At 42.6% G+C, this 242,140-nt stretch overlaps 2 protein-coding genes across 20 annotated transcripts; one reads left to right on the forward strand and one right to left on the reverse strand.

Moving 5' to 3' along the window:
• Positions 1 to 20,245: 20,245 nt before the first annotated feature.
• Positions 20,246 to 205,270, reverse strand: NHSL1 (NHS like 1). 16 transcript variants are annotated; one of them, XM_054821329.1, is made up of 9 exons: positions 205,053 to 205,270; positions 203,974 to 204,416; positions 70,813 to 70,965; positions 54,775 to 54,902; positions 45,403 to 45,595; positions 40,367 to 40,498; positions 27,205 to 30,624; positions 26,521 to 26,650; positions 20,246 to 22,965 (listed from the first exon to the last, which is right to left on the reverse strand). In XM_054821329.1, exons 2-9 carry the CDS (start codon positions 204,329 to 204,331, stop codon positions 22,242 to 22,244), a joined length of 5,238 nt encoding a protein of 1,745 aa, XP_054677304.1. In that variant the 5' UTR covers positions 204,332 to 204,416; positions 205,053 to 205,270; the 3' UTR covers positions 20,246 to 22,241. The 16 variants fall into 16 exon arrangements, with proteins under 16 accessions (XP_054677304.1, XP_054677317.1, XP_054677318.1 ...); XM_054821342.1 differs by lacking the exon at positions 205,053 to 205,270 and adding an exon at positions 26,059 to 26,110 and having other exon boundaries at positions 203,974 to 204,561; XM_054821343.1 differs by lacking the exons at positions 203,974 to 204,416; positions 205,053 to 205,270 and adding exons at positions 26,059 to 26,110; positions 127,627 to 128,362.
• A 16,489-nt stretch (positions 205,271 to 221,759) lies between these two features.
• CCDC28A (coiled-coil domain containing 28A) lies at positions 221,760 to 228,796 on the forward strand. Of its 4 annotated transcripts, none has more exons than XM_054822354.1 (6): positions 221,760 to 221,879; positions 222,759 to 222,953; positions 225,183 to 225,346; positions 226,304 to 226,458; positions 227,069 to 227,091; positions 228,026 to 228,796. In XM_054822354.1, the coding sequence occupies exons 2-6, from the start codon at positions 222,796 to 222,798 to the stop codon at positions 228,078 to 228,080; spliced, it is 555 nt and encodes a 184-aa protein (XP_054678329.1). In that variant the 5' UTR covers positions 221,760 to 221,879; positions 222,759 to 222,795; the 3' UTR covers positions 228,081 to 228,796. The 4 variants fall into 4 exon arrangements, with proteins under 4 accessions (XP_054678329.1, XP_054678327.1, XP_054678326.1 ...); XM_054822353.1 differs by lacking the exon at positions 221,760 to 221,879 and adding an exon at positions 221,979 to 222,244; XM_054822352.1 differs by lacking the exon at positions 228,026 to 228,796 and having other exon boundaries at positions 226,641 to 227,091.
• The last annotated feature ends 13,344 nt before the right edge of the window (positions 228,797 to 242,140 follow it).

Genomic DNA, 242,140 nt, shown 5'->3' on the forward strand with positions numbered 1-242,140 from the left:
TATTACAGATGCTGACAACCTCAAAAATTATGACAGCTTCTTCCTTGTAGGAGTGAGCTATTCCATGACATTACATTTGCCTGTGGCTTGCCAAGATAACTACTACATATTATGGTGTGCTGTCTTGGTGTAACTCCGAAACCCAAAGGCTGTCCTGACGTGCACCTTGTGATTCCAGCAACTGTCATGAGGTGTAAATATCAGCCAGTCCAGCTTTGTGAACATACCGCATTCTTTTTTTAAAAAAGAAAACAATAATGGAGGAATAAATCATCACTGTATAGCAGAATGACAGGCCACTTTTGAGCTGCAGTTAGTTGAATTTCATGTTATGTCAACAGTGGCACAAATCACATCACCACAGTAACCAAGTAGTCCAGGTCAAAACTGACGATCCCACTCATACAGTTCCCTTAAACCAAGAAAAAGTCTGCCTGGTATAATTTGGAAATGGAATTATTTTCTTGAACTACACTTTAGAGAATGTTATTTTTTCTAATGTTCCCTTTTAGTCACCAAACTGTAAGAACAGCAGCAGCAGATGTTTTGGATAAATCCAAATGCAACAACCATTTCTTTTCAGACCATGCCTGGGATGAGTTCCCGGTATTCGCTGATGCATTTGAAAGTATCGTATTTGACCGTCTCCTTGCATTTTGTTTACCTCCTTAACATTTGGTACATGCAGTTCTTGCCAGCTACAAGGAAAGCTGGAAAAAACCCAAGAGCGCCAAACAACACATGCTACCTAATCAGCAAGGTACAAAGGTTCTCTGAGGTTCAAAAAATAAATCACTTGTGCCTCTTGTGTCTGTGTTTTACACTAACTTCAGCAGAATCATACAGGTATGCTTGAAAAATTCAGCCTTCATCATATCGAACCGAGTGTATTTTGCCTTGAAAGATCTGCAGGGTTCTAAATGAGTTACACTGCTCTTCAGCACAATGTCGTCTTCGCCCTTACCAGGGTAGTGCCTGAAACCCAGTCCCTGGGCTTCTCATTCTAAACCGCTCTCCAGTTACCTTAGTTACAATTAGGATAACTTCTTGAGTGATCTTTCTTGTGACCAAGACTGATACACTTCTAGAACTAGTCAAGAATTGCTATTTTCTCCAAGAATATAGAGAGCAATTGTCTCTGACATAGTATTTATTGGATAACTCTCAAATCCTGCCTTAGACAAATAGTTTCTGTTCATTTGCATTACTACAGAGAATTAAAAACAGATACTTGCTCAAATCCAAATGAACAGAAACGTCCCCATGACTTAAATTATTTTTTTTAATAGACTAATAGCTTTTTATTTCATCTGGAACTGGTATCCCTTACCTCATTCCAACACAGGGTTTTCTAGTCTTGCATGTTAATTGTCCCTAGTGGGTTTTAACCTAACCAGCACCTCACTTTTAAATCTCCACTCCAAAGAGAAGGTCCCGTGAAACAAAAAAAAGAGAATGCTTCTTATGCAAACATACTGAAATTAATCTCCATTGCCTAGAAGCTACCTCTGATCCCATCAGCCTGTGGTGACACGTGTGTCAGTAACCACAGATCCTCATTGGAGCAAGGAATGGATTAAATACCTTCTCTGGGTCCTTTCCTGTTCCTGTGCCCTAAAGCTGTATACAAGTAAATTCTGTTCATCACTTCTAAGTTTTGTATGAAACCAGATGTCTGCTTCTTCAACAATCTGATAATATGAAATTTCACGTGCATCCAGAGATCGCTGTAACCCTGGCATACATTATAACCACAAGGTCCTTACATGCACTTTTCTTTTTGTTTAAAACTGATGAAGATTAGGACTTATTAAATATTAATGTCTGCTAATACACATGTAAAATCTTACAAGTTGTGAACTCACCATGATGTGAAGGGTAGTAGTAGCGATGGTCTAGTAGTAAAAGAACTCAGGAATGTAAGTTTTAGCTATATCGGAAGTTGGGTCAGCAGTCTTATTCAGGCTAAGAGTGCAATGTTGGGTTTTTTTGTTTTGTTTTATTTTTCACAAACTGTTCAGGAGGAAGATTGCACAAAAAACTTCAAATAAGAATGAGCTGAATGCTTATGGCAAATAAATCATTCACTGAATCCTCTCTCAAAAACTGTCCATAAGTGAAACAGTTAGGAATTTTTAATCATGGAATTTATTAATTCCAGTCTAATTGTTAGTAAACAATCACGTTATGATGTCATGACTTTTGCCACACATTAAGTTGTTTTCCTCGATTGGATAACCAGGTCTTCTGCAGAACAGGAAAGGCACGCAAGTGTGGAACATAAGAGCACTACCCTCTGTCATCGACACAGCATAACGTTCTCAATGGTATAGCCAGCACATCTGTGCACAGCTAATAAATCAACGTTGCAGAAGATTAGATGCCAATGAAGACTGCAAAAACTCCTTGAAAAAAAAATTGCAGATCCTTCACCACAACCATCATGGTGTTTGGCTCCAGCAGAAGACTAAAGCAAACAGAGAACCCCAATATAGAGACAAATGAAGCAAAGTAAGTACACTTCCGACATCTTCATAGCATCTCTTTTCCAAAGCATTACCAGAAATCATCAACCAGAGAAGGAGCATAGTGCTACACAAGCAGCTAGCACGGTGTCCCTGACCCAAGACAGGTGAGACAGTCCTTAAGCATTGACATCAATAGGTCTGAGTGGTGCCACACTCCACCACGAGATCCTGCACATCTCCCACGCTTCTGTGCTCCCCTTCAGCAGCCCTGGTCCTGCCGCTCCCACCCATAAGAAGGACAGGCCAAGCACTCTCAGCCTGTTAAAGCATCAGATCTCTATTGGAAACAAAATAAAATAATCAAGTTTTAGACCCTCAGAGAACATTTTTATTACAGAAGTAACAAGTTAACACACTGGTAACATGTAGACCTGCGTGCCAGTGTTTATGGTAGACTCTCTATAAACCAGGCACAGAGTAAATTCTACTTACTTTTCCTAAAAACATGTCCTGATATGAACTAGAGCACAAGGAAAGAACTGGTGTTTGATATTGCATTTTATGCTTTGCAGGTCAGCCTGTAAGTCAGAAGGCTTATTTTCCGATATATTACTCTTTATCTAGCTTATGCATATCTTATTTTAAATATAATATCTAATAGACATATTAGAGATAACAGGCAAGGTATACTATAGGCACAAAGTACGCCTGGATACTGTATCCAAGAACTCCACATGAACAACTCTGTCTTTAGCTAACATCACCTCAAAAAATTGTGACCTCCTTTTAGACCTATGAAGTAATACAAACATTTTGGCAGCTATCTGGACTCCTTCCAAGATCCCTCTCACCACCACCTCCAACCAGCCAACCACACAGTTGTCAGAGACATTTATGATTTTGGTTTGTCTAGTTTTATTTACTGCCATATTTTCAGTTTTACCTGGGACTGTTAAGCAGTATTTACACCAAATGTATTAATTTCCAATAAATAGAATTGTCTAGCTTTGTTAGCAGATAAAGGCTAGAATGGCTTCTGTTTAGAATGATTATACCCATTTTGAAAAGCTGAAAACACTTTTTCATTATAATGACCATCTGCTTCCCTGGCACAAGTTGTGCTGTGCGCATCTCCTGGTTCCCAGAAGAGGGGAGCATGGAAAGGCCTTCTCTTCATGAGGTAGGCTTGCCATCATGTTTAACAGTGCAGACATCGAGACTAAATTCCCGCTTGCTTGAAGACTCAGCTTGTTTGGGGAAATTGGACGTCACCTGACAGCTCCCCTGCAGGAGAGGTTGGATTTCATTACTGTTGAGCCTTACGGAATTCACAGTGACTCCTGTTCGCCCGCTCTTCTGCCTCCAATGCTATACCAGTCCTTTAAATTAAAGTTTTGTGTCTTCATTTAGTAATTTTCATAAATTACTGTAATAGGACCAACAATATAAGCTACTCCAACTAGTATTTTTCCAGTTAACACGGTTCTGAACCATAAATTTTGACAAAATATGTATGTTGTCTATATTGTTACAACACCCCAACAAGCCCCTGAGCCTGCTTGAGGGCAGACCCTGTGCTGAAAAAGCAGTGCCCTATGTCCAAGGGTTAAATACACGTTAGCCAACGAGCAAGAGATTTATTTGATAGTTGCCGGATACTGGGGGAGAGCAAGAGGAAATGTGCTGGACGATGCTGTTCACACCAGCACAGCGAGAAGGGCGCGGATGAGGGATTAAGATGGCGGTGTAGGGCCGGTGGCTGCCGTCTTCATACCCCTACCCCACAATTAAGCCTCTTAATCTACTTTCTCAGTCCGCAATAGTCTCACTCCTGGTTTGTGACGGTTGCAGTGAAGGTCTCGCTCCTCTCGTGCATGCCCCAAGCAGCAAAACAGCTGCAGGCTACTAAATAACGATGGGCACCTTGGGCGAGTATGTGATCAACCGCCCTTAATGGTACAAGGGCTTCCACCCCCCCACACCCCCTCTTAAACGTGGCTTCTGACTGAGGCCCTCAGGAGATGTTTCCCTGTGTGCTTCAAGATCCTGGGAATGAGAACAGACTGCCAAAGCCACCCAGGAGTTCCAGGGGTGCCACGCAGGAGTGCTGGAGCAAGCAGCAGCTTCATCCAAAACCCAAGGGACAATTCAATCGCACTATAATGAACCATTAAGTAAGCACCTAGTCAATCAGCATAGTTGTAAATATTTAATACCAGATATTTTGCTCTGAGTGGACTAGCGCTAATTTGTCTCGGTTTACCTCACTAAGCACTCCCACGCAGAGGGGACAGACCCCCTCCAAGCCCTGTCAGTGTTTCTTCCCGTGTCCCCTACCCTCACGCCTTCCTCAGGGGAGTCTAAGACCAGCAACTGCCCTAACGAGGTAACAGCATGAGGAGGTACCAGGCATTACAGGCAGCAAGAGGCGAGTAATGGATATGTAGGAGGACCCCAAGTGCTTTCCCCAACACCGAGGGGAGAGCTTGGACACCCCAAGAAAAGGTGTCCCTAGAAAGGGTCACCAAGTACCTGCTGAATTTTGAAGTTCGCTGCACAATCACAAGGATCAACCAGCACTAATTTTCATTACCGTAATTGACTAAACACAAAACTGCAGCAGTCCAGAAGCAGATTCACAGGTCTGGCTTTGGAGAGAGCAGGGAGTCTGTCTTGCAGAGAGTCTAGTGATTAGCAAGGGTAACACCTACAGCTGTCCAATTTTAATCTACTGCCTCCATACATCTGACAGTCAGGGCACCCTTAATCCAGCTGTTGGTTGAATCAAGGGCACAGAAGCTAATAGGTAGTAGTAACAGTAGTCCTTTCAGCAGTCAGCTTAAAGAAAAGAAGAGAAGGCTTTTCTTTAAAGCCACAGCCTGTTCACCAGAGGAAGTGTTTAACACATAGCTCCCTCTAAATCTACTTTCCAATTTCTTCCTCTTGAAGGCCTTTAAGTATTGCATCATTTAGTTCCACTGCTGATACCACTCAGAAAGTTGTAACTTCAGATTAAATACAGGTTATACGGAAGAACAAACATTGGTAGGACAATTCCTATAAAGCAACCTGAACATTTGACCTGAACCTACTTGATTATAACCATTTTGAGAGGATTTCCATGGCTATTTTCCATACTTTTTCAGAAGGTCTTTCTTCAGCTTTGATGTGGCTCCCTGAACAACAAATTTTCACTGACACAGTATCATGAAGGCAAAGATCCTTCCAAGAGAAGGAATTACTTCTGTTCTGGGTCATAGTCAATAAAGCCACAACAAATCATAGAATGGTTTGAGTTGTAAGGGACCTGAAAGCCCATCTAGTTCCAACCCCCCTGCTGCCATGGGCAGGGACACCCTCCACTAGACCACATTGCCCAAAGCCCCATCCAACCTGGTCTTAAACACTTCCAGGGATGGGGCATCCACAGCTTCTCTGGGCAACCTGTTCCAGTACCTCACCACTCCAACAGTAAAGAATTTCTTCCTAACATCTAATCTAAATCGACCCTCCTTCAGCTTGAACCCATTACCCCCTGTCCTGTCACTACACTCCCTGATAAATAGCCCCTATATATTATTGTAATGTTGTATAATATTGTAATGTAACTAAACACTCTGCATTTACCAAAATACCTGTAACAAACAGTGCCTGACAAGCCACGGGAAAGCAAGGTTCAGCTCTGGTCCAGGATTACAGATGTCTTCTGATGCAACTGCCACCTTCATTGAGCTTTTCAAAGCTCATATCAAACCTAACTTCAACTCTTAATAAGATTTCACCTGTGGCCTAGTTTTTGCAGAGCAATCAAGGAGTTCCCAGGATTTAAAGCAACCCTTAAGCAATCATTATGCAGCCAAAATTTAATTTTCTTGGCTAGTCTGGCTAGTTTCAATTAGATGCTAGTGCTGCTCTTGACTTCCATGAGAATTACTTAGCTGCTGCCACCTGGCCTTTCCGATCCCACAGGCAGCTGTGGTCTTTTCTTGTGCCCACCTGTGAGTAAATCTAACTCTTTCCAGTCCTCAGAGAGGAGAAAAGAACTGAGATGAATAAATGCCTTCTAGGGATAGGAACAATCTTTCTGTTGTCAGGTCTATGAAGTGCTTGGCCCATGGGGAGCTGCCCCTCAGCCCTAAGAGGCTTGCTACAAAACAAACAATGTTCAGGACTGGTAGTGATCCTTCAGACATACTCCCTTTGGTCACAGTGCTAGGAGCCTACTATGTAGCTGATGAGGTAAGGGTGTGCTGGGTAGAAAGGTTTCCTCAGGAAACTAGCCTAATGTAATATGATTACGTTGCATGGGGTCTCGGAGTCTTTTCTTCTCATCCTATGGGCTTTTCCACCCTGTTATGGCCTCTCTGTAAAATTAAATAATTTTAAAAATATAATGTTTCTTTCAGTTTCATGGAAATTCAAGTTTCAAGGAAAATGACCACAATGGTGACCTCACTCAGGGAAATATTGTAGTATTCACCTCTTGTAAGACTGAGGAAATCCACATAGAAGAAAGACTCCATAAATATGGTGAGCATGTTCTTTCAGCGTGCACTGTGCAATGCAGCAGAGAATCCAGCAAGATGTGAAGGTACAGAAAAACAGGCGTTCGCACTTTGTTGCCCGCAGAACTATGGCAGAACAATGAAGTTACGTTAGATTTATTTGCGGCATTACTGCCCTCTGTACAGAATTAAAGGAGCAAATGCAGCATTTGAACAAGCCAGATAGATGCTTTCTTGAACTCCATGCCCTTAACTGATCTGCTGGAGTTTCTGTGTGCCATTGAGCTGTTTTTTACTTATCTGATCTTCTGAAGGGATGAAAATAGAGACGGTGCCCCAGTGAGCCTGGTGCGCATCCACCTTCGCAGTCTCCCGTTAACGCCATTCACACACCAGGGTGATGGAATTAATCTGTTGGACTTGGATATCTTCGCTGAAGAAAGAGCAGAAATGAGTGTGTCTGACAGGTATGGATTAACTCGTGCGGTGCTTCGAAATGGTTTCTGTCCTTATAATCCAATGAGAATCTCCAGAATAATAAAGTTAATAAACTTGTACCTACTTTCTTGCATTAGGGAACTGAGTTTTCATTTTTACCAACTAAACCATGTGCTGCCTAGAGACAAAACCTGGTCTGAATTAGACTGTAATACAGCAAAAGTCATTACTCTCTTACCATAGGCATTCGCTGGGGTGATTCTTATGCAAAACCCCCACGTTTTGGGTTTTTTTGGTTTGTTTTTTTTCCTTACAAAGGCCACAACTTCTATAGATTATATCACATCAGATCATGTATTACTTTCTATAATCACACTTTTTCCCCACTTGGTTGTGTGAGTCAGCACACGCAGGATGCAGAAACAACCACAAAACCACAGATGAAATGCAAAGAGTAAATTTATTTTCATTACCTCACCAACTGGGGGGGGTCCCTGAAGCAGCACCTGGGCAGAGGCACGCAACAGGGACGCAGGCGCCATGGAACTCAGTCCATGCTAGAGGATCGACGAACCTGCTGGTTTTGCCATACAATTAGTATGACATATGTATTTTTCTAAACCCCAACTACACCCACTTGAGTGTGTTTATTGTCTTCCTCACCAATCTTCTGTTATTTTCCCACATTCCATCCCCTCGCTCAAGGGACCACTTCTGCTGGGGCTGGCAACGCTGGAGGTGTCCATTTGGGCTTGCGGGGTATAGGGCAGGGCAATTTACAGAGGCACGTAATAAACACATATAGAAAAAGGAATAAACATATTCCTACAATAGTGCTTTGCATCAGATGTCCCACCCATCCTGTCAGGGAATTAAAGCACTCAGCTAGTCAGGCACAACCAGTAGATTGTTTCATTTGATGCATTAAGTCCCGGAGATGTTGAATGGCATCCTCTACACTGGCTGATACATCAGTTATATTGAAGCAACACATGCCTTGAAAATCGGAGCAGCGTTTATGGTGCCGAAGAAAGACGTAGCCCACCGCCAATCAATTTTGTAATGCTCCTTGGTGCACAGCCATTATCTACTCAGAAAAAATAACAATTAATATCAAAAGCACTTAGCATAGTATAATCCTGTAATACAGCCACCGAGTTTGACACACCAATGAAACTCATTGTCAGAAGATGTGCAGCTGGTCATCCTCCCTCAATACAAAAGGCAGATGAGTTAGTTACAGTACAGGCCGACAGAGTCCAAGTATTTACATATTGATTGCGCGGAAGTGTATCCAGGGCACGTGCTTGTAGTACAAGACTACAAAGCATGACAAGACAACCTGTGGTAAGGGAGGAAAACCAGAGTGTCATCTCCTTCCAGTAATATGCACACTGTTGCTCCAGCTCCTTCAGCTAGTGTCAGTCTGGGTTTGATAACCTGATGGGGGGTAATTGCCTACACAGATTGAAGAGCTATGGCTTGTGCTTTTCAGATTGAACTTCAAGTTGAGGTTGGGTTTGTGACACCAATAACGCAATTCCAAGGCTATCTCCTCTACACAAGGCACAGGTATTTGTCGAAGATAGCTGAAATACAAGAACTCGAGAAGCTGATATCAACAGAGGATGTAAAATAAGAGAAGTAGTTGAGGTACAGAACCATGCAGCATTCTCAGGGTTATTATATGAATCTTCACATCAAGGGTAATAGGTCACAGTCCCACCATGCAATCCATAGGTGTAATTCCATTTCCCCTGTAGTTAATATTCTGGGAGACATAACAGCTTGAAGAATTTCAATCCACACCATGTTTTGTACTGTAGGTATTGTAATACAATCGTAGGGTGTTTGATTATGAATATTCCAGCTGTTTAACAAAAACCCTGCTTTAGTAATATGTAAATTCCAATATTGTAAAGTTTTAGTACTGATTAGCTTTTTTAATTGTTCCTTCAACATGCCATTCATCCTTTCAATCAAGCCATTAGCTTGGGGATGGTAGGCAATGTGGAATATCCAATCTATCCCTAGCCCTTGAGCTCACTCTTGGACATTATGTCCACTAAAATGTGTCCCTTGGTCACTTTGTATTTGGTGAGGAGGTCTGTATTGATGAATGAGTTATTCTAATGCTTCAATTACGCTATGCTGATTAGCATATTTGGTGAGTTTAGCAAAAAACCAGTCCTGACACTGTATCCACAGCACTGAATCCATATCGCCACCCCCTCGACGAGGGCAGGGGGATCGTGTAACCGACCGGCCAGGTATTCAAGGCCCATTGACCCCGTTTTATCTTTCCCCAGGGCCTATACAATGCCCTTAAATGTAGCTGCATTCAAATAGCACAATTATGTACACGATTTATAAATATGTAATGGCAGAGGGATTTGATTATGAGCAATGTTCCATGTGCATGCGGTATGAGCTGATCGATGTCCACCAAGCTATATACATTTATAGCTTGAGCATGTACTTTGGTGGAGGTCATATCATCTGCTTATCTATTATTTTGTGACTCAAGTGAATTGTCCTTTTGATGAGTTGAGACGTATCTTACTTTTAAAGCAGACCTTTGTACATGTTGCCAAATTTGTTGCAATATATCTGCCCCCCCATATAGGGTAGTTTTGTACATGCCAATCCTCTTGGGTCCAGCGGGGTAACCACATTGTGAGGCTTTTGTGTACAAGCCAGCTGTCAGTGTATAAATAACGTGCCTTCCAGGATGGGAATCAATTCAGCCCACTGACTAGATGCCTGTACACCTGTTTGCCCTAATGTCATTCCTGGAAGCGGAGCACAGGCGACTGCTCTCCACCGTCTTTGTCCAGTCGCTGTGCAGGTTGCGCTTCCATCGGTAAACCAGGCATCTTTTTTGTGCTCTTCTGTGAACTCGTCATAAGGGGGAGCCTCCTCCATAGGAGATGTAGGGATATCTCCAAGGGGAAGAGTTTTCCCAAGTGGGGGCATATGATTAAATCATACAGTTCCTAAAAGAGTGGCGTGTGGAGTGGTTACGTGCGGTTTTTCCTGGTAGAAATCATTGCTGTAAATAATGTTTCCATTTCCAGTGTGTGGCAGCCTGAGCTACCCCTGCATGGGCCCTAACAATACCATCAGCAACCCACCCATGAATAGGTGTGGGAGTGTGTACAGTCACACTGTCTTGGCCTGTGATTATTTCAGTTTCTTGTAGTGCCCAGATCACAGCAAAAATTTGTTTTTCCATCGGGGTATAATGTACAGGAGACTCTTGTAATGCTTTGGACCAAAATCTTACAGGTTCTTTCTGATTTTCCGGCCCAGTCATCTGCCACACTCCCCACAAAACTGTATCATCTAGAATTGTTACTTCTAATTCAAAAGGATGTCCTTGCCTAGGAGTGTGTAATTGTGCATGCTCAATCAAAGCATTTTTGCAGGCATCAAAGGCTTCTTGTTGCTTGGTCCACTGCCAAACAACCTTCTTCCTAGTTAACGTCTGCAGAGGGCGCGTTAATACCGCCAGATGTGGGACAAAAGTTCTCCAATACCCTAAAAGTCCCAAGAAGGTCTGTAGCTGGTTTACTGTGGTTGGCACAGGAAATCACTGGACTGTTTGCTGTACTTTATTTCGTATTTCTCTAATCTGTCCATGCCAAACTATTGCCAAAAATTGTACAGTAGTACCTGTATTTTCGTTAGATTCATTGCCCAGCCTTGGTCCTGTAAATGTGCTTTCGGCAATTCGGCAGCTACTTCAATCTCTTGTTGTGACTCTGGCATAATCAACAGATCATCAATATAATGGTAAACAGTAACGGTACCTGGCTATAGCGCTACATCAGCTGCTATCATCTGGTGGCAAATGGAGGGACTGTGTTTATATCCCTCAGGCAATATTTGGAAAGTATATTGATTTTCTTGCCAGGTAAAGGCAAACAGGTTTTGGCTATCAAAAAGAAAGCATTAGCAAGATCTATCACCACCTTCCAAGACTGTAAAGTTTTGCTAATTTTTTCAATAAGAGTAACCATGTCTGGTGCCGTAACTACAAGTGGGGGGGGTGTGTGTGTGACTTTATTCAATTCTCTATAATCTACAGTCATTCTCCAAGTGCCATCTGGTTTTCAAACAGGCCAAATAAGATTATTAAAAGCAGTCATGGTTTCTTTAACAATTTCCACTTGTTGAAGTGCCTGAATGGTTTGAGTAATTGCCTCCCCTTCCCACGGAACACAATATTGGTTTACAGTTACCACCTTGGCAGGCACGGACAGCTCAGTAGGATCCCGCTTCAGGAATCCACGCAAGACAGACAGAGATCAAATAGCAAATCCCGCTTGCGCAGTCCCAAAGCAGAAGCGACCGTTTAAAGTTTCAACTGTTCATCCTGCCAACACATCAATACCCAAAATATATTCTTTAATTGCAGCAGTGAACACTGTCGTGGTAAATGGAGTGGCATTTCCTATTGTTAAAGCAACCTTAGCTTGGAGGGCAGGGGCTGGATTTCCCCCTAATCCACAGATCTGTGATGTGGCTTCTTTATTATTAATATTACTCTGTAATACAGTAACTTCAGCTCTGGTATCCACCAGCGCTAACACATGTAAAATCCCTCCAAACCACCACTTTATAGTTAAAGGAACATAGGGGTGTCAGTCCCCTTCATGGTAAGAGGCTACAGTGGCTGCAATTTTGGGGGACCTGCTGAACCTTCATTTCTGCTGGTTTGGCATTTGCCAGGTAGTGCCCTGCCTTGAGGTGGCAGGTGGGACTGAGGGGGGGCACGGAGTTGATGGTGGGGCCAGGAGCAGTTGGCTTTGTTGCATAGTCGCTCACATTTGCCATCAGTGGCACATTTCCGATGCTGTGATCCCGTTTATTTCTGATTGTGGGACACCGGCTTGTAAAAGATCATTCCGCATTTGTTTCCTTGTCACCCACGATGTAACTACTTTCAGTTTTGCCGGCTTTCCTTTATCCACCACCCACACAGATGGTCCCAAAGTTACAGCCCCAGTTTCCCTCAAGGTATTTGCCAGGGCACCTGCATTACCAGTAGCATTCGTGACTGCTGGTATAATTGAGGGGTTTACTGAGGCAGGTGCTCCTCTCAAAAGCTGCATTTTGATACTTCTCTTTACTGCTACCCTGTCTGAATTGGATCCCATAATCATGCGCCATCTCCATCTGCCGCACCAAATTAATATCCTCCTCCATTGTACACCAATTTCCAAGGGACAACACTAATTCAACACGTTCGGCGTATGCTGTTAAAACTGCTGCACGCAACCATTGATATAGCGTAGGTGCAATAATATCTTGCCCATCGGGATCTCTGATATTTTGCAACTGAGCGTATCCTTGTTGTATCTGATCATCACTGGCTATAGGGCTTAATGAATCTTTTTCAGCCATTAATAAATAGATAGATGCAGCTCCACTATCTCAAGCTCGCAAAATCCACGCCAGTATACCTTCCCCACTCTTTTGCTAACAGATCTCTAAAAGTCTCTTAACTCTTTCGGGGTGTAAGTACGTGTGACCTGCACTCCTCCATCCGCTTGTTCCTGCCACCCCTTCATTTGTATGGGGGGGTCATGCTTGTACCACCTCCCTGCCTTCTAAATCAAACTCAAAGTCAACCTCAGAGTCCAAGGATTCACTCCAGATATTTCCATCCCATTCCTTGTGATCTCACAAAGGTTTCGTGGTGAGAGCATGAACTTGGGAAACTGAAACCTTACTTTTTCCGTGTCTGTCCGTTTATTAGCAATACGGGCTGCCAACCACTGCAGCCCATGGCACCGCTCTGCTTGAGAAGTAATCACTTCTTGCACGATCACCTTTGCCTCTTATAAACTTCTGACTTCCTTTTCCCATGCTCTCATTTTACTCCATAATGCTACAACTTCGTGATCAAGAGCTCTAAGACCAGTAACTAATAATCATCCCAATCTCCCTGCTAACTTGCTGCTTTCTATGGCAACCCACCCGTAGCCACTTCAATTATCTGGGGGTAACCACCGCCCCATCAACTATTTCAGGCCATGCTTCTGGCGGAGCCCATGCAGCCAGGAAAGTGGCCATGGGGGTCTGGCACTCGGCACTGGGCCGTCCCAGAATACAGGGAGTCACTGTCATGGCCTCCCCAGTCCCCAACTTTTTTGCTGGCCAGCGCATGGCTGTTCCTGGATCCTGCCGACTGCACCAAAATGTGTGAGTCGGCACAGGCAGGACGCAGGAGCAACCACAAAACCACAGATGAAATGCGAAGATTAAATTTATTCTCCTTACCTCGCCAAGCGAGGGATCCCTGAAGCAGCAGCCGGGCAGAGGCACGCGAGCGGGGACACAGGCACCGCGGAGCTCGGTCCGTGCAGGAGGATCGCCGAACCTGCTGATTGCCCCTGTTTATCGGGGATTGGCGCAGGCGGCGTTTCCGCTGTGCTTTGATCTTTCCTGCAGCGGGGCAGGAATCTCAAGCATGTCTGATAGGGTGCCTCTAAGTCTATCACAGGCCTATGTTATCTAAACACAGATGTTCTACTTGTCAAACGCACAAGGCTAAACAACAATTAGTATGATATACGTGTTTTTCTACACCCCAGCTGCAAGTTACTTGTATGTGTTTATAATTGTCCTTGCCAAATCTTCCGTTATTATCCCACATCGGTTGTTCATATATCACAATAAAAACGTTGTGCCAACAGGAGCTCAGGAGGAGAGGAAAAAACTTGAGTACGTTGGAAACATGAAGGAAACAAACTGAATTCCAGATTCCAGGATCTTCTCAGTTTTAGGCTGCTGAGAAGTGCAATTGAAGACTACCAGGAAAAACTTAGATCTTTTCTGGGTTTTTCAGTGTTCCCAATTAGGCCCTCTTTGATGGAATTCTACTTTTTGAGGTAGCATCTCTCAGGACGTGAAGTTCTTGGGAAATGCAAATCAAGATGTGCAGCCATTTATCTTACCAGTTTGTTCATTGAAAAGATGTTTAATACAAGCTGTCTTTTGTCCCAGGGCCACCTCTCTTCACAGATATTTAGGAAACTCAAACATTTGCAGGTGAAGAGAGCACAGTAAAGTAGACTGTAGGCAACAGTCTTACAAGGTGTAGGCTAACAGGTTATAGGAGAGCCTCCCACACTGTGGGCACAAACCACAACTCGATTTTGGGCGCTGACGGCAGAGACATCTCCCACCATGCATTTAAGTGCACACTGCGAGCGCCTGTCCGTCATCCTGTTACTGCTAAAGTGGCACCACCGCTGCTCGTAGCTGTTTGCAGACCTTTCATGGGTGTGAGGACAAGGTGGGGTGGCTAAGGACACAGAGCTGAGCTTCTAGGCTGTGGGAGCTGGGTGTGAAATGGGGTGGTGAGAGAGGGCTTGGAGGTCAAGGTCAGCCTCTGGAGTTCTGCTGGGAGAGAATGAAAAGAAGCGTCTGGAATTGTGATTAAGGAAAGCAGACATGCTAAGAGAGGGGAAAGGTAGTGGAGTCCAAGGGTTGGCAGGATCATGTTAGAAGAGGTGAGAGAAATGTAGCTGCAGGAAACTCTCCTCTGAATCCACAGTCTAGCAAACGAAAAGCTTTCAGTGGTCTGTAGTAAATGAAAAGTGAGCAAGGCTGGAGGCCCCTGTGCTGTCACATATGCACGTGGACTGGCACAGATGCAGGAGGTGCTGCCACTGATGGCATTTTCCCAGACAGAGGAATTTTGCGAGTCCATGGTCTACAGACTAGGGCATAAAGGATGATGAAGCTTAAACTCCTTTCGTATTTATTATTCTTGTCAGGCCTTTCAGAAGATATACCAGTATCACAAAGAAGTCTCGATGCTAGCAAAATGTTTGAAGCAGGATGAGGAAATACCTGTCGGAAGAATACTGCTAAGGCAGTCATCAATTAACATGTGACATGAGGTGTAGCTTATCCAAAGAAGGAAAAGTCTGACAAACAAGAGTAACAACCAGAATGACTTTTGAGAAAGACAACTCCAGTTTATTGTCAAGATACTTTCTTCCCTCTTTTCTCAGCAAGTATTTTAGATAACTTCTAACACGGACTAACAGTTTCTCTTCTCGGAGGTCACTACAATTTGCCAGACAATGGTGATCATTTGAGACAGAGAACGCTTGTGGCACAGGAAGCAATTTTTGAGATTCTTTGTTCCTAAAATCCCACCTGGGTCTATAGATGTTGTCACATCATGCAAGAAATTCATCCCATGAACTAGATGACCAGTTTGTTGCGTAGTCAGTCCTGGGCTTCACAGCTGCACTTCAGAAAATGCTTTTCTTTTACACAACCTCGCTTGCCTAGGGTTGTGCTTAACAGTCCAGAAACAAAGTAGTGCTGGTGATTTTTTAAACTCAGAGAAATAACCTATCATCAACTGCTTTTCATTTCCCCACATGCCACAATCTTCACTTCTGACAAATTTTGCAAAAAGCTGCATCAGTAAATGGGGAAAACCGGTCTTACCAATGTTCCATTTTGGAATAAATAAAGGGTTACCCTCATGAATATTACATCAAGGTACACTTTTTTCCTGTATATCACATCACAGACACCTTTCTGTAGAATTCGTTTGGTCGAGCCTGGATAAGAGACTTTTACCCTAAAAGATGCAATGTTCTGTGTATGGGAATACGCCAGTCTCACCTGGGATCGCCAGCGGTTTGGTACTGTGTGCCATGCCCCAGGCTTGGAAGTGGATACAAGCTACCCCAGAGCCACGCTGTGACTCCTGTGCGACTGCGTGACCTCTGCTCGCAGCCACGTGCTCCCGGCGCACGCGGTTTTGTTGTCTTAAGGTCTCCTTTCTGAAATATACTTTTGCTTTGTATTAGGACTCTATAAAAAGGTAAATATATTAAAATCATTATCACTCCCTAGCTTGTGACTGCTATACTGACTATATAAATCTGGGCTTTTTTTTTTTTTTTTTTGGCTTTTCTTTTAATCCTTTTGACTCCGCTGCAGCTCCCAGTTGGCACAGGAATTTACAACATTTGCCATTTTTCAGGCAGCATGTTACAACATCCTGTTTAAGGAGAGAGGGATGGGACCATCTTTCAGACTCCACTGGGGCAGGTTCTCAGCTGGTGATGCTGCGCTGGGCACCGATTGCTCTTGTCGCTGTAATGCTCTTTCACCGGTTTTAAACTGGCCTAGAAATCAGTTTACTTTTTCCCAAATGAAATTGCTAGCTACATTTCTAACACTCTTTTCACACTGGGCTGCAGAAAAATGGACACAGAAATTCTTGTGTTCAGGAGCTAACAATGTATATTTATTCAAGTGACTTTTAAAGAAGACATTAGTTTAGTACCGAGATGTACGAGAAAAACATGGGAGCCAAGCAAGTCTTAAATACTGCCGTTGTGGAAGCATTCTTCTTCAGATGGCAGATAGGACATTTTGTTTCCTGTACTTCTCATTTGTTGCCAGATTTTATCTTAATCGTTTTTGTAATTTATGTATTTTTTTTCCCCACAAATTAGTTTTTAGCATCTAAACACAGAAGTTACTTTTTTACTATTTTTTTCAAGAGGTAGTGAATACGCAGAAACTTCTGCAACTTACTTGTCCTGACAGATTTTTACTTTTTTGTTCCTTCAGTAGCTAGAATTTCTGGTACACAAATAGAGCAGCATATTACAGACAGCAACTCATGTACCTTGGGATTGGCCTTTCTCTCCTCTGTATATACCCCCCACATGCATATACACACACACTGGGATTCACTATTAACAGACAATTTCCTACTAAAAATCAATGGCATTTTGCATTAGCATCGTTGGGAGAAGAACTGATAGGCCCTTAAACGGTTGGTTGTGCATTATGTGAAAGAAACTAAATGCAAAGAGCTAAATTTGCAACATAAAATGTATTTATTTTGCTGGGGAAGCGCTACCAAGGCTTTTACCCAGTCTTTCAGAACAATATATGACATGGCGCTTCTTTATCAAACATCTCTGTATTTTACTCTGTTGAGCGTTTATTAATTCACACCAGTATAACCACAGTCATGATCCAGTATGGAACCTGCAAGATTTTAATGCTGCACTCTGATTTATAAGTTGATGACACGTCTTTAGAACCAAGAAAATTATCAATTTTATGTCAGAAGACTTTCTAGTCTTAACCGTGAAAGAAGTAACTTCTGAAAGTTATTCACAAAATAAAGTATAGGGGGCGAGCTCAGAAAGCTAATATAATGTACTTTGTATGTCATATAGCTAACGTAATCTGTAGCTTTGTGTTCTTTTTTGTGAGTACTGGAGTTAAGTAAAATAGGTAAAACGGTTACTCATTGCCACTGTAATTTTTTTTTACACTGTTTCATTGTTGAAGTCCATTCTCTTAATCTTCTTTTATAGAAGCAAACAACGCATCATTTTGAACGACTTAAATGTACTATGGCACAGCTTTGTTGGAGCAGTGACTGCTGCTCTACATGGCTTTTCCAGAACTTTGTGGGATCCAAACAATACCTGACAAGATATATTTGCTCACAATGTTATGAAGACATTTATCCCTGTGCTGCATGCACAAGTGGCCTCGCTTCACTCCAGGAAACGACCAAAGGTTCGGCGAGTTACCAGAACGCAGGTGCCTGGAGAACTGTAGCCACTCCATGGGAATCACTGCACCTAGGGTCCTTGGTAGAAATTAGGCAGGATAAATCTAAGCTTTAAGCTCTCCAATCCCATATTCTTTCCAGATTTCAGGCACAGCTTTTCTGTACAGACCCCTTCCAAGAGTTGTCCTTGAGCCTGTAAGCCCCCTGCCCAGAGTTGCCCGAGGTCTCCTAGAGCATTCTTCACTTCAGCCTGTTACGGCTTCTCTAAGCTCACAGAGTTTTGCTCTTTTTCCTCTTCCAAAATGTTTTTCCACGTTTGACTGAATTTGGCCTTCTATACCCTTCAAATTGTGAAGAAACATATAGGCTAAAATTTTTCTTTCCCCTTGCTCTGACTATCCCATTATTCCTTTGCCTTTTTCTCTCTGCTGCACTTGCTGAAGCTTCTTTATCTTCAAGAGTCTGCATTAGCCTGCCTGCCTCACACCTTATTGTCATTCTGTGCATTCACTGTACTTCTCCTCTTCTCAGTATCTGCCTGCTTCACCTTTTCTGCCATTATTCCGTGCCTTCTTTCAGGCCGAGCCTTATGCATGAACCAGCGTCCACTCCTGGTTCCTCAAACCCGTCTTCATCAAGTCCACTTCTTTCCCAATTATTTTAACTGATTCCCAGTAACCTTCCAAACCTCCTCTCACCAAGCTATTGCTCTTTGCATAACCATCCTTTGTTTAAACTAATAAATTCTCCTCTCTCCAGTATACAAACAGCGAAGGCTTATAAATGCCACAGAGCCTTATGAATGCATTAACGTAATAACTGAAGGGCTCTAAGGGGGACTGGGGCTGCCTACATCCGGCACCAGCAAGAACCAACTTTGAACACAGATGAAGGAAGCATACAATGAGTTAATACAGAGCAAAATCTAGGAAAAGATTGGAGTTGAAAACCATTCCAAATAAAAGGAAAACCAGAAAGTAATCTCACATCTAGCTTCAATAATGACTCTCGTTTTAGAGGCAAACTGTCAACTGTGAACTCTGAATGAGCCCTTAATGCATCATACTGTTACAGCATCAGGATGACAACAGTCTCCTTTTTCTCTTTTGCACAGCTGAAGTTCGTGTATTTTTCCTCCTCTCCTACTGCTCTGGATGTCTTTAGCAGAGGTTTGCTAAACTTAATCTGTACTTGGTGTCCAATAAAGCCACAATTGCAAAACCTCCCTATTGAAGAAGCTTATAATGGCAGAAAGTAACTTTGAAGTTGGATGCGTGACAGAAAATTAAGCATGTTTTCCTTAGCATAATTACATACGCACCAAAGTTGCTGACAGTACAGAAAACCCAGCCTAAAGCTGTTGTGCTCTTAAGGTTTCATAGTGGAAACTTGGGCCAAGGACTGTATTGCTGACAAAACTGAGCTATTAACCAATTCCGCGTGCTGCTACAGAGGATGATGGCAGCGGGGAGAGGATATGGTGGTATCGCCATAGGAAACTTACATCAGGTGCCTCAATAAATATCATTATGAGCACTACTAAACATATTTCAGAACATTTAATGTATTTCACTACATCTTATACTGTGCAAAATGTAGTCATGTAGCAACACCAGTAGGGCTACATAAACAGTAGAGCTGCACGCTAGCCAAAATCTGAGCCTCAGCCCAAACTCACACCACACGTGGGTTCTGGATGAGCATCAAGGCTACCTGCGGCCAGAGAAGAAATTCAGCTCATGCTACCTTTAAGTTTAATCTCACCTACCTGCAGACAAGATGGTGTGCATGTAAGGCGGGACTTTCCAAAGAGTTCCCCACATAGCCTATAAAAACGACTGGCAGCACCAGCTGTCCGGCACGAAGGAAACCAGCTGGCTTGGCTCCCCCCTACAGGCACCTCATGCAAAATGCTGCAAAGGACTGCAGAAGTTGCAGACACCAGAACTATAATTTTCTCCAATGCTGCAATCTGTCACTTAGATGATTTCCCCATTTGTAAACAATAAAACGAAGCCCGAGTAGCTTCCTGTCAGGATGGTGGCATGAGGACGAGTTAGCATTTACGCCTAGCTTCGACAGGGACAGCACCTGCTGTGAAAAGGATGCAGCGCTCTGTGTTCCATGTGATCGGCTCTGGGAAAAACACCACAGCAACACTCGTGAGATGTTCAGCAGTTGCAGAATGTTTTGCACTGTTTCCTTGCAACACTATGCAGTTCGGATCAGTATTAATAATATCTGAAACAATCTACTTTATCCAATTACATTTTCATTTAATTAAAAAAATCCAATAGTTCTTTAAATATATTTAGCATGCAAAAATGGTAGAAAGTTTGCTGTGCACCACTTAATCCCACCTTCATTCCAGTGAGCGCAGCTGGATTCACCTTCTCCACTTCACTTCTCACTCACACTGCTTATAATCTGGTTCTCCAAGAATTTTAGTTTTCTGGGACAGGTTGCAAGTAAGAGAGAAGCAGTAGAAACACTCACAAATGATACTGCAAAAAGCTTAGGATTATTTCAGGTTTTTTAGTCTCAGCATTGAGATGCCAAAATGGGATGGATATGTAAGTATGCTTTAGTTGCCTCTACAGTGAATGAAAACTGGAGATTAGTAGCTGGATGCACGGTTTATGGCATTCAGTTGGCTGCCATACACTGCGGGACACATCTTTTGAAGGAGATTGTAATCAACTCAAAAGACAATATGGCAACTGGCAGCCTTTTTCTTTATTGAAGCAAAGTCACAGCATTTTCATCACTATTCCCCTCTTGTGAAGGGAAGAGTTAAACAAAGGCCCCTGAAATTTACATTACTAACAAGTAAAGGATTGAAGAAAGAGATTACAAGCATATTTCTCTAAAATAAATAATCTACAAAGAGTGCTTTTTCTTCTTGAAAGCAATCTAAAAATGTATAAATTCTACGGTAGGGAGATCAAAAGATATTTTAACAACTTTCAATATTTACAAACAATACAAAAACTGCGCACGCCATCAAATGATGCAAAATTCCTACTAAGAACCAAAAACTCCAGCCAATATTTCAGTTTTAATTAATGGTCTTCTTTACAATTGGAAAACTGTTAAATGTTTTTATTATCTGTAAAATATACAATAAAGACGAACCTCACTAAATTATGAAGGTTAAAAAAGAGAGAAATACTGCAGGCAAATCAAAAAGGAAAGTAACTGTAACTTATTCTTTGGTAACCAAAAGTTAGCAAGTATCTGTATTTCAAGTGATGAAAAGTAATAATCTTCCCATTTTGACAAATGGAAGAAAGACTTCTGGCAAAACACAACTCCCAAGTTTCAGTTTTGAAAGACAGGCTCCACCTACAGCTCTGTAGTGCAAGTTCTCAAAGGCAAATTTTGCTTTCCAATTCAGAAACGTAACCCTTCCTCGCTCTGGCAGTACACCGCTTAACTTCTCTCCCACTCTTCTGCTGTCTGCTCGAATCCTCCGCACACATCCAGTTGTTCCAGTTCTCTAAGGGAATACTCTAGTCAAGGAAGCAATTCACTTGGAAATGAGTATTTCACCAAGCGTACGCGTGTGGCTGCATAGCAGCTAGTAGTGTGTTAGAAAACTTGGCTCCCTTTTCCACGTTAACTACGTATTTCATTTTCCCTCAGGAAAAAAAAAAAGTACCCTGGACCAATTCATAACCTGGTGACGTAATTGCTTTAGCAGGACACGCTTCATCGAACACTGGGGCATACCCCAGTCATAACCTCAGCACCAACCCTACTACCTTCTCATAGGTGAATGTGTCTCATCCTGCCTCTCTCTGCTTAACGAATGCACTACGCTGACCACTACAATGCTTTTGAAGCAGATGTCCAGCTTGTACCACAGGAGCCTTCCCATTCCTCTTTTTCAGGCTTCTTCCTAAATTTTCCTTGCACAATTGCAGTCTCAAGAAAAAGAAAAACTTCACACCCCTACAGGCTCTGAGAAAAATTCCCCCCTCCCCTCCCCCAAGAGGACTTCTAAGGCTTTACACAAAAAATTCAACTGTTAACTTTCTTTAAGCCACAGACCACTCATTCAAAGCAAGTCCTCCCCACCCCAACCCAACCATGCAGAACTAGCATTGCTTTAGCATTTAAACACACACATGCAGTTCATGGAATAAATGCTCAGCAAAGTAAACTTGTCCTGGTCTGGGCTCTCCTCTGGAATCTAGTCCTCTGTCATTTTCTAGACTAATATCCAACGCCTTTTGTCACTGCCTTTTAACTTTCTTCAACTGAAGGGCTCAGATATTTCCTTGAAGTACCTGGTTGAGTCATTAAGTCTAGATGGGTTGGATCCAAGGTCTCCTTGCAGCCTGCCTCCTCAGCATATGGAAAGTCATTCATGTCCATTTCATCACTGTTAAACATATCGAGCTGCCTCTCTTGCTGCTCTTCCAAAGTCCTTCGGACCCTGACCTCTGACTGTTCCACCACTTCCCCATCTCCTTCACTAATGACGGTCATGGGGCTGCTCTGGATGCGGTTGCGGACGTTGTACTTGCTGCTGGCAGCAGAGGGGGGCGTTCGTGACCGGCCATACCTGGTGCCAGAGAAGGACATGCTCCTTGGCATCAGGCCCTCGCTCTTGGCCCACTCTTCCTGGGCCCGTTTGCTCTTGCTGGGCGAGCAGCTGGCAGGGCTGTCGGGAAGGTCAGGGGAGGCATCCGTCTTTGGCCGGTGGAACCGCGGGTCTGTGTTCTTCAACATCTCTGCTGCGGACATGCGGGAACTGGTGTCGCAGCGGCTCCCTTTCTTCAGCAGCAGGGCTTTGAAGTTGTCGTTGCTGGTGCTGCTCTTGCGAACGCTTCTCTGAATCGATCCAGCTTGTTTGAGGGTAGCTAAGGTTGGGGAAGCACCAGTGGGAGTTACGGGGGGTGATGGAGAATGGTTGCGGGTACGGTCGTCTTCAGAATCTTTACGGCCAAGGACTTTCCTTTTGGATCTGAGTTTGAAAAACAACAAAAAAAGAGGACCAAACACAAAATGAAACTTTTTACCTCCCCTAATTAAACTCAGCTTACAGGGATGACAATGAATAAAGCTAAAGCAGAGAGAGGGATAAGGGAGAAGTAATCTAAATCTAAAGCATGAGTAAGAACACCATCAAAACTGTATAGGCATTAATGCAGGTATTGGAGGTATAAGCTAAGTTTATTGTTCTTTTTCTGCAAATCTGGGAACAATGAAACTTCTAAAAGTGGCAATACTGATGTTCAAAACACTTTAGCAAATTTAGTGAATCGGGTTTTCTGAAGTAAGTATTCAACTGCTAAGACTAATGCATTAATAAAGATTAAACTCAATGCCATTTGTCTGTTAGGTTGAGGACTTGATTAAAAATATGTCATCTAGAGCATGTTTGTTTTCTTTTGTTTTATTATACTATTTCATTTGATGCTCTGTGGAGAATTAGAAGTGTAGTTTAGTGCACTTGCCTTTAGAAAAGGATATTGCAATGCACTGCTGCTGAAGTTAGGATGGAGTAAAGGGAGCCACATATGTAACGGCTCTGGATTAAATAATTAAAAAAAAAATGCCCTCCCCAACCCAAACATTAAATGAACAGTGATAACGTGAGTTTTCCAGCTTCTCTTAAGATGCACAGACAAAATTCACAATTCTGTTGGTGCTCTGTCATTGCAACTCTTTGACTAAATGAAGGAGAGACCAACTTCCCAATATGAAAGTTAACTTTCCAAATGAAAGGGAGGAGTGTTTTTTAATTTAAATATAAAGTGCAGGGATAACAAAAACAAAATTAAGAAACAATCATGGAACTGGGAATAAGTGGAAACTGGACTTCTATTCCCCATTTTCAGATTATTAGAAATCTTAAAGAAATAAATGTTTTACATGCCTGGTATCTGTAGCAAAGCTGCTTTGCTTCTTTGCAGGCTAAGCAAGAATTAATTCAAAAAGATTGTATAAAGGCTAATTTCACATATGCTATTTTGGCAAAAGTTTAAAACAAGTCAGTAGACTTGTTACAAATACAAGATTATCATGCTATAATTCCGTATTAGTTTTTATCAAGCATGTGTTCACTACAGATCGTTCCCCTGGTAAATCAGGTTTCTACTTAACGTACTTTAGCTGTACTTTCTCAAAGGCCTTGAGATTTTGCCAAGGCAAGCTCAAATGTCTTCATGCATTGCAGCCTACTGATAATAAAAAACCCTAGAAAACAAAGTAGCAGGATCCATCAGCTGAGTAGGTGGCAGCAACAGACACCGCCATAAATTCTGCCAAGGCTTTGGAATGATTCTGTCTCTCTTAAGCGGTGAAGTTTATGCACATATCAGTGATGATACCCCAAGCAGGCAGCTGGAACAGCTGTTATTTTCAGCTGCTGCCGCCTCCACCTGCCTTTCTGGATGAAGAATGTGATACTGACATCCATTCAGCCTGAGGATGAATGGACACCGGAAGATAGCATATGGATAAAATGATGACTTCAGTAGTGGCAAACGTATGAACCTTGTCTAGATTTAACTGTGTGTGAGTACCTTAGGCAGCAAGCGAATTTGGTGCTTGGATGCTCTGCGAGTCTGTACGCGAGCATGTGTGTGCAACGGTTACAGGGAAAAGATTTCCCTTTATTAAGGTTTTGGCCGCCTATGGGTATCTTTAAACACTGCAATGCTGGGGTTGTACTGCTGCCAAAACCCAAATGAAATTCCAAATAAACAGAAAGCAAAATTCAATTGCAAAGATCTGCAGGGAAAGACTTAGTTATCCTGGCTTGAAGGAATTCAGGAAGACTGTGAATGCAGTGCAGAGCAGTCAGTTTGCTGTCAGCGTCTAACCAGCTTTCCTCGGCATGTATGAATTATGACAGAAACTTAAAATTAAGAACCAAATTTGGTTTTGGTGGCTTTTCAGACAGAGATAGGGTATACATTCAAACAAAACTGTGACTTAAACTTAGATTGTTCTTCCTGTCCTTAGCGCACATACCACTAAATTTCTCGTCTTACCCCAAAGCACATATTCAAGAATGCCAATCACTGAAACAACACCTTTTAGAAATAGTGGGGGGAAAAACAAAACGGTTTTTATTAATTAACAACCAAGGAAGATAGTGGTTCGAGTCTAAAGCCAGCAAAAGCAAGGTCTTAAAAACAAATGTGTCAAGCAGTTTTAACTATGTCACATCCAGTTCCATTGTCCATTTCCCCATAAACTCATGAATTACATGTATGTGCATACACACAGAGATCCACTCTCTATCTGCATACATAACAGAGAAAGGCTACTGGCCAGAATATTTCATTCTAAAAACAGATTTGTCGCAGTCCTAGTGAGCGCCATGCAACATGAATGCAACAGACCATTTTTAGAACAGCTCCTACAGACCAAGTCCTAAGGGGTAACTGTAAGTTATAAAAAGTCAGTATCATATGCATGTAATTTTTGTAACATCTGAAACAGAATTGTTTCAAAAATGAAAAAAAAATAGCATTTGCATCCCAAGCGCTGCAGTCTCCCAGCTCCCAGCCATGTTCTCACACAGGCTTTCTCCGTCCCGCAGTACTCCTGATGCAGAACTCACGCAGAGATGCGCAGACTGACAAGTCGCCTAGATAAACCTATACAGATGCTGCCAAGCGCTTTCTGTGACAGGTTAAAAGAGACGGCCCCTCTACGTTTTGAAGTAAAAGGCAAAGCCACAAGATGGCACTACCACTACATCGATTCTAGTCTAAAAGCAAGCTCAGTAGTTCAGAGAGTGGTAACGGTCTTCTGTGTGTACTGTTTAAATGGTGCACACGTTTCATTTCGTGGTTTTAAGCTTTTTTTTCTTTTCTTTTTTTGACAACCTAATGTGAACAGCACAAAAATCTAATTGCCTATTCCAGATGATTTTTGTTTTTAAGGGAAATGAATAATGTCATTAATAATAGAGCCAGTATTGCACATTTCGTTCATGAACCAGTTTGACACAAAACACCCGACCTCAGGCTGGATTATGGCAAACTATAATCCAGCGTTTGCCATATGTTTTGCCATATGACTGACATGTTGTGTTACTTGCCAGTTTCAGCCACGCTTGCCATGAAGCATTAGCGTTGAGCCTCTGTCCCAAACTGCACCATATAAGCAGCGAAGAGAGTAAAAAGAGATGAAGAACGAGAATGAAAACAAAAAGATACACAGAAAAAGCAACAGTAGAGTTAATATGGCAGATTGAGAACAGTACAGTAAATACTAGACGTAACTTGATATTTTAAGGGGCAGGATATTTATAATATAATCTACATTGATTTAATCTGGTAGCTTTTAGTTCAGAACGGATTAAAACATATTTGTAAAACAATAAAACAAAAGGGTTTTTCCTTATCTTTTTCATATATAGCCTTAGTAGAAAGTTGATAAATGTGTGCTTTCTGTTACAGCAATAACTGTTGTAATTGGGTGTTTTAGTAAAACAAGGTTAAATTAATTTTTGAGAGAACTACCAGACCTGACAGTATGGGAAGGGCAATTTCTGCAGTACCTGTGAATGGCTGCAAAAAGATCCTCAGTAGTCCTTGGTCTTGCTGGTGTTGCCACTCCGTCCGTCTCTTCCCCATAACTATTGCTCGGCAGGAACAAACTATTTGCTGTATCCGATTCAAACACCTCCACTATGCAAAGAGAATGAACAATTACTGTCAGTCCGTTGCGGGAACCCAACAGGCATATAATCCTGAAACCAGCCCTCACTGCCTCTAAGGCAAAGCATCTGGGAGACTGAGTGAGTGCACCGTTGTCGTTATTGTGATTTCAGAACGATGCTTGCTTAGGAAACTGCAGTGCACGAAATGCCTGTGCTTGCTCGCACACACAGGCGGAGAACAACACTGAAGGAAAATTTGTGTGGCTTCCACTAAGATGCAAAATCAAAATGAACAAAGCTATCCATGTTTTCATAGCATGTTTTAGTCCTAGCACAGTTAAATAAAGTATCATTTTCTTTCCATGTCTGCAATGATGAGAAGTCAGAAAGGAATTATAAGAAATCTCATAAAGTATTAATCTGATCCCTCCAACTTTCTTTAGGCTTTTAGTTCTAACTATCACAAGAGGCTCTTTTCTCCTCAGAAGCCCACCTGAATGCTAGGATTGCTATTCTCACTCCCTAGCTTCTTTAAAATAGCTACCGCTGCATCTGAAGAAGAGTCAGAGAAAAGAGACTCACCGCTTTCGTTCTCCTGAGATAGGTGCCCGTCAGCGTTACTGCCGCTGTCTTGGCTGCTGCCCGAACTGCTTCCTTCATCAAAAGCGGACTGCTCCTCCTGCCTGGGTTCTTCTTGAACTGGTGATGCAGCAGGCTGTACCACAAAGGCATTAGCTCCCGCTGTCTCAGAGAAGGTGAATCCGGCAGCTCCTCCCTCAGGAACCAGGCTGCCAGAGTCCATCTCGCTAGAACTGAGTCCATCTGTAAGACAATTTCTCGCCTCCTCGCAGTGTGCAAGCACAGCGTCTCTCTTAGTTGGGCTTGATGTGCTTCTGACAGTATCGCTCACTTCAGCTATTTTCTCCACGGTAGGATCTAACTGTGGAGGTGGTACAACAAGGAACAGTTTGGGTTTCTTTGAAATAGGAGGCGGTTTCTTGCTTGGCAATACAACCTGAGCCTTGTCGGGAGATGCTGGTGACCCCTGAAGTGACATACCAGAATGGAGGTCTTCGCTCTGCACTGAAGACTCAAGTGTGTCTTCAGTAGCTGTCCCCAGCGCATCAGCTTCGAAAGACTTGTTTAGCCCTACTGCACTTGCAGGCTTTTGATCGCTGTCAAGCGCAGGTACATTATCGGAAAGAATGAGAGGAGAACCCCGAGCTAGTGTTTGAACTGAGTTATTAAATGAAGTGCCTTGAGTTTTCATTTCCTCTTCTCCTAAGCTGTTACTGAGTCTTAGTGAGAGAGATGGCTTTAGGGAAGACTGTGATGATGAATTTACAGTACCTTTTTCCTGAGAGGTGGTTTCAGAAGCAGATTCAGGTGACGGTTCACCTTCTGTCATTTTTTTCACAGACCTCAGCTGCACCATTTGCAACGCTTTGGTAGTTACTAAGGGCATCACAGGTCTTGATGCATCTTGCTTGTTGAATGGCTGTTTCACTGGACTGTAGCAAGAATCTTCCTGGTTACGTTTCTTAAAAGAATACTGAGGGCATATTGTTGCACCTTTTGTTAGTTTGGGATCAAGAGGTGGTGCTGGTGGCGGGACGGCTAAGGGGCAAGTAGGAGGAGGAGGAACAGGGGAAGAGAACGAACTGATGGAGGCTTCTTGGGGAAACCATGGGACAGTCTGGGCAAAGGAAGAATTTACATCAGCTTCTGGCGGAGGAGGGGGAAATATGGGAGAGGCTGGCAATGGTGACATATCCGTGACTTCTGCTGGAGGAGGAGGAGGGGGAGGAGAAAGGTCGGGGCAATGCGGAGGTGTTGGAAGAGGAGGTGGTGGAGGAGGTGCACCAAAATCCAGAGGAGAGCTCAGGGTGGGGTCCAATTTTTTCACACTCACACTCCCTTCAGTAGATGTATTTGAAGAAAGAGAAGTGGAAGATGAAGACATGGACACTGAAGACAGAAGAGAGGATTTCCTTTCAGGCACTTTAGGCTTCAGCTTGGATTTCCCATTTCCTGATGATGCAGATTTTAAAACTACAGGCACTGGAGTAAGCGCAGTGGGTGTATTGGACTGGCTGGAGTACCCACTCGATGGCGATGTGACTCGGTGGGATTTCTCCGGAGAAGTGCTCTTTGGTTTGGCCAGTCCACTGGGCACTTGTGGCACAGAAGCCCTTGAGCCGTCACTGAAGTGGCTGATGCTGTAATCGCTGAGAGCAGATGATGTACTGGCAGAATGGGTCACTGGGGATTTTACCTGGTCGTCTGCCACTGCGGCATAGTCGCTGTAGTAACCCCACTGGTCAGCGTACTCCGACTTGATGCTACTTGTTTCACTCTGAGAGGGAGTGACTGTGCAGATGGAGTACAGGTTTGGAGCAGTGGTGGACATCATGCTGCTGCTTGCACTGACCGAGCTTTGGCTGCGGGAGCGCAGCACCCAGGGATCCTCATAATCACTACAGGGGCTCTGGGAAGGGGAGCTGCCATTTTTGCACTTGAGATTCAACTGCAGAGAATGCTGGAGAGTGGCAATGAGGGTTTCATCAAGTACCTGTCCATTGGACTGGGCTTTTTTCTTGGGCATCCTTCTGAGGGAGTCTGTTCTGGATGGCGGCAAAGGCGGCTTCTTTGCCTTTTTCAGAGAGATGTTTCTTGCAAGGGATTTGTCACCTTGACCTGTCTGGTCATCCTGATGTTTCTTCTCCTTTCCTTCAAAGACATTTATCACACTGTCTCTGGGGTTCCCAATACCATTACTACTATTGCATGGCATGTCTGACTTCAGTCCGGAGTCCATATGCATGGCACTGTAATAACCATCGTGGTCCACAGAATACAGAGAAGTAGAATTGTCCCTGACCGAAGTCCTCTCCAGGCTGCTGCTGCTCTGGTTGCTACCAGGAGTGGCACAGCCTGGTGTGGTACAAACCACCTTGCGTGAGGGAGTCTCACTGTTTTCTGCAGACTTGTACAACCAATGCTCTGTGCTGTTCACTGCTGCTTGTGCTCGTTCCCCTGAATAGCTAGATTCACTCCTACCATCGCTGTCCTGGGAAGGGTTTGGTAAAGCAAGATTGTTCCTACAGCTGTAGCTCATGCTCTGAGACCCAGCCTCCGCGTTTCCAGGAGTGCTAAGAGAGACAGCAGAGTCACCGAGAGAAAGCATCATGACAGTATTAGATGGGATGGTATCTGAAGTCTGAGAGTGACGTGTGGAGCTGCTCTCGCTCCAGTTACCACTTGATGAATGGTGATCTTCTTTCCCACTTACTGCACTGCTGGTAACAGGATTGTCTCTTGGCTTCGGGTAGGCAGCGGAGCTGGTAATTTTACTGTCCGATGATCCAACACTCTGGGCAGTGTGAATAACGATAACTTCTGAAGAGGATGACAGTGTTGCGTTGGGTATGATGCTCGTTGAGTAGGTGGCATGAGGAGAGACCACACACGCTGGGCTTGCGGACTTTTCGCTATCATAGCTTCTCACCTCTTGAGACTTTGGCCTCGACAGGGTCCCTGTCATGGAATTATTCCTCAGATGCACAACACTATCACCCACTTCCATTTTACTTATCTGGTGGGGTAAAGTGCCAGCGATGTCTTCTGTCTGCCTAGAGATGCTCTGTGTCTGCTCTAGGGACTGCAGAGACACTCTCACACCAGCCCGAGGCAAGCTGTGAAAACCTATGTCACTATTTTGGCGAGAAGCAAATATAATTGCAGCAGAATCACTCATCACTGACATGTTTCCAGATGAGCTGGAGAACTGAGACATCTGGGCTGCGATGCCTTGTCCTTTCTGCGCTCGTATTCTTCTCATTGAAGGGGGCACAACTTTAACTTCCTCCGTCTGGCAGCTGGTGTCCTTGGTTTCAGAGCGCTGCATAGCAGAGCGATAGCTGTCTAGTCTCCCTAGCGTGGAACAGTGATCTGGGACATACATCGAATGCCCTCGGAAATCACTTTGGCCAGTGCCAACTGCTGGAGTCAAAATAAAATAATTATTCCTTGAAGCACAAATGCACATTTATTTTCTTACTCATTTAAAACCAAAAAACCCCAGCAAACTGCTTGATCCCCATGCTCTTGAAGGTTATGCCTTCTGAAAAAGAATCTGCAACAATGGAGTTTGCACAGGCATCATGTGTTTTCTGCATTTCTCTTCCCTTGTGCCTTATTACCAGGAACCTTCTGCTTACAGAATTGTCTGTGTTCCTGCCGCATATTCAACACATGAAATCCTCTGTTTATGACATGGTAATAATTTCCATAGTAATCAGTTATGTCAGAAACCAAGTAGCACTGTTTGACTTCTAGTAGGCAAAGCAGCAGGAACAGACAAAAGCCTGAGAAACGTGAAGTGTGTTTCCATGCTAATGCATCATGCAATAAAGAAAAGGGGAAGGAAATGTGGAGACTAATGTGAATAATCAGATCTGCTTTTTAAAAGCATTACACTTCAGAAAAAAAATTTCAGGAGACATGGATAGCTCTCCAAGTCTTGCAGTTCGTCTGAAAGGAAGCTAACACATTGAAACATGCATTGTTTTACCACAAATAATACATATGCTCTAACAGCATTTATACAAAGACATTATCCAACACTGCAAAGAAAACCATTAGATAACATTTCTCCATATGACTACTTTCTATTTATCATAAAGGAAAACTCCAAGAAGTGGGGAAAAGAAACAGCTAGTACTGATGGTCATCTCATCCTCAGAACCATCAGGAAATAGAAAATAACTGTACTTTTTGTTAATGAAGTAATAGTCATATACTGGCATTAAAAACAAACTTTGAGGACAATGGAAAAACAGTTTTAGTTCAAAATATAGTTATTACTTGGTCAGTAGAAAGGATTCTAGGGTTCTTTTAAATTTACATTTTTATTGATAGCTGCCTTCTAAAACCACAAACCAGAGCACTGCTTTAAAATTAGTCTGCATAAGGCTGTTGCTTTTCAGTTCACTTGCAGTACAATATAAATAGCAGACACGAGAGGCAGGCGTGCTGCTGGAGATGCCTGTAAAGATGCTGCATATGTCACTGCGGGGGAAAATTGGTTATTTCAAGTCTCCGCCTTAAAGCTAGTCTCAGGAGCAATGAAGTAGCATGCCTGATACGACCGTTCTCCTTTCATATTTACTATATGGAACTGGATCAGGAGGATAGGTATTCTTATCATGCAGCATTAAATGCCACTTAAAGGACATCTAATTATCCTTATTCTGGGCAGGCAAAAGAGGCATTTAGGATAAGGAAAAGAGGGCTCTGAAAAGGCTACAGTGAAAGCAGCACACACAAAAAGATTGTTTACTTCTTCTCCCCAGGCACATAAGCAGTCTTTCAGCAGCTTGAAGCCCATTTAATTTGCTTTGTGTAGATTCTCTTGCTCTCAAGAAAATGTAGCCTCTTTTTGCTTCTGGTAGAGGTTTGCAGCAAAGCTAGATACTCGGATGCTGGCAAACATCTTGGATAATCTAATATGAGATACTGTCAGAACAGATGGACTACTGCAGCCAACCAAGAGAGGTATTTACATATTCTGTATACAGTTATTAAGCACTGTACAGTAAGAAAAATAATTTAATTTTGCTTTCCATGTGTATTTTTTCTATAGAATCGATGGCCCCCTTTGGATAAGAGAGAGAAAAACATTGAAGTAGACATTCCGAATGTTTCTGGAACTGTGATATCACTGATGATAACTGTTAGCCAATTAAAAATAGCCAGTAATAAAAATCTGTGTACTAAATTATAGAAGCAACCAGAGAGATGGGGTGTTTTTCTTCTTTCTGCCACTGTGAAATGTACACACACACACGCGCACACACACATGAGACTGAGGATGGGCCTTGTGGAGAACGAAGCTGGCAGCACTACAGCAAGTATCTACTACTGTCACATACTGACCTGTGGCTGAGCGCACCTCATTTCAGTATGCAATACATCTGTATTCACAAAGGAAGCTAAATGCACTCCACAAGCAGCATAATGCACACGGACAGTTTATGCTTGTTTAAAATGTTACTGCTAAGGAAGGCAAAGCGGGACAACGCTGGACTTTGTAACCTCCCCTTTCCTCCTTCCAAACCCAGGAAGGTTAGAACGCATCATTGGGACATACGGTTTATTGCAAATGCACAGTGATGTCTGAAATACAAAATTAAACCTCAGTGCTATATCTATGCTACTAAGTAAAAAAGGCCAAGGGTGACTGTACCAAAATGCCTGGGGGGAGCAGCTCCTGCCCCGTCCCCTGGCACCCACGCCCAGAGCGAGCCTGGGAGACTGCTGTCTGGCCCAGCCCAGCGCAGTGCCGGAGGAGCACACTAACGAGAGGGCAGCATGAACAACTGCAGGACGCTGTTGAGCATCGCTGCTAACCCTGTGTTTGTTACTAGAATAGATATCATTTAGGGTCCAGTCTAATATGCTCACGGAAACGGCACAAATTGACTCAGCAGCAGTAGAGCTTTACAACCTCGATGCTGCAGGGAAGCCCGTCAGGGCAGGTCTTTGCACCAGCGCGAGGTCTCTTGTAGTCAGAATGGTTCAGAGCCCAAATAAATACAGGGTTCAGAGGGGGCAAGGCAGCCCGGTCTCCGAAGTATAAACTACACGACTACATCCTTCAATCGTTATAAGGGATACGATCAGGGAAGGGTCTGTTCACAGCTGTTACTATTACAAGAACACAACTTTGAGGTTTTAAATATTTTTTGTAGAAATGCAGCATATTCTGAAATTCCTTCAGCTTTGGTTTTGGCTTTACATGTATTCACAATCTCATGCAAAGCTGTGAGGTTTTACTTGCCCTTTATAATACAGCAATTGCTCTTCTTACAGTTCAGTTTCCTGAAGAGGGACAACAGAAATCTGCAGGGAAAGTGGTTCCAAAAAGCAACCAAAGGAACTTTTAAGACTCAGGTATTCTCTTAAAATGTTGAGGGGTTTAAGATTTTGGTGGAATTCAGAGAAGGGTAGCGAGGAGTATTTGGTTTGCAATTTACAAATGCACAGTAAAATCCTCACTCGCTTCCAGAGTAACACTGAAAAGCAAGGGTTTTCAAAAATCCTTAAAATCAAACCGCCTTTGTTGGTACTGCAGCTAGAAGATGAACAATCCAATTCTAAGGGACAGCTCAAATCTTTAATTGACTATTACACTGAAAATGCTATGTTTCTCAGCAAACCTCTATTAAACAAAAAGCAGTCAGAAATGGCAAGATTTCTGCAACACCAAAATTCTGGAACTGAATCAGAGGTTTTAAAGAATACCACCCGCAAGTCCATCTAGTTGCGGGGGTGATGTCTGAGCAGGCAGCAGCAATAAATCTTGCAGAAAGTAATTAATGATCATCTTGTCTGCATTTTATATTATCCTGTGTCCAGTAGCCCTGCAGCCAGTGCTACGTCCACCACAGGAGACCTGTCTCTACACTCCTTTCTTCTTTATTACCCTACTTCTTGCTATGCTGAAAATATCTCTTAGGGCAAAGGCTCTTCTCTAATGCACACGTTCAGTGTAGACTCCAGCAGCAAGTAAAGAACACCCACTATCTGGAACAAGCGAAACATGGAACATATTTAACAACTCTCACATGGAAGCGCAGAGAAGAGGTTCAAAGTGCTTGATCCAAGCTAGGTGCGATACAGGTTACACCAGTTCTCCCTGACTCTGGTAGTTACTGGTGTTGTCCATTAGAGATGACAGGGACTGAGACTGATTGCAAATTTGATGGAAAAAAGAAAGTGTCTGCCTGTAATCCCTAGGGCCAGGTATTAGCTACCAGAAGACTCTCTGTCTCCCTGTGACTCTGGGTGATCTGGTGGCGCCAGCAGCTTGCTGCAGAGAATCATCAGAAAGGACCTCTGCATTGAAATAAGCATAGAAAACAGGATTTGAGAGGATAAAAAGTATTATGTGTTGAGATCACAAAGAACATGCTTTTTTCAACTAGTATATAGAAGTAATCTCTCTCTTCCCAAAATACTTCTGACGACTCGTTCCTACTATAAGCACTTGTCTCTTGTGCTACAGGCACATTCCTAAGATTTGTTGCTTTCATCTTCTCCTCTTGCCCCACCTAGCAATGCTCCTCCAAACCTGCTGACCTGGCCAAGTCACTGTGCAGGCACCACAACTTCCAGCCTTACAGAAAACCCCAGAGACTCTTCATCTATTTTACCGCAGTACTTGCATACCAAATGATTTTTAATCAACACTCAACAAGAAACAGACAAGTACGCTGAGCTTAGGGTAATTTTAAGGAATTTTCACTGTGCTCCATGAAGCATCTGTAATGTCTCAGAGGGGAGAAAAATATTGCAGAGGATCCTGCAATACTTTTCAGTACTGCCAGCTAAAAAATATCCTGAATCCTTGCATATATCACTGCCAACATGAAAGGGCGAATTTTGATGAAAATATAGAGCATTTAAGTTTTCTTGGTTCTGTTCATTTCACTAACCAAACATCCAGCCTCTGGTAAAGATTATATTCCTGGTATTGCTGTCTTTTACCCCTCATTATCAAAACGTAGATGATACATACTTTGTTACACCCTGATCTCTAGATGAATAGTGCTGAATACAGGCAATGTTGAGAAAATACAGCTCTAAAACCACTATTAGTTAAAAGGCACAATAACTCTGAAAAAGATTGTTAAATTTGCAACCTGAAGCAGGATGCAGAATTACTTGGCTTGAACAGCTGGGTATTTGCATGTATTTCTATAGGACCACTGGATATCTGTGACTCTTCTTACCTGTGAGACCTATAACTTGAACGACTGCCAGCGCGGAAAGGACTAATTGGAAAAGAATATCAATTAAGAGGAGTCTTCAATAGAACAGCTGAGTTCCCAGAGATCAGAAGGACACAAATGCCCCCCTCATGTTGCTGAGATGGAATGGTTCCCTCTAAGGCATTTCAAAGGAGAAGCTTCAAGAGTCCCGAGTGACACCTGGGACACGGGCTGGTACCAACAGGGGGTCTGAGCTGTGCCACAAGACAGCAAGTGACTGTCCAGGGGTCAGTCATATCCATCCTGATGACTTACAGGAAGTCCCATAACTGACCACCCATTGTGAGTTACTGAAAATGGGAGGCAGGGACTAAGCTGAAGAAAAGCCTATGAGGTGATTCTGACCCTCTGAATCCTTTTATTAGGGGAGAAAAGTAGATGGGGGAAAAAATATCAGAGACCCAGAAGGTGATTAAATAATTCAAGGAACGTACATGCAAAGCATAAAATTACAAGACTTTTTTAAAGCCAAAAGAGGACACAAACTTTCTGTTGAAGAAAAGCAAAATGCCTGGCAGAAGAGGAAGAAATAAAAAGCTGGAAAACTTGAAGATGGTTTCCTCTCCCCTGTTTGGTGAGATGTGTTTACTTGGAAGATGAACTGCACTGCCTGTGGTGGAACCGATAACAAAGTCTGGGACCTGCTCCTCCTGCAAGACAGGGAGTTCTGGACACCAGAAACTGTCCTGTCAGTGCCTGGGACTGCACCAGGGCAGAGCTCTGGAGAAAAGGTCACAACCAGACAACGTGGTACCTTCACAAAAAGAAAATCAGTCTGAGCCAGACCCTAAAGCACTGACACAGAGAAGAGACCATGGCACGTGAAGGCATTTTGCTGCCTTTATTTCTGTCTAGAGAGTCGGAACATGTGAAGGAGGCTGAAGATAACCAAGAGCCAAGAAATAAGCAGGGCCTGGGACAGGTTCTCCCAGAGAGCTGCTCATCTCTACCAATCTTCTGTTTGAGAATCATCATCCTGCCCGAGGGGAGAATACCAGTTTGCATATAAGGTACCATCTGAAGAAGGCAGCTAGAGGCGATGGGTAATGGCAAGGCAGAGCAGAGAAACTGAGATAGCACAGAAACTTGAAGTAAAACATCATCGGAAAGTTTCTTGCCCCTTCTGCAGTTTTGATCCAACACTGACTCCATTAAATATATAGATAATATTTATGTTCTTTAAGACAGTGAAGGTAATTCAGAGGGTAGGCAAAAGTAATTTTTTGATTGCTATGTTTGGCAGAGAGAGGAATGCATCGCCTTCTCTTATTTTGGTGTCACTCTGCTAAATAGTACTGAGAGGGTCCTTGCTGTTGGAAGGTAACTGTTCCGAAAATAACTGGCATCTCTAAAATGGCAGGCATCTCATACTCTTGATCTGTCTCAGAATCCCATCTATCACATCGCATTCTATTTATGCAGCACTTTTTATGCAGAAGTTTCCAGGCTACACAGAGAGACCGGTTCATCACTGGAACACACCTGTGAAAACACGGCAGTATTACAACGCTCAAAAGCAGGAATGTTTAAAGACACTTTCAGCACATGCCTCATGGGTGCAGTTAATGATTCCTTTCAGTGCGTTTGGCTAAATTCTATGAGAGTACCACAGCCGCTGAGCTCAGGCCAGCCATCAGTGCAGGCTCTCTCTTCTGTCCAGTCTTTTTTTGTTCCGAAGGAGCCAAAGCAGCCAGGGGAGAACCCCAGCAGCTTGGCCTGGCAGAAGCTCTTCCAGGCTTTCTCACAAGAAATGAAAATAGTTCAAGCTTGGTTGAAGCTTTGAGGTTCTCTCAAGTTTCTGCTTCCTTCTGAAGGATAAACAAGAGGTAACAAGAATCTGCTGTATGTGTTGGTTATTTAGCCTGTGCACAGCAACTTTGGTGTACCAAGGGATTTTAATCTTTGTGTAAATATTATAGCCATTCACAGCAATGCTTTAGGGGAGAAACAAAGAGATTTATTCAGCTGAAACCACAGGGAGAATGTCAATAGGCACAATGCAATTGCTTGATTTGGAGTTTAGTCCGGATCCTCGTTCTGATCAAATGAACTGTGGAATGTTTTAAAACAACTCGTTGTTTGTTTTGGGACAGTGTAAGAGAAATAGGGAAGGGACGGCTACAGAAATATTTGGGGAGTGACAGGGGAGAAAAGGCAGAAAGAGCACTGAACAAGGATGAGGGAGACTTAATTTATTCCCAGCCTTGCCAGCAGCCTGGTGGGTGACTCCGGCTAAGCCACTTCGCTGCAGCGTGCCTGGTTTCCCCATCTATAAGATGAAGACACTGATAACTGTTCCCTTTTCAAGCACACTTTGTTTCCAGTGAAGGAAAGTAATATGCTAACAGGATGGACACTGCCATCACAGAGTCTTCCTGGCATACATTTTGCTGTCTGGATGACATACAACCACCACGGAAGCAACATGAAGCTCCTCAGACAACTTCCAGTGTAGGGCAGATGGCTAAAGCCCTACGTGCCTGCCGGTCGTGGGCCAGGCAACTGTCCAGAGAGAGCTCCAACGGTGAGATACTGCCAGCCCTGAAATTTCCACAACTTAAAATAGCAACCAAGGAAAACCTTCAAGCAGTGCCACATGAAAAGTGCTCAGCACAGAGATGAAAGACCAAAATCAAGACCATAAAACCTGTCACCCATAGCAAACAGATTGGCAAAAGTCACAAACTTCTTTTAAGATAGTCACTGAAGATTTCTTTTTAAGATAGATGCCAACTGCATTTGCAGTTTATTCCACCAGGTAAACTACCGTGAATGTTTTCAAGCACTAAACATCTGTCTGAAGCTGTCATAAATGTAACCTCAAAGTTTTGGAAACCCTGCCAGCAGGAAGCACTCTCCACACGTCCACCCAAGTACTGCTGTCACCCATTTCAAAATCCACGTGCTTGGAAAAGCATCGGGAACCCCAACAAGTGACAAACAGTTTGGAACAAGCGCTCTGTTTCGTTCTGCTTTTCTCTCTCTGCCCTCGAGGTAGGTCCTGCATGTGTCAAAGATAATCTCTGTCGAAAACTATGACCTTGGCATGTGTGCCATTTTCAGACACTCAAGACCACCGTAACAACCCTGAAAATGAACAGCTTAAGTGATGTCCCGTATCAGTTTTGCATTTAAGTGGCACGTGCATTTTCAAGGAACACAAGGCACTTCATCTCAGCTCTAGTCAAAGAGCAAAGCGAATGGAAGAAGGAAATGTAAAAAGTATCTGTCCTGAACAGACGAGAGAGATGAGGGTTGTCTCTGTTATTCCTCAAACCAGCTGTAACATGGTATCTGAGGGATTTACCCTCAGAGACACCTAAAACAGGAGAAGGGAATCTTTTATTAAGAATAATTAAATATTATGTTTTATGTAGCTTTGTTTCCAGCTTTGATCTTTGTAGAACAAATCTACTTTTTTTAACTCTCAAGCTTGCTTATAGCTTATTGAAAGGCTGATAAATTTATCATTCTCTCTCAGGAAATAATAAATTCAAATTCTGACCTCCAGGAGGACTCCAGGTCTGGAAAGTGTCTCCTGCCAGGTGGTAAGGCAGTGAACGGGGAGGAAGGGAACCCACACTATGCAGAGGAGCTCTCTACAGCAGGCAACAACCAGCATCCATCCCACAAGAAAAGATGGACAAAGACACCTGACAACTTTGGATAAATCTCAGAGCAGCAGTTAGAAATAAAATCATTATGTGCGATCCAAAGGTAACGAAGTTTAAAGCTCCCTAACTTTAGCTGTCCTAACAGGGTTAGGGCAAGTGAATTTTCTTTCTTGAGGCAGAGGACTCCCATGGCAGGGCACTATTTCGTTATAGATGCTCAAGGAGCACAGTTCCACTCACAAATTGCTCCTTATGTACTTGATCGTTTCTTGGCTTTTTCTACACCTGGCCCTCTAGCTCATCTCAAACCCATCCAGACAAGTTACATATTTTTGCTTCTGTTTCTGAAAAATCTAGACAAAGAACCAAGAATTGAAAACATAATTAAAAAAGAAAGAGATGCAAAATGCAAGGTAGCAATACTTACTGAAATCATCAATATATGAGACAATTCTACATGTAAAGCACCTAAAATTATGTCCTGCCAGACTATTTTAAAGGACATTTTTCCTCTACTGCATAAAAAAAAGGGAGAGGGTGCATAATTTTATCTGTGAAGTTATCATTTGGGAAAAACTGAAACATCTTTTTTAAAAATAAGTAAGAATGACCAGATTTAAATCAGAGTGTTCTGCAAAAAGTGTCTGAAAGGTCTGCCAAAATTCAGCCTGCTTCATCAGCTTTGAATATCATGCATGCTACTAACTGTGAAAGAGGACAGCCTGAGGTAGTATAAATGTGACCAAGTAGGCATTTTTCCTTTGTAATATATGCAATAGCTAATGAGCCCATGTAAATTACTTCCAGTCAAATAACACCGATACTTAAGGGGTCGCCAATTAGATCTAAACTGAACTGGAAAATATACAGGTTTTTCACTGTTGATGCAACTCTCTGCAGATTTGGGAAGGTGCCCATGAGTTGTTTTACTCCACCAAGTAATTATTTGCAAGCCAAAATGCCTGCCCACTTTAGTTTTACTTCAGTGAACGTGCTGGGGAAGTGGACCAAATCTCCAGAAAAGCATTAAAGACCAGAAGACTTACATCCCTGCAGATTTGCATCGTACCAGTACATCATTTTCCAAATACCCTGTTCCCTTCAACAGATGGAAGTCAACAGATAGAAGGCCCTAATTTCCAGATGCACAAGGTGGCAAGGAGGCACACATGTATTTGGAACTGTAACAGGCTATCAGACTGTATTGGTTTCATGAGCACTGGTAATGTTATTAGTCGAGTAATGATAGGCAGTGACAATGAACAATGGATGGAATACAGTTCTGATGAGCCATACCTAGCTCCTTTTGTATGTTGTCAGGGATTCCTGTAATAGTCTTTCTCCTTTTGACTTTCTTCGGCCGTCTTACCACCGTGTCTGTGTAAATTAGAGACCGCCGAATGCTGGCTTGGCGGTCGAAATTCTCCCCTAATGCATGGTAGAACAAGCAAAGCAACATTACTTCCAAGCACACTGACATCATGCACTTTCTTCCACTAGTTTTGTTGTAGAAATGGAAAAAAAGGCATTAATAAATGATGTTAGCTTGGTCTACAATGAAGGTTTACACTGAAGGAAGATACAGCACAGTGTCACAGTAAGGCTTTAGACACATGTATGCGTTACACATACTGCAGGTTTTAAGAGGAATTTTGACTTCCTGAGCCCAGTTCAGATCTGGTGAGAGCAGCTCTAACTCCACAAGTGAAGAGAATCCTTGCTTTAATTTGGCCCTTTGTGGTTTTTTTGTGTGGTTTTGTTGTTTTATTTTAAAGTAATGAGGGGCAGGAAAAGCAAATCTGCTCATGAAAACGAAGGATCACAGTGGTTTATGCAGGAACAGACATTGCTATTGGCAACAGCTATTACAACGTCTTTGCACAGCTCCATCATTAAATCACACGAGATGCTTCTTTTTCATTCTGAGTTGCTCTGAACCTGTCAAGTGTACCACATTTCTGGGGGTGATCTTTTAATATGAATACAAATAAGTACTATGGAGCACGCAGAGATCAAACTGATCTTGTGGTCTCATAAATTTTTCAGTCAGAGTGGAAGCTGCTTAAAATGGAAACTTCATAAATGATTACAAAAATATACAATGGCAAGAGCTGAAAAAAATGTATGAGTAAGTGCATGTTGCCAGACAAAGCCTTATGATGACCATGTGCTGTATCATAATGGGACCCAGAAGCACCACTATCATTAAGCAGCTTTTCTTTAGGAATTCACTTTTGTTTAGAGGTTTATAATTTGGCCATTTTACAAGTAGCAAGATAAAACTTGACCTATAAATTGTGAGCTGAGTTAATTCTCTGTCAGTTCTACAAATCTAACGACTACCCTCCGTATCTCACAGGTAAGTTCCCTTTTTAGAAGTTAAAGCATTTTAAAGCACTGCTAAATGACCTTTAGATGACCCACTTAAAACTTAAATGCAGAAAAAACTTGATATACATGTCTAAGTTTTTTGCCTTGTATGCTTTTTTTGAAAATTGATGACCAAATTATTTACCTCTAAAAAGTGATTAATGCACAGTAACTAATACGTCATAAATATTATCCCTGGCTGACTGCACATCAGTAGGATGTGTGTCGTGCAAACAGCATAGAAAACCTCATTACCTCTACACAGTTAAAGATACAGTCATATATTAAAGTATAGCATGTGGACTTGTGAAAATGCAAGGAAAAAACATAGCAGTTTCATTCACCATATTGTAAATATAAAGACTCTGACTCTGTTTGACTGGAGCCTTGTGCTCCCATGAGCCGCACTCATGCTAAGCCGAATCCTTCCAGCTACAAAAAGTGCCGGTTTCATCCAAGTTTTAGATTGATTGGAGTCAGGGCAGATTAAGGGAGGAGGAAGCCCATGGGATCTATAAAATTTAGAGCTATGGATCCCACCGGTTTAGTAGAAGCCCTGAAATATTGAGACAGACTATCCGCTGTCTGGGGCATTACCACTATTAGGACATTAGGACCCTTACAGGGTCAAGGTCAGGACCATTAAGTAATCCCGCCATGCAGGATAATAATAATTCTAGCCACAAATATGTAACAAATACAAAGACTTTGAAGGAGAAAGTTTTGCATCTCTGAACATATCTTTATCCAGTCAAAGGCCAACAATTATGCCTGAGATAGTGAGTTGTAAGGAAATGAAAATACAGCTTTGAATGCCCTGGAATAAAATGTAAATGGTAAGTAGAGGGTGCAAACAAGGAGAGAGTCTTTTACGTGAAGTCTTGGACAACACAAAGAGGATGACCATGGGGAAATGTTACTGTGTCAGCTGATCCACAGTAACTTGTTCCCCTGAGCTACCCAAGAGCTAACTCAACCGATCCATCTTCAATGGCTTTTGATACACAAGGCTTTTTCAAAGCCACTGTGCAAATTGGTAGAATTTCCAAGTAGCAGCTTGAAAAAATTCCAACAAGCAAATTAAGAATGTCTCAGTCTTTTCTCCCTTCTTCATTGCCGTTTTTTTAAAAAGAAAATATCAATATTAATGTTGAATATATTTTGCAGATTTAAGGATACTTTTTCTGTTACAGGTTTGTAACAAATCATCTAGGCTTTCCTTATACAGTTTACGCAGTTTTCCCTCATGCAGTTTACTCAGTTTCCTTGGATTCACCAAAAATATTTAACCATGTGCTTAAATCTCACTGAAGTCAGTTAAGCTGGACTCAAGCAAATGCTTAAATGTTTTGCAGGATCCAGCCTGGCACCGATCACCTCCACCATCACCAGACTCCTCCGTCTGTAAAGAAAGTTAGTTCCGGAAAACCCACAAGAGCAGACACCATTATACATCTTTTAACTCCCAGGATATGTAAAAGCAAAGACTGGCCACCACTAAAAATTCAGCCCAACCTCTTCCAGGCCAGAATAAGCTCAGCCCAGGCACTCCCAAAGACTGAAACTGCTTCCAAATCTGGATGTCTAGTCAGCAGCTTGTCAGCCTAATGCAATGCCCCTGCACCTTCAGGCTATCCAACAGATTTTTACTGCTACTGTATTAGTTGCAATCTGTTCACCGAAGAGCCACAAAAGCTGAACTCATGGAGCATTTATTGCACAGCCACGTGAGAGGCCATTGTAGCAGAATCATTACTAATGCACTGCTGAAAATGCTGTCAATTGCCAGCAGCCTCTTCAGAGGTTAATGTTTTATTTCATGCCAGGAGTAATAAAATGGAAGGTTTTTTGACCTCTCTTCTGGGAGAGTGAGAAAAAGAGCAAGCGAAGGAAAAAGCCAAATCAAAACAAAAATCGGCGATGGTTTGTTCCACGGCACATTGAACAAACAGCACAGAATTTTTGGTCCTTTTTTTCCCTGCCTTGTGCAGTAACATAAGGAACTTCACAAAATAAAATTACTCGGCGTGTGGGAGGACAGAGGCGGGGAGCAGATTGTGACTTTAAAGAGGAACAAGGACAGCAGCTTTTTTTGTGTGCGTTGTGTGTGGCTCGTAGTCTGTTACTGTCGCTTGCCTTGTTTTACAGTAGCAATATAATTATTCCAAGGGAAAGGAAATGGTGGATCCCAGAGACCAGTCCACATCCTGCAACTTCCTTTACCGCCCTCCCTTTCCATCCCTTCCAATTACCATGTTTATAAGGAAATAAATGCCCAACAGCACACTCCAGAGAGGTGAGGTGCGATATGCACATCCACTGTTTTAATCAGAGAAGTTGAAAACTGCTGAGTTTGCTGAGTGCAAACCAAACAATTCAGGGGACACAAGGTTTGCTACACCAGTAAAATTAAGCTGGTTGAAGTCACAAGTGCAATTTATCCAAACACGGTAACATTCCCAGTGACACTGAATTAAACCTATGAGGGTTATTTGATCTCTTTCACTTCTTTTTTCTTTCCATCTGTTTACCTCCCCCATATATTTTCAGTACGCAGGGTCATTAAATCAAACAGCAGATTACTCTTTCTGTAAGTATACCCTGTTCCTGCTGTCGCAGTATCTAAGCCCTGCTCGAGCTTATCGATTATGTCAGATTATCCGTTGTTCCCATAACTTGGCCTTCTGCACCTGTATCCGACATTCCCTAGATAATGCCAGCTGGCCTAGTAACATTTCAGCATTGCATTTATTTGCTTTCTATTAATTTTCCAGAGGTGGGGTGTTCGTAATTTTCTGTTGTCTTCATGCCATTTATTTCAAATATTTTCTGCTGTTTATTTAAGGAGACATTTCTTGTTGATTTCTCAGAGCTCTCTGATGTTTGTCACAGAAGTACTGCTCCTATACTATTTAAATACTTAAATACCATTAAATACTACTATTTAAAATACTAGCTTATACAAATCTAAGTGAAAAACTTCTTGGTAGTCATGCAGGGAAAGAGAACACCTAATTTACTTTCAAAACAAAACCAAACATTGCAAGCTATTGACTGTAAGAGTGAGCGTGGAGTCAGAGTGTGCCATATGGCATTTGAAATAAATTGGATATTGAGTATCATCCTGGTTTTGGCAGGCAAACGGTCAGTTATTTGAATTAACTAATAACAGACAATCTTGATACTGTGCAGAAAAAGAAGGATTATTAAATCGAAGTGATAATTCAATCTTTCATAGAAATTCTATTTACACACAACAATGAATCTATTCAGCATTAGGCTTGAACATAATTTAACTTCCACAGAGTGGGAGTTTTGCAACTGTAAAACCAAAGAGCATTTTCAAAATGAAGAGTTAATATACAGTTCATAATAAGAAAATGTGGTCGCATACGTGGAGTGTCTTATCAAGAGTCTTGCTCAAAGACGTAGCCCCATTAACTTTTGCTGTTCTTACCCTACTCTCCTTGACACCTAAACCTCTTGTTGCTAATAAAAATAAGACCCTAGAGGGTTTTTTCTTGACTTTTGCAACATTTAGTCTTTGGAATACAGAAGTGCCTGATAACCTTCCTTACATAAAATTCCTAGAAGAAAATCCTGAAATATCATTAGCATTGCAAACACGATTTTCCATTACATATCTTTAGTACAGTCCACAGCAAAACACTGCTATTTATCAATCCTCTTCTTGTATTTCATGAATATCTAATGCTTTGTCAAGCCCACGTTGTACAGACTATCTTCGTTAATGATCATTTTAAGGGATTTTGAGGTTTTCTCCTTAAGTTCAGAGACAGACTATTAACACAAAACACAGTTTTCACAGAAAGGTGCAGTAAGTAATTTAAAATTCATGCATCAAATATATGAGTGTCAAAATACTATCCAACTGCATAGATCCCCTGTTATCCCTTCCCTCCCTCATCAGTGAAATGCAATTACTGAAATTAAAAGCCTACCAGTCACATTAATAGGAACCACATCTGTTTGGACTGCCTGTGCTTGTTGTCGCATTTTCTCTTCTGGCGTTGGCAGTGGGAGCGACTTGGTCCAGTTGGTTTGGGTGTTGATATCTGATAACTCATTTGAAACTGGAGTTTTAGGCCTTTTGATGGTAATAAGCTTTTCTTCCTCTGGGGAAGAGACAGGACACTAGAAACAGAAATACATGCAACAATGTAAGTTTACTACAAAAAAAAAAAGGTAGGACCATGGTATCACTAAGGCATTGCAGCTGCAGTCAGCACGATTGCTTGTGGAGCAAAATACACCCTCACAAATATCACACTTTGACCTACACAAAGAGTGACTTAAGTAACACACAACCAACCAACCCACAACAAAACGCCTGGATTTATCGGACTGAGGGATATATACCAATGAGAAAGAGTAGTCCTGAGCAGAGCAAAGCAGAGTAACTAATTATCTTACACACTGACATCGTCCCTGGAGTGATTAACCCCTCACTGCACCGCAGTTTGCTTTCCCTGCCCCTCTCCCTTCCCGGTGCCCTGTGAGGCAGATGTGATTTGAGCGCTGCTTTGCTCCAGCTGTACCAGGTTGTAAGGGTGCGTAAGGTCTCAGCAAGAAGCCTGTTACGAAGAGACAGATTTTTGGGAGAGCTCAGTACAAGAACCAGCCGATGCACTCTACAAAATCATCAGCCACGGATCAGTGAGGTAGCAAGAATAACTTTGCTTTGGCTTTGGAGAAACTCATGCCACAGTCAAGGGGGTTCATTTTGCCCATTTTTCAGGGGTGAAGCAGTTAACAATATTGGTAGCCATAGAATGGTCATTTTAAACATCATTCCTTATCAAAGTAGAGATTTCACCTCCACGATGGGTGTTTCACTTAAAAAAACCCAACCAACCAATGAAACAAAAAACTTTCTGCACCAGAAAAAGAGGTTGCAGAGGTTGCAACGGCTTGTGCAAATCCTTCCACCAGACAAAGTTATAAGCCGAAAAAGCCATTTGATTTCAGGGACCAAATCTGTTTTCATTACAGAGTCCTTGTTTGCATGCCAGCAATGGCAGAGAAAGCCATAATGTAGCTTTTTACTGATAGGACAGTACTAGACCAGGGCAAACCCCGAGGACAGGCAGGTTCAGGGCATGCAGAAGACATCACTGGGGCTTCTAGCAGGTGGTCACAAGCTCCAAGCAAACTCGGGGAGAGGCAGCCTTCCCTCCTCCCTGCTCCTGCCAGCAAGGCACCCCCGGGAATCCCAGAAGCAGGAGGGAAAACAAATCTCTGCCTTCTCCTGCCCCCAGGCAAAACAACAAAGAGAAGAAAACCATGGAGAGGAGTTGTGTAGGGGCTGCAGCACTTGGCAGAGATCTCTCTGCAACCTCCTGACTCCTCCGCTTCAGCGGTGTTTGCCTTGGGACCTCCCTCTCTACCGCCAGACCAGAGTTACAGCCCTCTCCCCCTTTCTCTTTATTCCTCTCTCCCTCTGCAGAGCAGAGCACTACCCAAAATAGGGTTGTCAGTACTGGATCGCTGCCTCTCCCGGGAGTGACTCCCTCACTGCTGTGCACCGTCATGGAAAGAAACATCACAGCTATTTAAACAGATGGATTTTTTAAACTATTATTATTATTATTATTATGAGTTTTCAATCTAAGCGATCTGTTCTCTCTTGAAGCTGAGTGCTATACAAAAGACATGCCCAGACACTGTGCCACAACCACTGTTTATCATTTCTGATCTTAATTTTCTTCCTGTTACCATGAGGAGTTCCCAATGTTTATAAATAAATAACCATTTATACATTCTATTTTGCTTTGAGTCTACATGCTTTAGGACAGGGCCCAACGTTTTATTTAATGATTAAAAAAAAAAAAAAAAAGGCAACTTCCAGGCAAAAAGTTAAAGAACAGAAAAGCAAAATCTCTTCAGGTAATAATAAAAAAAACATTTCAGGCAATGAAATTATTACTAATGTCATCCAGCGGTTTGGAACCACGCTTTTGAAATGTGGGAGCTTTTATTCGAGGAAATAATCCATTTTTGTCAGTCTTGCATTTCTTTACTAGTGAGGCTGTGGGTGGGATGGAGGCTGCTCTGTAGGAAAGGGCTCAGCCCTCTGAAAACCCCAGCAATTCTTTCAATACAAGCTTCTTCGAGGACGTAATTTTTTCAGGCCTACATTGTTTTTAAAAGGCTCTAAACCCACTTCTATAAAAATATAATGTGAATGCTTATCTTTTTTGTGAGTGTGTGTACCTATACTTCATACACACATACAGTGTGGGCACATATATATGTATGTACTTATACAAGGACTTTCTCACCTCAAATCACTCAAATTCATAAAACCCTTCATTAACTTGAGCAGTTTGGGAGAGAAATGCCATTGCAGAAGGGAAAGCTGCCTCCAGGCCATGCTTCCCCCTCCAATTAAGTTTAAAAACAGCTGCGAGACAGAAAGGGTTTGTAAGGAACGTGGCAGGGGGGTGCTAGCCCAGTGTCATGGCGGGCACGTGTGCGTGCACTTACAGGGAGTAACCAGGGGTTGAGGCAAAGAAATATCACTTTCCCTGTTTTACAAAGAGCTTTCCTCCACCTGAATCAGGGCACCAAGGGAGACACCTCCTGCCTGGTTTTGCAGTTTGTGTGGGGTGAAGATGAGCTCCAGCGACCTTCGGACACTCTGCTTGGTTGCTACTGTCAGCATCAGTATGTGTCACACTCAGCCCATACCGCAGTGCCGGGTCTCAGCTGTCGTACAGCCGTCACCAGGGGCTACTCCAATATGTCAAATGGCAGCGAGATTGGTTACAAAGCCACCCTTCCTTTTCAGGGAAATTACCCAAACCAGGCAGAACCATTTTTCCGTCACAGTACATAAACAGAAAAATTGAAGAACTGAAGCACCTACTACGACGGAAGCCTAGTTGTCCAGAAAAACGTGGAGCAACAATCACAAATTTTGCAGAATTAAAAATTGAGAAAACTGGGGACAGATGGAGGAAGACGGACAGAAATGAATCAGCCCAGTGTCCGTATAACAAATGAAAAGCAATTGAAAATCCAATCATGCCGTTGAGGTTAAAGCACTGTGTCAGTGAGAAAGATTTTCCACCATAGGACAGTTGTGCGTACTTCTACAACATAATTCAGTAAAAGAGTCGCAGGCGGGTTTGAATGTAGGAAGAAATGTTCACGTTTCATCTGTAGGTACACTCTCCATGGTTCCTGGATAACCATGACAGTCTCTACTTATATTCTTTCTTCCAAAGTACTCACAATGATAGTGGTATATTTACTTGGTTTTCTGATGTGAAGAGACTTTTAAGGAGCATGACAAAGCTGTACAGTTTTATTGCATATTGAGGAAAACAGCAGCTCATCTTTCAGCTTTCTTCATATTGAAATTATTTACCTCTATAATAAGGAAGAAAATAGAGGATTTACATATTTTTAGCAAACATTCCCAAGTTTGTAGCACAGAAGCCTGCCGGAAGATGTAGTGAATTGCTGCTGCGTAACAGGAAAGTCTTCTCAAGTAAGGTCTGTTATATCAGAAACAGAACTGGACTAGGCAGTACTTTGAGATTATGTATCTGCTTAGCAAAGCTGATCATAAACACTATGTTCATAAGAGAACAGAAAGCACCTGTCCCATTTTTAAAGCATCTCTGATTCGTAACAACTTTATTGCTAGACTTAAATGGCCAAATTTCTGTGCAATGGGATGTTAGACTCATCTCCTCAGGCAAATTTGTTGGGATTCGTCCTTTTTAATGGATCAGGGAAGAGAAAAAGGTGTGATGGGATGTAAAAGCAACAGCCTTGGACCTTGCAGTGTTTCCATGAACGTGCGTTAGAGGGGAAAAAGCATGAACTTTCACATGGGAATTGAAATGAGGATCCAGGAGATAAATGGCCTATGCATACTCTATAGACAAGCTATATGGCTCAGTAAGCCAGAGCCTTGCCATTGCCTTGTTGATATATTGTCCCCCAGCCTACATATACAACAAAAGGGTCTCACTATCTCAGCGCATCCACACTATTGAGAGGTCCCAGATGACAAGTGAGTATATGCTGTGTATCTTGCAGCACGCTCTGCCTAAATACCCTGTTTTTCTTAATCTTTTTATATTCCAGGGGTTTATACTACACTGTTTGAAAAAAGAGGGGACCTCCAGGAAGAAAATTCAATCCATACAAATTTTACCTTTCAGCAAAGAACTTCAAACTTCTAGTCATGTCTTTTACCTCACTGTCTACTGCAATCACTTCTAAAATTATAATTTCTTAGAAAAAACAACACTGAGAAAAACAAAAAAACAGCATTGCGGACAGGAGCCATACCAATTCAGCTATTACTATTTGCCAACTTCCTATTTCTTCTCCAGCCTTTTACTAGGTGTGATGGCTTCAAATGCCCTTTTACCCAATGCAAAGGGATCAATACAAACAGTAACAGGGAAGAAAACCTCAATCCCCCAAAATTTAAATTTCTCTTTCTTGGTCACTTTAGAATGTGCCTGAAGTGAGAATGTCACTTTATGTGACTGCTTCAACCCATGGGGTTTCACACTGTGTTATGGAACACTGCCACATTATGAATTTACACTTAAGTTGAATTAGTCGTGTCTGGCTCTATTTGGCGTCCTTCAGACCAAGGTCCCCACTCCAATCCCCTCCAATTTTCATAGAATATTCCCTTCTAAACACAGATCTTCAGTTGCACTAGCCAACTCTGCTATTCTACTAAATCCTTCACTTTATAGCCTTCACTGTCTCAGTAAGGAAGGGATCTTATTTTTTTGTTGGCAGAAATTACTGACCATGAAGCAAGTTATCACCTTAACCAGCACTGCAGAAACATTCCTTTCTTCCTCCTCTCTTGTAATGGGACTAAAAACATAAGAAGAGCTGTACTGCATCAGTTCAGAGCTCTAAAAGCCTGCCTAGTGTCTGCCTTATAACAACGGCCAATCAATGATATACAGGTGAAATTATATCAGAGGGTGCATACAGTGGATAACTTCCCCTGAATATTCTCTCACCATTGGATGGACTCCTCCTCCCCTCAAGAATTTACCCAGTTGCTTTCTGAACCCATGTAAACTTTCAGCACCCACAATTCCCGCAGCAATTGCACAGTGTATGTGGTGAGTACCCTCTTTTGTCTGTTCAGAGTTTCTGTACTCACTTCCATGTGCTTTGCCATTTTATGCTTTGAACTGCTGCTTCAAGTCAGTAAATTGAGCAGTATTTAAAAAAAAACCAAAAAACAGTGAAGTCAGATAAAATGCATGTGCTGATTGCAAGAGCCCCCCGTGCGATTGCAGCAGAGTGGCCGGGAGGCCAGCTGAGGGCACCACCACCTAGAAGGATCTCCAGTTCTGCCTGAGCCCATGCCTCAGGGCTCTCTGGCGTTCCCACCTCCCAACTGGAGTGCCTAACTGCTTTAGCCCCTCTTAACACCAAGCAAAATTTTGGATTAGACCCCCTCAAGCCAATACAGTTAATACCTTTGTTTTCACTTAAGATATTAAACAGTCTCTTGCAGATATTGAAGAGACAATTAACAGTTTGGCTGAGTACAGTGGCAAAAATATACTTTTTTCCCCGTGAATAAGCAAAATAAATGTTTTTGCACGCAAAGCTTAACAGATTGTGTCAAGGCGAAGTTCATAAGCCAAATGACGGGACCTGGGGAAACATACCGTGAGTTTTTGGCACACAAACATTTTCACAGGTGGAATAAAGACATGATATACTGCATGCCTGGAGCAAGTACTCTCTGTAGCTCACATTCATCATTTAAGAAAAATACATTACTCCAAATTAGTAAAGGTTTTCCTTGGCTAACTAAAAACCAATGATGCAGCCAATTAATTAAAACACAATGTTCGTTGGAGGAGGAGTTTCAAAGGAGGCAAATGTTAATAGACAGAAAGGAATTAAAAATTTCAATGAACCAAGTAAATAGAGGCTACTGGACTGCAGACAAAAAGGAGTAATAAGGAAAAATAAAGGAAACAAACCTGGCATGGCATTGAGCAGTTGGGGTTTTTAATTTATTTTTTTTAAAACAGAAAACAGAAGCAGGCTAGGAGCAGAATAAGATTGCATATATGCTAAACACTACAAGTAACATCAAGCTGCAGATATGGCAGCTGGATGGTCCCACTCGTGGGCAAGGTACCTTGTTACTCCAGGGAACCAAGTTACAGCAGGCGCTAATGCAAGACTGAGAGATGCAGTCTAACAGACTAGACTGTTGAGTGAGACAAAAAGAAACAAAGAGAATGAGTGATAAAAAGGGAAAGAAAAAAGAATGAGAAAAAAACACACAGAAGACAAATACATTTAATATACACAATGTATATATTTCAGAATATAAGCGAAACCAGAATTTGAAAGCAACATCTCAATATATCTTTGACACCGGGAAAACAGAGCAATACTGAAGGACAGGAATAGCTCAGCTCCCAGGTTGCATCACCAACAGTGGTATGTGAGAAACTGGTCACAGTACTGAGATGTAAAATCCAGATAAACCAATTTAATCTCCAACAAACACAATTAGTATCAGTATTGCGGTGGAGCTTGGCCTGTGCTCCATTAATGTAACTTTTAAGAATCAACATTAAGAGTAAAAGGCTAGTTGCAAGAACTTCATTCTGTATCAGCTACCACCCATAGACTTCAGCTTTCTGTGTTTTCTAATTTTATTTGCTTGTCTTTGAGTTGGGCTAACTGCTTATCCCTAGCAGTTTTCCTTTGGAATAGCAAATGTTCTGCTTATCTTAGACATTTTCTAAGACTCCCGCTGAACCATGTGCTTTGTGGTATGAATATTACCCTCTGGTGACAGACACCCACCTCCACAAAACCTGAGATTGTTTGTGGAACGAGGTATCCTCTTGCATCACCTACCCATGGTTTCATATTATGTCTCCAGCAAAGACAGACAAGCAGAATATCCGGTTATATTTTTTTAAAAGAGCACATTAAAAAGAGTAGGGAAAGATGGTTTTCTTTGTGAAATCACCATGCAGCAAAACAGTTTTTCCACAAGTTGGCAATTATGTCAACTTAGAAGCAAATTTCCAAACAGTAAATAGCTATTCATCCATCCTTATTCTCCTGTTCTCAAATTTCAACTATTAAGTACTCCATGTACAGAATTTAAATGTTGGCTTTTTTGCTTTGAATAGACAACAAAGCTACAAAGCTTTCATCAGGTGGTAAGGAGTTCACATTTTGAATCACAGGATTTTGGTGACCCCAGTTCCACACTGTTACTGAAGAACTCTTCTGACAGCTGAAATATGACTTGCTCAAGGCATAAGACTTATTAGAATTACTTGGCACTTTACCAGTGGGATTACAATTCAAGTTCAGAGATCTGTTGTGGTAAGTGTTCATTTAAAAAGAGAGTAGAATTTTAGGCCATTACAAAAAAAAGCCAATTAAACAAAGATACTGGTCAAAGGACTCCACAAAACACTGAGTTGCACAATATGAAGGGAGAATCATGCTACAGTTTACAAGGAATTAATGTCTTTCTGAGCTGCAAATAAGAGCGGCAGGGTTAAGGTTAAGGTACTGAGATAATCAGCAACATCCCAGGCTGTCAATTTGGCAACTTTCTCCACAGCTCTGAATCATCCTTTCGGCTAAAAATATTTAAAGGAAACTAGTCCAGTTTGAAATGGAAGTGCTATCCTACCCTTGAAGCATAATTACTTGCATGATTTTTTTCAGAATGCACAGAAACTGTTAGTAAAGCATTATGTTAACACTCAAAAACACCCTTAACCAAGATAAGGATGACAGCTCTTAGTCTCTAAGAGGCCTCACCCATGCTTATATGCTCTCATTCAAATTGTTAAAGCAAAGTGTTTATATATTTTTTAAATGTTACATTAGTTTGACAAGTGCAGATGGACATATGCTGCACAGCATTGGCTAAGACCAGTTGATAACATATAGGTATGCATATATATGCAGTACATTAATAGCAATAAACAATGTGTTAATACTTTCCCCAGTGGAAATCATAATTCCACTGATTTCAGCAAGGTTTTGCAAATTATCATTATAATGCATTCCACAGTATGAATGTGCTTTACATTCTCTGCTCACTGCCAGTACATACCACACACAGCTAAACAAGATGCTCCAACATTCCCTGCCAATACACAGATACAATGCTATCACCACCTGGATGAGAGACTGTACACATTCCATGACACCTTTTATTAAGTGATTGAAAACCATGGAGGATAGAACTGAAAACACTGTACCCTTTAAAGTGATTTCTCAGAATTTGCACACTTTGTATAGACAGTTATTTGGTCCGTGCTACAGAGGCACATATGGTTTAGTAACGATTCAAAGAAATTAAACTGTATTACAATTAAGGATATCCTCCCACTCTCTGAGCAACAGCTTGTGGCAAAGTATTCTAGAATTATCTATCTTGAAAATCCCAGGAGCTCCAGCATTTCAGGTTTGGACAGCCAGGCTTCAGTGCATCTTGCTGTCCACCCCGGCAATAATGTCCTTTCGCGCAGCACCAAAGTTAGCTTCTCTTTCAGAGCCCACAGGCAGAACAGGGTAAGGTAATGACCGAGAGGCAAAATTTCTTTTCTTCTTCAGAATGCTAATGCAACCCTACTAGTTCTGTAATTGAAGCGAATATAAATTGATGTATATATAACAATGTGTCTTGACAACTCACTCACTTAGGATTTTAGCTCAACTGTCCCTTCTCTTTCTCTCTTTGTTTAATTCATTTCTAGATTCTAAGCTAAGCCTACCTGGAGTTGAGATGTGGGCATACAAAGATGAAAACCATGAAGCAAACTGAAAGCAAGCTGGGAAACCCAACTTAGAGGGCAATCGTTCATTCTTCTGGATGCCTTTACACAAACAGTTGTGATGCAGGAGGACAAAGCTGCGTAACTGCCCATATTAGCAATTCAAAGCGTGCATGTGTAGCTGCTTCAATGGGAGTTCACTGCTGGCTGGCTAATAGTTCTTCCTGCTACTTGAATGTAAACACTTGGCAGGTTCCAGACAGGCACCCTTGCTGGGGTCTTCCCTCCAGAACTTTACCAAACTCCTCCTGGCATTCACATCTTTATTGCACCAGTGGGAACTTTATATAAATGCATAAGTAGAACTGGGATTTTTAAGAGACTATGGAAGTCAGATGACCTAATCTCACTGTAATTCAAAGGAATATGCATCTTTACAATCTTCTAAAAATCCTACCTTATTTGAACAATGTTATAGCAGGCAATTAAACTGCACCAGGCATGTATTCTTTCCAGCACTTTGCCCCCCACCATTACCTTTTGTTCAATTTCTTCATAATCATCCTGGTAACTTCCACAGATTGCACTGGAGGATGAGGAGAAGGTGGGGCCCTGAGAGTAATACTGCGAGCTCCGGTACCCATCCCGCCGCAGCTTGTCACACTCTGCCAAAAGAGAGAGAAAGAGGAGATTAATTCATGACAACAGCCATTACTGTTTGCACTTAGTTTACAGCGCACTTACAAAAGTACACAGTATTTTCCCCAAACTGTTTACCATGCATTAGCATTGTCTGTTCCAGGTAACAGAAGCCAAAGGTGCATTTCTTGTATTTCTATCTATCTTTTCCCCTCCCTCACGTGTATTACATACATATGCCCACATATAGTGTATATACACATGGCTTTTACTCAACCTAGAGATGGCAAGAGCTTTGGAAAGAAGGGGGAAATGGATTTACTTATTTATTTAAGTAAGGCCTGGCTCAGTGTCTTGACAGATGGCAGCATCTTGCAGGATGGGAGACGGAAGCATGTGAGTAACACCGGGGGTCTCATTTGCCAGGCCGGTAGACAGCCATTATGCGCCTTACACTTGAAATGATTATGTTGCTCCACTACTCATGCACCATCTGCTAAATAACTTTGGCACTGACCACTTGTCTTGTCTTCCTGCCTGTGGAAGAGACCATTTATTGTGATTTTGGAGAGAGGAATGCAAATCACGGGGATCTCAAAATCTCATGTTGCTGCAGAGCACGTGTAGTTTAATACTGAAGACTTTTCAAAGTTCAGAGAGAATTCAGAGCAAACATGCACCCCCACTCAAAATGGCCAAAATGGTCAGCATCTCATCCCCCCACACCCAAGTCTTCCACAATCATCTTCCCACCTCCTAATTGATATTCAGTGTGATTGTGCTAAAGAATGACAGACGCCAGAGCATAAGGAAAAATTAAACGTTCAAGATGCGGCAACCAAACTCATCAGCCGAGTCAAACTGTTAGCTTTACATTTCCAGAGACAGATATCTGAATCTGTTGAAAGATGAGGAAAGCAAAAATAAAATTAAGTATTTAGTACATTTCTGTCTAAGGAACTGAAATTTCTGCACAATACACAGCCATTGTCACAACACAAAGTGCTTTTAGCATCACTTGCTGGAGAAAGACTTTCCGTGATTGTACCACCTGTCTCCCTATCTTGATCTCTTTAATACCCCTTAAAATGGAAAACATGCAATGTTTATACTGAGGGCAAGATTTTACAGAGGCTTTTGCCTGGCAAATGATGAAGTGGAGTAACAATTTGCAATTCCCACATACATCTCCTTTGTTGTACTCAGATGCTTCTGAGAGTGAGGTCTGGAGGACTCCATGCTGACAGGTTTACCAGCCTAGAGCAACCACAGCTCTAGGAGGATTTAATCTGCATGGGATCCCCTGCACATGCACGTCAAGAAGGCAAGCTTATAATTTGACAGCTAGCCATTTCCATCAAAGCCAGACGTATGTCCTGACCTATCACGTGTTTCTGTATGGGGTCAAAAAGGGCAATTTGACATTAACGTGTCACTTCTCTCTCAGTTCAAGGACCAGGGGTGGTGTGGTAGGTTTGGAGATCCAGATCAATTGCTACATCTCAGGAACAGAGGGTCGGTAACCCCGTTTACCTGTTTGGCCCACGTGAGCATGCTGACACTGCACGCATCTGGCAAACAGCTGCTGCACTTCAGGAGGCGGGGAGGGTGAAAAATGACTGCCAGCAACCACAGTAAAACAAATTCCTCCACCGCCCTTCCAAATCTGGCACTGCATCCAGGCAGATCCAGCACATAACGCTCACAAATGTGAGCACCCTGATGGGCTGTCGATCTGACCTACAAATCAACAGCGATGAGCAGGCTGAAGCCCAAGGACTTGCATCAACTTGTAGCATGGGTTAACACGCTAAGCTGTCAACTTGGGCACTGCAAGTTTTACCTTCAGATCAGTCGCTAATCACCACAAACAAACATAAAGACAACCTAAAAGGTGGGTAAGAATGCAGTTATTTTTCCTCCTGTTCTTGGGATAAGGCCCAGGGTCCTGGCTGGCCACTTCTGTGACTCTCCAACATCAGGCATCACAGCCTGCCCCAAGGGCGACGGCCCCTCATGGAGCATGATAGATGTAACCTCTGATATTAATTGCTTGACCTTATTTATTCTCCTTACCAAGGAGATTAAGATGATGAATAGTGCACTTCATGAAGTGCAGAAGAACTCCAAAAACTTAAGGAAGTCAACACTGAAAGTCTCAAGTCCACCACAAGTTCAGTGGACTGACAATAAAAATCTGGCAGTTTATTGAGCTTGAAACCTCCATTTTTCCACAAGACAGGATCTATGTAACACCAGAAGCTATTGCAGTGACATTGCTGAAGAAGTCAAGAGAATTGCTACAAACTGCCAAGTGAACCACACCAACAAAAAGATGATTTGTCCCCAAGAACAGCTTTTCTATTTAGTACTGTCACTGTACATTTCACAGCACAGCAGGAAACACACACTGTGGATGGCACCCGAGGCCAACAAACCTCAGCAGAGGTTTTAGGCAGATATCTTCTACTTCACATTGCAACAGCCCAGAAGTGCAACACAAGGTCAATCACTGCATCTGACTGAAGCTACTGTCGCTGCCAGATCAAGGGTGGCACCTTCTGTTTAAAAACTGTTCCAGCTGGAGGCATCCCCCCACATCTCATCACTATTATTAAAGGTGCACATGGTCTTCTGTAAGCAATCAGGTTTGTATTTTTCAGATAAAAGGTTTTTATTTATGTAAAAAATACTGATGAAGCAGCTAGAAATACTCACTCTAGAAAAGACTCCAGACATGTTCCCTTTTTCCCAGAGGAGCAATACCTTGTCCTGTTCGCATAACCCCAAACAGAGAAGAACACTATACACAGAGTTAAGTGAAAAAGTTCTTACAGTTATGCATGTCATTTCAGAGCTGTCTGCACTGAAGCTGACTAAGTAACAGAAGAATACAGCCAGTTCCAGTTACTAAAAATCTTCAGTTTTAAGAATGTGACAGTAAGTTAGTGCTAGCTGAGCCAGGGACATACATATTCTTGGTTGGACCCAGTGACAGGGCTGCCATTACCCACATTATCCAATATACAAAATCATGCACAATCTTTCCAGATTTCTGCCGAAGAACTGCCAGGGCAAACCCCAGGCGACTGCATCAGGCAGGACACAAACACCCGTTCCTGAGGACGTGCCTGCCACTTCACCTCTGCAGCACATGCACAGCAAGCTCAAAGTTGTAATCTTGCATGTATCTGATCTGAACCATGTAATAATATTTTTGTGCTCCAGATGAACTGGTTTTGTTTACACCAAGATGGGCCATTCGCCCAGGAGGACCAGGAAAGAGCCACTGCCTTGGCAAAGGTGATTGGTGGCTGCACTGGGTGGTGCCACGGCACGAAGGCTGGAACTACCTCCTCTTCATCCCCCGACTGCTTCTGGGGCTGAGTGCACAGGGGTGCTGCTCGTCATCTGCTGCTGCCCTGCAAGTGCTTTTCTGGCTAGGTAAAACCATAGATTAGTTCTTGGCCTTCTCCCTCTATACTAGCGATACATTAAATTTCAAAATCTCCTCTGTATTATAAATGTTGCTTAAAAATTACTGTAGTCAGATTATATTATAATATAATTTATCCCCACTTATGTGGTACAAGTTAAACCCTTCCTAGGGAAATTTTGCCTTAAGTTGAATTTTGCTATTCACAGGGTGGCTTTAGTTAAGTGTGAAGAAAATGTGTGGGAAATGTGGTCAAAACCCTTTTAAAGGCCCCCTCCTCACTTCCACAGTTATTAGAACAGGGTAAATGTGACGTTCAGGAGATGCACGACGGAAGAAAAGGCATTAAAGCTGTCAGTGCCCGACACCATTATGTTCAAGTCGCTGCCATATACCCAACCACTCGTACGTCTGCTCAGGATTGCACTTTGGCAGGGTTTGCTAAATCCCGCATCAGGCAGAAGCATGCTGGGGACGTACTTCTCACCGACAGCAGGTGAGCGCATCACCCTGCTCTGCTCTCTTCCCTCCTGCTGAATAAGCGGGGGAACGCGCGGGTACCAGCAGCACCACGCCGAGAGCGAGGGCTCAACCGAGCCGAGCGTGGTTCTGCACCAGAGTTTTGAGCCACAGGCACTGAATTTTCAGCACTGCTGTGAATAACTTGACCTCTCCCTGTAAAACCTTATGGCCCCTGTGACACGCAGTCAGACCAAGTGTATGAAAATACCTCCAAGGCCTCTCAGCCCACATCTCCTCTCCATTTTATACAAGGAACTCGCACGTAACTGCATTTGACCCTGAGCTGGTAACACGCAGTAACAAATCTCGCACGCAGAGGCAATTTACTGCTTTTCCAACAACTCGAAACCATATTCTTACATGATAATTTGAACCACAAATCACCGGAGTGAACAGAAGGCACAGCACTGATACCTCAGTAATTCATTTGACATGCTTTTATCATGGAAAACCAGGATTAACATTTACCTCGTCTGCTTAGTCAGACCTACACACCGCACTGCCCCGCGACAGAAGGAAGGCTGGGTTTGCTGGGAGGGGACTGGATGCTTTGGCTCCTTCCCTCTCATTTAATAGATTTTTAGTAACATTTTGTGCCTGCCGAGCTTCCTACCACTAAAACTAGTCGTAGTATCTTGAAAGTTTATATGAAGGAAAACGCATTGCCCTGCCAGCAGCAGACCTGGTCAGAGGGAGATGGATTCACATTTGTTTTCAGAAGTTTTCCACAATTTTTTTTTTTTTTTGGTAATTGTAAAAGGAACAGTGCAAGACTATCATTTTTCACAGGTTCCTTCATAAAACTGTTCTTTTGCCTGCCGGGTTTGGGGCACCCCGTATCGACCTGGCTGCAGGGAGAAAGGCTCCAGGTGCTGCAGCCCACCGCAGCCTGGGATGTGTCCCCAGGGTGCGGCCCCAGCCGCAGAGCTGCAGCTTTCTGCCACCACCCTGGACCAGCCTGCCCTCCACGCCTCAGGCCTGAACGTGCAGCCATCACTCACTAAATTAGCCCTAACGAGATTACTCATGTAAGTAAACACTGCTCATGTGACCATCACAGGATCAGGCCTTAAGCTCTGTAGCTGTCTACATCCACACGTACACATTCAGACACACTCAGAAGCATGTATTAAAGAGTTCAACACATATATATAAAGCCCTTTTCTGTGGTTCTAAATATTTATTAGTAACCAGTAAAGACACCGGTAAAATAATTGAACTACCACGATATTCACAAGTACACACTTAGAAACTTAGCATCAAGGTTATTCAGACATCTAAATAGCTCCGACTTGCTTGGCATAACTAGCCACCCCACCAGAAGGGTCGAGCAATGAAAGACAGAAAGATAATGTCCCAGAAACATCTGAATTTGCCTCGTATCCAAAAACACCACCTGGAACTTGAGACCAATTGCTAAAACCTGAAAAGGACCAGGGGCAGCCTCCCGGAGGAGCAGAGCTGCCCAAAGCTGCCGGAACAGAAACTCCCCGGTGGGGAGGGAGAAAGGGGAAAGACCAGCACACGCTTCGGCTGCCTGTGCACCATCCCCTGTCGTCTCCTTGTCAGCGAGAAGGGACAAGCGACGAGCTGACAGCTGCATCTGCATGCCTGAAAAATTATCTCCGCTAAAGTCAGGGTGACTTCTTGGCAGAGCCCTTCATGTTGTAACTTGTATTTTGTAGAGTGGGATTTTTTTTCTTTTTTTTTTTTTTTTTGTACTAGAGAGAGGCTATTAACTGCAAGAGTCAGCTAAACTGTCAACTACAGAAATAAATCTGCTGACTAGTATATTAAAACACATTTATCCATTCACTGCACATATCACTGGAAAGCCACTCTACTCCCTGAGGTCAGAAATCTCTTTTTTTTTAAATCTTCAGACATTGTAGCCAACCTCTTCTGTAAATACCCGCAAACCATGTTCCTCCCTAAGTCACAACGACAGACACTGTCTTATAAGTAGCTTTTAAAAACTTCACCTAAAACCAGACAGACTGTAGTCCAATATACATTTGTCTTGTAAAAGCAAACTCTTAACAATGACCCATTACTTTATAGGCCACACTGCACTTTAAAAATCAAAATATGTACTATATCACTGCTTTTTGTTTTAAAAGAACGTTCTGCTTCAAAGCTGATAAATAACTGCATATCATTTTTATTTACTTCATGCATGTTTTGAATTTGTTTTTCCAGACAACTAAGACCCCCTGGGCTTTTGACAGAAAGGCATGTATGTCAGAAGACCTGGATCCTGACCTGGCATTGCTGCATCCGAGCAAATCACTTTGGGTTAGATCCAGCCAAAAACTTCCATCTACAGACAGACACAATCTAAATTTCACATATGCGCCTCCTAAATTCAGAGCTCAAGCGGGTATCTATACTCTGGCTGCAGCACGCGAGTACACAGCGAGGCACCTCAGGATAAAGCCAACTAAGGAAGAACCTGAGGTGCCTTAACTGGTCCTTGCTGCACCAGTAATTACTAACGCTGGGTCCAATGCTACAAGCATCCCTCTCATGAGGGGCAGGAGAATGTAACAGGGATTTCAACATCTTTACTTCTGAGGATGATGTGCTTTTCATCCAACAGTGCTGAAGGATTTTTCACGTAGATGCAAATTTAAATTCTTTAAGGATGAGGTGAGCACAGGCTAAATCTCCCAACTTCCTTACAGCGTGCTCTGAACACTAGGCAAAAAGGTTGCCACCTGAAACATAACAGCAAGAGTTATGTTTTGTTTGGGACTGGTCATATTGGTGCATAGCGAGACATGCTCTGAGCACATCTACCGAACTGGGACCTCTTCAACGGGCACAGCTGCCTCTCTGCCTGCTTGCAGCGCCGCAGTAAGATGTGGGTGAGACCAAGGTAACTCTGGAGTACGCAGTTAACTGGGGAATTTCAGAGAGGTAACTTTTCAAGACAAAGAGCTTGTTGAGAATGATTATGCCTGGGACCATAATTAAAACAGACATCCTAGCTCAAAGGTCTCTTCGGTTAGTAAAGCTAACTAAAATTACTGCCTTTCGCTCTGTGCCTCTTCATGAGTCCCTCATCTGTAAACTGGGGATAAAAGTGCACAGCTCTCTTCATGTGGATGAAACAGGCTGTATTAAGGCAGAGCTGTACAAAGGCAATCTCATTTTCAACAAATATCTCATACTAAATATGACTTTAAAAAAGCAGCTCAATTTAAGTCCAATGTAGCATCTATTTTTGTCCCTGGATCTAAACATGAGGCAGACAGCTTGCCTCTACTGCTTTATATTCCTCCCCAAAATTCATTCAGCTTGGATCAAATCCCACTTCCCTTAAATGTATAAATCCACATATCATCTGCAGAACTTGACTATCACAGAGAGTGCTTCTATATCAAAGCTTTAAAATATGTTGTAAAGCCACAGCAATGATGCACTTGTGTAACAACCCAACTGTAACCAATGCTGACTGCAAAGCAAGTTCATGAACTTCAGCTGTGATATATCCAGTGCACTGTTTTGGTCAGACTCCCAGTTTAATGGGTCAGGAATTTCAACAGATGCAGTGCCGTGGCAGCCCAGCTGAAAAAACTTCTGCTCAACAGCTTGATCTAGATGCTTTGGCTAAAACCAGCCTTTGCCAATCCAGCTGCCTTCCCTGTTATTCCCCTCCCTTCCCCCCAAAAATGCAATTTTATATTGCTATTTCTAGATCTTTATTTTTATCAGTATGTACAGAAAAAGACAAGACAAGCCTGGAGACAGAGAACAACCGGTAGCCAAGACACTTCTTCCACAAAGAAGTGCCATATGAAGTGGCAAGTTTTTAACCCACCGGCAAAACTTAATTGTTTACTGCAAGGCCTTCTTGTCTGATGAGTAACAAGAAAGGTCTATCAGACTTTTTAAAGACTTTTATGTGTGCTCCCTTTCTTGAAGAAGCAGCCAAGCCCAGCCACACAGGTAGCTTTTAAGGACAAATACTGTGAGGAGTTTCCCAGAAACAAAGATGTCTTGGGGTCCACAGGATAAAGGTAACCCTACGAGAGGGCTGGTGGACTGTGCGATGGAGAAGTCTGTGGAATGGATACTTCACAGAAACCTTACTGAAAGTGACCAAATGCATTTATGTTAGGTCTATTCCCTCCAACACACAAGTGCTCGCTGTCTCGTTGGGAAGAGTGTCCTGATGTGGTAACTGGACGCACAGCCAGGCTGGGAAACCCACCAGACTGCAAACCCTTCCAGACCGGCTTCTCCAAGCTGCTTCAGGGCTCAGCCATACAGATGCTTGTAGTAGCGCAAGGATGGGGCATGGAAGTGGAACACTCAAGTAGAGCAAGTATGCAGTTAGACTTATTTTCAAGCGTCCAAATCAGATGCAAGTCTTTAAGAAGGATCCAAACTGAAAGGAACTCTGCAATGTGAAAATATCTTTAACAGAGTTAAGTCAATGCAAACATGTTGATCATTCCTTTCTTTCTTTTCTTGAAGCTTTTAAAAACAAGTACATTTAATCCCGCCCTTGATTCCCCAGGTGATCTGCATGATTTAGCCATACAGAAAACCTTTCTAATAGCACCAAAATGCAACAGCCATTACAAATTATATTTGTTAACAACCTGTCACTGGGGAGTGCTCAAAATAATTATCACTGTTTGTCTTGAGTTAATTTAAATTTCTGCAAGTGTGTTATATGCCTACATTTACTGGTGACAAGATGTCTTAAGTTTAACAGTTTATTTGCTTCCTTTTGCATGGTTGATGCTGGCATTAAAATAATTCTCTCCACTTTTTCTCTAGCATTTTTATGGATATTTGTTGTTTCTTAGACAAACGAACACAGCTAATACAAAAATATGACAGGAGTTTTAATTGTTTTTTCTCCTAGGACACTTAATGTTAAACTTAAAGGTATCCAAGATGCTGCAAACAAGCATGTATATTATAACTCCCCAATCTAAGAGAGGAGAAGAAAAGCGAAAAGGGAAACAACTGAAAGTCTGATATTCCTTGTGATGGAAGTTGCTTTACCTAGCACTGAAACAGCTACACCACAGAGAGTAACAGTTCAAATTTCTTCTCTCCACTGAAGGCACAGATCTGAAATGGGGTGAGGTTTGATAATCTTTCAGCTAAATCTTCCTACTGATTCTGACTTGCATGGTAAAGCATTAAGAAAACACATTAATCTGGTTTAAGAAAAAATAGTGTCATTAGTATTATTTTGAAACAAATTTTCATCTTCTTTTAACCCTTTCACTGGAATTACTTTCACTTATCATGCATATCATGCAGTCAATCTACATATAACCACCCTGTATGTTTTTACACTCAGCACTGCACTATAAAACTCAACCTAAAAACAGGGAACCTAAATGCTTCTGAGTAGCTCAATTTTTCAGTATAAGAGCAGCTTTCAAACATGTGCAGTGTAGACTTCTGGTCAAGTTCTACTTAGCTTCATTTGAATACTCGCTTATAAAAATTCCTTATTAGAAAGGGCAGTTGAGTATGGAACTTGGCCAAAATCATCAACAGATGTACTGTGAATTAATTCAGGAACAGTAAAAAAAAGCAGGATACATGGGCAGAACTTCTGGTTCTAACTTGACTATTGAAACTAAAATAATGAGAAATAAGTTGATGATTTTATTTTTATTTTACAGCTCCAAGGTCTTTCCGGAACATATGGTCTACCCCTAGCCTTTAATGGTCTTATACTTCATTAAGGTTTCCAATTGGTTGAGAGCTCACATCTTGCCATCTCTGAACCTGAACCAGGCCTATTGTTAATATGAAGTGGTTCCCCCCCTATTTTGCAGCTCTTTAATGAAACATAAGATTATTTTAAGTCCATAATCTTCTCAGCAGGATTATCGACTAGTAGGGCTGACCCTAATATTGCTCATCTGAACAGTGATCTGGCAGATGCACTGAGAAAACAAAGGCTAAACACATACCTGTCTGGAGGGTCTTGCAGCAAGACATAATAGAGGCTTTATGAGTAACTACTTAAATCCGGTTTTATTTGACAATGCTAACCAGATGTCTTCTGGAAAACAAATCAAGTGTTTCAATCACTGCTGCTTAAATACATTCCTTGAATTTGGCCAACAAAGCTAAACAGAAGCTATAGTCAGCCAAACCCAGCTCTTCTGAAGATGAGATAATAAATGAATCATCGCAGACATTGGAACAACGAGCCCTACATTATGTACATAGCTTGAATCAACACAATTACCCTGGGGGAAAAGAGGCACAAAGCACAGGCAGTTGTGCAGGAAGTCTCCACAGCTATAGTCTAAAAAGGAGTATCAAAGTCAGCACGTGGACTGCTCCCACTATTTACAGGTACCCCTTCCTCAGTATGTATCTGACACCTTGTTACCCGCTGGAAAGGACAGCCAGCCCGGGCAGTAACCAGCAGCGTGTGACATGACATCGCCCCTCACCTGCAACTTGAACTGCGCAGAGGGAGCAGAGCACCCACGAGACCCTTCAGGAGCTGGCCATCTCCTGAGAGCCTGATAGCGCTTCGGGCCAGCTGTGCCAGCACTTTAATGCAGTTATTTTGTCCCTTCCCTTTATGCCTGTTGTCTGCCAGCTCATGGACAAATGACAACACGCAACAGTGGGGCTCATCCTTCTCCTCTATTTTTTTTTTTTTTTAAATCAAAAGTGCTCTACACTGCTAATTGCTGGAACTGGAAGATAACCGGCCCTTGGAAATGAGGCTATATATGCCCTTCTCTGCCTCCCATCACTCCAACTTACATCCACATTTGAGGGAGAATATAGGATAGTTCAAAAAATGCAAAAGCAAAGGAGACTTCAGATACGATAGGAAAATTTTACCTGTTCCTTCACTTCATTGTAGCTTGCGAGATTATCTGAGGCCAGTGCATTCCAGACTACTTTAGGCTTTCCTGTTAGGACACTGGACCAACACCTGTGAACACACTGCTGACACTGCAAACCCGTCCAGAATGAACACAGGCACACTTAGGACACGCTCCAAGCAGTTAAGCAGAGCAACACTATAGCAGTGCTGTGTCTCCTCCCCATCTTCATGCTTCATGCCTTCTTCCTTGTCATTTTTACATTATAGTACAGTTAGCAATATGAGGATTAATCTCAATTTAATTTTCTTATCCAAATATTTGTGTCATTGCTATATACTACTGCTGTTCTATCTGTGCTCCTGGATGAAGACCACTATACTATAGGAACCTCTTCAGATGATGGTCCTTTAAACACAACCGTGTTGCAGAGCAACAAGCCAGATCTGTCAGTGCCCTGTGTCAGGGACAGGGGCTGCTTCACGGCGCTACCTTCTTGACTCTGGCTGAACACCTGCTCAACCTCTTGGCCTCACGGACCAAAAAAGCTGTAGGAAACACTGCAGTATGTGGCACTTGCCCCTTCAGCACAGATAATGATCTGCCTTAAAAACGTTAACTACTGCCACTCTGAACAACATTAAACTCATCGCTCTGCTGCTGTCCACAGCAGACCCAGCCACTCAGTAGACATGGCTTGACTTGTTTAGTCTCATGTGGCCGCTCCTTCAGCCTCGTAGCAGAGCACACAGTGCAAGGGGTTAGGATTGACTGGGGGATCCTGACCCCATGCAGAGCCTCAGCTCTTCCTCCCCACCTGTCTCCTCCATCTCCCATTTTCACAGCTCCCTGGGAAGAAACACTGACATAGAGCACAGAGTCACACAAGGCTTCTCAAGGGTCAATACTGGTTTGTTTCCATCTGAGCATGCGTATGCTGGAAAACAAGGTGACCATGAAAACATGAGGAAGGGGCCACTTAAAACCAGGCCAGTTAGAGCAGCTCAGCCCCAAGGGCAGGGAAGCAGGTGCCTTGGATGGCACATGTTTGACATCCAACGTGTCACCCCACCTGCTCCACCGGGAAGGTGCTGGCTGCTTCCCCAGAGAAAGGGAGAATGTGATCTATCCAGTGCAAACAAAACAATAATGGCCTCTACCGGCCCAACCAAACAACTACATCATTTTGTAAAACTTTAAATCCTATTGCAATGGTACCATGATTATGAAGTGCAACTGAATTTGCTCTTCTGCTCTAGCCACCAGATTAAGCCAAATGAATTTTCATTTAAAACTTAAACATGTTCAAGCCACTGATTTCAGTCAATGACAACTTTAGATTTTAATATAAGTTATATGAAGCCACTTCAGTTCTCGAGAACAGATACACTCTGCATCACAAACCTTCCAGTTGCCAAGTGCTTTATTTTCTAATTCAGATTATTGGGAAATACTGGTTTTTAAAACTTCAGGTGGCATCTGAGCACCTGCATGCCTAAAGAAGGATAAATAGCTTTACCTCCATTATGAACAAATTTGAATGCAAGATCTTACCATTTATACTTGAAAGTAGATTTGTAAAGGAAAAGCACAGCATTTTCCCTTGATTTCAAAAGGATAAAGGTCTAGTTCGTAAGTACAAAAATCTAAAAAATCTCCCCATGCAACATCTACTGTCACATGCTGCATCCACTTCTACAGTGTGATAAGCAGTGGACGTTTCAATATATAACATACAAAGTAAAATCAACTGCACAAAAAAATAAGGAAAAATCTCCTCCTCCAAACACAACGCTGCTTCTTGCAAAGGTATGCAGAGCATGCAGAGATCACCACGCAGAGTACTTGATTTATCTTGACAGGTTAGGTATCATACATTTTCATACCTCTATCCCTAACTCTTTATTCTTAAAACAATTTAAGCATAAGCAGCAACAATAGCTTTTCTGCTCCTTAAGCGGTGCTTGAAGGTTTATTCTAGACAACAGACAGCTTCCTATCTATTTCCTAGGTTTTTTAGCTAGACCCATGCTGTCAAAAATTTGCTGAGCTGTTAAAATTGTACCAGAATAAATAGGTTTGACCTTGCAGTATCTTAAAAGCTAGTCAGAGTTTTATCTAGTTAGTATTAGATGGATGAAAACACCTTGATAGAAAGGAATACCTTGCTTGAATTATTTTGAAAGATTTGATGCACTCTTTACAGTGGTTTAAATGACTGTTGTGCTATGTGTGAATTGTTGTTACCTCAGTTTTGTACTTACTTTTCTCATTCACTGGGGCAGCAATGAATGCAATAAATTAATAGTCTGCCATCAATTTGCTATGAACTAGCAGCTTCAGATCTCATAAGCTGAACAAGAACAGGACTGGAGGACTTTCAGACAGGTGTGTTTTAATGGTCTGAACTATAGCTACTAGTTTAGCCCTCAGGTCCACAGTATCAAGTTAGATGGGACCACCAGAGGTTATCTCTTCCTTCACTACCTCCTCTAAAGGTAGGATCAAATACACAAAAACGATTTGAGTGGTGCTTCTCTCACCTATTCTTAAAAACCTCCAATGATTTCACAGCCCCAAAAATTTATTTAAGTGCTTCAGTATCCTTACTGCGAGGAAGCTTCCCCTCTTATCAAACCTAAATACTTCTCCACTGCGTGCATGTCCACTACTTCATTTCTGGCTTACCACAAAAAAAGTTTTGCTTTTGTTCTATTCCTTTCCAGTTTGTGCAAATGCTTTCCAGAGAACATAGGGGTTCATCACCATGAAGTGTGGTGCACCTTGTCGCCCAGCAGCGTTCACCCCACCACCACCCTGGCAGCACAATAGGTCACATAAACCTGTTCTACTGCCCCATGCTTCACCTCAACCAATGCATTTGAAACAGCAAAAAGATGTCAAAATGCAAGCGTCATCATGAGGCCAAGAAATGTAGAATAAAGTTTCCAGAATAGCCCACTGGTGCTTCTCATGAGGCTACTTTTCCTCAAGGTCTTCCATGCTATAATCACATAGCACTAGGCAGTTTACTCCCTATCCATTAAGAAGTTTTGGAAAAATCTTTTCGAAAGCAGCAGGTGGAAAAGTAGTTCAGCAACTGTCACAATCACGTCACGATTTCTACAGCACTTCTACACTGAATGAAACTCAGCTCTTGCTACACAACTTTTAACCCAATCCGCCCAATGTGATTGGAAGCACCATCATCTTCCTGATTTCACAGTGATGGCTGAAGCAGCAGCAGGGTAAAACTGATAAAACTTTAGTCAGTGCCTCTCTTACTACTCAGAGCCCCTACAGGCAGAAATGGAATTACTAAAAATGATGTCAAATTCATGCCATAGCTACTCAGGACAGCTACAGGCCACAGCAAGGCGTTATTCTAAAACTGCTCTTAGGGAATAAACACAGCCTAGGGAAAGAGTTTGAGGTAAAATCAAGAAACAAACAGCAGAGTTCTGTTGACTATGTCAGCAGCCTGCGCTCTGGTGAAAGCATCACTGTTTCTTCTCTCTCTCTCAGTTACTACCCCAAAAGCATGAAACTGAAATTCACTTCATTACCAAGGAGTCCCACATCATGTGCACAAGCCAGTTTAACACAAATGGCTAACTGGTAAGTTGCAGTAGTACTTTTGGTTTATAAAGAGAAGCAGCTCTAGAGAAAAATCCCAGCAGACCGAAATAACTTCAGATGTGTAAGCTGGGGAAAGCAGCATATATTACTTAATTTCACACAGATATATCAGATATAAATTTATGGACATAGAAGATGAAACTGCAGTAGATACATTTCTGACAAAACACAAGAAAATCAGAGCAGCATTTTAGCCTGTGCAGTTTTCTTTGACAACAGTCCCAAACAGAGAACAGAAAAATACAAGAATGAGTAGTTACAGTTTATGAAAAGCTAACCACAAGCAGTATTCTTTTTAATCTAAAGCAGGCAAATATTTTTATTTTGTGAAGAACTGGTAAGTGTGCCTGCAAGGGAACAGTAAACATTTCAAGGCTAAAGGGCTGCACAAATGCATTAATCCAATAATAAGTACAGAGGACACCCAGGCTATCTGCTGAGCCATGTGTGAGCTAATAACACCGGCTGTCAAGACTCCCCTATTAAATGATAACAAAAGGCACCTAGTAAGAGAAGGTGAAAATCTATTAACTAGAGAAACAGGAAGAGAAATAAAATACGGCAGCCACACACTTCTCTATTCAGACATAGAAAATGAAGCCTTCTGCACGTTTAAAAAGCAGAAATGTCATGTTAAACAAACAAAAATTACAGTGTTCTTTTTAATCAGGTTAGGTCTGCAAGGTATCAAGTACCTGCAGTTCCTGCTGAAACAAAAAGGGACTTGAAGTGAGTCGTAACTCCCTTTGTTAAATAGCCAATGTAAAGAACAATCTAGGTTAACCATTTCCAGAACACGGACATTAAGCTGTAATTGTAAACTTTACTTCTGGCCCCGGGACAGATGTTCTGCAGCACTCTCCGGCGGCTGCCTGCCTCTGTCCTCATGGCTGCACTAACACAACCCAACGCCTCCCATGCCAGATGGTAGGGGTACACCCCCAATGAAGGTATTAAGGATAAAAATTGATCCTTAAAATAAAAAAAAACACCACTGCATCCTTCTGCAAGAAAGCGCTTTCACTACTGGGAGAGTCCTGTTCCCATTTTCCCTTCTCTGCCCTCAATGCCTTTTCCGACTTCTCACAAACAGCCACATCCCTGGAAACGACACTGTAAAACAACAAAAGAAATCACCAAATGAAACACCTCCTATGTGTTTCTTACACTAAAGTATAAATGGAGTAACTCAGGACTTACTGAAATTGAAGGTACCATTTTAGAAACACTTCAAAGGCTAAATGGAAATAGCCAAAAGACACCAGGCTTTCCCCTTTTCCATTCTACAGTGCTCTGCCAGGTAACACATTTCCTTGCTTCCTGATAGCAAAAGCATTTTCCCCCATCTCTACATTTGAATGGGTAAACCCCACTCAATGTTCCCGATGTGCTGCAGGCACAAGAACAAATAAGTTTCTTCCAAAGCCTGCAATTTGGATACATTTGCAAAGACTGTGGCAAGAACTACTGTTCCTTTAGGACACATCAGTGTCAGCAGCAGCATCTTACCTCTCAGTACTGACTTGAGGTTCAGCTTCGCTTGTCGGTGCAGGTCCTCCACACAAGGTGGTCTTGAGGAGGGCAGGAACACATTTTCCTGCTGGTGCCACGGAGCAGTGTAGTGCACGGTCCATCTACTCTCTTCATCTAAGTTGGAAACAGCTGCAGAGAGAGACAATAATAAGAAAATTAAATGCATAAACCCCCACACGTAAGTTTGTCACACGTCATCTTAAAACAAAAAAAGATCGTTTGCCACTGTATTCCCATCAAAACGCTCTCTAGAACCTCACTTCCACGACGCTCATCTCATTTCTGAGTTTAAATTTATTCTCCTGCGTTATGTAGGAAACATCTTTCTCTCCTCCCATGTTTATACCTGCTGTTGTATTTACTGTGAACTTGCAACTCTGTTTCCCCCCCTCTAGCTCCCAGTCTCCACAAACAAGGTAAGTTTCCCCATCCCCAGATCCCTCCAGGTGCAGCGCGTTGCAGGATGAGCTTCCTCTTGCTCAAGGGTGACCCTGGGAATATGACAGTTGCCATGAGAGATTACGACAGGTTCATTTGTATCGGGAAATAACCTTCTCTGACCTCATGCCTGCTCAAACCAGAACAAAAATACCAGCGAGGCCAACAAATTAGCTACTTTCCATTGCCATGAGCAGAAAGCAGATTTGGACAACAGCAACTCCCTAGGCAAATACTGTTCAGAGGACAACAGCACTGAAGAGGGATTGCTCTGGCTACCTCCTCTCAGCCACGTGAAAATAAAATACTGACATTGCTCAAGTTCAAAGTTCCCTACAGACAGTCTAGTAATGAATCAGCCAAAGCACATAATGCTAAGATCTGTTTATCATTTATGTTTCCCGAGAGACAGCCATTACCTTTTGTTTAAAGTTTATCATCAATAAAAACTTCTACAGTTGAACGGCCTTATCCCTCCACCCTGTAATAACAGGAAAAGGGCAGCTGGGGGTCAGATTTTATGATCCCCCAGGCACCCTTCGGCCTTCAGCCAGCATGCTGCACATCCTTGCTTTTAGCTCTCCAAAGCAGAAAAAGCCACTGGAGCCATGCTGCCTCCCACGCACCTGCCTCGCTACCAGCTCCGCATCTCCCCTTCGCTCCCCTTGCTGCCCGGGCACCGCTCCCGCAGCATTGCTTTGGCAAGTTTGTCCAATGCCTGTGTGGTAGCAGAGGAAGTGTGCAAACTGAGAAGCAAAACGAAGGCAAAGGCCTCCTGTCATCTGAAAAATGACTCTTTCCCTAACACCATTGTGCATCTGCCAGGATCATTTCAGATAGAAATAATCTGTACTTATTAAAGAAAATAAGCTACGCCTTTTGCTTCAAAACCTATCTATAGCCTAATGCTCAATGCCTGTTCTGTCCTGAAAGGACTTGGGGCAGGGGGAGGTTCTTAACTGCCTTTCCTCACTTTTTTTAAATTAGTATCAGACCTCGAAAAAGGTTTTTGAATACTTTCGATTGGTCTCTTCATTTCTGAGATGGCTTGGTCCTGCATCCCCTCCCCTCCCGCAGACATACTGGCTGCAACAAGGGAGATGATACACCGTCAGTCTGTGCCAGCTTTTCCCGTCCTTGCTAATTAGAGGTCAAATGTAAATCACAACAAAATGACAAGTCACCGCCTACCTGGTTACAGCATCAATCATCCCGATATTAGCAAAAAAGCGATAGGCATAGTCAATGACCTGCTTGAAAAGCACCCCTTGCCATTCCCTGGGTGAGCGGGTGGGTGGGAAGGGGAGTAAGGCTGGGGGAGGAAGAGGAGGAGGGAAACACCAGCCTCCAGCCCACTGGCTGCAGTCCAGCCACACCAAAATCAGAGTTTACTGTTCACCAGAGCAATGGTCATCAAAACTAGTTGACAGAAGTGCTGCATTTATTTGCAAACTAGTCTCTCTTGCACAATTTGTCCGTCTTCATGAATTAAATGGAGAAGCGTGACTTTAAAAGCCATACTGAAACTAGAGCATCTTTAAAAAACACAAGCTGTCTCAGAACGAGCCTTATAGCTACAAGCCCATGGGTACACATGCTCTCAGCAGCGGCACAGGCAGAGGTAGATGTCGGACAGACGCTGGGAGGATGCCCCAGCACACAGCGAGACACCTGTGCCGGGACTCAGCCTTGTCACAGACCTGCTTCACATGGAGAAGTCTGGCTCCTCCAAAACCACCACGACAAAGGACTTCAAAAGCAACACGGTATCCCAAAATATTACCAAATATTCAATGGAGACGAGAGTGAGATAAACTTAAAAAGAGGCGTCAGGAAAGCAGGAGCAAAACTGAGGGGAATTGCACCTTCCCGCAGGACTCGGCTGCCTCCCCAAAGGACAGCGAACATGCACAACTACTTACTCTTTCTCTTGAAAAGTTTCATGAGAGATTTAAGCTTTGTGTTGATGAAAACCACCATTTTCAAGGTGCTGAACTGCGATCCTGGAGTTTAAATCCCATAAAAAGGAGGAGCTGCAGGAAGGTGACTGTTTTCCAGAGCGAGCCTGTCCAAACTACGTACACCAAATTTCTCTTCTCCGGGCTTCTCCCCTCCACCTTTCTTCCCTGAAACCACAACTTGAAATCTGCCTAGATCTTCCTGATGCACGAAATAATTTACAGTTCTTTAGCCTCAACTTCTCCTCCTCACATGTAATCTTGTGGGCTCAAAACAGTCAGCTTCAACACGCAAAACAGGAGGAGGAGGGGGAAAAAAAAGTTAATTGTTATTCACGTTTGCACAGGACCGAAAATCAGCTTCCTTGCTGCCCGTGCATTTACTACTCAGTTCTTCTCATCCTTTCCTCCGCTCTCCAAGTTCGGCTACTCCAGAAAGACCGAGTTTGCAGGTGATTTCTCTCCTTCCCGTCGCGCCAGCCGGCTCTGCGGAGCGGAGCAGAGGGCGATGCCGGCACCTTCCCCCGCGCCCTTTGCACCTCCCCGGTGCCCGCCGGCGGGCGGGAGGTGGGCAGTGCCCCGCCGGCCCCCGCGCCCCGCCGCCCCCGTCCCCAGCCGCTGCCCGGCAGCCTCCTTCCAGTTGCAAATGAGAGTTGCATTTTCGTGCAAATCAGGATGCCCTGCTTTCCCACCGCTCCCAGCCTTCCCCCTTTCTCTCCCCCCCCCCCCCCTTTTTTTACCCTCTCGCTCCCACTTTAATAAAGACCCAAGAGCTGCGTTTTAGTTGGCTGCAACGTGCAGTCTCGCTCTGCGTTGCCTACCCTTCCAGAGCCACTGCTCCCCCCGTAGTCATTGCCATTGCCTGGGACATCAGCCCACTAATTTTACATATTGAATTTCATTCAGTAATACTCCTAATTTATTCTTATTAGCGTCATCTCAGACCAGATACATGGAAAAAAAAATCGAGTTATTTCTGGCTAATAGAGAACCTGTTATTCATCAAATGAAACTTGTGCACAGAGCTGAAATAGCCCAGCTTTTTGAGATGCTCATTATATCCTCATGCCTTAAAAAAAATACATCTGTACAGAGGTCCAGAGCCATCATTCCTAGGAATGAACTGCAATTTTGCAGAAGTTAAAGAGAAAACGCTAAGCACCAAATCAATGTGCTCAGCAGGGCATGCCCTTCGCACAATGTTCGGGCTCAAGAAGCAAGCCCTCCCTCACAAAGCAAGCTTAGGAAACCCCCTCTGGTTAACAATGAAAAGGATTTTTTCCTCAGGAAAAAGAAAAATGCCAGCAGCAGGGGGCTCAGACTGACCCCAAAGCTGCAGCAGGATCCGGCCTCTGGAGCACAGCATGTAAAAAGCAGATGCTCCACAGGAACTTCGCTCCAAGTTTCACCAAACGGCTGAGACTCAGCACTGCGCAGAACAGACCGTAAACAAAGTGCCTCCATCGTTGTCTGAACACGCAATTATCAGCATTTTATCAGTATTTTCCAAACCCAGAGATTTTGCAATTACAATACAGGTTTGACACCAAAACCGCCATCGGCAGCAGGTCTCTCCAGCAGCTGCTGATCCAAGAGCCATTTTGACTGGCTCACCTCTGCCAAAGGGCCAAACGGTGGGGAAGGCACCTCTGCTTTTGCATTTTGCATCACACACAAAAAATGACCCTGGCATCAAACCCTGGTAACAAGATAACTATTTAGTGTTGTTTTTTAAAAAAAATCACATACACAATAATACCCCCATTAGGAATTTGCCATGAGCCATACATCCTTAAAACAACTTTAAATGCACGCTTGCTGGACACAGTCTGGAGGCAAGTGCAGAATGACTCCACTTCTAACTCCAGCAGCGTTGCCACCCGAGAGCAAACCCAGAAGGTGGTAACTCCTTTTATAATGTGGTGGTCATCTTTTATAGGATGTAGGAGGTGCCTCTGTAAGCGGGAAGGGGAGCTACCATGCATTTGCACAGGGAAAGGTGAGTTTCAAGCCAGCGTGTGAGGGAGACTGGGCTACTGGAAGTGGGAAGGATTCTTACCGAGGCCTTTATGGCACCTCACAGAGGCCTGCAAGCCCTGGGAAGCAAGACTTTGTTCCCTTTTCGTAGTCAAGCCCCTGTGTATCAACGTGATCCTGGGTACTTTGGACGGCTCAGGGAACCAACCCTTCCCCATTTCGCCGTGGGCTGCAACGTGTGCCCAGTCCAGTGTTGCTCTTTGTTACTGGATCCTCAACTTACCCCGAAGCATTTCTCCCCTCCCGCCCAAGAAGCAGCACTTGATCACTGTGCTCAAGCGCTATCTCCAGTATGGAGGCAGCTATTCAAACCCAGTAACAAACAACGCAGAAGATGATGCCTGCCTTTCATCCTCATCCCCCTTGCTTCCACCTTCCCTCAGGTCATGCTGATAAAGAGGTCAAACATCAAAAATAGCTATCATGAGGGGATACCCCAAAGGAAAAACAAGTTGGCTACTTGTGTCTGCATCTCTCAGCCTCTTCTCTAGGTCAACAACGACCAAAAACTCTTGCCCCACTTGAGACAAACCCATTCACTTCCATGAAATTCAGCACGCTGTCTCAATCCAGCTTTTCAAAAATGCTTTTCCTGTCACAAGAAACTGCCACTGCAACTGGCCTCTAATAGCAGTTCTTTTAGAGCTGCAAGCATGAAATAAGTGTGCTTCTCTGCAGCCTGCGTCACTACATTGAGAAGAGAAGGAAAAGATGGGGCAGTTTGAGAAAATGTATATTGTAGTCACTACCAAACAGATAAAGGATTTTAGCCTCCAACGTTGCCAATCCAGCAGACAAAACCACAAAAACACCCACCAAAAAAAGACAAACGACAAAAAAAAAAAGAAAAAAATAGAAAAAATTTAAAAGTTTGTTAAAGCTGGGCAAACCCAGCATGACCAGTAAGTGTGCACACACTGTGACATCAGTGCTTTAAAAGCAAATGACTCAGAGACAGGTAGCAGACTGGGGAGACCTTGTTCTGCGGCACACCTCCTACTTCACCTTGGGCAAGTTAATATTAACCCACCGTCTCAGTTCCCACATCCTTATAAGCAGGGATCACATTCACTTGCCACTGCACAAGGATACTATCACAAGGAATATAGAAATACAGAGATGATCTTCAGCGAATGCTAATTCTCACTTTATACCGGATGGGACTGTTAACTTAGGTTACAAAGTTTGGCCCAGAAGAAATTCCTTCCTAACTAACAAGTCAGAGAAAGACTCAAAGAAAATCAGAGGCACAAGATGCAGTGCTAAACAACACGCTCAAAATCATGAATGTGTAATACACTCATTAGCAAAACTGTGTCTTTTTTTAGTTCACGTTATAATAATTTTTAGTCCCTGACTGGCTAAACTGATTTCTAGTAGAGGCCATGTACACCCAGACGAGAAGTGAACACGAGTGGCTGCTTGTGGATGGCGTGCCTGAAGCGCCGCAGCCATTCCTTCACTCCCCTCTTTAGAGGGGCTTTCCAGCTGACCTGCTCTGCGACAGCCATCTGGGACACCCACCCCTCCACATTCACAGCAATGTCAAACATCGGCGCCTGTGAAACAATCTGGAAATACTTGGCTTCCATGGAAATATTTCAAGCCAGCCCCTGGGGGAGGGGGGCTCTCCTGTCCAGCCCCCATTCACAACCCAATAACCTGAACCTTGCACTGGTGCACCCAATCCATTGAAGAAGGCAAATATAAAAAGGCAAATGTTGAAAAGGGACGTACTTCAGTTGTTTGTAACCACAGCCGGAGCAGCTGCCCACCGGCAGCCCCCGCAGCAGCTGTCCATCAGGGACACTAAGGAATCGGTGAGAATCAACTGTTCTCCTTCCTACTGCCGCTCATCAGCCTATGCACACGTGCAGTACGAAATTTAGGAAGTACTGAGTTAAAAAACCCACAAGGATAGTTAAAGCAACCCATTCCTGCTCCCTCCCACAAATGAAGACAAATTATACCACTTATTTTCATGAAGGAGAGGTAAACTCAACACACATATCAAGTTCATTAAAGGAACGATGCATCCAATTACTAACACGTCTCATCATCTCAAAACCTAAACTTTAAGTTGTATGCTGTAGCAACTTTATTCGGACACTGGAAAAATCCTCCATTAAAGAACTGTATAGTGTTGATGACGTTTTAAGAGGAAAGAAAAAGTAAAACCATACAACTGAGCTGGGAACTGTACCACGAGAGCTCTTCCAGTGGGAGTCTGTTCAATAAGCAAAAGGGAAAGTAGAAATGTTGGCAAGCAGATGTACTCAAAACAATTAAATCGATGCCTCAGCTTTTTACAGACACATCGGTCACTCGCTCGAAATAAGTTTCCACTGTGCCACCCTCCAGCATCATGGGGACGTGGGGGGAAGAAGCTGTTGGAGGGCAGTTGTTTACAGCACGTCTGCAAGGATGGGTCCACGTAGGACGGGATTGCTCCCTGCCACCTCACCCCCTCTGTGCAGCTGCGGTGTCTGGAGGGGAGCAGCCACAGGACTGACCCCCCGAGCACCCCTCCCCAGGCTGTGCGGAGGCACCCGTGCCTGCGGGGCGAGCCTGAACCCGGGGAGGGTTATAAACCCCTTCCTGCAGGCCACAAGGCTCCTGCCTGGCTCAGACCAACACCGCCCGGCCTTGAGAGCTCCCCTTTTACTTCTGTCACTAAGAAACATCAAGCACCTGAGATAAGAAATGCCAAATGTCTCAAGTGTTTTCAAAACTTGCGCCCAAGTTTTATGCCTGTTCTGGCCACCTTCGCCCATGCCATCAAGCACTTGCTGGTGCTTAAAGGGAGTTGAAGCCACCCCCGCAGACCACAGGAGTCAATAATTTATGGTCAGAAGGGGTTTCTTGCTCCCTCCTTCCAGAGCCCATCCCGACAGGCCCTCTCTGGGCATCTTTCAGGAGAACAAAAGTGCTCCCTCCACAAAGGCAGTCCCAGGCGGCACTGCATTCAGCTGCCCTCCTGTCTCCAGCTCAGCTCGCTCACAATGGCCTCTTTCAAGGCAACCTCAGCCTTGGTGAAGCGCGATACTTCCCTGGCTACTGAGAAATTACAATTCATTAAACCTGCGATCAGGAGGAAGAGGAGGAGGAGAATGCTCGGGGGAGAGGGAACAAAGGAGAAAAAGTATTTCATCCCAAAGCTACCACAACAAAAAGCCAAGAAGGACCCGTGCCCCAGCGAACGGGCAGGGGAGTCGGGCGCTGAGCCTGTCTCAGCGCAGGCAATTAGGCAGCAGGTATTGCTTTAAAGAGGGTACCCCGGCAGCGCCCTCCTTTATTCCTCCTCGCAAGGGATTATGGCTGCAGGCTCCGGGAAAGGGGCTGCTCGGGGAGGGGCAGGGGGAAGAGGGAGGAAGATGAGAAGGAGAAGCAGCACAACCTAAGCCAGAGAGGGCAGAAAAGCAGCAGACTGATTGATCTGATGATCCTATTTAGGTCACAGCACAATAAAGCTAATTCATTCCTTTGACAATTCAAAACATCTTTCTACAGGATCCTCTATCATGCAAACACATCACCAGAGAGAAAAGGGAGCGTTTGGGCAGGGCTGCCGGCAGACAAAGCAGCAGTTTCTTCTGGTTAGAGCATCTCCCCACACACTGTAAGTGCAGGCAGGCGAACAGAAAGCATTTAGTGAATGTGCAGGCGAACAGAAAACATTTGGTGAATGTGCAAGTTTGTTTCATGGTTTTGTTTTAAATTGCCGGGCACAATCCTTTTTCCTTTGGCCGTTCCTGAACCCCAGCTAGGGCAACATCAGCTCCCAGAAGGGTACTTTTCTCTCTCCTTGGGAAGATCCTTTTAAAATTCCACCAGGAAATATTCTCATTTTAAACTTCAAATCCACCTTAATGCTCCCATGCTACAGCTTATCCTGAAGAACCGATCAAAAATGGCTACAGCAAATAAGTTAGTCTTTGCAAAATCTTGACTCTTATTTGCCCTGATAATGCATCATAGAGAAGATGCTTCTCTTCTGAATTAGTGATGGAAAAAATACCAGGCAGACATGTTTGCCTAAGTCTTCTCGTTGAACTCGGAGAAAACCCAACAAAATCAGACTGCAAGAATGCCATTTCTGAACTTTGGTCCCACACTGTCCCCCTGTTCAGCCTGTAATTCCATCATTGGCAGCTGTGCACTTGTGGATCCACACTAATATCCAACAGACATCTTCAGCTAATCTCAGCCTGCATTCTCCTTACGGGTGTCCCAAAGGGGACATGCTCCCCACTCATTTCACTTATTTGAAGGTCGTAGAAAGAATTCTTGTAGCGTATCTCCCTCTCCCCACCCAACATTGTTCTTTGGGATACTTTTATTTGTATATGGATTATCCTGGTTTTAAGGTGTTTGCAAATTCTTTTTTTTTTTTTTTCTTCTTTTTGCTGACTCTTAAAAAACTCCGTGTGAGTCGCGTTTAAGCTTGGAGACACCCTGTCTTAAAAATAGTCCAGTACATCCTCTAGTTGCCTAAGAACTTTGCAATCCAGAAATGAAAAAAATTAAACTCCTTGGAAAATACCAACCTTCATGTAATCATATAGCGGCTCAGGCCAAAATCCAGCACCAAGGGCTTGCTCACTCACACAGCAACTTGAAAAAAAAGTTGTGTTTCTTAGTCAGAAACTTTCAAAAACTTCCCCTGAAAAGATTATCTGCACAACACAATAGTAAAATGATAAGTGAAAGCTAAGGTTCACAAATAATAAACAGATTTCAGCAGTTGTGACATTTGGTATTGTCTTAAAGCCCTAGGATTTTTGACAGAATCTGAAAATCTGGGTATATTCCAATTAAATAATGGCACAATCTGCCCTGATAAACAATATTCTCCAAACTAAAGAAATCAAGTCCATATAACAGTCACCTAATAATTATGTTGCTGCAGAATTCAGCAACCTGCTTTAAGCTCCTAAGGAAACAACTGAACCGACATATGTACCACAGCATCTCCAGAGAATGTCTTTGGCTGGCCATAGGCATGTGGATCTCAGACATAATCAAATACCAATAGATTTTGAAAACAACTTTTAAGATTATCTTTGTGTGGTCAGCATCTTCTTATTAGTCTGGAGAAAAGGAGGCTGAGGGGAGACCTTATCAATCTCTACAACTACCTGAAAGGAGGTTGTAGCCAGGTGGGTGTTCATCTCTTCACCCAAGTAACAAATGACAGGACAAGAGGAAATGGCCTCAAGTTGTGCCAGGGGAGGTTTAGACTGGATATTAGGAAGTTTGATTAAAAGTGTCAGAGATGCAAACATCCTTGTTCAAGGCCAAGTGCAAGGTCCTGAACATGGGTTGGGGCAACCCTCAGTATCAATACAGGCTGAGGGATGAAGGGGTTGAGAGCAGCTTTGAGGAGAAGGACTTGGGTGTACTGGTGGATGAAAAGCTGGACGTGACCTGGCAATGTGTGCTCACAGCCCAGAAAGCCAACCTGTCCTGGGCTGCATCCAAAGAAGTGTGACAAGCAAGTCGAGGGAGGTGATCCTGCCCCTCTACTCTGCTCTTGTGAGACCCCACCTGGAGGTACTGCGTCCAGCTCTGGGGACCGCAACATAAGAAGGACGTGGAGCTGTTGGAGAGACTCCAGAGGAGGGCCATGAAGGTGATCAGAGGGCTGGAGCACCTCTCCTGTGAGGACGGGTTGAGAGAGTTGGGGTTGTTCAGCCTGGAGAAGAGAAGGCTCTGGGGAGACCTTTCAATACTTAAAGGGGTTTTAAGAAAGAAAAGATGGGGACAGACTTTTTAGCAGGGCCTGTTGCAACAGGACAAGGGGTACTGGCTTTAAACTAAAAGAGGGTAGATTTAGATGAGATATAAGGAAGAATGTTTTTACAATGAGGGTGGTGAAACATTGGAATCTTTGGATTGCTAGCGAAATGCATCTAACAGTTTAAATGATGCTACTGTGAAAAAGGTGCCTTACCACCACACATCTTCAGAAAGGACTTGTGAACACACCAACTATCGAGATTTTTAGTATCGTGGCAATTGTTTCAAAAATAAATACATGCAGGTATTAAGCAAACAGCAGGATCACCATCTACTTCACAAAATGTAATTCACAAAAAGATTTTAAAAATGGAGATTCTCTCCTCTCCTGTATTTGGTCTGTCATGTCTGCCTCCATTTCCTGCCAGAGAAGGAAAGATCAGCTGTACTTTTCTCTACAGGATCCCTACTGCAGACACCTACAGTTTTTCTTGGTTTAGAAAAAACAGTTATTCCCTGCTATGGCTGGAGAACTTCAGAAAACTGAACAAACAGTAAAACTGTAACATCACAAAGGGCTTAACATACACCATTTAAAATGAAATTGCAAAAATGTCTCTCTTGGTATCTTCAGTTTCCCCACTTAGCATAAAATATATACTGCAGAAAAGTTGGAGTTCGATTCTAAGTTGGAAAAGTTGGAGGAGGAGTGTAAGTGTAAAACTTGAGATGGCTGATGCTACTTTTAAAACAATTTCTTCCAGTACTTTCACTAATTTTATGTGAGAACCTTAGAAAGGGGGCAGCTACGGCACCATCACCCCCACTTCAGCTTTGAACAGATCATACACTTTATAACGTGACATCACATCTCTGGAGTAACCTTCTTCCAGTGGTGAACTCTCATTTGAATCAACTGAAACACAAGCATGCATCCACAATTCAGATCAACACCGTTTACACTAGACCTACCAACGTATTTTTGAAAGAGCTTCTAAACCTATCTTCTTGACAATAGGAGATACACTGCGACTCAGAGATTTTCAACGCTTGATCAGAGACTGGAGACACCAGACAATCAAATACAGAGACAACTAAGCAAAGCCTAAAAATAAATTTCTGTGCAGAAATACCATGGGTTTTCCAGCCCAGACAATAACCTTCCAACAATCAACTGTCCTGCCCAGCTCAGTCATTCCTGAAACATCCCAGTAGCTGTTATTAAGACAACAGTAAGAACAAGACACAGAAATATCAGTAGTTTACTACTACTAAGCAAACAACTCTGCCATCTCAAGATAGTTGATAAAATTACCATGTATCCCAGCGACTGCATTTTTAAACTATATACAATGATCCAAATTCAACTTTGGGTTACAGATTTGTCCAGAGGACTGTTAATTACTGACAGCTTGTGCTATTGCAGAATTGGAACGGGACAGCATTTTACAAGTTATTGAGAAGAGACTAGGAGCCTGATTTAAAAATAGTCTGGAAGAGTCAGGTGGGAAACTTCCTGCCAGCTCCAGGGCAGGGCTGACCCCTGGAGCAGAAGATCCAATACGAATGTAAAGAAGGAGGTGGGAGATCAATAACACAGTCAAGGTCAATAAAGTTTACACCTCAGGAAAACCAATCAATAATGCCACAGCTATATTTTCCCCAAATTCTTCTGCAGCATGTAGTATGCATCAAAAGCCTTTTTCCCATCCTTATGCATAATGATATAAACAGTTCTAGGCTTTGGCACCCTTTAAGGATGCTGCAATGCAGCACTGAACAAACCTCAATCCCAGTCCACTTGAGTTAGACAGAAAGGTGGCCTAACAGGCGACCATGCCAGGAATCGTCTAAGCTGATGCACACCAAAACTCAATTTACGTTTTTGTTTTTAAACCATGGCTGGTTTGAAAAATGTGGTGGAAACTACAGCCATTAAAAGTATCTGACGCATCCCACAATGTCTAATATTCTGTACAGAGCACACAACCTGCTCCAGGAATGAAGAAATTAAAACACTGTGTTCATGTAAGCTTTGAAAGTATTTCTTTTTATGTCAGGGCAATTAGCATCCTGTTCCTCTTCAGATTAATTAAACCTAACAGGATGAGTTTAGCATCACACACAGGAAAAAAACTTGCACTCACCTTCAGCTCCTGGAAATAAGAGTGTCTTTTTCTCTGATGCTATTAATTATTTAACCTAACATTGCTACCACCATCTGCTTGGGGACCTGCTTGCACCCACTGAACAGCAGCCCGCTGTCCCTGGTCTGGCCATCGTGTTTGTGGCAAATGTTTGACAAACAAAAGGATGGCCAAGCCAATGAGAAGTTGATGTTGAGCACAACTATGAGGGATCATTCAGTTAGGAGAGGTGCCAAAACTTCTTTGGAGATGCTACCCCGCTACAGGTTTAATTAGCCCTCCCTGGAACAGACTGTGAAACTGCAGAGAAATGGTTTTATAAAAATGGTTTTATAAACCTCTGTCGATGCTTCTGGGCAATGACAAACACGCTCCGCAGCCCTTTTGTGTTAAGACTTCACTGCTCTTAAACTTGTCCAAGCATCCAAAGGACAGCAGACATACAAATGAGAGCGCTGAACCACAGGAGGGAAACTTGTCCCATAGTCGTCGTGGCTCAGATCAGAATTTAGATGAACAAGGGATGAGACCTTCAGGATGAGACCTCTGGGGTGAGCAGCACATGGCCGCTGACCCCTCGCAGAGCGGGTAGCTGAGCACTCCCACGGAAAAGGCATCACACTTGGATAATCTGCCTTTCAACCACAATATTTACAAGCTTTTCTCTCTTCTCCAGAAGCCCAGTCTTCTCCAGCTCATGCTCAGCTGACAGAGACAAGCCCTCACTAATAACCTAGATGGTTGCCAGCATATTGAAAAACAGTTTCCAAACAAAAGCCAGGGGCTGCAGCCTAACAGCCACGAGCTTTGCTTTGGGGAATTCGGCCTTTAAATTAGTAATAGTCAGGCCACAGCCTCCCTGCCTGCACACAGAAGACACGGGGAGGCTGATTAAGTACCCTTCTGCTGTGACTGGAGTAGTGGCGTCGTGGGGTTTCGCATTTATTCTCTTCCAATGACTCCAGGTCAAAACCGGTCAGTTCACAAGTGTGTTGGGTTTGCGTGGCAGGGTTTTGGTAGCGGGGGGGCTACAGGGGTGGCTTCTATGAGAAGCTGCCAGAAGCTTCCCCTGTGTCTGATAGAGCCAATGCCAGCCGGCTCTAAGACGGGCCCGCCGCTGGCCAAGGCCAAGCCAATCAGCGCCTCTGTGATAACATATTTAAGAAGTAGAAAAACACTTAGAGAGAGAGAGTTTTTGGAGCCGGAGAGAGGAGTGAGAAGATGTAAGAAACTCTGCAGACACCAAGGTCAGCGAAGAAGGAGGGGGAGGAGGAGCTCCAGGTGCCGGAGCAAAGATCCCCCTGCAGCCCGTGATGAAGACCATGGTGAAGCAGGCTGTCCCCCGGCAGCCCATGGAGGAAGGATGAGGGGGTGTAGAGATTCCACCTGCAGCCCGTGGAGGACCCCACGCCGGAGCAGGTGGAGGCACCTGAAGGAGGCTGTGGCCTGTGGGAAGCCCACGCTGGAGCAAGCTCCTGGCAGGACCTGTGGACCCGTGCAGAGGGGAGCCCACACCAGGGCAGGTTTGCTGGCAGGACTTGTGACCCCGTGGGGGACCCCACGCTGGAGCAGTTTGCTCCTGAAGGTCTGCACCCCGTGAGAGGGACTCCATGCTGGAGCAGGGGAATGATGAGAGGAGTCCTCCCCCTGAGGATGAAGAGGCGGCAGAAACACCATGTGATGAACTGACCATAACCCCCATTCCCCGTCCCCCTGTGCCGCTGAGGGGGGGGAAGGTTGAAGCCGGGAGTGAAGTTGAGCCCGGGAAGATGGGAGGGGTGGGGGGAAGTGTTTTAAGAGTTGATTTTATTTTCTCATTCCTCTACTCTGTTTTGCCTAGTAATAAATTAGATGAATTCCCTCTCTCAGTTTGGTCTGTTTTGCTCGTGACAACAATTAGTGAGTGATCTCTCCCTGTCCTTATCTCGACCTGCAAGCATTTCGTTATGCCTTTTCTCCCCTGTTCAGTGAATAAGGGGAGTGAGAGAGCAGCTCTGGTGGGCACCTGGCCTCCAGCCAGGGTCAACCCACCACAACAAGTCAGGCGCAGTTTCTGTAACTGCTGTAATGGCAGGCACCGCTTGCAATCCAAAATTCAAGCTGTGTCTTTCCAATCATGCATCATCCCCATAATCCAGATCCCACTGCAGTGTGTTACAGCACCAATTGAGATGTAATTTTGATGAGCCACTTAAAGCATTTTTCTGATGAAAAAAACACAAGAAAACAAGCCCTCTGCCCCCACTTCTGCTTTGGCATAAGAATGTCACTGTTTGTTTTACACCACATATTCTTAGAATAGATCAGATCCAATCTACTTTTCAACTGCTTATTAGTAATTTCTGATTTGTGCAATCCTTGTGCCTCCTTTTGTGCTTTCCAATACAATCTGAAACATGTATTTTGGGGTAGGGTTTTTTTGCACGATATGTTATTAAAACGAAGGCTGTGCCCCCCTCTTTTTTTTTTTTTTTTTTTTAAATAACCAGTCTCTCCCAATCCCAGTTCTTCTGAGACATTTAGGAAATGCAAGCAAAATGCCATCTGTTGGCAATAAGGTAGGACTAAGCCTTTAATGTTGAAACACTCACTTTAGAAAACCCAAGCAGGCAGATTTAATTGACTGACAAGATTGAATTCTCTAAATTGTTGCATATTCCAGGTCCAGTCCTGCGCTTCCTTTCATGTAGTCAGACATATTTCTATTTGATCTGCCATTAACTCATCGCTTCCTTTCTATGAAAGCAATGAGCTGTCCTTGGGTCTTCCTCCTATCAAACCTGCTGCCCCTTCATCGGCTTAAAAATTACAGCACCGGGCTCTGCTCACCTTCCTAAAGAGCTGTGAAGGGGAAGAGAGAGGCAATATATTCAAGGTAGACCTTGGGTGGGATTTTTGTCCTGTTTTAGGAAGCTTCCTGTGCACGTATCATACCGTATCAATTGTCCTTGCCGTGGGCCAGCGGCTGCCCGGAGGCAGGAGACGGCCACCCCGCAGCGCCGCAGCCCCGATGAAGGAGCTGCTCTACAGACCATGATAATGTCCGTCTGGGGGGACAGGAGAGAAGTCGCTGCCTGCCTACTCCTAACCTACACCTGCTGCCCGACAGAACTGCCGTGCATCCGCCGAGAGTGGCTGCTGCCTTCACGCAGCATGAAAATAATAATAATTAAAAAAAAGCTGTCAGGGGCAGCTCTCTAAAGTCTCACTTTCAGAAAGAGCATCGTTCAACATCCCACAGGGTAATCTGATGCCAGATACATGCAGCGGCCAGTCCGCTACCATTCGCTTTTTGCTGTATTTTACACCAGCTAATCCACCTGTATCAAGGTTTTTATTTTTCACTCTAAGAAGCCCAATTCTGCTCAAGACTTACCGCTGTTATCTAAAAAGACCATAGACTTGCAGCAAAATTGCATAAAGTATAAAAATCATGAAGTTTTGTACTCCTTTTGGCTCTTCCAGCCTTGCTCCCATGAGAAGCGATTCCAGGCAGCACGGGTGCATCCATCGGCACAGCAAGCAGACAAAGGCAGGCGGCCACGTGCCAGCAAGGCTGCCTTCTGCAAATTACCAAACAAATTCAGTACCAACTCACCCAGTAGTACTTTCACAAATACGCAGTCACCATGCAAGGCACAATCTTTTCTATTCAAATCCCTTTCATTTTTAAATACAATAATATAGCACAGGGAAAAAAAAAATATAAATTCCTTCTAAAAATCAGATCGCATGAGCAAGCTCCAGGCACCCTATCATTCTGAGATTTGTCCTCTGAAGATACCACTCTGCCAGTTCATTTTCTCTTTTCCACCACTAAGTAGCCTTCACTCCACTCCAGTCTCCCATACGGTTAACATGAATGCGGCAATTAATATGCAATTAATGAAATGGTGCGATCAACTGCTTTTGTTCACAGCAGCAGCTGGTCTGCATGTTAGAGCGTAATTAGACAAATTAAGATGTACCGCTTTTGTTTGCAGATGAACTGACAGCATCGCTCATGCTTAAATGTCACTAAGCCTACTGGTGTTTAGGATTATTTTAAACATGTCTTTTTTTTTATTAACACTACAAGGTATCAATAAGCCAGATTTATATGCTGCCAGCTGCAATGCCAGCAAAGCATGAGTTTGCTTTGCCTCCAGACGTTTGCACTAGCCAACGGAGAGTTAAGGAGAGAAGCGATTTATTTCAGAGAACGGGCGTACTTTTACTTAAAGCATCACAGCCTACAGTATGGAGTGAGTGGCTCTGGACAGGGGACAAAAGCAGAGTTGATATGTAACTGTGTCCAAGCAGAGGTTTGAAAATCTTGAGGATCTAGCAGCATGCATATTTTTCAATGATTTGTCATCAGATTAGGGCAGGGAAACAATAGAGGCCTAAAAATCTGTTGTAATCTATCAGACTTCTAATACCATATCCTTTAGAAGGCATTAGTTTGGCCTACACAGCAGCCATACGGAGGACAAGTGGTTTCAGGGACAGTCCCGAGCTCTTTGGGAGTTGAGAGCAGGAGCAAAACCCCCGCTCCCTGGCAGGGCAGGGGGCCAGGGACCGCAGCACCAGCAAACCCACACGACCCAGATCCCCCAGCGGGCAGAGGCGCTGGGGCGGGTGGCAGCGATGCTCTGCCAGCCTGGCCCCCCCACAGGAGCTGCCATCCAGGAGCCAGGCCCCTTTGCCTGTGCGGGGTCCCCGGCAGGAGCCAGCATCCCCTGCGGAGGCTGTACACCCTTTTCTGACTGTCCCTCACCAGCGGTACGCTGCACAGCCCATATTGTTCCCTCTGAGCACAACACAGAGGTCATCATACCCACCACGTCAATGGCAATACACTGTTTTAATCATTGCATTACCACCTACCACGGGCTCAGCAAAAGCAGCACTGCAGGTTACCTACATTCAAATTGGGGCAGCACATGCCATACACAAAGCATCGAACATGATGCTTGATAAAGTATTTGCAAGGCAACACACCATCACACCTTTCCAAGGGGTCATTATTGAAGCTTCTGACTTCCCAATAGTGTGAGATAAAAACCAAGGGAAAGGACATTGTGGGAGGAGTAGTTGGCACAGTAAAAATAAGGGAGTGACAAGGAAGCCTTTGAAGATTTTCACATTTAGTAGCAGTTAACAAGAAAAGACAAGTAACCAAGAGGATTTCTGCTGCAGGAGCACTGCAAACACACCAAATGCAGCAGAAGCCGTCCACCACCGCAACCCAGCACGCACAGGCATACAACCTGACTCGGATGGGTGGAAGTCACCTATCTGCAAAGTCCTGCAAAATGGGCTCCAGAAGGGATGATATGAGTATCTGCCTTGTTAATTGGAGAATTTGCTTCTTTACTCCTCCAGCACAAGAAAATGCACTGCAGCTATAAAACCTAGTTACCTTTTGTCACTTCATCTCAACACGTTGGCCTGAGGGAGGTTGGGATACAGCAAGAAACACAGCATAGAAAAATGGATTTTGATAACGCTGCCATAATTCGTTTCTGATTGTTAGCGTGACCCCATTAGCCAGGCTGATAAAGGCATCCCTTAAAACGTTTGTGCCTCTACTGCGGAGTTTCACATTCTCCTCACCGTGTTTCAGCTTTAATCCGATTTGAGTCTAATTTTCTCACAGCACTCAAAACCAACTCTCGACTACAGTGCACTAGAAAAGCAACTCCCAGTTAAGATCTGCAAGCATACTGTACCCACCGTCCACAAACCCCAGGAGTTTTAATCAAATTACGCACTGAAGAGCCTGTTCAATCTACCGCTAACCACCACCTCAACCACAGGCTTTCCAATCTCACCTGTTTCACACATGCATTTGCACTTACGTTGCTCCAACTCCTTAATTACAGCAGATGCTCCCTGCTCCGATTGCTGAAAACACTACACAAAAGCCATCTCTGAACTCTCTGTGTTTTCAGACTCCTCCAGCCGCACTTGAGCAACGTTAATGAGCTCCGTACCAAAACCTCCCCGCATCTTCCTTGCGCTCATCTGCTCGCACACAGAGGAATGAAACGTCCACCACCGGCACCTCCTTGCAATGGCGAGCGTAAGTTCACAGCTAGCAGTGAGCGGCCTGGCTAGCAAAGAGTTTTCTTTTGGCAAGGCAACACAGCAAGGCCTCCATACTCGTGTTACTGATTCACTTACTCAGTGCTTCACAACATCCTGACATTCATCTCTTTCTACCCAGCATATTCCAAGTTGTTCTCTATCCCTCCCATCATCCACAATGCTCTCGCATTTGACTCTCAAAAGGGCTTATGAATCCTATTGTAACAGCGCAGGAGACCAAAAACTGGGCCACCATGTGCCCGGCCAGAAAAGGATGGGCAGGGAAGCTTGTTCTCTATGGCACATGCACGGAACCTGCAGCACAATTAGCCAAAAATGTAAGACATACAGAAATGCACACCAGGAGAGTTATTTGTCCAAGATCTGAAGTAATTTTGTACAAATGGACTAGTTCCTTTCCTTTGCAAGGTTTTGGTGGCTTGTTTTGGCCAAATGAACAAAACTTTCAAGAAAACTCAACCGTAAGACAAGCCTTTGCTAACAATACTGAGAGAAAAGGGGGGGGGAGAGGGGGGAAATTCCCTTTTTTTTTTTTGTTAGGCACGCAATAAAAGTTATATTCAAGTTACTTTTTCTTTTCAAAACAAACCAGTTCCCAGCTTCATCTGATGCAATCCTATATGTCAGCTGTTCTGGTACGAGGTGGATGGCGCAGATAAAGCTGGGAGCGGGGATGGCCAGTCACTTGCACGAGGCTCTGTAAGCAGCCGTCCCGGCCGTTCACCACAATAGACTGAGCCCTTCTGTCACTTAGGGCACCAAAGGCCACAAAGGCTTGCTCAGTGCTCCGCACGGCCCAGGATTTGCAGAGATGGAAAGCGATTCGGTCTTTGTTTCACAATGCTAAATGAGAAGGCAAAAGATGAATCCTCCCAAGTCGCAAGGATTCTGGCTCTTTTTTATGTAACATCTTCGATTGGGAAATTTACATCTCATAGCTATGGGAAGAGAAATCTGGGGGAAAAAAGCCATAGCAAAGAGCGAATAGTAAAATACTCAACTTGATTCAGAACATCCTATTCATTTACAAATAGATTTAGTTATTCTTTCAAATTTTTCACAAAACACACATCACACAGAAAGGTCTCAGCTTTACAGATAAGACAGAGCTGTTGTCTTTAGAAAGAGGAATGAATGAAAAAGAAGAAAGCATTCTTTCATGAGCTAGCAGGCACCAAAACACTGAGAAAAAAATCCCAATAACTAAAGCTACTGTTTAACAAACATTAAAAGTAATCTGATACTGCTGCTGGCTTGCTCCCACATCTGTAAAGGAAAGAAAAAACCTCCAAAATCCTTACCAAAACTTTATCATCACAAAAAGCCAACAGATGCCACAGTTTAGCTAGGTTACCAACAGCATACCACATCTTTAAACTTTGCAAATTTGTTAAAATATGAAGCGGCAATGGGAACCAGAAGAGGCAGGCGATGCTCTAACCCGGAGGAGGTGGCAGCCTCCCACGGCAGCAGCCCCTGCCAACAGCCTCAGACTCCAATTCAGCAGGCATTTAAACCAAACCAAACCAAACCAAACCAAACCAAACCAAACCAAACCAAACCCTTTGTGTTTCTGCCAAACCCAGTCAGTGGAGGATCTCAGCTCAGCTTTGTTGCAGGAAAACCAACTCCCAACCACTCCGCACCTCTGGAGTTTGTCTGTAATCACCAACAAACATGCGATGATGACAGTCGCTCCACCACTGTAACACCCTGTTCCTTGCGGGCAGGCGGGCTGTGAAAAGATGTACTGCTGCACTCTGGCTGATTTCAATCCTACGTTGCCTGTTTACAGCCAATCTGGCAGTGAAGAATGGCAGAGGAACAGCATCGCAGATGCTGAAATGAGGCTGAGCTGGTAATGCAGAACTTCCACTTCACACTATCACTAGTTTAACAGTTCTATCAGTACAATCGCTACAGCTTAAAAAACCCCAAACCATAAAACGGTCACTTGATTGACACAGCTGCTACATTACACCACAAATATTTTGGCTATTGACTATTCTGTAGCACAGGTGCTGTAGGGCGAGAGCAGGAGCACCAGGGACTACTGCTGCAGACCATCGAGATCCCCTCAGCGAGGATGCTCCCCCAGCCCGCGAGAAAGGTCATTAATTTGACTGTACTATGTTTTCACACAACCCTAACGCTACCAGGGGCATTTTCTACGGAGTACATCAGCACTGTGAAACCTCTCGAAGAGCAGTTCTCATGACGCTCGATAAGGACCCCAAAGGGAGGCGCCTTTATCAGCAGAGATAAAGCTCAGCCAACAATCCCCTGCTGTGCTCCGCAGTTATCACTTGACCTGGTCCCAGAAAGCACTTCCACTCTTAAACACTTTTGTTCCTTAAAATAAACATTAACAGAGTTTAAAAGCAACACAGCCTCCCTATCTCAAAGAGAAATAGTACCTGTCCCGCAAATAATGCTTTTAACTGACGGCTTAATTATGTTGCCATTCTTTTGTTTCTAGGGAGTGGGAATGAGTAAGAAGGAAAGGGAGGCAGCGGGGCAGAGCTGGTGTCCCACGTATACACGCTTGTACCATGGTGGGACACCACCACTGAAGCACAAGCAGTTCTCCTGGGAAAAGTCAGGGCAGAAAGCAGGTTAACTGATTTTTTGCCATTCACCGTTTCAAGGATCCAACATGAAATGTTGAAACTTCAATGGTTTGTAATTCAAAAAGAACAATAAATGCATAGGGTCACACCAGACATCAGTGAAACTCAGCATAAAGGAACCAACAATAAACTTGGTCTGAAACATGTAAAAAAATTATTCTTAGGGACCAGAAATGGCATTAAAAAGTTGTAGTAGATCACAGGTCAAACAATTCAATTGCTTATATAAGTTCTATATTATACATCAACAAAATTACACACACGCACATAATTTTTAAAATATTAAATAGAATTAAATAGATTTCTTCTCTCTTCATTAGGAATGTGCTGAAGCAACAATAAAAAATGAATGCACCTGGCCAGGGAGAAGAGACACTCCCACTGCCTATATAGGAACTACATCACACCCTTCAGATAGGCAAAAGTTTCCCAGGTTTTTCTTTGCACACCTATTTACCTAATTTCATTTCAGAGGTCATTAAGTTCTCATCCAAGAAGAAACTGGACAGGTCTTCAAAGTGACTTGGCTATTTAAACACAAAAATAACCCACAAAAAAATCCCTGTGTTTCAGTTTCTAAACTTTTTAAATGCAAAGAAGATTTAAGATCATCAGCATGTACTTACTATCTCTTTCTAATGCTGTAGTAATATAAATATTCTTTAAAGTACTGCTCTGTTCCCCATTCCTCTGTCTACTCATCTTCTGAAAAGTTTTATTATTTCACTTGAAGTGCACTTTAGAAAGGAGGGGAGGGACACCTTTCCCTACAGACAGCACAAAGAGAAAAAGGAGGCAGGCTGCAGGGAGGGAGCAGGGATTTCCGAGTGCCCCACCTATGCTCCTCAATCCCATTTCCACACTCCGGAGAAGCAGGTTCAAAGGGAGCAGCCACTCCTGATGCCCTGAGCTTGGCTGCCACAGCAATACCTCCGAGGGCACTACAAGAACCAGCTCTGAAAGTCAACGTCACGACTCCGTAGGAATGAACTAACCCGTCACCCAGCAAGAGTGACAAAATCGTGCCCCTCCAGGCTGGTTGGGGCAGAGGGGGTCCTGCCCTCCTCCCTGAGAGCATCCCTGGAGCTGCTCCATAACACCTCTGGGCAGCCACAGCCTCTTCAGAGTTTCCCCAGATCTTGCAGTACAGAGGCTGTATAATTTTACACAAAGGAAGCATTTTCATTTTCCCCTCTGGATGAACCAGAACTGACCCTCTGCTCTAAAATCCAAAAATTCAACAGATGAGCTGATCCGTAGAGTGAGTGGCATTTTTCTTTCCCCACATTTTAAGAAATTGCTTCCTCTTGGAAAAGGCCTGAAAAACCCATGTGGTAAATCACACTCCTACACGAGAGGACATCAAACGAGGCTTGCTTAGCACTAGATGGAGAGAACTGCAATACAGAAACCAGAAATACACATGGTTTCACTAATCAGTGTGTGTGGCTAGATGGTGATTTTTCAATTGCTGGTAATAACTAGCCATTGTCAGATGATCAGCATGAGACTAATGAGGAAAAGAAAAATCAATACAGTTGCAAATATATTCATGTACTTTTTTTTAAAAAAAAAAAAAAAGGCCCGGTGCAAGATAGCCAGCCAGGTGGCTTTTGCAGGAAAAGCTTTCTTTGTCTTGTGAAATTTCTCTCCCATCACCCTTAAAAACACTTTTCTGAGCAACCATTCTGCGAACAGCTGGGTGCCTTTGCTTAGGTGGTCAGAAAAAAAGGGGAGGCAAGCAATAAGGCTAAAAACAAAACAGCTGAACATTACCATTGTCTGTCCTAGTCTCTATTTCCCATCTGTATTTGCCAGTGAAACTTGAAACTATACGGATTAAAAAAGGAGACATCACAATTCAGGAATTCTTTCTTCTCACATTCAGAGGGAAAATAACCTTAGACCTAGGGTTATTCAAAAGCAGATTTTTTTTTAAAAAAAAGTACTCATCAATTGCATTAAACATCTTTGAGTCTGTTAGACCTTTTTCTTATTTTTCCTGGCCTTTTCATCCACTGATTGTTTCTATGGCTTTCAATTAGAGTGCCACGTCAACAGCTCCACTCCTCTAAAACAATCATTTTGCTGAAAAGGAGCATTATTGAACTGAAAGCAAGAGCTCAAGACCTCTCAAACATAGACATATCACATGCACAAAGACAGTGTCGTCCTGTATCAACTTAGTGGTCCTACCAGATACAATATTTGCATATGCTCTCCTGAAGTGGAAATACACTCTTTTCGTAAGAAATTTTTTCCCAATTCCTTCATCCTCCAAAAGAATAAGACAAATATGAGCATTTTCTTTGTTTATAAATCTGCTTTACTTATTTATTTCCTCAACAATGACAACACCACGCTAAACGACCAAAACAACCCATCTTTCTTACTTGGCCAGAAGGAGTTGTCGTCTTTGCTCAGTAACTTTTTCTTGAGGCGCCCAGGCAGCCTGGTGTGAGTGTTTCCCATTTTGCTGGAATACAGCGGGATAAGTTCCTCCTCCTCATCATCGTTGCAGCTGGGCTGCCACTTGCTCCTGCCGAGGCACCCGACCATTGGGTCCGCGGGCAGGCAGTGCACATAGGCAATCATTGTGAGATGCTGCTCTGAAGGATGTCCCTGCTGTCCCCAATGGCTAGTTTGGAGCAGAAGGGAGTGGCCTGCTCATAACCCTTGAACGGACGCATTCAAAAGACTGCGAAGGAAAAGATTTTTCTCCTCCTCTGCAATTAGGCAAGCTAAGCTATTCGGTTATGCTGGGATCTGTTTTGAATAGGATTTTGTCAGTCCTTAAAAAAAAAAAAAAAAAAAGAAGGAAAACAAAACAAAAAAAAATCAACCACCTGGTTAAGCAGCTCGCTCAGCTGCTGGATGCCCTGCCCCTGCCCTGCACCAGCCCCAGCTCACAGCCACCGGCAGGAAAACACGGGCTGCAGAGAGCTGGGAAAGCCGGTCACCTGCCACAGACTGCAGACTTCTCCCTTCCTGCTTCCACTCCGGTTTGCTGCTTCTCTTAAGCCTTATCCCCGATTATTCACCGCCCTCTGAACAACAGGTACTATGGCCATACGCAGATGGCCATGTCCGAGAAGCTTATTTAAAGCTAACTTACTGTAATCGCCGTGACACTGACGGCTAGAGAAGCGTAACGTGGCAGGAATCTGCCAAGAACAAGAACACTCACCTTCTTCTAGAATGCAAAAGCAGGAAAAATATACAGACTAAAGAAAAAAAGAGCAAAGTGTCACCATATCAGTACTTGGATTTTAATAAGGAAACTCCCTTTCAAAGTCAGAATCATAATGATTGTCACCAAAAGAAGGCGGCATCTTCCAGGTTAGACAACAACTGGATGGATGGTGAACACAAAGCACCAGCAGTTATCAGTTTGCACGTAGTTAGGACTGCATAAATACATAAATCCTCACAATGCCTCTAGAGGGTAGGTATTACTCCTATTCAAAGATGAAGACATAGTCTCAAAGGGATTTAGTAACCTGCCCACGGAGTGGAAAAGCCAGGATTAGAGTTGAGGTATTCTCAGTTCTTCAGCCTCATCCGCAAGCCATTAGTCCATGGCACCTCTCCCAAATACTGCATTATTAAGCAAGTTTCCATGCTGGTAACCGCGTCAACCGTAATCTCACATCCCCTATACTGTTTTTCTCCGGGATCCAGGAAGCGTGCCCTTCCTGGGCTTTTGAATTGGCTGCAACAGCACAGTCAGATTGGGACAGCAAGAAAAACAGCACATAAAGACACATGCACCCTGCATTAACAGCAACATTTTGAAGTTTGCTTTTTATTTTATATCACTCGAAAGATTACATGGGGTAATGTTTTTAAAAAATGGGAAGATATCAAACTCTAAGTACAACAAAGATCGATTCTTAGTCTGCTTCCTTAACTCTTTATAAACGCCTTGGTCGCAGCCCATACCATTCATGAAAGCAGCTGCTCCATATATAGGAGCACAACAGTGTCAGGTAAGTATTTATGCATTTTAGAAAAGGCTTTATCTGCTGATTGGTTGATATCTACGATAAACTTTTGGACAGAAAAAACCGTGACTGTTTAACAACAACAACAAAATCAGCTGAGATGCACATCTCCTCTTTCTCCCTTTCGCACACACGCATCTCCTGCTGCCTTGGTGCTGCTGCTGCCTGCGCTGGCAGCTGCAGCCCGGGAGCAGGGTGGTTACACCAGCTGCCTGCAGGCACTGCACCAGTGTGGCATCACCATTCAAACATGCAAAACACAGAGCACCACCCAGCATAAACTGTCTGCAACGCTGACTCAATGGTACTGGCACAGTGTAGAAAGTTAGCAAGAAACCAGCGTGTTTGGTACTTGGGGGCTTTTTTTGTTTAACGTCCTGTTACTTTGCACTGTGACCTGAGCAAGTAATTGTCATTGTAGAGTGTTTTATACACACCTCGCATGGTCGACTCTCAGCAAACCCGCAAACTGATGAAAACAGGTCTTACAATGAAATGTGTCACGTACTTTAACAACTTTATTAAAGAGGGATGAAACAAGCCTTGCCTACAATTTTACATTTTTTGACAACAATTTCAAGTATCTGCAAAAATATGGATGGATTGGGGAAAACGTGCCAACAGCATGGGCAGTAGCTGTCAGCACTGCTGGCTTGTCTGTACATATAGCAGAAACTCACCGGCATAAACTGAATGCTGGCAACCAGGCTTCTGAGGCAAATACAAATTTACAAAGTCAAGTACATTTACTCATCAGACTATGAGAAAGACAAACTGTGATTAACACTAGCCGAGTTCAACTCACTCATCAACCACAATGATATTCTTGCATCCGCCAGAATAAATGAATGTCTAGACAGTCCTCCTGGGTGGGATGAAGCTTTGACAGTGCTGTTAGTGAACCAGTTCATAAGGAGGCCCCATTAATGCCTCCCTAATGGGACAGTATCTCTGTAACCCACTTGTCTAGCCGCTGTGCCTGCTGTCTCACCCTTCCGATTCCCTGCGATTATCAGGGTCTCGGGAAGAGTCACTCTCATAGATGTGATGCACAACACTTCTGAGCATCCACTGGCTATTGATAAAAGAGTGCATTGGGGCGTGTATTTATTTCTCCTGCAGACAGGAACAGTATCTTTTATTAGACAAGAATACAGTTGGATTTCTGTTAAGCTTTTTATTTTAATGACTCAAAATCATGTTATCAAATTATATTTCAAAAGGACATCGGTTGATGATTGCATGCAGTCTTTGTATCTCTATGCTGTCCCGTAACTTGACCCAAAAGTTAAGTGTACATCTACACACCAAATCAGTATTATTAGGTAACATGCAGTGCAAACACAGGAGCACGAAGACAGGGGACACAGACAAAATTCAGTGTTCAGCAGACTCAGATGCTCCCAAACACTTAACAAGATGACACAGGATAACATACTGGCCGAGGTCCCCACAACATTTACCATGCACTTCTCTAGACTACAGACATACTCAATTAGCCATGTTTCCAATGCGTGCTCACGAAGGAGGGCTGATGCACAGTAATGGGATCGAGGCTGAAATCCAGTTTAACAAGTATATTTACCATATGGTAGGCATTAATGTCCCCACAAATTTTTCACTTGAAGAATAAATCTGTTCTTCCCTAAAGCCTGGAAGATCTCGGTAACATATATGATAACAGATTTGATGGTGGTTATGGTCTCAGCTATTAGCAAATGCAAAACCATAAAGAGTTAGGAAGAGGATGTACTATCTCGCGTGAGAAAGACACTGTGTACATTGCCTCTTCCTCTTCTAGTCTTCCGCCCAAAATCCTATAAAAAGAAATTATTATTTTATACTGTGTCTATATGGAGCAATAATCTAAGTTTGACGAAGTCAAAATTTCACCTGAAATTTGACCTCAGAACTTCTGATTAAACCTCACTTCTACTGCAGCTATAGTACTGTTTTATTTTTTCAAATACACAAAAGGGAGGCTGTTCGTTTTTCTCAGCCTTGGGCTATCATTTACATAAAGATTTCCCAAAAATAACATTTTATTTCCTTTATTATTCTTTTTCACACCTTTTAAAAATTGACCTATTAGTAATGCAAGTATGAATGTTCTGAGCAGACTGTTAAACTTTCATCTTTATCAGCATATTTCATTTTTGCTAAACCACCACAGTGAGGCTCTATTAGGAAGCGCTTGAATAATTAGGGAGAAAATTGATTACATTATACTGGAAACAACATTTGGTCTAAAGAAAAAAGACTGGTAAGAGTTTGACAGACTCCCAAAACTATGACTAACTCAGGGATTACAAGAAACAAAATGAAAAAAAAACCCAACCCAAGAAAACATTAGCCCTTTTATCAGACAAGCATCTATGCTCCTGAGTTCTGAGAAAAGCAATGATACTGATGACTTATTACACACAGGAGTTTAAAAAGCATATAGGATATACCTAATGGGAACTCAGGGGATTTGGAATCACAAAGTATGGTCATGTCAGTCCTCCTCTCATATTAAGATAATCTTTATAAATATACTACATAAAAACTTGTATCATCAGTCTTTATGTACAATTTGTAGATCCTCTGGATAGAAGGAAAATGGTAATATGCACAATGTAGTGAAACAGTGGCACTTCTATGAACACCATGCACAACAAAACCATCAAATGAAGTAATTTCTGATGCAGGCCCAACAGCCACATTGGAAATTAAAGAGAGCTTGTAGAAATCCACGGGGATAAACTTTGCCCTAATTAGACAGCGATTCTATTTTTAGCAGCAATGGATTGACGTATTCCGGGCTTTTTGGCTGATCAGCTGGAGGTTTTAAATTGTACTTAAACGGTTATTTTTAAAGCAAACAAGAAAAAAAATTATTTATACATTAAACATTTCATTGGAGCCATATAGCATTAAGTAAGTCTTAAAATAAAAAGTATCCGCCCTTTGCAGATGGACAAGTTGGGACACAGCAAGAACAAGGACATGCCCATTGCAGCAGAGCACCCTAGCATCCTCAGGAGCCGGCAATGGCCAGATCAGACACGGGATGTCCTGCTCTCCCAGCCCGTGCGTATACCTCCCCTCTTTCCTGTGCATTAATTTAGTGTGTCTGAAGTCTTAACTCGTGTCCCTTCAACACACATACAGCAGACAAAAGCTAAATAATGTCAAAAACGAAGAGAAAAAAAACCCTTCAGGTATTGTAATTCACTTTTTAAGTGAGTATGAATCTCAAACAGGAAGCGAGCAGGAGGTATCAGCTTTACAGTGTTTAAAGCAAGCCCAACATTTGACGAGCTCATACAATACCGACAGGCATCAGGGCGCAGGGGAGATGAAAGGGACCTGGGCGGGGCGGCAGGCATCACTGCCAGGATGCACACAAAGCTTCATGATGCTCCAAAAAGCTCTCTCCACGTGGCCATCTTCACATTCTCCAGCATTACCTCTATCCCCTACTACTTTCATGGATGTATTTTTATCATATGCTTGCGATCACACAGCATCTATCAAGCTTTTAACTTTTTTTTAAAAAGGACCCAAGTAATAAGGCACGTGCGGCTTAAAGAGCTCGACTGGCATGACAGCTAAAAGCAGTCCTAGCAAGCAAATACGCTTTGTAAAAAGCTACAGCAAGTGCTGCTGGCAACTGTGTGTGCCTAACAAACTGGATGCAAACCCCTGAATGCTGGGGCATTTGGCTAATTTAATTTCTGGTATCCGAATAGCCGGTCCTAGATTCAAAGTGTCACCCTTAGGCAAACCTCAGCCCTCTGCAGGCACATCAAATCTGCAAACCGTTCGATACAGCGGGCACCCGTAAAACGTAACAGAAAACAACAAGAACAAAATAAAAACAAACTAAAAGGATCGTGAGGAATCAATGCCTTGATAGAAAGCAAAAAAATCTTTACAAACCCTCCTAACGTAACTGTCTTGCTTTCTAGCACTCTCCAGCAACTATAGGCCTACTAGCAAAACAACTCCTCTGGTTTCACATTCATTGTAAGCTCAGAATTAACACCCTTCCCATTAAAACCATGCAGAGATTGCTGCACAGACTTTTGGTATCTTTGTTTCCATCAACAGCCTTTTTCTGTCTCTTCATATACAAATCTCTTGTGCTGACAGCGGGGGAGAGTCTTTTCTTACTATCTGAAACAGCCACCCCATATCTCCCCACTGCATCAATTCTGAACATACCCATTACCCTCTCTTTTATACTTTAATTTAATTTTTCCTTTGCTGTTATATAATAGCCCCCTGTAATTATTTTTAATCAAATAAGTATTTTGATATACAGCACATATGTAAGACACCAGAGGAGAAAAACACACTTTGTATTACATTACTGGCAGTCCCTGGGCACTTAAAAATACACTTCTGTGTTCCAATTATTCATCTTTACTTTCAATTAGGAAGCCTTCTTAAGAGCAACGAGCAATGTCATATGTCTAATGTTAACTCTTGATCACTGCTTTGCAATATTTAAATGAGAAAGCACATAAAGCCACCTGTATAAGCAGCAGGTAACTCAGAAAAGCCTTTCTATGCTTTTCTGTTTTAGCTCTGTTGCCCCACAAAAAGAAAGATAAAAGTATTTTGGTTGGTGCATTCTGTGAACCAGACCACCTTCAGGAAGGGGGTGACGCACATTTGGGACAGAAGACAGAGCCGTTAGCGAGACAGAAGCAATTAGGTGTTAGTGCTGGTGGTTGGAACAGAAGCTATTCTTGCTGCCCTACTCCAGGGGCTGGGTCCCACGCATCTGCTGATCCTTCTGAAAACACAGAGCAAGAGATGATGCTGCCAAAAGCCGGGGGAGAAGGCGGCTTCCAGTCTGGAGCCACAATGTATGGCAGCACCGGTTAACGCTGGTACACCCACGCACTCTGCGAGCAAAGGAGTCACATCTCTACCAGCTTATTTTACAACTCATATTAAATGGCAATTCCGACAGAGTAGGGTAGGATTACCCGTTTCAGGTCTGTTGTTTAAAGTCATTACCATGGTAACGGGAAGAGAAAGAAGTCGTCTTCCCACTCCTATTTTCTCTCACAATTTCTTTAACAGATTTAAAAGCCTGAAGAGGGAAGCACCTTTCCGATACCAAGCAGCAGCAACCTCCCTGCCACCCAAGCAGCTCACTGGAAGAGTCCACACACAGCAGGATTTTCAATACAAAAACCAAAGCAACTCACGCTACTTGACAAAAGCCACTGTCAGAAGGCTACAGCATCCTAGCCCTCCTCCTTCTGGAGAAGATGCTTTGCTGAGGCTGCCTGCTGTTCGTGTACATCATCACCGCTGTCAAAAACGCAGTGCCACCTCCTGGACACGCACGTTCCCGGGAAGGCTTGCTTCGGCCAGGTGGGTAATGGACATCCAGGAGGGCTTTCAAGATTAAAACGATAAAAATTCTTAAAAGAATTCAAATCCATATCAAAAGAGTTCATGATTTTTAGTGGGTACTTCTAAAAAAGTTTCATTTTCACACAGTCAGTGCACTTTGATGAATGCACTATAAATAATTGCTGTTAAGTTCCATGGAGTACAGAAAAAAAAGTGAAACTCAGTCTTACTAACAAAGCGCTGCTTCAGTGTATAGTAAAGTAAATCTGAGATGTTAAAAAATGTGCTAATCTGCTGCTCAACTATTTTACACAGAAACCGCTAGGAAATACACATCCCTCTGCAAGGTCGAGACTTTCCACTGTGTAGGGCACAACACCCAACATCGAAGAGCTGCTGCCAGGCAGAGGCATTCCTTCACTCCTTTTCAGACCACAGAGCAGCAGCTAATGCATTAGATACAAATACATTACAATATAATGCAACAACATTAAAAAGTCAATGAAGGGGCAAGAACGGCAAACTTAATTGTCAACAGTCGTGCTTTTCACGTTGCAGCCTGGAAGGGTCTTCCTGCACATCAGCATACATTTTGGCCGCATGTTAGTTCAGCTCAGGGATGCTCTTTTTGGCACGACCCTGGCCACCTCCACGTCCCGTGCCACCAGTTTGCAGCGCAGGAGCAAGGACCCCAACGACTACTCCACACTACAAAGCCCTCTTCTCTTGTGTTGTGCTACTTGCTAAGGTGGACATAGGGTCTCAGTAATTGCTATGTGCTTAAGATAAGGTAGTTTTATTATTTTTAAATGCGCAACAATGAAAAAAATAACCTTGTCACACACTTCTGTCAGCAGCCTAAGGAAAGGTTATATGTCAGCAAAGAGAAGTATGTTGAAAGAACTAAACCAATACTTTACACCAAATATCATCACATTAACCTGGAATAGTTCGGTAGAAGATTTTTAATCTGAAGTGTCACATTTGCTTGAAAATCATATTTATGCAAGATAAGCCAGTTGGCATTAGCTTCTTAGGAATTAGGGCTAAGTAGAGCGCACCTACTTTCCAACAGGTCACATAAAGGCTTTTTAAAAAGAGTACGTAAACTCTTGGATTTACAGACAGACAGCAGAGAATCAAATTCCATTAGAAAGAGTAATGTCAAAAATATGCACCCATTTCCATGGAAAAGATTAAGCTAATGAGGAGCAATATGAAGTAGCAGTATTTCAATTCAAAACAAAGTCACACCCTAGGAAGAATGTTCTTCTCGAGTTCCAGATCAGTAATATATCTGTATGATGTGTAAACTTTTTAGTATCAATTATGTAGTCTCGATTTTTACGGAAAATTCATATTGACTTGTCACTTTTGTATCTCTAACAACAAACTTTCTGGACTGCTGTTTCATGCAGAACACAAAGTTACTGAAGTCAACTGTTCTTAGAATACCTGATTTGCCAACAAAAGGATTGATTAAATGCAGGTGCTATAGCTGCTGCGCAGCTTACCGGTACCCTTCTTTCTTGGTATCTGTAAAAAATACAAGTCAAATGGAGGAGCTTCACAAAATCACCTGGAAAGAGCAGCCATCTGTACACATGCCACAGTAAGCGCACAAATTAACAGATACTGTTGTCTATAGGTTTCATTTCCAGTCTGTTCACTAGCAAAAAAGAAATTACACTAACCCCAAATTTCCAAGCAATATTCTTGAAAGTAAGTCTCCTTTCCGATTACCCTCCCTACGTGCCAACGTTGTGTCAGAGAAGGATCTCCTCTGCAACAACCCTGACTGAGCAATGCAAAATGCCTTGCTTATGGCAAGGCCCATATCAAAGCCATAAACTAGGACATGGAAAATGTATATAATTCTTCAAATCTATGCTTCTGTTAATTTCAGAATTACATATTCTGAAACTCTGTATTTTGACAAAATACATCCTCCTCAGGCTACTGGATCAAGACAGATTTGAAGCTGAAAAGATCATTATAAACTTTTCTGTTCTTCGGAAGAGTCACTCGGCCTTTACAAGTACTTTGCATTACACTTTTTTTTTTGAAGAAAAATGACAGTAAAGCCACACAAATCAAGATGATAATTCAAGAACAGGTTTCAAAATTCTAGCAGAAAAGTATAATTATTTTTAACTGATTTGAAAACAATCCTTTAAAAAGAGAAGCAATAAGTAATCAGAGCAACCTCTGCACAGGAGAACAATGTGGGAAACCCTTTAAGATCTTCAGGGTGGAGCTACAAGCTGTTTGACCCACCAAGGTGGGACATCTCTCACCACGGCAATCCCCTGGACAGCCATGGTTTGCGTGGGGAATGGGCCCACCTGCAGGGTGCTGCATGGATGATGGCTCCTGGTTGCCAGCAACTACAAAAACCTCATTATGATCTCGAATTTATCCGAGGTATGAAACTGGGACAACAAAAAGCAAACCTGACCAACTAAAGAAGGGTGCATTTGTGCATTCAGGCGGTGGAAAGCTTTTCTCCAATTTATTTAGCACAAACATCCCTGCAAATTAAGCCTTCAGGCAAGAGTGTCCAATTGGTTGACCTTAATAATGAAGGGAGGAAAACCCTGGGTTTTTCTCATCACTTAAGCGCCATGCTTCTTTATCCCGCATAAGCACGTAAAAGACGCAGCAATTCTCTTAAGGCTAAAAGACGCATAAAATAATCCAAGACTTTGTGACTGAGGCGCAGACAGAAAGCACATTCCCCTCCTAAAGAGCAGGATCTGCCATTGCTGAAGATGCCTTTGGTTCAGGACCACAAGTATTAGTCCTTGTCTTCACTATGGGATGAGGCTAAAATTCCCGGTTTATCTTTCTGTTTCAGCAACTATTGATGGGTTTAAATTAAAATGGGGATGGATTAAAAATCAGAAATGGAAAGGGGCCAGGATGCTGTGCTGCAAAGAGCAGATTTCCAACAGGTCTCTGGATTAGGAGGATTTGTGGGCCAAGAAAGACCTTAGAGCAAGCAGCCTACAGTGAGACACGGCAGTATCTTACTCCGTGCGTAACTGCAGCGCGTCACAGGAAAAAGAGCAAGAGAAAATTGAAGGGTCCCATCAAGGTCTGAAGCCCCTGTGAGAGCAGGAAATCTGTAAGATACAATTTCCAAGGAGAGCGGAGCACACCCAGGGCTAGAAGAGGACAGGAAAAGCCCAGCAGTCCCGACTCGGCTGAGCTTGCAGGAGATTTCCGCCTCAGCCGCGCCAGGCGCTCGGTGCACAGGAAGGATGGGGTGAGCCGCTGGCACCTGCGAGCCAGCCCGATGTCTCCAGGACCTGCAGCACACCCGGCTCCTCGCCCTGCCTTTCCCTGCGGGCAGCCTCCAGAGCAGCACAGCAGAATAAAGAGAAACTTCAGAAGCCACAATTATGTATTTAAATGGATAATTCTTCCTGGTCTTCACAGGAGGACCAACAGAAGCACTTAACCGCGGGATGACTACGACAGACGCACGGTACAAAATGCAATCCTGACCCCAAGACTCCACGTAGCCCGAAGGCCCTCTGTCACAAACGACCCTTACCAGCTCCACAAATTCTGACTTAAACTCTCCCCGAACTTATCAAGAACTATCTTAAAAACACTTCTTTGTCCACATTATCCTGTTTGGAAGTCTGTTCCACAACTTCCCTCCTCGGATGGTTTGGAACCTTTTAATGTCTGACTTCAATTAATTCAGAACGCACTCGTAACCATTCATCTGGTGCCAATACTCTCCTTGGACTTCAACAGGTTTCCTCCCTCCTTGTGGTATCTACCTCCCAAGCTACCAGCTAGACTAAATAAGCCATGCTTTTGTAATCCCTCTGCATACAACCAGCAATTAAGCTTAAAATATTTTAAAGTCTGAAGGTCCAGACAAGTTACACAAGAGCTTCAAATGCCAGAAACTTTTTCTTATTTTTTTTTAAATGCAGCTAGAAAAAGTGGGATGCTCTAGAGGACTGGAAGTCAGACAACACTGGGATAGTATTAAAAAAAAAAGATGCCTGGGGTAATTATAGGCTGTTTTGCCAGACATTAACTGCAAGCAGGATCACAGCTGTGAAAGGACTCTGAATAAAAGAATTAATAAAATTTTTATCTCTTAATACCAGGCAATGTGTTTTCACAGGGAATGGGTCTCCCATTTGAGAAAGGTTTATGGCATTTCCCCAGAAGTAACAGCGGCCTTCTGCACAAATGCTGCTGGGGGGAAAAAAAGCCAATGTAGGAGACTGACAAGCATAGACAGTACAAATCTGGTAATGCTATACTTAAACAATGTGAAATCGTTACTATGCTTAAACCACTGAAAAATGTATGAAGATATTTATAGGTTTCAAGTATGTGCATGCTGTTTCAAAGACCACTTCAACATGAAATTCTTTCAATGCTTATGAATCCAATCAGCTGTGCATCCTCCTTTTTACATCTGTTTTAATATTCTCTAGCCTGCACGCTTTTGCTGTTTAAAAAGTGTTGGCTTCTTGCTGCAATTTTACAGAAATTCACTGCCCTCTACTACTGCTTTACACAGTAATCACCATCTGCATTGTGCTCGCAGCCCTCCAGGTGACAGAGGGGGTTAATAGATATTGTTTAAAAGCAAACATCAGCAGGTCAAGGAAAACAGCAGATGATCTTTTTACCTATGATTCATTTACTAACAGGCCCTCTTTGGGACTGCAGCGCTGTGTGAATTGTGCAAACGGCTCCTGTTGCAGACTGCAGTAAAGAACTAGATGCGGAGCAGAAAGGCAGAGCGTGCATTAAATGCTCACGTGAAAGTAAAACCAGAGTCTAAGGAAAAGCTGTCTGTTAATTATATAGTTGTGACAGTAGATGAGTTGATTTTCATAGAGTCTTAAAGACTGAACAACACCACCTGAGTAAACTAATGGACTACATGCATCAAGTATTTTTGTCTGTGTGTATTTATACTGCACTGTGTTTGAAAAGCACAAGCTGAATTCAAGCACTGGAAGCTAGGCACATACAGAAGCCTATCCTGACCTCCACATTTCCAACCATCAGCTAAAGATTTACTGAAGGAGAGGTTCAATACTAATTGATTTCACAGCTGAATCTATACGACTTGCCTTGTCACCATACCACTTCAGGGTGAAAGCCCCCTGTGCCCTGGGAAAGGCTGGTGTATCTGCCAAAAGAGATTTTTATCTTAGTGCCTGATTGTGTTCACCCTGCTTCACCCACTGCCACTGGCCTTCTTAAAAATTTAACGGAAAAAATAGGTGCCCACACCCTGTTCTATGACCAAAAAAAGCAAAGCAAAACCACAGCAAACAATAGGCATTCATTCTGCAGGTTCTGTGCCCGTGCCACGTGGTGGTCTCCTCAGAGGTGGTCAAATGAAATAGCTCCAAGGAGTGGAACAACACGCTTACACGCTGTGGTGAACAAACCTATTTACGGGCAACGTCTGAATCACAGAACCAAGAGCTGGGGTATGCCACTCTCCCCCGATGGGTCAGCACGGCAGAAGTACTCTCTGGGGTTTCCGTGTGCCCCGTCCGCTGCAAACAGCCAAGAAACAAGTGGGGCAGGCAGTGCGGGCATGGCCACAGCTCGGTCCCCCAGGCACTCCCCTGCCTTTGGAAATTCACTTTGCTTTTATATATGCTGCTCCCCTTCCAATGTATTTAGATTGTAAATTCATCCAAGCAGAAACAGTGAGTGTTTTACACCATTGTACAACATTACCCAACAGGACCGTAGCCGTGGGTGGAGCAGCTGCATGATACTTAAGTGAAAAAAAGTAGAAGTACACGGGGATCTTCAATATTTCTGAGCACCTGGCTAACTTCAGTGAGAATGTTACTATCTAGATCTATAATCTTCCTTTCGTTATTTTCAATTTCATTCTGTACTTCAGGCATAGTTAGAAGCGATTCCCATTCACTGCCACCTGACAGAACGGCCGGTCCTGTGCCCGATGCTGTTAGCCATGCTCAGCCACGGACACGTCTTTCCCCACCTCCTACCTCTCCTGCCTTCAGCAAGAGCTAATACAGCTGTCGTTTAACCATCAAAACCTTCAAACTTTAAGCAGTCTTAAACACTAAAATCTCTTTGGTAATTAAGTAAAAACTTTTTTTTTTCCCCCCATAACATGTGAATACACCGTGTTTGACAGAGCTCTCTGTGGCTCTCCGGGCACGTCAGGGATGCACACGGGGGTAACTGTGAACGCTTCCACAAGCAGCAGACCCCGGTTGCGCCCGAGATGAAGCAGGTAGCCATTCACTTGAGTGGGGATAAGAAAATTGGTGGCAAAGAGGAGAGACTGGAAAAAGCACAGCAGAAAGAGTAACTCCATAAGATACAGGAGCAATGAAGAAAAACAGCAGAGCTCTTCTTTCAGAAGTAGATTGAACTCAAAGTCGTATGCTTGATACTAAATTCTCATTTGTTTGTACGAAATGTGCATTTGTTCAAACTGCTTCTATATTCTGAAGAACTGCAGATAAGAAATGCCCTCAAAGTTACTCACCCTATTAAAATAATGTGTATGACATAAAAAACAACTACAAAAAGAATGGGTCTGACTCACAAGTCCTATTGTGATTATACACAACTCTGAGACAGAAAGAAAAAAAATTGAAATGAAGTCAGAGTAATGAATGCCACACAATCCATCTTAGGCTTAAGCTAAACTCATTAAATTTTGCCAGGAATCTTCACTTTGTCAGATTCCTTCACTTAGATTGCTACTTGTGCACTCCCTCATTTTGGCCTGCTGTTATACACACAAAAAAGTCACACTTTAAACGGAAAGAAAAAAGAAAAAAAAAGGAGAAAGCAACTTAATACAAATTTTTGCTTGCCTAGTTTGAGTTGGAAAATGCATTTGTTTAAAGACATCAGAGAAAATCTGTTTCTGATTTCAAACACTGGATATTTTATGAGAACATTGCCAAGAAAGGAATCCAAGGAATGTCCTTACATGCACAGAAAACACAGGAGACAACTGGTGAGCAGCCCTGTGATCTTTCACAAAAAATAAATAAAAAAAATCTGCATTTCTAGTATGGAACCCTTCTCTGGGGAGCAAGCAGCACATGCCTGGGATTTTTCATGGATAGCTTCTATCATAACTTCTTGCTATTATTAGTATAAAAGACTTCCCTCTCAAATCCACAGCTGTAAGACAAGCAAGGATGGAAAATACTTCCCAAGCGCAGGCAAGCAGTAAGCGCACATGCTTGCTTTACAGCGTTTCTTGGCACTATTCTCCTTCTGCAAAAACTATGAAGGAAAGAGAAACTCTAGGCAAGTATTACAGAAACATGAGCTCACTTCTCAGCACATGCCAATGAACTGGCTCATGACCCTTCTAGGAATTAGTTCTTTTATAAGAAAAATTATTTAAATCTTCTCTTTGTACTTCTTCAGATCGATAAGAAGCACACAGCATTGCCTCTGCTGCAGATACCCAATTTCGATCAATACAACACCAATGCAACTTGTGTTTCACACGATGGGGGTCATCTCAAGGGCCGTGCCGAAGAACCGAGCGCTGCCTGCGGGCACCCAGCACCCCAGTGCTGGAGCGCTTGGGTCAGCCTGCGAGCAGGAGATGCTGGGTCACCGGCCATGCACAGGCAGAGGCACCCAGCTCTGACCACCTATTCCCCCGCCCCAAAGTGTGTTAAGGGGCAGCTGGGAAGGGCATGGTGACAAGTGGCTCTGTGCCGTCGGTGCGGACTATCATACAGCAAACAGAAAGAGCAACCTGAAAAAAGAGGAAATTAGAGGCAGCAGGCCCCTAGAGCTCATGGAGACCGAGTTTTAGGGCAGGGATTTCATCACCAATCCGACGCACAGCCAGCACATCCAAGCCCACCGAATACACCAACTCGGTCCCTACACCAACCTGGGACTAATCGATCTGATCGAGACTGCTCGCTGGATCAGACTGAGAAAACACCGTGGGAGCTGGCGGCCAGGGCAGCACCTAGACAACCACACCACTTCTCCTGAGCCCTCCCAAGCCCAAACAAACCAGCATCTGAAAGGCAAATGTGCTGTTACAAAAGCAAACAAATCCTCCTATCTACACAGGCTACCATGACGTCACTAAAAGGACCAGTGTGTAACAACTTCTCTCCTTCATGCATTAAGGTTAAAAAAAAATAAATAAATGATAACAGCCCAGGTAATTATTTCAAGATCATAATTTTCAATGCATAATAATATACTACGCAGTAACTGTTGCTCCTCAAGGTAGGGAGAAGTCTACTACAAACTAACAAAATAGTGCAAAACACAGTGACTTAAAGAAAACAGTATGTAAGCGCATCCAAACAGGAAAAAATTAAAATATGACAATCAATCAAAATACACTGCTACGCAACCAATCTATCCACTGCTTTGAAGCACAGCCCTAAGATGGGGTTTTATGTATTGTAACTAGCAACTTTCCTTATTCAGAAATAAAAAGTGAAAATTTTGAAAACACTTTTTTCCATGTATTAAACTTAAGATTCATTAAAAAGCAAGTGTAATTCAATTTTATCATGCAAGACAAAAATATTTTACTTCTGTACAAACCCATTCACTGCACATACGACATCTCTGAAAATTTTACCTCATTTTCCATCAGGTGCTCTAGACTACAGAAACCTCCATCTTCTTCACTGCCTAGTTAACCACCTTGCTCAAAAACCTTTTATTGATTATACACTTTATTTAAACAACAACTTCTGTCCTGTATCTCTGAGTTAATAATTTTTTTTAAAAAGTTTTATCTTTCGTTGTTTCTAAACCTCTTGTGCAGTTAAAAAATTTAAATAGTGCAGTTTTTTGACTTTGTACACCGTAATGAACCACTGCATAGCAAATTGTGTTGCACAATTCATTAAGGTTTTCTCTAGAAACACTGAGTCAGTACTCTGAAATTTGCAGGAAAGGAACTTTTTTTCTGCCTTTTTTAAATTTATGGTTGGCAACTGTACCGAGACCCTTAGCGGGGACTTTGCACGACTAGAAGTCATCAGTCAATGTTTTGAATCAACTTAGAAGAGCAGAATATTCTGAGCAAGTGTCGATACAGCATCCGAGTATTTAACTTAATTGCTATGCTTTGCGAGGGAAAGTATCTTTTTTACAACTCCTAAACCTTTCCTTACAACGGCTCTCTGGTGTCAGCTTTCAACAACTGCACTTCAGTAAGAAAAGAAGAGCAGGAGCAGCAATATCATTTTTTAATAGAAACAAATACAGACCTTAAACAAAAATAACAAGCTTTTCCTAACCGTGGTTTTCAGAACCACGTTCTTAGGAAGTCCAATTAAAAAGATAAAATAAAAATCTCTTTGGACATAAAACCTCTTATTGTCCTGACGGCTCTGCACCATCTCCAAACGAGAGTGAGCACCGCTGGGCGGAGGGGCAGGACGTTCCACCAACTCTCCGCTCTTCTCCCACCGCTCCAATGACGCTTCACCCAAACGGGGGCAAAACCGAATAAAGGTAAATAAACTTCTGGTGCAGCATCACCAGTAAAGATGCTCCACACGATAAAGCCACTAGAGAAGTTGGTGCGAAGCAGAGCACCCCGCTGCGCAGGCCTTGCGCCCGCAGACCCGCACCCAGCCAGCCCGTCCTTTTGTCTGGCGAGCTGTCCTGCACCTTCCCGCAGGATTCCCGCAGGATTCCCGCCGGGCAGCGACGTCCCGCTCCCTGCTCGCGGGAACAAAAGGAACAACAAATCTATAACGCTCGCTCATCAACGCGCTGAATAGGCTTTTTTTTTTTTCTTTAAGGATTACATTTCAATTCTAAAATCCCTCCTCCACCAGCCGACAAGGTCCAGCCGGAAGCGATGGCACCAGGTTTTTTCCTCACCTTTTAGGCAGAACATCCTGCAGCCGTCCCAGGCAGCGGCGAGGCGGGGCCGGGCCGGGCCGGGCCGTGCCGCCCAGGCGCGGCACCCCGCAGTGCCCGGGCCAGCTGCTCTCCCGCCCGCCCCGCCCCACCCCACCCCGGCCCGGCCCGGGCGGCGCAGCGGGGCCCGGGCCAGCTCTCACGGCCCCGGGACGCGGCCGCCCAATCCGCTGGGGTCTCCGCCGCAGCGCTGACACCTCCCCATCGCTCACCTCCCCTCTCCCCGCTCGGCCCACAGTAAAACGCCACTTACAAAACGGACTGCCCGTCATTTCGGTGCGTCCCAGCAGTCCCCGGCCCGAGGGCAATTGTTTTAGCTCATCTGTCAGCAGTTTTCAACGCTGTGCATTCAGCTTGTGGGCATCTATTGGTCAGCGTCAGAGAAATACATCGCTTCAATCCCACTCAACTGTTCGTTATGAATTACTAACTCTGCTCTTGGTGATTTTTTTTGTTTGGTTGGTTTTTTGTTCTGGAATATATGTCTGGTCTGGTCTCTCTCCAGAAAGTGCTTTCTTTGTGCAGTTTTCTATTTCATCTATACATACAGGCTTGATTAATAAAAATCTTGCAAGTGTATCTAAGCAGTGAAGTAGAGACACCTCATCTTTACCTGACTACTAGCTAGCGACAGACCACCCCTCCGCCCAATTTTATGTACAAAGGAGATTAATAGTTGGGAAAATCTAAACAAGATGTCAAATTGTGCTGCATCTTAATTGACTTCTCATTCTAAGATGAATACTACGTTTCCTAAGTCAGGGCCAGCATGTATTCCCTCTCACTAACATCTCAGTTCTGGGGGTATAATACTTCTGCAACACACCAGTTACTCTCCATAGTCCAAGTGGGAAAATGCTTATTTTTTTTAATAGAATCATAGAATAGTTTGGGTTGGAAGGGACGTTTAAAGATTATCTAGTCCAATCCCCTTGCAATGAGCAAGTTGCTCAGAGCCCCGTCCAGCCTGACCTTGAATGTTTCCAGGGATGGGGCATCTACCACTTCTCTGGGCAACCTGTTCAGTGTTTCACCACCATCATCGTAAAAAATTTCTTCCTTATATCTAGTCTCAATCTACCCTCTTTTAGTTTAAAGCCATTACCCCTTGTCCTGTTGCAACAGGCCCTGCTAAAAAGTCTGTCCCCATCTTCTTTCTTAAAGCTTGCAGTACTTTCTTAAGTACTTTCTTAAGTACTGGCAGGCTGCTATAAGGTCTCCCCGGAGCCTTCTCTTCTCCAGGCTGAACAAGCCCAACTCTCTCAGCCTGTCTTCATAGGAGAGGTGCTCCAGCCCTCTGATCACCTTCGTGGCCCCCCTCTGGAGTCTCTCCAACAGCTCCACGTCCTTCTTATGTTGAGGTCCCCAGAGCTGGACGCGGTACCTCCAGGTGGGGTCTCACCAGAGTGGAGTAGAGTGGCAGAATCGCCTCCCTTGACCTGCTGGTCATGCTTCTTTGGATGCAGCCCAGGATACAGTTGGCTTTCTGGGCTGCAAGTGCACATTGTCGGGTCATATCCAGCTTTTCATCAACCAATAATAATATATATTCCTTTCTGCGTGCCTAAAGAGTGTTTCCCCAGCTCAACACCAGAGATGTTGTGGCTAAAAAGATTTCTTACATACACCCTAGTTCTGTGGAGGAGACCTTCAGGAACAGAAGCACACAACCTCGTAAGCATTTTATTTTTATGGGGTCACAAAGAGCTGCTGCCAGCAATGTGCTTACTGGTGATACTTAGGTCTAAATTGTGTTGACCAACTTTTATAGGGCCTGGCCTTGTATAGCAAAGAAATACAAGAACCAGGGAGCAAGGTAAGGGTCAGGGTAACCTACCTTGCTGAACAATAGAGAATTGCAACTGTCTCCAAATGCATGCGTTGTCCTAAATACTCCATGTAAAGCCAAATGAAAATAAAGAACACATGCAAACACATGTTATCTTTGGGCGGAGCTCCAGAAAAAAAACTAGTCCAGACACCTTGAAAATGGAAGTTTAGATCCCAGATGAAGCAGCATTAATAAGATGCTAAGTACCATTAGCCATGCGCTTAGATCTTAAAGTATCACATTTCAAGTATCTGTCATAATGTAGAAAAGTTACTTCATTTTAGAGTGGGCTACGGGCAGGCTGCTGTGGCAGAAAAGAGGAGACATAGTGGAGTAGCTCAAAATCCAGAAACAGCATTTACATAGCTTGGCCTGCCTTTTCTCTTTTAAATCCTGATAGAAAGGGTACAGCTAATGTCAAGATTTCCTTATGCTCTGAGAAGCAAAGGGCCCTTTCCCCTTAATTCCATTTTCTGGTGCTCCAGGCACGCACGATTTCCTACCACAACTCTTCGGAGGGCTCCAGGAATAAACACTTCATGGAGACAAAATAAACAAAAACATTTTGTAGCTGGAGGAAGGCTACTTGGATACCAGAGGGATTCTAAGGTCCAATCTTGTTAAATCTACTCATTAATTACCTGGAAGGGGAAGCGAGCAGCGCATCAGTGACAGTCACCGGGGACTGAGAGCAGCTGCGAACACACCACTGGGGACTGAGGAACAACACGGCAGATTCTAGGGGAATCACAAACACAAGTAGAAAAATACAAAAAAGAAGAGACAAAACCAGCAGTTGATTCTGCACATAGGCAGCGGGGAAAACTGTCAATAAAACAAGGAAGAGGAAGCCACCTACGGCACAATAATATTGTTTGAGAAATTACAGACAGCTTCGAGGCAACGTGGTATTAAAAGTGCTGAAAAGTCAGAAGTTGCTCTGGGCCGTAACACCGGCAACACGTACCTACCGCCTGGGAGGGTTTGGGCCAGCATCCCTTCCTTGGGGGATACCCTCTGTCCTCTTCACTGGGTCCCTCTCCTGCCCTCACCCAGAGGACAGCAGAGGAGCCTGAATGGGATCCCCACCTTCCTGATGCCCACTGGGAAGGAGGGAACACTTAAAAAAAAAAAAAGAATTACCAAACCCTGGACTGGCATAAAGCAGATCAGGATCTATTTCTATCCCTTTTTTAGTGTGTCAGGACTCTGTCAGTGCCCCAAAGACATGTGCGCAGCTTTACAAGCAGCAAAACTAAGGAGGCCTGGTATCCCATTGAGTGCCTCAAAGGTGGTGGACCTTGCTGTCTAGGAAGGCAGGAGATCCAAGTGACGCTCCTCTCTTGCCTGGGCGTTTGCAGCAATGAGACAGGTGCCTGGACCCTCTCTGGCAGCTGTGACACTTGCAGGATGTCACATCTGGTCCTGACTCTGAGTCCTATCAGGGGACCAGTTCTCCAACTCTTTACATCTCATTTTGCTCTCCATGACAGCAGGGAACCAGATTTCCCCATTGTACCAGGGTGAACTCTATGGAAATAACATGGAAATATCTTTCAACAGTCAAATTACAAAGTATACTGCTTGTGTAAAAGCATTACACGTCAAGAGACAGCTACAAGTGTGAATGAATCCCACCACATCTACGCCATGAAGGCAGAAGCTGAGGAGATCGTGCCAACTGCCATCACCACCTCTCATGGAGGCACTGCTCCTACTGACTGGGTGCTAAATAGACAGGCTCCATAGAGGACACCACAACAAACATGGAGAATTGTGCATATATATCCATATTTAATAAGGACTGGTCATGGTCTTCTAAATAAAAATGTTTTAACCACATGAAGTCAGGAATTTTGACGCACCAAATCATGTCCTTCTTCCTCTGCTTTACTCTCAAGTCACTGAAAGTCAGCTCTCTGAGAACAACTAGAAGAAATATGTTAGTGTCATTTTTTCCTTGTTGAAACCATAACGTCATTAGTGCCATTTCTCTTAGCTACCCTAATCAGAAAATGCAAGAGGATGGAGGGAAATAAATTTAGGAAAAATATGTATATACTTGCACCATTTTTTGATACTAAACATTGTACCGTTAAAATGAGCACGGAAGAAAACGCAGATCAGACCTGCCCAACTCACGGAGAAAGGATGAGGGTTTAGGCTGTTTCAGTCTTGCATCACATGTTGCTGCGCAGCAAAGCGCATCCCGATTTGACTGCCAGCAAGCAGGGCTGTTGGGACGTCTAATTAAATCTTTCCTCCTTTTAGAACCAAAGCAATCTATGGAGACGTATGTTTTTGATACCCTGGATGGGTGCCAACTATCGAAAGATCTTTTTCTAAAGCCTGAGTCGCTCTGACACGTTTCCCTTTCAAACTGTGCATAAACCACACAAACACCACCACCACCAAAAAAAACCCATAACCAACCAAAAAAACAAAACCAAAAACCAACCCTGAAAAATGATCCAAAGAAAACAGCTGGAGTAAAAATAAAATTTTCAACTTGAAGGCTGTCACAGCCCAACACCGCTCAGTCTGCAGTTGGCTCAAGCACTAAGGCAAGCCAGACCCAGAGCCTACCAGGCGCTGTGGTCCCACCGGTGATAAGAGGGGGGACATAAAGAAAGGTCAGGTCAGCCCCAGCGTATCTTTAAAGGGACAGCATTGACTCGGAAACCGAGCACCGGCTGAAAAGATATTGACCATTATTTTGATAAGTAAACCCAAATATTCTTGTAACTCCAAAGCAAGAGAAAATATTTTGCTATTATCTCTTGCAGTTGATAGTGTGTATTACATTACCCGTTCCACTTGAGGAATTTTTCACCGATTAGGGTGGAGTTTCCTCATACAGCAAGGAAGGAAAAAAAGATTTTAAAAATTATTACAGATGATGAAATTCACTTGGGGGAAAGCCACAGCAAACATAATGAAACAAGCAGCTTACTCATATGATCAGGCTGGAAGTATCTCCTTCAAAGCAGAATCCACTGTGAATAATTAGAGTAACCCCGTGATTAATTCAAATACCTCAAATTGATAAATATTCACAATAGCAGGAGGTAAAAGGATGTGTCCTGTCCTGCAAAAACTAATGCAGACAGGTGACTTGTGGTGAATGGACCTTCTCAAATTATCAGTGAATCAACTAGGATAGAGCTACTCAGGCAGTCCCAGATGCGCAGCTACAGGGCCTTGGCGTACCTTTCCAGACTGGCATGAGAAACAGAATTTTCCTACTATTCAAACATAAAAGAAAAATTAATTTAAAGCACTTTTAAGCAACAGGGATGAACAGAACCAATGCAAACATTTGGGGAAAAAAATCTGCCCATAATTAAAACTGATTTCTAAAACAACCTTCTTCCAATAAAACCTCTGAAACCATTTGAAATTGTTTTCCTAGAGAATAAAACCTGAAGCACTGAACTCTTACTTGAAGGAGCAATTATGAAATTGTGTTATGGTTTCTGATTGTTACAAAAAAAAAGTTCTTCTGTAATAAACCCAGCAATGTCTGCAGGTGCAAAGTGCTTGGCATTAAAAATAATAAAATAAATGGTTTTAGGCATGAGCTGTCTTCTGCCTTAAGTGAGGAGGAAAAAGACAATGAAGTCATGAATTAGTTCGCCTTATCTTTTGTTTGCCTTACTCTTCAGACAAAGGGCACAGAAAGGGCAAAATCTTTTTAGGAGCTGCTGTAGGTCAAGAAAGGAATCTGTAACCAACTTCTCCAAATTCATTCAGGAATTTCTTTGCCACAGAAGTCGAACAAAGACGGCATTCCTGTTTGCACGGGGAGGACCAAAGCGTATAGAGGCTTACCATATGACAAGGAGAAAACTAATTATACCAGAACGGTCACTGACAGTCCTAAATCTGAAGAGAGGCTACAGTGGAAATTCTGAAGAAAAAGTCTGGAAAAACAACAGGCAATCCAATAATTTCAATCTGCTGCTAAAAGACCTGCTCCTAAATAAAAAATTACTGTTTTGCAGGGGCTGTGTGTATCTTTAATTAATGGATGCACCAGGGCTTTATCGGTAATGTTTACTATTAAAACAAAACAGAAAGCCCCCTCGCGGGCACTTCCATTTGCCCAATCACCTCTGCACCGCTCCAGAAAATCGCCGCAGGTGTACTGCAGGTTGACATGGGCTGGCCCCTTCAGATTGACACCTTCGGTATTTCACTAGCCCTGGTAACAAGAAGCTGCTGAGGAATGCTCTGAGACCACCTTTGGGTAACCGGCAGTATCAAAATCATGAGGAGGAGGAAGGGCACCTGGAATTACCCTGTAATCATCCTGGGTTTAGGCTAGAAGGCAAATCACACTTTAAAAGGTCAGAGGAACAAAGACAACCACACCATTACGGCGTCATCCCAAATGGAGGAGAAGAAAAGAATGTGTTGTTTCCCCAAATATGCACGATTGCAGCACAACATAACTAAATACAGAGCAATCCTCTTTTATCGAAAAACTCCCCAAGGCTGAAACACACCAGACAAACACAAAAGAAACACACAGAAAAATCAGTTTCTTTTCTGACCTAAGGTGTACAATCATGCAGGCACACCATCAGTACTATCTGGGAGCCATCTTCATTCATGCCATCAAAATATGCTTACCTAATGGCCCAGAAACAGTTCACTGAAATACCGAGCTAAAACCCCCGTACTTTAAGGAGTTCTCTTTTGATTCACAGCTATGGGCCAAAATACACCCAAGCCCTTAAAAATGAACATACAGGTATTGGCACTTTGGCATTCGCTGGCCTTGTGTAAAAAACTGAACCAGCGCATCCATCAGCAACTGTGCGCAGAGCCGGGTGAAACAGCGGTGCGTAGGTTATTACAGCTTCACCTGTGCATTGCAATGGGAAATATTCCTGAATCCCCACCTGTTCCCGCTCTTTCCTCACATCAAACCTGAGCCAGCCCCGAGGCGTTTTCTGCCATCACCCCCAGGGTAGAAACGCAACTGCTTCTTCGCTGAGGCTCCGGCACGTGTGTGTGAAGTATCAGCACAAAGAAGGAAGAACAAAATGAGTTATTTCTCATTTGACCTGATTAATTTAATAGGTTTGCTGCCTTCCCCACATTCCCAGCTGAATCACAATCTGCTGGAGACTGTGGAGGAGCTGCAGTCCCCTTGGTGTTAGGTCCCGCTCTCCGTCGTAGCCACCCGGCACCCGATGGGAGGAGTTGTGCTGCGGAGTGCAGGGGGCCTTCACCCTTTGCAAAACCAGGTCAAGTTGGCTACAAGTCAAACGTCTAATTTCATACCTGGTTCTGCCACTGCATGTCACAATGACCTCATTTTCATTCAGAAATGAAAATGCCATATTTATCGTATATGGCATTACATGCATTACTCAAGGTTAATAAAATTGAGTTAATTAACTCCTGGATGAAAGTTTCCATGTAAGTGTACAGTATGCTGTAATCAGGCACCCTTACTCATCAGCTCCTCAGCAGTCTTGACTACAAGGGAGAAAAAACAGATACAAAAGACTCCATGGAAATTACAAGCAAGTACAAACAAATTTCAGTTTCTAAAAGGCAACAGCCTCCACTATTCATTAGATTTTTTACCTATTTCAGGCACTGAAATTAGGCATAAATGACAGAGCTGAAATTAAGAGCCTGTTTTTTCCATAGGTCCCTCTTTAATTAATATAGTCACTAGCGAGGTGCCTACAAGAGTGCGATTCAGAGCATTAAGCCAAGTATGTAAACTATGAGTATCCCTGCTGCATTAGGGAGCAAACACCTGCATGTGCAAAATAAAACAAAGCCACGGGGGAAGTAAGAAAATTCACCTATGCAAGCAAACAAAAGGAAAGAGAGGCAGCAGGCGATGGGAGCGGGTCCCGACCAACGGGGATGTGCTGCCTGCACCCAGGAGCGTGGTGCCCGGCGGGCAGGTGCCATTCCCGAGTGAAGCAGCGAGGAGGCCACTGGCAGCCGTCCCTATCAAACCCGACTTGCCACCTGGCAAGTACGGCTTCTTGCACCACGGCTAACGGACACGGCTCACGGTTTGCGTAAGAAGTAGGAAGAGATGTCATGTCTCTGGCTCCCCCGTCCCTTCTGATATGCACGCACGCAAAGGCACACACACTTTTATTACGGACCTGTGTTACCTTAGAGAAACTGCAACTGGGGATAACTTCTATTTAACATCTCCATGAGCTACTCTCAAGCAATACACAGCCCTCCCAATCCCTCAGCTTCTGCGCAACTTCACTGAAAGCCGTCCATGCAGTTCTCACATCTTTTCGAGTGAATGGGTAAATGACACACCGGTTGCAATGCATTTAATTCACAGCTCATAACTCCCCTCGGTACACTGCAAGTTCATTGAGGCTCAATGTCCAAGGAATCCATCTGCTTCAGGGAGATCAAATGCCAAGCTGCCACGCCATAGGGAAGCTCTAGAAGGAGCAGAGGGCGTACATATTAATTACTTTTCCTTGGGATGGAAAATATGCCATACTCTTCTGTGTCCAACATAACACGCTCACATGCTGAAAATACACCTTGCGTAGAGATCATAAGCACCTAAGCCTTGTATTTTAACAGATCAGTTCAGGCTTTGTAACAATAAGCCACACATAAGGTTACAGTGGAGTTTCCATTACAATTCACCAGGAAAAAAGAAAAAGACAACAAAGGGGTTTCTACCTACAAGTGGGAAAAAGAGGCCAGTAGATAAATTAATAGGTAAATGTTAGGGGAAAAAAAAAAAAACACAGGTAAAACAGGTAGATGGAAAACGTAGAGTTTAATTTCTTTATTTTTATTGAGATTCTGCAGCTAAAAGACAAGAAGAAAATGTCTTTCACAGTTTAAATTACAAACTGTCAAATCCACCCTTTTTAATTGTTCCAAATATTGTAACAGAAGCTAAACACACTCTTGCAAAAGTCATTAACTTTAGTCATTAAACTACATTCTTAACCTTTAACTTCACTTTCTTTTCATTTGTAATGGAGACTGGAGAAAAACAAGTAGCTGTAACATTTGCAACGCCCTGCCAGAATGGTGAGCTATGACCACTCCAGAGACAAAGGTCCCCTCAGTTTTAGGGGACAATTCACGAGCAGTTGGCTAACCACTGCATGGAAACAGAAATTTTCGTGTATTACTTGATGAGCAGTGACTAAGAAAGCACATACAGCGCGTTGTTTCAGCTCAAACAGTGCATACAATGTCTCGCTGAAAAACATCCAATCTGCTTTATAAAATGCAGCTAGCTAGGAGTAGAATGTGAAGGTCAGGAGACATCAGGTTTGACCCTCTACTGAGGGAGAAACATTTGCCCCAAGTTTTCAGCCTAAGGATTAGCTGGACTTCAGAGGAAACTAAAAGTATCCTGGGAACAAGTAAAAGGCTGTGTGTAACTCATGAAATACAACTTGAAGCCACTCACAAAGGTCAAAACGATACACACTCAGAAGGAAAATCACAGCACCCTGTGCGTTTCTCATCGCTGCAAAGCAGCAAGCAAAGGACACACTATTCTGCAAAAAGCGCTTCCCTGGCTACAGTGCTAGTCCACATGTCAGGAAAAGCTAAACTGCAAGACAAATTGGGTTGCAATGTCCTTGTAACTTTGGAAACACACGGTTAAGTCAGGTGCTACTTAATTTGTTTGCATTTCCCAAGACCATGGTCTTCTACAGAGACCAGCGAAGAAAACTCTTAGTGGAGCTACTCTGGACATGAAATTCAAGGTGCGCTGCAGAAGAACACGTTGATTCCCCACAGTAATACCTTTACAAGTGTGTTCCTCCTTTCAACTCTTTCATCATAACAAAAAAATTCCACGATCCCCTGAGAGATTAAGACCCTTCAACAGAGTATGCTTATGTTGGTAAGAGGTTATGGCTCTTGGATAGAACAGCATAGACACAGTAAAACCAGCCACAACTGTTCATAAAAAAAAAAAAAAAATCTACTTGTAAATGTCCTTTATCACAGACTGCAGTTCCCCAGCCACTGCTTCCTGGAGAGGAAGGGACACACTGGGATAGCAGCCAGGAAAGAGGGAAGGACTGCAGCAAATGTTTACAGTCATAGAAAATTATTTTGTCTTGTTTCTATTTTCACCTGGAAGGTTTTGATCAGATGACAAAGAACAATTCTTTTTTTAATAATTTACTTGTAGTATAAAAATAGAAAAGGACTGAAATTTGGTAAGGATTTTATAGAACGAATAGCAATGATAGCTGGATCCATGGGGGTTTTTTGATAAAGCAAAAGTAAAGATGTGGGTTTGAACAAATGATCCGGTGATACGTATCAACATTTCTTACTTAAACTTAATTTGCTTCTGTAACTTACAAATTTTTGCTTAGCAAAGCCACTTTCAGATTCCCATGTACGGCAATGTTTACCAGAAGACATGGGAAAGAAGGAAAAGTTTTGATTAAATTTGCAATTATGTACAAACATACAGAAGTTGCTACTTCAAGTTGTAGTTAAATGCTGGACTTTCCACTGTCTCCAGCTGTTTTACCAGCATGAAAAGTTTCGATTGCTACTGTATATCATTACAGTTTTACAGAACTTTCTGCTGTGCCACAATACAAACATGCTAAGACAAATAGTAGATGCCTCAGTAATTTAAGTAGTACCTCTGCTCCCAGCTGTGGTCCATAAAAGCACAACATCCAACAGTTTCAAGCACAAATATTAAGATGCAAACTTGACCATATAGGCAACTTGCTACAGATGTGTATAATTATACCCAATTTTATCTTTGCATACAGAACCTACAACATACAAAAGGAAAAGGTATGACAAGACAGAAAATTTGCCTTTGTAGAAAATCTCTCATTATTTTTTCCACTTAAATATTTAGCTTTTTATATGTGTGCTCATATATACAAAATTGTGTGTCTATAAAACATTCGTTTCTTTAAAAGAAGTCTTCCACAAAAAGGTATATAAAACATGTAATATTTGTTTTGGAGTTATTCCAGTCTCTCATACAAATGCTTTTTGAGGTTTCCATAAATGATTATTTATGGACTTGCCCAAAGCTTCAAGAATCCTTTTCACAGACACACACGCCCCAACACTACAATCCATCACATATTACTGCTTCTACAAATGCTAACAGCTCCCCTCGGGTTTATAGGCCCTTACCTACGGAGTAATTGACATGACTTTTTCCCCCCTTGAACACAAGATCTTGTGCAAAAACGTACAGAAAAGCAGCCCCGTTGGGTGGTTTTACATTAGAATAGCAACAGCAAGTCTGGATTCAGTAATCTTGTTTATGGGGACTTACTAGTTCTCGGTACTCTTACATCTCATTACTAAAAAGAATGCGATTACTGCTCTGTCCCTGAAAGCCCCTCGTGAACTGTGTTCATGACTTCTTAAAAAACAAAATTTAAAAATTCATTTGGACTTTAGAAAAAGACTGAGCTGTTGCTCCGACGCTGCGTTAGACAATGTCAGAGCTGCAAATCCCTAAACTGAGTTTCTGCTGGAAGTACTGAAAATAGAAACTCCTTGGTATTACAAAACCAAAGGTCTTGAGTCCATGCCTCTGGAATGCAAAGAAAAACTCATCTGATAGTATTAAACTTATGCAACATATGTTTAAACTGACCACAGGTGGTAAAGGCATAACTAAAGAACATAATTTTTACTGACATAATAAGGCAGCGCCAATATTGCTACTATGACAGAAGAAATTAATTGTTTAGTTTAAGGAAATTTACCCCCTTGGTAAGCATGACGTTCTCAGACGTGATATGCAGTGGGTGGTTAGGAAGTTACCTGACAGCTTTGGTATCTCTAAGGTAAGAGCTGTCATCAGGACATCAGGATTACCTCCATCGGACACACCACAAGGACACCAAAGGCTGAGCCTACAAGTAGTTACTTATGAATTTAAAGGACTTTCAACATTAAAAGAAAGTTTCACGTTTAGACTGTTTTTGCTAAGATAAATGGGCATTCCACACGCTTTTGTATCAAGGACCGAGACTTGGCAAGCGGACAGCAGAAAGCCAGTGGCTGCCACCTTTTGAACTGGGTTTGATCAGTCTTTAAAAGATTGTGGTTATTGGAGAAATGAGGTTTCTGTGACTAATGAGTCCAAAGAAGTGTTGCAGGTAGTACAGCCTGCAGTAAATAGCAGCCAAGGCTTTTGACTTTCTCATGATGCAGAAAGGTTGGAAAGCAAACAAGTGAAACAGGGGCAGTGGGTGAAAAATCAGAGCAATAAGCAGAGAAGGAGCTGAGGGGAGAAGGGAAAATCTCCCTGTTGGGCAACAGCTTCTTTTCATGTATTGTCACCTGCAGCCAGACCTGACTGCTAATTGTGCTTCTCCAACATCTAGCCAGAAGATCCCTGCTGCAAGGAAATAACAGGAGAAGTAAGATCACTAGCTCAGGTGTATTTAACTGCTCCGGAGAAACGTCTTCCCTTTCTCTGCATCCCTGCCAGCATCTCGGGGAGACCGGCAAGAGCAGTCATGAAGGCAGCACTGCCCAGAACTGCTGTCCCAAGCTCTCCTTTTCCAACCCCCAAAACCAACGGAAAGGAAAAAAGGAAAAAAAAAAAAAAAAAGAAAAAAAGTCATTCAAACTCAGTAAGATGCTCTGACGCTGAAATGTGATTCATCTCCTTTTCTGCAAAGTCAAGGTAAATATAGTGGGATCTATACCACAAACCGACTCATGTGTTACCTGTATTCAAAGTTAACTTGCTATGTCATACTCACGATAAACAGCACAGGCGCACATGAATGACTGCCATATACTTCCACAGGTCAGAAACCCTTTGCAACACACACAAGCACCTTCACTTCAGTTTCAATAAACAACTCTGTCAGTGGTTTTCAATACTGTGGTTTTTAGAGGGAAAAATGCTCTGAGGCTGGGGTTTTTCTTCAGTCTGAAAACAGCGGAGGGCAGAAGCAGCACGCCACTGGTTTTACACGCCTACCGCTGCACCTCCAGCACACACAGAAACACACGGAGAGGCATCGAGCAGCCCCCAGACCAGGACCTGCTCGGTTTTCCAGGAACCATGAGTGAGCAAACCAGCCCCTGCTTCTGCTGGGATAAAAACGAAGCTGTTCCCTGGATTCCCACTGAGCATAGCAGAAGCAAGCTGTGCCACCAGAAGAACAGAGTAGATGAAAACCAACAAAAACGCTCAAACAAAAATCTAAGTCTGGTCCTACGCCTGCCTCCTCAAAGCAGCTGTACTAGCAGCAGGCATCACTGCTCACTGCACAGGTGTTTTCTGTGAGGGAAACCAGGCTGTTACCCCTCACACACAGAAGGTGCGGAGCATTCACAAAGCTGCCTCGTGAGCCCACAGGACCCTTGCTCAGCAGAACTAGCCAGCTGTGTTGACCAAGGCGGCGGCAGAGCAGCTACACAATGCAGAAAGCCAGCGTCTGCCGCTCCAGTGGCTTCCACGAGAGGGATGACCCCAATCAGCAACACCCCTCAGCGAAGGTGCCTGGGTACCAACTGCCCCGACACGCCGCACGCAGCCGCACGCAGCATGGTCAGCTTCACGGGCTCAGGCCATAACGGGATGGATGAATTCAGATCGACTCTGGCCGTGCTGGCCTGCCTTCTCCCCTTGGAGCAACCTCCGGGAGGGGACAGGGATAAGGAGCGCCCATGCAAGGGAAAAAGGACACCTGGAGCACGTGCAGAATCATTTCACATGCCCACACACTGCCTCCAAAATAAAGGAAACTTCTCCTACCTCAAAAAGTAAGAAATCTGAACTAAAAATTCAGATTAAAGAAGAGAAATATGTGAGTCACAGTGTGCTCTCATTTCAAAGGCCCCTCAGCTGACTGGGGAGGAAGAGTGCTCAGTGAGAAACATTTCAAACAACCAACCTTTATCTGACTATCAACTTTTACCATCTCTTTTAGTAACTGCTTTATAAGATGTGACGTCTAGTTGGTGCTACTGGTTCCAAAACACTCTGCACTACTGTGAAGCTTTTAAGAAGGAAGAGCCAAGCAGCAGCACCCAGCTTGACTTCCACACAAACAGAGCTCAGCCGCGCAGGACATCAGGGCGTGCCCTAGGTTTGTAGCTGGTGTTTACTTTTTGTTTTTCTGGCTCATTTTGAACTGATAAATCCAACCAATCTCGCCGCTCGCTACTGTTTGCAAGTTCCCGTTTGCAGCCAATGCAGATTAGCCACTTTGCTGGCGAAATACCACGCAACACATGCTGCCTTCTGCCTGTCACCTAGCAGCCTCGTGGGAATGCAATATGAGCCGGGAAGAGCAATGAAGCGGCAAAAGAATAAGAGGTTTAAAAAGACAGGAAGAGAAACAGCTCAGAAAGAAAAACAACAATTCCTTACTTCCAATTTCTGATAACGCTCCTGCCTTTACAGTTGAGCGAAGAAAAAGGTAGAAGGAGAGCCTGTGATTTGTCAGGCTGACCTTTTTACCAATTTACCTGAGAAAGAACTGGAGGCAAAAGTATTCTGATAGATGAAATTTTAATGGTTTTTCAGCTAACTTAAAACAAACAGTCTGATTTTCTATATAAAACTAGCCATCCTTCCAGCCTGCTGTGCATCCCATTTCTTTCCAGTCTGCGTTAATTTTAAGTGATGTGGTTAACTCAAGCCGCAAAGACAATATTGTTTTGAGCCCTCGGTTCTACAAAGGCTGGCAAGCAGTAATGCAACGGTCCAACGGCGCAAGCTAATTTGAGAACACAAGCATTCATTTATCACATGTTCTGCCTTTGAACACAAACCCAAGATGACGACTCGGCTAAGTACCCATACTCAAAACTGCTCTGACACCATGCAAGCCTGACTCGCAGCCCTGGGAGAAACGCAGCCATGACAAGTTTCTCCTGCCCAAATATATAACCTAAACTCCCTTCAGCCCTGGCAATCCCCTGCCAGTTTGTCAGCTCCCTCCAAGCAGAGGATCCCGGTCAGACAGAAGTTCACAGTTAGATTTATGATCCAGGCAGATTTTACAAGTCAAGTCAAATTGTGCCCTGCAAAGGGGAAATAAGCCCTGCATAATCTATACCTCCCTCCACCTTCCTTTCAGAAATGACGTATTGTCATCTCCGCTATAGGCAGGCAGGGAGGCTTTCATAGCTTGCTGCCCAATTACGGGAGGAATTCTGCCCTCCCTCTCCAGCCTGTACAATGGGCTCTTTATGTAAATCACTCAGAAAAATTAATACACCATTAATCCATCAGTAAAGCTTCCTGTCCCATCTCTGCCTTGCAGCAGGAGCGTGGGCTAAGGAAGGCAGCATGAGAAACTTTATAGAAATTACATAGTGACCAGCAGCAGGACTGCGAGGTTCTTCTGATACACAGCACGTAAGATCCCACAGGTGTTAGGAGTGTATCTGACTTTGCTCTGCAATATCAACATGCCAACAATCAAAAGTAAAAATCAGCCACCGTTTGCAAATGCAAACTCCTTTTACAGAAGGTCTTCGGCATCGAAAGGGGTTAAAAAACAATCTTCAAAGGACAGATTAAAATTGTCTCCTAGTGTGCTGGGAGCAAAGCACATGTGTATACATCCTGTGTTAGTGTTCCTGCATCCAAACCATTTACTGAAGCCACAATTTACTCTGACTCGGAACTGAAATTCTGGGCAAATAGCTATTTAACTGCTCCCAGAAATGAAAAGAAATAAAAATCCCTTTGAAGTTCAAATGTCCTTGAAGAGCCTGCCTGCTCTTGCAAAAATGACCTTACAGCAGAACTGAGTCAACCTTACACTTTCCATTAACAAACGAGTGCTCTGGCAGCACTAGAGAAATTACGACCAAATCCCTTCATCAAGTATTTTTAACCACACACACAAGTGCCTACCAGCCAGTAAATGCAGTGGTAATGGTAGCTCACCATCTCAGAGAAGCAAAGTTCTGAAATTTATTTTGATTTATGGTAAATATGAGGTATGCTTGAATGAGTACCTGAAAAATTCCACTCAAAAAAAAAATCAACACAAAAAATAAAAAATCTTTTTTCAGGTTTCATAAAAAATACACCTCAGGTTTGACTATTTCAAGGGTTCCTTCAGAGCTGCCTATCTCGCATCCCAGATCTCCCTCCTCTTGTCTGCAGAGCAATTCCCACCACCATCCCATTATCTCTTTTATTTTACATCTGGGACCTCTTTCCCAATCTGCCCTCATAAACCAAAATACACTTAAAATTTTCCAGCAGGACCATCCAAAAGCCACCCGGTCTGTTACAAAGTGGAGCCTTAAATGGCTTTTGGTACCACATAGGACAGACTCTTGCAGCACCTGCCCAAAGGATCTGCCACAAGTGACTACTGAATACAAGAAGCATAAACAAAACTTACCTACACAGTAAGTACCTTTATGTTGCCCAGATAGGAAATTAAAGGGTTTTCCTTGTTGCTTACTAGAAGCTGTCACATTTTTAAAACAAATAAAGCCTCGGCAGGGTAAGTGCTGCACCTAGGCTTTTGTGCTGCCCTCCTCCTCCTACCCCACCTGCGGCTCTGGGCTCCCAGCGGGACCCGAGCAGCTGGACAACGGCACGAACCGTGGGCTGACATGGCAGCAGCAATCCCAAGGGTTAAAGAGAAAGCGAGTCACCTTTTCTCTGCTGGCTCCTGTAGGTCCAGTTCTCGTCATCCTCGTCTACCTGCTGCACGCACATGGAGGAGAGCTCACCATCGCTGCGAAACAGCCTCTTTGTCTGCCTTGACAAGGAGGAGAAATTTATCCAGCTTACAGCACGCGAGAGGGAGCCTGGGTTTTGTTTGAGTTTGAAAGATCTCGAAACACACTCCTTTTTCATTTTCTTTCAAGCCAGCTACTGGCCTCGGTTCCAAACAGACCTTTCTGAAATTGTTCCTGTCCCCTTTCTCAGCGGTTTGTGTGGAAGGCTAAACAATTTCAGTGCGACTTCCGTCCAGGTTTCTTCTCGCTGCATTTAAACCAGCACCAGTATGGAGGTAGGTCACCGTGCCAGCGCAGCTCCCCTGAAGCTGTTTTGATACAGCGCTTAGGGAGCTGCCAAAGAAAACAAAGGGGAGAAAAGCAGCAGAAAGTGGCACCTTGCAGCAGCTCAGACAAGCATGTAACGGCTGAGCAGAATGTAGTACTAAGGCACGTGTTTTCCCCATTCTCCACTCAACAGCAAAAACTGTAGCTCCACTCTTCTCCCTGGCATCGCTCCTGGAGCGTGCATGCAATTCAGTCCTCTCTTCTGGCTCCTCAAAAACACTCCAGGCAGAGATCACGCCCCAGCGTGGCACAGTTCGGGAGGGACGACAGACTGACCACACTTGTGCCTCCTCGTTCTGGCTGCCCTCCTCTCCCTTAGCGAAAAGCCTGGTGAAGGAGCTCCGGGAAGACTCCTAACAATAAAACAGACTGCGTGGCTATCGCTTAGGATTAGAGTGAAATACGATAGGCTCGCTCTCCTAAAAGCACGACCGCAGAAGCAAAACTCCTCCTTTCCTCAGCCAGCTCAGTGGCAGCACAAACTTCTGAACCCTGTGTGCAGAAATAGAAAAGCACTTGTGCACCTCTGCAGACTCGGAGAGAGGAAAAATTAAATTCTGGAGCTTGTCAAGGCCACAACTATCCTGAACAGAGTGTGCTGAAAACATTAGTGCCCCTGTAACTGGTGGTACATTTAAAAAAAAATTAAATACAAGTGCATCGACACAAACAAAATCTGTGCATGAGCAGACATTTTCAGTGACCAGACTCCCACTGGTGTGACTGCAGCTCACAAAACAGGTTCCACTCCCAGCTGTGCTATGTTCTGTCACCTTCTCTTTAAACTAGCAGCTGGGAAAAGCAGTCCACGGTGTGAAGGTTTTAAAAAGTCAGGCACTACTGAAAGCTGCTGTACTGCCAATCGCTTGCCCTGCATGCCAACACCAATGCTGCTTCCAGGAGGGAGTAAACCTGGGAGGGGGAGAGGCAAAGGCAGTATTTCAAAGCAGACAGAAGCTGGCAATACTGAGGCATCCCAATTCCCGTGGGTTTTGACGGGATTTGTCACCAAGATGCAAGTTGACAAAAAACACCCAAGTTTGTATCTTGCAGCAAAAGAATAGACTTGAATGTAATGAGATACCCCATACAATCAGCTCAGTGAATCCTCAAGGAGATGCTGGTAGCAAGGAACCCAGGAGAAAAAACCAAAACAAACAAACATCCAACCAAACCCCAAAAAACCACCAAACCAAATAACCAAAACCCAAAGAAGTGCCACCTATCTGAAGAACAAGCATCAATGCCTAAACATCCTAATGGCTGCAGATGATGTTAGCAAAAGGAAAAGCAGCTTAAGAAAACAAGAGGACAGTGTTTCAGCTCCCAAGCTGTCAGTCAGATTTACACTATTGCAGAACACACCCCGACCCCCTGACAGATGCTCTCTCAGCCCTCTGGATTCTGCTGCACAGCCTCTTCAAAACCATCAAAAACAAAGGCTCCGGCTTTTTCTGAAACTTATGGTTCTCTGACTCATAATAAGAGGATAAGGTTTAACCCACTGACTGGGAGGCAAAAAGCTAAGTACTGTATCAGATTACCCTATGAATCAACCGGGCACACCAAAGTGACCTTTGGCTCCTACTACCACAGCACAATGGGGTGGCCAACTGTCTTCTGTAAATAATTTAATAGGCTGCATTTAAATTGAGCTTGCCCGGCGAGGTATAATGCATATGTACATACACAGGTCTTCCACCACTTCCCAAAGTCAGCAGTGGTGTGGTGGGGTTCGGAGGGGGCGCTGAGGGGGTGTGTGAATGGAAGCACATGCTGCTAACATTTGCTTTTCTTGCTATGTCATCAAGTCCTTCTATTTCGGAGTTTTTCATCTTAAAAAGACACACCATCCCTGATGAGACAAGAAATTTGGGTAGGGTTTGGGGGGGTTGTTTTGTTTTTATTCTTTAGATCTTTGCTTAAAAGAAGATTTTGAGAATGTGGGTGACATAGCTCTAGAGACCCAAACACCAGAATATCCACTTTGAAACAGTCCATGTTCAAATGGGCAGGATTTGACGTAAAAATCAAAGACCATGCTTGAAGTCAACTTAATGTTTCTTTTCAGAAAGAGCAAACATTTGGAATTGCCAGTACCACAAAATACAGAGAACTGTAAACTACCACGGCTATTACTGGCTAAATTATACAGAGCCAGATGTATAAAAACCCTGGTAGGAACTGTAGAATCACAGTCATCTTTTCTACACTGTACGTCGTAGAAACAGAAGATTAGAGAAAGCAACAAGAAGGAAACCCTTTCAGGTTAACCCAAAATGCCAGGGTAAAATCCCATAGACCTGCCCAGAGGTTGGCAGCGATTTGATTTTAGGAATTTTCCTGACCTGTCTGGAGCTCTGCCTTTGTATCACGGTGCTGAGTCACAACTTGATGATGCAAGGGTGAAAACATTGCTGCAGGTGACTGACCATAACATTTCCACTGTTACTGTAAATACAAAGTGGTGCAATGCTTTGCTCAGAGTTTGGTATCATTATATTTCATTGCAAGAAAATATCCATCACGATACTGTCATTACCACGGAATGCTTTTTATTTGTAGGTAATAGGAAGCTTAACATCAGCATATGTTGTTGCACATGTAGATCAAAAGTAAATTTCTCATGATCAAGAGAAAATAGCAATTATTGTTTCAAAAGCAATACATATTGAGGCATTAACACCAATGGAATTGCAGGTTAATCCATGCTTTAATCAGTAGCCAAATGCAAGGTCAAGGAGTTGGAAATCTTAGCATCTGACACACTTTAGAGGATTAAATTTAATTTTCTAAAACACTCTATAAAACCATTTCTGAAAAACAAGGTACGGTTCTAATAAGCTTAGATAATTTTCCAACCTATTTCCTCCCTTATGACATTGTCATACAAGTAAATGGGCTCCATATTTTCCAGGTTACACATGTAAAGATTAAGGCATTATTTTTGGTTCATCTCAGCAAAAACCAGGAAGGAATCACAGAAGAAGAAAACCAGGTAAAAAGTAAAAAGCTAAATTGGTTCCTCCCCACACACTTCTTTTTAATTATTTTTAGAGGTGAACAAGAGCAAATATGCATAGTCTCCCATTGGGATTTTTACCATCTATCACAACCCAATCGTCAATGAATTCTCTAAAAGTTAAGCACACACAGACATACTGCTCACAGCCACTGCATTCCCCTAAGGCCAGCAAACAAAAAAAAATTGTTGCACGGAAAAGGTTTCGGTTCAGTGTAAAAAACCAACAAAACAGAAAGAAGAAAAAAAAACCCAAACCCCACAGATGCTCTGGTTTTGGTTGGGAATTCCTACATTTTCTAGTCTATCGTTTCTGATGACTCAACCAGAGACTAACAAGGGCGATTCACAAGTACAGCTTCCTACGGCAGCCACTGCTCCAACAGCCCAGAGGACACCTCTCTCCCAGGCTTCCTGGGTGTTTGCCTGCAGGTGGTAACAACTCATCACCAGCCGGTCATAAAGCCATTTGCATGAAAATGGTGAAAAGCCCATTGAAAACATCTTGCCTGCAGCCTCAACCCTTCCTTACACAGCTCTCGCTGCAGCCATGGACCCTCCATCCCAGAAACTGCCCCCACACCGCTGGATCCTCTCCGTGTGCTCGCTTCCCCAGCACCACTCATCATCTCTGGGCAGAGATGCGTGGGAAATTCAGTAGCTCGTGAACCTGACCTCCGGAGGTCTTAATCTACAGCGTACCTGTTCTTATAGGTATCCTATACAATGCTCGCAAACCCGTAAAGTAATCCATATTCCTGCACGATTATTTACAGCAAAGCAGCCACCATTTTGGTATTACAACAGAGCCTGAAACTTCCAGTTAAATGGTGTCCCTTTCTGTGCAGAGCACATAGCGAGAAACTCTTTCCCTTCCAATGTGAATGGACCCGAGAGGGGAAAAAAATAGTAAAGAAGGAAAACGATCAAAAATGAAGTTACTTGCCCAAGACCACAGAAAGGATAAGTGGCAAAGCTAAGAAAAGAAAGTAGGTCTCCTGGCTACCAACCTTGCGACCTACTTAAGTAGGCCCTGTCTCGCACAAAAAGCAATGCCTATTAATTGCTTCTATCACAAACACTACAGAGCCTTTGAATGCCCTAATTACAAATTAAAATTTCCTTTCTCTTTTGTTACCCATTTTATCCTTTTAGGGTTGTTTTTTTTTTCAACTTAAAAATATACCATACCATAAATAAGCACCTAAAAGAGAATAGAGTTCTGCACTGTAGGACCACTTCAAGCATCCCACCCGTATTTCCAACTTTATTAAATCTGGGCGGGGGGGGGGGGGGGGAGGGGAGAGAAAAAAGAAAAAAAATCAGACTGCAGACAACCATAGAGGATATAACAGTTTTTGGACAGGTCTGTATGATTCATCTGCCACCAGCCTCTGTCCCTTCAACTTCTGTACCCTGGTACTTCATCTGGGCAGGCAATATTTTCTCTGATTTAATAGGTGTACTTACCTTGGTAAAGACATTTCTTAAAACCAGAGGGAGAGTTTCTGTAAAGCGCTAGGCTAAGCCGGGCCTGGTTATCCCTGCACCACCAGCTGCACGTCGGGGTAACTCCCTCCCAGCCAACCAAACTGCTCTTACTGTGGGGGAGGAACCCAGCAAGGAACACCAACAAGGCGCTCACGCAATTTGGTTCTTAGCAAAAAAGTAAGATATTTGTAGGAGGGGCAGAACAAACACCAGAATCGCCCAGAAACAAATGCTGCTTTTCTCTAAACTAGTTTGATGCCAAAAGAGCAGGCAAGTTAACTGCGCTTAAGACACCTACCTGCTTCAACCGGGTACAATCACAAGCTTTTGGTTTTCTTAATCAGCATCTTTCCAGAACTGAAGCAAACCCCAAATGTCAGAGAAAATCTGCTTCCAAGTATGCAAGGAGTTGGCAATCACTGACCGTGGGAGCAGTTTCAAGTACTGAGCTTTGCTGGGGAAGAGTACGATGGATATTCTGAGGGATGCAGGAGGAAAGGGCTCAAACTGCACTAAGTTTCAGCCCTGTCCGTACACAGCTGAGTTTTACTTCATGGCAGCCAGTAACTATTTTCCAAATAAAGCAGCTTATATTTATTGGCAAAATAACTCCTGCTCTCCTAGCACGCAGGTGCTAGGTGAAGGTTTACATCATCGTACAAAACCTAAGGGGACGAGTAGCAGGACTGTGATGAATTCAGACAGCGTGCAACTGTTGGGACACTTCAGAGGCAGCCCTCCTCACCAGCGCTGCGGGGCACGGCACCGCAACTCCCCGCGACAGGAGCTCCCAGGGCAGCGGGCGGGCAGGGCACGCAGTGCGGGCAGTGCGGGCAGTGCAGGCAGAGCGGGCAGTGCAGGCAGTGCGGGCAGGGCCGGCAGGTGGCAGCAGGGATCCAGCCGCCCGGCCGCGAAGCCCGCTCCAGCGCCCGAGGGGTGCCGGGGTTAGCGAGAGATGTAAACTGCGACACAGTTACGGTGACACACACTTGTGATTTAGCTTTTAGCAATTTGCTTAGAGAAAGCTGTTATTATCTCTGCTTAAAACGTAATTAATAATTTTAGTGTTTTTTGACGCGGGCGTAACAACTCACTAATTAAGACAGCTCTGCTACCAGCTCCCACTAACTGTGGGCGCTGCCTGGATGCCTACAGAAGTCCTCCTGAGTTGCGGGGCTCTGCTTTCATAACACAAAATCTTTTTAAAATCTCTTAACCAAAGGGTCACCTCCCCTCCAAAGCTGAGGCTTGGCCAGAGAAGTACTCCCCTCACAACCCGTTAGCCAACACATCCCAAGTGTTGATAGTCTGTGAAGATTAACTATCTAACTATTGAATTTTTGAGGAGGGAATTAAGTTTTCTGTCTAAAGAAGAGATGAGGTTTTCTTCCCCAGCCACTCATCTGTTCATTGCATCACCAAAAGTTATCAGTAACTGTTCTGATCAACACGAGAAGTTACTGACAGGGCCTGGGAGAGAAACTCGAGAGGTGCTACACAAGTAAGGTGGCATTCAGCACCCCGTTACTCCTGCCCCGCACTGACCCTTACTCCACCAGGCACCCACCTGCTCCAACCGCTGTCCCAGCTGACACGAAGGATGCTCCAAATCAAACCACCCTCTGCATCTCATCCGGCCGCTCCTACCTCCCAGGAAAGCTGTGTGCTTTTGTAATACCCTTTCCCTACTTCACATATGTTCCTCTCCGCTTTTGTTTACCTAACGCTCTTCAACACTCTGCAATGAACATGTGGATTTAAACAAATTCTGACTTTATAAATGCAACTTGCATTGCTTTGATCTAAATTGTAAGCTCAGCTTACTCTCTGCTACTACTTTACTCAACATATGCTATGTCCACATTAAAAAGGGCCTCAAATCACTTTTAATATCTGAATATGCACAAGAAACTTTGCAACATGCCAGTCACATTAGAAATTTAGAAATAAGAGATTTTGGTGAAGCACAGGAAATGTGTACTGGATCATCCAAGTTTCCTGTGGAAATGCTGACAACTGTACTAAAAAAACCTGGAGGCCAGTTAAAAAAAAAAAACTGTATAAAAACCATTTATTGACATGTGAGGACCATTCTGCCAGCACAAAAATACCCTAGACAACTAAATAAATGTCTTTCTATTTCCCTCTTCTCTGATTAAGAGGATACCAGAGAAACTACAGAGGGGAATACGGCTGTTTGCTTTGAGGTGGAAGCCCTCTGCTGGTTAACATAAACTAATTAATGCACTAATCTGAATGTTTTTGTAGATAACAGAACCACAAAGAACAAGAAAGGAGAGAGTGGCTAAAGCAGCAGCAGAGAAGAATCGTCGGTAATCTCAGAAATCCTCATTCTTCTTCATCTTATTTATTAAGTTCAGAAATGCAAAAGGTGTTTGGTTTCCTTTCTTTTCTTTTCTGCTGTTTGTATTTACACATGCCTGGACTTAGAAAATATGCAATTTAATAAATCTTACTAGGAACTTGCAATAATCAAATGCTGAAAAGGACTTTTAGAGCCCAATGAGACATTTGGGCAGACCTGACCATTCCAAGACCAAAAACATAGTTCCTATGTGTGTAATAACCAGCTCTCACTGTTTGACACGCGAAACACGGGACACTATTTCCTCCTATAGATACAAATGCTGTTCGCATACGTCTTTTTGTCTTGAGTCCTGTATCTTTAAAACATATTTCAAAGTTACTTCACAGCCAAACCAGCAAGATTATTTGACCTTACTGACATTGTACGTATGTCTCTTCTAGGAACCAAGCTAAGAATGTACTGTTTCTGTCAGCCACGCATAAATATTGAACTGCAGAAGACAGACAGAAGGCTTACTTTTGCATGTGTGTGTGCAGGTACAGGACTGCTGTCGTGCCTTTTCAGTTCATTTGTGAGTTTGCATGCCTGCTTAGCCTGATACGTGGTAAGTACACAGGAGTGTGTTGCAACTCTGGACAAAATTTGTAAATGAAACCCAGCCCCGCCACGCCTGGAGGAATGCTGCAATCTCCTCTCTTCCTCACAACAGGCTCTAGGTTAAAAGAAACTCATTTCTAGGCGGAGGATGAGCACAAGGAATGTTGCTGACACACAGCGAGGGGGAAAACACAGAGTTTGTGTCTTAGTTACTGTCCTACATAGTTATATTTAATCCCAACTAAAATAGCCCTATTAAAAGCTTGGTAAAAAATGCAAGAGAAAACTAAACTCCTAAAATAATGAACATATGGCCTAAGTATGTGTATGCGCTCTCTTTATATGGAGTCCCTGTGCATGTGCTCACTCCATATGTACACATCCATGCCGGATGCTCAGCAGGAGCACCAACTGTGACCAATGACAAAATTTTTCTAACCCCCCCCGCAATTTCCCCTTCTGCCATATACAGGCCTGAAATCAACCTTGACTCTTTTTTTGCAACCCTGAAACATTTTAACATTTTCCCCTACCAACAGCAGTTTCTAGCTGGAAAAAGACCCGAGAATACAACAGAATAATACACAGGGTCATTCTCGTAGAGCCTATGGTCCCCCCAGCAGACCCTATATAAAGCATTTGACACACAGGAAGGGTTCCTATTCATCAGCTGCCAAAACAAGGTGAGGACAGGAGGGAAAATGAAAGCCCAAATTATCCTCAGTAGAAGAGAAGACAGGATAAATAAGGCCATTCACGCTGCCAGCAGGAATAATCTGATGCTGCCTCTCAACCACCAGCATGTGAAATAATCAGCCTCACCAGAACAGCTGGTTAGTTGCAGTTGAAAAAAACGAGAGTGTCAATTCTTAAATTGTTGCTCTTTGCTCACAGCACAGAGAAAACCAAATCAAGGCTTTGCAATCTTCTGTAATTTGCACCACAGCTTCTTGTTTACATATCTAAAGAAAGCTCACCTTCTGGCATCCCACTTACTTAGTGTAATACAGGGTGGGAGGGGTAGAAAGTGAAAGAGAAATCACGTATTATTGAAATTACAGGTGTAAAAAATGTTTGTTCATCAGATACTAATCTGCTGAGAGCCCAGTGGATGTCTCCCACAATACCAGCACCCCAAATCAACCTCTCCCAAGGAGGAAAGAGTTTAGAAAGCAGACTTACTGACTTCCCACAGCCAATGCCAACCACCAATCACTATTTCAGGCGGTTTCATCAAGGCAAAGAAGATTCACACCTTGATAGTTATTTTTAAATGAAGTCGCCCTGACATTTCAATATTAACCGGTGGACTAAATTACAGGCTTAGTCTTCACCTAGGGCTTTTTCCTGCCCACAAGACAATCTGCTTGCAATACCCTGCTAGCCTGAAAGCAACTCTAGGCTCCTCATCACGCAGGTTCTTCAAAGCCTTCCTCTTCAGATGCCTGGAAACCAGGTATCAATCCTGATGCATCATTAACCCCCACACACACCTCCTTCAGCGCGCCTCCTCCTATGGCCAATGCCAAAATGCTGCTCCTATCTGTACCGGTTTTTTCTTCTTTTTACTAAATGAAGTAAAGCAATTGGTGCAACCGGCAGCCCATGTGCCAGATCCAGTATTTCATGAGGTCTTTCACCTTCTCCTTGCCAGAAACAAGGAACATGGCTTGAGCTCAGTAACTGAGCTTGCACACTTACATAGGAAGAAATGGAGCAGTGGGAGATCTCCACAAGGACAAGCCCAGGTCCCAAGGCAGTGCACCACAACAGCGATATGTCTTTCCATCTTTCAGGAGGTAAAGGGTGAGGAAAAGAAGTGGGACCCAAAATGGAAGCTAAACCCTTTCTTACTGTATTCTCTGTGTAAGCAAAAGTAAAGGCCACTAGACATAAAAGGAAATGTCAAACTAATTTAAATAAAGCACATCCCCAAAGCAACATATTCAACATATGCTTTAAAAAGAAATTACAATGAAAATGTAATTGCTGTGTTTTTCACCTAGTTCTGCCTGTAAAGTCAAGCCACCTTCATCAACATGAAACCTGCTGCACTGAACGCAAATGGAAAACAAATGACATTGAGAAGTAAGAGATATTTATTATTTCACTTCCAATAAACATTCCTTATTTACAAGCATCTGGCAACTGCCAGCAGTAGAAACAGATGCCATATAGATATTCCTAAAGAAATATGAGTACAGACACATGGGATTACACAAAAAATAAATTTATGCAGAAATACTTATTATCTAACCACGTGCTCTATCGCATACCACATTCTTGTTATGCAACCAAGTTTATTCACCCGGAGGAGTCCGCTGACAAATAAGGAGAATGTTTCATATGTATTTATTCATCAAATAAAAATAACAATGGTTTGTAGATGGGAACTACCACCTTCTTTTGATTCACATGCCTCCCATGCTACCTGTTTTAAACTCATCAAGTTGACAAGATTATCAAGATTGCTTAAAGAGCCAATATTTCTCCGTGGTACTTTTTTTTCTTGAAATAGCAAAGTGGAAAACATGCTGGCTTTCTCAGCCACCTTTGGCATAGAGATAATGCCATGCTCTGTGGTTAATTGCTAGCTCTTCTTCCTCCAAGGCACTGTGAGTCATCTCTGCTTTCCACACTGGTGTCTTCCAAACAATTCTGGGTAAAACTGTGCTAGTTCATTCTCACCAAAGACATTGTATGAGAGCACAATTACACAGAAGGGATCACATATTAAACAAGTTTTTTTAAAACATTCCATTAAAAAATGTGCAAGGCAAATACTGCAGTAACTATTAATCAAGTCTAAAAATAAATTAAAACTGACTTCATGAAAGACGCCTTGGCATTTGCCAGCATTTAAAGCTTTTCCTTCAAGTACGAGCATGGCCACAGCAGGATTTGCTCCTCTCATCCAATGGCACCTTTTCCAAGCTTAGACAAACAGATGTGAGGAGACGCTTTCAATCTTTCCTTGCAGACACTATTGTTTTTTCATTACGACAAAGCGTTACTGAGCTTGGCGGCAGAAACCACCCACTTTCAGGAACTCTCAGTGTAGTTAATATTCTTCTGCCTAACAACAGATGCCTTGGTCTAAGGCTGTTTCTACAGGCTGTTGTTACTGCACTGCACCCAGCTGACCTTCATTTATGAAGGGCTGCTCTGGTTACAGGATCTTGAGTTATTCTGTTTAGTTTAGGGCCAGCCAAAGCCAACAGACTGACAGCTCTAAAGATGACTCGGGGCGGGGGGAAATCACAGCTTGGCTAAAATATATGGTACCTGCCAGCATCCTTCAGCAATGAATGGGCCATCTTAAAAGACATAGTTTAGTTGTCAAGTTAGTATCCTGCACGATTTCTCTTAAAAAAAAAAAAATGAGGAAAAAAAAAGTGCCACTTCGTAGACACTTATAAAACAACTAAGCAAACAGACACAAAGCAGCTCATTTATGGCTCCCAAATTCTGGGCTGCTTGAGGAGTCTCTGTGAGCATCTTGGGGAAAAAAGTTAGGACAGCCCCCAGAGAGTGCTTGCAGCCACCCTGCTGGGTAGTCAATGGGATGTCCCCTCAGGTGGGATCATTGCAAATTACTTTTTCTTTTGCTCTCAAGCAAAGCCAGAAAATAAATTTCTCATCTTTCCCTGCCCTCTGCAGGCTTGTTCCTGTGCTGGAGCACGGCAGGGCTCCTCCACGTGCAGGCACAGCCGCCTTGGGGACTGGCTGGGACTCTGCACCACGGCCTTTCAGAAATGCTGGGATTTAATCTGAATCACTGCAGCGAGCCAACTTAAAGCCCCAAAACAGCCGTGTCAGCACAACTGAAGGGACAGCAAGCTGAAGGAGAAGGGTGGACACAAGCACTGAAAGAACAGGAACTTCTTCAGAAGCAGAGCGCATCAGGTTAACCAGCCATATCCCCAACGCTACATCTATCCAGGGGTTTCTGCAAACTCTCCAATTCTCTTCTGGCCAATTCAGGGTATTGATAAGGAAAAGAAGGTCAGAGCAGAGTGCTTTCCTGGATCCCTATTCAACTTGTACTTTAAAAAAAACCAACCAAAAAACCCACAAGCTTTGCTTTTCAAACAGAACTCTTCTTTGGAGGAAAATCTATTTGCAGTGGTATTTTGAAAATAAATAGTGTTTTATTTTCACCGTGTGTGGGAAAGTGACACCTGAAGTCTTCGGTAGTTTTCAACACAGGAAAAAATACTAAAGAAACTCCATAGTGGGGTGAGGTCAGGGTTGGGCAAAGAGAGCACTCAGAACATTTATGTGAATTATATCACCAAAAAAAATTCAAAACACTTCATAAAAATGTGTGGAAAAGTCATTGCCAGAGCAGAAAAGGAATATGGCATCCAAGATCACAGGAAGGTCATTACTGGATGCAGACTTTTTTTTTTTTTTTTTTTTTATGTTTGGCAATCAGTTTTGCTATGCTGGAAGTTCTCTGCTGTGCTAAGAAGGTTTCATTGTAGCCAAAAGCATCTCAGCAACCAGCCAAGACAGGGATCAAGGGAGGGAAATACTATTAGGTTCTCCCCAATTCAGGAGAGGATGAAGCCAAGGTAAATAATTTGAGCGTGCCATCTTCCGAAGTTAACTTTTCTTCTAGTTCATAGGTTATTTCTACATTGTCAGCCAACTATTAGACATTACAATTTGTTAGGGCAGCCCGCTGAAATTAAGTGGAAATGTATTTCCACCTTAATTCCAGGGAACCTTATTTCCTTTACAAATTTTTGACTCTAGGCCCCCTTGGCAAAGTTGTTGCCTGCTGCTTGGCTTTCAACACTTTTTTTTTTTTAAATGGAAACCTTCACCTCCAGACCTTACTGCAGAAAGCCACTACAAGACAGGGCAGAAAATACATTTCTGTACTAGAGTGGCAAGCACGGAGAAGAAAAAAAAAAAGGACAAGTCATTCATGTGAGCGGAGGGTAGGACAGGCATCCCTGGCCCTCCAGCCCTGATGGAAAAGAGATGTCACTGCCTTGCAGCCGAGGTGAGGACACAAGCTCCCTCCTCGACCAAAACACATAACAGGAACACACCCCTTCTCGGAAAAACAGCTCAAGATACAGCCTGAAATATGCTCCTTGCCTTCAGCAGCAGGTCCCCTAGGCACACACTCATCCTTTAGGCACTACCAGCTAGTTTTAAGCCTAGAGAGGGCTGTTGCCTTTGCATGTCTTCAGCAGAGGTTCATCTGCAGTTGTCCTACAGGTTCTGCCTGTAAAACTGGGTCTGCCGTCTCCTTGCAGGGAGGCTGGCCTCCTTCCTGCCTTCTCTTCTCATCCCACAGCCTCTCCATAACGACTGCTTTCTTCTCCAGTGATGGACACTGTTAGTCAGAGCCACACAGTGACACATAAGAAAATATCTTTAACCTCATCGAACATTTTCTCCAGTATCATTCCATCTCCATACACAGCTTCCCAGGATAGTGCAAGTGGAAAACTAAACCGAGGAAGGCAAGGTAGCACAGAGCAAGCACACTGCCGCTCTGAAGGAGCGTGGGGGAACACCATGCATGTGCACCCATTCCCCTGCCTTCCTCAGCACTCAGCCAGTTTCTGCAAAATTCAGGATGAATCATACTTGTGCTGCTTCTTCCCACATCCCGGTTCTTGGGAGTCACAGATCCGGGCAAGAGTGTCATCTTTTATCTTCAAAGAAAAGAGAACATTTCTAAACTTAACTTGAGGGAAGGGGGAAATTCACACAGGCCAAACATCGTAAAAGTTCAAATCTCAAGAGCTATTTAAAAAATCCTTTTTATTTTCATATTTTGTGATTTTTTCAAGTAAGCTCAAGATCTCAAATGAAGTTAAACACACTTCTACAGGTGAGGAGATCTGAGCCAAATTCTCTGTAATGGAAGCAAGTTACACTGCAGGAATGCAGTTAAAGCAAGATAAAGGATGCTTTCCTGGGGAGGGTGCTGAATGCTTGCATGCAATAATTTTAATGTCACTCCTGTCAAGCTAATGCCCCATCAGGGTGGAAACAAGAAAAATACAGGTTTTTCATTATTGAATAATTGGGTGCACACCCTTAGTAGAGAAAGCAGTTTACAAAGTAATTGCTCACCACCAAGTAAGCTAGAACAAGAATACTAACAAAAATACTGCAAGATCTCAAGTCAGAAGAGAAGCAAGAACTGAAGCAGCAACTGTATGAAAATAAGAAAGCTTTCTATATGGTAAAGACTTTAGCCAGTACGAACCAATAACGCACACTCTCCTTCCAGAAAACACAGCCAAACAAGCACAAGTGACTGAAATTATTTCACTCAAAAGCTAATTAATGAAACTTAAAATTCTTGTCCTACAATGCTTATTTTATTCAGAGTTTACTGACAACCCGATCTTGATTCTTAAAAACTCTCATCATCGATTACACTCAGATTTTAATCAAACTTGAAAAAAAAAACCCAATCAAACCACCAACTTTATCTTTAAAAGCTCTCATTCTGAAAAGGGTATCATCTGAGATGATCAGAATAGGATCACCACTAGGATGTCCACCTCCCTCCCTTTCTGCACTAGCTCTGTGTAAAAGAAATCTCTTTCTGAATCACCCGAAGCTGGGTGTGTTTAAAGGCGAGCAAGCAGCTCCAGATGGATGCCTCCACCTAGCTATCAATTACTGTCACAAGATTTATACTTCATCTGTTTTTCTCCTCTTCTGTTTCATTTTTCCTGCATCAGTAATGAATTCAGGACAAAACCACAAGACTAAAAATTCAATCACTGCTACCTACTGAAGCCAGTTCACCAATAAATGAGCTTACCAATTTTTATACTGCATGGTGTGAAAGATTAAACCACAAGTTCTTAGTGAAAAAATTCTTGTTTATGTTTCCTTATTTTCCTCTAAGAGACAGCCTACTACTGAGTTTGCAGATCACCTGCCAAAAAAGCTGCTTTTATTCTCAGAAAAAGCAAGAGGGGACCAAATTAACATTTGACACTTTGTAGCTAACGATGAAACGTGCCTACCAATTTAGCCAAGTGACCTATATCTGCTATAGACTGACATTTTCTTTTGTCCTTTCTTAGAGAAAACTAAGCCAATATATTAAGAGGGGTGACAAAGAAGCATTAGTAACTGACTCGATAAATCAGCGTACACTGATATTTTTATTGAAATTGAATAAACTAAGCCATGTATGGATAGATTTGCCTTGAAAATAGGAGTGGTCAACCCAGATTGTTTTTTCTGTTATGATTGAACAAACAGCTGGAAAGAGATATTAATGCAGAGGAGTCAGTTACTCAAAAGGAATCATAATACCTTGAAACTAAATAATGTTTTTGGAACTAGAACTAAATAATAGTCTAGGAGATTTACAAGAAATGTCATATGCTTCTGCCATGCAAAGGAAGACAACCATGAGAGCGCTGGACAACACAGGAGCTTACTAATAGGTATTTGAAAGAAAAATAAGATAATCAGCAGAAGGAGAGCTGACATTTCCATCACAAGGATGAAGATGACCCTCTGCCCACAGGAGAGATGCCATAATTTGGGGATGGAAGAGAGGCGTATTTCCCTCACCCACATAAGGCCTCTGACCTAATGCTTCTTTGTCTTCAAAGATTTTACAAATATGGGGCATTTGGACATGGGTTGGTTTTGTTTGGGGTTTTCTTTGTTGTTTGTTGCTGTTTTGGGTTGGGTGTTTGGGGGTTTTTTGAGAACTCAGCACAGCCTTCTTCATATGATATAAAATGAAAAATTTCTTCCATTTTATTGATCCCTCTCACTGCTCTGAAACACAAATCTTGTGTAAAGAAACACAAGCTATGCACTACTGTAAATCAGCTGGTCCATAGCTGAAGCAGTCTGCTACAGCACTGTATTTATGTTACTGCTTAATTCCCCCTTCTTCTCAATTTATGGCATTTCTGAAGCATCCACACAGAAGACCAAAATAGGGTACCGGTCATTTGATTGGGAGTTTCTCAGGAAACTTGGGGATAATATTAAAAAACAGGAACTTTGGCAAACAAGAGAAAAGACATACAAGGAAAAATAAACTCCATTTAGTAGGATTATATAGTCAAACTGATAAATGATTTTTTTGATCTGATCTATGGCTTGTTGGCCCTTTGTTAAAGCAGACACACATGTGTTGAATGTCTATTTAAAAGCAGAATACACTCACTAAACCATACTGGAGCTAGAAAACTATTTGTAACTGAGACCATAAAAGGGAGAAACCTATGGAATGTGTTATGTTCATCTAGCAAAGCTGTTCTCTAGCAATCAGCAGATTCAGGCAGTGTATAACAATCTTGCTCTTAGACACAATAGAGTCTAGTCTGGAATACAAGAGTAAACTAAGACAAACCATTAGAAAGCTCTCCAGAGATTTCATCCTTTTTTTTTTCTTTTTTGTTTTGTGGTATCAGACACCATTGACAGGAAATCCTGATGGCAAGAAACATCATGTGTTCAAAGTTTACTGCTCTGACTTTCTAGCAGGAGGATGAAATCAAAACACCTCCCCTCATATTACACTTTTAAAAAAGAAAACAGAAAAGAAAGAAAAATAATAAATAAAAAAAAAGGAAAATGTCAGCAGAGGTCTTCATCATAGTGAAAAAATGTCTGGAAACAATTAGCAACTAAAAAAAAAAGAGGAGGAAGAGTAATAAAAAGAATACTTAAAATAGTTAAAGTAGTGAATTTTTATGACTAGAACACCCTAAACACTGCAGAGACGTAACTTTGATGCATGCTTCCACAGAACTTCATGCAGTTCAAAATACGGCCAACCTCTTTAATTATCGACGTTCCGAGGCCATAAACCTACACAGCAAGTTATCACAGCAAAACATCTGCGCACTGTCCACACATGCAGTGCGTGCTTATGAAACAGAAAAGAATGATGTCATTTCAGCCTGGTTTTTATTATATTCCGTTTTCTAAATTCTCAGCAGTGCGGCTGTACGTCTGCCTCTAAGAAACAGCCCAACATTACTTTGCCATCATTTGGGGCAAATTTACACGGGAAGCCACTTGCAATGCCCCACGGCATGAACGCTTCCTGTCACAGGCTAAGGAAGATGCCGCACGGTTTCATTTACCCGCCCCAGCTGTGAACAAGCCCTTGCCTTTAAGTGAACCTGAAGTGATATAGATTTTGTCAGCCTCCGCCTTGTGCCACCAGCGCAGCCAGCAGCCTGCTCCCCGAACACAGCTGGCCTCCAGCAAAAGCATGCGAGTCCGTGCAAAGGAACATGACGCTAAAGTCGAGTTTCTTGTGGAGATAAAATCTGTTCTCCAACAGAGAGCCACAGCAACCAAAGCTGAAGTTCTCAGACTCCTACTGCCCCTGAGGTTTACATGCCCCGAGCCCGTTTGACGCATCGAGGAAGGAACTGCATGCCTGAGAGAAAGTATCTGAGGCCATACATGACGTCGCTTCTCTAGGCCAACTGCACAGTGCCCATCGACCTTCATGCTTCATCCTCCCACCCTCAGAAGATTCATTTGCACCAACCTCCTCGTCATTGGTTCAAAAATTCCCCCAAACAAGTCTCCATTGTACCACCTGACGGTGGTTTCTCAAAACTAGCATCCCCCTTGCCATTTCCTTCATCCTCCCATCACCGTTCCCCCTCACCCGTTACTTTTCCTGGAGATGATCACTCAGGTTATCAACACATTTTCTACACGGAGAGTAAGCAGGAGAATTATTTTGTTGCGACCTGCAAAAGCGCTAGAAAGTGTGGCTATGCTAACACAGCACTGCACTACTTATTTCTTCCCTTTTGGGGGAAGTTAATGTCAATTAAATGAACAGATTTCTGGTACTAAGGCCTAGAACTTTCCTAGAAACTGTCAACCAGACTGGCTTCTTTTTTTTCTTTTTTTCTTTTTTTTTTTTTAATTTACTACGCTAAAGAGAAAGAAAGTGCTGTCGAGCAGAGCATACAGTTTTATAAACCTGGGGATTCGTTTCTCGTTTTTAATTATTTGAGAAGGACTAGCACATTTCAATGAGGGCTTTGTAAATCTGGACACTTGGTAGTTTTGTGGAGGGATACGGAGTACAATTGTTTCTCTCTCAGACCGGTTCCAGGAGACGGTGGAAAAAAGCCATACCCCTTGATTCGAATGAAGTCACTCCTGCTTCTCTTCCAAAAATTACAATAGCACCATGTACGAAACTCATCAGTAACTGGAGAATCTTGGACTTCATTATTTAAACCTGGATTTGATGCAATATGAACTCTTTTTTAAAAACAACTTTTCACACAAAGACATTAATATAAACTTGGTCATATGTATTTTTTTACGCATACCAACACTTTCTTGTAATACTCTTGGACCATGTAATATTGGCCTTACACATTGCATGTAAAAATAGTCTTCTTACCAAACGATGGGCTTGAGGAACTCCAGGGTTTTTAAATTTGGACAGACTGTAGTAGAAACATGGGATCTGCTTACGGACTCTGAGTGGGAAGCAAGTACCTCTCCTAGCACTGCAGAGGCCAACCTCCCCACGTGATGGCCAACTTGGCCACCGTTCCAGCCAGAGCAGAGCTCTGGGCAGCGCAGGGAAAGTCACGTTCCCCACCAGAGCCATTGCAGCCGCGTTGCTTTCTTTCCAACTCTGTCATCTCTTCTCGCTCTTACCTGACCTGATACGGCTATTACCAAAGTAGCGAACACATACGGTATCCAGACAAATTGCATGGCAATATAACATCCTCTTTACCCATGCATGCAGCATGTTAACCCACGCATTCATCAAAACCTTCACAAGTGTTGTACTAGTCCTGAAATTAATACAAATTTTAAAAATTCCCAAACATAGTGATTTTCTGCTTTAAAACAGCCTTTGCATATAACGTGACCTAAGCCGGCTAAAATCCACAGTCAAATACCTGAAAACCTCCTTGCTGAAAAACTGAGGGGAGGAGGAGAAGTATTTCATTTTGAGACCCTAAATTAAAGCCCAAAATTCATGTTTACTCCAAACCAAAACATCAAGTGGAAGAGTTACTAGCAACAGATAAGGAACTTACAAGTGCACATTTTTACTAATATAAATTAAATTGTTTTAACTGCCACTGAGAAAGAAAATACTATTGGCAGCTCACCATTCTTATCACTGATAATAAGTTCTTTAGTACACTTTAAATTGATATGAAAGCAATCAGTATCCAGATGACTTCATTAAAGGCTTTGGCTGTTCTATAAAACACACGCACACACAGAGATAAAAAAATCAATGTGCAAGAACGGAGTGTATTCAGTCAGCATCTTCACGCTGCAGGAAATTACTCCCATCAGATATCTGCTTATATCTATGTACACATATACACAGATAGATACACTTTCCATTCCTTTTATATATTGCATAATATTTAAATCCTCCCAGTAGGTAAAGACCTATATACAAAGCAGCATAAAAAGGTCATCCAAAAAGAGATGCTGCCCCTGGAACGCATAAAATATTCAATCCTATTTTTTAAAATGTTCTTAAATATACTTCAACTGATAAATCCCCTCCATCTGAAGTAAGCAAGTGTGAGAACACTGACACTAATTTGATTGTATTGTAAATCTGAATTTTGAAGACTTCCATTTAAAGGTTCACTTCACTAGTATTGCTTAAAAAGCAAGGAGTTGAGAGTCTTCACATTGTTTTACTATTCACTTTGTTAAAGCGGTTCTTCCAAGCATTCAGTGAATTAAGTTTACTCAGCAGCATTCTCTGTTATTATTTATGCTTGATTTAAAACATATTATGAAATCAAAAGGGCACATACTTAGGTTAGAATCTGTGCACTTGGACTCTGACCTAACTTTTACACACACCAAAGAAAAAAAAAAATTAAAGCATTCATCCATAAACCAAAGTGCGGCCTTTATCTGCATAATTATAAATGCTACACAGTTGTAATAAAAACCCCTCACTTGCTCCTCCTATACTTAATTGTTCCCTTCTAAATATAGAATAATTCCAGGCCTAGAGACTCAGGTCACCAGGTAAAGCTTTGCAGAGCATAAATCTGTCACCACCTTTGCTCAAAGCACCTCTTCAATCAAAATTCATTTACTGTGACAGTGAAAAGCGGCCGATTTAGACAGCACAGCCAGATAATTTTGAACCCGTTCGTCCTGTTTTCAAAGGAAGAAGATCACAGTGGAAACTCGGAGGAGTCAGCAGAAACTCTAGCAAGTTGTCAGACTGCCAACCAACCTTTTTATCTTTTTGTTTGTTTACTTAATCTTCTTAAAAAATGCCTGTTCATTGCAATCGTTACCAATTCCCGATGAAATTCATGTAGCATCAGAAAAAATGTGTTTCTGTTTTACTTCTTTGTAACAATTATAATTACTAGATATATGGGTAGCCAACCACTACCACAAATGAGATCATGTATTTCCCATAATTACAAGGGAAAACATTAAGACCAACATTGTTCAATTTTGCCAATTAATATAGTTACCACTGACATCTAAATTGGCTCATCTGTGTCAAAGTGAACAGATAACAAGTACATTTGTAAAGGGAGGGCATTTCAATTACTGATGTCTAAGGCATAAATGCATTTGTAGTAAGCTTTTTCAAAATCAGAGCAACTCTGCATATTTATGTAATTCTTCCCTCTTTTCTGCTTCATATATATATTTTTTAAAAAATAATTCTACCACTGATGTACAACTAAATGAAGGCATTTGCTTTAAAAAATGGGAGACGTTCACTTTTCTAAAGCAACTTACATTTGGTGAGACACACTGGCACGAAGCTTTAACAAAATAATACGGCTGTCTTCCAAAAAGATCTGTTCAAAGTACTTTAAAATATGTAAGTATTGCTATTAAAATACAAATGTGAAAATTTAACTGGAAACAAACATTTCTTTACAACTTTAGTAAACGCTTCAGTGCAGGCTACTGAAATAGAGACGCAGCGCTAGCGCAGCCTCACAGGTTACTGAAATCCACCGTTCTTGGGGGAAAATGGGAATCACCCAGTTCCCTATGGCACATCATATGGTTAATGAGGGAGGAATTAGTCAAGCAATGTTATTACATTTAAGTTTTCATAACAAATGACTTTCCCTAGGGAAGCCAAAACAAATTAAACTAAGTATTAGGGCAGCGCGAGCTGTATTTAAGCCACGATTCGACGTCTGGCGGCAGCCCTGCTCCAGCAGCCGCCACCCGCAGCCGCTCCTGCCCGTGCGGCACGAGGACCTGTGCCACCCCGGCGGCCAACAGGCCCAACAAACTGATCCGGCTGAAAAATAACCCCGCAAAGTCAAGGAAATCAAATCAAAATTTCGTGGGCCATTCTTCATCCTCTCCACCCCCCCGTCTGCCTCCCCATGCAATCACACACACGCGTGCACCAGCGCAAGGAGGGCACAGCAGCAGGCGCTGGTGCCAAGGTTTTGCTCAAAACATGCCCCAGATTTTTTTCCCTTTCCAGCGAAGCCCGTCAAGAGCAGAGGCAGACTGACCAGCTGGAGAGCAGGTAGTAGCCGCTGCTGAGACATAGCGCCAGCCGCTGCGAGCCCGGGAGCTGCGCTGGCACTCACCCCTGCCCAGCCCCGTCGGCTTGCACCTCCTGCTGCAAGCCCCGCTCGAGTCGGGGCGCAGACCGGCCAGTTCGACCTCAGAAACGAAGCAGAGGGAAGCCCCGAGGCCCCGATTTCGTGCTGCTTAAGCTGATCTAATTGCTCTCTGCCAGCATCCCAGCCCTCCACCCCTGAGCCACTCACCCAACAGAAAATAATCTTTTTTTTTCCTCTCTGTTGCGTTATCCCATGTTTTTGTTTCTCTCGGCTTACTGAAGTGGCTCAGCAGAGAGGGGAGGGTGGGACACTGAGTTCACAGATAGGCTTTCTAAGGCTGCTGCCGACCTACAGCCTACGCTAAATAATCATTTTGCAGCGATTCCTACTGTCTTCTTTTAGACGTAACTCAGCAGTGCCACAAACCTTTGCAACACTTGTATTTCTAATTTGGTTTTGCCTTTGCTCATAGACGGTGCATTAAAGCTAAGTAAACAGATGCTGAAAACATTTCTTGTGTCTTTCAGGACTGCAGAATAAACAGGCCTCACCACGGCTCTGCTCCACAATGCTGCCACAGCAAGTCATCAAAGAGATGCAAGGGTTGGCTGGCGATTCCTGTGGGTCTCATAACTCGCATACTAATTCCCCTTGCATACTAATTCCCAGACCTGTACAGCAAAATCAGTCAGGACTTCCCTCAACCTTCCCTCTTCAAAGCCACAAAGAAAGGCTGTGGTGAGACATGGGGGGATGGCGTCTCACCACAGGCTGAGGGAAGCCCTGACTAAAACCCAGCCTCTGAAGGCTCAACCCAAACTCCCACGACTGATCTTTAAGCTCAGCGGAGCTCCGGGGCCAGGTGCTGAGCGAGGGACAGGTTCTACACCCGCCTCCGAGCCCCCAATTCCCAGCAGCGCACCACTGGTGGGATTACCACCGCCACGCCTGCCGCATCTCTGTTCGTCTTCTCTGACAGGAGAGACCTGATGCAACACAGCCAGCACAACCTGTCATCATCAGCGTGTGACAGCGTGGTATTTTCTACAAAGAAGCACCACATATACTATGTGCACATGCTCTGAAGGCAGGGCCATGATTCTTTAATTTCCTGCAGTAGGTGGAAAAAAATTACAAAGAAAGCCACCTTGAGGATCATCAAGGAGGAGACGCCCTTTGCTGAAACAGCCATCCAGCTACAGACACCTTAAAAGAATTAATTGGTACCTGCTTAAATATGCCTTCTCCTAATAAAGGAGATTTCTTTCTGTTGTGTTTCCACTAGTGAATTAGCATGTCGGGAAGAGACTTTATTATTTACAAGAGAACCAATAATCTATCTACCTATCCACATCATGCTTCAACCAAAACGATCTAATCTAATCTAATTAGAGATTATTAATACACGAAGGCCCATGACCACCTTGTGATTTATGCTATCACGTCCTCCACTTTACAAACAGAGAAAACTACAGAATAGCAGTTATCTATCTCAGTCAAGTAGGTTATTAAAAAGCTCTGTGAGGAAACCCACAATAGAAGTCAGCTAATTTCCATGGGGCCAGGATTTCACGTCTGTTTTTCTGACTCTGCGCCTGTGCTTTAACTTTACAATTACTACCAAACTTCAGTGAAGCAAAGCTCAAATAATTAGAGACGTCGCCTGCTTCCACCGAAGCCAGTGGCAAAACTCTCATTAATTTTAACAGAAGTAAGACTAGACTAAGTGTTTATAGAGCAGTGGTGATCACTGGAAGGCACTCCCGAGTTCTCAATATTAGCAGCCACAAGACTACATCTATGTAAGAGTAACTTTTGTTTCAAAACCTGGTCTCAAAACCTACCAGGTTTTTAAAAGTTCTTGTTTTTCAGAAGAACATAATTGAAGGAACGGTTATTACTCATATTGAAAATTTTTAGATGAATAATTTAAATGTGTTGCTCAAGCACATACCAAAGGCCACTCCAGCAAGGGACAGAGTCCCTCTGAGGATTCTCACTTGTTTCATATCCGCTCTTGCCCCTGGTTATAACATTCATTTTCCAATTAAAATGGTAATGTAATGAGATTTGGAAGATTCATCCAATCAACAAGTTTATTGCTGTATTCACTGGAAAAATCATGATACCTCAAAATGGAGGAAGGAAAGCTTTTCAAAGTCTTTTAGATCAAGTTCTTAAAATTAAATTGTGCAGATTATAAAGCACAGCAGGCATAGAGTTTCTTGCACCTGGCTGACCTGTTGCTTTTTTGAATTATGAATTTTTCTCTACATAGATAGTGTCCGACACTGAAACAAATATATCCTAAAGATCATGAAAGATGGGTTCCATCACATTTCCTTGCTCAATTTTGAAACAAAAGTTATATCCTGAGTACAAGATATGCCTAACGCAAAGGCATACAAGTTCTCACCAAGCCTTTTAGGCAGCAAGTGAGCAAACAAGCACGACTTCATTATGCTTTAACTATGACCAAATCAGCGCAGCCGAGGGCCCTCAAGTACAGAATCGTGCCAACAGCATCAAAGGACCTACCTTTATTAAGTGTGAGCAAGAACTACTCTAACGAACACGGGTACAGCAGCTTTGGCAGGAAAGGTCACAGGGAAATCACCGCAGTGAGCCACACGAGGCAGCAAGGAAGAAGTCGGCACGGCATCTACAACTCTCCCTGCAAGGAAAGTAATAAACAGGCAGCTCTGCTCCACTCTGATCTTGCTGTCTCTCTCACGGGATTTTAAAGAGAAGGCTTCACTAATTGCCTGTGGAAGCCAAAAAAGCATAGCTGACAGCAACAAGTTTCACGTAGGAGAAAAATGCCACAATTATATCAAACAGAAGGCTCTCCAGGAAACAAGGGATGCAATAGCATCCTGAAACCACACACACCTGTATGTCAAATAAATCTCAAATAATGGAATTTCTTTGGTGAGCTTTCCTCTATTTTGCAGCACACTGTAAACATTTGGATGATGACTGCCATGTCAGTGTAGTTGTTTAGACATATTCACCCAGATTAAAGAGAATGGAAGCGAAAGCCCAGAGTGCTGCTGCTTAAAAGAAATTCCAGCATTTCAAGTGTTCCCACATTCCACTAAAAACACACAAGGCCACGGCAAGACAAAGTACACAACTTCAACAAATGCTGCTTCTATCCTCCACATAATCACAAAATTCATATTACAGGATCACAGAAGACTTCAAGTATAACAGAACTTTGGATCGCTCTTAAACAAGTGAATACTCAAAGCTTTTAATTATTATTTTTAAAGACATGAAAATATTTTTGCAAATCAGCTTTAAGGAAAAAACAATCGTCGTTCTTTGCCAGTCTTAGTCTGCAGCCCCTGTGAGCTTATCAGTATGAGGAAGTTTAAGTTATCCATAGTCTTACCTAAGCTTCCAGGATTCATAACATCAAAGTCCCTCACACCTTCATCACATTATAATCCCTAGATTTTTACTGAAGGTAAGTCAGTGAATAAATATATTAATTTAAAGCAAAGAATACTCATGTATCTCTACAGACCTTGTGCATTGTGCATGCTTTGACAATTTTTTTAAACTAACTTCGTGTTTAGATGAAAAAGCTAGATTATTCTGAACAGCAAGGACAACTTGTTCTTTTACAAGTATGAAAGCACACTCTTTCTTCTACTTAGTCAGCTAAATGCCAGAAATATAACCCCCTATTTAAATCTATCTGCAAGAAGCAGGGACTAGAAATATGCCCATGTTATTTCCAAACATGAAATCTAATTTACACAGAAACAAATTTCCCCAACAAATAACTGCATCCAGAAATGACCCTACTCACACCTGTGCTAAGAGACAGAGAAATTGTCACCTTGTCCCCACGTCCATCTCAACTCCAGCAAGTGGGAAGCCCAAAGTTGCCCGTAAGTCATCTTTCCCTCTCCACGTGTACACCACATGTACTTGCCTCCCCCGCCCATCCACTAACGCCCTCCCCAGAGAAATTCACAACAGATTTGCTAACTCGAAACACATTCACAACCGGCACTACCTGCTGCTTCCTCAGATGAACATCTCCAAGTACCTCAACTGTCCATAAAGGAACCTGAACCTTCTCCATCCTTCATTACACAGGGGCTTCCCATATCCCTGTGAGGATTTCATCACGCTGGCGAGCACAGAGCAGACAATTTCAGCTGTTTAAGCCATCTGCACCACTGGATCCCTTTATTCAAACTAATCCAATCCAAACTCATTTGTGTCTTTCCAGTCGTCTGTATATTTTTATCCTTGCAGATAACTGAACATCTGTGCCAGCTACTAACGCCAGTCACTCACTAACTTTCCATGCTCCCCCAGCCCCTTTCTAAATCTCAAGCACTAACCAGTTTCACATTTTTCCATGATGTGCCAGGTAAGCATTGGTCTCCTGTCACAGCTGAACACACAGATACAAAAAAGTTTACTGACTTGTTTAAACTGAGGGGAAAAGAAAAAAAAAAAAGACTTGTGAGTTAACACCTGTGATCAACAGAAACACAATGAAGGGAAAGAACTATTTAAGAGACGCTGATATTACTGTGGTATTGACATTTGAAGTTAATATACAATTATGTTTAGTAATGTTTTGAAAGCACGTACTAAGCCCAACTTTCATCATAAAAAGGCCATATGCTGCTGAAGTAGAATTTTGAAATATAAACAGGTATGTATAGGACTGACATTGGGACTCCTTTTGAATAGTTACCACTGTAAAAATAAAGGGGGGAAAAAAGCCTATAATTCTTCAAACTACCATTCATTCTATTTAAATTGTACTATTAAGCTGTACTACTGCGAAAAAAGACTGGAAATCTACTTACCAAAAGGGTAATCCCTTGCTTTATATACCCAGAAACAGATAGGGTGATTAAACTACACATTATATTTGATAAGAAAAAGAATTAAAGAAAAAAAAAAAAGAAAAAGAAACTGGCAGCAGATCTAATTTCACACTTGAAGGATTACAATGTAGAGAATACACACATGCATTCTTCGCTGACAACAGCGCTGTGAAATGTTCAGTAGATTGCCGGCACTCCTAGGATTTAAAAGATTTAATGTTCTGCTTCGTTACTTCACAGCATGCAAAAGTTTGGAGGACACTGGAATACTGAGCAGCTTAGCAGGGAAGAAAAATGCAAGAAAAGGGCCTCATCAAACTTATGGGATCTTGATAGACCTTATTTGACAGCATTTTACTGTGCTTAAATTGTGGAAAATAAAAACCAGAGTGCTTCTGTTCCTTTAACTGTGTAATCAAAGTCACATAGCAGGTGCCATACTGATTGCCCCAAAAGCAGACCGTACATGCACTGACATCCTATTTTTACTCAACCTAATAAAAAGAAACTTCAATTCTTTCCCCCAACCCTTTCAAAAACCATGAAGACCTGCAACAGCAAACACTAGAAATGAATTGATAAAACTCACACCTGGAGTAGCTGCATTAGAAATTTTGCTTATACCCAAATACAGGCCGTTTCTCGTCCTGGATCTCCAGGAGCGGACACTTCGCAAATGCATGCTTTCCAGCGGTCAGTGCTGAGGTGGACCATTGCTCCTCAATGAAGAATAATAATTAGGGCAAAGAATCTCTGCAAGCTGCAGTAATTTCTCCCTTTTCTCCCACGTGCAGCCAAGCAGGAGCAACCCCGCGGGGCAGGTGACAGCACTACAATAGCTAATCCCAACAAGCAAAATCCTAAGTGAGGAAATGTGCGCTGAAAACGTAATATTTTTGTCTAGGAGGATGAGACTCCTGAGAAAACCGAAAGCCTCAGTAATTAGTCTTCAGGAAGGTGGCTCTTTAACCTAAGAATTCTTTTCAAATCCTGGGTATTTAGTTTAGCTCAAAGAAAACAAGCTTTTTTTTTAAGCAAATATCTAAGCACTTGGAAATTTCAGAGGCACACATACAACTTCGATGAAAACTAACTTCAGACAACTGAATTTTGTGTTTAAGGTACCCTTTAAATCATCTGCATAACACTGAAGGTTTTGTGGTTGTTTTTATACCTTTTATGAAAAAAACATTTGCGGGGGGAGGTTTTGTTCCTCTTGTTCTGCTCAGAAAGTCAAAGTCCACCCGCCCTGTCCTTCCCATCTCCCAGTGCCTCCCGGGACGTCCCGCAAGCATCCCCAGCACGTGGGAGAAGAGCGATGGATCCTACCCAAAGCTCAAACACTGCGGGGGGAAGCCGATACCCCCCCGCACACCTTACTCCCCCCTTCTTGGAAACCACTGGACCGAGACCTGCCCTCGCATACTTCTTCCCATTTCCATCCCTAAAGAAACCCACCTGGGCCGGGAAGAGCTCATCCCAGCAGGAGATGGTACGGCAGCTCCTCGGGGAGCACGCACAGAAACGAAAAGCGGTTTCTGTTTTGTGCCTCTTCAAAAGTCGCAACCTATTAGCAGAGAGCTGGTAACCGACTGCACGTTGTCCTGAGCAGTCCCAACTACATCATAAAAATAGATTAAACTAAGCATATTCACTTTGTTAAAAGCGTGTATAAACAGCGGAAGGGTCTGAAGCTATGCATAGAAATATCTAACCCGGCAGTCAGTCATTGGTAACTGGCTGATATACTCTCAGACCATCCTCTTACAGCTCAAAGCGAGAGCAGCACGTCGGCTTGAAGGATCTCCATTCCTCACCCACCACTTCATCCCTCCCTTCCCTTTCCCCGACAGTCATACCCGGCAAGAGTCTGACGCTGATGAAGAAAGCCTGCCCCTCCTCCTTTTTTCCCTTTTCCAGGCCAGCTCAGCTCCCGGCGCCGGCTCACAGCAGAGCTGCACAGCTCACGGCATCGGCACAGCCAGCCCGCGGCGCAAGGCCACACGGCCACGGGAGCGAAGGACGCAGCAGGTGAGGGGACAGGCAGCGGCAAGGGAAGGACAGCCAACGCGTTCCAAACCGCCATAAATATATGACTTTTGGGCAATATAGGCAGCTTCACACGTGCTCTCCCAGCCTGCCGCCATGGCTTTACTCAGCACAGAGAGCTTGAGACACAAATTTTGACAACTACAATTTCTGTAGCTGACTTTCTAATTTAAAATCACTCAGACTGCATTTCTGCAAACACGATCGTGTCCTCTGGGCGTTCATCTGCTCCCCAGTCTTACTGATGGCCATCACCCACCTCCTAACCCTGTCATATTTTTCCAAGTACTAGGAAAAGGCACAAGGTTAGCAAAGGGTATTCAGACACAGCAGCTTTCATAGATAAAGCATGGGAAGCAATAGGAACACAAAAGTGAAGAAGAAACAAAACAGGATTCCCTAAGCAGGTCTAGCTGATGCAAAGTTTGAAATATCTAGCTCTATTTGATTTTTATATCACATATGAAAATATTGTACAGCGAGAACAGCATAGAATGTAAGTAATAATTGCTTTGGAAGGAACAGTAATATGCAAGATGAGAGTAAGTACCGGAGGCCAAGAGCAAACAGGAAGAGCTAATTTGCCAAAGAAAGATATTTGAATAAAAAAATTTGAATTAAAAAGCGTATATTATTAAGTAAAGGAAATGTCAGTGCAAAATGCACATGCGTTTTTATCAAGTGTAAGGCAGGTCTAAATGCAGTATGAAATAGCTGCTATTTACAGGAAATTATTAGAGCCATACAATATAGTGTTTCATTTTGAAAGCTCACTGGACTTAAACTAGACTGGATAGACAAAACAGAAGGTTACTTATTACTTAAGCAGCACTCATCTCAGAAGGATATTATGTTTACAGTCTGATGCTGCTTACTCATAACAAAGTCTAGTTACAGCCTAACAAGCACACCCACTATACTTCAATGAGACTAGTCAAAGAATAAGACAGGCTCCACCATACGTCAGGTTTGGCAGCTTCCTGATGAAGTACTCTAGAGGAAACAAACTATTCGGCCAGTTAATAGAGGAAACTATTCAACACGGAAGCCAGAGGAGAAGCGATGCAACTTGCTCACCACTGCCGCAGTCACCACCAATGCCAGAAGCAGGACTCGGGAACTTGCAGCTTCCGTGTCAGATCTCCTCACGGCAAATGATCACCTTCAGTAGATCTTTAATTTCGTTGTTTATTTACAGCTTTGGTAAAAAGTTTCTGAATCATTTGTTTTTATTATACTGGTAATTACGCAGGGAATTGAGTTATATATGTCACTGTCTTCTACTGGAGGAACGTACACTTTTGCAGCTGTAATAAAATGTAGAAAGGCAATAAAGGAAAAGTAACTGGGGAGGAAACTCAGTTCAGGCTGTTGTTTTCAAGCTCCACTTCCCATCATGAGCCAAACATCAAGTGGTGAATCAGTTCTGCCTATCTGCCTGGCATACTACAACACACAGAAAACACACCCACCCAACTGATCTCTCTCCCTCAAAACACTGAATATTCAATGCCAGCAATATCAACCTAGACAGCAATTCCACTCCAAGAGCTACCTCTTGGGTTTCAGTAGGGCTTTCTGCTCCACTCGTCAAATTACACTCCGCACTGCCTGTAGAATATTCCTGATCACAGTCCCTTCCCAAAGCACCTTAATTCAGTCAGGCCAGAGAACTGAGTGGCTGTGAGGTGCCTCTGGTACAGGGTGTCACAGCTGGGACCACTGAACCTTACAGAACCGTCTGATGGAGAGCATACTGAAAAGTGATGCTACTAGTACTGCAGGGACTGGAAGACAGTGACACATCACAGGGAAACTGTGCCAAACTGACTAAATGTGGATTTTTTTTCCTAAAAAACTTTTGTGTTATTTATAGGAAGTTGCATTCATATTCTGACTACACATGGATTTGGTTACAATGACGTTAAATAAAAGATTTTAAATGTTTACATTTGGATTTGTAATATGATTGAGCTGGCGTACTCACATTTCACACACCATTTACATTCTTCCTTCTTTTGTTTCCCCCCACTTCCACCTGAGTTACAACCACCCGAGCTCCCACCAGCTCTGGGCGCAGCTTTGAAACACGATGTCTCTCCCTCCACTTTCAAACCGCGCTCCTCCTGGCCGGGAATGCTTTCCCCTCCGACTGGAAGGGATGGGATCCGGCCGGAGCTCCGCTGCCAACATCGCCCCGCTCTGTGGCAGGCTGACTCCATTCAGCACAGAGCTAATGTAAGTGCAATTAATACAATCTCAGTTACACAGGCATAAGGGTTCAGCGTCTGGTTAGTCTACAGTGCCCGTCAGACAAAGCCAGACTTTCTTAAGCTGTGCAGGCTCAGCCGTGGAGTTGAACCCGACTGTACTTGAGGGCTGGTGATATATAGGGGAAAGTCTGTGTTGTGTTCATAACAAGCTACGCATAATTTGTTGCAAAAGCTGAACGATGGCCTGGATAAAGAGAATACCCACAGCAGTTGTGTTCCTGATGGATCGTGGCATTAGCAGAGTCTTAAAATATCCAGGGGAGTTAAATATGTGTGGTTTTGAAAAAATGAAAAAATTGGGGGGATGGGGTGAGAGCAGAGCATGGCACATACCTCCACCAACAAATTACACCTTATGTCCCTCTGGTCAAAAATTCAAACCACCTACACCAATAATAGCCATTTGATCAAACACAAAAACACACTGGTTTTTGAAATGCCTTTAAAGTCAGTTAATCAAAGCAGCATAGCCAGCAGGCCATGCACACGCGTGGTCCTCCGGTAGTGAAGCTTGCCCCGCCGCCCAGCCACAGCGGCCAGGAGCAGGAGGAGGACGAGCCGGTGCAGGCGGACAACGAGCCGCTGCAGGCATCGGCCACGGCGAGGGGCAGCACCGACACCCCGCACACAGCGTGCATCCCATCCTTTTTGCCAGTTCTCCTGAAGTGCTGTTTTGTTCCGTGCATTAAGCAAAGGGGAAATTGCCATCATGCATATACAAAATGAGCCGAAGCCTAACATGACAAGACAACTTTGGATATGTACTAACTGGTGAATCAGACATTTTTCCACCTCTCCTCTCTTCCCTCTGTTAACTGAGAAGTCAAGCTAATCCCTCCTCTTTGAAACTGTAATATTCAGATCAGAGGTGTAAAAGCAGACTCGGGTTGATCTTTAATTATAATTTCTACATATATTTTGGTTACAGTCTTAACAAGGGCATGGTAAAGGCCCTTGGGTCTTGTTTCCTTTCCTCTTGATTTTATCTCGCTTCATTCAAATTACTATACAATTCAGCTGTTTCAAACATTGAAACCTGAATGCAGTAAGAATCAGACCACCACCAACTCTTACGGCTAAGGCCGCCTCAACACACAGAGACACCTGCAATTTCATTTGTGTGCCAATCCTAGCAATGCTGCAGATATCTCTAGGTGGTTTCAAGCATGGATTGATGTGCTGCTCCTCAGTGAGTTGGGAAGAGAAGGAATGAGGGAAAAGGATAAACACAACAGGGTGGACATTATGTCACTGCATCCATTTTTCAGGATGGAGTCGTAAGGAAAAGCTCTGGGGTTCCTGCATCAGCAGGGACAGCCAGCTGGGATTCCTGCCTCACTCAAGAAGAAGGACTTCAAAAAAGCACACACAAGTGGTTCTCAGGCTCTTCAAAGTGCTCTAGAAGCAGGAAAATACCAGACTACAACATATTCAAAACCCAGTAATAACAGTGGCAGCTTCTGCCACCTTCTCACATTAGAGATGTATCTGCAACTTACCCCACCAGTGAGCTGAGGTAAAGAAGAAACCAGTATAATCAGCCCACAGAAAAATGGAAGTCAAGAAGAGGGAGGATGGAGGCTTTTTCCAAAGTATTTAACTATTTTGGTCAGCTACTGTACTGGAAATTTTAAAGACTAACTTGGAGGGGTGGGGGTCGTAAAAGGTAGAGGTTGCAAAGAAGTAGAAAAATGCTTATTTTTGATCAGTGTTGTCAGATATGCTCTTCAACTTGTAACTCTGCTTCCCTGGTGAAGAAGAAAGGAAGCTATAAAGGGGTTGCTCTGCTTCCGAGCAGAAAAAAAAGGAAAATAAGCAAGCAGGTAAATGTCTCAAAAGGCACAGCTTCAAAAGGAACCGACAGTGCCAGCACCATTAACTGGAGAGACTGCCTGCATAAATCCATCCCATATTTGAATGTGTTATTTTTCCCAAAGCTTACAAATAAATAGCCTTTGATTCATTACCTCAAGGACAGGGAAGAGGGCTGAATGAAGCAGGTAAAAAAATAAATTCAGCATGACTGTGCTGGTGACAGGAGGATGGGCTGACCCCCGCAAAGACGCGCGGTAAGCTAATGACATGATTGCATCCACCGGAGCCTCCCACGGTAGCGCCTGTTTGAAATGCTGCTGCCCGCCCTACTGCGATGCCAGCACGCCTGTTTACACAGCCATGCTGAGAACCAGATCTGGCTTCGCCGAGCAAAACAAATACCGCAAGAACACGTCGGGTTTTTTCCACCCCCCGCCTTTGCATATGTAAGTCAGACCCAGTCCCCGCTCTGGTCACAGGAGAGCTGTACGGCTGCGCTGGAACCACCGAGAGGGAGGGGTGTGCATGCGAGCGCGGGGTGGAAACACGGGATATGAATTCATCTTGTAAAAACACAGTTTAAGCCAGCTCTCCCTGCCAGAGACAGATTTATCTAGGCTTACAGGAATTTATAAATGAGCAAGTAAAACCTATCCACATAAGCCTTTTTGGAGACAAAGCTACATCTCATGCAGTACCGTATCGAGTATCCAACAGGCATTTTTGAGGGATGAAGAAACAACACCGTGTTCTGAAGATGCTGAGTCCGTGTCACTGACAACATCTGCTGTCACTAGACTGCAGAAGAGAGTCCCCTAGAGAGCGTTAAGACATGAGCTACCTGCTGAAGGAGCTGCCTGTGGCTGGCACGCCGAGGCTGCAATCCCGACTTTACGCCACGAAAGGACAAATCCTGAAATTGAGTCCCAAGAGAGGCAACTGTCCAGGGCCCGTCACCTGCGCTCCCTGAACAGCCACGTGCAAGAAAACGCACGTAGGAGAGTTTCACATGCAACAGCCAACGCTCTGGTGTTCCAGTGCGTGTAACGCCTGCGTTCAAACAAAGCTTTGATTTCAAGGAAAAATTTAGTTGCTAAAACACTTGTTAGTGTTATAAACAGGGTTCCGACTGCAGCTAAGTGCCTGTTTCTTTTATTCCGTATCAGTTCCAAATACCCTCAACCCAGTTTACTTCAACTTCAAAAAAGATAAAATTTCTCATTTATTTGCATTATTTTTGCATTTTGTTTCATTCATACATTCACAACTGCTTAAATGAGCACGGATTTGAGAAAACTATTTATTGAATTCTCAGTTGCAAGGCAAATAATGTTCATGCCCAAAGGAAAAAAACCCCACACATCACTTTTATTAGAATACAGATATCTTTCCATCTTTTCAAATGCTTGATTCCTCTTCCCCTGGGTTTTAACCCTTCTGCACAGTTATTACAGTGCACTCGAGCAGACCTTTTCCACTACTAGAGTGAGAAAACATTCAGATGTGAACTCCTGCTTTGAAACAGAAGAAAAAAAAAATTGGCAGGCTTCTGCAGAATGTAAAAGCAGCCTCGCGTGCAGTAAATATCACATGTGCAACAGCTCAGCGGAGAAAAGTAGCAAGAGTCATTGGTTTGAGTAATTCTTGCAAAGACAAATTCTGGAGAATAAAGTAACCATATCTAAAACTTGTATGCACTGAAAAAAATAATGTGAAACAGGTAGCGAGGCTTGTTTTGTGCCCCCTGCCCCAGCAAACCTCACCATTACTTATACAAGGAAAAGTAATGCAGACCTTTTATTAGCAGAGAAACAAAAGGTATAATTCCCAGATGCATCTATCCATCTTTGTAATCCATATTCCACTTACAAAATAAGTCGGTAATTTGGAAAATGAGTATACGCACACCTGAAAGTTTAACCAAACAGCAACTCCAAGAAGTGTCTTAACCAAACCCAGCACTAACACATAGAAGCTTTCAGCTCACTTAAAAGTTAAGTTGCAAAGCTTAATCTTTAGCTCTTCGGGTCTCTCAGAGCCAGCTCCTGGCACTACACCATGCTATGCAGATCAAAAAAAGGCATCAAGATTTGGAAGCACGTCCTAATGATGTTCATTTATGTGAAAACTGGCGCAAGCAGCCAAACTCAGGCAAAGTGTATTTTATCAACTCTCCCAGCTACCTTCCCCAGGTTTACATTTATTTCTATTTAACAGCTATTTTCTTCTCATTTAAGTATCTCATACATAAAAAGCCCCAAAACAAGAAGATTATAAGTTCCTAATACTGCGTTTCCTTCAGCTCTGACAACGGCGAGAGCAGCCCTGGCTGCCTGGCATCACACAAATACACTGCAGGTGCTTCAAGGAACTTTATGCTGCTCATCAAACCTTCTCAGCGCATATCGTGTTCGGTGCAGTCACTGTACTTCTGTGGAAGGATGCATTTGATGTAAATCTAACAAAACTAACTGATTGTAGCAGTTGGAAAACAAAAGTAATGTAACAGTGACATTTTTTTTGCCTGGTTCTTAGACATCATGGGCTGAGACAGTGCCATGCTTACTGGAAGCCCTGCCTATTTGATAAAAACTGTTTGCATTAGAAAATTCCCTGTTGTGAGGATGTAAACTTCATAGGCTTGATCAAAAGCTGTATGACAGATACATGCAGATAAAGCCCCTACTTCCAGCTTCAGAGCTGCTAGCATTTGGGCTTCTTTCTGCACAAAGTTTTTGCTGAATATGTGGCCTCTCTTAGTCATTTCGGCGCCTTGAAATGCTGCAATTAAACTGCAAACTTGACATGAGATTTCCATAGATGTGGGATTACACAAGTAATGCCGGGGGGAACTCAGACTTAGGAAAAAACATCACTCAAATAAAATATTTTGTAGTTATTTATAATCTTCAGGAATTTGTATTGCTTGTGTATGTTGCAGAATGCAAATTCTTAGGGAAGAGGAACAGAATTTGAAGTCTACTTTCCAAATGTTTCTCTTTTAGGGTGAAAAATATTTTTATCTTTTATAACTGCTAATTGTCAAACATATTTCTAAGAGATGATTGTCTCAGACACGTGCTATGAGCCTGGTGTAGATGTTACTGGATGAAACTCCACGAGCTGTGCAGGTCCGACCAAGTGTTCACAGAGACTTTGCTCAGTAAAAGCGTAAGATGAAACTATATATTCGAGCAGATCAGAAAAACAGGCTACCCCCAATTTTGCATCCAGATCATAATTTGGAGCTTATGCTCATCTTAAAACTGGCCCCACCTCTTTACTTTAATGTCGGTGCCAGAACTGCTGTCTTTCACCTGCATCGCTCCCATGGAAAACTCCCATTGCCTACAGTAAGAGACTCCAACCTGAGCGGTACAAACACGCAGTATGAAACATCTTCTCCCGGCCATTTACAGCCTTAAGAGAAAATAAAACAAATGGGGATAACAAACAAATGGTGAGGTTGATAGACAGAAGGAATGGAGGTATAGAAAAGAACACATGCAGCTTCACAGTACTATAATAAGCACGGTTAGTTGGAATGGAGCCTATAGATTTGTACTGTTTATTTTGAGTTACAAGATATAAATAAAATACTGTAGTTAAAACAACTATTTCCTTACTCATTAGACTCGGGTATGTATTAAGCCTTTATATATTAAAATGATGAATAATTCTGCATACATCATTCAGCAAAAGCTCACGTATGCTTTATGACATGAAAGAAAAATAAAACAAGAAGCAAGTGAAGGAAAGACACTGAATGACTGAACATGAGAACTGGCAAGGACAACAACAATGAAGCTATCACTTCACTGACAGGTAAAGTTAATACACAATACTGAGAACATGGGCCAAACTACTTCAGCATCAGGAGAAGGCAGCAAAGCTTGGAAGAGCAGGATAATAGCAAATATTTGGAAAGACTGACATGCTTACTGCTTTCTGCTGAAGAGCAAACAGTGTCGAGAGCACGGCTTTGCAAGATGCTCCGGCTAGCTGCTACCCCCTCCCCTGGTCTGCCAGCTCAACAGCAGGGGCTGCACAGAAACGGTCCAGACAAAAGGGAATATCAGGTAAAGGCATACAAGACAGGGAACCAGAAATGTGTGGTTATCAAGCCAAAGCTCACTCTTTTTAAAACATTTGACTCTCTAATACTACCCCATGCTTCTAATACACAAAGCACCCACATGATGAAGTAAAGCGGGCAAAGATGTGAAAGTTTAGGCGCATGCTAATTGCAAAATAGGAAAATAGCAAATATGGACAGATTTAATTCTTTTAAGGAAGTCGGATACCTTCTGGAGAGGGCAAATTTCCAAGAGTCGTGATGATATCTGGTTTGAATTTTTACTGTCTTGCAGTTTATTATAATAAATTGTGGTTAAGAAGAATTTGTGTAAAAATGGGAGCAGGTTACAGAGAAGTGAACTATTTCTCAATTTATAAAATAAGCATGAAAATATTCTGCCTCATTTGCATCTCCATTATACTGAAACCTCAAAGTAGACTGAGGGTAAATTTTTTTAAAGAAGCTTGACGATACAGCACTTGACAGATAAGCTTTGGAAAATCTTGCTGTCGGGGCACTAACCTGCAGCAGAGGGCTGGAGGAAGGAACTCCTTAAACTCTGCGGTAGTTCCTTTCTCAGACACCAAAATTCACATCAGGCTTCTGACAGATTTGTAGCAGTCGGTAAAAGTCAGACAAGTAAAGTTGCTCCTATCTCTAACCACACACCCTGTCCCAAGGCAAAGGTATCTAATTTGCACATGAATCAGCTCTGGAACAAATGGAGTTTTCCTCCCAGAAACCGGAGTCTGTTTACTTTGGTATATGCCCAGTTAAAATGCACAGATTTCTGCATGTGCGCAAGTGGAAGAGCTTGCCAGTTGTAGCCTCTCCTTGAAACACTGGTTTCAACTTCCATATCATTTCCCATTGCAGAGCCAGCCAACAGCAGCAGGAAATCGCTCCAACAGACCCAAGATTGAACCGTGTATGAACGTAGTCATCAAACCAGGTTCTGGCAGCACAGGCTAAGGACAAATGCTCCTTGTTGCTATATCCCACAACTCAGCATAAAGAAGTCACCAACTAAAGGACCATCTTTAGACTTAAGAGCAACATATTAAAATTTTGACCTTAAGTTTGGAAGGATATTCTATTATAGGACCAACTTTCTGTTGCATTGCTCTCAACACGACACCTCCTGCTAAAATTGCTTCTAGTTTCGTAATACTCACTTTGAATCTGCCCAAATACCTACTCAATATCTGTTTGTGTAACATTCAAGTCATGTTACGCTTTAACATCAATGTTTGACTTCAGCTTTAACCACACACAGTGAAATTTACCCAAGAGTAGAAGAAATAAGAAGGAAACCTCTAACTAGACAACAACTGTGAACACCACAATGAAACGTAACAGCCAGTTATAAACACGACTCTATAACCACACCAACTTCCAAAATATTTGTTACCCCCAAAGAAATTCCAGTGTTCTTCCAAAGCCAACCTGTATAGACTATGAGCACAAAAGGATGTCCATCTCAGTCGTGGTCTTGCAGAACTTTCACCACGATTTCTACACAACACCAAAATTTAGCATTTACCAAGAACATCACCATAATTTTCTCATGTTCATTGTTACTTATAATCAAGGTTTGTTATGAAGATTTATGCCAATCTTGCATTGATTCCAATAGCATTTAGTTTGACAAATGACGGCAAGACAGATGATGACATTCCTGACAAATACTGAGTTTGGTATGGGAAATGTAAATATCAGCAAGCTCTCAATCTTCACTTTATTGTTTCCATCGGCTAAACCCCAGCTCTAATTTGGGAGCATTTTATTTTAGTTGAAGAGCTCACCTAGTAGAACAAGTCAAACTTTGTTGGTTCTTGCCCAGGGGATAGGTGTGTTTTTCAAATTATACTCTCACAGACTAGGAATAAAGAGGATAGGTTGGGAAAAGAAAATCATGATGGAGCTGGGCTTCAATTTAGTTGGAGACAGTGGAAAAGAAAATACTGACAACATATTAGCAGGCTTGGATTTTTTTCATACAGTGAAGTATCAGAAAAAAACATTCCAGCAAATGTAACTCAAAGTATTTTTAATGCGTCTTATTCTAATGAAATATCCCATTTTATTACTCTTCATGCTTCACCCTCTAACCTTATGACCCTGTGCAAGTTCCTGAACAACCTTTGTATTTTGGACATATATTTTCTATTCAGCTAATACCCACTCTAAAAGGCAATTTTTATATTAAAGCTACCAAAATTTCATCCTCAGGCATTACTGGAGGTACTTTTTTTTTTTTTTAATAATCCTGAAAATGTGTGGATACTGCGGTATTTCACATTTCAAGGAAAATCGCTGCAATTGAAGTGTCAATGGTAGCTTTGAGTAAATTAATTAGCGTCCATGAGAAGGCGCCTGGTTAATAGCTCTGGACAAACTTGTCTACTGTTGTTCCATTTTGATCTGTAAAAACGTCTGAATTTTTGTATTAGAAATGCAGATCCCGTCTAGCCTGGAAGATCAAGAGTCTGCAAAATGGTGACACTGCAAGACTAACAAACCCAAGAGTGCAGACACCAACACAACGGATGCCAGAAAGTTCTTGTAAAAACTTCAGTTTCACGAAAACTTAGAGTGGGTAAGAAAACACTATGCTTCTTTCACCATTAAAACCCTAAAGTCTTACCACATAGCCTTGACAAAAAAGAAAAAGATCAGAACTGACATTTTTGGTATTGAGTGGTGGTGAGAAGGAGAAGGAAAACAACAGTGTCTTTCAAACCCTACTTTTTCATTCCACACCATAAGATTATTAACAAATAAGCTGTAAGTAAATTAAAAAGTATCATTCTGTCACAGTTAACAGAGTAGACACATCAGTTATATCTATATGGCACCGCAGTAGGCATAGGCGGTGCCTTTGTCCGGCTGGTACTACACTATAATACAGCAAAGAGTCTGGAGCGGTTGCACCAGTTCTTATATATAAGTTTCTTATCTCACTTCTGAAAAGGGAGGGAAACGCATCAGGCTACTTATGTCAACAGTTAAAGTTGTTTAAAACCCAAGCTTTATACCTATTTTTAAGTTTTGACTTCTGTCTTTCCTGTAAGCCTGTGAAAAGTCTGTAAATTTATGCTAACCACAGTGATGCCTTGGAAATATGAATGATGTGGTCATTTGGAATACAACTGAGATCAAAGATTTCATGTGCTACCAGAAACATCACCGTGCAATAACCTTCAGTTCCAAACAATTTACACTTGAAGAGAACTAGATCTTAAAAAAAAAAAAAAAAAAATTAAAAAAAGGCAATTTCATTTGGGCCTCCCACAAGTTTTTAAATCACTCTGAAGAAATAAAGAATAAGAAGTAATTTGCCAGTTAACAGAAAACAGAACTTCATACTATTTGGTCAACAGGTAAGCACGGTTGTTTCACATAAATCATAGAAAGGGTGAGGAACATCTCTGCACGGCACACCGAAGGCATGAGGCCCTCAAGGAATACTGCTTCTGAATTGCCCATAGGCAAATTAGCAAGACTTAAAATAGTCAGAAAAGTCTTAAATTTCAGCTCTGGCCTGTTGTCCTGGTTTTGGTTGGCATAGACTTAAACCAGGACACCTGTCCTATCCCAAACACGAACAGATGGAAAGAACAGAGTTTATAAGAACTCCCACTACAGCCCTAGAGTTCAGGTTAACTTTGTACTATCTTAGCTTGACGATGCTTTCCCTTTCCCTGTACTTTTTGGAGGTAAGGGACAAAAACATGGGAAAAAATATTCAGATTTTATATTATTTTATTCCCAAATATAAGGCTATTAACTCTTTAATTAAAAAGTCTATAGACAAACACATAACCAACTTGACTGCAGTTTACTTATAAACTCTATAAGCTCTCTAACAATACGAATGGCATCTCTACGTTCAATTTTTCAGTGACTTCAGTTCCTCTGTCAGCTATTGCCTGGGAATTTAGCACCTGCGGGCAATATGCAAATTCCTGGGGGGGGGGGGCGGAGAAAAGAAAAGAGAGGCTTACTCTCAAATCTTTTAACATCAAATAATGGTGTTCTCTCCCTCAAAATTTTTCAGACTTCACTTAAATCTACACACAGTAAGTAGTGGCGAATTTGTGCATTCATGCTCTTCCAAAAAAAACAACCACCTAGAACTTCTCCCAGTGGATAACACCAATTTAAAAACAATCACAGAAAGCTTTATAAACTAGCAGCGAACAAAAGATGTTTCTGGTGTCGTGATGAAGCCAAGTTTGCAGGGCATTGTATTCCTCTCGAGCAGCTACTGCAAGCTTCAGCACATGGAAAGACCAGCCTCACAATTTAATCACAATTTATTTCTCAGTTCAGGATCAAAGTGCCAGGCTGACAGACTTCTGCCAGCTAAGAAGCAGGTACAGTCACTCTGTCGGGGGAAAAAAAAATAATGAGGTGGAGGACTAATGTGAAAATTAAGAGTAAATTTCATTTCTGCACTGGTTGTCTCCTAGGTGCCAAGCCTGCAGGTACGTCCCACCCCAGGGACTGCCGCACATACACAAGGGCATCTTCGAGCCCCCAGCTCGAGCCCCTGTGCAGGGGCTGTCCCCACGCCGGGAGCGGGCACACGGGCTGCCCCCCGCCACCCGGGACCACGGCAGCTACCGGAGCAGCTGGGAGTATGGAGAGCTGCAGTCCTGCTCTTCACCGCGTTGGCTTCGCATTACGGACTACGCTGCAACCACAGTGGCGCCGACTAAAACATGACAAAGAAAACCAGAGTGGATTTTACACAATCTATCACAGGACATAAATGAAAGCAACTTAAGGTTTAAGCCTTCCCTTAGACTAAACTCTTCGCTGTGGTTTTCCAAAGCCCCATTTGTTCCAACATGATTAAAAAACTGCAGTGAAATAAAACAATTTTAGCAAATGTACAAGATGGAACATAGCACATATGATTCTTTACTAGATAACAATAAAATACCAGATTTTATAAAACCTAAGAAGAGGAGAAAAACTGACACTGGGTGACTGGCTTAAACGTGCAAGGCTGCTGACCATCCAGATGTGGCAAGGGTCAAGGAGCAAAAAATGGAGGGGAATACCTGCAAACTGTCACCCTCCGGTTGGCAGTTTCCTAGGAGGGTTCAGGAAACACAACAGGGTTTTGTTTGCTTCATGTGACAAAGAGGCAGCCCAACTTCACCTGCTTAAACAAGTTTTAAATTCACCTGACAGCGGCAGGAGAATAAATTAGAGCTGACTGTACAGTCATGAAGAAACTCCCTTTTTAGTAAACGAAGAAGGGTTTTTTTATTCAATTAGGTCTTCCACATGTAAGCAAACACAAAATTAAATGTGCTGTGGAGATGATGTTTTATTTGTGCTTTCCCCTCCAATCCTTTACACATCTCCAGCCATATTACAGAGCACTGCTGTGTACCTGGCATGCACGTATTCCAAGCTGAATGAATGACAGCAATGAATGCTGGAACTGCGGCAATAACACATAGCGGTCCTGCAAACAGGGAGATTCCAGCACTGATAGGGAATAACCTGGATTAGGGGCGCTCTGCAGGGAAACCACGCACCCCCCACTACAAGAGGGAAACGATGCAGAGGTCGGGTCCCAGTGCTGGCGTGTCCCACCTCAGTCAGCACGGAACACCCCAGCGGGGCACCACCGTACCATGCCAGGTCTCTCTTTATCAGCAGCACAGGACTGCCCGGGCGCAGAGCTAGCACAGCGTTTTCCCCTCGACCGCTCGGTTTTTCTGGTATTTTGCACCTTTGCTCCCAGTTACATTCCCTTTGTTCTAGCCCACTACACCAGACTATAAATCAGATGTTTAATTTCCTTGATCTGGGAGAAAAAGACACCATATTCTTATTGCTCCCTCCCCGTGCTGCTCTGACCGCTGCCTCACTCCCCGTCTCGTGGTCCCTCGCTCCCTCCCTGGGACACCCAGCTCAGGACTCAGCTCCCCAGTTCCTGCCCTTACCTCAAAGGCTTTCCCCACATTAAGGTGGCCAGAAACATCTAGTGCTGCTGGCTCTCCCCCCGTTACCACGTCTGCCTCGCTGATATTTTATTTTTAAGAGAACCATATGAAAATCAGCATGACAATGAAGCAGGGCCAAGCCACTAATCAGAAACCATTCAGGATTAATTTCCTTAAAAACGTAAAATATAAACACTTGCACAGTAGGAAGGGGAACAAAAGCTCTCCAACATCAAAATGAAAAAAACTTTTTTTTTTTTTAAAGTATGACATCATTGGAGCTCCTCTAGCTTTTTAGAACCAAATAATTTTAAAAGTATCTTTTGGTTTGTTGAGTTAAAAAATAAAAAGAGAGACAGTATGCAAAAGAAAGAGAAACAAAAAGAAAGAAACAAGTGGGGGTTTTCCACTGTAGAAATTATGCAGACACAGATACCTGAGATAAAATACCAGCTACATATATATACCTTAAAAACATTTAAAAGCATAAAAATATTTGAGAGATCTCATATTTTTTGGAACACTTAAGATTTAATCCTGCAAAGGCTTACACATCTGATTGACTGTGTCAGGTGGTGCAAGAAAAGATAAATTGTAGATATTTGTAGAATCATGCCCTAATAATTGCATCAATTCCTAAAATACAAACAAGCATTCCAGAAACACATCAGAAAGGTTTCTTTGGAGCACTCTTATCCATCCCAATTTTCAGTATTTGATATGACACTAACTGAGCAGAAAAACCTTTAATAAATTAAAAGTGCAAAGAACGCGAGATGCAGTGCACAGACTATTTTATGTCTATGTCAGCTGCGTCTGTAGATTTTTGTGCAATCTTCTCCCAAAACTTAGCACTCAGTGTACATCCATACTTTCAGGCTTTTCTACATTTTTTTCCTATTTCACCAAGGCAGACATTCCAAACGCCTTTTTCTGGGTAGTTCCTTCTCAGTTCTTGCTCTTTAGCTTTGAAGCGCCTGTAAAGTCGGTTTTCACAGAAGACCCTTATTCACTGCCAAATATTGGTATGATCCTACATATTCATGCAGGGTTTTTATGCTTTCAGAAATAACAGAAGACAAAAATCTTCCTTTGTTATCACAGCAATGTTCTGCAAACAGGATTTTTTTCTGCATGGTTTGTCTGTTTTCTACATGTTTACATCCATGGGATTTTTGCTGGTATTCAGCGCTCAAAACAGTACTGTGACCTCATCCACATTCAATCACAGTCATAAAACATGTGCTGGACCTAAATAAAATCAATATATCTAAAAATAGCGACATAAATAGAAGACTCATATTTACCATTTGGTTCAGAATATTCTGCGTCCATCATCAGGTGCCAGCCGGGACAAAACGAAGCGTCTCGGAGCACCAGCAAACAGGCTGCTCCAACTGAATAGTTTGGATGCGGTTTGACAATGAAAATACTTTTTAAAACAGAAAACAAGCAGACAACAGCAAGCTGAATAGCGGGTGGAAAGCACTAGTAAGCGCATTCTGTGACACATGCTGCTGCAAATCACAACAGGCCATTCCACTGTTATAAGTTAAAACAACTTACAAACAATAAATATCATTCTGGCAACTCTCTAAGAATCATGAAGTTAGTGCACATTTATCAGAGATTTTAATCTCAATTCATACAACACCATTCGGAGTCTAAAAGAGCCTGGCTTCCAGAACAGAATTACATCAGCTCCTTATTAGTAAATATCTTTCAAAACAAAACAGGAGTCAGAGTTTTCACAGTTGAAAAGTCACAAATAAAAAAAAAAAAAAATAAATCAACTATAAATAAAACCTTAGTAGAGTGAAACAGCTGTATTCCCAGCATTTGTACCAGGCAAAACACCCATGCAGATGGTTTGTTCAATATCTTTTTCTGCAAGAGAAGAATCAATGTTGTCCATTTGCATTAGAACAGCCAGACGAAATCTCTGTGTGTGATAATTTGCTGTAGCTGGAGAGAATTTGCAATGAGAGCTTGAAAGTTTTCATAGCAACCCACACTGTCCCTGTGTGCATGAGGGATTAAAAAGGAGACGCTTCTTTTGCTCGCTGCCCAAAGCCACTGTCACACGGGGCGCCATCCCAATGCCACACACCTTGAGCTTTGTCCAGGCTGAGCCCTCAACTTCCTTCCTGGTCTTTCCTTGGGTATTTTACTTAATTCATCTTCTTTCTCTTGTCTAAACACATCACCTCTCTTCCCCCTGTCCTCCAGCTCCTCATTCGAAGCCTCTAATTCAGGTCATCCAAATTCTTGCACGGACACAGGCGTTTTGTTGGGGTTCAGCTGTATCAGTTTGGCTCTAATTTCTCTCTCTCTACTGGTTTTTTAGAAGTCATCTAAATGAAGGGCAGTTCTTAACAATTTAAGCAGATCAATGATTTCATACATATATGTTATTTTTACCATGCTAACACCATAGCTGAGTGACAAAAATGTTTTATGCTTTGACTTGGATGCTTGTATGCAATACAAAACTCAAAAAGAAGTTAAATAGGAAACTCTCAGCATAATAAATTGTTTCTGATATGAATCAGGAACTAAAAGCGTATATCTCGATACATTTTACGAAAACAAATGCCTGCCCAGTGAAGTCAATAGGTTGCAAAGCCAGTGGATAGGCCCCTTGCAAGACTGGAGGGGTTTTTTTATTACTGCCTACGATTCTCGGAAGGTTATATAGATTAAAAATGTAAACATAAAAGACAGTACAGCAGTTTTATAAAACTATTCTGGCCAATTCCTACAAGGGTATATGATAATACACAGGTAGACACAAACCACAGCTACCACAGTGCCCTCCCACAATTCCTCAAGGGTCCAGAGAAAGCAGATTTTATTAGGGAATAAGAGCACTTCAGCTGACTGCAGTGCTTATTACCATGCAAAGCTTTTCCAGAATAGATGGGAAAACTCCATTGTGTGCCCAACTCTCATTCAAGCTAGCTTAACTCAAGAACTAGAAATATGTAGTAATGATATACACAGGGAACAGTTAATGCCAGGTATGCTTAGCTAAGCAGGGAAACCCTTTCACAGCTGCATAATATAGGCAAAATGAAAGAAAAACTTTGGAGAATTACCTATAAAGAGAATAAAATATGTAAGTCTGCACTGGAGATCAGAAACCTTACTTTACAATACGTTATGAAAGAGAAATGATTAAACATCAGACAATATGATATCCCTGGAAAAAGACATGGCAGTTGTTACTTATGAAGCAGAAGAATACTGCAAAAAAGCGAGGCCCTTGCAGATTCAACAGATACATCTTGAATGGCTTACTACTGCTAATATCTTCCACTTACTACACTAATACCTTCCACATATGGAATAGAGTTTGTAAGGTACGTAGTTAAAGCAAAAAGCCTTTCATCAGTCTCAGTGACAAAGTTAGCAGTATCACCTCTATTGTCTCAAAAAAAAAAAAAGTGGAGAAAAAACATGGTATTGTTGTAGCCTTGGAGAACCGTTCACCATACTATCAACTGTATACGTGTAGCGTGGTGGCTTTGGATTCCCTTATGACTAAGAGAAGGACAGGAATCAATTGCTCATCCTCTACCTTGTCCCAAGCAGTAGGAAAAGCTGAGCTACTTGTTACACTGTGTTTGACAAAATACACTATGTACCTAAGACTGCGCCTGTGGTACCCCACCTGGGATGCAGGCGGGTACCCTGCCTGGGATACAGGGTTTCCTGCTGTCTGATGCAGCAGAGTGAGGTCTTCCCAACAAGCAGAAGCATTTCAGAAGCCCCCGAAAAAAAAAAAAATCTTAAAATGCCTTTTCCACAATTTCCACAGCGCCTGTGGTTTTCTGGTCTTTTGACAAGATTGGTTTCTCTTTCCTTTTACTCCAGGTAACAGCCTGTCACAGAGAGCACCCCTCGGGAGCAACGCAGGAGAGAATTTGTGGCTGCTCACTGCTGGCCGCTGCTGCACCCCGACAGGGACGAAAGGGAAGATGAAGAGTTACAAGAAGTGCATGAAGCACTGAAGGTTGAGAAGCAACAGCAAGAGCATGATTTGCTGCTGGCTGAGCTCATTAAAACAAAGAAAAAAAAATGAGGCAAAAAATGGGGGAAAAGGAAAAATGTGTCTAGTTGTCTTAACAGTGATGAAATTGTATAGCTAAACTTGACTCTAATATGTGTTTTAGTTATCTTGATGAAGGAGACTTACAGCAAGTAGATACAAATCTCCACATTAGTAAGTACTCAAATCACAAAAAACAAGTGACCATCCAAATTTCAGCCAGAATAAAAATAATTTTATCTCATTTATAATCACGTAACATGCACAGCATCTTTCTTTTTTTTGAATAACAGGCATCACTTACAAACCTTAATGCATTTCATTTGTAACATTGCTTCCTGTTCCTGATAGGGAAAGGAAAATTCATGAGGCAAATATTTAGCTCCAGGCAACAGGCCAGTATAGCAACAGAAAGTTTTACACTTGTGCCAAGATTTCTTGGTTTCCTTTTAAAATGAAAATCGTGACAATTATCTTGATGATCTCTGATGAATCAGATCTGTCTATATGAAAAAAAGACTTTTTTTGTTTCCAACACGCTATTTTACAAGCTTATTCACTTTCTTTAAAAAAAAGCAGCTTATGTACCAACTTAAAAGCTAATGTGCTTGCATGAAAACATTCGTAACCAGTCAAGCCACAGAGATTTTCAGTCGGTAAACCTGAAATGCCAATTGAAAGAGATACAGAATTTCACCAAGGGGATGAATTTAGAGACACTTTTCAAAAAATACAGTTATTGTCCACTTTGTTCAACATTTTCCAATCCACATTACACATCTGACTGGCTTGTAGTGCCAATCCTTGATAATGTCAGCTTTTCAAAAACCATCTCACCACAAATTAAAGCTCCAATTGAACTTGAAAAAAACCCCCAAGCACTTCACATGCCATGCCCATGCTGCTTACCGCCACAATTCTAAATTCAAGATTATTTTGCTGATTCTTTGTCTCAAACGTGCTTGATTTGTTCTGGGGTCCTCTCAACACTACTCTTGTACTGTTTCCCCACCAAGCGTGGAGAGTGTCAGTGGTTAGCTGATTTGCAGGTAGGAATATGAACTCTGCTCATTTTTAACCTCCTGTTTTAACTCTGTTCTCACACTGAGCAGCAATTTAAGAAAGGCTAAGGTCATTCCAGTTTGCGAAAAATCCTAGCTCATCTCCAGAAGGCTTTTTGAAGCTAAAGTTATCCTGTGATTTTTCAATTTACTAAGATTCAAGAATCTAATCTGTTTCTTATGTGCATTTGTTTCCCTTGCTTTTGTAGCTCTTCCCCCAGAAATCTCCTCCTGGCTCTCATGAACACGCTTCTTGACCAGCAGCTGATTGCTCCCACTGGTAAAGCTGAATCCAAGAGTGCTGCAGGTACAAAAGTTCACAGCAGAAAACAGCATCTACATTCAGGCAAGAACTTCCCATTTTCTGGACTTCTGCCTCTCCCTCCCTCCTTCTCCCCTCCCTGGCAGAGCTGCAAGCGCACTTTCTGCTCCCAACAGAACGAACACACCAGCACATTTGCAACGAGCAAACTCTTGTTAAATGCAATGTCATACACAGGGTTCAAATCCCATCACGCACAAACCCCAATTCCTTTGGCAGTCACATTTCCCCGCTGTGAATTACCAAAATCCACAACTGTCAGGCTGCGAGCATAAAGTAAGGTAAGTAAATAGAGACAATTTGACAGTAACCAGGGAAGCCCTCACTGTCACACAGCAGCTTCTCAGCTTTCAACCTGCCTCACCACTGTAGATCCAACAGATCTCCTCCACCGGTCTCTGCTTACAGTTACTACACAGAAATGGTATTTTCGGTATAAGAGGAAAGACTCTAAACCCAGATATTCTGCAGTTCTTCAACTGGTGCTTGTGATTCTTTACAAGTCCATCCCCCAAGCCAGAGCACAGTGCCCTTAAGAAGTATTTCAAGTCCATTTCAAAAGGAATCGTACGTTATGCAAAGCTCCTTTTCACAGTAGACACCAAGACTACAGATCCATGGTATAAAGTCAGTAGACCTATGAATAAAATATAAAACTAGGGCTCACGGCACTGGATTCTGCGTTTTCCTCAGCCATTCACTTTCTAAGTTATCCAAACCTGAATCTCCTGCCCTTAATAACACTGCGGTCAGACATGCTCACCCGTACCATACAAACACTGTTCACATGATCGCATACTTGAGATATTTGAAGACATTATGACGGTACCTCATTTTAATTGTTAGATCTTTATCCATGAGTTAGCTTTATCTTTTAATACATCTAATATTAGTCCAGTGATTGCAAAAATATCCAGGAAGTAGCTTGCTTTTTGTTGGATAAGTTTCCATCGGCTGTAGTTAATGAAACTAAATTCTAGAAATTAAAACTGACTTTTTGGATTTCCTTGGTGAGAACTGATCTCAAATCAGTTTTGCCCAACCAGAGCTTTTGACCCGAGAGGAGAATCATCCTTGCGTTCTTTTAAGCATGCCCAATCAAAATCTCATGGTAAAAACCACTGCTCTCCCTCCGAACATGCTTCATTTGGAGTTATACAGGGTTGATGCCCAAAACCAAACTACCGGGGACTGTACGCAGGGAAGAACATAAAAGAAAAAAACCAGAATATAGTGTATTATTACTCCTTCAGCATTATATTATTTGTGGCTGAGTTCTATTTCTGTTAGCTTTCAAGCAGACTCATGTTATACAGTTAAGTATAATTTCTATATTTGACCTCCCCTGAGATCGCCTATTATGATTTTATGGAGTTAGTGCATTTCATATAGCAGCTTGAAGTGGAGAAAACACCCTCAAGCAAAGATGAGCTGGATGATACTTCCACAGACACTGTACTAGAAAAGGCAGGGATTGTCTTTGTTTGTTTGTTTTTCCTTTTTTTTTTCCCTTTTCTTTTTTTTCCCCTCATCACATTCATTATTTTGTGGAAGAGATCGAACCTATATTTTGGTATGAATATGCAAATCTTGAAAAAAAATAATGCATGGCTATTCCTCTCAAAACACACAGCAACCATTATTGGGAAAGGGCAATGAGCAAGGTTGGACATGCTAAAATAATCGTAATTATATTTCAATCTTTGGAAGTTCAACAGTCCTTCAGAAAGGTCAGGAAGCAAAAGTTTCATCACAAACAGATTATACTTTGGTTTTACTGTCTTCTGCAAGATCTTTCCCAACCTCGGGCACAAGAAGGAACTAAGAGGGCAGCAGAGAAACCCTGGGGTAGCGGGAGAGACATACCCGCGGTACAGCAGAACATTTGGTTTTTCTGAAATGCCATGTTCCAAGCCCAAACCAGAAATCTCTGCAGTATTCTCTGGAAGTATCAGGTTTTGTACAGAGGAACGCGGGCACTAGTTCCCATGCTTACAAGCTCAGTAGCTGACATACCCACAGAGCCTTCACCAGGCTCCAAGCTTTGGTTTGTCTCTCTCCGCAAAGGCCATCTCATGACAGGTTTTCCATTTGTTTGTTTAAGAACAAACAACAAGAATACTCTCTTCCTTCTCTCGCTCTTGCTACTTAAATCTGATCCCTTCTTTCATCATATCCCCTCTAGGACCCTTCCAGCACTGCCACGTGCCCCAGTGCTGGCCTGGCCTCTCGATCATCGACCACTATCTCTTCTTGCCACTCGACAACTCCTTCCCTTCAGACTTCCCACCGCTCCATCGGACCCCTCTGCCCACACCTCTCCCACACCCCTGCCAAGACTCCCTGCCTGCACGGTTCAAGCTCACAGGGGAGCGCTGCCTGCACGCGCTTAAGACGTAGGCTTCTCCTTTACTATTTCTTCTGCAGTATCATACTTAAAACTCTGATTTGGGGAAGGATGAGGTACGTAGCAGCAAGAGAAGCAGCTGAAACCCCAAGTTCAGTTTAATTTAGCACTCCTGATTAAAAGGGTGGCCGCCATCCTTGCGACGATTGAACTCTTGCTCTCAGGCAGGCAAAGGGAAGTGCAGAGCAGGAAATTGCCCCAGCGGAGGATGCACCAACCTCCTCCTCTTCCTCCCAGCTTCGTCTCCAGCCGGAGCAGAGAAATGAGAGTCACAGCACCGGCTTAGGAGGGATTATTAATGGTAACAAGACTAAAACAGGAACTGGAGAGAGGCCTTGATTTCAACAGGAAGAGCTGAAGAAATGTGCTCTTCACTGGATTGTTCAGTGCTTCCTATTGGCTCACTTGAATTAGACCTGCTAGTAAATATAGGGACACGGGAAGAGTTTATCCCTGTTTTTTGTGGGGGATTAATAGCAGAGCTGGAATTAGGAGTCCAAGCCTTGTGAGTCTACTCCAGTGCTCAACCAACTGGACAATGCTGTAAACAAGCTTAAAATGGCATGCTTCTCTGCTGCTTACAAAATGCCCATCATTTTTACTTCTGTTGTTTTCAGAAAAAGCCACAGAGAGGGTTAAAAGCACAACGACAGAATGCAAGGTTAAAAGAAAATCCTGAGTACCAAAACCAGAGCTCCTTGCATTTTTGGTTCTGCAGTTGCATACATAAGACTCTACTTACACATTAAAAGACAAAATATTACTATCGCTGTGAAACCTCTAACAGCCTCTCTTCTATGGTAGTGCTCACAGGCAACCAACAAATGCGTCTCTCAAAAGCCAAGGGGCACGAGCAATCTGACCCGCACGTAAGTATTAGAGCACTGCTTCACATCCAGTACACATCACTAATGGTCAAAGCCACTATAACGCTAGCCGGCCCGTCACCACAACTTTTGCGGAGGCAATATTTGATCAGTTCGCTCACTGGTATTGTGACTATAATTAACAGACTGGATAGGCATAGTAAATTCACACTTGATCAATAGATGCAAAAAGATTTACTGTCCTTTGATGAAGCTGGCACCATAGAAATCCATGCTGTGCTAAAAGCCAAGAAATCCCGACTCAAACTACATTACTGAGAAACTGAGCACTTGGGATCAGCGTTGGGAATGACTAAGCACTAGGGACAAGGGAAAGAACCGCATTTTAAACATTTCCTTTGAACAAACAGTTTTCAATTAGTGACACTGAGAACAAAGTAAAAACTTCATACACTGTTTGGATTGTGATTTGGGGCTGATTTTGAGAAACAACTTCTTCTTGTGGGGAGACAAAGTTCCAAAAAGTGATCGCAACCCAAAAACATCCCAGACATACAGCCCGTGGAGTGGCGCAGGCTTCACAATCTTAAGACAGCTTCCCAAGCTGTTTAAGACAAGCCTGAGAAATGAACACATGTATAGAGGTGGAACCAGTTGGTTTTTTTTTTTTTTTAAAAACCCTCTAATGAAAAGCAATTAAGCAATAATTGTATACTGGGCAGTAAATAGCTACCCACCAATATGCCTACTCCTACCAGCATGTCTACTGGTTATTATATACAGTGTTCCGAGCTAAACTGTATATATAGCCATGCTTACAGTAAAGGGAAAGTGTGCTGAGCAATAACAATCTCCCCACCCCAAGGGGAATTTCAAAATCAGGCCCTATGTGCACCTTACGTAGAAGGGAGCTACTATGAAGGGGTATGCTTGTTATAACCCGAACGTGTCCTCAGCAGGAGAGCTTCTGGGGAAGCGTCAGTACTGAAGTACTAAAGGCTAACGTACAGAACAAATGAAAACGGGGTAGAGATGTGCAAGGGGGGGAGAAATCAAGCAGGAAGAGGAAACTTGATCTTAATGCAAAAGGAGTTGAGACACCAATGAATGTGGGAAGAGGCAGGCAGGGCTGAACACGGAGGAGCAGCAGTCCTCCCACCCCAGCTCCCGGGGAAGCGGGATTACAGGGCAGCCTAAAAGCCCTGAGTTTCCAGCAAAACAGAACAGATCAAAAAAAATGGCAAGCGCAAACCTGCCTGTTTGGACCTTAGCACTAGTTGCTGGTTGAATTAAACCTATCATTTGTGAATAATCGTCTAAAAACCCTTTTCCAATTCCTATTAAAGCAGCTGCAAACAGGAAGGGGCAATATCCTGTCTTCTACATACTTAGTATCTGAGAGGCATCTGCTCTGCTCTAAACTCCAAAGCAGCTGCTTTCTGCCACTGCAACGTAAGTCACAGACTGTTGTACCAGGCTGATAAGTTCAGTGCCTCAGGTTTTTCAAGACATTAGGCATTTTTAATTAGTGAGTTGTAATGCAGACTAACGTTGAGCAAAACTGGTTTAATTTGCATTTAATTACAGCAGTAGATCAAGCCGCACAGGTCTGGCATCAATTTCAATAGGTGAAACTAATGAATACTCAAGGAGTGTGAGAGAAACAGGAATTTCAGCTAAGTGAAAATTCCAGTCCCTACAGACAAAGACAAGACACGGCGAGAGAACGGGGAGGTATGCTCGAGAGAAATACAGGAAGCAAAGTCTTCCATTTTGACATGCCAAAAATACTGGGAGACCTAGGTAAAGGAATTAGATTTATAAGTGGCGTGGAATCGAGAATCCAGGATTGGATACACAGAACTTTTAATTAATAGTAATTGTATTATTCTTAATAAAAGGCATGAAAAAAAAAAATCACTGGACTAAAGCAGAAAAAAATCCCAGAGTGCAGACCAAAACCCACATGAATCCAAACCAGCCGAGTGCCTTAACTCCCAGGCTACAAAGCCTAAGAGGCTTCTTTCCCAACTTCTTCCTTTCTGGTCCCATGATCTTCACGTCAGCAGGAGCGATAGAAAGTGCTGCTATTTCACACCAGCCTAGTGACTGAAGTTCGTGCACTGCCTTCAGTCTGAAGAGACCACTTCATGAAAAATGCCTATCCTTAAGAGATTAAAAAATAAACAACACCCCAGAACAAACAAAAACCTCAACGCCGAACAAACAAACAAAAAACCCCAAACTCAAGGAGGGAGGCATCAGTTGAGTTTAGACATGCAGGGTTAGCTTGCAAAGGAAGTTACTGGACTCTGGGGCCCAGCATTCTCCCAAGGACATGGTTACTCATGTATGGTTTCACAGTAAGCAATGCCAGATAAAGAGCTCCCCCCAGGTTCTTTTACTTCTTCACCGTTATCTCAACTTGGCTCATTTCTGTGATCGCTTTGGTGCTGAGCTAGCACACTGGAGAGAGGGCAGATGCACTACCAAAATGAACGCACCATCATACCTCCAGCATGGACCATTCCTCCTAATCTAGTAAAACTGTGCAGCATCCCTTCTGCCAGAAGGTTTCCCCTTGGATCAGCAGGCTGAACTAGCACTGCACCTTCAGTAGATCTGGCCAAAGGAGCCTGCAGCAACAACAGAAGGAGAGGACAACTGTTGGCAGCAGCTTGCAGTTACGCAGGTCAGGTGTCACCCAGCGTGGTGAGCTGAGCCCATCCACCAGCTTGCTGCCACCATCAGAGGGGGCATTCATGTTCTTCTGTCTTCTCTTGGGGGTCAAAATGCATCTGGAAGAGGTCTGGAATGTTCCAGTGGTGCCTTGTTCCTGCTACTTCCTACACACACACCGCACCAGGCTCTTCTGGTACGTTACTTATGGCTGGACGGGTTATGCCAGGGCATAGCTTAGATGCTCCAAACAGATAAAACTTACTGAAAAGATACAGAAACCAGTTTGAAGCAAAAATCAGCACAGACTGAAGAGCACCGTAGTTTTATGCAGAGCACCATTCCAACAGCAAAGCACACACACTGTACATGGCTCCGTCACATCACAGCAGACAGAGAAGACCTGTTCATAAATTACGGTGCGAAATAATTATTCTGTTTGGGAACAAGCAGCAACCATATTCCTTATATTTTAGAGCAAAATAATGAGCTAAAATATAAAACTCTCTCACAGCCACTACACAGATTCTCTTTGTTACTGTTCTAAAAATCCCAACTCGATCTTATGATTTTGTTATATCCTTGCAGGCAGCTCAAGAGAAGCTGCTGACACTGGTGTAGTGACAACTCTCAAGCTTGTACCTGAGAGCAGCTGGTGCTACCTCCTTCTGCATCGCTGGAGCCTCTCTGTGCTCCCAGAGCTTTAGCGAGTGAAGTGAAAAGCCATCTAGAGAAAAGCTTGGTAACAGCCATGGCTGGGGAAAAAAAAAAAAAAAACAACAAAGAAATATGACATCACAGGCAGAGGATAGAAAAAGCAAACCCAAGAATTTTCAAAGCTTTCTACTGATATATGCATAAACTAAAAATAATCAAGGCACCGGCAAGCAGCAGGCATAGACTTCATTTAACAGGTGATGAAAGACATTTATATTATTTGCACAAAGGTACAAGGCTTCCATGGCAGCAAAGAAACCAGAAATAGCACATTTGTTATCAATTCTGTCCTCTAAACGGATACTTCACTGTTTTTCTCCGTCCTATATTTTTCCTACTGGCTTCTTTTTAAACAAGATATAATGACTAACAGATGCCACAGCAGTGCCGTCCTCGATGAATGGGTAATTAACAAATGAAAGTTCAGCAGTTGTTTCCAGTTACAGTCAGATGAGCTGTACACTCCTCATCCCGTAAGTGAGGGAAGGGGATGCACAAGCCAACCTCCGCCCCCGTTCCCCACTGTAAAATGGCACACAGTGGTACGTATCGAGCGGGACTTGGAGGCACTGAGATAAAACAAACCAGAACCGCTCAGGTTTATTTAGGTGTCGTCTCCAGGATTTAAGAATTGCAAATACTGACAATACTAACTTTGCCAAAAACTTAAGAATATTCACTACAATTCGTAAAACTGATTAAAAAAAAATCAGCACTAGACATCCGATATTGACGAATGAGATATATGTATTATACAGATACATTACAGTTTGTTCCTAAAAACTTGTACCTTTTCTATTGTAAATAAAGCTTGTGAGTAAATAACTTTTGAAGATTAGCAGAGCTTCAGAACTTAATTTATTTCCTACAGTGTAAACAAATGAACAGAACTACGTGCAGGATACGGAGGAACTGCCACGTATGAATGAACACAATGTACGGCTTCAAGTAACCCTAACCCACTTTAGTTGCTACTCCCATTACTTGATAGCTGTCACAGTTTTCGTTGTTGCTTAGCTAACCTTAGAAATATGCCAACTGGGGCTTGATTGCCACTTCTGCTTCAGGGTTTGGTTGTCAAAAGCATAAGTTGCAACCATAAATACAAGCAAACAATACATAAAGCAAGGACAAGCTTGGCTAGTCTTCATAATTATTCAGCTGAACTTTAATTATTGAAAGAGTAAGACCAAGTGTCTCAAAAGATGACAAATTAAGAGTGTCATTCCATGCATGTAAATTAGAGTAATACTGTTATGGTTGAAAATATCACTATCATCATAAACACATGATGCTGAGACATTCATAGTTTCAGAAATAAAAAAGCATTACCTTGGGTAATTATATTACCCAGAACAGATCTCAGCTGGCAATAACATGAATGACTCCATATAGGAAAACAGGCCACACATGCTTATAGGTAGCAGGAGGCTGGGAAGGAGGTTAATAAAACTCAACCTGTAATTTCCTAATTACTTTTGAACTAAAAATAATGTTTTAAAGTATTTTCTTTTGGGGAAGGCAGGGGTTGGGAGAGAGTCCAGTGTGCTTTATTTTAAGGACTGTTGAGGAGAGCAGGAAAAGTTTTGGTCTTTGGGGTTTTTTTTTTTAATAAAAGAAACCCTAAAAACATCACCACTATAGATCTGATCTTAAGACAATAAACAATTATCTAATGGTATTTAATTTAAAAAAAAAAATTAGATTAATACATTTATAAACAGGGATTTTTTTTTTCTCTCCAAACAGTGGACCATCAACCCATAAGCTGAACAAAAATCCTAAAAATGTACTCATACCATTAACCACTCTACAGATTTAACAATAGTTCAGTTCACTTTACTCAAAATCATTTATTAAAGAAAATATGAAGCCTTATATTTAAGCACTTCAGTATTTATTATATCCTTTGGGAGTGGTTATGGAGACTTGAACTACATACCGACTTACACCAGAATAACTAAATCTGTTTTCATTTCACACTTTGTGTTAATTCTCAGCAAATCTGCATGTGCACATTTATTTTGGAATCGGACACTTTTTCAAAATGTTGCCACTGGCTTTGAAGAGGTGGAGAGAGGTACTGCCAATACTGAGCGGTCATAAAGCGATGGAGGGTTGGCCAACAAAGTGCCAGGGCTGGCTCCCATTTGACGTTTTTCTCCAGTGCCACCGAAACCAGGGGCTGCTCTAATCCACGTTAACTGGCAGGAGCCCCAAATGGCAGCGTTCGGCCACGCTTGCTCAAATCATTCCCCACATCTGCTCATCAGGAGCTGCAAGGTGCCCCAGGCATGTCCTGTGCCACCTCGGTGCTAGCCAGTGATTTTGCCTGTCCTTCTGTGGAGCCATGGCAGAGCTTCCTTTGGGTCATTGCTGCTTTTTTTGTGTGCATATGCACACCAAGACAGAAGAGAGAAAGTAAATGACTTTTTAAATGAATGCAAGTGTGGACTAATGTCTCTTTCCTCAGCATAAAAAAAAAAAAAAAAAAAAAACAAAAACAAAAAAACAACCACACATGTGATTTTTCAGAGCTTTTATACTCCAGTTCTGCAGGACATTTGCTTCCCTGAAATCCAAACCTGTTTTAATGTCCTGACTTAGAGCTCGAGGCTGGTGGAACCACTACCACTCCACAGCTTGTGTTTTTCTCCTGACTTCTTGGCACTCTCCGGCGTATCTAGCCATCGGGTTCTGATGTGGACCAAGTAAAACACTACAACAAGAAGCTACTGGTCACCAGCTGAAATATGTCAAAAGATGCATCTCCCCTTCCAACAGAAAGGGCAGCCTTGCATGATTGACTACAGATGTCGGTATCCTTAAAAAACACCAAAGAAAACAACACAAAACACACAAAAATGCTGCACTACATTGTTACATTAGCAAAAATTATCTTCTTTTTATTTTTAATAATTATTCAAGCCCCATTACTACAGCATCCCAGTATCTCAAGGTCTGTGCTATGGCCCTCACTGGAAACAGAATTTCTACCCCAGTAAAAATTCCTACCTCAGTAAAATTTGCTGGTATTGTGTTTCTGTCATGTTAGTCAGCTGAGCACAAACAGATTAGGTCTGATGTTATTTTTATTTGCACCAACATTAAGATCTTCCCAGCATCCCAGAAGAAACCAGTCTAAGTGAAGCAGGAGTGGTCCCACCAGTAGCCTACTGACAAGCCTGTCTGGACCGCCACTTCTCGAGGGAAGGGCGAGGGGGGCTGCTGTGATCTGGCACAGAGCTGCCGCCAGCACAGTGTGGAAGGGCCAAACTTCTCCTGCCGCAGCTGACCCAAAAGCCACCGCTGCCATGTAAATGGGGTCAAAACCATGGTTGGCATGATACCATTTGAGAAGTTGACTGACAAGTGGTGGACAAACGGAGCCCAACACAAGGGAACACGAACGCAATAGTGCACATCATGTGGAGAAACGTATGTCAGCAGCCTCATCATTAAAAGCTGGTTTTGAGGTAGTAGTGAGTGAGAGCAACACAGGCAAGATAAGCGCAGGCTGTCTGCCTATCTGGATTGGAGATCTCACAGTTGCATGTGTTCAGGTATGCTTTCCTTTACCACAACAAATGTTTTACTCTATTTCCTTTACGCCTAAGTAGAGAAAATGTTCATTTTACCCATGCCCTGCATGCAGCAGGCACAGGGCTCCCAAGTCAATGCTGATCTCGGCGCTCTGGCACAAGAGGTAACGCCCTCCTGCCTCCAACTCCTTCAGGAACGCTACACCATTGTACCCTCCATTTACAACCAAAACCAAAGAAAACTCTTAACTTCTGTGATCTTCCAGTATCCTGAACCTTTAAATTTCATTTGAATTTTTTATACATACTGAAAACTTCTACATGCTCAGCTTAGATATACTATTCTAAAGATTTTTTCAGTAAGTGTTTGTCTATTTCCAATTTCTGAGCTGCCAGCAAAAGCACTCTGAAAAAATTAGGACTTTGTATAACCAGGAAAAAGTGTAATCATCCTGCTGCCAAAAAGTATCCTTATTGGGGCACTCAGAACTAGCACCCCTATCATACAATCTGGAGTGTATTATAGCAGATTTTTCACGTGTGGCTGTTGAATTAGGCACATACCTTTCAGTTTGGTATTTTTCACTTCTCAGCCTTAATCTAATTTCTTTGAATATACTCAATTTTTGTTCTGCCAGAAGCATGAGGAACAATTTATAGCAAAGCCTCAAATTTTTAAATCAGTGGGAGTTAAACTCCAGGCCCTAAAATATTCTAGACCCTATCTTTATCTTAGGAGCGATGTGAAATATTTTTCCCATTAGCACTTTCCACATCTAAGATTTCAAAAGCCGCTGCAGACATTTACATCTACCATTCACAAACTTTTTATTGGGAATCCTTCAGAGACTCATATTACATAACTCAGCTGGGATAAGTATTTGAGAGCAATTAATCACTGGGGATATCACACACACATCTCTTGTGAAATTTACTTAACCAAAGTAAAAAAAATTGGACCCTTTCAGCAGAAATCCTCAGACATACCTCATGAAGTAATTTTGGTATGTATATGCACATTATAATCCTTTATCAATTTATGTGGTAAAAACATCTGTGATTTCTTTGCAAGGGGTTGTTAGAATTAATCAAAGCAGGGATATTTGAGGAAGGCTTTTGAAGCTTGTTGAAGCAGAAGGAAAGATTTCAGCCCAAGCACTAACCAACAGACCAGCGAGAAGGCTACCTGCGCAAGCTGCGTTTGAAGGAGCAAGCATGAACCATGACATTGCAGAGAGTCTCTGGGCAGGCACATAGCTGAGCAGGCGAACAGGTAATCCAAGACTCCTTTGGCCTATTCCAATATTGATCATTAGAGAAGGTACTTTTGTGGTGCACCAAAATGAAATGTTATAATGATAATAAAAATACTAAGTTCATATAATGCTGGGGTGAAAAAGCAATGCCTTGTATTTAAATGTCTATGGAATGTTACAAGGGATAACTTAATTATTTTCCTTTATCATTAAAGTCGTCATAATCATCACGGTCAGCCCACGTCTGCAAAATACCAGGCACTCCTACTCCCCTCCTCCTCAGATCTGGTGGATAGGCTTGGCCACTGATGCCTTATTCATCAAAGCCAAACTGATCAAAGTGAAGTTCACCAGAAGGCAACCCAATTCCAGCCAGGCCAAGCTTGTGCGGCCTACGAATTGGAGCGCAGCTTAATCCACTGGGATATCCTCTTTCACCAGGACTGAGATGCAGGCTCTGATACTAGCTGACTTGGACGTGCCGCTTGACTTTTCTGAATTTTCCTTGTTTTAACTGTAAAATGGGAACTCTGTCATCTTCAAAGCCCTTTTGACATCTAGGACTGAAAAAGTATTTTAGCTATAGCTATGGCCACATTTATGCTGTGGCTCACTTTGAAACATCAGCCTTCAAAGAAGGGATGTTTCTCTTCCATTTAAGGATTTTTATTATTTTTTGTGGTGGTGGTGGTGGTGGTATTTTCATACAGAGGTTTCCCAGTTCTTTGTGCATCAGTGCATTCTTCTGCATCCTCAAATTCAGTTAGGAGTATTTCCAGTTTCCAAAATCAAGATCTGTCTCTTCAAGACTTGCAGAGGAAGATCTCTAACCTTCAGACAAGCCTTAAATTGTATTAGAGGAGATCTTGCAAGCTCACGGTACAGGAGTGCTGGTCATTATGAGAGATCTCATAGGGATGCTGGCAACCATGAGCACTCTAACCATCTGTAGTACTCATGGGATTTCATCCACAGCATTTTAACTTTTGTTGATTTTTCACATTTATTTGTGTTTTTTTTCCCTAAAATTCCCCCTAGCAAAACAAGGGACACTTTTACCCCTCCCCTTCATCTGTTTATTTTTCTTTCACATGCAAACAAAACCCCCGCTGGCAACATAAGACAACACACATGAGAATCTAACTTGACTGCAAGATGGCTGCAGAGGACAGAACTTCGTTAGTTCAATGGGACCGATGCCTGCCTCACGCTAATTTTGTTTCTCTTCAATCCATCCCTTTCCATTTGTGCCATCTGTTCTTGTAACCACTTCACCTTGTCCATCCATGGCAAAACAGATTTAATTAAACAAACACAAAGGACACATCAACTGGATATGACCGCACAGGTAGCCACGTTCCCCCGGTTTCTGATCCCAGGACACCCCAGCCCGCTGGCAGAAGCCCAGCTGGGAGCCGTGGTGCCAGCCTGGCATGGCACCGCTCGCCCCACTACCGCTCTGCAGCGGTCCTGCTCTTACACCATACTCATTACTGAATATTAGTAAAGCTTGATTAAAAACTCGAGGGTAATCATTAGTTAGGAGGGACTCTGTTTTCAAATTTCAATATTGCAAAATCCGGCTTCCAGAGCATTCCTGGATATACCACCATGCAGGCTGCTACTATCACTGCAGGTAATTCCCTTTCCTCCCAAAACAAGCCCCTCTCTATTTTTATAGCGTTTCAGTGAAGAAGAATGAGGGGTAATCTCAGCAATTTTGAAAAAAAATGAATCCACATAGCTAGAGCTACTGAAATAAATGGGGGGAAAGCCGGAGGGGGATAGGGTCCAATAAGATTTTTTTTATAAAAAAGTAATTTCAAAAAATGTACCACAAGCCACACACAAAGCAAGCTGTTTGCAGAGAGATGAAAAAAGGAATATAAGAGCATTTCCTATGCAATAGATAGGCAAAATATGAATCTAAACCAACTACCTAATTACGAAACATTGGGGGATATCCTCCTCCCCAAAAGAAAAAAACCAAAACTTACCTACACACTTTTCACTTTTTCTCTCTCGTACATCTTCACTATTATAAACACATTCCCAAAGTGCCCAGCCTCAGCATTTTTAACTCCCAAAGCAAGCAGGTTCTTCCCTGTGAAGACGGCGCTTCAGTCTAACGATGGGCTGAGCTCCGAGGATGTGAGCATGGGGGAGGGAAACTTCAATATTACAACCCATCCATCAACCACTTCTATAAAGCTCTTTTGTTCCAAGTTCATACTTAGCAACTCAAGGTCAAAACTGATGTTGGAAAATGCAAATCGTAAGTCAACCCAGACTTTCACCCCTCTGTGTCTTCTTGACCTTAAACGCAAACAAGAAACAGGCAAAAAGAAATTTTAGCTACACAATCTACTTATATAAAAATGTATATCAAGGAATATAACCAACTAAAAAATGACTGTGGATTAGGTTTTTAATCTACACTACTAATGATACAGATTAGAAAAACAAAATCAGAATTTATGCATTTAGGATATGATGCCTTTACTACTTTAGTTTTCTTACAGTTTGGACAAAGCCAATCAGTTGTTTTCACCTGGTGAGGGCTTTTTTGTTTGGGGTTTGGTTTTTTTTTGATGTTGGGGGTTGGTTGTTGGGGTTTTTTTGAGAGAGAGAGACAGACACATGGTTTGATTGAAAACACCATAGGGAAAACTAACTGGTTTTAAAAAAAAAACCCAACCTTTTCCTCTCTGGTAAAAAACAAAGGAACACATCTCTATTAGCCTTTGCCTTTAAGAAATTCTGGGTCAGATGTGGGCAGCCTTAACAAAGAAGAAAAATAGTAGGTATTACAAATAAAAAGCAAGGGTTTCATTGCAGCCGAGAAAACAGGATGTATTCCACAGGCTATAACTATTCTCCTTCAAAAGACAATAAGGGAAAATAAATAAATCATTCATTAAGCTCAAACACTTAAGGCCAGCCTTTTCAGTGAACCCCACTTTTTGCAAGGTTCCACAGCAGAAAGCAGAGGTGCCAAATACCTGAGATTACAAGCTTATCCAGTGGATATTTCCCAGAGGTACTGTAACAAGAATCAATTCACATATACAACAGAAAGACAGTGTAAAACAAGAGAACTCTGACACAAAACTGTGATCTAGTATTTAAATCTCTTAATTTTAAGATGATCTGGTAGTCTTTGGAATGGTCATCTCAAAACATTTTAAAGTTTTATTCCAAGAGCTTACACATAACATCTTTCATATGAGAAAAGTCCTGCCAAGAGCTTTAAATATAGCTTTGTTGAATGCTAGTTTGGCTTCCTCCATGTGAATTTGTACACTTTAACAAGAGTTTATGAACTTTATTGGAAAAAAATGAATGTATAATAATAGTTTGCCATCTATGTGTGTAAGTTAATAGGTTATGTAAGATACCAGGTAATCCTGCAGTCTAACAAAAACATTTTAAAATAAGTTATTTCTCTCCAATAGCTTTTATTTAGCCCTTAAATCACAGCTTTCATTTAAAGCACCATCACGCATATGCGTCATGCAAGTCCTGGCAATTAACTCAGCCTAAAGGGGTGCTTAGTTAGGGGAAGGATATGAAAATGTGTTTAATTAGCAGCAACTCAGGATACCAAGGGACTATTTTATTTGATCAACTGCTGCTGTAGATGATGAAAAAGGTGTTTCCCATAATTCTCATTGCAGTTCACTTGCTTGCCCCAAGCAAGATGAAGAAACAGAACCATACGGTATCTTTTCTAACCTGCTTACTAAAGCTCCCATCGACAAGCAAAAAAAAGGGTACTGCATTAATGTAACCTAGATCCTAGACGGTTTCCAAAAACCTAGCCAAGAATCTTTGTCAGAATTTCAAAAAGAAGCTGCTGCTGAAATTCTTAAGCACGCGGAAGGGTTGTTCAGGACTCCTCCTGCAAACACTGAATGCTTTTCACTCCCTCAGAGACATTGCCAACAGCATCTGTAAGGTGAGACGCTGGAAACAGCTTCCACTGTCTCCAGTGGAGGTAGCGTCCATCTTTCTGAGTTCAAGTTCATTACCTTGCCTTTCAACAGAAGCGGTAGGTATTTTTATTGAGAGTATAAAAGCTCTTCCAAAGCAGCACTGCAAGGTCAGAAGTCCTCAAGTAAATAATTATAAATAAAAACTAATATTTTAAAAAATTAATTATAATTTTAAAACATTATTTTTGGCTGCCAGCTTTGTTACTTGATTAACCAGCCTTTTTCAGATAAATATGCTAAGGCCACAGAATGCCCCAGCCCTCTTGATCAAGTTGTTCATCTTGGGTACAAATTAGCACCCCTCTTGGACAACCTTCCAGTAAGAATATATTAGTGTTCCCACTTATACTGCTTTGAAAAGAGGCAATGAGCACAAACTGAAATCCAAGAAACTCCATTTAAACATAAGGAAAAACTTTCTTCTGTGAGGGTAGTTGAACACTGGCACAGGTTGCCCAGACAGGTTGTGGATGCTCCATCCTTGGAGATACTCAAAACCCAAGTGGACACAGCCCCCAGCACCCTGCTCAAGCTGAGCCTACTCTGAGTGGGGAGTTGGATTAGGTGGTCACATCCAGGAGGTAGTGGTCAATGGTTCAATGTCTGCATGGAGATGAGTGACAAGTGGTGTCACTCAGGGGTCTGTACTGGGACCAGTACTGTTTAGTATCCTCAACAATGACATAGACTTAGGATCAAGTGCACCCTCAGCAAATTTATGGGTGACACCAAGCTGAGTGGTGCAGTTGACATGCCTGAGGGACAGGATACCATCCAGAGGGACCTGGACAAACTTGAGAAGTGGGACCATGTGAACCTCATGAGGTTCAACAAGGCTGAGTGCAAGGTCCTGCACATGGGTCAGGGCAACCCCTGGTGTCAATACAGGCTGGGGAATAAAGGGAATGAGAGCAGCCCTGCAGAGAAGAACTTGGGAGTACTGGTGGATGAAAAGCTGGACATGACCTGTCAACGTGTGCTTTGCAGCCCAGAAAGCCCACCGTATCCTGAGCTGAATCAAAAGTGTGACCAGCAGGTCGAGGGAGGTGATTCTGCCCCTCTGCTCTGCTCTCGTGAGACCCCACCTGGAGTACTGTGTCCACCTCCCAACACAGACATGGACCTGTTGGAGTGGGTCCAGAGGAGGGCCATGATCATCAGAGGGTTGGAGCACCTCTCCCATGAGGAAAGGCCGAGAGCTGGGCTTGTGCAGCCTGGAGAAGAGAAGGCTCTGGGGAGACCTTATTGTGGCCTTTCAATACTTAAAGGGGGAAGAAAGATGGGGACAGGCTTTTCAGCAGGGCCTGCTGTGATAGGACAAGGGGTAACGGCTTTAAACTAAAAGAGAGTAGATTTAGACTAGATATAAAGAAGAATGTTTTTACAATGAAGGGGGTGAGACACTGGAACAGGTTGCCCAGAGAAGTGGCAGATGCCCCATCCCTTGAAACATTCAAGGTCAGGCTGAGCAACCTCATCTAATTGAAGATGTCCCTGGTCATTGCAAGGGATTGGACTAGAAGACCTTTAAAGGTCCCTTCCAACCCAAACTATTCAATGATTCTATGATCTCCAGAGGTGCTGTCCCACATCTGGGATTCCATCATTTCAATGACAACAAAAAGAGCGTTTACCCTTTCAGTTTCAAAGCTCTCAAGGCATGATCTTTGGTGACTGCTCAAGCAGCCTCAAGAACTTTTCCTTGGAAAGTTTCATTCAGTTCAAACTCACACAGTCACAGTTTCAACAGCAGCCACTGAGGTGGGGTGAGAAATCAACAAAGGTACTGCAGCAAACAGCACACAGTTAAGTATCTTTTATGACATCCTATAAGTGGAGACCGTGCTCTAGTGTTAACTGAGATCACGCAGGACTTTAGGCTGAGTGATGAGAAAGACTCCGGTCACTTCAGCGTTTACCTACAGAGCTCATACTGAAGCCTGCTATTTGGTGCCTGCCTTTTGTCAGTCAGTCGTTTTTCCAATCTGCTATTTCTGTTAAATGTTGAGATATTCTGGGCTCTCCCTGGTAAATTCAAGCTTCTACTAGAAATATACCCACGCTTTCATTTGTCTTCAGGATTAAGTTTATTTGTGTTTTATTTTTATACGCCACTAATAATAATATAAATTAGAAATACTGTATGTGTATAGACGTAACTAGTGATAAAACCAAGGGAGCACAAACATGCCAAGCTGACAGGAACTCAAATGAAGACAAGCTTTTGTCTACAGTGACCCAATTTGTTTTTATACCAGTTGCACTACACAATGCATTTAAATCATTTAAATATTTGATGTATTAACCTGCAGCACATTATCTCTATGTACAATGCTATATTACCTACTCTTCATCCCACCGTTTACAAGCTGTAGCTATTTTCAGACTGCAACGAGTTTCACAATTTGTCAGCAAGGTTACGAACAGTAACAAAATGGTTCGTAAGGAAAAAGCTACTGCATTTTGTGTGTTGGGAAAAGGGGTGGGAGAGGAAAACATGCACTGTTAGAGCTACGGGGTCAAAACAACACGCTGGGAAGAGCACTCCCTCCCATGTTACATACCACGCTCTGCAGAGGGGACATCACAAATTACAGAATTCAAGCCAAGCTCAGCAATGAGTGGGAGCAGGCAAGATAATAAGTACTGCAGATGGTTTTGGTCTTCATTACCTTTAAGTAGACACAATGACTCTGTAACAGATACGGAACAAACAGAGGCTTTTGTAACACGACAAACTAAAAAACACCAAGAGCTTTGTGCTTTTGTGGTATTCTTCGCCTCAGGCAAACACTCTGTGGATTTCTAATAACCTGCTCTTCCTCTAGACCTCAAGAAGGCCCATAACTATTGTGAAACTTGGGGTTCTTCAAACCACACTTAACTAAATTGCCATCTTCTAGCTTGACCTGTATGTGTTAAGACTAGACTCTCTTGGGGCAAAAAGCCTCACGCTCACAGTGAAATCTGTATTGTGGCTGTGCTAAATAAGTGCTTTCTAATGTTTTAAGGAAATTTGTGATCGCAAGTAGGCCAACGCTGCGGTTTCACCTTCCTCCAGGATAAGCAAGCACAGCGTCCCTCTTCTCTGCGCAGGGGACTTCCTGCCAAAGGGCAGCCCTGTCGTACCGCCGACCACCAAGACAAGGCAGGGCAAGAGAACTGGCTCACACTCACCTCATTTTCTCCAGCTTTCCTATCTTTCCTGAATGTAAAGATCACAATTACAGATTACAATTCTGTATATTTCATAATATAGTTATTATATAATTATAACTACGACTGTAATTTCAAAATCAACTATAATCTATTTACATTTAAACCACCCTTGTTAAGAGCATGTTTGCCTACCCAGGATGAGGTAAACCCTACACGATGCTACCCAGGATTTCGGCAAGTGCGGCGGCAGAGCCGCTTCGGCGCATGTTGCGCAACCGGGGCCGAGCCCAGCTGCAGCCCAATGGGGTCAGGCCCCCCCCCCCAACCTCTGCACGACTGCTCCCCGCAGGGCTCCGGCTGTCCTAGCCTGCCCAACAGGACTGCACACGCTCCCCACTGCCAGGGCAGCAGCCAGAGATACGGGGATGGGTGTTGGCCCTGCGGAGATCACTTGCTATACCAGTTTCCCATATCTGGGCTTCCATCGAGCTCCCGAACACAACTGGTACAAACCCCTGCTATTCCTCCATTATCACCCTTCTATTTCCTACCCTACCCATTCCCTACGGCGAGGATTCAGCCATGCAAAGTGACTTTTTGTGATAAATATGCTTATACCTTATAATACTCTTGATCTTCTATCACATATACGTGCTAGTAAAAAAAAAATCTGGCAGGAGGAACTGCACAGTAACTATCTACTTTTATTTTAATAGAACAAGGAAACAGAGGATGAAAATAATGTAATATTCCTAATATGCCTTGCTGTTTGAGTTTAGATGCAGTTTTCTAAAACTTGTTCATTAAACTTTCTCCCTCATACCACATAGGAGAAAGAACTTAATAGGTTTAAAATGTTAAAGTTCACAATACAGCTTTGGTTGTGCTATCTTTCTTCTAAATTGAAAATCAAGTACCATGGTTAACAAAAAAGGGAATGTTTTAGGTAAGTTTTAGAAGAGCTTTTTTCCATTTCCTGGTAGTTGGCTTCTTTTTTCTAATTCAAAATGGCTTAGGCACCTCTATGAACGATGTGGCTATCAACACTTTGAGGTTTTTCAAGCCACTCAAGCAGATTCAGTTACTTAGCATCAACTAGATACTGAATAGGGAGGGAAAGTCAACACCACTCACTTGGGAGCTCTTTCCTCCCATACAACAAGAACAAAAGGTGCCACTAGAGATAACCCACAAAGCACCCCTCTCAGGTCCTGCTGAGCTTCCCCTAAGCAAACTCCATCTGTTGCCAAAAGCAAAAACTCACCAAAGTGGAAAACAGAAGACAGATGTCCATTTGCCAGGAGGAAGACTAAACTTGCTTTCTTACTCAAACCCATGCTGTTGAGAAGGCTCACCAATGTAACAACCAGACACACAAGAGTATCTGTAAACCAGTGAGCAGCAATATTTATCCTACCACTTAGAAGCTGATGAGAGCTCCTCTGTGGCCAGCATTTTGATACTAAAAAAAAAAAAGAAAAAAATAATCACAACAGGAGGAGCAAGGAGAAAGAAGAGTGTTCAAGTACAATATGTTACCACTTAGAATATTCTGCGAAGTCTCTTGTTTCCATTTTCCACTTGGCCATTCAACCAGAAAAAAAATAAAATAAAAAATAAAAAAGACACTGTCACTATTAGTCAATATGCTTGAAATCTCTATCTTTTTTCCATTACAATTTACATTAATGTTTATTGCTAGTAGAAAAATTCAGTGGCACGATTCTTCAGATAGCATCCATAGTTCCAATTTACTTCAGGAGGCATCTGTTATAGACCTAATCTCTGAAAAGTAGGAGCTAAGTTAGTTAAAAAAATTACAATCTTAGATTAATCAAAATTTGCTTAGACTACAGCCTGAATACAGTAAAAGGAATATCCAATCAACTAGCATAACAGATCTACTGGTTGTCAAGATGTTAAATTTCAGATTAAAACAGAGCTGCCGCTCACATGTAAATTAGGGAAATTAAACCTACTGAAATATTAAAATGTTCTTTAAGTTCAAAAGTTATAAGAACTCAGACACAGATATACATTAAAGTGAATTTCTCTGAATTTTTTTTATTTCAAGTAATGCCTGGATGCTCTCGCTTCCACCACTGTAACGGTGTAAATGGTTTTGCTCTTGATTTCTGTTCATACAGCAGAGCGATAAACATCTCTGTGTTTGGAAGGGAAGCATTAAAAATGACCGAAGGGACATACTCAGATCCGATTAAGACTGTTACTGTGGTGATATCCGCTGTGCCACAAGCCCAGCCGGGAAGGCCTTGCTGGGGCTAACACCAAGGGGTAGGTAATGGAGGGGTGAGAAGGGGCTCTCAGGAGAAAGCCAGAAACTCCATCAAATTTCACCTTTCCTGTCTCTGCCTCCCATCCCCTCACCCTCCTGCCTCCCAAATCCTACCAACTATCAGGCACGCAGAGCACGTTGTGTTTGCAGAAGGGGAGATGCCCAAGGCCAGTTTTATCAGGCATGACACGGGTGGCGAGGTGCAGAGCAGGCACCGAAGCTGTCGCCCCTCAGAGCGGGCAGGACCGGAGATGGAGAGGCAGCGCAGAGCACGCCTGGGGTGGGGAGCCTAAGCTACTAAAGGAAAGGAGGAAGAGAAGATGAAGGAAAAAAATAATAATGAAGCCTTAACCTAAAAAGTGTGCAGACGAGTGGCTCCGACGGGGAAATTACCAAGAGGAGTTATGGCAAAGCAATTACCGGGCACTGCCCCTCTCTGCAGGCATTACTGCCCTGCCCCTGCTGCACACTGACGCAAGCTCGACCACATTCAGTAAGGCCTTAAACATTCATATTCTAACTACTCCTAATTCTGAAAGAGCAATGAAATCTCACATGCACAACGCTGATTAAAGGACAAGAGGCAAATAAATAAATAAAACCTAACTTAAAACATCATCATTCACAAATGACAAAGAAAAAAACCACGACAGCCTGAAGCCAGAAGAAGCCCTGCCCAACTAAAACATGGTACGACATAAATACAAACAACTTGCAAAGTCCACCCACGTTAATCTGTGCTTAACCCACAGGTAAAAAGATATTTTTCCTAGTGTCTTAAGTGGCATGTCATCCAGGCTCTCTGGAGACTGCCATCCAATCAGCACGTTTCCTATCAAACCTACAGCCCAGAACAACATTTAATTACCATGTTTAATTGATCTTGTTAACTGTTAGGCTGGACAGCTTTGATCTCGCCTGCTGATAGCTAGTTTACGACTACAAAAGAAACTGGGTCTTTGCATAATTGCCAAGCCTTCGATGTGCATTTTTTAATTTCTTCTGTTTCTCAATCTCCCTTTCTGTTTGTGCTGCACTAACTCTCCTGATAACAGAAACCGAAGCACATGTCCTCATTTATCGTATCATTTATTTGAACATGCAGAGGGGAAGGAGAAAAAAAAAAAGAAAGATGAGGAGGTAAAAGAAATGCCCCCTCCTTCACCCAGAAATATGGAAAAAGGCCAGGAATTACCATAGTGAATCTGGCCTTGGCAACATTAAGTGCAATATCCCACGGCTGATGGCAGCCAGCACCAAACGCTTCGGAGGAAGGTGCAGGAATCGCTAAGCACGTGTGGGATAATCTGCTCCCCATCCCCCTCAAAAGTCTCATCTGACTCTCGACTGGTTAGAGGCTGGCTTAAATTCCAGGACAGAGGTTTTGAGGAATTTCAGTGGTTTTCCACTGTGTTGTTTTATGTTTGTTAATAGGTTCACTCAAAAAATGCCTCTTCTGCAGGAACTTCATATTAGCAGCTTAGGAGCGAAGCCCACAAGACCAAGATTACTAGCTTGCGCTCAACCAAACTGAGACTGTGCCAATACTAATAGGAAGAGAAACTTCTGAGGACATCTTACTGTATCCTAAAATATCTAGGAGCCTTCAAAATAGATCCTAACTGAAAACAACTAAATACAAGTATGTTCAATTCATCAACTACGTCTCCTAAATACCATTTTCCTGAATGATCAAGCCAGTCATAAGATCTACGGAAATAAATGTTCATAGGTGGTGTATAATAGGTTCTGAGCAATGTACAAAGCAGCTCTAAATTTCAGCCAAAGAGTGTCAACTGTTTTCAAAACAGCAAGCCAAACCCTCATCAAACTGAATTCAGCTGGAGCTTTGCCACTCAGCAGGACAGCAACTTGGCCCACCATCCCCATGGGAAATCTTTTTCTAACTCAGACTTTCTTCCTGCTTATTTCAAACGAAATCTCCTTTGGATCAGGTTGAATTTCCACAGATAATTAGTCTTGCACTAGCTAAACAAAACAAGAGTTATATTGCTTCTGAGCAGTAATCTGAATAATTACAATAGGGTAAAAGAGAAAATGTCTTTTTTTTTTCCTAGGGGAACTTAGCAATTAACTGTTTAACATGGTTTGAACTTTGCTGCTGAGTCTTCGCATTACACAGCAACAGAGAGAAGTACCATTGTGCGTGATCACTTGAAGCATCTGTAGAGTATCGTAGCTGAAGTGTGGCTCCCAAATATTGTTACAATAGAATTTTTCCCCTGAAAGCCCGTCCCTTCTCACCAAAGCTTCCTCAACAGCACGCCATGGTTTTGGTGGCTGGTTTCGCGGGTGGGGGGGTGTTTGGGGTGGTTTTTTGTTTGTTGTGGTAGGGTGTGTTTTGTTTGGTTTTGGGTCTTCTGCTAAACCTTTTTCTAAAGAAGGTTTCTTCTTGTTATTACAAGATGACAGATATCTTGTACACTCTTTCCTTACACCAGAAGCTATAGAAAGGCCAGAAAGTCAGTCAGTTCATCTCCTGCCTGCTGCTGATACTGGCTCGAATAATGCTCACTTTTGGTGGCTAGGGATGGAGGAGGGGTTTCCCTAGGAATAAGCTGAATAAAGCTTCCTGTTCGGCTAAAGCAGGAAATGTGCTCCAGTACTGCCTTGCACACAAAGAGTGGAAAATACTTACTAAACAAAATAGCAGGAGATGAAGTGTAAACTGGATTGTCCTTACATCATGCAGACAAATAGAAAGCCATACTCCCCATCCCCCCCAGCTCTCTTTAATGAAAGTGCTTAAACTTGAAAAAAATACATACATATGTATACATGTTCTGTATGAACATCAAATGATTATGCTGTGCCTTTAAAACCAAACACTGAGGGATTTTAAACAACAACAACAACAACGCTAATTAGGAGGTAGCATTTCCTCCCTCCCACAGGATCGGTTTCTTCTTCTTAGAATAGGAGGTACGACTGGCCAAACCCCATCCTACTACTGGAGAAACTGAACCAAAAGTTGTCATTAGGTTTAACCTCCCAGCATTTGTCTCAAAACATCTCTTCAGAAAGACTAAAAATAAATAGCACAGAAGATGGAAGGGACAGCCTTCCAGTCTGTCAGACCATTAGGATTCACAGAGAAGAACAGCAATATTAATTTTTGCGTAAGTATCTGCAGATGGTAGAAGACAAATATTAATGGAAAAAATGTCCTCCTTCATACCCTATAAAAACAACTGTTTAAGGCCTCATAGCATTTCCCAAGAGCTGGCCTTGTAATTCACGCAAGATTTCTCTATTTCTGCTATCATGACGAGCTCTGATCACTTCAAAGAGGCACTTGTCCTCACCTACCCTGACATTTAAGAACTGAAAGCGTTGAAAACTACATCACCTAATGCTAGGTCGCAGCTAGAGATGCACACTGCTAAGAGATGAAAAGCAGTTAGGCAAGTTCCATGGTGTAAAACATATTACAGCAGCTAGATGCTGGAAACATATAACAACACACCACGCAAAACAGCCACGCACATAAGCTTAATGAAAACCTGATGAAAGACTGTTACAAAGAAGTACAGAATCTAATTAATTCTCTAGACGTGGCTAGTGCAGTTGAAGTAAGGTCATGAGTACTGCATGCTGCACTCGAGTTTTATAAACCACCTTGAGCCATTAGTGCCTCCCACCATCATGAGTTATAAACCAGTCACGGGCCCCACAGGGACATGTCTCATTGTATTCTGATGTCTCTTCTTATGGCACAACACCCTGCTCATCATGCAAGGCTCAAATACATGTCAGGAAAGCATTTTACTAAATGTCCTTAAAAATATCCTTGTATTGAAATAGAGTCGGGCACAAGTTTCTCAGCTGGGGGACAAAGAGAAGCTTCTCTACCACCCTAAATGGAAACTTTGACAGCCAAACCAAACCAGAGAGAGCTGAACCATTCCAGTGAACCCCAACATCAGCGGTGAACCCTGGAAAAAGCCAGCCATCACTAAGATCGCATACAACTGAAAGCTACCTTCAGTATCCTGAAGCAGACATGAAACTAAAGTCTCTGAGCACCTCACGCGTGGCATGCCAATACAAACCCCCTGGAAAGCAGGCCTCCCAGTTGCACAGCATGGCAGAAGTCCAGCCATGCTGATAGGTGAGGAAGTTTCCCCCTAGTAAGGGTTGCAAAGACGTAGCATCTCCTGCTACATCATTAACCAGTTTGCCAGGTCTCAAAGTTCTTTCAGATGTGGTGCAATGGATGTACTTGAACTAATGCATTCACTACAGGATACCAAAGAGTATACAACAGAAGAGAAACAGCAGAGGTCATTCAAGACACATTTAACTACTAATGCTCCAATACGTACATCTAGGAGCGTGTGGATCCTACACGCGCGCACACGGGCACTCCGTACAGCCAGAGCAGCAAGCACAGTCCATGACTGTAAAGAATGACTGAACACAAAGAGCTTTGTTCTGCCTGCTCTCCCTGCCTCGCACTCCCATGCTCGATGAGGAACAAACACTACTTGGACCCCTGTTATCTGAACAATTGATGTTACACGAAACTTTACTTTGAAACAAAATTATGATAATACACACAGAAACCCCCCTCACACTTTCAAAGTAGGTACTTTCCCAAGCACCAGGGACATATGTAGCGTAGCTTATACCAGCTGCCAGCCCGCAGCTACTTCCCAAGAAACAGTTGTGACCCAGATTTGAAGTTTGCTAGTCCTCTTCTGGTCCTTCCCATATAAAATCATGCTGGGATAACAAAAGTCACCCTGGGACCTTTGGTTCCAAGAGGAAATTATTGTCTGGGCCCACAAAGAGAACAAAAGCCATTTATTCAAGTAGAAATTGCCTATGATTTGAAAAGCAGGTGTACAACGTCCTATCCCCTCATCCTGAAAGCCAGAGCACAATACTTAAGTCATCTGATATGTCATGCTGCATCTGCCTGTGCACCACAAGAGATACAGTAGTTCACAGTATTTTTCCCCACAAGAAAAGGTTTATGAGCAATAAGAATCTAGTAAGTGGGAAAGCAATTAAATTTGTTTACAATCCCTGTTGTTCTTATAGTCCCACACCAGCAAACAGTTTTCTCCATGAAGCTTCTGTATCTTCAAAAATGGGAAGGAAAAATCCCCCTTGTCATTGTTTCCAAACAAAGCCAGCATTATTAAACCATTCTCTTTGTTTTACAGATATCTCCCTTTAATGCCAGGAACAGCGTTAAACTTTCAGAGGAGCCTTGACGGCTTGCATTATAGAGACGTTCATGATGCTAACTATAACCGATCATCCCACCTGATCTCCTTGGCCAGATTACAATATGCAGAAAGCATGTAAGAAGAGAACTGACATTCCTTTATGTACAACTTCATGTCAGTATGCTTAGCCTACACATCAATTCCTTGTGTGACCGACACGCAAATAAAATAATCTTCCTTTACAAAAAGGTTGTACTTCATACAATAAAAAAAAATTAGAAAGAAATCATCATTAGTTCTCATTGGCTTTAATAAATGAGATCTTTGAAAAGTAAATATTAGCAGCAGCAATGCAGCTGTTAAGTAGCAAAATTAAATTTGACAGTAAAGATGCCAAAGAATTTAAAACCAAATGGAAAAAGCCAAACATAGTAACTGCATCCATTTTGGGGAATTGCAATGACAAGAACAAAGATCACCAAATTAAAAGCAATAACAAGCTTAGCTCGAAGAACTGAGTTGTAATTAAAGAAAATTAAGTAGTAAATTGTAACTTGTGCAAAACAATGACCAAGAGAGCATACAATAACTAAATGTCTGACACATGTAAAATTTCAGGGTTTGCACACTGTAGCACTAGCCTCTTTTCACCTTTCCCTTTAGATGTGTTGCATCAGTGTATGGTAGTAATTAGCTCCCTATTTAAGAGATAAATAAATACTACTTCCTATGAGGGTATCAATGCAATATACCACCATACCAGAGGTATCTCCAGTAATAAAACATTCTCATTTCAAGTCTGACTGCACCATGCCATGCCAAGCTAGCATAACTAAAATTGGCAGAAAAGGATATACCTGTCTTGGTGAGGAAGAAAAGCTCCTTGAGTTTGTCAAGCAGTTACAAAGCACCAAAAAAAGTCAAACTGGTCATCACAAAACTTTAGCCTAACACTTACAAACTACAGAAATAGCCTTTTGGTAAGGGTGATGATGGTTTCTTCCTCTGGAGGAACTGCATACTGAAGCATATGACAGGAATACATAAGGAACATACCTAAGGAATAATTTTGCAATGAAATCGGTAAGTTCCCCATACAGAGTTCATACTCTCTGAATCTTATCTGTGAAAGGTCTTCCTTATCAATTTTGTTCAGAAGTATGCCACACGCAAAGCAGGCTTTCTACTTCCATTTAAAAGAACACTATTGGTGGTCTCTGAGCAGCAATCCTATTTAGGCTAGGCTTGTACCTTACACAGCTGCCACAGAAGTTGCAACACAGTTCTTCGGATTCCTGAATGTTTCCAACACATTGAGAAAGCTAAGCTGATGTTGCAAGCCATCTTTCACTCACTCTGTGGGGAGCTAGCACATGCACAAATGAAATTCCATGTAGAAGATAAAATTTTTACAGGATCCTTTCTCAAAAGTTGGATCAAGCTTGGAAAAAAACCGTTTCCTACAGCTCTATGTGGCTGTACAGTTAGTTGCTTCTAAGGGCCACCTTACAGGCTCAGAAAGAAACTTAACAAGAGCGTCCCCATACTGCCATTACTCAGGAATCCAAGGCGAAACCTGGATCTTGCTGCTTATGCTCTGTGTGAAGTTGCAAATACAAACTTGGGATCAGTTCTGCACGCAGAACCGAAGCTCAGGAGAACCGAGAGATACAAAACCAGCTGCGAAGTGTAGCCAGGTTTGTATTTACTGAGGTCTTCCCAGGCACATCCAAAAGAATTAATCAGGCATGTGGGCTGAACTGTCAGAAGCTCGGCTGCTCCCAAGTCTAGAGCAAACCTGGCATAAACATGTGAACAAACCCACCCAGCCCTCCCTCAGGATTACCGTGCTGTCTCCCAGCTAAAGTCTCCCCGCGCTGGAAGCGCTGACAGCCACCAGCTCCCCTCCGCCCTCGCTGCAGACACTCTCTCCCCGGTGAATTACAGTTCTGCCAGAGACACTGGGAAAACACCGGCAGCCACCGGCCCCGCACGCTGACACTTCCCTGCCCGGGCGGCAGCCAGCGCCGGAGCCGCTGGGACGAAGCCCGGGGCCGGGGTCACCAGGAGGGGGACGAGCAGCGCCGCGCTGCAGCCGCAGGCACCGCCGGGGTCCCGGCAGGAGCCGCAGCGGGACACCGGAGGCGCCGCCGCCGCCACCTGAACGCGGGAAGGGCGGGAAGGGGATGCTTAAGTTTCCCTCTTTCTTTTCTCGTTTAAACAGATAAATAAAGAAATAAAGCAAATTCTGCCGCGCAAACCGCCCCGCCACCGGGCGGGCACCCCCCGGCCGGTCCCCGTCCCCCGTTCCCCCTCCGCCCCCCGGGGCCGCCCCGCCACCGTCCCGGGCTCGCAGCGGCGGGGAAGGGTCGCACTCACGGATCTTGACTTTGCGGTGGTCGAGGCGGGCGAGGAGCGCCTCCAGGGCGCCGAGGCGGCGCTGGAGCCGGGCGTTGCGGTGGCAGAGGGAGTCCGCCTCGCTGAGGATCCCGCCGAAGATGTCGCCGGCGCAGCGGGAGAGGTCGGAGAGCTGCATCAGCAGCGACACCAGCGCGTACGAGCTGACCTGCTCCAGCGCCCCGAAGAGCGGCACCGCGCCGCGGCGGCGCCCGCCGCCCCCCTCCGCCGCCCCGGCGTGGTCCCCCGGCGCCGGGCCGCCCCGCTCCGCGCCGTCCCCGCCGGCCTCCTCCAACCTGCACAGCTTCAGCGGCTCCAGGGTCCGCAAGGGGAACGGCATCGCGGCCGGGGAAAGGAGGGCAGCGCAGGGCACGGTGGCGGGGGGGGTGAGGGGGAAGAAGCTAGGCGTCCCCGGCGCAAAAAGTCTTCATTCGCGCAGCGGCCGCGGTGACAAAAGTTCAGAAAGAGGAGAAAGAGGGAGAGAGGGAGGAAGAACAACAACAACAAATGAATCGGGGCGGGAGGGCGGCCGGGCTACGCGCTCCGGGGCCGGGGGGGAGCCGCTGCCGCCACCTCGGCGGAGGGTGAGCCCCGCGCGGCGCCCATGTGCGGGAACGGCCCCCGGAGGAGGGAGCGGCCCCGGGAGGAGGGAGGGGAGGGCAGGGGAGGGGAGCGGAGCGGCCGCCGCAGCACCGCCGCACGGCGGGCGCGGGGAAAGCCCGCGGCGGCGCGGCGCTGCCCTACGGCCGGGAGACAGGAAAGAGCCCGGCTTTCTCTCCCCAAAGTGGAGATTGGGGGGGGGGGGAGAGGAAGCGTGGGAGGGGGGCTGAAGCGCCCTGGATGCGGCCACAAAGGAGGAAAGGCAGCCGGGGGGGGGGGGGGAGAGGAGAAGGAGGAGGGGAGAGAAAAGCCCGGAGCAGCCCCACCTGGGGAGCCCCGCGCTGTTGCAGGCACTTTTCTGAACGCACCAAACTCGCAACCCGGAAAGCGAGAGCTGGAAAGGGGGGGGGGGGGGGGAAACCTCCACGAACCTGGGAAAAGAAAAAGAGGCTGCCGCCTACCTGTGGCTCCCCGAACTGGAGCCTTCGCCAGAGCCTCTCCCTTCCCGGCCAACTAACAGCCAAGGTAGCCGCGCCCGGCTCGGCCCGGCCCCGCGGCGCTTCCCGGGGGGACACCAGCCCCCTCCGGCCCCGTCGCCGCCTCCTGCCCGGTGGAAGGGGCCAAGGGAGAGATGGGGCAGGTCGCCTTTGCCGTGTCACCTCAGGCTGTCCCCCCGCCGTGCCCGAGATACTGCTCAAGGCAGGAGCAGAAGAACAGCCCGCCTGGGAGACACGGTGTGAGCAGAGCTCTAATGGTTATTTGTGGTTAATTTTTAGTAAGATTGACACTAAAGCAGGAAAAGCAAAGTCTGAACCAAGCAGCGTGACCTGGAGTGTCGTGGCACCAAACGTCACCCCAGCACATAACCGTGGTACGGACTGAAGGCAGGTTCAAGCCTTAGGAGCCCCTGCAGGACAATCAGCTCTTCATCGAGATGACGGCTTTAATGGGCTATTCCCCACAGAACCAATTTAGCCTACTAGCAACTGTCAACAGCTGCTATTTAATTTTAATTGGACAATGCCCTTCTGGCTCCTGCTATATGATAAAGAGAGGAACCCAATCCCTCTCTTCTGGTGGAAAAGGGCCCTGGGGAAAAGTGATTGTATGGTCCCTTCCTTCCCATAGCCTGCTCCAGCTCCCTCTGCAGCTGCCCCTGATGAATTTATGTGATGAAAGATAGAGAATCAGCTGGAGAAGGAAGGACCCAGGGATAGATCCGCGGTGCCCTTCCATTAACATCTTGGGGCCGCATAATTTATAACAGAATATTATGGATCATAGTAATTCTCATATGTAGTTTTAGCCTTGGTTACTTAAGGGAAACCTGAAGAAAACTATTCCACCAGCAGTGTTTCAGAAGCTCCTTGGTGCATGGAGGAGTTTGGGGGCAAGGCCGCAGGCAGTGAAACCAAAGGCCCAATGGCATGCACAAGAGTTAAGATCTGCAGGAAACACGTTTAGGCTCATACACAAAAATTGCAAGTCACTAATTCATCTCATACATTAATCAAGAAAAGTCTCTCATCTTCCAGTTTTCCTTGGAGGGGGGAAGCAATGCAATCTAGTGTTAAAAAAATAAAGAACAAGCCCACCTTTCTTCAGACCTCAGTCCAAACAGTTTACCAATGGATAACTTTGCAACATGGAACACTCCCACTGATTTTCTGTTGCAGACAGTACCACTGAGCACAGATGTGCAATATTTGTATAAACTGATGAGAAGAACATGGTGCAAACAGGCTAAATGATGTTTAACCAGGGGGTTAAGCACAGACGGAATCCTAAGCAATAGTCCTGTGATGGGGAAGCTGTCAGGATTGATTAACAGAGGATGGAAAGCAGTCATTCTCTCGTATTGAATTCTTCTGGTTTTATTTTGGGACATAATGTCTTCATTAGTTCTTAGACGTGTTTGTTTGGGATAGTCATTTGATAAAAAATACGGCCTGTTCACTGGCGTGTTTGAATTGAGAGGAGTGTATCTTTGTATGTTTTGTTTAAACTATAGGAGTAACATGGGGAAACCAAGTATGAGGTGGGCTTCAATATAAAACACAGTAGGAAGAAAACAAGCAAAGAGCTCAGTTCAGGTGTCAGCTGGAAAGAACCCACAGCAACATATCTGCCAGAGCAGATATCATAACATCGTGAGCATGTTTGTTTGATTGGAAATCACTCATTTTTATTTTGAAGTTTTAGTAATAGGTAGTTGAAAAAAAGATACCAGTCTAATATCCTTCCTGAAAATTCAGATCAAATCCTGATATTGCAAATATTTTTGCATGTTCTTATCTGTAAGTAGGAAAAAGTGTTTAAAACAGATTTGAGTGCAGGGAGAATAATAACAAGAAATCAAAACTTTAGGCAATACCTAAATGCAGTAAAGAGCCTCAGCTATGGTGAGTGAGTGGAGTTTCACTGCCAGTGAAGCCTACTTTACCTATTTCACTGATTCCAATGTTTGCAAACTGTAAAATGAACTACTGTGACAGCTTGACTGTTTCTGGTGGGAATAATGTCTCATAAAAAATAAGGTCTTTTTTAGGACTGACAGTTAAACCTAGTTAAGAAATAAATATGAATTTAAAATGCACTGATGTTCTTGAAACATTCAAAGTCTGTATGTTTATTCCAGAACAATACTTTTTTCTCATTAATTTAGTTGAGTCTATTTTTCTGGGATGGGCTGTTACTACATGGAATAGTCAGAAAAAAACAGATGTGAAAAAAATGTAAATATTGAGTGACTGAAATGTGAACATCCATTAACTGAAACCAGTAAAGGATGGTCTCAGAGCTTGTTTCTTCCCGTGCAAAAGGAAGGCACATAGGAAGGGAAACAGAGCTTAAATACTTACACAGTTGGAGATTTAAAGTATTCATCATGTTGGAAAGGAAGTATTTAAAATTTCTAAGTTCAGCGGAAATACAGACTTTCTTAGGGACACCCCATCCCCCTCAGATACCCGTGCATATTGTCTACTTCAAGCGGTTATGGCTGGAAAATGTTTCCTTTTCTGGCAGCACCACGAGGATGCTCCTGCCCCTGTTTTATACTCCAGCAGGCTCTGGGGAGCACTGGGGCGAGGTGGGCACCACCGGCCGGTGGGCGATGCCTGGCGGGGCAGTGGCGGTGACTGCCCTGGGGCTTCTCCCCGCTGCCCGGAGGTGGGGACAAGGGGCTGCTTTCCATTTAGCTACATCTGCCGGAGCAGGAGGTCTGCAAGCTCCATGGGCAACAGTGGCCTTCACTTGTGCAGCTGGGTCTGGCAGAGCTGCGACCCAACATTCTGGGTCTCACACCTGCAAATGCCCTCAGTTAGGGGTGGGAGATCCTCTGAGAAGAGGAACAGAGCCTAGAAAACTGAGATGAAAAGGGGGAAGGCAGACAGAAGGGCAGTAGAGACTTTACTAAATATTGCAAGTCAATATTGATTTCATTTTTAATGAAAGTTCAAAGTTCACTGGAAAGTTCATTACATCTGAACTGTAGCTTCTAGCTAAATTACCAAATTAAACACCTAATGACTTTGATGTTCTATTTTGAGAAACAGAAGACAAGTCTTGTGGGAGTTACTCATCACCTATTGCGGAATGAATGCTGCTCTTCCGTCGGCCTGCTTCTGCAATCCATTTGGGCTCTCAGGAGCAAATGGTGAGCGGCAGTACAAGAGCCACATGGCCAACCATGAAACACCAGGCAGCTCTTCCCTAAATCATAGTTACATGCCAAGAAGGTAGTTTAGATGTGGTCAGCCGGGCTCACCAGGCTCATCCAGTGTAGCTTAGCCCACAGAGTCAAGCTCTGTGCCTGTGTAGGCTAGGAAAACCCAACCACGTCAATACATAGGAATAAATAACAGTACAGCTTGGGGGGATGGAGGAGGGCATCTCTTGGTTGCTCCTAGAGCAGTGCTAATGCGCCCTGGTTTGTAATCTAGAAAGCAAGCTCAATGTTCTGGGCACACAGAGCTTCTGGATTTTTGAGTTACTTTGGCTGTTGAGCTGTAGAAGTTTGGTGTAGGCTTAAAATAGAGGCAATTCTGCAAGAGAAGGGTGTTTCCTGACATTTTTTTCTTTCCTGGTTAACCAAAAGTATGTGGATGCTTCCAGTCTTGTTGGGGCACTGGGCTCTTTTAATCATCATACATTTCATTTCTGTCTTCAATAGAAAACCTTTTTCAAATAAACCTGCAGAAGATAGGCAGAAAATGGGAGTAGATCTGACTCCTGACAAAGTTAAATGGTACCAGAATTTTACCCATTTCTTTTCTGGTCTCTCCCTCATGACTGCATACTTTTTGTGCTTTATATAAAAATTAACAAATTATCAAATTAATTACCGCAGAAAAAAATGATAGCTGTTTTGCTGAGTTTCTTTAAATTTACATGCCACTATGTTAGACTGAAGATCACTTTTGCCTGACGATGCAGGAGAACTTCCAACCATCACTTTTCTTCCAGCTTACCAATGCCAGGAACTGGTGTTTTTGTGTACTGGAGTTTGTACCCAGCATAGCCCAAAAGATTCCCTCCTTGTCCAGAAATGGAATCTTGTGGATATTCTTTTAAAACCAATGGCAGAATTTCTCTGATGGTGACAGGCATTTCTCTGATGCAGGTTGCTTACAAAGTCTTATTTCCCCGGACATTCATCGTTTCAAGCTTCTGTCAGCCCCAAGCTCTCCTTGTCTGGCTTACCCCTGGATCATGCACCTGCTTGAAGCCTGGAGCTGAGCTCCCTTTTCTATTTAGTTCCATAATATTTTTGCTGATTTTCTTCACCATGTTATCTTCACCATTAAACAAAGGCAACAGTGTAACTCCAACACTTTAATCCCTGTTATTACAAATTTTCATAGTAGATGAGTTTAATATTTTCTTGAGCACTATCTTAAAGGTTAGTGGTTTGTTGCACCAGTCCCAGTGATTTTTCTGTCCCTGCCCTCATTTCTTAGTCCTAACATTAAGCTGAAACTAATTTTTCAAGTCTGTCCACCTTGTGGTTTAGACCTTGGGTTGTTCTGCTAGCTGGTCCCTGAGCTTTTCAGAGCTATAGAGCTCTGCATATCTACACAAGTGCAAGAGTCAGCACACTATGCTCTGCCAGCTTAAAATCTCTTAAACCCTTTCTCATTTTTCTATCTTTACACAGTTGTCTTTGGATAAGAGCCACACTAGCAATGGTGCAATGGAACAATCAAAGCTAACTGCAGTAGGAATGACACCATGGAGGAAGCGGTAGTTGTGATCGCCGTAGGATATGATTCAACACACCAACAAGGCATAACAGCTCTTTGCCACTAAAAGAGGAGCTCTTCCACCCCTGCTTCCTTCCTTCCATTCCTGCTGACAGATGCACGATCTGTAGCTTGCTCTGCAAGCATCTGAAGTCCTTAGTGTAAAACTACCGTAGCTCTGCTGCATAAAATGAAGCAGCTGATGTGCTGTGAAGAAATTGCAGGAAAATGTACTCTCCGTGCTTCAAGACACAGCGGTATGTTGTACTATTCTTAGGGGAGCAGAACAGTGGGGGAAAATCTAGGCTGTGAATAGGAAAACATGCAAGAGACCATAGAGCCCATGAAAACATGACTATAGCATTACAGCCCTCTCAGAGCTCAAAGCAGATCGTGATCATCAGAGGCTTTTGGTCCTTTTTTTCAATGGACTAGAGAGCAAGGAGAAGGCTGCCAGCCACTATGGAAGTGTGGGACTGAGAGACAGCCCACCTTTAGGGCTCCAATTCTTGGAAATGGGAACAACCACAAGCTGAATCTCCCTATAGAGAAACCACGTGGCTGAGAGATTGTCTCAATGGATCAATAATATTACTTCTAGAGTTACCATACCAGTTTTCTTCATTTGGTTGAGGCATTTCTGTGTCTTTTAACACAGTGCATTTCTCACTTCCACTTCCTCTGTGGCAGAAAAACACTTCTGATTTTTTTTTTTTTTTTAATTGATAACGTGTTTAGGTTTCTGCTTCACAAGGACTTAAGTCATCTAAATATCATGGAATCATAGAATCACAGAATGGTTTGGGTTAGAAGGGACCTTAAAGACCATCTAGTTCCAACCCCCTGCCATGGTTGCCCAAAGCCCCATCCAACCTGGCCTCAAACACTTCAAGGGAGGGGGCCTCCACGACTTCCGTGGGCAACCTGTTCCGGTGCCTCACCACGCTCATTGTAAAAAATTTCTTCCTTACATCTAATCTAAATCCAATCTAAATCATGTATCATTATTAACTATTACTGAGTTACACAGGTACAGGTATGCATACAGCAAGCGATGTAGGACAGTAATATGGGTGTCATTATTTGTGAAAGAAAAATTTATTCTGGAAAAACAAAGGCTGGAGGAAGTATCAGCTGAAAATCAGACTCAACATATGGAGATTTCATAAATGCTGAGCAAAGTCTTTTGTTGCTGACTCTAGCTTTAATGAGAACAGCTTGTGTTGAAAGCTTTCGTAAATTCCATATGAAATTTTTATTTATCTAAGACTATGACCACATTTATGTCTTCTCTAATTGTGTTATATGTGGTCTCCTTTGAAGTAATGACACAGTTTACATTTTGATTCATTAACAAAACATCGTACCAAAAAATCTAAAACAGTTTGAAAAACAATTCGGTCAAACAAGACTTGAAATTGTATTCTTTTAACAGGACTGATTATGCTCTCAGATGAATGCCTCAGGATTCAGGGCAAGCCATGCCTCCAATGGACGGGAGCCTCTTAAATTGCTCCCTGAATGTGCAGACCGAGCAGCTCAGGGAAGCAGAACTCGGCTTCTCCTTAGGCATTAGCTCTCCACCATCAGTCCCTACAGCTACAGCAAAGTACTTGTTTAAACTACATATATGTAACACTTTTTAAAAAATACGCCACCCTGTTTTGTTTCAGTTGGTGAACACAGATCAGTGGTACACCAGTCAGTCACAAACAATTTTTGATGCATTGCAGCAGCTCCTGCCTCATAAACAAAATACAGGCTTTGGTCACTGAAAAAATGCAGAGCATGATAAACCTTCTATCAACCAACGCAGATTTCCCCGTTCTCTTCCTTGCGAGTGAGCAGGGTTTGTCACTGTGATCTACACCATGGATGAAACAGTTGGTGGTGAAATTATAGTGGGGCTGTGTGCAGCAACCTGCCAGGGATGCCACTGCTGTCTAAACTCACCTCTCTGGTTTTTTAGAGGTTTTGGATACCTCTTGAAATTTTAAATTTTTTAAAAAAAAGACAAAATATTTCCTAATATATTTAGTATACTATCCATGTTTTGGATACTTACAGGATGACAGAATAAAATTCTTTGGGCCTTAAGCTGATTTTTAAAAATAATTATTTGGGAAGAATTTCCCACTGTGGTAGATCATTAAAGGTCTCTGGCTGCCTTATGTTCCTGCACATAATGTCATCTACCTGATGATTGGTTGGGATGAGATTCAGTGTGTTCATGCTGCAAAGCTCAGTTTTTCTGTTTATATACCAAATCAGTCTCAGAGACTAGCATATTGCTAATAAATAAAGTCTAATGAAAAATACTCAAATTCCAAAATAACAATCTGGAAGACTGAGAGTAAGGGAAAATCTATTTTTGCCTATCTAGAGATGACACTGAACATCAAAGTCTACACTAAACGGAGTAACAGTTGAGGATCTATACACCTCCAAATTAAGAAACTCAGGAGCGATACCTGTGATGGCTGGCACATTTGTATTTTCCACGACCTGTGTGCTGGTAGTACTGCTGCTTTACAACAAGTATAAATGATCTGAATTACTCACATTGCAGAAAAATTACTATGAAAATTTCTAACTTGTACAGACAAAACCTTATATTAAATTTAAAATAAATTGAGAGCGGTATTAGAGAAAGTAAAAGGAATTGGGATTTTTAGCACATACTGCTCTCTGAATAGTCCAAAAAGTTTCTGGGTACCAAATGTGTGACTATGCCGCTGCTGTGATAAATGCAGCTGTGTTTCTTTCATTGCGTAGATCAGACAAACTGTACAAGCTGAGCATCAGCGTCTTGTTCATAAATCAGTAAAAAAAAATGCAGCACAGTATGCAAGATTTACTTAGGCCTTCTTTCTGTTCCAAGTGTTTTCAGACTTGGCAGAGTACGTGTTCCTCGGAGGACTATGAATATGCCGGGTTTTAAGCGTTTCCAGAAAAATAATTTTTTAGTTAGTTCAAGAAAAAAAAATATAAACACTTTGCTTAATAGCATAGGAATCAACTTTTAAATACAGTGAAATACAGCTAAAAAAGTTCTGTTTAGTTTTTCTTAAAAGTGGGGTGAAAGAAAGTGTAAGGAATTTCAGGCCAAGGAATAGCTTCTCTAGGAGGAAAAAAATGCTGACTGTATTTAAAGCCTCCTTCCACAAGCCTCCCTTATGATCTCTTTCAGAAAAGTTTGCTAATTTAATCCCTGATTGTACCTACTCTGAAAAAGAAAAATAAAGCACTTCCACAATGATGCCACTTTGGTTCTTTAATGTGTCTGGTTTTCTGTGCTTTATACTTAACGACAGCTATAACTGCAGTTTTGAATACTAATGCAATTATTGTCATCCACAACCAAAACTTGTAAATGCATATAGTCAGTTATTTTCCACTGAAGTCTGTAATTTTACTGTGCTTTCCCTGTAGTTGTTTTTTAAATATACTTTGCTAAGGAGGTCTCATTTAAACCTATTACTCTATTAAGATTAATTTAAGAAAACCTTAAAATAGAAGTCTTCTCATTGATATCTACTGTACCGTACTATAATTAACTACTATACAATTGCCTTCAGTGAAACAGTGCTACTGGCCTGGCCACTGGATTTCATCATGTATTTAAGCCTTAAACATTTCGCTACAGAGTCGCTCTTTATTCTACAGGAATTTGGTAGACACGGTCACAGGTGTCCTGTTTGGACCTGAGACCTCTCGCTGCTATTTCTTCTTTAGTATTTCCAAAGCAAAGGAAAATGCTTTGAATGTTTAACTTCTCCTTTGCTAATTAGAGGTACTGGAGCAAAATCATATTAAAAAGAAAACTCTGGTGTACCGTTTAGTGCATGTATTGCTTAGAAACAGTTTTCTGTACAAATATTTCTGTGTATTTTTTATTCTCTTTAGAGGATGGATTTTTGTTTGTTTTTACTTCTGCATTTGTATATGTCTAACAAAACAGAGTCTAAAATTACAAACACGCTTTCGAAGTCTGTTTGGGAGAAGACCATGTAGTCAGTGGAACTTCGCAGCAATGTATCTTCTAGTCTGGAAAAAACCAGTCACTTGATGCTTTTAAAACATCGGGGCAGTTGTATTTATACTGAGCCACCAAGCTATAGAGGGGGAAGGGAACTAAATTTCCCAAGCAACACAAAGGATTGACTTGAGGCCAACTACAAATCTGACCAGGAAAAATTGCAGACTGCCAATAACTCACTGTCCTACTTAGATATTAAGATAACAATATCTTATTAATCTGAGTTATATTTCTAGAATATAGTGACATAATTCTATAATACAACTTTCTGTAACTGTAACTATGAGAGCTATATTTCATGCTCTCAGGACATTCAATAAAGGAAGTCTACCTGCTTGCCTTCACAGCTCTTTGCAGGCATAATCTTCACAAATCTTCTCACTTAGAAAAATTACTGGATTTTTCTTGAGTTGAATCAACTTCCAAATAAAGCCTATAATTTTGCATATGGAGTTTACCATTTTAAAAAAAGTATATTCAAGTAAGTTTTATATTGAGTGGCTCAAGAAGAAAATGATGTTTGCCTGGTTTTCTTTTAAGCCAAAGGGTCTGTCAACAAAATTCACCTACAAATTTTTTCCTATAAGCTACAAATTCATCCTTGCCCATGATGCCAACAGAACCTTTGACAAAAATTAGGTCGGTGCTATGCTTAAACCATGTTCGATCATGTAGATCTAGGTTGTCTAATTGTTTCCTTTTTTCTTTCTCCTCTCTTGTCTTGTATCCACCTGTTGTATGATCTTTGTGGTTGGAATTGCCTTTGTTCCCTGAGTTAGTACAGAGTTTCCCACCACTGGGATTCTTGGCCATGACTGAAGATTCAGAGGTGTGTGCAGGTGATTATGTCCACAAGTCCATGTTTGTGCACTCTAGAGGTGAGGCTGAAATTGCTTTGAATGGTTAAACTTTATTTACTGGACCTTCCCTGGCACTCCTGGGTTACTCTGTACTTGCTATACTGCTCAGTGGCATTTCATAGAATGCAAATAGCAGTTTCTCCTATTGACGTTACATGTAAACACTGGCAAAGAAAATAAAACAATTTTTGTACGCACTTAGCCAAACTACTAAAACAACCAAGCAAGTATTTTATTTCAACTGCTACCTTATGATTGGGTTTTTTCTGCAAGGTCTTACTCCATTATGGTCCTGTTGTGATAAATTACTGAACAATTTAAAAAGCAGGTTACAGAAAACAAAAGATGCACCTTGGTTCTTTGTGATATGAGCTGCGTGTTCTATCTTGTTGTACTAAATTAATCATAAACATTATTCAATATTTAAATATTTAAAAGGAGAAAAGAGCAGGTGCTTGCCAAGAACAGGTGTTACAAATTTAAGGTTTAATGTTTCTAGAATTCACTTCCCACTTTGGTTTACAAGGGTTCAGTTTTGATGACCTTGGGATTCTGTAAATACCATGTTGCTGATCTTAGAGTGACTGTAAACATCATTACATTTACAATGAGTGGCTCAATAATAATTCATTTTGCAAAAATAATTCAGCGGGCTGCCCAAGGATGAAGGATTTGCCCAAGGTTTGTTTTGTTTTGGTTATTTTAAAAGCATATATGAAATTCATCGTTGTCTAATATTGAACATGCATGCAAGCATTTGAAGGACTCGTGCCACATTATCCAAGCTGTTTCTCAAGTCTATCAAGGAATCATTTGAGTCCTGTGAGAAAGGTTATTTAAGATAAAATTGGTAAAACAGTTTGGTAGATGGAATAATTGTATTATAATATATTTTTAAATGTGAACAAGCATTGTCCAAGCAAGACAATGGTGAGAGATAGAGATTAGCAATCATCCTGCACAAAAAGACTCTTCCCTCCCTCCTTTCCCTCCACAACATTTCCTTTAAGTAACTCAGCCTTATCCTTCAGAAAAACCCTACTCTTTTTACAAAATGCCAGCATCTAAAAATGTGGAAAATGTTTTGAAATAATTCTAAAGGGAAATGTATTATACACTAGTGAAGCACCAATGCATTTCTCATTAATCTTTATTTTACATCCTGACAGAGTGTGAAAAATTGTATTAAGTTTGGGACTATACCTGAAATACTGGGTGTGCTGGCAGAGCCAATGAGACTTTTTCCTTTTCTATCAGGGTTATAAAACAACTAAGGTACAGCTCCAAAGTGCTTTGCCCTTGAAGGATCTCAATGCATGTTACAAACATTTAGACCAAATATTTAAAGGAAGGCAAATGTAACTGTACAATAGCTTCTATATTTATTGAATAAATATAGAATATTAGCATTTTTTTCTATAACTAAAAATTGTATCAGGAACAACTTCTTCACTAGAACTGTAATGCAGTACTGAAACAAGTTATCTGCAGAGGTGGTGGAATCTCCATTCTTGAAGGTTTCAAGGCTTGGCCAGACAAAGCCACAGCTGACCTGACATGGCAGTAGCCCTGCTCTGAGCAGGAGGTTGTGCTACAGGATGTTTGTGCAATCTTCATTCCTGAGGTTTTCAAGATAGGCTGGATAAAGCCCTGGGCAACCTGGTCTGAGCACACAGTTGACCCTACTTTGACTTGGAGACCTCATGATGCTATGACCTCAAGAGGTGCTTTGCAACCACTATTATTTCCATGATACTGTGAATATGAAATCCAGACTAACTAGTGACCATGTTAATAATATTCTTTCAACATAATTTTCCAGGCATACAAAGAAATTGTGAGGGGTTTTTTATTTGTGTTGGGGTTTTTTGTTTGTTTGTTTGGGTTTTTTTCTGGAGATGAGACCACAGCATACATGCCAGGTCCATCCAGGAGCTGACAAGAGAGCTGGAGACCCTTATTTTAGGGATTAGAGATTGAAGGCCCCAGGCTGAGCTGAAATGGGGCTCCTGTGCCCATTGGCAGTGGGGTGGGGGGGTCCCAGGTGGGACTGGTCAGGGCCATTCAGGCCCTAGAGGCCTAGTTCTTGGGGTGGCTGCTGTGTAACATCGCTATGTGCACAGAGACTGCACCTGAACCACAAACCTCTTGGAGACTCAAAAGTACTCTGAGGCAGCATCATGTGTTTGCCAGCTTCTTACAGTTTTTTGCAGGCATCTGCAATTGGCTGCTTTGGAGTTAGGACACTGGAATATATGGGCCTTTGCTCTGATCGGCAGAGCTGTCTTTAGAGTTGGTGGAATTCATCAAAGCTCCCATGATAGGAGGAATCAGCTTTCATTCCTAGGAAGATCATCTCAGTCTTTGAGGGACTATAGGAGCAAGGGGCCAAAGAAGGGCTGGAGAGGAGAACTGAAGACAAAGAGAAGGAACTGGGACGCAACGAGAGTAGATGCCTCCAGAAGTGAGGACAGCTGGAACAAAACCGACCAAGAAAGTCCCAGGAGGACGTTAGCAAGGAGCTAATGAGTTTGGTGTATGGTAGGAAACTGGGGCAAACTGAAAGGAGAAGTTTTGAGCAGCCATCCTACTTCAGAGGCAGGCTTAGGTGTAACTGAAAAAAATTCTGCTTTCTGCGTGATTTTGCAAGTACCTTCTGTTCTCCCTCCTTCCTCCCCTCATCACCACGTTGTGGGTGCCTGAATCACCACACTGCTGGCCTGAGGAGGTGGTTTAGTCAACATCCACATTCTAGCAAAAGATTTTAGTTTTTAAGCAGGTCACATAATGTTTTGGAAGGTAACTGAGAACTGATTTTTTTGCAGTAAGCTGACACTGGATACACACATAATACTTGTGGAGGTTTTACACTACTTGCTCTTATATGTAATAGTGCTGACTTCAATGGACTGTTCATGTTAGAGACGTGGAAACTGAGCAGTAATAATATAGAAGTCTAAATATTTATATATGCTTATATTCATTCACTTAGCCAAATCATAGTGTATGTGTATATATATAGAGAAAGATACAATGTAAGTATACATGTTGACGCGTTGTCTCCTGACATTTCTTGAGGGCAAGTCTATCGTCATTCTGTAAAGCAGAACACACATGTGCCTAATCCACGTGATTCTACATCCATATTAATCCAGTGTTTTTCTTTATATATCATTCCAATTCACTGCATTGTTCTGCACATTTAGCTGGCTGATAAATACACACACACCCCTTGTTATGCTGTTGGTTGTAAACCAGGAATAAGTACTTTACTTCATATGAACAGGTATATCCCAGGCTATGCTCTTTTTTGGAAGGTGATCTACAGCAATGTCGTGCTTCCATGAGCACAAAGTGCCACCCTGTGAAATACAGCTGAGATTAATTATAGAAGTTAAAGAACCAGATGCTTTTATCACTGTCTTGGAAGCCTTTAGAACCGACTTGCCATCTCATGTTAACTGAATAGGGTTTTCAGAAAGAAGAATCTGATTTTATTTGCATGTATATCTCAATACAAAGTACACACCAACTTCTTTGAAGTTCTTCTTCAAAGCATCTTCAAAGGTGGGCCTCTACTTTTTAAGGAGATATACATGTAAATAAAATCAGATTCAATTAACTTTTTAAATTGCTTCTTTAACAATAATGTTGTTCCTATTAAAACACCGTTACCCTTGGAGCACACTTCAGTCAACAAGTATGTACAAACGCCACCACTGTACTGCTTGTTGGTTTTGTCAGAAAAATGCCTTATAAAGGAAGAAAAAAGCATCTTCTGCACTGTGAATCATTACCACAATACAAAATTATGCAAAAGCTCAGCTAAATGGAGATAATCCAAAACATACTACTTTTTTTTTTTTTTCCTGATGAATGTATGCTATCTTTATTTCATTCCAGGCAACAGTGTTTATCTGCAACAGATTTGTAGTATCAAATTAAGACTGCACTACCTTTGATTCTTTGCTCTTAACTTACTATTATCTTTTATAAGAAATTAACTATTCACTATAAAATTACTTTCACTATGAAAACATAAAATAAAGTCTGCTGCCTTCCCAATTATTTGCCCTTGTAGGCTCTGGTAAATCAGGTATAGAAGTAAGTAATAGAGACATTTGAATAACAATTCTAGTATCATGTGATAACAAATGTACTTGGAGCAAAACATGGCCTGTGTGCTAAAATTGATTGTAGGTCTTTTCTGGGGTGTCCCAGGGAAATTGCACACTGTTTTTATTAGAGTAACTAAGTTGGTGTACTTGATCCCTTGTACTGAGAGACTAAACTGAAGCAAAGTTGACTGTGGAATCCAATTGCTTTCTGAATATAACAGTAATTTTATTTAAAAAATGCTTATATTAGTGATGGAAAGATTTTCCCTTTATTTAAAAACAACCCATAAGACATTCTATTTCAACTGCTTTGGCAGAAACAAAGGACACCTAGTCACCTTCCATCCTAACTGTCAAACCTCTTTGCTTTATTCTGCATGCAAAGAACGCCATTAATCACAAGAAAAAACAAGCCACACCTCTATATACAAACTGCAAGGTGGGTGCATTTACATGCTTATATAGCATGTGAGAAATGAGCTGAACAAACACAAACATTTCCAGAGTTACCCTGCAGAAACAATATTTATCTCATACAAATCTCCCAAATATTGACACAAATGTGACTTGTAAATCTTGCTTTTTCCAGTTTTTGTAACCCCTCCATATATCTACATCTATATCCGTATCTATATCTATATCTGCGTGAATGAGGATTCTACTTGGGCAGCCCTGTGTCTGAGAATTTGTGACTGGCTTACAGCCTGTGTGAATTTTGCTAGCTCTTGTTTCCCTGTAGAGCATGCCAAACTAGGTATGAGAAACCTTTTGTATTAAACAATAAAAAAGATGGTAAACAACTGTTTCTGCTTCTCTACCTTTCCCTTAAGCCTCGTACCACCACCTTTTTAATGTATCCCCAATGTTATGTTGTTCTTTCTTTCTTCTCACTTATGCCTGTTTTCCTACAAGACTTGTAGCTTACATGTAAACACTCCTAGATTGTTTATTCCCATGAGGGAACTGTCAGTGTATCAGTGATAGTCTCTGGTACAGATCTCTTGCAACAAAACTATTTGTAATGTATCAGAACTGATGCAGCTCCTCAGACCAGAGCTGTGTTCTGCTAGGAGGAATTACTTTCACTGCAGAATGACCTTCAGTGGACATTTAGTCCCTGTCCTTCAATTGAGAGTCATTGCAAATGCAATCTCCCTTTGATAGCACCCCTTTTTGGGCTCAAAGTGGCCACTGAGTCTCACAACTGCAATGTCCAACAAAAGTCTCAGTGAGGCACTGTTATATCTAACAGCTCCTTGAGTCTAATTCAAGATCCATAAGAAGGTTCAGGATCAGGGTACAACTGGAGAATCAGGATTTTGGTATCACAAAAGGTCTAGAGGCAGGGAGGCACTCCAGCTGCACACCTGTTAAGCCATGCAATAGCTTTATATTGAGACATACCCTTGCAAACACCAGTAAAGCTTTTGGCTGATGTTTTCACTCTGGGTGATGCAGATTATACCACCCTTCACAGCTGATGTGTAAACAACATCGGAGAGTTTTCATTAGAAAACACACAGTTATGAACACGTTTCTCAGGTAAAAACTAAGATCTCATTGCAAGTAGAAGAAATTCAAGTTGACAAATTGTAGACATAGTTGATTGATAAGTTCATCTCTCTAGGCAACAAACTACTGTCACATGGGGACAAAACGCCTCGAGCTACCAGCCCTAGGTAGGAAAGATGTACCGAGCATTCAAGCCCACAAAGCCATCAGTGACAGGGAGCACTGAAGAGACAAGTGCTGGCCAGAAATGTAATTGATCCTCTACAATAAAGGAAGCATCAAGAAATAGCCTTTGGGGGTTCTGTTGAACTTATTAATTACTAAGGCTAGGTAGGCACGCCCTGCTAATGTTGCCTGCCTTGAAACTTTCTACAAGCCAACTAACTCAAGATTGGAATCAAGGTTGGAGAAGAGAGCGCGCTGCATCGGACTAGACGTGGCAGCAGGCTCCTTCTCATTTACCTTGAATCAACAACCCCCCCGGGAACGCCTGTCGCGGGGACGAAGCTGTATGACGGAGGAGGGGGTCCTCCTTTTTTATTTCCCCCTGCTACTTGCAAACAGAGCTCAACGGCCGCGAAGGGACAGGTAAGGAGTAGCCAAGGCTTGAAGAGCTCCGGAGCGCGAGGTGATGCTGCCATCTGGAGCACAGGGCCGGTCAGTGACGAGACTCTGTCTCGCACCAAACTGAAGCTTCAAACTTCCAAAACCCACTCACGTCCGAGCTTCTGCGTCTCCGTAGGGGACAAAGAGCTCCAAAAGTGCCATAGAGCATGAAATGCACTACTGCCGAGGAGGCGACAACCCCTTTTCTAACCATACTACCCTTTTTTCGTCCTTCACACTTCAGCGCTATGGAATTTGTTGTTTCACCGGCATTTCTAGCACGGTCAGCGACGCCTCCGTGAGGAGCGTGACACGCATGTGCGCGCTGCTAACCGGAGCACTCCGAGGCGGCCCTCAGCCACCCGCCGTGCCCGCAGCGGAGGGCTCTCGCCACATCGGGGACATGGTGGGCAGAGACAGCTGTCCATCTCGGAAGCAGCCGTGCCAATACATACCTCTCCCCACCCCCGCTAGCCCCTTCGAGCGCTGCGGGGGGCGGGTAGCGGCCCCGCCCCTTTCAGCCGTTAACGGCCGCTCCGGCTCCACCCGGCAACCCGCCCTCGCGCGGCCACGCTCCTGCACGCACGGGGGGCGGGGAGAAGCTTGGTTCTCACGCATGCGCAGGGAAGCGCTCGGCTCCTCCCAGCGCCTGCCCTGCGCGCGGTCCGAGCCGGCCGCCTCTTGCCGCGGGGGGTTCTGGGAATGGTAGTCGCCCCGCCCGCCAAGGGAGTACTGCCGCCGGCAGTGGGCGGGGCTCCCACAATGCATCTCGCAGGTCATCTCGCTCCGCCCCGTGTCGTAGTCATGTGACCTGCGCGCCGGGCTGAGCCTGCCGCTTCCCTGGGGGAGGGGGGAGAGCCGGCGAGGCCGGGGGTCCGCGCGCGGCTCCGGGGGCGGGGCCTCCCCACAGGTAGCGGGAGGCGGGGCCGGCGCGGGGGCGGGGCCTGAGCTTCGGCCGCCGTTTAACGTTCGCCGGCGGGGTGGCGAGGGGGGGAAGACGGTGGCGGTTGTTGAGGGCGGTCATACTCGGAGTGAGCCGGGAGGAAGCGTGACAGGCAGCGTCGGAAGTCTCCGTGCTGATAAAATGACGACAGGCAGTAGGGGCTGTCTGTGCCAAAGGGCAGGGGTCGTTACTCCAGGAGGTGGCAGCGGCGGGGAAGCGGCCCTCAGTGGGTCAGCCACGGCGCCCTGGGGTTTACATCGCTGCGCCCGCTGCCGCCTCCGTGGGACGATGGATTTCAGAGGAGGCGTTTGCCCAGGCGAGGAGATTATTAGGTAGCGCCCAGTAATAGCATATGTAATGGCAGCAATGTAATGTATATATTATTGGGCGGCACCCATCAATAGCATATATAATAGCAATAATCACTCTGCATCAACTGAGTTTTGACAAGGCCGTTGCCTCTCTCTTTAGAGGAGATTGGCAAGGATGACTCACAGCATCCTCATGCCACCATCATTTCTCAGAGTTTTGATTGGCATGGACTTTAGTCACAGAGTTTTCTAGCAATAATCCATGGGATGCAAAGCCTGAGATCATTTTGAAGTACTTGTTGGCTGAAGCTGTTGCAGAAGATTAGAATTCCTGGCTGTTTTGCTGATCAGGCAGGCCTGGGCAGCTTGTCCTGAAAACTGGATTCTCTTGTTTGTAGAAACGAGTGACTGCTCATCTTTGAAGAACCTATAAAGCTGCTGCATTTCCATGCACTGTGACCTGTTTTTTCCCTTGCTTTTATTGGAAATGCTGGTTTTAATGGATGTTTCTTATGTTTTTTCCTTCCCTTTGTAGGACAAGAAGTTAGACTAGATGCAGTAAATTGGAAGAAATGGAAGAAAGGAAAATCAAGAGGAGGAGCCCCAAATCATCCACCAGTCACCCTGCTCAGGTTACTAACTCCAAGAAAAACTCGGTGCCGGTCAGTAAAAGTACAGCCTTTTCAAATCCTGCACCACAGCCTGCAGTCCAAAAACCAAAGTTAAAACGGTAAGCTTGGGAGCATCTTGCAAGCTCGGTGAAAGTGAGAGCCAGAAACCTGCCAATGCTTAGACAGTCTAAAGGGTGTTGAGACTAGCTGGGACAGAATGAAAAGAAAGAGCTTCAGACTTGTGAAAATTTTTGATGATGTGTCTTTTTTAGTAAAGCAATTTGTGTTTAATGCAATATAACGGTTATTTTACAGAAAAGGAAGGTGCTCGATAGTAGTCTTGGAAGCTTTATAAAACGTTACACAATGCTGTAGACTCATACTGATAACAACTTAGCTGAAGAGATAATAGTCTGAAGTGACTGGTGAAAGACGAGAGTTGGGTGATCAAATGTGGCAAATGCAGGCATCGTACGGGAGATGACAGAGCCCTAGATGTACAGCTGTGAGGAACAGTTAAAATATTACATGACTGCAAGGTTGGAACTGACAAGTAGGGCAGGAAATGAAGGATGTAAATTGAACAGGATGAGCTAGAACTGGAATTTCCGGGTGTTTTTTGTTTGGGGACCTATCAGCAGGGGCAGCGGTAGCATGCACAGAAAGAGGCATTCAGCTCTTTACAAAGTACCATTTTGGAATAGTTTGTGTGTTATTGATGGTACCTCTATTTCGGTTTGAGAACATTTTCTGACATGCAGGAAAATTAACATATTTCTTGACCGTGGTGTATATAGTAGATAAATGAGTGAAAAGGGATTTTAAAGTGAAATGTTAGCTAGAGAAAGGCAGCTGAGTTCATTGATCTGTAAGTATTAGCTGAAGATTAAATACTGAGCTGCCCTCTTTGGCACAGATAGTCTGTTTATAGGACCCAGTATTGGCCCAATGGAAACGTCATGCATTCCTGCCATGTAAAGTATATACTTCCCCCCCACCCCTCCCTGGGAAAATGTGTTAATATTTTTAAGGAAATAATAATGAATACTAATGTGCTGTACATTGGTGGTGCCTACAGCTGACTGTAGTTTATTAAGACTCAACACTATTCTGGAATGTACTAGAAATTCATTTCTTGTAGCCCACAATATTGGTTAGAGAAGAAAAACGTCCTTTTTGCTTTAAGTTTTGGAAAAGGACATTCTTGCTCAATTGTTAACTGAAGCTATTATCACCAAGCAGTGATAATACAGACAAATTTCTCGAACTCTCCAAGCAGGAGTGGAAACTGACAGAATAATGTGAGGATGAACTGCTGTTATGATAGTGGAGTAAGAATATTTAACTCATTTTCAGTTTGTCTGCAAGAATCCAATGAAATAAGTTTGCCAGGAGGAGTAATATATTGTATTAAGCTTCAGAAAGAGGTGGAAAAAATCGATGACCTTTCTGGCATACAAACCTTTCTTTGAGTCTGAAATTGAAGCAGAAGTAGCCAAAGTTAAACCTAAATTGAGACATACTGCTCAGAGTTGAACCAGATATGATAACTGTTGGACCATTAGTTGTTCCAGCATATAGGCTATGTAGCCTGTATGATGATTGTATACTACAGAAGCTGTTAGGCTGGGAAAAGAATGATTATTTCCCATAGGAAAGTGAAGAATTTGACTTGCAAAGCATGGGAGTATTCAAGGGAAGGGTGGAGCTTACTATGCTGTAAACCCTATTATCTTCACTAATTAAATAGAGTCTGTTTTGGTAGGTGTTAGAGGACTGAGAGATTGCTTTTCATGGTGAGTTTTACAAAATTTAGATGTTATTTGAAGGTGGGAAGAAGGAGCTCTAGGAAAACTTATCTGGAGGCAAGGTTACCTTTCCTGTATAGGTTATAACAAGTTGTTTTCCACACTGGTTGCAGTCTATAGGTTTTTGTGACAACAGGAGTGCATGACTGCTGAGCGTTTTTCTCTCTGGCTTAGAGTGCTTTTTTGGGTGAGTTTATGCAGATAATTCCTCATGTGCCATTGTTGGGTAATGGTCCTCTTTAGATTATGAAGATGGCCATTACATACATGTGCTCCATTGATGTTTCCCACTATTAACAGGAAAGCCAATTGTTGGAGTCATTCATTTTGCAGTATCAAACTGTCAAAATTGTGATGTTTTTCTTTATTCTTAAGACAAACTGGTGAACCATTTTTTTACTTAAAAGGAGTGATTGAAATATGTATGCGGTATTTTCAATTTCATTTTCAAAGCCCAGATGTAGACTTACCTTACATTTCAGATTCTCAGTGATAGTGGAAGCAGGAGGTAATGTCTTTTTGTTTACTTTGTTTTTTCAGTGTAATAAAAGAGAAAGCCAAACCTCCAGGAGGTGAAGCAAAAGGGGCACAGGCAGCACCAATTCAGCATTCTTTTCTCACAGATGTATCAGACGTCCAGGAAATGGAAAGGGGACTTCTGAGCCTCCTGAATGACTTCCACTCTGGCAAACTTCAAGCATTTGGTAAGTGAATGAATTGTCTGTGCATGATGGTAACATTTGCAAACAAATGTGCTGTATGGACAGACTGCCAGTTTGTCATATTGGACTCTGCCATATGAAATGAAGTTTAACATAATTAATAGATCTCACTGCATTTTTAAATTATAGTCCTATTGTAAGGTTGTCTTTGGTGGGAGATTATTCAAATGCCATTGTGTTGTGTCTTCCAGCATGGCTTACAAAAGGCAGTACCTTGGCTTATGGATTTAAGATACCAAGTTTAAAGCCACTTACTTATGATCAGATAGGAATAAGAAGTAGTAACTGTATTTAGCACCTGATTTTACTGCAAAGTAACACTTTACACTATTGGTAACAACTTTCATGGAATCCACTGCAAGTTGCATTTTACCCAGCTTACTTTCTGTTTTAGCATCTTACTATTATTACTATTTCACAGTTGATGGAGGTTTCAGAAAAAACATGACACGCTTCCGCTTCCTTTTCGCCCCCTGCCCTGTACTGAGTAGAAATATGCTTACGTGCTTTTCTAAGTTTAGTGTTAGGTGAGCATGTCACATTAATTCTACACCGATTTTACAAGAGAGCCTGAAAAGTCTGTATTATATAAAGCATCAGTTACAAGAAAGAAACCCCCAAGAATAATCAAAATTAGAAAGAAAGTTTATTGTGATCATATTTAAAGTTAAAAATACAGAGTCTTCCTAAAAGGGAGAGAAAGTCAGAGTATAGAAAAAACATGTATATTCTAAAAAAACGGTTTAGTACATTCAGTAGTTGTTAAAAGTTCAGCACAACATAACACCAGGTAGGATGACAGAAAACTCAGTCTGAGAAAGCAAACTAACTTGTAAATGTGATGTTTAAATTCCTCTCTTCTGATGTAAAAAGCTGCATCTTCACACCTTCATTTGCTCTCTCAGGTTTCCTTATCTAAAGCTGTTGCTGTCCTTTTAGGGAACGAATGTTCGATAGAGCAGATGGAGCATGTGCGGAGTATGCAGGAGAAACTTGCTCGCCTCAATCTGGAGCTCTATGGGGAGCTGGAAGAACTCCCTGAAGACAAAAGAAAACTTGCAAGTGACTCCAACCTGGATAGGCTGCTGTCAGATGTAAGTACTGGGAAGGCAGAAAACACAGAACTTTGCCCACAGAGCTTGGCTCAGGAAAACAACACTACTAGGTGGGCATCCAGGTGCAGTTGAGGAGAACAGTTCTATAATGAATCAAGATATAAGCCGTGCGCTCCTCTTGGTTTTGAGACAACACAGTACCTCATTTTCTTTTTTTGTAGGCTGCTGCTTGTTTGGGTGAGTGGAGCAGTCTAGCTGTAAACTGCCTGTTTAGAGACAGCCAGTGTACCAGGGAACTACGACCATTTTCCCTCTGCTCCATCCTCCCACATCGAGGGAAGGCCACACATAACAAGGAATTTAGATCTGCGTGTTCTACATTTTCTTTCTCCCTTCTTTAGTGTATTCCATAAACCCCCAAACATAAATTTCCTGAGATAAGCAGATTTAAATTCAATTTGGGACTAAGCTCTGTTGGTGAAGAATTCAGTGCAGGTTTGCTTTGTTTTTTGTAATAAATTCATACATTTCAGCTCAAACTATTACTGATTTGCTTCATTGTTTTAATGTAATTTCATCATATCAGCATAATTGTTGCATTTGACTAAGTGAAATGCCATTTCTGATACTTTCTACATTTATATTGCAGCTAGAAGAACTGAATTCATCTATGTATCCTTTTCTTTAAATGTCTATTTTCCATTATAATTGTTAACTGTAATCAAATTACAGTATATTTCCCCAGTAACTGGTGGCTTTTTAAGAGTCAAATCACTTCAGTAATGGCCTTTCTTTTAAATTAGCATTGTAATACAGCCTGGATTTTAGCTTCTTCAATATGTAAATGATTAGAACTTAATACTTTTAATTACAGGCTGGTTTTTTCATACAGTGATTTGTTTGGCTTGTGTGCACCACTTTAGTATTCAGAAGTGTTCTGTCCCATTGATAAGTGAATCCTATTACCTTTCAGTTTTCTCTAGAAATACATGCATCTGTTTATCACTGATTTTACTGTGAATAGCAGACCGACCTAATTTTTTATTTCTAGAGTCAGACTATGGTTGAGTCAGATATTTCAGCAGAGTTTTGGTAATTGAACAAACGTACGCTCTTAGCTTTATCTTCTTCTGGGAGGGCTAAGTGTTGTAGCTTGTCTCCTGCATTGTGCTTTTGATAAGCCAAGAATACAGCCAAGGAGTGTTGCATTCAGTTCATACTGCAGTCTAGTTTAATTTCTCATGTTACACACTTTGCATTGAGGAAGGTGGGACTCAAGATTCTGCATTAGTATACACATTCTCTCTCTCTGGAAAGCTGTTTAAGGCTAGGTCTCAAAGAACACAAGCAGAATGTGATAATAAGTGATAAAAATAATCTACCATTGCCCTTGATCCGCCAGCTAATTCTGGAGGTATGTAATGCTTAAGTCTCATGGAAGTAGATTAATCTACTGGTTGAACACTAGCATAGGACTTAATAGAATTGAGTTCATCTGGACTGGTGCATACTCGTCACAGGACTAAGCATAGTTTTGTGTAACACCACTATCTTGTTTATACCTTATCTATATGTGAAAATGGTATTCCTTAACTGTTTGCTTCAGCCAAAAACTACATTTAGCAGATGCTCAAGATATTCCAAATAGTGCCACAGGCTGAAAGAACAGCTGGGTCAATTTGGATTCTCCCAGAAGCTCTTTGTTTTTCCTGACAGTGGAATCTGGAACTGTTGTGGCTTTGTTGTTTTTTTTTTTTGTTGTGTTTTGGTTTTTTTTTTTTAATTTTACACAATGAAGAATCAAAGTGCAAGTCCAAGTGTTTATTTTTGCACATTCGTCTGAGCACTGCATTATGTCAGGACTCAGAATCTAGAGTTTTAAGCAGGTTGTTGTGATGATATGCTTTTTATTATTGCCTTATTTAATAGAAAAATCGGGGAAACTCAGAAGTACATTTCTTCCACTCAGTGTTGTTCATATGATTGAAAATGATGTATGTATATAAGTTCGTTAGTATTTCCCCAATTTTTATGAAGGTAGCGATGATGTTGCCTTTCTGATCAGGATGTAGACAATCTGCACACTATTTTTAGTGGTTCGTTGATCAGTGATGCCATAGATTAATTTATTGTTAATTAACATTTTAAATATGATGTTTCATTTAGAGAAGTTGCTATCTGTTCAGCTGTGTTAATAAGATACAAGTTGTTTCATGGTCTGAATGTTTGCAGAGTTTACTTTTTTTACCACTGTGAATAATTATAAAATATCACTAAGTTAGAACTAGCATGCATGCTAGCAATCCACATAATTTAAGTATTGTGAAATTCCAAAATTGGGTAAACAGTTATTGTTCAATAAAACCAATATTTGCAATTTGCATTCCTAAGTTATAAATAGCCTGGTATTAATTGGTATCATCTTTGTGTTCAGTTGGGGAAAAAAGTGTAAATAAGGCTGGTGTTTAGATCCAAAATTTCTTTCTTGGTACATCAAACTATGCCTTTGGTCCTAGATTTATTTTATATTCAGTTTTTAGGTAAAACATTCAGATTCTATACTGTATATACTTATGCACAAGGAATGAAATCTTTATCCTTCTATTTGAGCAAAGTTTTTCATCAGCCCAAAGTGGGCATGTGGCTGGGGATCTTTGGAGAAGATGCTTCTACAGCTGTAAGATGTGGCTGTGGATTCCATGAGCTCCAGCTCCTCTTGAAATCACTGGTTAATGAACCAGCAGGGATCCCAACTGGGCTTTTCCTTCAGGATGTTCTTGTTCTTTACATGATTTATCTCCTTCATTGTTGTTGAGATTTTAAAGAGGGGTTGCATGCTGGGTTGTGAAATCCAAAGACAGCTTAGGAGAACTAGAATACAACATGCTTCTCACAAAATGAAGCCAAAGGGGTTTTTTCTACCCTTCAACCAATAATTGGGCAATTACCCTTCTCTGCACAGGAACTTCTCCCTATCAGCACCTTGGCCTTGTTTCTGTGCAGACTTCTGAACATCAAGCAAGCAGCAGCATGTTTTGGTCTTGTGCCTCCAGGTACAATGCTCCTTAAGGTGGCAAAAGTCCTGAGGGGGAGCTGCGTTTATACAAGCAACATGACATTCTGGTGGCTCATTTTGATTCAGGAGGAGAGCTGCACCCCCACTAGCCACTTGTTGCCAGCACAGTACAGTGCAGTGTTGTAGTGTACGCTGGTCCCAGAACACACTTTTAACTAGTACTTTTCATAGTTTAAACTATTCAACAATAAAGAGAATTCTTTTCTTCTTTGGGGTCTGTCATCTAACTCTGCTGAGGTTTATGACTTCAAACAACATATGAATGTGGGGTCTGTTAGATGTCTTGATCTCTAAATATCTGTAGCAATTTATGCAAGCATATAACACATAGGTGTAATTTGAGATATGAACATAAATACCTTTCTCAGGCAGCTGTTTAGAATTACACAAGAATTAACACCTTTTTCTTCAAACACCTTAAGCCCACAGGCAGTCACAAGTCACGAAGAATGCATTAATTGCAAGTAATAAAGGAATTAAAATTCTCTTATGTCTTCCTGGATACACATTTGCATCTTTTATACAATCTGTTAATGGCAGATACTAATTATCTTTTGGATTCATACAAGAAAATTTTGTGGCAAGATCTTTGAGAGACTGAGCTGCCCTTTGGGCGGTAATACACTAATCACATTTCTAGGCTCTCGCAGGAAAAGATCTGTATCATATCTGTGGACAGTCTTTTGTAATTATCAAAGTACGTAAGTAGCTGCATAAAATGACTGCCTTTTCTGTTATCTTGTTTCCTGAAGAGTGGTGTATGGAGGTAAAAGTGTATTAACATTGAATGTTGCCTGGCCTAACTCACACTGATAAATGGATACGGTGTTTGAAAGAAGACATTTTTTCCTGCATCATTGATCTAGATTACCTCACTTCAAGAGACAGCTGTGGAACCTCAGTGAACCAAAGAAGAAAATAAAAAAACAGGAAAAAAGCTAATAGGAAAGGAAGGTGTCTTAGAGAACAGGATTTGGAAGAGATGTGACCAGCAGGTTGAGGGAGGTGATTCTCCCCCTCTACTCTGCTGTCATGAGACCCCACCTGGAATACTGCGTCCAGCATAAGAAGGACATGGAGCTGTTGGAGTGGGTCCAGAGGAGGGCCATGAAGATGATGAGAGGGCTGGAGCACCTCTCCTGTGAGGACAGGCTGAGAGAGTTGGGGTTGTTCAACCTGGAGAAAAGAAGGCTCCGGGGAGACCTTACTGCAGCCTTCCAGTACCTGAAGGGGCCTACAGGAAAGATGGTGAGGGACTGTTTATCAGGGAGTGTAGTGACAGGACAAGGGGTAATGGGTTCAAGCTGAAGGAGGGTCAATTTAGATGAGATATTAGGAAGTTCTTTACTGTGAGAGTGGTGAGGCACTGGAACAGGTTGCCCAGAGAGGTTGTGGATGCCCCCTCCCTGGCAGTGTTCAAGGCCAGGTTGGATGGGGCTTTGGGCAACCTGGTCTAGTGGAGGGTGTCCCTGCCCATGGCAGGGGGGTTGGAACTAGATGGTCTTTGAGGTCCCTTCAAACCCAAACCATTCTATGATTCTATAAGTCAGTGGTATTACATTGATTGCCTCTTTTTTTGAAAACAGCAAGACAAAATATTAAGGTAGACATCTTTTGTTTAGAAAATAAACTGAACTCTAAATAGATGTTTCAACATAAATAGGTAAGCACTGATCTTTTTTCCACTAAGTATATTAAAATGGAAAATGTATACAAATGCTAACATATCCATGCCAAGTTGTGTCTTGACATTCTCATTTGTGTAAAGGAAAAGAAACGAATTTATCAAGGCCTACTGACCTGATTCTGGTAGTGTTCAGCAGGTTGTGTTTTACAACTGTAGTAACAGAAAGGTACAAGGAGCAAAGGCATAAGGGGGGGAAAAAGCAAGCCTGATTAAATTTGGATCATGACCTGTAAATTTAGTTCAATCAGTAAGAAATTAGAGTTCAAGGGCATGTTAGAGCCTTATAAACCACACACAACATACCAAGACTTCACAACCACATCACATTCTTTATATTCTATATTGGATATTGATATATAGTCAGTATCCTCACGGATCCCCATTCATCATGGTTATGTTGCAAGTATTTCACCTGTAACACAGTATATACAGGGATTCTGAAGCATCAGTGTATGATGTTTAGCATTTTTCATGTCTTCAGCTCTTGAAACATTACATATTTTTACATTTAGTTCTATTCATAACAGAATTTCAAAATGCTACCCCTCTCCTCACATTCAGAAAGCAGATGGAGAATTAAGTTTTGGGGTTTTTTATTTCTTCAAACACAGGTTCATGATTTTTGCATGAGTTATGCTCTCATCTTTCACACAAAAAATGAAGGAAATGATACATTTCCCATAAACAGGCAATAAACTCCAACTCCTACCCTAAGGCAGGGGCAGATGTGGGAATGCTTTGTCCACATCAAGTCTCAAGCTTCTTATGAGAAATCAAAACGCCTGTTTTCACGTGGAAAATTCCCCCCACTATTCCCTCCTGTAAATACCAACTCTTGTAGGTGTAACAGGTGCTTCGACAGTACTTTTTTCTAGAAAGGAGTTGCTCAGAGCTTACCTATCACATGGAGGCTGGGCACAGAGCTCAACCTCCTAAATATGAAGATGGCAGCCAAACTTGGCCTAGACTACGCCAAACCACATGAGGATGCAGGCAGGCTTACTGCCTCAGAGTCGTTTCTTCTAAATGCACTTGCATTTCATCCCTCTTCACGCAATCGCATCTGGCACCTCATGTCAAATGCCACACACATGGATCAGTTCTGTCCATATGCAAACACCGAGTTCTGAATTCAGAGGCTGTTTAGGATTACGAACACAGAACGTGTTTTAGCCAACAATACTGGAAATTCATTCCCTTTTAATGACAAATAATTAAATTCACTGTCAGTGATCTACACCTTGTGCAATCTTACTGTTGTCATCACAAAACATGGGCTTTATTTATCACAGCCCTCTTTGCTCACGATAAAAAGATAGAATATTTAATATGAATGAGCACATACCAAATCCTCTATTGACTTCCCACAAGTACCAGCCAGCACGCAGCATAAAACGTTTGATGGCAGAAACAAGTCATCAGAGCTGGCCTCACGTAACAACTGCACTGCAGGTGGAGAGGAGAGATTTTTGTCAGACCTGCATCAATAAAGCAGAGCAATCCAAATACAGTTTGAGGCTTCGCCTGGCTCACAGCGAGGCATTGTGACAGGCTGCCGATTGTTACAGTGGATGCAAACAAGCTGCAGATCAGCTGGCATGTTTTAATTTGTAAGTACCAACCTGGAAAGACTTTGTGCTAGTTACACGTTTGCTTCTTTGCTCTTGAGAATGTGCTACTATTGCTATACCCTATGATACAATTTCTTTAGAATCATTAAAAGCTTGCAGGAAAAAAAGTACTCTTCTCAATCACAAATCCTTTCAGCATTGCTTTTGAAGAAACAAAGAATGTATCTGTGTTCATCTGGCAGCAGAGGAACTGATTCTATCACTCTTTAAAAGACAATGCTCTAGATGTTCAAACTACTGGAGATAATTTCAACACAAAATATAAAGCAACTCTCAGAACGCAATGATTAATAAGGGTAACAGTATTCTGCACGTAAACAGCATCAAAAATGCAAATCTCTGCTCATGTGATTTGGCTTTTGGTGCACAAACAGCTTGATGGAGGAGCTCAATTTGATTCATCACACCTGGTTCACAAGGCTATCTGTTTAGACTGGTAAGCACAATTTGAAAAATATTTAGAAGATGTAAACTCCAAAACAGCTCCCTCGCTAGCACAACAGTATCTGGGAAATTATTTTTTGTCTCTGATCTCCAGCTCACTTCAGTAGTTTAACTGTAAAATGAATGCTTTTGCAACAACATGAACATGCTAGAAGGAGGGAACCTGACAACGCCATTGCCCGAGTCCCTCACAGAGCCCATACGTCATGCTTTGGTGTCACCCGCCCTAGATGTTCCATTGCATCGCTGTAGTGGCACCACTTCCCATCCCTAGCGCAGACACAGAAACCACGTGCAGATGGAAAGTCCAGAGCAGGTGACAACCCCCCACTCCCAGCGAGCAGGCTGGGGATGGGCAAAAGGCGGGGAGAGGGCACAGCCAGGGGAGCCAACCCCAGCTGACCATAGGGACATTCCCAACCCGAGCAATAAAAGCTCAGGGAAAGGAGGAGGAAGGGGGGGATGTTTGCGGTTATGGCATTCATCTTTGCAAAGAACTGTTATGCATGCAGAGTCCCTGCTTTCCCGGGAACGGCTAAACATCTGCCTGCTGATGGGAAGTCGTGAATAACACTGACTTTAGGTGAGGGGTTAATTGAACTTGGTGAGATAAAATTGATGCAAGTAAACCAGTATTTCTTAATACCTAGAGGAAACAATAGCTTAGTCATTTCAGTGTCTGTTCTCCCATTAATAACTTTGTTGTGCTAAATATATTTACACAGTATTTAATTAGATGATTGTCCCCGGCTCTGATACCAAGGCACTCCTCTCTCTTCTTCTCCCTAAGACTAGAATCCTTACTAGCAGTGTCTTGTAGGAGTAGCTGCTCAAAACAGAAACCACTTGCAGAGGCTGCCTACTATTGCTTACAAAGTTCTGTCTTCTGCTCAGGAGGTCAGTCTATAAAAGACCGACCAGGTACAAAGACCAACACTCCAGCCAGAGCAGCACTGGAGCTTCTATTGCCAAGCTGAGAGACAAGAAGAGAGCGAGGGATTCTCAACTGCCAATTCTCACCGTTTTTTCCGTACTGAAGGCCTTAAGTAAAACTGAGCCTGAATTCCTGTGCAAGCAAATTCACTTTTTTTCCTTTTAAAACTACCAACATAATTAAACATTCCAAAAGGCATCCATCCGTCTGCTCCCCAATGAATGGCACACTCCAGGCACATCCTGTGATTGATGGTCATCTCCTCAGACTAAGTGCATGATGATTCTGAAGAAAAATAAAAGTGAAAGCTGCAAACAGTTCATGACCTAGAGCCAAGAAAATAAATTTTAAATTAATACTTCTCCTATAACAATCCTCTTCAGCTAGGTTTTGAAAAACAGCGACGCACTTTGCATAGCACTAAGGAATTAAGGCCAACCACATTTAATACAATTAATATTATTTCCTGTAATAACCATGTACTTTACAATTTGTTTAAGCAGGTTTCAGATTCTGGAATAACTGCAGATCCCTGTAATACTACTTGGTTCTCTGAAGAGTCAGTTTCGTTAATTTTTAGCTCAATTTTTAATTTTGACCCCAAACAAGGTTTATAAAACCAGTCCTTGCATAGTCTGTTTTTGACTAAACAATTGCTTGAAATGCTTTAGTTTTCAAAGTCCCAGCCAGTCTATTAACATGGAGTATTTTTTTTAAAAGAAGTGTTACTAGCTTAGCTCTGGCTTACACCTTAGCTCAGTTTCTTTTAGTTTTGACTAGGAATCTGCAAGTTGTTCAAGCCTCCCACGCGCTTTTTAACACAAGCAAATAAAGAAGGTGGATGAGCACAGCTCAAGTTTTATGAACTCTTCAACATAAACACCACATAGAAGTCGCTACGGACAGTAAGGACTGTATGATTAACTAAGTATCGCATTGACTCGTTCACCTTATTATTAGCTAATAAAACCAATTAGTATTTGCCTTTTTTCCCCACTCCACAATTATTATACACACAGCGCTCAGAAGTTATCCCTGCACGGGAATGACTTGGTCCGTACCTTCAGGTGTAGTGCGCTCTCTTCAGCATGACGTGTACCCAGAGGCAAGCTGGGTCAGTCAACCCGCTTACCTGCCAGTTCTTGGGTTTAGCTCCAGTGTCCGGTTTAGGTCAAATCAACGTTTCACGGCTCACTGTACATTCCGAAAGGACATTCGCACCTCTGTCAGAAAACTCTGCTCAGACGGGAGCGGTGCCGAAGAGGAACACAGACTGCCATCGGGCTCTTACAAGAAAAGGAGGCATGAAGGTACACGAGCCAAGTTTGCTGCTTGTAACTAAACTGTCATGCAGGATGAATTCTGACACTTACGGCTAGGGACACAGAGCCTTTAAAAGCATTCTCTCAGTAAGTATGATTGCATTGCTAATACTTACTTTAAAGGCTTTTACCAGAATCATTATAATGATAATCATTCTAACACATACATATTTAAGATTTCTGCCAGGCAAAAAAGTAGACAGAAACTATAGTAGCTAGACCAATGAATAATTGTAAAAGCTTAAAACAAGCAGATACTTTAAACAATGTATTTTTCCTACTGAAATGCAAAAAGGTTTCTATTTAATTCTCAAACATACCACAGAAAATAAGGTATCTCTGAATCACAGGACTAACCGCAGGATGAATAAGAATGTGTAAATCACCAGATACAGTCCACAAAGAGTGAAATTATTTTACATTTTCTTTATATTTTTAAGCTACAGCTTACTGTATAAATGCTAGAAGATAAAAACAACCAGGAAAACAGACATAGAAATGCTCATCCCAGTATTTCTGCAGCAAGTGCTACTTTTTGCTAAGCAGGTGCATAGAGATCATTTTTATTTTGGAATTTGTAAGCAGAATTCAGAGCCGAATGCCTCAATTAATACATAATTTTCATTTGTGTACATTTAACAACAAATAATCCTTGCCCTGAATTCAATTCTGTGTTGTTTTTGTCCTCTGATCAAAAGAAAAAACATCTATAGACATTGTAGAGCGGGGGATATCTTAAAAATCATTTTATTGTTTAAACCATCATCAGAACAAAGTGAAACTTGAGGTAGTGCTGCATTTCAGCCATCAGCCCCTAGCGCTACAGAAATTTAACACTGCTGAGTTAACAACACCCAAATTTTATTCAGCCTCAGAGTGAAAAGTCCTGCTCCATGCAGGAATACAGAAAATACATCTTTCTTCAGACACCACTAACACGACATTTTCACTTCAACTTCTGATCCTAGAATAAAATTTAAAATGTTTTAATAAAAATATTTAACTGCTGGCCAGGGCTGCTATACAGTTTTAAACTCAACCCTAGGTTGTTTATTTGACAGGTTGCCCTGTATTTACCTAGTAAAGAGCACAAGTTCCCCCCCCCCCCCCCCCCCAAGATCTCGGCATTAAAGGGATAATTGTATCTGAAAAACTGCGGGACAACTTTTCAGTTATGAGGCTGTTGAGCCTTCCGTTTTACAATTATGCAAGTGTTTAAAAAAAACCCTTTCTCTTCTCAAGCCGTGTAAAGCAATTCTCTATTTTATCCCCTTAATGTAGTACTCTAAACCCCCACCAGTCACAGACCTTCTGAAGTTACTGTCTGAAACAACTAACTGGGATTTTAGGGTGAAGACACAGCAGATGCATGAACCGAGCTTGCCAGCGAGCTGCTCACAAGCGAGAAGAGCTATGTGCCAACACTGCAAATTGTGAAGAAGGTTTATTTCATTCCATGGAAAGCAGCATCTGAAGTCCTGTCAATGTTCAAGCGATCTCCTAGATATCAAGATCTTACAATCGACTGAGCGTGCCCAAGCAAACTAAGACAGGCAAGCAAGAATCTGCTCAAAAGAGCTGCTGAGACAGTATCCATCATCTCAAGTGACTGGAAGCTGTAACGCTGGGCTCAGCTGGGAGCCCTTACTCCAATTTTGCTCATACTGCTGGCTTTTCACACCCCTGTCCCTGGGAGGCGGTTGTTTTTCTCTTCTTTAACAACAATCTGTAGCAGCAAAAGATAATACTAGTCAAGAGCTCTAACATTTCAGAAATGACTGCGGCTCTGATTCCACAATGAGACCTGACGTGGTGGGTTTCCACATTAGCACTGAACTTTTGCTGAAATAAGGCTTTACACAGAGACTCGTGGCACACTTCCGTGAGAGCTGTAAATCTTTTTTCCAAGTCAAAAAAACTCCAGAAAACATTTCTAATGGCTGATGTTAGATCTAAATTTTGAATCTTAAAAAGTTAATCACTGTAAGAGATGAGAATTTTCCCCCTCCTATTTAGAGATATCAAGATTAGTACGAGACCTCCAACATATAGGTCTTTCATAGTATTAAAAGAACAAAACCCAGAACACGAAACAACCAAGAACAAACTCAGTTTTCCCACAAACTAGAAGACTGGGACCAGAGCAAATGAAAGAGAGTAGTTTGTAAATAATCTGACCACCCTGATCAATGCAATATTGCAGCACTAGGCCAAAGGCCAAAATACTGAAAAGACTGAAAAGTTCAAAATACTAGAACAAATACAGTCTAATGGTTATGCATGTGCCAATACAAGAAACATTTATATGGAACCCTTAAAATTGCAATGCACCCATGAAAGAAAATGGGGTATGTTAGGAGAAAATGAAAATCAGCAGTCCATTCAGACTACCATTGCAACAAACAAAAACGGTTTCAATTTCTGTGTCAGGATTTTCAATCTAATTTTATGTAAAATAAAAAAATCCACAGAAACTACAGGAAAAAAGTAAGCATTTCTCAGTTTTAAAAGTTGGTAATTCAGCTGGCTCAAAATGTAATTTTGGCAGACCTATCTCAAATTTCACTGGTTTTACAAGAAAGAATATGCAACCTAGTTGAGAAAAACTGCCTCTTACTTCATGCAAGCTAAAAGTTGTAAGCATTTTAATAGTCTCAAATTAGTAAAATTAGTTTTAAAAAGTTCAAAAAGCCGAACTAACTTGGCTTGCATTTTACAGGATAACAATTTCTTTTGCTCTCATTTAAGACCTCGGCAGACCTTAGATATTCTGATATAAACTTTTCCAGAGTGAAGTTGGCCCAGACTTAAGCAAACTATTATGTTCAATCTACCCCTTCAAACACGTACAAACTCCTACAGCCACACGCTTTATTCTACAGACTCAGTAGTTTGCAGGGTAAAGTTGAGATCGACCACGGAAGTCCGCATTATCGTGTTGGGAATGAAAAGCAACTTCTCGCAGCTTGTTTGATACAAGAGTTAGTTTGCACAAAGGTTTGATTCTACCAGATCCCACATCAGGACTGATTTTTCTAAAGACAACTGCAAGCAGATTGTAAAGCTGCATGAAATCAGAATGAATTTTGTATTAAGAGCATTAACTTTATGCAACTTCACAGCAACTAGATGTACCGTACTACTATGAGTTTGCATCAGGCTTTACTTTCAACCTTAAACTTTCAGGAACACACTTAAAATACAGACTTGCTCAGAAAGGAAGCTGCGTGCATGCACAATTTCATATGTCTATTGATGAATCTGTATGCCCAAGTGAGGAGTCCATAGAAATTCACATAATTCACTGAAAGGCTCACTCAGTAAGTTCATTTTGAAATTACCAGCTTGATCATCCAAACATGTGGATGCAGCATAAAATCATATACTATTATGCAAGAGCCTATCATTGCAAATCTCAGCCTGGTTCCTACCTAATTTAAACAGACGAGGTACATAGGTATTCAGACCCAGTTAAGCACATAGTATCAAGTACTCGAGTTGGACAACAGCACTACATCTATACATACCGATACAGTTGCAAGCTTCCTTTAGATCTGGCATCTAATCTATTTGCCCCCATTTTTTTTTTATCCTTACTGTTGGTTTTAAAGCGTGAGGACATGAATATAAAATAATATGTAAAATAACACATCATAATACCCTCTAACAATTTTTTAAACCCACAATTCTAGATTGGAATCAACATCATATCTATTTTCACTTCAATTTTTGGCAGTACTGTGATTTTAATTCACATCAGGACAGTCTTGATTTGTGACAGTTGAAATGCAATCCCACTTAAATCAATGGATAAATTTTTTTCCCCCACAAGTGGAACAAGTTCTACATGCAGAGCTATTTGCAAAAAGGAAGTTTAAAGCTTCAAAGGATTCCATTGTTTGAAAAGGCTATAGGAGAAAAGGATATAAAAAACATTCGATACTGTTGGTGTGAAAAGTTCTAAGAGATTATCCATTGCAGTGTGTTTCTTGGTTAGTGAGTCCACCTATGGAAGCAACTTGGTGGAAACCGTAAAATCCATCAAAATGATCAGCCTCTTAATTTTGGTAAAATGACATGTGCATTAATATTGCTTTTCCACAGCAATTTTCTTGCTGCAACAGTACTTTATCCCCAAAGCGCAGAGCAAACCAAGGAATATATTCCTTTAAAGTACCGTTCTACAGCAAAAGGACCTCTCAATTCTTCTATGACCTCTTGGTTCCTTCTGATCAGAAAGCAGGTGACTAAGTTTCTTCATGAGGGCAGTGAAAGACACTGAAATTGAAGTTCTAGGAGAGGGGCTTGTTGTAAATTGCAGCGCTCTTCTTCCAAAGGTGGGGATACAGAACAGAAAAAAACAAGTTGGAGGCATGTCACTTCTGCATTGTCTGAAAGAATACATTGAATTACAACTTTCTATCAATTCCTTTCATCATCTTTTTCTCAAAATACAGGTTTTTTCATACTTAGACTGAACCCAAGCTTTGTTATCAGTTCAAGATGATCTGCAAAATAAGACACAACAACGCTTAGTGCAGAGTGCTGAATTCCATGGCAGTTCAATGAAACACACTCCTAAGATACCATAGGGGTTCCCAAAGTACTCCCTTTGACTTCTGCTGAGAAATCATATACTGTTGAAAGAATACACAAGTGTTTACAGTTTGCAGCAACTGTTGTAATGCTTACACCACTCCCAGCTCCCCCAACTGCATATCAGGGCAAATCATTGATTTTAGTGCCTCCTTTCTCAATATGCAGCTGTTCTTTCACATGCTAGTCCTTCTTACTTGCCTTTTAAATGGACACCAAAGACAATGGGCTCCTTGCAGAAGACATTCCTGATTCAAAGTGCTGTTCCTTACATTTAACTTGTTCCGCCCCATGGACCATACCCTCTTCTGTCAGTTTAAATGCAGTCTTATTGAGCCAAAGAGAGAAATACAGTTAGACCTCTGAAGTCAGATGACAGAAAGCAAAAGCCACCATTGCTGCTCTATGGGATAAATCAAAAAGTTTACGTGCATTGTAGAAGAGGATGCGTATCTATCTGTGAGCTTCTCAGTAGACTGGGAAACAAAATACTTCAGTCATGTAAGATTCAACAGCAGTTATTACTAGAATTTGTTTTTTCATCAACATAACACTGAAAGTCAGTTTAAAGTGCCTTCACTATTTAGGTTTTGTTCATTTCCTAGGTCACTCATAATCAAGACCAGTTGCAACAACAGAGTAATTTCAACTGCTTTCAGATTAGATGCATTCTTAATATCTGTAAGGGCAAAAGTGTCAAAAGCATATTCTACCAGAGATGGAAGAGAATTCACATAGCTTTCTGTGCTACAGTATGCTGTCAAAGTGTGATAAATAGTACTAATAGTTGTCTTAAAACTTGTGATATAAGCTGTGAGATCAGAAACTTAGTATTTCGTAGAGTTACAATTCTCAATTTTTGAGTATTATAATGAAACAAGAGCTGTTTCTGACAATAACTAAAATGCAAGACATTGAATACCTCTGTATCAGTAAGCTGGAAAAAAGTACTGTAAAATAACTTTGGAGTACACTATTAGTGTACGACCAGGTACAATTAGTGTACAACCAGCAGTGTACAGGCTAGGTACAGTTAATCTAGCTTTAAAGCACGAAATGCACCTTTAAAACCCATTTGACAATTTAAAGAAATATTACTGAAAGGAGATTACAAAGTATTAAACCCTCCCCTCAAACACATAATTGAACTTTGAAAAGCAATTAATTCAAAGATTCCTGTGGGAAAAAAAAGTTTCTATTTTGCTTGGGCCTAATTATTAGGACCACACTACGTGGTCTCATTTGGTTATTAGTACATAGATATCTTTAACATTGCTCCTATACGACCACTAGTTAGTTGTTTTCAAAGACTATTAAGAGAACATAACACTTTTTTGTTATTAGAGAATAAAGTCTTTTAAAGATTTTCTTCTAGAGAGGTGTATGAGAAATGATTAGTACATCAATATGCATGGCAAAACATGCTGGAATTCTGCTCATGAAATTAAGTTGTATGTCTCAAAAAATGGAACTTTGGGGACTATAGCTGAATACTCAACTGCACATGGACTGCTCTGTAAAGTATTCAAGCAACTTAAGCATGCTAATATGTTTAAAATACACAAGTTATTTTTTAATCCTCCACATGGAATAAGAATTGCATTATTACTACTCACTTGGGAATAACATGGTTTTGTAACATATTACCATTTCATGAAACTACATTCTCCTAGAAAGTAAGACTAGAATGAGCCAGGAGACAGTGACCTCCCCCCACCCCACCCCCAAAAAAGTGCTCCCGACTGGGTCACCCATAAAGTTGCATTTAGAAGCAAACTTTGTGCATAGCTGAACCCAGAAGAGTAACTTAACTTTGCCCTAAATGTAGAGTGGAAACACAGCACACCCCATCCATAAGGGACAGAGACATTTCACACAAGAAACAATGCTGCAAATTTATTTTCTTTAGTTTTAAATTTTTATAACCTCAACTTTGTTTATCCCACATAAGACATTTTCAGTAATAAGAGACCCCCTAGTTCATATACTATACAATTGCAAGTAAAATGAGGGGCATGTGAAGTACAAAAA

The sequence above is a fragment of the Grus americana genome, chromosome 3, assembly GCF_028858705.1.
Source record: "Grus americana isolate bGruAme1 chromosome 3, bGruAme1.mat, whole genome shotgun sequence".
In the NCBI taxonomy this organism is placed as follows: Eukaryota; Metazoa; Chordata; class Aves; order Gruiformes; family Gruidae; genus Grus; species Grus americana.

What these genes read in the sequence shown, in the direction of transcription:
- NHSL1 (XM_054821329.1), bottom strand. Translation starts at nt 204,331, where the DNA reads ATGCCGTTCCCCTTGCGGACCCTGGAGCCGCTGAAGCTGTGCAGGTTG. An exon ending in CCACCGCAAAGTCAAGATCC is followed by an intron (nt 70,966 to 203,973) that starts GTGAGTGCGACC and finishes CTCTCTCTGCAG; the next exon opens with CTGTTTCCAACTTAGATGAA. An exon ending in CTTTTTGCAGCCATTCACAG is followed by an intron (nt 22,966 to 26,520) that starts GTACTGCAGAAA and finishes TTTCAAACTCAG; the next exon opens with ATCCAAAAGGAAAGTCCTTG.
- CCDC28A (XM_054822352.1), top strand. Translation starts at nt 222,796, where the DNA reads ATGGAAGAAAGGAAAATCAAGAGGAGGAGCCCCAAATCATCCACCAGT. An exon ending in TGGCAAACTTCAAGCATTTG is followed by an intron (nt 225,347 to 226,303) that starts GTAAGTGAATGA and finishes CTGTCCTTTTAG; the next exon opens with GGAACGAATGTTCGATAGAG. An exon ending in TGGATAGGCTGCTGTCAGAT is followed by an intron (nt 226,459 to 226,640) that starts GTAAGTACTGGG and finishes CTTTTTTTGTAG; the next exon opens with GCTGCTGCTTGTTTGGGTGA.